The 288,358-nt window shown below is 40.4% G+C and overlaps 2 protein-coding genes across 2 annotated transcripts; one reads left to right on the top strand and one right to left on the bottom strand.

Moving 5' to 3' along the window:
• Positions 1 to 136,382: 136,382 nt before the first annotated feature.
• Positions 136,383 to 183,436, bottom strand: LOC126281252 (protein king tubby). The gene is made up of 9 exons (XM_049980044.1): positions 183,298 to 183,436; positions 183,077 to 183,221; positions 182,894 to 182,995; positions 174,973 to 175,127; positions 162,913 to 163,080; positions 153,583 to 153,813; positions 144,786 to 144,903; positions 144,545 to 144,697; positions 136,383 to 143,426 (listed from the first exon to the last, which is right to left on the bottom strand). The coding sequence occupies exons 1-9, from the start codon at positions 183,337 to 183,339 to the stop codon at positions 143,293 to 143,295; spliced, it is 1,248 nt and encodes a 415-aa protein (XP_049836001.1). The 5' UTR covers positions 183,340 to 183,436; the 3' UTR covers positions 136,383 to 143,292.
• Positions 183,437 to 183,506: 70 nt separating this feature from the next.
• Positions 183,507 to 286,852, top strand: LOC126281251 (RNA-binding protein 28). Its single transcript, XM_049980043.1, has 14 exons — positions 183,507 to 183,819; positions 196,290 to 196,423; positions 212,202 to 212,370; positions 223,918 to 224,117; positions 231,096 to 231,192; positions 231,285 to 231,478; positions 245,300 to 245,468; positions 247,622 to 247,904; positions 262,360 to 262,576; positions 264,404 to 264,578; positions 267,944 to 268,161; positions 273,586 to 273,735; positions 285,500 to 285,934; positions 286,609 to 286,852. The coding sequence occupies exons 1-14, from the start codon at positions 183,810 to 183,812 to the stop codon at positions 286,723 to 286,725; spliced, it is 2,568 nt and encodes an 855-aa protein (XP_049836000.1). The 5' UTR covers positions 183,507 to 183,809; the 3' UTR covers positions 286,726 to 286,852.
• The last annotated feature ends 1,506 nt before the right edge of the window (positions 286,853 to 288,358 follow it).

Below are 288,358 nucleotides of genomic sequence, written 5' to 3'. Positions count from 1 at the left end.
CGATACGAGCAACACATGCTGTTTATGGTCTGTTCAAAATATTTCTGAACATTCGTAATTTCACGCCAATGGTGTGTTGGGGCGGAGTACAGTTTGCATCTCTGCACACGACTGTGTTTAATGTGTAACTGCCGGAAATTTCATTCTTGTATGTCTGTTAGTTATTGTTCGGCGCTGTATTGAGTAGAACGTTGTGTCGTACAGTTTGCGAATTCCGAGGTGTCAGAGTTAGAGAAGCAACGCATCTGCATTAAATATTGCTTGAAACTCATGAAAACCTTTGCAGAGACACACCAAATGATGCAGAAAGCCTACGGTGATGAGTAATTAAGTCGTACTCGGTGGAACAAATGGTTAACACGGTTTAAAAACGGTCAGACGGAAGTTAAAGATGACCCTAGTTCAGGACGCCCTTCGACGTCTACCGACGACGCTCATGTCAGGAACGTCAACGAAATTGTGCGTGCCAATCGAAGACTCACTGTCTGACAGTTTGGAGAAGAATAACATTTCAGTTGGATCATGTCGTGAAATTCTGAAACAGCGTTTTGGAATGCATCGTGCTGCTGCCAAGATCGTCCCACGGGTCAATAGTCAAGACCAGATAGACCTTCGCCTCGCAATCTGTGAAGAACTTTTGGATCGCACAAATGAGAACAAGATGTTCCTTAAGAGAATCTTAACTAGTGATGAGACATGGGTCTACTGTTATAATGTAGGGATGAAATTTCAATAATCACAATGGGTCGGGAAAGGTTATCCAAGAACATGTCAAAGCCATTCTGATGGTTTTCTTTCAGTATGAAGGATTGGTTCATTATGAAATCGTGCCACAGGGACGAACTGTTAATCGATGGTGCTACCGGGACGTTTTGCGATGCCTGGGAGAAAATGTGAGAAGAAAAGTCTTCAAATGTGGCAAGATAATTGTTCAAAATGTTCAAATGTGTGTAAAATCTAATGGGACTTAACTGCTAAAATCATCAGTCCCTAAGCTTACACACTACTTAACTGAAATTATGCTAAGGACAAACACACACACCCATGTCCGAGGGAGGACTCGAACCTCCGCCGGGATCAGCCACACAGTCCATGACTGCAGCACCCTAAACCGCTCGGCTAATCCCGCGCGGAGGCGAGATAATTCATGGGTCTTGTATCACGATAACGCACTCGCACATTCATCCCTGTTGGAGCGCGACTATCGCACAAAAACCGAAATCACTGTGCTGCCTAATCCTCCGTAGTCTCCAGACCTGGCCCCTGCGGATTTTTTTATTTTTAAAGATGAAAACCCTGTTGAAAGGACGAAATTATGCAAGCATAAACGATATAAAAGAAAATTCTCAGGCGGCGTTTCGCACGATCCAGCAGGAGGCGTGCCAAGATGCTTCCTGAAGTGGAAACGGCGGTGGGATCGGTGTATGAATTATGGTAGAGAGTATTTCGAAGAAGATCATGCTCAAAAAGTAAAAGGTAAGCGTAGAAAAATTTTGTGGACTAAACTCCGGAAGTTTTTCAATAGATCTCGTATTAGTGGGAGGCAGAGCCAGGCAGGGATCTCGCACAGTGCCAGAGCTGTCTGCTGTAGACGCCGACTGCGCTAGGCAAGAGGCATAAGGGACGTATAGAGGTTAGACTGAAATATGCAAATACCGCATGAAATGCATGCTTGAATATAAATGTAGATGTGTGACGTATAATTTTATGTATATAAATTTTTTCGGTATCTACAGTGTCACGTCTTTCAGCGACAAACAAATTTTTATTTTTAAAGGGAATCACTTAAGACTATTTCCATGGGTTCGCCCTTCAATTTTCTCCCTCATATCACAAAATTATCGTTTGATGTAGTACAAACTGAAAAAATAACTTCCTTTTGAAGCACAGTTTCGCATATAATTTATATTCAAAACCTTACACCTGTCTCACAGAACATATACTACATCGAGAATACTTTACACAAGTTGAAGGGAAGAAATGCTTCCGATAATTATTACAGTATTTAAAGAAAATCAAAATACGAACAGGCTGAAATGAACAAACGGTACATGAGACTATGTTGACCAATTCAACTGTAAAAAGCTAGGGAGCACATTATTAGCAAAATGAGAAATACGCTAAAGTGAAATGCCAAAATGAGCACTTCTCAATTGGGAGTAAATCAAAACAATCAGAATGGCTGAAAGAGAGCACAATAACATGAGCCATAAACGAATAAGAGCTAAGCAACTAAGCAAATATGAGAATAGGCAAAAATGAGATGCCAACAAAACGAGAGCTGGCCGAACTCCGTCGGCACTTACAGGGTGTTTCAAAAATGACCGGTATATTTGAAACGGCAATAAAAACTAAACGAGCAGCGATAGAAATACACCGTTTGTTGCAATATGCTTGGAACAACAGTACATTTTCAGGCGGACAAACTTTCGATATTACAGTAGTTACAATTTTCGACAACAGATGGCGCTGCAAGTGATGTGAAAGATATAGAAGACAACGCAGTCTGTGGGTGCGCCATTCTATACGTCGTCTTTCTGCTGTAAGCGTGTGCCGTTCACAACATGCAAGTGTGCTGTGGACAACATGGTTTATTCCTTAGAACAGAGGATTTTTCTGGTGTTGGAATTCCACCGCCTAGAACACAGTGTTGTTGCAACAAGACGAAGTTTTCAACGGAGGTTTAATGTAACCAAAGGACCGAAAAGCGATACAATAAAGGATCTGTTTGAAAAATTTCAACAGACTGGGAACGTGATGGATGAACGCGCTGGAAAGGTAGGGCGACCGCGTACGGCAACCACAGAGGGCAACGCGCAGCTAGTGCAGCATGTGATCCAACAGCGGCCTCGGGTTTCCGTTCGCCGTGTTGCAGCTGCGGTCCAAATGACGCCAACGTCCACGTATCGTCTCATACGCCAGAGTTTACACCTCTATCCATACAAAATTCAAACGCGGCAACCCCTCAGCGCCGCTACCATTGCTGCACGAGAGACATTCGCTAACGATATAGTGCACAGGATTGATGACGGCGATATGCATGTGGGCAGCATTTGGTTTACTGACGAAGCTTATTTTTACCTGGACGGCTTCGTCAATAAACAGAACTGGCGCATATGGGGCACCGAAAAGCCCCATGTTGCAGTCCCATCGTCCCTGCATCCTCAAAAAGTACTGGTCTGGGCCGCCATTTCTTCCAAAGGAATCATTGGCCCATTTTTCAGATCCGAAACGATTACTGCATCACGCTATCTGGACATTCTTCGTGAATTTGTGGCGGTACAAACTGCCTTAGACGACACTGCGAACACCTCGTGATTTATGCAAGATGGTGGCCGGCCACATCGCACGGCCGACGTCTTTAATTTCCTGAATGAATATTTCGATGATCGTGTGATTGCTTTGGGCTATCCGAAACATACAGGAGGTGGCGTGGATTGGCCTCCCTATTCGCCAGACATGAACCCCTGTGACTTCTTTCTGTGCGGACACTTGAAAGACCAGGTGTACTGCCAGAATCCAGAAACAATTGAACAGCTGAAGCAGTACATCTCATCTACATGTGAAGCCATTCCGCCAGACACGTTGTCAAAGGTTTCGGTTAATTTCATTCAGAGACTACGCCATATTATTGCTACGCATGGTGGACATGTGGAAAATATCGTACTATAGAGTTTCCCAGACCGCAGCGCCATCTGTTGTTGACAATTGTAACTACCGTAATTTCGAAAGTTTGTCTGCCTCAAAATGTACTGTCGTCCCAAGCATATTGCAACAAACGGTGTATTTCTATCGCTGCTCGTTTAGTTTGTATTGCCGTTTCAAATATACCGGTCATTTTTGAAACACCCTGTATATACGGTTGCTCTCGCGGCGGCGTCTAGCGGCCCGTACGCAAGTTGTGCTATTGCTGTCGCAGGTCGATCTTAAGTCTATGACAGGGCCGGCCAGAAATTCTGCACGCGTGCGGTGCTCTCGCACATGTGCAACTTCCGGGTCATAGCGCGCACGCCACAGCCGTCAGCGTTCATGTAGTGCATGTTTCTACGCACAGATGTCACTCCGCTGTTACACATAGTGCGTTATCGACACCTCGTATGTATATCACAACCTGGGCTGTATCTGTAAGATCTGCTACTTCACCGAGTTCAACAGAGAAAGCAACAAAGTATTTATCCTTATTTATTAGCTGCCTGTGCAGGTCGCCGGCCATAGCACTGATACGTCTTGTCACTGTTTGTCTGGACAGGCTGATTTCTTGAAACCTGCTAACGTTCGTGGGACACACAAGTTCTGCAAGATCAATCAGACACCATTTCACAAACTCCCCTTCGGAAAAGGTTTTCCCAGATTTTGCAATTGTTAATGCGATTTTAAAACTTGCTCGCAGTGAAGATGTAGTGTGGTTGTCATTCTGGAAAATTGAAAACAGTACATTGTAAAGCGTACAGTAAAACAGACATAAATGTGACACAAGAAACTAAGAGTTCAAGAAGTATCAGTTACTTTGACGTACAGTAAAATAGAGTTGAGGTGTCTCATCCATTTTCTTAAGGACATTTAATTTTGCTTACCGTTCTTCACTGTTGAGTACACTACACTCGTCTTTGTGATATGTATTGTAATGTCTTTCAATAGAAAACGTACGCAGGCCGCCAATTATTCGGCGGCACAGCAAACACTGTGAGTTTTCACCAAAGGCTACAAAAAAAAAAAAAAAAAAAAAAAAAAAAAAAAAAAAAAAGAATTGCAGTTCCCAGTCATTTTTAAACGACTGAGAACATAGGCTTCTCGTCCTTTGCTTTTTCACAGTACTTGCCATTTCTCAGTACTTCTCTGTTAAGGCTACGATCACCAGGGGTAAACGAGACTGAATATGTTGCGCCTGCATCTCGTGGTCGTGCGGTAGCGTTCTCGCTTCCCGCGCCCGGGTTGCCGGGTTCGATTCCCGGCGGTGTCAGGGATTTTCTCTGCCTCGTGATGGCTGGGTGTTGTGTGATGTCCTTTGGTTAGTTAGGTTTAAGTAGTTCTAAGTTCTAGGGGACTTATGACCACAGACGTTAAGTCCCATAGTGCTCAGAGCCATTTGAACCATTTTTGATATGTTGCGATCTTGCTTGTACCATATAAACAGGGAAGTGAAACCGTCGCCGTTCATTTAAGACACATGTCTAACAACAGATGTCGCTGTCGCACACGTGCGCACATGTGCAGCACTTCCGCACGTCTGCACATTGTGCAGCGTTTGGCCGGCCCTGATCTACACTCCTGGAATTGGGAAAAAAGAACACATTGACACCGGTGTGTCAGACCCACATTACTTGCTCCGGACACTGCGAGAGGGCTGACAAGCAATGATCACACGCACGGCACAGCGGACACACCAGGAACCGCGGTGTTGGCCGTCGAATGGCGCTAGCTGAGCAGCATTTGTGCACCGCCGCCGTCAGTGTCAGCCAGTTTGCCGTGGCATACGGAGCTCCATCGCAGTCTTTAACACTGGTAGCATGCCGCGACAGCGTGGACGTGAACCGTATGTGCAGTTGACGGACTTTGAGCGAGGGCGTATAGTGGGCATGCGGGAGGCCGGGTGGACGTACCGCCGAATTGCTCAACACGTGGGGCGTGAGGTCTCCACAGTACATCGATGTTGTCGCCAGTGGTCGGCGGAAGGTGCACGTGCCCGTCGACCTGGGACCGGACCGCAGCGACGCACGGATGCACGCCAAGACCGTAGGATCCTACGCAGTGCCGTAGGGGACCGCACCGCCACTTCCCAGCAAATTAGGGACACTGTTGCTCCTGGGGTATCGGCGAGGACCATTCGCAACCGTCTCCATGAAGCTGGGCTACGGTCCCGCACACCGTTAGGCCGTCTTCCGCTTACGCCCCAACATCGTGCAGCCCGCCTCCAGTGGTGTCGCGACAGGCGTGAATGGAGGGACGAATGGAGACGTGTCGTCTTCAGCGATGAAAGTCGCTTCTGCCTTGATGCCAATGATGGTCGTATGCGTGTTTGGCGCCGTGCAGGTGAGCGCCACAATCAGGACTGCATACGACCGAGGCACACAGGGCCAACACCCGATATCATGGTGTGGGGAGCGATCTCCTACACTGGCCGTACACCTCTGGTGATCGTCGAGGGGACACTGAATAGTGCACTGTACATCCAAACCGTCATCGAACCCATCGTTCTACCATTCCTAGACCGGCAAGGGAACTTGCTGTTCCAACAGGACAATGCACGTCCGCATGTATCCCGTGCCACCCAACGTGCTCTAGAAGGTGTAAGTCAACTACCCTGGCCAGCAAGATCTCCGGATCTGTCCCCCATTGAGCATGTTTGGGACTGGATGAAGCGTCGTCTCACGCGGTCTGCACGTCCAGCACGAACGCTGGTCCAACTGAGGCGCCAGGTGGAAATGGCATGGCAAGCCGTTCCACAGGACAACATCCAGCATCTCTACGATCGTCTCCATGGGAGAATAGAGCCTGCATTGCTGCGAAAGGTGGATCTACACTGTACTAGTGCCGACATTGTGCATGCTCTGTTGCCTGTGTCTATGTGCCTGTGGTTCTGTCAGTGTGATCATGTGATGTATCTGACCCCAGGAATGTGTCAATAAAGTTTCCCCTTCCTGGGACAATGAATTCACGGTGTTCTTATTTCAATTTCCAGGAGTGTATGATGTTACAGATGCTAGCCAAGGTTGCAGGTTACGCTGCTGTATTTGACCTTGGGCGGCACCTGAGCTGTGTTCTCAAAAAGTCGCAAGTCTCTGTTGTGGTCAGAACAGTGTTCTAAGTGGTCTTGAACGCATTACCTGGGACCTAAGTGAATTCGAACTTGGACAAATGGTTGATGCCCGTATGTTGCGAGCTTCCATAACCAAGCCGAAGTTTTTAAGTGTTTCACGAGGCACCATATCGAACATTTATACCGCATATAGGGAAATCTGAAGAATGTCGTCCGCTGTGACGCAACGCGGTGTGCGTTGATTGATGATGACAGACGGTCACTGAAGAGGAATGTGGCGAAAAATAGGAAGACAACCGCTGCAAAAGTCATTACAAAGCTGCATTTCGCACGCGCGAACCGTTTCAGCATTAATGCAACACGGAGGAGCTCAGTAAGCAAGGAATTGAAGGGCGGGCTGATATTTCAAAACCAGATAAATGCCCGTAACAGGAAGAACTGATGCCGAAGCCATGAAACCTGGACTGTGGAGCAATGGGAGAAAGTCATTTCGTAGGATGGGTCTTGTTGCATTCTGTTTCCAGCTGCTGACCGAGCTTCTGTCCCAAGAGTGATATATGGCGGGGGTTCGGTGATGATTTGGGCAGCCATACCGTATTGATCCGTTGGCCCCATGGTATACTGCAAAGTTGCGTTACTCCCAAGAATTATGCGACCATTTTGGACGGTCAGGACCATCCCATGGTACAACATTTGCTGCAAAGTGGTGATGCCGTGTTCCAAAAGAACAGGGTCACTGGCCACACAGCTCACATCGTCCAGGACTCATGAATTGTCGCAATTCCTCTGACCAACACAGTCACCAGCTCTCAATATTATCCTTTGTGGTTACCTGCTCTTGACACTATGTCGCAGGTTCAAATGGCTCTGAGCACTATGGGACTTAACTTATGAGGTCATCAGTCCCCTAGAACTTAGAACTACCGTACTTAAATCTAACTAACCTAGAGACATCACAAACTTCCATGTCCGAGGCAAGATTCGAACCTGCGACCGTAGCGGTCGCGCGTTTCCAGACAGTAGCGCCTAGAACAGCTCGTCCACCCCGTCCGGCCATTTCGCGGGAAGAATGTTATAAGAGTATGGTTCAAATGCCTCTGAGCACTATGGGACTTAACTTCTGAGTTCATCAGTCCCCGATAACTTAGAACTACTTAAACCTAACCAACCTAAGGACATCACACACATCCATGCCCGAAGCAGGATTCGAACGTGCGGCCGTAGCGGACGCGCGATTCCAGACAGTAGCGCCTAGAACCGCTCGGCCACTTAGGCCGGCCGGTACAAGAGTATCTTTGAAGCCATATGGGAACTGTATTTATCCATTCCGGGACGTCTGGAAGCTGTTTTGAATGCCAGTGGGTTTTCTTGAACGTGTTAGGCATGTTACACTGAAAAGCCAAAGAAACTGGTACACGCAGAAGTACCACAACACGGCGTGGCACGGACTCGACTAATGTCTGAAGTAGTGCCGGAGGGAACTGACTCCATGGATCCTGCAGGGCTATCCACAAATCCGCAAGGGTACGGAGGTGGAGATTTCCTCTGAACAGCACGTTGCAAAGCATCCCAGATACGCTAAATAATGGGGAGTTTGGGGGCCAGCGGAAGTTTTTAAACTCATAAGAGTGTCCCTGGAGCCACTCTGTAGCAATTCTGGACATGTGTGGCGTCGCATTGTCCTGCTGGAATTGCCCAAGTCCATCGGAATGCATAATGGACATGAATGGATTCAGATAATCAGACAGGATGCTTACGTACGTGTCACTTGTCAGAGTCGTATCTAAACGTGTCAGGGGTCCATTATAACCCCAACTGCACACGCCCTACATCATTACAGAGCCTCCAACAGCTTGAAGAGTCCCCTGCTGACATGCAGGGTCCATGCAGGGTCCATCCGCTCGGCACAATTTCAAAAGAGACTCGTCCGACCAGGCAAAATGTTTTCAGTCATGAAGAGTCCAACGTCAGTGTTGACGGGCCCGGGCGTGGCGGAAAGCTTTGTGTCGTGCAGTCATCAAGGGTACATGATTGGGCATTCGGCTCCGAAAGCCCATATCGATGATGTTTCGTTGGATGGTACACACATTGACATTTGTTGAATGCCCAGATTGAAATCTGCAGCAATTTGTGGAAGGGCTGCACTTCGGTCACGTTGAGTGACTCTCTTCAGTCGCCGTTGGTCCCGTTCTTGCAGGATCTTTTTCCGGCCGTATCGATGTTGCGTGTGTTACCGGATCCCTGATATTCACGGTACACTCGTGAAATGGTCGTACGGGAAAATCCCCACTCAGTCGCTACCTCGGGGATGCTGTGTCTCATCGCTCGTTCGCCGGCTATAACACCACGTTCAGACTAACTTAAATCTTGATAACCTGCCATTGCAGCAGCAGTAACCGATCTAACAACTGCTCCAGACACTTGTTGTCTTAAATAGACATTGCCGACCACAGCGCCGTATTCTGGCTGTTTACATATCTGTGTGTTTGGATACGCACGTATACACCAGTTTCTTTGGCCCTTCAGTCTTGTATGTTTCGTTGGGTGTTTTCATATTTTTGTCCAACGTTCGTAATTACGCTGCAGATGTCGAGCATGTCATCGACTTTACTATGTACACGCACAAACAAAATCTCTTTCACTCATACTAGGCTTTATTTCGGAGATGTTGTTCCAGACTTTAATTAAATAGAGTTCCTGTCCCTCGATTCTGGCCAAGGTTTCGGGAGATTTCACTTGCACAAAGTAAAATTTTTGGCACACTATCCTGCCTACGTTTTCGGACTGACTATAACTAGAATATGCCTTTATTGTCCGTGGTATCAGGAAGGGATGGACGGAGAGTTCAATGGCCTGGCGCTTTTTACTCCAGTGAAATAAATTGGTATGAATTTTATATCAGGCTGAGTGGACCTATGACCGTCCTGGAGGGACTGGAACGAGGAAACATACCAGCTCCTATCGGGACTGGAGTCTAATCCTATACCCGCCAGTTCACTACAGTCACGGTTTCCCAATTGTGAACTCTGTCCAACTCACAGTTCCCCTAGCATGTGGTTGAAAAGTCCCTGACTCCATGTGGGTCATTAATGGAACAGCCCGTTCTACATGTTTTTGTTGTGGTCTTCAGTCCTGAGACTGGTTTGATGCAGCTCTCCATGCTACTCTATCCTGTGCAAGATTCTTCATCTCACAGTAACTACTGCAGCCTACATCCTTCTGAATCTGCTTAGCGTATTCATCTACTGGTCTCCCTCTACGATTTTTACCCTCCACGCTGCCCTCCAATACTAAATTGGTGATCCCTTGAAGCCTCCGAACATGTCCTACCAACCGATCCCTTCTTCTGGTCGAGTTGTGCCCCAAACTCCTCTTCTCCCCAATTCTATTCAATACCTCCTCATTAGTTATATGATCAACCCACCTAATCTTCAGCATTCTTCTGTAGCACCACATTTCGAAAGCTTCTGTTCTCTTCTTGTCAAAACTGTTTATCGTCCATGTTTCACTTCCATACATGGCTACACTCCATACAAATACTTTCAGAAACGGCTTCCTGACACTTAAATCTATACTCGATGTTAACAAATTTCTCTTCTTCAGAAAAGCTTTCCATGTCATTGCCAGTCTACATTTTATATCTGCTCTACTTCGACCATCATCAGTTATTTTGCTCCCCAAATAGCAAAACTCCTTTACTACCTTAAGTGTCTCATTTCCTAATCTAATGCCCTCAGCATCACCCGTCTTAATTTTACTACATTCCATTATCCTCGTTTTGGTTTTGTTGATGGTCATCTTATAGTCTCATTTCAAGGCAGTGTCCATTCCATTCAACTGCTCTTCCAAGTCCTTTGCTGTCTCTGACAGAATTACAATGTCATCGGCGAACCTCAAAGTTTTTATTTTTTCTCCATGGATTTTAATACCTACTCCGAATTTTACTTTTGTTTCCTTCACTGCTTGCTCAATATACAGATTGAATAACATCGGGGATAGGCTACAACCCTGTCTCACTCCCTTCCCAACCACTGCTTCCCTTTCATGTCCTTCGACTCTTATAACTGCCATCTGGTTTCTGTACAAATTGTAAATAGCCTTTCGCTCCCTGTATTTTACCCCTGCCACCTTCAGAATTTGAAAGAAAGTATTCCAGTCAACATTGTCAAAAGCTTTCTCTAAGTCTACAAATGCTAAAAACGTAGGTTTGCCTTTCCTTAATCTTTCTTCTAAGATAAGTCGTAGGGTCAGTATTGCCTGACGTGATCCAATATTTCTACGGAATCCGCTCTACATAGAGAATGGAAATAATACGATTGTGACAATAATGGTTTGTCACATGTCTCTAATCGACACTATAACCATGTAATAATTTTATATCAAAACTAGACATGATTGTCTTATCGGGATTGTCACGATCGTTCTTTGAATAAAAATATGGCATTTCAGTCTTTGATCGTTTTTATTTTTATTTTTTTTTATTTTCAATGACCAGTTTCAGGTTAGCTGTCCATCTCCAGATCATATATTGCAGTTACAGAGTAACCTGTCGGTACAGAACTATTGGTTCGTTGTCATAGATATGACATTATCAACATTCAGTTTGTCATAGATATGACAGCGAACCAATAGTTCTGTACCAACAGGTTACTCTGTAACTGCAATATATGATCTGAAGATGGGCAGCTAGCCTGAAACCGGTCACTGAAAATTTTAAAAAAAGCGACCAAAGACTGAAATGCCATATTTGTTATTTTTAATAATTTTTATGTTGCACTCTCGTAATCTTTGTGAATCGAAGAGCAGGACCTGTGAATTCTGACATTTTAGGTTGTTTTTCTCCCAGCTGCTGACACCTGCGCGGGGCGGTGAGTAGACAATGGCAGAAATCCAAGAGGTTTCGCACGAGGAACTCCCAGGGGCAGTGGTCACATCAGTAAGCCGCTTTCTTAAGGCAGAGTACTTCAAAAGCACCTCTCAAAGCGGTGCGTGCCACGTGAGCTCCCTGGAGATTTCATCGAAAGCCCTCAGGTTGTCCTAAAAGTGGAAGCGCGCAACTGTTTTTTCGTAAAGCTGCATTTACACATGCATACATCATTCCGCCAATCATAAGACGAGGTTCAGTACATTATCAACCTTCAGTTTGTTGTCAGAGAAAATAACAAGAGCTGGAGGAGGAAATACTGCAAGCTTTTCCTGTTAGTCATAACGGGGCTCTGCCCTCTGCACATCAAAATAAGAGCACAAGCGGCATGGTACTGGGCAAAAAAGGGAAATTATCAGAAAATTGTAGACATCATGGGTGTAAGGGTGGAGGACAAAAGCGAAATAAGGCAAAGAGGGGAGGAACTTTGGCAGGAGTCTTGAGAGGTAGAAGAAACTGGACGTAGAACTTTCCAGTTCATACCAGATGTGAGGGAGCGCTTGGACATGAAATATTTTGAGCCAACTCGAGGACTGATCCATTTTCTCACTGGCCATGCACTGTGACATGTCAGAGGGTACTCCCGACCATGTAGTTTATGAGTGCTCCCTCTTCTGTGATGTTGCGACTACATTTCGAGACAGACTTCCAAACCAGGACACATATCAACTGCTTAGACGTGAGGACACTGTCCAAATACATTGGCCAACGAGGTATCACGGAAAGTTTTAACAGAATACTTGAGGGACATGAACTGAATAACTAAGACAACCGACACTGATTGCGTCCAGAGCCCTATTCACATACGGCCTGTGTGTGGACTGGCCGACTTTCCATCATAGTTGGAATCCGCCACGTGCAGGATTAGGGGGATTCGGGGGTCAATGCTACCGATAAGGACATGCACCGGAAATGACGTGGGATTAGTTAGTTTGTAGGACTTAGTTTAGGAAAATTATGCTAGGGAACTGCAGCGAATCAACATCGTGGCCTGGCCAGTGCCATGGGCACGCTCTTCGGGTTTAGCTCGATGAGCAAGGCTACCAAAGTATGTTTATATCTCTCACTGGCACACATGTGACGCTGCAGGCGCTAGGAATTAGTTATAAGAAATAGATATAAGCCCTAGGTACTAGGCACTAAATGCCCATTGTATGTAACACTACCTGTAGCTCACCTGAAAATTATAACTAGCTGCAATATAAGTACCAGTTGTATAATTATTATGACTCACTAATGAGGTAAGGAAGTGGGTTAATATTGTATAATTATTATGGTTTGTAAAAAAGATATTTTTTAAAAAAAAAGCTTTTCCTGCATGCAGGAAGAAAGTTGGTGATTTTCAGTCGTCACTGCAGCAAATCTTGCTATTTCCAGCCCTTGCAAGTTAATTCTCAGAATTGTGTGAGAGTGGGCAGTTGGTAAACGATTTTGGGGAGAGCACACGGCGCCGGTTCGTGTCTCGTCGTCAGAGACTCGCTGTTCGGTACCCTGCTTTATTTGGGTGCTCCTTTGGTTGTTTAGGAATAAGTGTCGCGTTTACCATTTGTGTTGTCTTTGCACTGCATAGCTCACAGTTTTGTGAATCTGTTTCGCAACTTGCGATTACTTTTATCATAGGTTCTCAGTCATGCTGGGATCAAAAGGTAATGCTATCCAGTATATGCCCCTTTTGTGACTTGCTCAGACTTTGGAAAGTGATCTGCACCTGAATTTAAAGTCTTCCACAAAGCATTCATGTCCCTTCTGCACACCCTGTTTGTAAGCCAGGATCACTCTGGAGACTCAGAAAAATCGTAACATTGTAAGCATATTGCTGTTTACATTTTTTTAATGAAAGTAGTCCCTATCGAACAAGCAGGATTCCGTCCCTATCGGTGCTGTACAGATCAAGTCCTATCACTGACAACATATATAGAGGCGGGGCTGCAGACGAAACATAAAGTAGCTGCAGCATTCATAGACCTAACAGTTTGGGAACAGGGACTCAGGTACAAATTAATCTGTGCCGTCCCCTGCAAGAACATAACCAAACTGATTGACGATATGTTGTGAAATAGAACCTTCCAAATAATAATGGGGAATGAGAGAAGTAAACAGATGAAACTCAATAATGGACTCCCACAAGGCTCTGTCCTTGCGCCCCTTCTTTTCAACCTTTACATCGCTGACATGCATGCAACCAAATCTCGTAAATTTGGTTATGCTGACGACTAGGCTCTGGCAACAGCCCACAGAAATATAGAAACTGCCGAAGATATCCTTACGAGTGACGTAGGGGTTCTCAGCGAGTACTTTAGAAAATGGAGGCTACAACCTAGTGCTACAAAGACGGTTGTATCTGCCTTCCATTTGAACAACAAAGTGGCCAACAGGGAACTACATGTAAATCGAGACGGGAAAATACTAAATCGCAACAAACACCCAAAGTACCTTGGGGTTACCCTAGATTGGACACTAACATTCAAAGAACACCTGACGAATACTGCAGCGAAACTTAAAGCACGCAACAACATATTGCAGAAGCTCTGAGGCACCACCTGGGGCTCCACAGCATCTCCCTTAACAACATCCGCACTTGGCTTGGTGTATCCAGTGGCAGAATACTGTGCCCCAGGGTGGCTCAGCAGCAAACACACACACATGGTAGACAGCCAACTTAATGCAACAATGCGTATTATATCAGGCACAATCAGGCCAACTCCTACAGTGTGGCTGCCCGTTCTCAGTAACATAGCCCCTCCTAACGTGCGCCGAGAACACGCTCTGGTTAGAGAATTTCAAAAAATCATGACCAACCCTCCATTATAAATCCATGAAGATACTCACGACACCCAAGGAAACCGACTTCGGTCTAGGCATCTTCCACTAAAGGCCGCACAGGCGCTGCACCAAATCAACTTTAAAATAAATGACCGATGGAAAGAGGAATGGGAGAGCAGAACAGCTGTAAATTGCCACAGTACGCCATGCATCTTTAGTAAACCAAAAGGATTTGATTGCCCTCGCAAAGTTTGGTCAACTCTTAATCGCATCAGAAGCAACTGTGGGAGATGCGCCGACTCCTTACACAGATGGGGTAAACTTCCTTCGGCCGCTTGCGACTGTGGCGCTGAGAGACAGACGGTCAGACACATGGTGCAGGAATGCCCACTAAGGGCGTATGAGGGTGACCCACAGGATTTCCTAATGGCGACCCAAGAGGCAATTGTCTATATATTACCTAAACTGGACGTTTGTTTTGATTGCTCCTCTGTGAGTGTAAATTTACATTTGGTGGTGTCCTTATATACAAACTGTTATTTATTGTTCTATTTATACATATGTGGTTTTTCTTTTTAAATCGTGTTGTTTCTGTAATTTTTACTGTGATTTTATGAGCCATACCCTAAATAAACAAATAAATAAATATGAAAGTAGTTGTAAATCATTCCCATTTCAACTTGAAAAACCTTGTTTCATAGCAAATAGATCAGTATTTTTAAAATAACTGTATTCTCTCCATCATTTCCTCCCATATCATTCTGATGAGTCGACCGTTTCCATTAAAAATAAATATCGTCCGAAGATTCTAGCTCATTGACGATGTTTAAAACAGTCAGAATGGATCACTCTTGTGTATTGAGTTATTCGGAATGCTCATACTAGCCCTTGTTGACGGCCCTGCTGTATACTTGGATTCTGTAAATTTCTCTTTGGATTGGTTCGTACGGTTGGCTGGCAACTTCATTTGTGAAGTCTCTTGCCCATAATGGGCAGGTACGAACTTTGGATGTAACATTTATGTTCTCAAGTTAATCTGTATAAAGTGGTTGTGGCCTCGAACCCCAGCACCATTTTCTGGGACTGACATTCTGTTGACTATGGACTTGAATTCGAAGGAAGAGGTTTAGGAGATTAGTATGTCACGTTTCGTCGACAACGGGGTAATTAAAGACGGAGCACAAGTTCGGATTAGGGAAAGATGAAGACGAAAAGTGGCCGTGCCCTTTGGAAGCAACGATCACAGGATTTGCCTAAAGCGATTTAGGGAAATCACGGAAAACCTGAATCAGTATGGCCGGACACGCGTTTGAACTGTTGACCTCACGAATGCGAGTTTACTTCTACATCTACACACATACTCCGTAATGCACCATACGGTGCGTGGCGGAGGGTACCTCGTACCACAACTAGCATCTTCTCTCCCTGTTCCACTCCCAAACAGAATGAGGGAAAAATGACTGCCTATATGCCTCTGTACGAGCCCTAATCTTTCCGCGAAATATAAGTTGGTGGCAGTAAAATTGTACTGCAGTCAGCCTTAAATGCTGGTTCTCTAAATTTCCTCAGTAGCGATTCACAAAAAGAACGCCTCCTTTCCTCCAGAGACTCCCACTCGAGTTCCTGAAGCATTTCCGTAACACTCGCGTGATAACCAAACCTACCAGTAACAAATCTAGCCGCCCGCCTCTGAATTGCTTCTATGTCCTCCCTCAACCCGACCTGATAGGGATCCCAAACGCTCGAGCAGTACTGAAGAATAAGTCGTATTAGTGTTTTATTAGCGGTCTCCTTTACAGGTGAACCACGTCTTCCCAAAATTCTACCAATGAACCGAAGACGACTATCCGCCTTCCCCACAACTGCCATTACATGCTTGTCCCACTTCATATCGCTCTGCAATGTTACGCCCAAATATTTAATCGACGTGACTGTGTCAAGCGCTACACTGCGAACGGAGTATTCAAGTATTACGGGATTCTTTTTCCTATTCATCTGAATTAATTTACATTTATCTACACTCATGGAAATTGAAATAACAACACCGTGAATTCATTGTCCCAGGAAGGGGAAACTTTATTGACACATTCCTGGGGTCAGATACATCACATGATCACACTGACAGAACCACAGGCACATAGACACAGGCAACAGAGCATGCACAATGTCTGCACTAGTACAGTGTATATCCACCTTTCGCAGCAATGCAGACTGCTATTCTCCCATGGAGACGATCGTAGAGATGCTGGATGTAGTCCTGTGGAACGGCTTGCCATGCCATTTCCACCTGGCGCCTCAGTTGGACCAGCGTTCGTGCTGGACGTGCAGACCGCGTGAGACGACGATTCATCCAGTCCCAAACATGCTCAATGGGGGACAGATCCGGAGATCTTGCTGGCCAGGGTAGTTGACTTACACCTTCTGGGGCACGTTGGGTGGCACGGGATACATGCGGAAGTGCATTGTCCTGTTGGAACAGCAAGTTCCCTTGCCGGTCTAGGAATGGTAGAATGATGGGTTCAATGACGGTTTGGATGTACCGTGCACTATTCAGTGTCCCCTCGACGATCACCAGAGGTGTACGGCCAGTGTAGGAGTTCGCTCCCCACACCATGATGCCGGGTGTTGGCCCTGTGTGCCTCGGTCGTATGCAGTCCTGATTGTGGCGCTCACCTGCACGGCGCCAAACACGCATACGACCATCATTGGCACCAAGGCAGAAGCGACTTTCATCGCTGAAGACGACACGTCTCCATTCGTCCCTCCATTCACGCCTGTCTGGAGGCGGGCTGCACGATGTTGGGGCGTGAGCGGAAGACGGCCTAACGATGTGCGGGACCGTAGCCCAGCTTCATGGAGACAGTTGCGAATGGTCCTCGCCGATACCCCAGGAGCAACAGTGTCCCTAACTTGCTCGGAAGTGGCGGTGCGGTCCCCTACGGCACTGCGTAGGATCCTACGGTCTTGGCGTGCATCCGTGCGTCGCTGCGGTCCGGTCCCAGGTCGACGGGCACGTGCACCTTCCGCCGACCACTGGCGACAACATCGATGTACTGTGGAGACCTCACGCCCCAAGTGTTGAGCAATTCGGCGGTACGTCCACCCGGCCTCCCACATGCCCACTATACGCCCTCGCTCAAAGTCCGTCAACTGCACATACGGTTCACGTCCACGCTGTCGCGGCATGCTACCAGTGTTAAAGACTGCGATGGAGCTCCGTATGCCACGGCAAACTGGCTGACACTGATGGCGGCGGTGCACAAATGCTGCGCAGCTAGCGCCATTCGACGGCCAACACCGCGGTTCCTGGTGTGTCCGCTGTGCCGTGCGTGTGATCATTGCTTGTACAGCCCTCTCGCAGTGTCCGGAGCAAGTATGGTGGGTCTGATACACCGGTGTCAATGTGTTCTTTTTTCCATTTCCAGGAGTGTATATTTAGAGCTAGCTGCCATTCTTTAGACCAATCACAAATCCTGTCCAAGTCATCTTGTATCCTCCTACATTCACTCTACGACGACACCTTCCCGTACGCCACAGCATCATCAGCAAACAGCCGCATATTGATATCCACCCTATCCAAAAGATCATTTATGTACACTCCTGGAAATTGAAATAAGAACACCGTGAATTCATTGTCCCAGGAAGGGGAAACTTTATTGACACATTCCTGGGGTCAGATACATCACATGATCACACTGACAGAACCACAGGCACATAGACACAGGCAACAGAGCATGCACAATGTCGGCACTAGTACAGTGTATATCCACCTTTCGCAGCAATGCAGGCTGCTATTCTCCCATGGAGACGACCGTAGAGATGCTGGATGTAGTCCTGTGGAACGGCTTGCCATGCCATTTCCACCTGGCGCCTCAGTTGGACCAGCGTTCGTGCTGGACGTGCAGACCGCGTGAGACGACGCTTCATCCAGTCCCAAACATGCTCAATGGGGGACAGATCCGGAGATCTTGCTGGCCAGGGTAGTTGACTTACACCTTCTAGAGCACGTTGGGTGGCACGGGATACATGCGGACGTGCATTGTCCTGTTGGAACAGCAAGTTCCCTTGCCGGTCTAGGAATGGTAGAACGATGGGTTCGATGACGGTTTGGATGTACCGTGCACTATTCAGTGTCCCCTCGACGATCACCAGAGGTGTACGGCCAGTGTAGGAGATCGTTCCCCACACCATGATGCCGGGTGTTTGCCCTGTGTGCATCGATCGTATGCAGTCCTGATTGTGGCGCTCACCTGCACGGCGCCAAACACGCATACGACCATCATTGGCACCAAGGCAGAAGCGACTCTCATCGCTGAAGACGACACGTCTCCATTCGTCCCTCCATTCACGCCTGTCGCGACACCACTGGAGGCGGGCTGCACGATGTTGGGGCGTGAGCGGAAGACGGCCTAACGGTGTGCGGGACCGTAGCCCAGCTTCATGGAGACGGTTGCGAATGGTCCTCGCCGATACCCCAGGAGCAACAGTGTCCCTAATTTGCTGGGAAGTGGTGGTGCGGTCCCCTACAGCACTGCATAGGATCCTACGGTCCTGGCGTACATCCGTGCGTCGCTGCGGTGCGGTCCCAGGTCGTCGGGCACGTGCACCTTCCGCCGACCACTGGCGACAACATCGATGTACTGTGGAGACTTCACGCCCCACGTGTTGAGCAATTCGGCGGTACGTCCACCCGGCCTCCCGCATGCCCACTATACGCCCTTGCTCAAAGTCAGTCAACTGCACATACGCTTCACGTCCACGCTGTCGCGGCATGCTACCAGTGTTAAAGACTGCGAGGGAGCTCCGTATGCAACGGCAAACTGGCTGACACTGACGGCCGCGGTGCACAAATGCTGCGCAGCTAGCGCCATTCGACGGCCAACACCGCGGTTCCTGGTGTGCCGTGCGTGTGATCATTGCATGTACAGCCCTCTCGCAGTGTCCGGAGCAAGTATGGTGGGTCTGACACACCGGTGTCAATGTGTTCTTTTTTCCATTTCCAGGAGTGTAGATAGAAAATAACAGTGGACCTACCACACTTCCCTGGGGCACTCCAGATGATACCCTCACCTCCGATGAACACTCACCATCGAGGACAACGTACTGGGTTCTATTACTTAAGAATTCTTCGAGCCACTCACATATTTGGGAACCAATCCCATATGCTCGTATCTTAGTTAGGAGTCTGCAGTGGGGCACCGAGTCAAACGTTTTCCGGAAGTCAAGGAATATGGCATCCGTCTGATACCCTTCATCCATGGTTCGCAAGATATGAGAAAAAATGGCGAGCTGCGTTTCGCAGGAGCGATACTTTCTAAAGCCGTGCTGATGCATGGACAGCAACTTCTCTGTCTCAGTGCTAACCACTGCGCTACCGCGCTCGGTGTCTTGAATCCGAGCCCCACAATGTGAAACTCTCGATGGACATTTGTAAATGGCAGTGTATGTTGGAAACTTGCAGGATACGAAATTAATAGTGTGATTTCAACACTTCGGACTTTGAGAATCGTCGGGTTCTTTCATGTCGGATCATCTTGTTTCTTTTCCACTGTGGGGCTATTGCGACGCTCCAGGCTCTGGGTCGCCGGCAGCTGTCGCGTCCTCCAGTGTCTCCTGGAAAGTAGCTAGGTAAACTGTGGACAGGCCGATGTCGCACGTGGCGACCCGCCCCCGTGTAAGCCCTGCCTGGCACAATGCGATGGCGGTTCCTCAAGAGGCACGCCGAATAATGCAACACACAGCCGCCGGCGAAAGAGGCCTGCCCGCAAGACGCGGCCCGGCGGCGCCTTTGAAGGGCGCGCAGTTGTGCCAACAGTGCGCGACCTCTGCCACCCACCTGCCGTGTGGGATCCATCCGCGCCCCTCTCCGCTCACAAAGGCGTCATTCAGCGCAGCGGCAGCGCGCTTTACGCCTTACCTTAGATCGAACACAGGGACCATTGGAACCAGCGATTACACGCGCGACGGCCACATTCGCGAGAGACGAAGCGAAGGGCGGCGTCGACGTCGAGATTGTCAGGGACAGCCAAAAATCTGGGATGAAATCATTGTGTTCCTGCTGAAAGCAACACACCTGCATTCTCCGTAAATGATCTACGGGAACCTAAACCAGGATCATGAAAATGGTATCAGGATTATTTAATTAATTATTTTTATGTTCTTGATTAACACGTCCGCTAAACTTGTACAGTTATTTCTTGAATGAAGTCTTTACACTAACAGGTTTCAAAAAAATTCAAATAGCTCTAAGCACTATGGGACTTAACACCTGAGGCCATCAGTCCCCTAGACTTAGAACTACTTAAACCTAACTAACATAAGAACATCACACACACCCATGTCCGAGGCAGGATTCGAACCTGCGGCCGTAGCAGCAGCGCAGTTCCGAACTGAAGCGCCTACCAGGTTTCAGGGACTTAGCCCCATCTTAAGGTGTATTTATAAAAGCGTTCAGTTTCAAGTCAAAGCCTTGTAAGTTAACTTTTAGATACACGTGAAGATGGGATTCAGTCGCTGAAAGATGGCTGTGTAAAGACTTCAGTCAAAAAATAACTGCAGAACTATAACGAATGTTTTAATCATGAACATTACATGTAACAGGTGTGGATGTCCCAACAGCAAAAATTTAATTATTTTCTAGTTGATCGTTAGTCCTTCGTCTAAACGCCTAAAAACTGACAGCTATAATCTACATTTGCAGTATACAAGGACATAGCCAGTGGCAGATAAGGGAAGGCAGCTGCCCCCTGCCCCTCCTAGAAAAAAAATACTTCGCAACACTAAAACTCACATCCTATCCCATTAACCAGACAAATCTGTTATTTCAGTACCAGTTCGAAGAAAGATAGTACATATAATGAAAAACGGCTAGCAAGATGAAGAAGGACTTGTGCGACATAAATGAAAGTTGGTAGACGTGTTTCTACATCTGAATGATGTCTATTCAGATTTTGCGCCAGTCGCATAAGAATATCGTTAATAGCGACGTTATGAGGATGCAGATTAGGTTTGCTTTAAATACACGATGTAACGGTCGTGAGCGATAGATACCTTTGAGATTGGACGTGGAGAGCTGATGTTAGTCAATAACGCCTTTAAGTCGATAAAGACGCTCACTGAGCTTGAACGAGGTCGTGTAATTAGGGCTACGAGAAGCTGGATGTTCCTTCTGGGAATTTGCAGAAAGGCTTGGCACGAATGTAGCCACTGTACATTATAGTTGTCAGCGATGGTCACGAAAATGTACGGTCGCTAGAAGACAAGGCTGTGGACGGCCAGGTGCGTGTTCGGTGTATGGCTCTGGCGATTCGTACTGTATCTGCAGCAGCGAGCTGTGCAGCAGGTGGCACTGCAGTGACACAACCAACTGTTACAAATCAGTTGCTTCATGGACCATCCGAGGCAGACACCCTGTAGCGTTCATTCTACAGAGCCCAAACCAGCACCATTTGCGACTTCGGTGGTAGCAAACAAGAGCTTATTGCATGGCAGGTCGGAGGTATGTTGTATTTTCTGATGAAAGCCGGTTCTGCCTCGATGCCAGTGATGGCCGAGTGTTCGTTAGGAGACAAGTTGAGGACCTACACCAAACCTGTCTCTGTGCTAGACACACTGATGATTCCACCTGTTGTGCTGCCTCTCGTGAACAGGTGATATTTTCCAACAGGATATCGCTCGCCCACATACCGCTGATGTAGCCAAACGTGCTCTATAGCCTGTCGACATTTTGCCTTGGCCCGTTCGATCACCACATCTGTATCCAGTCGAGCACATACGGGACATCATCGGACGACAACTCCAGCGTTATTTGCAAATAGCATTAACCGTATCTGTACTGACCGAACAAGCGCAAAAGGCATGGAACTCCATCCCACAAACTGACATCCGGCACCTGTACTACACATTACATGCACCTTTCCATGCTTGCATTCAACATTCTGGCGGTTACACTGATTGTTGAAGTACCAGCATTTCACGTTTACAATGGCTTATCTCGCGCCAGCGTTATTTGCAAATAGCATTAACCGTATCTGTACTGACCGAACAAGCGCAACAGGCATGGAACTCCATCCCACAAACTGACATCCGGCACCTGTACAACACATTACATGCACCTTTCCATGCTTGCATTCAACATTATGGCGGTTACACTGATTGTTGAAGTACCAGCATTTCACGTTTACAATGGCGCTATGTTAACTTGTGATCCTGCAATGTTGATCACTTAAATATGTTGAAAGGTCTCTGTGTAGTGCATCACTATAAAAATACTTAAATTACCTAATTGTTCACATGCAAGCCCTAAATTAGGTTTACATTGAACATATTTTATGCTTCTAGATTTCCGTCTTTCTCATTAATGTCTGTGTGAAAAGTGAAGGCGAATCTATTTTTCGTGTTTCCATTGGTAGCTAGTACTGTGGAACTTGCTGTCTGCTGTGGTCAGTCTGGCCAACTTTGGGTGTTCAGTCAAAGCAAAGAGGTTTGTGCCTTCTAAGTCGTCTTTAGCGACAGTGGGTAGATTGGTACAGCGAGCAACCCCTTTGGTCTGTTCTGGCCACCTGCGGAGATACGTTGTTCTCGGGGGTGCTGGGGCAGTTGGTGAGTGTGGTCGGTAGCTTAATACTAAGCTTAGAGTGAGATGTGTAAGTCTTCAGGCTAGATCAAGTTGTATAGTCCACTTTTTATTATAGGGATCGGTCATTATATGATCCGAAGTTTACCCAGGATAGGCCATGGTGCAATTTACCAATTTTAAAAAGTGTCTTCTGGACTTTCTTTGTGCTACCAGAACTTCTAATGTCTAAAGTCTTCCCGTCTAGTTATGCTGACACTACGTTACAGTATATTTCCCTAACTGTGTAGGGTTGCCTGGATACATTCTCGTGTGAATGTTTTCATTTATTGTTGCAGTTTGAATTCTTTCGGTTTCACCTGTGATTTGATAAATTTGCAATTATGCTTTGCACCACATGGCACGAACTTGCCTTCTGTGTTGTTCAGCGGTAATCAGTCGTGTTCCCTAGATTGAATTTAGGTTGTGTTGAAAGTACTATGCAATTCATGGATTTTAGTGTATTTTACCGTGCGAAATTTCAAATGGATAGCGTGCTTGCTTTATTAGTCTGAACTAGATGCATGGAGGAGCCAGTTGAGCCCTCAGCTCTCTGTGTCCATCGAGGGATAAATTTCTTACAGTTCATTTTATCTTTCTATGCGCGTCGCGCATGTAATTTATACGTTTTGTGAAAATATACAGCCACCTGGTAAATGTGCTACCTTTTTTTTTAATCTAGTTTCCACGTGGTCGCCCCCCCTTCCCCACCTTGTATCGGTTTTATTTATGTGAGAATATTTCAAGCAATTGCATTTGTCGAAAGATTACTACTTCGGAAGGCATGAATCTGTTTCCCTGACTCTTTGGTGAAAGCGTAACGTGTCTCGAGCTTTGTTTTTTATTGTGGATCTTGCGTAAGTCCTTGCATTTATCCTATCCTCTTCCTAGAATTTTCACGTAACTTTCCCTTCATGTGGTCCGTCACCATTCAACCATTTTAAATAGTGTTAAACTTAATTGATGCAACGGCAAGCGTTATTACAATCTGTTTATTGTATAGTCTTTAACTTGTGTTTTTGGTTAAATAAATTGTGTTTATACTTCATGAGTGTCCATCAACGCAGCCACTCCGTCCGAAACGATCTGTAGTACAACCAACCTGTCGTTACCAAAGCGCATTATTCCTGCAGGCCCAAATTCTGAATTTTAATTAGATTCCCAAAGAATTATGTTTTAATTTAACTAACTGCTATCGTTCAGTATGACCATTTGGTGAGAGTACTGCAATCTTAATGGTTACTATGCAACAAGTTATAATTTCTTTAATTAATTATAATCATTTTATTGACAACTTCGTTGGGTGGCGATCCTAAATAACTTACTATAAAAGAAAGTATCAGAGCGGTTATTTGTATTACCATTCGGTAGTCCAGTAAGTTTAAAAAGCCCCGCATCCCGTTTCAGTAGAACCCATTTACTGTTTCCCATAATTTCATTACTCTTAATTAATCGTTTTTGGTATTGCGATTTTTCCTTCGATGTACATAGTATGCTGTTATCCTTAATTTCATCCACATGAATGCATGGTCTGCTGGCGATATGAGTGAATAAAGTCTTTGAGCCGCGCGTATGTTAAGAATCGGTTTCTGCCGCTCATGGAACTTCTCTGCTCGTCGTTCCCAAGCGACGAGTCGGTCGGCGTGTAGTGAGAGGACGCGGAGTCGCTCGCAGAGTTCACTTAAATGCATGTGCGCTCATTCAGGGCTCTGTGTATTTGTGTGCTGTTTGTGATACCAACTGGGATGCGATTCGTTGTGTAGTTGGTGGTTCTGGGAAAGAGGTACGTAAGGCAGTTGAAGAATTATGTTTACCTCACATCGTCAGCATGAGGGCGATCTCGTATTATGAAAAACATAATCTTCTGGCTGAAGAAGTTTTAATTAACTCAGACTGCATAAAATACATGTGTGAACAACTAGTTTCGACAAATTTTAATTATCATCTTCAAACCTGAAAGTATTGTTTATGTTTAAGTTGGCACTTTCAAAGGCTTTTTTTTTTTACAATCTGATGGTGCAAGTACGTTTAAGAACATTTTTCAAAATACCTCTAAGACAAAGAAACGAGGCACCCCGAAGGAATTATCCGAATAGGACGGAAATCGGTAGATGTGATAGACATATACCTACAAATCAATGATTACAAATTCAGAAAAATTGGATGATGTAACGAATAAGAGCTTCTCAAATTGAGCAAGTCAATAACGCGACCGTCCATCTCTGGCCCTTATGAAAGCAGTTTGTAAGTAGGCTGTTTAGGTTTTCTTATTGGTAACGCCGCTTAGCGCTCGGTATGAAAAATCACTGGCTGTGCTGTGCGCAGTCTGTGTTTAGTTTGCATTGTTGTCTGCCATTGTAGTGTTGAGCAGCGGCAGCTGGATGCTAACAGCGCGTAGCGTTGCGCAGTTGGAGGTGAGCCGCCAGCAGTGGTGAACGTGGGGAGAGAGATGGCGGAGTTTTGAAATTTGTAAGAATTGGTGTCATGAACTGCTATATATATTATGACTAGTGAGGTAAATACATTGTTTGTTCTCTATTAAAATCTTTCATTTGCTAACTATGCCTATCAGTAGTTAGTGCCTTCAGTAATTTGAATCTTTTATTTAGCCGGCATTAGTGGCGCTCGCTGTATTGCAGTAGCTTGAGTAACGAAGATTTTTGTGAGGTAAGTGATTTGTGAAACGTATAGGTTAATGTTAGTCAGGGCCATTCTTTCGTAGGGATTTTTGGAAGTCAGATTGCGTTGCGCCAAAAATATTGTGTTTCAGTTTAAGCACAGTCTTGTATAATTTTTTCTAAGGGGACGTTTCATATGTCGACCCTTAGCCAAGGATACCTCACTGGAATCTTCTGATTTTTTCCGTGTAGTTTGTGTAATTAGTGTAGCTTTTGTTTATTGCTAGCGCGTAATCATAGAGAGAATTTCCTTTGTAGTTGCAGTCTTTCATTGTTGTACAGTAAAATAGTTGTGGCATGCATGTAGTTTTGCACGAAGTATTTCGCAGCTGCGCTTGCAATTAACTAGATATTATTTTCAGTGCTATGTTAATGTGTTCTCTTATTTTTGCTCTTCAAATTGTGTTTTTCTGTGTTGTCGTGTGAAAAATTGTGACAATAATGGCGTGTGAAAAACGTAACACTAGGCTCCAAAGTAAATTGAGAAATGACAGTGAAGACGAAAGCAGTGTGTTAGCGTCACCATGTAATGAATTCACTAACGTTCAAAGTAGTAATTTGGTAATAGCGCATAGGGAAATGGAGCGGGCTGCAAATAATGGTGTAGGCAGTGAAACAATTAGTGAACAGGGAAGCATTATCGATCGATCGGTCGGCAACAGCTCGCCTCTGGATTCCGAAATGACAGGACACAATCTTGCAAATACTGTAGATTCAGATTTTGCGTCCTCACCGTTTTCTCAAATAGATCAAGACACATTTCTGCTTTTCAAAATGCGAATATTGCCGGTTCAGATGCACTGCCGAAAAGCACTGAGGAACATGTTTCAGACACCAGTGCACTGTTATTACAGTTAATGCAACAAATGGAACAAAGACTACAAAAGTTAGACACAATGCTTGAACAAAATCAGAAACAAATGGGACAAAATCTTCAAAAGTTAGACACAATGGAACAAAATCTTCAAAAGTTGGACACAATGGAACAACACCAGAGACAAACACAGCAACAGTTAGACACAGTGGAACAACACCAGAGACAAACACAGCAACAGTAAGACACAATGGAACAAAATCTTCGGAAGTTAGACAGCACACTTGAACAAACACGTTACGATTTAACTACTGAGTTACTTAACATTGAATCGAAATGCCAAAAAATCTGTAATGACGTAAAACACAAATTTGTGAGCATTTTCAACCTATTTTTTCGCGGCATGAAAATGCATTACAGAATCATGAAGCAGCCATGAAAGAACTGCAAACTATTGTTCGTGAAAATCACGACACCTTGCAAGGTAAAATGGACTCAGTTGCATCCACCGATTCGGTTACGCAACTTGCAAGAACTCAGGAAAACTTAAAGGTCACAGTAGATTCGATTTCAACACAAATGGACACTCTGAAACTTGGTTCAGAAAAACACACTCAGGAAATGTGTTCACTATCGGTGAAAGTAGCCGAACTTTCAGATCAGTTCACTAACTTATCTACAAAGGTAGATGATGATCTGAATGATACAGAAGAGTGCGAACAAATTATGAAATTCAAACAAAATCAGAATCAAATTAATACACAACACCAAAGAGAAATCCGGGAAGTGCAAGATCAGCTGACACAGGTAATAGAAGAATTACGTATTTCAGAGGACACTCGCGCTCCAACACGGGAAGAGGGACTTAGAAATACGGAAAAGCCACAAAATAATAACACAGGGTATTTCGGAAATTGTGAAAGAAATTGGCAAGGTGCACCGAATTTTGAGATGGAACTGCCGACACGACGTAACAATGAACGATATACTACCCGCCGACACGATGATTTTGACTATAAGCTGTTCATTAGCGCACGTAAATTCAAAACATTTAAGAATTCTGGCAACGACATTCATCCACAAGCGTGGCTCCATCAATTCTCTCATTGTTTTCCTCCCAACTGGTCATTAGAGCACAGATTAGAATTTATGTGTGGCTACTTGGAGAATGAACCAGCTGTAAGAATGCGATCGGTCATTCACGATTGTCATAGTGAAGGAGAATTTTATCATGCCTTCCTCTCAGCATATTGGTCTCAAGCTACACAAGACCGAGTAAAACATAGCATCATAATGATGAAACATTTCGAACAATCTGAATTTTCCAGTCTTGTCAAATATTTTGTAGACATGTTACATAAGAATCAGTATCTTTCAAACCCATACAGCCCCTCAGAACTCATCCGCATTTGCTTAATCAAATTACCTGAACATTTACGACAGATTATTTTAGCAGGACGATGCAAAGACGACATTGAAGCTTTTCAGGGACTGTTACAAGAACTGGAAATTGACACTGACAATCGCGGAACGCGAAAACAGGAGCACAACAATTACAGGTCACACCTGTCACAATTCCGCGATGACAGAAATAATACACGACAAGGCTATTCGTACAACGTAAATCGTGACCAAAACAGACACCACCCGTATGACAACCGTTGGCAGAGTAGTAATTATTACAGGGAAAGATCACCTCTCCGCGGTAATGACTATCACAGAGACAATCAGAGAAACAGACAATATGGAAACCAAAATAATTATTATCAAGGGAGACGGAATAAGTTAAGACGCAACGGTCCAGCGCGCAGTTACGATTCAGGGAGAAATTCTCCACCACGTGACCGACAAGAAAGAAACTATGGAATCTACCGACATGACGACACACGATATGATCATAACGACAGACCTGAATTGCAGCAGAACTGGCGGGATTCAAACAGAGCAGGGCCCTCTCGACAAGGTGAATTTGTAGAAGTTAGGTCTCCAAATCCCATTAACGACTCGCGCCAACAAAGACACAATAGGCAATGACTCATACCGCTGGCAGCCACAAAACGTACGCATGAAACTGACGACGCAGCTGCCGTAGCTAGTAATTACGTAAAAATGGAAGACATTAGGGACATCTTACTCCAGGAACAGGATGTAAAACATAACAACATTGCATATCCTGTGATTCACATTACAGTAAATGACGTAAAATTTACGGCAGTACTTGACTCAGGTAGTCCCATTTCAGTAATTAGTGAAACAGCTTTTAGTAAATGCAGCAAATCGAAAGATTGCCCCACACTTCCGCTACGCAAGATTAAATTACGAGGTGCAGTCATTGGAAAAAGTGTAGATGTACGCCAGCAAACCAACTTAGAATTCTTTTGTCAAAGCCACAGCTTCTCTATGAATTTTCTTATTGTTCCATTATTGTCGACGGAAATTATACTGGGAGTAGACTTTTTGAATGAAAACAAAGCAATCTTAAACTTTCACGATGCTGAAATAAGTTTAGAGAAAGAAGGTAAGTCAATAGCTTTGAAATTTGAAGATTGGCTCTCAAACCATGACGAGGAAATCAATCGGCTTTACCTTCTGTTAGACAACAGTTCGGAATTTTCTACGGAACTAGACACTAACAATCACTCTGCAAGTACTGACAGGGATGATATCGACGGCATATTTGAAACTAATGAGTTAATTCAGAATAAAATTCAAAAAATTGAGAATTGTAATGACACTGATAGGCAGGACCTTTTTGAGATTTTACAAGCACATTCCACAGTTTTTACTCACAAAACAGGAACAATCAAGGGATTTCAATACCAATTTCGTGTTCGTGAGCATACTAAATTTTGTGTTACACCATACGTAATTCCAGCACATTATAGGGACCGTGTTAGAACAGAAATACAATCTATGCTTGACGAGGGCATTATTGAGCCTGCAGTAAGCTCATACAACAATCCATTACATGTTGTTGAGAAGAAAAATGGGTCGATCAGGCTTGTCTTAGATTCAAGACAAATCAATATTATCATTATTCCTGAAACAGACAGGCCGCAAACGTTGGAAGAACTTCTTCAAAATTTTAATGGTGTAAAAGTGTTGTCTTCCATTGATCTCAGATCCAGCTTTTATCAAATCGAACTTCATCCAGAATGTAGAAAATACACAGCTTTCCTTTGTTTCGGCGTTTGTTATCAGTTTCGGAAACTTCCTTTTGACTTGAACATTTCTTCGGCGGCATTCATTTGCGGGCTAAATTCCATATTACCTGAGTTCTTAAAACGTCACATCACCTTATATGTGGACGATATTCTGGTAGCAGAAGCCTCATGGGAACAACATAATCGCATCCTCAACAGCGTGTTACGTATTTTTGCAGAATCTGGAATTACAGTTAACTTGGAAAATTCTGAATTCGGTAGGACAAAGGTGAAGTTTTTGGGACATATTATTTCTTCTGAAGGCATTCAGCCGGATCCTGAAAAGTTAGAAGCAATCAGAGCCATTCCAGTTCCATCCACAAAAAAACAAGTCCGCAGTTTTCTAGGTCTCGTAAACTTTTACCGTCGTTTTCTGAATATGCAAATTCTAGTCACACCAAAACTTTGTTCTCTCACTGGAAAAAATACTATTTGGAACTGGGACGAACAAGCACAGTTGGAATTCAATTCTTTGAAAGAATCGCTACTTAACGCGCCAATACTAGCTCATCCAGATCTGTCACAAGATTTCTGCCTTAGCACGGATTCTTCTAAAGTCGGTCTTGGTGCCCATTTATTTCAAGAAGCCATAGAAAATGACACTACCGTTCAGAAAACCGTTGCTTTTGCTAGCCGAGTGCTAACAAAATCTGAAAAAAATTATTCCGTTACTGAATTAGAAGCTTTAGCTATCGTTTGGGCATTTAACAAATTCCATTTCTTTCTTTATGGTAAGCACATAAAAGTATACAGTGATCATCGTGCATTACAATTTCTTATGTCTTCAAAATTAAATCATGACAGGTTAAAACGTTGGGCATTGTTTCTGCAAGAATTCTACTTCACAATAGTCTACATTCCCGGCAAGGAGAACATTGTTGCGGACGCACTGTCCCGTGCACCGGCTGGGCTTGAGAAAAGTAACACAGAAAGCAACCTCGAGAAAAATTTCAGTATTCTTTACATTCAGAAAGTCGCCTTTGAAAACTTCATCATCACATCTTTAAAGGACATTGCTCATGAACAAGATAAAGATCCGATTTGGAAAGACATCAAAAGTAAATGGCATGAAAAGGCACACACACAGATTCGGCATTATTATCTGGTTACAAACAACATACTGTTCAAACGCTGCATTGTTGATGACAAGCTATGGGTACTTTGCATTCCAGACGATTTCGTTAATAAGCTCATTTGGTACATTCATTTCAGTTATGCACATTTTGGTCCATGAAAATGTTATCATATTCTTCGAACGACTTGTTATTTTAACAATATGGAAAAGAGAATGCGAAGAGTCTTGTCTATTTGTAAACTTTGTCAAAAGGCGAAACCATCTACTGTCTCGCATCATGCTCCATTGTTTCCTATCATTCCTTCTAAATTAAAAGAATTTGCTGCTGTTGATCTCTTGGGACCGCTTGTCAGAACATCTAATGGATTTTCGTACGTTCTAGTCGCTGTTGAACTTACTTCAAAATTTGTTTCTTTCACTCCGTTACGTAAAGCCACTGGACGGTCTTTATCCAACGCCTTTGTTAAAAATTTCTTACGTGAAGTTGGACACGTTAGGAAAGTCATTTCAGATAATGGACCGCAATTCAGATCTGCTGTTTGGTCACGCATGCTTCGTAACCATAAAATCAAATCTGTTTTTATTTCATTGTACTCACCACATTGTAACCCGTCTGAACGGATTATGAAAGAAATCAATAAGCTTTGCAGACTTTATTGTCACAAAAAGCATCAGCATTGGGACAGATATTTACACTTATTTCAAAATGTGCTGAATGAGATGCCTCATGACTCCACTGCTTTACCACCTGTTCTTGTACTGAAGAATAAAGAACCACCGAACAGAATCAGAGAGCTTGTACCTTTTCCGAATACACGTAAACTTCGACACAAAGACATAATTGATTTGGCTATTAAAAATATAAATTCTGCTGCAGACAAAAGGAGAAAATTACACGGTAAAGCAAATGCAAAGAAATTATATATTGGTCAGAAAGTTCTCATTAAAGCTCATTCATTGTCACATAAGAAGAAACACTTGAGTCACAAATTCTTTCAGTTTACAATGGACCTTACAGAATCCGATGTATACCACATGATAATTGCGTTGAAGTTGAAACTCTTCGTACTAGGAAGAGTAAAGGTTTACACCACATTTCACATGTAAAACCATTTATTGAAAGATAATCTGCTTTTTAACTTTGTCTTTGCCATAAAGCTGTTCACATCACGTCACTAGTATACTTTGTCACACTAAGAATCTGTTAACATGCAACAATGTTTTGAAGTTAACTATCCAGTCTAGAACTTTGAGAACTTATTTAGACAGTATTTACGAGTGCATTGTTATAGTGAACAGACGTCACAGTGTTATTGTGTGTGTACATTCTTGCTTGTTAGTTGCACGATTACGTAACGACTATAAGGCTTACATACTTAGAACATTTACCAGTACTGCTAATGAGATTTTAATGCAACATTTTGGTTTACTTGAAAACACATTCTTTATTTGAAGTTCATTCGGTGAGATTAAAGATGACTTAGCATTTGGTTTCTCTAATAGCTACATGATTACATCACGACGCTACTAATACGTGACACGATTTACATTGTTGCTTTTGCGGTGTATCTGTTTTATATCTGCACAGTTTTTCTGTATTATTCTGGAAAGTAAAACATGTTTTAGTAGTAACTTTTGTGGTATATAGCTACAATGAGACAGCCTTTATCGTTGCACAACAATACGTTACATTATAGTACTTTCTTGATCACGGTAAGGTACGTAATAACTACGATATCTATACGGAAAGCATTTCACCTTCGTTTATGATTAGATAAGTACATTGACTTCAGCAGAACTTTGCTTACAGAGGACGATAACTATGACAGTTCCACAGAATTATCTTACAGCAAAACGCACATTTAGCACTACAGGGCACGCATTTGAGTGATTAATTTGGTACTTAAAACATTTATTTATAAATATTGTTGAATTAAAAAAGTTTTTTGTGATACATTTCATTCCATTGCTGTAATCTGTAACACCTGAGGGTATAATTACATTAATCCTCAGGGGGGTACACGCTTACTTTGTGTATCATGTGTCTGGCAAACACAAGGAGCCCTCGCTAATATGGTATTTACTTATACAACTTTACACATCGGTACCATATTTCTCTAACACATAAATTACACAGCTATCTGATCACTTAACCGAGAGAGACAAACATTTTTTTTACTACGTCAGTGACAGATGTTTACGCAATTACACAGCTGGATAACTTCATACTTATGAAATTGTATTTTGTCTGCACTGTGTGAACCCTTCATATTTTTCAGAACCATTGTGATACTATGAGAGCTTTGAATGATGTATTTGGTATGAGATCATGATTTTTTAAAGTACGTTTGAGGTAGATGACACTATTTAAATGAGCAGAGAATTTTTTTTAGGTTTTGAAATTATTGGAGGAAGCTACAACGTTTTTGAGAATTGACTGAGATGTTATGATATTATTACGACGACGATGTGTATTTTGCTGTTGCGGTATGTTAATATAAATAAACTGATGCTATTTGATTATGCTATGTATCTGTTATGATGAAAAATTGAAGAAGTGTCTACGAATATGTGTATATGTAACAAAGGTAAGGAATAACGAGTAGTGGTTAGGGACTCTGGTTTGTGAAAAAGGATGTTGGAAACCGAAAATCGTACTTTAAGTGTTATGAAATGTGTGTATATGCGTGAATGTATCACTATGCTGGTGAAAAGTTTTCTACAGATTTCTAACGCAAATTTTCAACCTGTGAAAATATTTTTCTTATGAGACTGTCACTGTAGCGGAAACTGCTGTCGTAAATTTTTCAGTAAGAAAGGTAAGTGACCACCTGCACGTAATGCGTCGTGGGCACCCAGCTGCGCGACAACCACCTGACAAAAGAAAGCCATTAGTGTCAGAGGCACAGGTGGAGAAAAAAAAGGGAAGCCATTATCCTCGCTATTGGCATTCCTTTGTAGAAAGCATCGCAAATACGACACCCTCAAACTTGAAAACATGATTACACTGTAGAGTTCTTAATTTATGATATTTACTGAAATGAAATGATGAGAAACGTTTCATGTCTATTGTCTTGCTAGTTGAAAGATTGTTTACTGCACTATGAAACGCCATACGGCTAGCGAATGACGTTTCACGCCTTGCTTTGCCTATTTTGTTTAATATCTAGTTTATAGCTGCACTGCAGTATTGGTTACTATAAAATTTAATGGATGTACTAATATAAATATTTTATGCCTACAGATCCAGTAAATAATAACTTTATGATGCACTTAAAAAAAACGACGGAGCTCAAAAAGACATTTCCCTTGACAGGAATTGCAAAAATAATTTTTTTACGATTTGGTAACTTATCTGCTAGCGTATGTTCTCGTGATGCATCACTCTAGTGTTAAGATGTGACATAGGTATTAAACATTTTTACTGTAATATTTTTTCTGCTTCAGCTTTGTCATGTTTAGGTATAAGTTATTGCATTTGCTGCTGCTTGCTTTCACAATTTCCATTTTTGTCATTGTTGTTTGTGTTAATTGTTTTGTGCTGCTGCATTGCATCGTCCCTTAGTTTAGCATCTGAGCTCAGTAGCTTTAAGTTAGCTTAAGAGGGGGTAGACTATATAAGAATCTAATTATGATGAATTGGAAGAAAAGCATTGAGAAGCTATAAGAAAATGGTTTGGCCAAAAAAGCAGTGTACAGTGGAGAAAAACTATTTTTGAAAGAGGATGTGAACAGAATACAGAAAGCAGGTTTAGATAGGACTTTTTGGGAATAATGATGAACTAAGGGAGATCTCTATGCAAAATACTGCAGTAAAACAAACCCTGTCCTTTCCTTGTGTTATCCCACTATGGGTTTGTGTACCCTTGTGTATTTGTTTTCTTCCTGTCTCTGTGTGATGTTTCATAGAATTTTTTCTCTTCTAATACTAAGCTACATTCACTATCATGAGGAATACTGTTATCCTCAAATATAATTTGCGTTAATAACATGTTATTTAATTCGTAAAGATGTTTACACATTATTTATTCTGTTTTGTTCTAATGCTCATGTGTGAAGTTGATGTTTCAAAAGTTATTCTGATCTTTTATGTATGTACTTATGTCATAATTTTTGTAACACTGATGTATTTGTTATTTCGATTCTTTTGTAAAGCCTGTATTACTGCAAAAGTTATCTGTACTGTTATGTTCTGTAATGATATATTTTGTACCTTTGTTATTGTATTCTTATGTTATAAAATTGTAAGTTACATTTCACTGCACACGTTTCTGTTAGTCATAGTATATGGACAATATGTGAGAAGTAGGGACTGATAGTGTTTGCACATGTGTTAATAATTCAGTAAGGGACTGGATAACAGCATTGCTGGTTGTAAGGACATTTCAAAAACAATTTTTGTGAGTGCACAAGTGGTGGTTATGGACTTGCTATATTATCCGCAAGACTCTTCAATGGTGATGGTGCGCCTGCACTGTCAAACAGATGGCTGCTGGCCATCTCTACAAGGACTACAGTGGGTCTACACCTTTGATGACCCACCAATACCATGATTTCTACAAGGACTGCAGTGGGTCTGCACCTCTGGTGGCCCACCAATAGTAATCTCTACCAGGACTACAGTGGGTCTGCTCTGTGATGACCTACCTACCGATAGTCTTCAACGTCGACTGACTCTGCTATGGCCCATTACCTGTCTGCATGTCAAGAGTCAGCACTGTCTTTCGTTGGAAGGACAACACTACTTCTTCAAGACTGCTTAGAAATCCACTACTTCCAAGTGCAATTTCTTTTATTGCTCAGACTTTGAAAAAAACACTGCAATTTTACTGTGATGAACGATAAGGACTGTCTTTATGGACTGTGAGAGAATTTTAGCTTCTGACCAACATTGTATCAATAAGTGTGTGTATTTGATATCTTTGTTATAGTAATTATGAAAAATTTTATCAAGTCATTATTGGCCACTGCCCAAAACAATTTGTAAAAATTTTTTGTGGGGAGCATGGGGGCTATGTAAGTAGGCTGTTTAGGTTTTCTTATTGGTAACGCCGCTTAACGCTCGGTATGAAAAATCACTGGCTGTGCTGTGTGCAGTCTGTGTTTAGTTTGCATTGTTGTCTACCATTGTAGTGTTGAGCAGCGGCAGCTGGATGCTAACAGTGCGTAGCGTTGCGCAGTTGGAGGTGAGCCGCCAGTAGTGGTGGACGTGGGGAGAGAGATGGCGGAGTTTTGAAATTTGTAAGAATTGGTGTCATGAACTGCTATATATATTATGACTAGTGAGGTAAATACATTGTTTGTTCTCTATTAAAATCTTTCATTTGCTAACTATGCCTATCAGTAGTTAGTGCCTTCAGTAGTTTGAATCTTTTATTTAGCTGGCAGTAGTGGCGCTCGCTGTATTGCAGTAGCTTGAGTAACGAAGATTTTTGTGAGGTAAGTGATTTGTGAAACGTATAGGTTAATGTTAGTCAGGGCCATTCTTTCGTAGGGATTTTTGGAAGTCAGATTGCGTTGCGCCAAAAATATTATGTTTCAGTTTAAGCACAGTCTTGTATAATTTTTTCTAAGGGGACGTTTCAAGTTATTCGGCGTATCATTGACTGATAGAGGTTGTTGACTATCCTCCTGAGGGATAATGTGCCAAATTCTGTCAATTGACGCACTAGATCGTCAAAACTCTAAGCTGGTTGGAAGGTCCTTCCCATAATGCTCCAATCGTTCTGAACTGGGGAGAGATCAGGCGACCTTGCTGGCAAAGGGAAGGTTTGGCAACCACGGAGACAAGCAGTAGCAAGTCTCGCCGTGTACAGGCGGGCATTATCTTGCTGAAATGCAAGCCCAGGATGGGTTGCCATGTAGAGCAACAAAAGAGGACCTTGAATATTGTCGACATATAGCTTTGCCACAGATGACAACCAAAGGGCTCCTGCTATGAAACGAAATGGCACCCGAGACTACCACTCGTGATTTTCCGGCCGTATGGTAGGTGACATTCAAGCTGGTATCCCACCGCAGTGCGGGTCATCTCCTGACATGTCTTCGATCGTCACCAGAGCCAAATTCGTAGCAGGTCTCTGCACTGAAAATTACATTCCATTTAATGAGATTCCAGACCGAATTGCGAAGGGATTTGTTGGTGTACAAAGGTCAATGGTAGTCGGTGAAAGGGGCACTGTGAGCTTAGCCTCCTTTCTGTGATTCGGCTATTAATCCACTTTGTGGTCACTGAAGCACCAGTTGCAGGTCGGATAATGATGAATCCGGGGCACTTAGAGCCTGTGTGATGATTGCTCGGTCCTCGCGTTCTATCGTCTCTACAGGTCGACCGCTTCCTTCTTGGCGCTGCGATCGGCCACGAATCACTCATTCGTGCCAACATCGTTGAGTAGGGGCATCGCTCCTGTTCAAATGACAAGTGATTCATCGATTACTCCAACAGGCTTCTTCCAGCCCAACCACACGTCATCTCTAAAATGCTGTCATTTGTGTGTATTGTTCACGCGCCAATCTGCGAGGCTTAGATCAAATTCAGATGGCTCTGAGCAATATGGGACTTAACATCTGAGGTCATCAGTCCCCTAGAACTTAGAACTACTTAAACCTAACTAACATAATGACATCCATGCCCGAGGCAGGATTCGAACCTGCGACCGTAGCAGTCACGCGGTTCCAGACTCAAGCGCCTAGAACCGCTCGGTCACACCGTCCGGTGAGGCCTAGTTCCTGTCCCACAGAGACACGGAATGAAATTCGCAAAGAATTTATGACTTGGCATCGACAGTCTCCTGTCTACTACCCTTCTCAGATGAGCGATGAAATTGCGGTGCGGTGTCACACATTCATATATAGGCCATCAGAGTTTACAGTTTTGCATCTTTTTTTTTGTCTTAGACATGCATCAATTTAGTGCAACTATGTGGTGCACTGTCATCTAGCTCTGGATACATAGGAACGTAACTGTAATATAAATAACAATAGTTAGGGTTCAAATGGCCCTGAGCACTATGAGACTTAACATCTGTGGTCATCAGTCCCCTAGAACTTAGAACTACTTAAACCTAACTAACATAATGACATAACACACATCCATGCCCGAGGCAGGATTCGAACCTGCGACCGTAGCAGTCACACGGTTCCAGACTCAAGCGCCTAGAACCACACGGCCACACCGGCCGGCGCAATAGTTAGGGAACAACCAGCGTCAACAGTACAATAAAAAGTATCAGAGGTGTACATACCTCGATGAAGCAGACGCATTAGTGTCAGTCACGTCATACATCTAATGATAAAACCGTACATATCGTACACACTCGAAAAAAATGGTGTTAAAATATATTTTGTATACAAAATGTTACTTGCTCTGTCCGAGCTGACCGCTGACACTGCAGTGTCCAGCAATAGCCAACCGGGCTGTATGGTGTGGAGTACCACCAGATGGCAGCAGGCTCCTACTTAAGACCTTCGAAAACCTAATATGTACATGTCTTTCATGTCTATATAATATATTCTTCCATGTCTGTGTAATATATACAATGATGACAGTACTTTACTCTTGTAAGATATTTAAAACAGTTTTAAAACAGTTTCTTACCAACAGACAAGAAGTGGCCCCATCAAGTCGCTACAAATAGATGTTCTGTCCGGTTCGTACTCGCTCTTCCCATCTCTTTCCCCGTTTTCCCTGTTGATTATATTGTTCAACAATGCGCCTGGATATCTCTACCCCCCCCCCCCCCAAATTCTATAAGTCCCTCCAGATCCTCGAGCGCCTTGCACTCCACTCTTCGCCACCCGTATACGCCGCCCGTCCACCCACGCGGATCCTCTATGACCTGATTCCTTACCCTCATCTACTCCTTTTCCTCGAACAAGTCCATGTCCTCTACGGTTTCCGACGACTTGAACTCCTTCGTCCCCTGATTGCTCCTATCCTCTCCAACCATTGCTCACTGCTGCACCTTCATCTCCTTTCCCGAGGTCTTCCATCAACAACTCCTAGATGATGCCCTCTCTCCCTCCATTTATCTCTCCTATCAACTATGATCCTCACCTCCCCCTCCCTCCCTCTGTTCTTTTCCCGCGGTCCATCTCTTCCCCCCTTCCATCCTGTTTTTTCTCCACCTACCCACTCCTTGACTCCATTCTCTCCCCCCAAGACCTTTTTCTCTCCCCTCAACTCTCTTTCCCAATTCTTTCTCGCGTCCGCCCTGCTTTCCGCTTCATCTCTGCCTCTCCCTCCATCGGCCCCCCCTTTTCCCCCCTCATCTCTCTGGATCGTGCCCTCCCCCCTCCCCACCGATACCCATTGCCTTCGTACTCTATAGTGCAGTGTTTTCCGTGAGTGTTCAGTGTTGCAAATAGAAACGAGACTGCCACCGTGTTGTTTAATTGTGCTTGTCTATTTTCTAAGTGGTTTTAATCAGCATCACTGACCTCTTTGTTTTTTATGTTTTCTTCACAACTGTTTCGCCATTTAGGGCCTACCAATTTTAACCAGTCACCTTTTTATCACTCCTTTTATTTTTTAGGTTAGGTCACCTCATTACATTTTTTAACGTTATCTATAGGCTTCAGAGCAGCATATTACACTGCTGCCAACCCCCCCCCCCCTTTGGAAGAATCGAATACGATAAAGAAAACAAATTCAACAATGTAGAGGGTTTGACCAGTTGAATCTATACTTGTACATCTTCCATTTACACTCTCACAGTTATTGTAACAGCATAAAACGGAATTTTTAGATCGTGACATTAGAATAAATGCAATTTTAAATGCAAATGATCTGTGATTACAGAGAATGAAATTGTCATCAGATGGGAGTCTGTAAGTTGCAGCAGACAGCCTCAGATTACAACCTAACGTTGTCTATAGATAAAACAAAGTAATGGGAGTTCAGGGCAGACAACCAATAAGCTCTAAAATAGTCCTGAATAATAGAATCTTGGAACAAGTGACACAATTTAAATATCAAGGATGCGATATCACTTACGAATATAACCATGACACGGACTAAACATTAAATAAATTTACGTCCGTTTGTGGAGTAATCGTAAGAAGTTTGCAGACTAAAGTAAGGAAAGAAACCAGCTCAAATGTTACATAACTGTAGCAGTAGCAATCTTTACTTATGGAAGTGAAGCATGAGTGACAACAGAGTACCAATAAAGTAGAATACAGATCAAGAAATGAAGTTTCTAAGAAGAGTGGAAGAATGTACAAGATAAGATCGTAAAGGAAGTTAGGATATAAGGAAAGATTTAGGAACGTGTTACCTAAAGGAAAAATAAAGGAATATAGGAGAAACGGAAGGAACATGTAGACCTCGAAAGGTTTATACAGTAAATGATATAATAGTAAATTAGAGTTAGATTGGTGTATTAGCGCTTAGTGCATCTTTGAATGCAAATACAATGAAAATTATCTGTGTATTCGGAATATTACCATTTCATTAAATATCTTTGCATACTTAAGACAAAAGTGATACACAGTCTCAGGTTTCCAGAGGTCGAATTATCAAAAAAAAAAAAGCGCGGGCAACTTAGTAGGTAACAGTCGAATCGGGTCGCAACCTTGGACAGTAGTAGTTATGAAGTCGTAGAGAGAGGGTGTTGTATTATGACGGAATGAGCAACTTGGATAAGTGTAACTAGAGGATGAAGGATGATTTTTAAGTTGATTGTATAGAGAGACAGCTCTTCAGAAAGAGGTAGCTGCAAGTGCGAGTTCAGTAGCTATTTCTGTGCAAGGATTTCGTTGTGACCTATAATATCTATGTGCTGGTGTTGAGGAACAACTGTCAGTCATGTGTTCAATATTCTACTTAGCCCTCCCCCATTCAGATTAGTTAAATAATATTGTGTTAGGAAGTCAAGAAAGCAAATTTTTGTACTAGAAATATTTTATAGAAGAAAATATTATCAAGTATGACAATGCAGAGTGAGAATGCTTATTATTCATATCAGCTAAATTTTGTGTCTTTAAAAGAAAACAGATTTTTGTAATAGAAATTGTTAAGTTCTGCCCACTCGTCTAATATTGGGTGCCTAGGAAACTTGCTTTCTCGGATCGGTAGACAACAATTCAAGCAAATCTTATTAATGAAGTTTATTCCAGTACGTTAAATTGACAATACTTTGCGTATTCACAAATGTGTGTCGCAAGCAAATGGCGATATGCAAATAATCAATGTCCTTCACTATATACACTACTGGCCACTAAAATTGCTACACCAAGAAGAAATGCAGATGATAAACGGGTATTCATTGGACAAATATATTATACTAGAACTGACAAAAAATGGCTCTGACCCCTATGAGACTTAACATCTCAGGTCATCAGTCCCCTAGAACGTAGAACTACTTAAACCTAACTAACCTAATCCAAGGCAGGATTCGAACCTGCGACCGTAGCGGTCGCGCGGTTCCAGACTGAAGCGCCTAGAACCGCTCGGCCGCCAGAGGCCGGCCTAGAACTGACATGTGATTACATTTTCACGCAGTTTGGGTGCATAGATCCTGAGAAATAAGTACCCAGAACAACCAGCTCTGGGCGTAATAACGGCCTCGATACGCCTAGGCATTGAGTCAAACAGAGCTTGGATGGCGTGCACAGGTACAGCTGCCCATGCAGCTTCAACAGGATAACACAGTTCATCAAGAGTAGTGACTGGCGTATTGTGACGAGCCAGTTGCTCGACCACCATTGACCAGACGTTTTCATTTGGTGAGAGATCTGGTGAATGTGCTGGCCAGGGCAGCAGTCGAACATTTTCTGTATCCAGAAAGGCCCATACAGAACCTGCAATATGCGGTCGTGCATTATACGCCAGTATGGCGATGACGTTTTGCCGGAACAGAAATACACTCCTGGAAATTGAAATAAGAACACCCTGAATTCATTGTCCCAGGAAGGGGAAACTTTATTGACACATTCCTGGGGTCAGATACATCACATTATCACACTGACAGAACCACAGGCACATAGACACAGGCAACAGAGCATGCACAATGTCGGCACTAGTACAGTGTATATCCACCTTTCGCAGCAATGCAGGCTGCTATTCTCCCATGGAGACGATCGTAGAGATGCTGGATGTAGTCCTGTGGAACGGCTTGCCATGCCATTTCCACCTGGCGCCTCAGTTGGACCAGCGTTAGTGCTGGACGTGCAGACCGCGTGAGACGACGCTTCATCCAGTCCCAAACATGCTCAATGGGGGACAGATCCGGAGATCTTGCTGGCCAGGGTAGTTGACTTACACCTTCTAGAGCACGTTGGGTGGCACGGGATACATGCGGACGTGCATTGTCCTGTTGGAACAGCAAATTCCCTTGCCGGTCTAGGAATGGTAGAACGATGGGTTCGATGACGGTTTGGATGTACCGTGCACTATTCAGTGTCCCCTCGACGATCACCAGAGGTGTACGGCCAGTGCAGGAGATCGCTCCCCACACCATGATGCCGGGTGTTGGCCCTGTGTGCCTCGGTCGTATGCAGTCCTGATTGTGGCGCTCACCTGCACGGCGCCAAACACGCATACGACCATCATTGGCACCAAGGCAGAAGCGACTTTCATCGCTGAAGACGACACGTCTCCATTCGTCCCTCCATTCACGCCTGTCGCGACACCACTGGAGGCGGGCTGCACGATGTTGGGGCGTGAGCGGAAGACGGCCTAATGGTGTGCGGGACCGTAGCCCAGCTTCATGGAGACGGTTGCGAATGGTCCTCGCCGATACCCCAGGAGCAACAGTGTCCCTAACTTGCTCGGAAGTGGCGGTGCGGTCCCCTACGGCACTGCGTAGGATCCTACGGTCTTGGCGTGCATCCGTGCGTCGCTGCGGTCCTGTCCCAGGTCGACGGGCACGTGCACCTTCCGCCGACCACTGGCGACAACATCGATGTACTGTGGAGACCTCACGCCCCACGTGTTGAGCAATTCGGCGGCACGTCCACCCGGCCTCCCGCATTCCCACTATACGCCCTCGCTCAAAGTCCGTCAACTGCACATACGGTTCACGTCCACGCTGTCGCGGCATGCTACCAGTGTTAAAGACTGCGATGGAGCTCCGTATGGCACGGCAAACTGGCTGACACTGACGGCGGCGGTGGACAAATGCTGCGCAGCTAGCGCCATTCGACGGCCAACACCGCGGTTCCTGGTGTGTCCGCTGTGCCGTGCGTGTGATCATTGCTTGTACAGCCTTCTCGCAGTGTCCGGAGCAAGTATGATGGGTCTGACACACCGGTGTCAATGTGTTCTTTTTTTCATTTCCAGGAGTGTATTTTGTAGAAGCGAACATTATCGTGTGTAACGATGCGGCAAGAGAGAGCTGATTGTTCGTATAAAGTGAGTACTTTTGTGTCATTAAAAGGACTGACTTTCAAAACATAAAAGTTCATGTACAAAATCCTGCTCCGTCAATACTTTCGAAATTATGGACGGTAATGGGAACAGAATGGCTCAATATTTCTGCAGGAGGCTTCCAACAGCTTGAGTCTGTGCCACATTAAGATGTTAAGATTAAGATGTTGTTTTCCCCAGGGAAGCGTCCTGGGACCTCTACTGTTCCTGATCTATATAAATGACCTGGGTGACAATCTGAGCAGTTCTCTTAGACTGTTCGCAGATGATGCTGTAATTTACCGTCTAGTAAGGTCATCCGAAGACCAGTATCAGTTGCAAAGCGATTTAGAAAAGATTGCTGTATGGTGTGTCAGGTGGCAGTTGACGCTAAATAACGAAAAGTGTGGGATGATCCACATGAGTTCCAAAGGAAATCCGTTGGAATTCGATTACTCGATAAATAGTACAATTCTCAAGGCTGTCAATTCAACTAAGTACCTGGGTGTTAAAATTACGAACAACTTCAGTTGGAAGGACCACATAGATAATATTGTCGGGAAGGCGAGCCAAAGGTTGCGTTTCATTGGCAGGGCACTTAGAAGATGCAACAAGTCCACTAAAGAGACAGCTTACACTACACTCGTTCGTCCTCTGTTAGAATATTGCTGCGCGGTGTGGGATCCTTACCAGGTGGGATTGACGGAGGACATCGAAAGGGTGCAAAAAAGGGCAGCTCGTTTTGTATTATCACGTTATAGGGGAGAGAGTGTGGCAGATATGATACACGAGTTGGGATGGAAGTCATTACAGCATAGACGTTTTTCGTCGCGGCGAGACCTTTTGACGAAATTTCAGTCACCAACTTTCTCTTCCGAATGCGAAAATATTTTGTTGAGCCCAACCTACATAGGTAGGAATGATCATCAAAATAAAATAAGAGAAATCAGAGCTCGAACAGAAAGGTTTAGGTGTTCGTTTTTCCCGCTCGCTGTTCGGGAGTGGAATAGTAGAGAGATAGTATGATTGTGGTTCGATGAACGCTCTGCCAAGCACTTAAATGTGAATTGCAGAGTAGTCATGTAGATGTAGATGTACCCCGGGTAAAACGAGGTCGGACACGATATTATAAGGTAATCTTGTGACTTTTGTCCCCTTAGTGTATTTCACAGAGCATATTTCCTCTATCATACGGAAATATGTTCGGTAAAAATTTTCACTGTAACCCTTTGCGCTGTTGCATGAACACTAATTATTGATTTGTAAAAAAAAGTTAAAACTTATTTACTGAAAGAGCAAGTTAAACGAAACCTGAAAAAAGAGGCAAACTGCGGCGCAGTGATTTACTTCAAGTCATAATTTGCAGTGCAGTCAGAGCAGAGTCAAGTTCTCCGGTAAGAATTTGTTGTAGGGCATAAATGATCAAAAATGGTTCAAATGGCTCTGAGAACTATGGGACTTAACATCTGAGGTCATCAGTCCTCTACAACTTAGAACTACTTAAACCTAACTAACCTAAGGACATCGCACACATCCATGCCCGAGGCAGGATTCGAACCTTCGACCGTAGCGGTCACGCGGTTCCAGACTGTAGCGCCTAGAACCGCTCGGCCACCCCGGCCACCATAAATGATCATTTTTGAGTATTAAAAATAGTGTTCGGTTGGTGAAATTTAACATAAATTCAACACATGCGTTTTTTGTAATACAGCACATTTAAATTATGTAACGCTTAACCATTTGGAGTATTCTTCTGGATCGCTCTCTTATGCACTCTTATTTGCAGAGAACCAAATGAATTTTAGATTAATAAAATCGCACTCATAAAAAGTAATCTGCACAAGTAAGTTAATGCTCAAAAGTACGGAAGCTACGCCTATTCTAGATCTGAATCTGTAATCGGAATTTTAGAAGCAGACAGTTTTCCGATTCGCGGTGAGAAATTCACTTAAACACAGTTTCTTCCCCCTCGTACAGATAACTTTCAACAAACGGGTGGAGTAAGACTTCCGGTGAAGGCTCGCAATTAAAACTGCAGTAAATGAAGAAATTAGGAAGGTCTTATAAGAGATGGAGTACCGTAACAGGCAGTTGTCTAACACATGAAGTGAAGAAGAAGAATAAGACGGATTGCATTGTGTTGTATGTTAACCAGCCACCTAGAAACGACGGAGAGGCTCCGTCCCCGCCGCAGCCGCAGTGGTCCACAACCCCGCGACTACTGCAGTCCACTTCACCCCATCGCCACCCCACACCGAACCCAGGGTTATTGTGCGGTTCGGCCCCCGGTGGATGCCACAGGGAACGTCTCACACCAGACGATTGTAACCCCTATGTTCGCGTGGTAGAGTAATGGTGGTGTACGCGTACGAGGAGAACTTGTTTGCCCAGCAATCGCCGACATAGTGTAACTTAGGCGGAATAAGGGGAACCAGCCCGCATTCGCCGAGGTAGATAGAAAACCGCCTAAAAACCATCCATAGACTGGCCGGTTCACCGGACCCCGACACAAATCCGCCGGGCGGATTCGTGCCGGGGACCAGGCGCTCCTTCCCGCCCGTAAAGCCTGATAAAGGTTAGTGGAAGATGGGTGCGCAGACTTTTTCGCAGAAGGAGAAGCACATGCCTTATTGCACCAAGTTCTTGGATCTGTGCTGTGGTAACCAGAAAGAAGTACTGGATTCCATTGTTACATGGGATGGTTCTTTGTTACGATCCTCTGTCCGAAAGAGAATGTCTTGAGTGGCCTAAACCAGGTGAACTCTACCGAGAAAGGCGAAGCTCACTCCGTCCATAAAGAAGGTCACGGCAACAATATTCAGGGATTCCAGGGGAACTCTCGTAGCTGATTTCAAAGAAAGGAATACCACTGTGAACACACAATACTATGCTTCACTTCTACGCAAACTATGCTACTCCGTCCAACTAAAGAGGCGTGGAAGGTTGTCACACGGTGTTCGTCTTCTCCTCGACAATGCGCCATTGCACACCGCGGTAATTGCGAAGGCTGCAGTAGGTAAACCACCCACCCTAGAGTCCACATATAGCTCCAAGTGATTACTGTATCCTCTCCAAACTGAAGAAAGATCTTCGAGGAAGGAAATTTTATGATGATGATGATGATGAAGAGAATGTTGCAGTAACAGAACATTTTGGCGAAAAAAAATTAGGTTAATTTTTGAAAGAGATAGAGTTTTTAATTCACAGATGTGAAAAATGTTTTGAAGCAAAGGATGATTACGTTGAAAAATAGTTTCATTATCTGGGAACCTACCTCGTAGGAGCACTATTCTTACGCCTAGTTACATGTCTGCGAGCGGCACGCCATTAGAGACGCTGGACAGTATATGTTGATACACCAACAAATAGGGGAACTTCATTCACCGTGTTCTCACGTCCGAACAAGATAGCTGTTTTCTGCCCTTATTCATGCCTTCCCGTCGACTCTTCTTACTGAGGTGACAGAATACAACCATGTGGCACATATACACCATTTCACTAACATGACTTACCTCGGCAGTGAAGTGTCACATAACCACCAGATACCAATTCTACAACATCTAAAGCGGTCAGAAGGGACGTATGTGTTGTTTTAAGGGGATGACTAATATTTCATCTGCTGGGTGATTATATTTAAACAACAACTACTTTCATAGGTCCAGTCTGGGCTGTAATTACCGTATGGCAGAGACACTTGGTAGGCATGCTAATGTCTTAATTAGGAACCGATTCACACCGGGAAAAAATATTTCCAATTGTGGCCAACAGGTGAAAATCTGAGGCAGCGAGTACAAGAAAGACAAATAGAAATATTTCCATACGTATTGGATTACGAACAGGAAACAGGCAGTAAAGATCAAACAACTGAGAATGACATAATATTCATTTCATTATTAACCGCCGCTTGCATAATTCGTCCAGTACGAGCTCTGGAGACATCGACAAGATGCTGTACAGCGCGAGATTTGCACATGGCAGCCAAAATTCGAACTCGCTATCTCTGGACCTAAGTCGAAACAAGGCCCCGGGAGTAGACAACATTCCATTACAACTACTCACGGCCTTGGGAGAGCCAGTCCTGACAAAAATCTACCATCTGGTGAGCAAGATGTATGAGACAGGCGAAATACCCTCAGACTTCAGGAAGAATATAATAATTCCAATCCCAAAGAAAGCAGGTGTTGACAGATATGAAAATTACCGAACTGTCAGTTTAATAAGTCACGGCTGCAAAATACTAACGCGAATTCTTTACAGGCGAAGGGAAAAACTAGTAGAAGCCGACCTAGGGGAAGATCAGTTTGGATTCCGTAGAAATATTGGAACACTTGAGGCAATACTGACCCTACGACTTATCTTGGAAGCTAGACTAAGGAAAGGCAAACCTACATCTACATCTACATCTACATCTACATCCATACTCCGCAAGCCACCTGACGGTGTGTGGCGGAGGGTACCCTGAGTACCTCTATCGGTTCTCCCTTCTATTCCAGTCTCGTATTGTACGTGGAAAGAAGGATTGTCGGTATGATTCTGTGTGGGCTCTAATCTCTCTGATTTTATCCTCATGGTCTCTTTGCGAGATATACGTAGGAGGGAGCAATATACTGCTTGACTCTTCGGTGAAGGTATGTTCTCGGAACTTTAACAAAAGCCCGTACCGAGCTACTGAGCGTCTCTCCTGCAGAGTCTTCCACTGGAGTTTATCTATCATCTCCGTAACGTTTTCGCGATTACTAAATGATCCTGTAACGAAGCGCGCTGTTCTCCGTTGGATCTTCTCTATCTCTTCTATCAACCCTATCTGATGCGGATCCCACACTGCTGAGCAGTATTCAAGCAGTGGGCGAACAAGAGTTTCTAGCATTTGTAGACTTAGAGAAAGCTTTTGACAATGTTGACTGGAATATTGTCTTTCAAATTCTGAAGGTGACAGGGGTAAAATACAGGGAGCTAAAGGCTATTTACAATTTGTATAGAAACCAAATGGCAGTTATAAGAGTTGAGGGGCATGAAAGGGAAGCAGTGGTTGGGAAGAGAGTGAGACAGGGTTGTAGCCTCTCCCCGATGCTATTCAATCTTTATATTGAGCAGGCAGTGAAGGAAACAAAAGTAAAATTCGGAGTAGGTATTAAAATCCATGTACAATAAATAAAAACTTTGAGGTTCGCCGATGACATTGTAATTCTGTCAGAGACAGCAAAGGACTTGGAAGAGCAGTTGAACGGAACGGATAGTGTCTTGAAAGGAGAATACAAGATGAACATTAACAAAAGCAAAACGAGGATAATGCTGAGGGAATCAGATTATGAAATAAGACACTTAAAGTAGTAAAGGAGTTTTTCTATTTGGGGAGCAAAATAACTGATGATGATCGAAGTAGAGAGGATATAAAATGTAGACTGGCAATGGCAAGGGAAGCGTTTCTGAAGAAGAGAAATTTTTTAACATCTAGTATAGATTTAAGTGTTAGGAAGTCGTTTCTGAAAGTGTTTGAATGGAGTGTAGCCATGTATGGAAGTGAAACATGGACGATAAATAGTTTAGACAAGAAGAGAATAGCAGCATTTGAAATGTGGTGCTACAGAAGAATGCTGAAGATTAGATGGGTAGATCACGTAACTAATGAGGAGGTGCTGAATAGGATTGGGGAGAAGAGAAGTTTGTGGCACAACATGACTAGAAGAACGGATCGGTTGATAGGACATGTTCTGAAGTACCAAGGGATCACCAATTTACTATTGGAGGGCAGCGTGGAGGGTAAAAATCGTAGAGGGAGACCAAGAGATGAATACACCAAGCAGATTCAGGAGGATGTTGCAGTAGGTACTGGGAGATGAAGAAGCTTGCACAGGATAGGGTAGCATGGAGAGCTGCATCAAACTAGTCTCAGTACTGAAGACCACAACAACAAAATCTCTGGATCGTGGGGTCGTGGATTCGATTCCCTGCTGAGTTGGGTATTTTCTCTGCTCGGGGACTGCGTGTTTGTGTCGTCCTTGTCATTTCATTATTATTCGTGAAAGTGTCTAGATTGGACTGTGTACAGATTGGGGATTTGTGCGGGCGCTGATGACCGCGCAGTTGAGCGCCCCACTAACCAAACATTATCATCATCAAAATTCGAACCAATTTTTTCCAGAGTAAATCCGTTTCCCATTGATATATTAGCACATTTACCGAGTTTCACTGCTATACGACGATTACAGCCCACATTGGGCCTCAGTGAGTAGCTGCACTTTAATCATAATGATCCGCTACTATCCACTGATGTTAACTTTTGTAACTTTCTTCATGATATGAGTCGATATGAAAGTTTCAAAAATGACTGTCGTGTTTTGTTTTTATAGGGCACCACTTCAGTGGCGTATCCGGTCAGCACAGCCCATTTTCAAAGCAGAGACGAGCACCATAAAATAAAATCGCGGACGTGGTGGGCAAATATCGGCACGGTAGCAGCCGACCGCAGTCGGCGGCGGCGGCTAGGACCGCCTCGCCTGTGCTGTGGTGTGCCGGTCGAGGCGATTTGTCAGCGGGCCAGTCCATTTGTTTGCCGGCGGAGTTTCCAATACGGCTGCGCGACGGGGCCCTCGCCGTAAACAAGCCGGACAAAAATATGACCGCGCCGGGCAAGGGGGAAATATTGCGACCCCCGCAATATCCAAGCCCCGCGCTCGTTGTTTCCGCGACACCAATAAGACGAAATATTACTGGCCGCGCCAGCAGATGGACACCGGCCGATGGCAATATCGCCGTTACGAGCCATGTAGCAATCGGCCGCCCTCTATAACGATCCATCAGCCGGGCCGGTGTCTTCTTGCAAGTCGTTACGCCACCCCGTGTCCATCGCCGGCAGGAGCCGAGTGGATGGTAAACGGATGTGGGGAAATGTTCTGCTGCATCGCATCGCCCAGGGGAAAATACACTGCCGGAGAACAAAAATAGTACACCTGGCAAGACGACGTCGATATCAATCCGATGACGGCGTATGCCACCTGGGCGATATTAGATCTATTGATAACAATTTCAACATCGTCCGCCAACATATAGTGCGTTAGCATAGCTAACAGAGTGTCAACTGTGTCTACACTTCAATACGGAATGTTCACAGCCAGAAGGTTCAGTGTGACGCAAACGATGAAGCAAGCAAGCAACCATGCCACGGAGACGCACTCGTACTTCCTACAGCCAACTAGAGAGTTTGAAAGGGGTCAAACTGTGGTCTTCCGAGTGGCGAGATTGTCCTCCAAGAGAAATTCAACACAAGTTGGACGTGCTGCGTCAGCAGTGCTCGCGCGAGCGTTCTCACACCCATAGACGAGAGTTTCGACGCCCACGCAGCATAGACGCCCGCCAAGATCGTCGTATTTTAAGGGCAACAGTGGCAGATCGTACAGTTACATCTACATTTCTACTGCGCAAGCCACCCAACGGTGTGTGGCGTTTTACATGCCACTGCATTACCTCCCTTTCCTCTTCCAGTCTCGTATGGTTCGCGGGAAGAACGACTGCCGGAAAGCCTCCATGCGTGCTCCAATCTCTCTAATTTTACATTCGTGATCTCCTCGGGATGTATAAGTAGGGGGAAGCAGTATATTCGATACCTCATCCAGAAACGCACCCTCTCAAAACCTGGACAGCAAGCTACACCGCGATGCAGAGCGTCTCTCTTGCAGAGTCTGTCACTTGAGTTTGCTAAACATCTCCGTAACACTATCACGCTTACCAAATAACCCTGTGACGAAAAGCGCCGCTCTTCTTTGGATCTTCTCTATCTCCTCCTTCAACCCGACCTGCTACGGGTCCCACACTATTGAGCAACACTCAAGTATAGGTCGAACGAGTGTTTTGTAAGCCACCTCCTTTGTTGATGGACTACATTTTCTAAGGACACTCCCAATGAATCTCAACCTGGTACCCACCTTACCAACAATTAATTTTATATGATCATTCCACTTCAAATCGTTCCGCACGCATACTCCCAGATATTTTACAGAAGTAACTGCTACCAGTGTTTGTTCCACTATCATATAATCATACAATAAAGGATCCTTCTTTCTCTGTATTCGCAATACATTACATTTGTCTGTGTCAAGGGTCAGTTGCCTCTCCCTGCACCAATTGTCTATACGCTGCAGATCTTCCAGCATTTCGCTGCAATTTTCTAATGCTGCAACGTTTCTGTATACTACAGCATCATCTGCGAAAAGTCGCATGGAACTTCCGACGCTATCTATTGGGTCATTTATGTATATTGTGAAAAGCAATGGTGCCACAACACTCCACTGTAGCATGCCAGAGGTTACTTTAACGTCTGTAGACGTCTCTCCATTGAGAACAACACGCTGTGTTCTGTTTGCTAAAAACTCTTCAGCCACACAGCTGGTCTGACATTTCGTAGGCTCTTACTTCGTTTATCAGGCGACAGTGCGGAACTGTATCGAAGGCCTTCCGGAAGTCAAGGAAAGTGGCATCTACCTGGGGGCCTGTAGCTAATATTTTTTGGGTCTCATGAACAAAAAAAGCGAGTTGGGCCTCACATGATCGCTGATTCCTGAATCTATGTTGATTCCTACAGAATAGATTCTGGGTTTCCAGAAATGACATGATACGCTGGCAAAAAACGTGTTCTAAAATTTTACAAGAGTTCGATGTCAGAGATATAGGCCTATAGCTTTGCCCATGTGCTCGACGACCCTTCTCGAAAAACTGGAACTACCTGTGCTCTTTTCCAATCATTTGGAACCTTCCGTTCCTCTAGAGACCTGCGGTACACGGCTGTTAGAAGGGGGGCTGTGTAGAATCGAATTGGTATCCCGTCAGGTCCAGTGGACTTCCCTCTGTTGAGTGATTTCAGTTGCTTTTCTATTCCTTGGACACTTATTTCGATGTCAGCCATTTTTTCGTTCGTGCGAGGATTTAGAGAAGGAACCGCAGGACAAATAAGAGGGTTTGTGAGTCCTGAAGTGTCAAAACACGAACTGTTGCGAACCGGTTATTAGCAGTGGCACTACGGGCACTCACACCTCTTGCCCATCGTCCACTCACCCCGCAGCATCGGCGTGCACGACTCGACTGGTGCCGTCAGGGGAGCATTGGAAGACAGAATAACGTGCCGTGTTAGTCAGTCATGAAAGCAGGTTCTGCCTGTACGCAAGTGATGGCCGTTTGCGCATACAACGTGGGCCCGGTGGGCGCTGTCTCGTGAAAGACACACTGGACCCACCCCTCCCCACTGTTTCTGCAGTGAAGGGTAACCGGCGCTCGATACATGCAGAATGTTGTTAGACTCGTCCTTTTTCCATTCTTGCAACAGGAATGTATTGGGTTGTTCGAACAGGATAGTGCTCGCCAACTCCCTGCCCGTGAAACTCAACGTGCTCTGCAAGACACGCAGAAACATCTCGCTCCACACAATCTCTGTACTTGTCTCCAATCGAGTACGTGGGGGATAGAATGGAGAACTCTTACAGAACTAGATGAACAGATCGACCAGGAGTGGCGTAACGCATCCTAGGACAATATTCGCCGTCCGTACGATCGAGTCAGCTCCTACATTGCTGCCAATGGAGACTATACCAGGTACTAATATGTGTGTTTTAGAGTGGCTCGATACCTCCTATCTCAGAACCGCTTGTGCTGTTGATCTGTGACTGCAATCATTTCCTATAGTCTGTATGCACTGTTGCAACAATAAGTCTTGAGTGAACTAAAAGCGTCTAAAAGGGTGTACAATTTTTTTTTTCGGCCAATGTATGTCAGTAGATGGTGCACTTGCTAAGATGCCTAACTGCTCTTCAGTGTCCTGTCCACAGACACGTCTTAAGGCGGAGGCCAGAGTTAAACATTTCGTCGACATCGAGGTCATTAGGGTAGTAGAACACACTCAGTCAGAGAATGAGAAGGTAGTAGATGTGAATCGCTCAAAGAATTATATTACCGTATTGTTAACTTACACTGCCTGTCAAAAAGAGGGATGCACCACGAAGGGGAGGAGAAAGAAATTTCATGGGTTGAGAGGGTGTATGATATTATTACAGTGATGCCCATTCGAGGAAATATACAAAGTACTCTACAGTATTAGCCAACTTATCAATACAATACTGCGGTCCCCCTCATCTGGTTGAGTGCACTGGGAAGGGTGTCACATAGTCATTGTATCCTCTCCTGGGGCAAGCTGGTCCGCAACTGTCGTAATTGGTGCTTAACGTCCAGGATAGTCGCACGGGGAAGAAGATGACGTTCAGGCTGGTCCCACACATGTTCTATCGGGAACATATCTGGGTATCTTGCTAGTCATGGGAGTACCTCAGCATCAGGTAAAGGGTTCATAGAGACTTGTGGAATATGTGGACGAGTATTATCCTGTTGAAAAACGGCTTCCCGATACTGTCGCTTGAGAGGTTATATATGAGGACGCAAGACAGTTGTTCTATAAGAGATCCCCCCAATCAATCTTTACCGTGACCTCAAGGCATACCCAATGGCTCCCTACACCATATGCAAATATTAATACCGTTATGTTCCTGCAAAAGATTAGAGGAATGGGACCTCTCCCCAGGTGACCACCATACTCACCGATGATGATGATCGGGGGTAGTGCCGAACTGCAGAACTGTGACGTCACATCAGTGGTCCTTACTTCCTGTTCACAGAACCATTCCAGACGCAGCCTACTGTATTGTGGTGTTAAGGGCATCCTAGGCATGGAACAGTAATTTCTTAGACTGGCTGTTGCCAGTCTCTGATCATTGGTGTAGGATTGCACAGAATGTTACAGGAGGTCCATTACTTTTTCTCATATGGTAGCTGCATATAAGAAGAGTTTATGATGCTTGCTGCACAACATGGCGATCCTCTCTTGTGGTGGCCAAACGTTCCCTTGTAGTCCAACATTGGGCCACTGCCACATAAGAATGCTCCACAAATCAGGATATTGCACGCTTCGGCCAGCAGGCTAAATTGAGATGCGTAATAACGTCCATTTCAAACTCTTATCAGGTGTTGATAACGCTGTCTCATACCAGTACGCGAAGTTTCCGTGTCCTGATCCTCCACAATGATCGCTCTACATCTGACAACGTTATACCTGTCACAAAGAATTGCACCTCTAATCACTTACATAACCCAAATTACTGTATTTATGAACTCTAAACATTTGCATATCCAAACCTCATTGTAAACTTACTAGGGAAGTTTTACTCATCATCTATAAAGAATCAAGTTGCGGCCATGAAAAGGCTCGTGATGTTAGTCCTTTTCTACACTTCCCCCCTTCAATACTTTTTCCCAGCTGTAAGGTGTGAGGCAAATCCAACACCTTCCATGAAAACCCTGACATAATAAGCAAATTTAGTAGTATGCCACATAGCTCCGAATAAATCGTGACATTAAATTAACCAAAGTAATACGAGTAACGAGTGAGCAAATGGAATACCACAGACTAACACAAGAATGCCTAAATGCATGTCGTACCTTCCCACCGTGAAACCGACACAGTTCCGAGGGGAGAAACGAGGACAGAAGCCGAGAGAAGAACCTTGTTAAGCTAGAAGGCCCTACGATAAGGGACGGACTGGACACCCACGTCGCCAGCCTTCCTCTAAGACTACCACTCGCAAGTTTTAGTGTGAGACTTTTTCGCGTCTCAGATACGTCATGGACCACCCCCCAGCCCATGTTAAAAGATAGAGCCCTACAGAAGAACAGTATAGATCTTACGATAACGCTAAAAGGATCACACCAGCTGCAGGTTTTAGCGTGAGACTTTTTAGCGTCTCTGTTATTTTGCAAACTTTAAAAACATTGCCCTACCACGAAAAGTATAACGTTTCTCATTGGATAGACAGAATCTTTGTAGGTGGAGCTTTAGGTTAACATTGAGACCCTGATTGGTCAGATGAAAACACAGCCAGATAGTTTTTTTTTAAACCACCTTCGGTAAATTGTAGTAAGGAGAAGTTAGGAGAGTTGCTTCCGAGATGACGAGGTGAACGGAGCTGCGCTGCCCGCCGCTGCCCTGACGCCGTCTAAACACCGACAAGGTAATGAACGCACGCGATGCCGCATATTTGAGCGCATAAAGCTTCACTCAGAACTGCACAAGTCTCATCTGTTACACCTCCGTTTTTACGTGATACTAGTGTCGATCGTTAATTAAAACTCATGGTGTTCACATTTGCCACTTGAAGAACAGATCTGAAACGCGATGATTTTTGTTTTATATAGTTACTGAGAAGCCACATCAGCCACTGTAATTTACGACAAGTTAGATAAGTAATTAAAGATAATTGAGGGTCACTGTAGACCATTTTGATAGTTTTCTCTTTTGTGAAACTTAAATTAAACCTAGATTATAGATGTGATATGGCATAGGTCATCCTTCGATCGATTGTAGAACTTGGAAACCCATTCAGGGAATATTCGTTCACATTTTTGTTGAACGCAGTTGGTTTTTACCATCCTGTATTAAAACATTTCCTTTTATCAATAGTGCAATTTATAAACGATGTTTTGTGAGTAGAATAAAATTTCCAATGGTAAACTTAACTGCTTTAACGACGTTATTTTACCAGCTAACAAAAAATTGGAAAGCCTTGAACCCCTTCCACTAAATTTAGTTAGTATTAAGATTCTTTTACAGGGAGTGCAGTGGAGCTGACGCTGAGATCATTTAGTATTTGGTTATATCATCGCTAGTCTCACTGAACTCTTCTGAATTCTACATGTCATGTGTGGTCTGGCGTCTCCTTACCAGCAACAGGTCCCAGGTTCAAACTATTCAATTCCCTAAAAAACACGCTCAGAGCGTCGTTGCGCGAATGTGGTAGGGAGACACGATATAGAACAAACAGACACCACCATGAATGTTTAGACAGCTATGGATAAATCGGCGAAGACAAGTACAAGTCTGCATTTTGTCATTTCAAGAAACGTTCCTCCTCTAAAAACATCTCGTTGTCACTCTAAATGCCCGCGGCGCAATGGTTTCTTCATATGAGAAAAGAAGAAGAAGATGACAACGTGTGCCATGCAGAATAGGCTGGCGCATCGTTCCCGAGTACGAACACCTTTTTGGGCAACTTACATCACGATGATTTGTCTTGGCAGCCTCCTCGTACTTTATTGGCAACGCTGGAAGCGCCCACGCTGTCTGACCAATGTGTCATATTTTTGTGCATTGATGCAGTACCCTTCCACTGAGTTAACATGGATTGTTGCAGCGTTGTTCTCATTCAGACGCTGAAAAGGATTTGTTTCTCTATTTCGTGTTCAAGCTTGAGGTTGATTTGCAGCAGCACGCCATTCCCTTTTCTGTCTGCCTTTCTCTTCATTTCCACGTGTGTAGTGCATCCCACATTACACATAATATGGTGCATGTATGACATCCTTGGCCATCCCCGGCGATTCCTTCCCTTCTGTTATTGTCCCAGTGATGTTATTGGGTCTTAAAATGTGTCATACGATGTGTTCTCTTCTTGTTTGGACATACCTACACTTTACTCTTCTCAGCACATCTTCATTGGGAGTTCTGTCTCTCCAGCTGGTCCTCATCATCCTTCTGTAGCAACAAATCTCCAGGACTCCCAGTCGTCTTCCCTTCTTGTTTTCGTTCTGGCAAAGTTTCGCCACCGTGTAAAGCCACACTCCAAATAAGACTTTTCATGACCCGGTTCCCATCATGTTCCTACTGGAAAGTAAGTTCTTTCTCAAATGAAATACAGTTTTGGCCTGCCGTATCCTACTCACAATTTCTTTGCGGCTTCTACCATTCCTTGTGATCCTACTTCCCAAATAGGTAAATTCGCCTGTCACTTCAAGCACTTCTCTTTCAATTCTTCTTCATAAATGTTCATACTCTTTGTCAGTACTGCAGCCACTTAGTTCCTATAGAAACTATCACCCGCATGTCAAGGTTCTACGTGCCAAATCTCACATTTGTCATACTCAAGAAACAATGTATCCCTTTTTTGTACGTAATTTATTTGTATTCAAACAGTTGATAAGGTATTCTCAAACCACAGAATTATGTAGTTCACTTCATTACTGCAAAAAACAATGAGGCAAATAAATTTATTAAGAGGAAGGGAATCGACTGATTGTAATTGCCAATAAGAAATTTGATTCTGATGCACCACGTTTTATTTCTGATAATATAAGTACAGAAACATAGCAACAATATTTTAACTAGTAGAAGTGTAGGCAACATAAACCATTTCTCATTTATTTTAAATGATTTTAAGAGATAAAAAAATCAAATCCAAGAAAACATTTCTCAGTATTGACTTTTTTCTCACACAACTATATTAGTGGGATCAGACGCTGGAAGGTTTACTGTAAAACTCACTGTACTGTTGAGGAAGAAATGGCAAAAAATGGCAACATCGTCAACAGGAATTTCTGTTTTGCATTTAGTAACCATGCCCGGTCTCTCATCAAGAATACGACATTGTTATCCTCTGGCATAGTATGTCCTCTTTTGAACACACTGACATTTTTCTATACTCTTGCTTCAGAGAAAGAATTTTTATTTACTCATAGGTATTTGGTTCAAATGGCTCTGAGCACTATGGGACTTAACTTCTGAGGTCATCAGTCCCCTATAACTTAGAACTACTTAAACCCAACTAATGTAAGGACATCACACACATCCATGCCCGACGCAGGATTCGAACCTGTTACCGTAGCGGTCGCGCGGTTCCAAACTGTAGCGCCTAGAACCGCTCGGCCACTCCGGCGGGCATAGGTATTTGAAATGAATGAGTATAAGACACTCTGATCATACTGCACTTGGATACCTTTTATGCGCCATCTAGTGATGGATGTCAGAAACCTCTGCTCCATGATTAAATAATGCTTGGAACGAGTCTTGGCACATTCAACACAGTATCGAGAACACAAGTAAAATTTTCTAGACAGCCAGATGTCGGAAATGCACCACTGTGCAGGCCGGAGTGGCCGAGCGGTTCTAGGCGCTACAGTCTGGAACCGCGCGACCGTTGCGGTCGCAGGTTCGAATCCTGCCTCGGGCACGGATCTGTGTGATGTCCTTAAACTCCAAGTTCTAGGGGACTGATGACCACAGCAGTTAAGTCCCATAGTGCTCAGAGCCATTTGAAACTTTTTTTTTTTTTTTTTTTTTTTTTTTTTTTTTTTTTTTTTTGAGGCTTCAAACGACAACCAATCAGCAACGAGCGCGTGGATTAATGTCCGGAAAGAGAACGTGTTTTGTGTGTCTCACAGTCGGTTTTGTCCGACCAAGCTGCTGCTGGTGCTGCTGCAGATTTTAATAGTAAACGTTAGCAAAAAATAAATTTTATTGGTGATAGCATTACACCTCACAGGACCACATGTCGATTACCTAGTGTGGCGGTGTCTCTACAGTACAACATAATACCTTAAGATAATAATGACATTACAGTACTTTGAGCGTAACTGATTTACACTGATGAGCCAAAAAACATTATGACCACCTGCTTGATAGCTTGCTTGTCCGTCTTTGGGACGAAATGCATCATTGATTCTGCGTGTCAGGGATGCGACAATTTGTTGGTAGGTTTGTGGAGGTGTGTGGCATTAGATGTCTACGCACAGGTCATGTACTTCGAGTAAATAACGGGCCGCTGATTTGCGTACGAGATGATGGCGCGCTATAGCGACCCAGATGGTTTCCATAGGATTTTCATCAGTAGAATTTGGTCGCCGAGACGCAAACGCGAGTTCACTATAATGCACCTCAAACCACTGTTGCACAGTTCTAGCTCCGAGACACTGACAATTATGCTTCTGAAAGACGACATCGCATCGGGAAAGACATCAAACGTGAAGGGATGCAGGTGGTTCGCAGATGTCAGCGTGTCTTTGATTACTACCACAGGTTCCATAGCACAATACTTCTTCCACCAGCCTGTGCGTGGCACGCTGCATATTTCGAGCTACCGTTCACGTCGATGGCGGCGTTTGTGTAGACGACCATCGACGTAATATAGCAAAAATGTGATTCACCAGAAGAACCGACACGTTTCCATTGATCGATGGCCGAATCCCGATGGTCCCGCGCCCATTGCAATCGTAACTGTCAATGTCGTTGGGTCAACATGTAAACACGTAGCGTGGTCTGCTGCAGAGCCCCTTCTTTGACAGTGTACGATCAACGGTATGCTCCGAAACACTTGTGCGGGCACCAGCATTGTAGTCTTATGCTAGAGATGCCAAACATCACCAACTATCCTACGTCACAGAGCAGACAAGCCTCCGTGCTCAACGTTCCGTGAAGAGTCTAGGACATCCAACCATTTAACGCCTAGCGGTCAGTCTAATCTGCCAGCAGGTCTTCAAATCTGGTTTCTTCGCTTATACATGGTGTTTCAATGCGTTTGTATCGAACTTCTTCGGGTAATGTCTCGCATCACAGGGAATAACTTTTGTTAGATACAAAATGTTCACTGACGTTCCCGATGGCGACTTACTGAATTCTCCGGTCCTGTGACTACCAGTTTTGGCCGAATTAGCAGTCTACTAACCGGGTGTACTGCACCTGCATTCAACTGTGTGCCTGTAGGCGGAGAAAGATATTTTAGAAGCGAATCAGCGACTTTAATTTTTCTTGGCCTACCCCCTTTCTTGTCCGCCTCCGTGTCTGAGAGGTCAGCGCGGCTGGCTGCCACGCAGGGGACTCGGGTTCCATTCCCGGTACTGCCAGGGATTTTTCGTTGGAGGGAGAACTGATATGGAGGCAATGAGCCTCATGAGGCCAACTGAGGAGCTACTCGACCAAGAAACTCCCCAACGACCTGGTGAGTGGTGTGCTGACAGCATAACCATGTATACTGCATCCGATGACGCCAGTAGCAGAGAATAACACAGCGGTCGGCCGTGCGGAGCACATGACTTGATTATAGGCAACATGCAAAGTATATCTGTGTCTCAGAGTGGCTCCGCGCCACGTATCAGGAGAATAACCCGTAGTAAAAGACGCCTGCCATCGCCGGGAAGCGTCGGCGAAGATTTAGTGGTTCAAATGGCTCTGAGCACTATGGGACTCAACTGCTGTGGTCATTAGTCCCCTAGAACTTACAACTACGTAAACCTAACTAACCTAAGGACATTACACACATCCATGCCCGAGGCAGGATTCGAACCTGCGACCGTAGCAGTCGCACGGTTCCGGACTGCGCGCCTAGAACCGCGAGACCACCGCGGCCGGCGAAGATTTAGTGTCTAACAAAAGTTGTTCTCCGTGACGTGATCTATCACCACTAAATGTCTGAAGCAAAGACTTTGAAACACCCTGTATGGTACACTACTGGCCATTAAAATTGCTACACCACGAAGATGACGTGCTACAGACGCGAAATTTAACCGACAGGAAGAAGATGCTGTGATATGCAAATGATTAGCTTTTCAGAGCATTCACACAAGGTTGGCGCCGGTGGCGAAACCTACAACGTGCTGACATGAGGAAAGTTTCCAACCGATTTCTCATACACAAACAGCAGTTGACCGGCGTTGCCTGGTGAAACGTTGTTGTGGTGCCTCGTTTAAGAAAGGGAAATGCGTACCATCACGTTTCCGACTTCGATAAAGGTAGGATTGTAGCGTATCGCGATTGCGGTTTATCGTATCGCGACATTGCTGCTAACGTTGGTCGAGATCCAATGAGAATATGGAATCGGTGGGTTCAGGAGGGTAATACGGAACGCCGTGCTGGATCCGCATGGCTGTAACGGATCGTGCAGCCACGTCTCGATCCCTGAGTCAACAGATGGGGACGTTGCAAGACAACAACCATCTGCACGAACAGTTCGACGACATTTGCAGCAGCATGGACTCTCAGCTCGGAGACCATGGCTGCGGTTATCCTTGACGCTGCATCACAGACAGAAGCGCCTGCGATGGTGTACTCAACGACGAACCTGGGTACACTAATGGCAAAACGCCATTTTGTTTCGGATTAATCCAGGTTCTGTTTACAGCATCATCATGGTCGTATCCGTGTTTGGTGACATCGCGGTGAAAGCACATTGGAAGCGTGTATTCGTCATCACCATACTGGCGTATCACCTGGTGTGATGGTATGGGGTGCCATTGGTTACACGTCTCGGTCACCTCTTGTTCACATTGATGGCACTTTGGACAGTGGACGTTACATTTCAGATGTGCTACGACCCGTGGCTCTATCCTTCATTCGATACCTGCGAAACCCTGCATTTCAACGGGATAATGCACGACCGCATATTGCAGGTCCTGTACGGACCTTTCTGGATACAGAAAATATTCAACTGCTGCCCTGGCCAGCACATTCTCCTGCTCTCTCACCAATTGAAAACGTCTGGTCAATGGTGGCCGAGCAACTGGCTCGTCACAATACGCCAATCACTACTCTTGATGAACTGTGGTATCGTGTTGAAGCTGCATGGGCAGCTGTACCTATACACGCCACCCAAGCTCTGTTTGACTCAATGCCCAGGCGTATCAAGGCCTTTAATATGGCCAGAGGTGGTTGTTCTGGGTACTGATTTCTCAGGATCTGTGCACCCAAATTGCGTGAAAATGTAATCTCATGTCAGTTCTAATGTAATATATTTGTCCAATGAATACCCAATTATCATCTGCATTTCTTCTGGGTGTAGCAATTTTAATGGCCAGTAGTGTATTATACACGTAACTAGGTATAGTCTGTTAGATTTTTTCGGTATTTGTTAGGGCAATGATACGACATGACGTTAACTCGCCAGGTCGCGCAGAAAACGAGTTATTTCTCTTTCTCCCTCTGGGTAGGCGGCGTCTGCAAAGTACTGGAGAGGACTGCTTGATATTATGTTTCGTGGGATCTTTGGAAAGTATAGACGAGTCCTCTGCTGACAGGCGGCACCAGAGGAAGTTTGCTTTAAAATTCAGGCATATTAAGGACTGTTAAAGAAAAGAACTTCTTTTCATGGCGTTTATCAAAAATACCGTTGCAAACGTTATATGACGCTAAAATACGGGAGTCCATCAAACAGTTTCTTCGTACTGGAGTTATTAATGAAAGAACGTTTTATAAAGCTGTCAAATCAGAAACTCTTAACAAATGTTCAAAACGTCCTCTCTCTGCTTCTAAATAAGCAAACGCTCATCGCGCCATAGACTGCCGCATACTTTAATAACACACTGATGATGTGCCTCCTCTTTAGGAATGACTGTTAAACAGCCAAGCGTTTTTTAAAACCTTTTTACAACTCAGTTTTACCGTGGGACTCCTGGTGTGTTTTCGTAGTATGTTTCTACTGCGCCATTCTGTAAGTGGATTATATGCAACAAAAATTACAGTTATTTCAAATATTATTTATTTCCTTCAAAAAAGAAATTTTAAAATTAAACCAAAGGTTCTTACAGTGAATTAAATTTGAAATAACACACTCAAACGGGTCGCTTAAATCTAAATTTTTAATTTTTTACTTTGCTGATGTATTTAATATTAGGCTTTTATGAATGAAAGTTGAATTCTCGTGACAGGTTTGCCATCGAATCTGGTGCAGCATTTTCTTTTTTGTAAATTACATTGAATAGTACACAATTTTACTACTTTATTTTTATTAAAGCCGACCGATTTCGGTCTCAATCTGATCATCTTCAGATCCCAAAAAGGTAGTGAAAATGAGAGAACAGGGTTGGCACAAGTTTGCTTAATGTTTACAAGGCGTGACTGTTACACAGATCTATTCAGCATGAAACGTTTTAAGAATTCCATTGGGCAGTGCAGTTGTGCCTTGCATAGCTGAATACCTTACCGGAATCGTGGATGATCAGATTCGAACGCGATCGTCTTTAACAAAAATGATGTAGTGCAGCTGCGTGTTATACAGTTTTTAACCTTCATCAAAGCTGCTCATACAGTCTACAAAAAGTAAGCCTGATTCTCACAAATATTTAGTTGCACACTGTAAAAGTACGAATCTAGCCTTTTGCGAGCAGACCATGAATACAGACTTCTGTCAGTGTTACCCTTGTACTCAGTATTCAAATTAATAAGTTGAAGTGAGAATTAGCAGTAATTCTGTTTTGTTTGTTTGTTTTGTAGAGGCATTATTTTTATATTTTATTTTTTATTTTTTCCCTTTACCTTGCCATGATTGGGTGACTTAATACCTGATGGGCTAGAAAATCAACAGGAAATGAAAGTTGGCTGGAGGCGAGGGGAAGGGAAGAATAATCCACAACGTCTCTTTTCCAGTGTTGGCGGCCGTGACTACGAAATCCAAAGCCTCTGAGAGCAGAAGACGAAGAGAAAATTGTTCAGTCAAGAGTCAACGAGGCGAAAGAGACTTATGTTCAGAAACGCTGCTGTCTTGCAATTGCTATGTGATCTTTTTTTCCTAACAGTCCCATACATTATGTACAATCCGAATGAAAAAACCAAATCCCAATCGGATTACATTAATCTCTACCAGCAAGTAAAAAGTTAATCAATACTAGTGATTACCAATATTTAACTCCCGCAGATTACAATTTCCTGTATTGAATTCCATGTACACCTAAATAAGAAGCCTCTATGAAAGCAAGATGCACTTAGTTGTAGGCAAGGGGTCCTCTGTTGGTTATAAAATTAGCAAGGGAAAGCAGTCTCGGCAGAATTCGTGAAAGGCCTGCTCGCACAGTCCACGCCAGGTGGTCAGACTGGACAATTATTTGAAACAAACCACCTTGGCGCTGGGTACCCCAAAGTCACAACGCAGATAGTATCTCCAGACTGTTCCGAAACAACAGAGACTGTTTTTGGCAAATTGTGTATGGTCAGGACATGCATGCCATTTTTGACAGAGTTCTGGAAGAGCGACTGTTGCGGCAGGCAGTCGGGATTCGTCGAAATACGCGCCACGCTAAGATAAAATCTTCGAGACTGGAATGGAAACAGAAAAGTTTAAGGCATCTTTGAAAGCCGTGAGGTACCGACAATGCGCTAAGGTCCCACAAAGTCTGAATGAATAACGAAATGTAAAAAACAGCTACCATTGGTTAATCTAAATAATTGAGAAGTGGGAGTAAGGAAGAGCGCTGTGCTTGCAGAGGTCTACTCTTATTAGCCAGCACACGAACGTAGACAGGGAGAGGGAGAGAGTAGGAAACAGTTTTGGAGCGTCAAGTATAACGAATTTTGTAATGGTTTAACGACCTGAAATGAAAGTAATGGAGAGAGACCAGCATCTTTTAAGACAACTTCTTTCTGGACTCGCAGTATTTAACATTCAACCAATAAGAATTATATGACGCTAGAAAAACGCAGAGAACCGAGTCTTCCTTGTTGGAAGCAGACTGCCGAAATTCTTCTTCTTCTTCTTCTGTGGGAGACTTTGCAGGTAGACTTCTTACTCTAGCGTCTTCTACGACAGGTGACTTTGGGGCGCATTTTACTTAAGACATGAGAGGCTTCATCCTGCTGAGTCGAACTCAGGCGCGAACGCAAGTTGTTGGTACAGAACAAATGGCTGATCCTGGGGCCACCTCAGCCGCCACTTGCAGGTTATGAGTATGGTGAGACCCGGCCGCAATTGCCAGACGAACTGTAGGGAAAGTCGAGTCATTTTTAGAGATGTTCGATAACTTCAATTTTACATCTACATCCATACTCCGCAAGCCACCTGACGGTGTGTGGCGGAGGGTACCTTGAGTATCTGTATCGGTTTTTCTCCCTTCTATTCCAGTCTCGTATTGTTCGTGGGAAGAAGTGTTGTCGGTATGCCTCTGTGTGGGCTCTAATCTCTCTGATTTAATCCTCAAGCTCTCTTCGCGAGATATACGTAGGAGGGAGCAATACACTGCTTGACTCCTCGGTGAAGGTATGTTCTCGAAAGTTCAAAGAAGCCCATACCGAGCTACTGAGCGTCTCTCCTGCAGATTCTTCCACTGAAGTTTATCTATCATCTCCGTAACGCTTTCGCCATTACTAAATGATCCTGTAACGAAGCGCGCTGCTCTCCGTTGGATCTTCTCTATCTCTTCCATCAACCCTATCTGATACGGATCCCACACTGCTGAGCAGTATTCAAGCAGTGGGCGAACAAGTGTACTGTAACCTACTTCCTTTGTTTTTGGATTCTTCCAATGAATCTTAGTCTGGCATCTGCTTGACCGACAATCAACATTCCATTTTAAATCACTCCTAATGCGTACTCCCAGATAATTTATAGAATTAACTGCTTCCAGTTGCTGACCTGCTATATTGTAGCTAAATGATAAGAGATCTTTCTTTCTATGTATTCGCAGCACATTACACTTGTCTACATTGAGATTCAATTGCCATTCCCTGCACCATGCGTCAATTCGCTGCAGATCCTCCTGCATTTCAGAACAATTTTCAATTGTTACAACCTCTCGATATATCACAGCATCGTCCGCAAAAAGTCTCAGTGAACTTCCGATGTCATCAAAATGGTCATTTGTGTATATTGTGAATAGCAACGGTCCTACGACACTCCCCTGCGGCACACCTGAAACCACTCTTACTTCGGAAGACTTCTCTCCATTGAGAATGACATGCTGCGTTCTGTTATCTAGGAACTCTTCAATACAAACACTCAATGGGTATGATAGTCCATATGCTCTTACTTTGTTCATTAAACGACTGTGGGGAACTGTATCGAACGCCTTGCGGAAGTCAAGAAACACGGCATCTGCCTGGGAACCCGTGTCTATGGCCCTCTTAGGATCGTGGGCGAATAACGCGAGCTGGGTTTCACACGATCGTCTTTTTCGAAACCCATGCTGATTCCTACAGAGTAGATTTCTTGTCTCCAGAAAAGTCATTATACTCGAACATAATACGTGTTCCAAAATTCTAAAACAATTTTCCTTCTGAATATTTGTTTGCCTGTACAGTTTCAACATGCTTTCAACTCCGGCCATAGATGCGAACTCATACCCTTCTGTAGTGTTTTCTGTCTTTATACGCTAACCATCGGCAATCACAGTACAACTTACACGATTATAATTGTTTTATCCTCTTATGCATTAATCTGAATCACATTCGAGGTCCCTTGTCCAGGTTTGCAAGCATTAGATTATTATTCTCATATTAATTAAGCCACTTCTTTTGCATTTATGTGTAACAAACTTCTTAATTGAAATCCTTATTGAATTTCGTAGTAGACTGAACCAATTCGTCAATGTTTTGGTGGATATGGATTTACTTATGTCAGATATGCAAAGCCATATTAATATATTCAGTTAAACTTTCAATTTAAAATACCTCTCACTGGCAACAACTTACACACTGCATGGTGACGGTGCATCAAAAAGCTATGGGAAGAAAACCAGAAGAAAGTTTAACTTTTTCTCCTGGCAGTAGCTGCAGCGGCAGTGTGAACTTTCCGATCACGGCGTTTCCTAACAATTTGTAGGTGCCCCAGCTTCAGTAGCACTTCCGGCCAACCCGTTTTGCACGGAAGCATTTCTACTCAGAGGCTCTCCTCTGACTTGACAACAGAGAGGCGTATCGCCATTGGTGCCCATTTCACTCACAGCAAGTTAAGCTGTACGCTTAGGTCCGTGCCTAAGCACACACCCGGAAATCGCGACAATTTCGGAAACAAACAGCCGAATATTTGTGACAAGCAAAAATACAAATGCCAGTAGAAGTTTAATCTTTCGTTTTTCATCACACTTAAAAGTAAAAAAAATTAAAAACCCATTTAAAAATTCCCATGCATTATGTGCATAGACAATCCTAAAAATGAGTAAAGCGTAAAGGGATGTTCTTACTACAAAATGAATGGAAAAGCCGCGACTAACACCAAACAGTTTTGCACGATGGTATTTCCGACCAGACAGTTGTGGATTCCTTTGACAGTCGGGAAAGCCACGATTAACATATTTGTGGTCGTAAACGCGACGTTGACGTCACCTGTGGCAAAACAGACAATCGGAAAGTAAACACCATCATTCTAGCAACTGATTAGTCCCCCATTCTGAGGAAAAACGCTAAGTCACTAGAAGTCCTAGTAAGAAAAAGCCAGATGCATTTAACAGAAGACTACGCTGCAAATGAAAACGGATTATAGATTTTGGAAAAATATGGTTCAAATGGCTCTGAGCACTATGGGACTTAACATCTGTGGTCATCAGTCACCTAGAACTTAGAACTACTTAAACCTAACTAACCTAAGGACATCACACACATCCATGCCCGAGGCAGGATTCGAACCTGCGACAGTAGCAGTCGCGCGGTTCCGGACTGAGCGCCTAGAACCGCTAGACCACCGCGGCCGGCCTATATATTTTGGAACTTGGAATATAAAAGACCTGCAAACAAAACAATAAGACATCATACTCGCCGTTAACTGTAGAAATTATCTATTTTACGATAGCAGTTTCTGCCTTTGCACCATTTTCAAGTGGTTCTGCAAAAGATTTTGCTTCGGCACATGTCAGATTTCAAAATCCTTCGACACATGTACGTGTCATAGGAAAAAAAAGGCCTTTCCGCTGTAAAAATTCACTGAGATCAAACGAGTGCGAAGTTCTGTAGATCGCGAAACTTGCACTCATTTTATTTGAGTATTTTCATAATGAAAATGCTTATTTTTGACCGTATTCATGTCGGAGGATTTTGATGTCTGACATATGCTGAAACAAAATCTTTTGCAGTACCACTTGAAAATAGTCCAAAGGCACAAACTGCAGTTGTAAAACAAATCATTTCTACGGTCAATGGTGAATATGAGATCCTTCAAAAAATTCTACACGACTGTGAACCCCAATCATGAGAAGTTAAAAATAAAAGAGGTTATGAATGGCATAAGACAATTTCAAATAACATAGCGGTCGTTAACGAGGCTAAATGGAACGAGAAAGGAAGGGAATAACCAGACTTTCACACATACCACATACCGTAGCGAGAGTCTTCAGTCTTCTACAACGGATCTGCCATGACGATCTAAACGTAGCCCTTGGAAGTCGTCGCGGATCGTCTTTGTGCCCAGACAAACAGCAAATATCTGCGGTGTCGAAGTTGGTAGCTGACAGGACATGATCAATGGCTTGTGTTTTTATATAAAATTACCAAGATAACGACACGGAAGTACAACTGTAGATTGGTAGGCACTCCTGAATTTACTTCGTTTGGATGAGATTAATATACTGAATCTACACGGGGAGTGAAGATCTGACAGTGTACATGGCATACTCTCTACTGATAAAACGTGGCATCTGCTAGAGAATAATAAATCCAAAGTTAAGTTACTCGAATTAAAAAATACAAGAACCGCGCAAAAAAGTGAACTCTTTAACAGTCACAAAGTTTATGTGGAGTACAGACGAGCAAGTTTTAATGAGCGCCGCAGATGGAGAAACATCACTGGTGGAGTTATGATAAGACCAAGATCAAGGTGTCGGATTTCCAATGACGCGAGTAGTCAAAAGTCTGCCGAAGATCAGTGACTAAACACTTACTAATAAAATACAATTTTTGTGAGTATAATTGAATGGTCGGGTTCGGGAGTCCGGCGCTGTGCCCTCCCGGGACAAGCCGGGAGAAATGGCACCTGATGAGTCCGTGGGGATGTGGTGTTGGATGCTGACATAAAGCCAGTTTGACTGTCTGGAGACAGCGATGTGATACCAGGTAAACCGTTCTTGTGACATGAGGATCATCTCACGTTCAGAGAAAGACAGTGATTTCTTGTCAGTGTGCTGGACAAAATAACACGGGACAGAGTGAATCAGTAGTAATCTGATTATAGTAATGACTTCTTTCCTTTCTTTCCTCCTTTTCATTCTTTTTCCTAGCGTTTAACCCGTTTAGCATGGGGTTCTCTTTTACAGAGTTCGACAAATTTTATTTTTAATTTGCTGCTTTGGGCGTTGACATAATGAAAAGTTGCACTTGAAAATTCGTGCCACGCCGGAACTCGGACTCTGATGCTTCGCTTCCCGGCCATCAATGCCACACGATCATTTTTTTCCTATAATTGTTGCTTTAACAGCCTCGGCCATCCGGACACGCTTCCTGTCCGACCCAGACTTCCACTGAGACGATCCTCCGTCTCTAATAACCTCGATGTCGACGGGACGTTAAACCCAATCGTCCTTCCCATCACTTGCAGCCTAACTGTATTCCCTCAAGTGAACGAACGATAGTATGCATCCACATTGAAATAGCCGTATGTCCACCGAGACGTATCTATACAATTACATGTTTGGTGTCCGTTCTTTCTGACATGTCCAAAAGAACAGAGACCACATATATGTAACTGAATACATTTTGTTTTATTATTTAGCTTTGTGCCTGGATGCCCTTCCTGACGCCACAGTCATTAAGGTAACGTAAGTCGTGGGCGCCACCTGTCTGTGAATCGTGTAAACATCGTCCTCTGTGTGATCGTACTTTAAATGTTTGCGTATTGTATTCTCTGGGGGGGAAAATTGGGGTCCAGCCCAGCATTTGCCTAAACGAGCGCGGGAAACCGCCTAAAAAATCACTCTGACGGCGGTCTGCAGTGAGGATTCGGTCCGGGTCCGACTCATCTCTCCATCTCGGAAGCTAGCGCACTGCCCGTTACGTTATACGAGCAGTTCAGTTTGAGTATAGTAATATAGCGTGTAGTTTTAGTGAACAGTTATAATTTGCTCTACTAGAGTACTTAAATATATAGAGTCTAAGTTGCCGGAGAATAGTTACTCCATGAATACCAGGTCGTACTTCCTATACAAAATGACCCATTTGCATAAACCTGATACTTAGTTTTAAAGGGTTTGTTGGAAGGCTGTTAGGATAAACTATTCCATTTGTAGCAAATACACTATCTGATCAAAAATATCCTAATACTTCTTAGCGGACATTAATATGGCGCGTGTCCTCCCTTCGATTTTATGAGGCTCTGAGCAGGCTCTGAGCACTATGGTCCAAATGGTTCAAATGCCTCCAAGCACTATGGGACTTAACATCTGAGGTTATCAGTTCCCCTAGACTTAGAACTACTTAAACCTAACTAACCTACGGACAGCACACACATCCATGCCCGAGCCAGCATTCGAACCTGCAACCGTAGCAGTCACGCGGTTGCAGACTGAAGCGCCTAGAACCGCAGGGCCATACCGACCAGCTCGATTCGATGAGAGCTTGATCTCTACTGGGGGAACTTTCATTGAAGTGTCTGAATTTCTTTGAAAGAATGGCAATCCATTCTTCCTCTAAAGCCGAAACCAAAGGAGGCAGTGTTGTTGGACGCTGGGGTCTCGAGCGCAGTCAACGTTCTAACTCACCCCAAAGATGTTCCATTGGGTTCAAGTCGGGGTCATTTCAGCAATGTTGTTGCCGGCACATTGTTGCCGCATATATGCTGATTCATGACAGGTTGCATTGTCATGCTCACGCACTCATCGTCTCCGAACTCTTCCTCCAGTGCATGCAACACACAATGCTGCAAAATGTGTTCATATCCACCTGCACTGAACGTCTTCTTAAGTACATTCAAGGGACCACAGCCTTACTTCACATTTAATGCTACCCATGAAGGCAGGTAATGTTCTCCAGTCAAACCCAAACCCTTCCATCGAGCTGGCACAGGGTATAGCGTGATTCATGACAGCAAATGACTCGCTTCCAGTCATACACGGTGCAGTGTTGTCGCTCTTCACAGCGTCTCAAGATTCGCTTGGCACTGATTACAGAAAAGTATGGTTTTCGACCAGCTGCTCGACCACTGTACCCCATTCTTTGTAACTGTGCTAGCTGGACTCCTGATAGCACTTTGGAACTCAAGCGTGACTCCTTCTTCTGACCTCATGCGAGTTTCTTGAACCATCCTCCGCAAGGCTCGACGACCCCAGCCTATCAGTACATGAGGTGTGCTTGGTCTCGGTTTAGCTATGGTTGTTCCTCCGTGGTTCCGCTTGACGATCGATTATCGACAGTCGATTTGGGCAGCTTTAGAAGAGATGAAATGTCGCTGATGGATATGTTACTCAGATGACTTCCAATGGCTAGTCCACGTTAGAAGTTACTGAGCTCTCCTGACTGACCCATCCTGGTATTACTGCAACTCTACTGACAACAAAGTAATCCCCGCCTCCCGCCCCGTTGGCCGTGCGGTCTAACGCACGGCTTCCCGGGCGGGAAGGAGCGCCTGGTCCCCGGCACGAATCCGCCCGGCGGATTTGTGTCGAGGTCCGGTGAACCGGCCAGTCTGTGGATGGTTTCTAGGCGGTTTTCCACCTGCCTCGGCAAATGCGGGCTGGTTCCCCTTATTCCGCCTCAGTTCCACTATGTCGGCGATTGCTGCGCCAACAAGTTCTCCACGTACGCGTTCACCACCATTACTCTACCACGCAAACATAGGGGTTTTGCTAGTCTGGTGTGAGACGTTCCCTGGGGGTCCACCGGGGGCCGAACCGCACAATAACCCTGGTATCGGTGTGGGGCGGCGGAGGGGTGAAGTGGACTGCGGTAGTCGTCGTGGGGTTGTGGACCACTGCGGCTGCGGCGGGGACGGAGCCTCTCCGTCGTTTCTAGGTCTCCGGTTAATATTCAATACATACAGTCCCCGCCTCCTTTAAATATCTTGTGTTATTTAGTGCCCAACTGTTCATTATGTATGGATATCTAGATACTTTTGATCAGATAGCGCATATTCAGTATTGTGTAATGATTGTATAAAGGTGCGTCGTGACACTTAGCTTCCCACGTCATTTTTTGGTAGGAGGAGGAGAAGGAGGATATTAGTGTTTAATGTCCCGTCGACATCGAGGTCATTAGAGACGGAGCACATGCTCGGATTAGGAAAGCATGGAAGGGAAATCGGCCGTGCCCTGTCGATGGAACATTTTCTTTAAGCGATTTAGAGAAATCAGGGAAAACCCAAATCAGAATGGCCGGAAGCGAATTCGAACCGTCGTCCTCACCGAATGCTAGTCCAGTGTGCTAACCACAGCGCTACCCTGCTCGGTCATTTTTATGGTCACACACTGTACAAGGTGCGGTCTGATTGACCACTACATTTAAATTGCATTCACCAATTTCAGTGGAACAGTTCAGGTTTTATGTTCGTTAATACCACATAAAAAAATTATATTCAAATAAATTTTAAAGTTTATTTTTGCGAAAAAAACGTGTTCAGACAGAAACTACACAAAATGAACGTGATGTTATATGATAGTGTTAATGCTATGAAAACGCAAACACCCTCCACTTCAAATTTTACTTTTTTCCATATTTTTATTGTTTATTACACATGTAATAATAAAAACATAGAAAACTACCACACTCAAAAAATGAAAATTATACGGCTGGTTGCCGTATTTTTTCAGTGAAATACTACTTTTTAGGTGTTTACTTTCCTTTTCAGACGTTTTCTTTACACTCTGTAGAAATTTTTGTAGAGATTTCAAGTCAGATTTGCTTCTTGCAACAACGACAAATACTAGATGGCTTTCTCTTCTTTTTGGTTATCGGTGGATCAATTTTGCGCTTTTTCAATGGTTCTACAACGACTTCCACTCTTGGTTCTGCTACACGCAAAACACGGTGAAGGATACATGGAGCTCATGGATTACGTGATACTTGACTCTCTTTTTATCTGTGGTGCCACCAATGAGTTTACAAGCTTCTTCAAGAATTAAAACGGTTCATCTGGGTATTGTCCGCCCCCAGTAGCTGAGTGGTCAGCGCGACAGAATGTCAATCCTAAGGGTCCGGGTTCGACTCCAGGCTGGGTCGGAGATTTTCTCCGCTCAGGATTGGGTGTTGTATTGTCCTAATCATCATCATTTCATCCACATCGACGCGCAAGTCGCCGAGGTGGCGTCAAATCGAAAGACTTGCACCTCTAGCGGCACCTGTCGCTAAAGATCCAATCTCCACACATCTGCAATCATCACTTCGCCCACGTGTTTCATTCGAGGAATTCACAGGTGGCAAAATAAATTCGTATTCACTTTCGCTCTGTTCCTATACTATACTACGTTCACTTTCAATTTCGTTGTCACTATCTGGTCCATCATCACTTCAAACATTTTAAAACAGCATCCCCGAAGTCATGGTGCATTAAAGACGAGCAGTAGACGTAGACCTGGGTACTGCATCCATAATGCAAAGTCCCAGGTGCGGTCTCAGACACCGCTAGCACGAAAGAAGCTCTAATAGTATAGGTCCACGTCACATCCAAGCGGCTACTGACAAAGGAAACCACGGCAGCTGCGGAAAAGAGCAACTACCCAATCCCGTAATCTCCTATCCCACCGTTATGCGTTATCACCAGAGTAACAGTAAACGGTAGTGGTCTCTGAGACCGCGCTTGGATCGTGAGGGGTTAATATTTGTCACAATTACAATTTGTGATATATAGTGTACATTAGGTACTGTAACTGCTGGTTTATATTGTAGCAGTAATAAATAAATAAAATGTTCAGCCGCGAGATGAGCCCTCCTTTGGCAGAGAGGAGACGGATGTCGCAGAAATACTGTGTTGCTGTCATGTTACTGTTTTGCTCGGAATCGACAACATAAAGAAATGGTTCAAATTGCTCTGAGTTCTATGGGACTTAACATCTATGGTCATCAGTCCCCTAGAACTTAGAACTACTTAAACCTAACTAACCTAAGGACATCACACAACACCCAGTAATCACGAGGCAGAGAAAATCCCTGACCCCGCCGGGAATCGAACCCGGGAAGCCGGGCGTGGGAAGCGAGAACGCTATTGCACGACTACGAGATGCGGGTATCGACAACATAATCCAAGTGCAATGGTGTTCGGCCGATCATCCTCTTCCGCAGTTCGGTAAGTGCCGTACGATGACACGACAGAGAAAAGATGGGAGACACTATTTCGGCTTTGTTCTGTATAGATTCGCATCCATCTTGGCTCTAAGACAGCTTCGACACCGCCGCTGCGTCGACAAAATAGTATATAGTCGTAGTTCTCAGAATAGGAGAAAGATATCGTAGGCAGAATATCAAATATAAAATTATAAAAACACTTTCTGTAAACTGTTTTAAAATTGTCAAAAAATTTCTAAATGTATATATTGTTTCAATCGCATTTAACATAAAACATTTTTACAAAGTGATCACCACTTTCGCTAGCTTAACTACCATCTTCAGAGCATATGTCGTATTGTTAATGCAACTAGCAGTGTACGACGACATCGCTGCATCGCCAGAACATTCTATATTTTAAAATCTGTTCTGTAAAGGCACGCTACGTATGCCAGAAACTTAAACGAAGGGTCTGTACAGCGTCGTAAGAAGTTTATACACTTAAACGTTTATGCGATTATATTCGTTACAATAAGTAACTGCCGAAAGGGATTTGCCATGTACACTAGGTGAAGTCAACAATAAAACGTAGTGTGACGATGTTGTATGTATATTTTATATTTTACTGTTGACTTCAAGTACAGCGTACACGGCAAATCTCTGTGGCAGTTACCGACTGTAACGGTGTCTAAAATTTGTAGGACACTGCACAGGCTCAGTATTTCAATTGCTGTCACAGACAGCGTGGCTGAATATAACAAATTTTACCACAGGATTTAAAATGAGAACTTTATGGACGATCCAACGGTGTTTTGTACTGCTAGTTGCATTTACAAATGGCTTTGAGTACCATAGGACTCAACTGCTGAGGTCATCAGTCCCCTAGAACTTAGAACTGCTTAAACCTAACTAACCTAAGGACATCACACAGATCCATGCCCGAGGCAGGATTCGAACCTGCGATCGTAGCGGTCGCGCGGTTCCAGACTGTAGCGCCTAGAACCGCTCGGCCACTTCGGCCGGCTGCATTTATAATACAACATGTAAACCGAAGATGGAAAAAAGTGCAGGCTGGTGTGGCCGAGTGGTTCTAGGCACTTCAGTCTGGAACAGCGCGACCGCTACGGTCGCAGGTTCGAATCCTGCCTCGGGCATGGATGTGTGTGATGTCCTTAGGTTAGTTAGGTTAAAGTATTTCTAAGTTCTAGGGGACTAATGACCTCAGGTGTTAAGTCCCATAGGGCTCAGAGCCATTTTTGGAAAAAAGTTGCCGAAACTGGTCATTACTTTGTAATTATTTTTTTTAATATTAAATACGATTGAGACAACATACAGAAAATTTTTGAAAATGTTAAGAGTTTTAAAAAAGTTTTTAAAATTTTTATAATTTTATATTTTATTACCAAGAAAACAGCATCATTTAACGTGAACAGTGTGACAATCAAACAAACGCATGTTATGTACTCGCTGCTGAAGTCAGAGTATTTCCCGTAGGACTTGGAAATGCTAAACGTACGCTTTAGTACAATTGCAGACTATCGTTGTAAGGAATAAATGTCAGTATCCCCAGAGTTCCAAGAGTGGTCTGCTGCCGCCTCGATTCCCTCTTCACCTTGTGCGATCCTATTCGGAATTCTAATGGAAGGCTGAGAACGTTGGGTAGCGGCAGATATTTTTGAAAGTCCTACCGAATTCTATTGTGGTGCAGCTCTCAACCTCAGCGTCCACATCCAAAGGCTAGGAGGGTACTGACTAACAGCGGCCGCGCAGAGGACGCGTAAGACACAGGACAACACTTTGGCGCTCTTTTACGACGTTGCTGTCGCGCCGACAAGTAGAGCCGCCTGGCGTAACAATGGGCGCTCCGGGCGGCGGAAGGAAGCGGCTGTCGCGGTGACGTCACGAGCCGGCGTCCAATGGCAGCGACCTCTCCCTCCGTCGCGCGGTCGTTGCCGGCCAAGTTTATAGCTGCGCGGGAGGGGCCGTAAACCGTGGAAAAGCTAAATCTAGCGTGAGATGAGGCCAGCCGAAAGTGACGCATTACGCGCGGCGGCGGCGGCTACGTCCCGCACAGACAATACCAGGCGGGTGTGGTTCTGGGTGTGGGGAGGGAGGGCATGGCGAGGTAGGAGTGGGGATGATGCTTCGTGGGAAGGGGAAGAGAGTGAGGGAGGGGGAAGGGGGAGGAACCACTGGCGACGCGCCGCCACGCTTGACTGGCTTGCACCGGTAACTCCACGGAACTGCTTCGCAGTTCATCACGGGCACCTAACACTCCAGTTGGGAACCGCAGGCAAGAGTCACACCCAGCGATCCAACTGTTTGTGTTAGCGTTCGGGTAGCGTGACGTAGTAAAATCATTCCTGACAGGCGAAACTGATTTCCAGATGGGGGGCCATTCAAGAACTAAGAATGTTCGAATGTGATGTCAAGGGAAGGTGTATGCCATCAATACTTTCTCAGCTACAGGCATGAATGTGCTGACCATATGTTAGCCAGGTACGGTACGGGTATAAAACGATTTGATTCATGGGAGGGGGGGGGGGGGGCGGAGAGTGAACGTCAAGTTTACTACCGCCCCCCCCCCCCCAATTTCTTTTCCCCCAAATATGACCTGTCGTCACAACCGTGATTTCAAGGACTCCCGTATCCAGGTTCTGGGGACAAGGGTTGGCCGATCCCCTCCACCTCACAGAGAAAGGAAGCATATAATGTAGTCAGAAAATGATTTAAAAAGCTTAGTTCCATAAGTTTCTTAATAGTGTCATAAATGAAGTCATTCATCTTCCAAAATATTAAAAACACTCCATTATCTCGGGTACAGCCATCCCCCCCCCCCCTCCCCCACTACAAACTATCGTATCGGTGCCCCTTGCCCAATTTTGACTAGCAGCAAATGCTTTAGATTTTATTAATAATAAAAAAAATATGAATTAGCGCTTAGAATGTTGTGTTAGCATAACTTCTCCGAGCGAGACGGCGCAGTGGTTAGCACATTGGAATCGCATTCGGGAGGACGACGGTTCAGATCCCCGTCCGACTATCCAGATTTAGGTTTTCCGCGATTTCCCTAGCGCTTCAGCCAACTGGCGGGATGGTTCCTTTGAAAAGGGCACGGCCAGTTTCCTTCGCCATCCTTTCGTAAACCGAGCTCCTGTTCCGTCTCTAATTAACGTGCTGTCAACGGTACGTTAAACTTTAATCTTCCTTCCGCCGTTTTAGTATAACTTCCAAGAAACTGCAGTTTAGAAAAGTATTCGTTCAATAATTTGAGTTCTGCCTCGATCATGCAAACTTATAAGAGAACTATAATAGTAACGAAGCTTTCCACCTTTGACAGATTCGTAACGTACATGCCATCAGATCGAAAGCCGTGCGGTCTGAGGCGCCATGACACCGATTGCGTGGTCACTCCCGTCGAAGCTTCGAGTCCTCCCTGGGGCATGGGTGTGTGCGTTGTTCTTAGCATAAGTTAGTTTAAATAGTGTGTAAGTCTAGGAACCGATGACCTCAGCAGTTTGGTCCCTTAGGAATTCACACACATTTGAACATCAAATCGAAATGAGCGTTCACCATTATCAGCAATTCATTTAGAATTACAATTGAGGACACAGGTCTGCGGACTGTGTATAAATACAGAGGACGCTTCTTTTCAATTTTTTTTTCGACTAAGTGCGCATAAATCAGTCTTTCTATTAATTGTAATCTTAGTGGAGGATCTTTCCCCTTTTGTCATGGCTTTTATTGGCCCGCCATCTATGTACGTAAGACCCAGTAACATTTAACACTGAGATTGGTGTCTTAGCCACCTCACTTAGCAGTTCCGCCTCGCGTGGCGTTAATGTGTAGCACCGTATGGAGATAGACCAGTGCGTCCCCTTATCTAATGCTACTTTCGTACACTGAGATACTTTATAAACTAAAGATTAAAACTACGATTACGAGAAGTAAAAATAAAATTTGTATTAATAAGATAACATAAAGGTAATACACAACAGATAAATACGCGCACATAAGAAGTGATTTGGCCCCAGCTTAACATTAATATAGAAACTGTGTTTGTGGTTCTCTAAGATTTACTACAGTTTTTACATTTATACCCGGGAACAATATGCACACATGATTTCCTCATGTGCAATAATGATAATACCTTCAGCTATGTGTAACAGCGTTAGTTACTTACATCCGATTCGGTGCTAAAATTCAGGCCCCTCACCAACGTTTGGTGATCACGTTTGTAGTGCACGAATACCATGGTGTCTCCCATTGGAAACGTAATCACCATACGTTGCAGAGGGTCCTGAGGATAGTGAATTGTACTACAGAAACGGTCATAAATAAATAAGAACTAATACATAAACAGCGCAGCTGCTGTTCTATACCCGTGCGTGTGAAATCTTATGGGACCTAACGGCTAAGGTCATCAGTCCCTAAGCTTAGACACGAGGAAGGACTCGAACCTCCGCAGGGACCAGCCGCACAGTCCATGACTGCAACGCCATAGACTGCTTGGCTAATCCCGCGCGGCTATATACCCGTCAGATGATGGCTGCAAAGTAAAACTGAGTCAAAGCGGAACGTGTATAATTTGGAAATCTACCCTGACCGTACAAGTATTTAAATCCCGGCACATTCAGTACACTTTTATATGCTATTTTTCTTTATATAAAGCGAAAAGTGCCTCATGCGTAAACAGATGCAAATTGTAAGACTTAATGAATAATTCATTGTATAATGCGGAAAACTGCTTGTACAGTACTACTGTTTTGCGGTATACATTAATTATCCACGACTCTACAAGGACGCTACTTTTAACACAAATACTGTACAACCCTGACAATGCCGTTAAGCTGCGCAAAACCAAGAAAAGAGAGTGCACAGCGCGGCGCTGCGGGTGTGGACATCAAACCGCACCCCTCTATGCAACTAACAAGTTAGCTTAGTGTCGGTACTTCAGAGGAAGTGGTTCGTCAGTGAACGCTCTGTTTGTCGGTGTTTATCCTTTTCCATTATTATTGACGCACGCGGACACACGGTGGAACATTGTTGCGTACGATAATACTGCTGCAATCTGCGCAATGAAAGACGTGAGTGTTGTTCCGTTAAACAACGGTTTTGACCGGCAAGGTCATGAATTCCAAATAATTCTTGCTGTTTCAGTTGACTAGTAGCACTTTAAGTAATAAGATATCGAACAAAAAGTGTGTGTCTAACACTTAACGGAAAGTTTAAGGTAATCGAGGCCAGAGAGAGAGTCAAACACAGTGCGCGAGATAATTTTGCGTTTCGATTGCGGTAAGACACAAATGTATGATATTTTAAGAAATAAGAATAAAATACGGAATGAATGGATGAAAGGGAACGGGCAAATGAAAAGAAAAGCGAAGATAATAGGAAATGCTGAAATTAACGAGACAGTGAGGGAATGGTTCGCTGGACCCATGATGCAGAATGAGGCACAAGTCACTAAAGAGCTTAGAAATACGGAGTTTAAGTCATGCGCAGGATGGCTGGACAGTTTCGAAGCTAGGCACGACATCGTGTGGAATGGAGAGTGTGAGGAAGCTAAGGATGTGCAGAAAACTGAAGCGACAGAATGGTAGACAATACTCTAAAACCTAAATGCGAATTATGGCTCGAAAGACAACTTCACTGTTTTATCAAGCACAGCCTTCAAAATCTCTAGCAGTTCGAGGTGAAAAGCGCACCGGTGGAAAAATATCCAAGGACAGTCTCAGTGTATTGCTGTGCAGGAAATGTTCTCCTTTTCCTAGCCAATGCAAACGGCCACCCGAAAATCAAGTTATCAACCGTGAAATTCGCTTGGTTCCCGCTAAATTCAACCAGCCTCACACAACCCATCGACCAGGGGTTATTTATACTTTCAAGCCCTATTATAGGCATTTATTGATGCAGTCTCTTATTCTTAGTGTTGAAGAAGCTGGAAGTACATAATTATGTTCTTGCATGGTAAATTTCTGCCCTGGATGCAATAAATTGGATTGGATTAGCAGCGAGGGAAATAAAGCCCCAAAGTCTCACCAAGTTCTGCCACAAAGAGGGATGTGCTAATCGAAGGTCAACAAAATGTAGCTGAATTAATTAAAATCGGAAATATTTCATGTGACGGACAAATATTCTCCATCATTCCCCAGTTGGGAGCCCCTTTCCGCCTTACCTTGGAGGTCACACATATTCCTGTGGTCTTACAAATTGACACGGCATCGTCTGTTTCTATTGAGGGTGGAGCCACATACCAACGCTTGGGCTTTTTCTCTGTACACTCGCAACTTGCGTAATTTCAGTAATCACCATATATCAGTCGATAACATTTTTTCAACACAAATCACCTAAAACAGTTGTTGCTTCACTGCTCCATTTTTGGTGGTCGGCCCTCCCAGCATTACTAACCTTCTGGGTTTGGACTTTTTTGGTCGTCTGAGTTTCTCAGTGCTGGGCGAGGTACAGGCAGTTTCAATCCCCATAAACCTTCATAGGAGTGGGGACGTCCTGGTCGATGCCCATAGGTTTGTGGCCATCAGGGGCTGGAGGCGGCGACGCAGCAGGATCAGCTGGTGGTGGAAGCAGCGGCTGAGGTGGGGGGGGGGGGGGGGGGGGGGAGTTAAGCAGAGGTTTCATCACAGAGAAGCCATCGACAGGCACCTGCAGCTCCCCTGGGGCGTCGTGGTCCACCAGATGGGGGCGGAGCTGTTTGGAGAGCCGGCGGGCAGCATAACCATCTGCACACCGGAGAGATGCCATCACCTGGCCGCAGAGCTTGGTGATGACAGCAGGGGCCCAGCACGCCCATGGATGAGAGAAGATTCGTGCCAAGACCTCCTGCCCAACGCGGAGGGAGTCCAAAGGAGTGCGAGTGGGAGGGTGAGAAGTCTCAGGAACAAGGACAGATAAGGGAGAGCAGAATGGTTGACCATGAAATATCTCCACTGCATGCGGGGTGTGCAGTCAATAGCCAAAAAAAGAAGCATGGCCTCCTCCAGCGTGTGATGGCTCAGCAGCTGGCAGTGTGGATGAGGGAAATCCCGTTGGCAGCATAGGACTGCTTAAACTTGATCAAAGTAAACTGTGGACCATTATCCATAATGATCGTTTTGGGGAGTCCCTCATCAGCAAAGAGGTGGCAGAGAATTTTGATACTGTCAGCAGAGGTGGTGTTCATTATGCAGGATACGTAAGTATATCCTGACCCATAGTCGATCAAGATGAGCCACTGGGATCTGTGAAGTGGCCCAGAGAAATCCAAGGGAGACATTCCCACAGAGCAGCAGGCCACGAAAAATACTGGTGCAGGGGTGCTGCCTGACGTGTTTGGCAAGTGGTGCAGGCCAACTCGAGGGAGGCAATTTCTTTATCCAATCCACGGCAATAAAGGTGTCGGCAGGAAAGCTGTTTGGTGAGGACGATTTCCAATGTCTGTCTTGGAGGAGGTCAAGGATACAGAGGCGCAATGCATGCAGTATGACCACCCACGGAATGTCTGACGCCACTGTGGAAAATGAGACTGTGCCCATGATCCCAAAAATGCTGGACATCCGCATCTGGATGCTGCAACAGCTGTTCAGCCAGCCCACAGTGATTTGGCAGCAGAGATCTTGGAGTGTCTGATCCTGAGTGGTAACCTGCTGGACCTCATTGGCATTCAGTGGAAGCGCATCCAGAGCTGCATTCAAGTTCGATTTCACATGGAAACAAACTATAGGGGAGGCGTCAAACTTAGGGTCCGCTTAGGCAGGCAGCCGGGAAAGGAAATCAGTGTTTGTGTGCTTTTCAGAGGTGCGATAGACAATATCAGAGTTGAACGTCACCAGGAAGAGCGTCTAGTACTGGAGGCGGTGCACTAGTGGGCACAGCAGCACCCGGGTGAAGCAAAAAAACCAAAGGTACGTGGTTGGTCTGCAGAGTGAAATGACGACCATACACAAAATTGTAGAATTTCGTGAGGGCGTAAACCAGTGCCATAGCTTCCTTTTCAATTTGACTATATTTGTTGGTTTGAGCGTCCGTCAATATTTTGGATGTGAAAGCCACCGGCCTCTCAGTGCCGATTATCATTTGCGAGAGGACCACACCCAGTCCATAGTCTGATGCATCGGTGGTGATGGTGAGGGGCAGGGAAGGGTCGTAAGTGGCCAGACAAGAAGATCGGGAGAGAGCCGACTTGAGACTTGTGAAAGCCTGCTCACAAACCATGTCCCAAACCCAATGTACACCCATGCGCAACAAGCTGGTCAGGGGCCCCGAAATCTCGGCGGCGAGGGGTATCAAAGGCCGATAATAGTTAATTTGACCAAGGAAGGATTGCAGTTGCTTCATGGTGGTGGGAGGAGGCTGGTTTCTAATGACCTCAACATACTCCTTAGAGGTGTGAAGGTCGTAGGCATCAATTGTGAACTCGAGACAACTGGCCTCGCACGGAAAAAAGTGACACTTTCCTTTCTGGCAATGCAGATTAACATTAAAAAAAAAAAAAAATACCTGAAACAGCCGATCCAGATTGTCCACAAGGTCCACCATGGACGAGCCGCTGATGATGAAATCATGCAGAGACTTTGCCGCACCAGGCAAATGACTTGTGAGGTGTTCCAAATAACGTTGGAAAATGGTGGTGGCATTGGTTGGTTGATTGGGGTTGAGGGACCATACAGCAAGGTCATCAGTCCCTTGTGTCAAAGGTGGTCTATTCGGATGGATTTATATCTCAGAAGACTCATAATGATAAAAGATAAAAGGCTAAAAAACATAAAAGTGCAGTCGTGTTGTCAATAGTGAAAACAAAAGGAGGGAAGTCAGCAAGTGGGCAACTCCAAGGCTATGCTAGAGGCAAGAAATATCCCACCTCTAATGCAGTACAGGCAAGACCACCTGCTATTCAAAAGCGTTCAACTGCTAGAATGTAAAAGTGTGTATTGTAAAAGGAGACTAACCAATCTAAAAAGCGATAAAAACAGAGTAAAAAAGAGAGAAAAGAGGATCTTGGCCAGGGAGGGGAGTCAGGAATCTCCAAATGCAGCTTACAGTGGGAGACACCCCAACCCTCACTGCCCTGCCCCTACTCCAGAGGGAGATTATAAACCTTAGAACTGAAAGTAAAAACCACTTTCATGAAGGAAACTGAGAACCAGTTCAAGCATCCAGGAATCGTCTGCCAGTATTAAAGTGTGGGAAAGTCTGTACTCAGTACGCAGAGCCAAAAGAAGGGGGCATTCCACCAAAATGTGGGCTACTGACTGAAAGGCTTCACAATCACGATGTGTTGTGGCTCATTACGCAAAAGAAAACCATGGGACAGCCTGGTATGGCTGATGAGGAGGTGACACTGGGTAGTCGAGTCCTTTCAGGAGAGACAGAAGAAAGAACACCACGGGACAAATGTCAACTTAATCACACGAAGTTTATCAGACAGGGAGGTAGCCTCCCAAGAGCTGGCCGATGATTGTGCGAAGTGGGATTTTTGCAGATGATGCTGTGGTGTATCGAGAGGTTGCAACAATGGAAAATTGTACTGAAATGCAGGAGGATCTGCAGCGAATTGACGCATGGTGCACGGAATGGCAATTGAATCTCAATGTAGCGAAGTGTAATGTGATGCGAATACATAGAAAGATAGGTCCCTTATCATTTAGCTACAAAATAGCAGGTCAGCAACTGGAAGCAGTTAATTCCATAAATTATCTGGGAGTACGCATTAGGAGTGATTTAAAATGGAATGATCATATAAAGTTGATCGTCGGTAAAGCAGATGCCAGACTGAGATTCATTGGAAGAATCCTAAGGAAATGCAATCCGACAACAAAGAAAGTAGGTTACAGTACGCTTGTTCGCCCAATGCTTGAATACTGCTCAGCAGTGTGGGATCCGCACCAGGTAGGGTTGATAGAAGAGATAGAGAAGATCCAACGGAGAGCAGCGCGCTTCGTTACAGGATCATTTAGTAATTGCGAAAGCATTACGGAGATGATAGATAAACTCCAGTGGAAGACTCTGCAGGAGAGACGCTCAGTAGCTCGGTACGGGCTTTTGTTAAAGTTTCGAGAACATACCTTCACCGAAGAGTCAAGCAGTATATTGCTCCCTCCTACGTATATCTCGCAAAGAGACCCTGAGGATAAAATTGGAGAGATTAGAGCCCACACAGAAGCATACCGACAATCCTTCTTTCCACGTACAATACGAGACTGGAATAGAAGGGAGAACCGATAGAGGTACTCAGGGTACCCTCCGCCACACACCGTCAGGTGGCTTGCGGAGTACGGATGTAGATGTAGATGTAGATGTAGATGATATGAAGCCGTAAATCCGCCACAGAAGGGGTTACAGAAAAAGGGGGGAGGGGGATGGGGGGGGGGGGGGGGAAGCGAATGCTTCCCCAGCCAAATGATCAACAAGCTCATTATCTGGCATGGCCTCGGACTTAAAGGAAGTCAATGGAAGAAGCAGCATGGTGAAGATCAGCAAGACAGTCATAGATGGCCGAGACCAAGGGATGGCAGGAAAAACACCGGTAAATAGCCTGAAGGCCACTCATTGAGTCCATATATAACAAAATGTGGTTGGCTTGCAACCATTTAAAAAAGTTAAAGGCCTGGGAAATTGCCATCGATTCCACAGTAAACACCCCACATTCAGTTGGCAGTGAGATGATTTTCCATACCAACAGAGGAAGTGAAGGCATATCCCACATGATCAGCAGATTTAGAGCCTTGGGTGTAAAAAATAACAGCATCCCGAAACTCCCATAAAAATCGGCAGAAAAAACAATGGAACACCATCGGGGGAACGGAGTCTTTCAGGCCTGATATGGATTTTGACTCAATCTTCAGATTCATTAACAGTGAACTGCAGGCCAATTTTCAAAAGCAGGAAGAAAGCAATGATGAATTCATACACATTTTTGAGGCAGTGAAAGAATGTTGTAAGAAACTTGACATGTCTGGAAGGCAGACAAACAGATTAAATGTGAATGTCCAGTGTTCACTGCCTTAAGACTGTTTCAAAGTGACAGTTTTCAATCCAAGCATGAAGTCTATAATCATATCACTTGTCAAAGATTTGAAAAAGATAAAGACGTATCTTTCAAAGGAGAAATCTTTCACCCACATTTAATAAAAAATAAGAAGAAGAAAGAATATTTCATGAGAGACATAAAAAGCTTGCAAAAGTTTTGTCAAATTGACAACTTGGAAGCAGAAGCCAGATTGCAGTATGATGGCTGAACAAATAAGGAGTGTTTGAAAAAAACAAAGCTCCATGATACATTGTACTTCAGAAACTATGTTTTACCCAGCAGTAAGAGACTGTTCATATTCTACCAAACAACTTGCACCCTAGGGCATCCCTTCAGCACTACGCATTGTGTGAAAATGTGGCAAAAGAACACTACTCCGAAGAACTGTGTATCGAGCTTGTAGCTCCTTAGTATCCATAGGAAAAGAGCAAAAAACCCCAGTTTTGAGCACAAAATGATTGACTTGTTGAACAATAAGAAAAGAAATTTACAGGTTGCTTTTTCAGAAAAATATTAATGTCAAATCCTTAAACAAATCTGATTTTACAATATCATATTATAATATGGTATATTTGGAAAATAAAGCAGATAATAACTTTTTTTAAATACCTCATTTGTGTATAGCTCTAGATATGTTATGAATAATTCTTGTATGTATTTGCACTGGTGGTGGAATAAAAGAGTGAGAGAAAGAAATTAAAAATTTGCCACACTTCTCTTCTTTTTGACAGTGAGCTAGAACATTGCTACAACAAAAGAGTTGATGGTCATCTCAGATCTTAGAAGTGTAGTTTTAAGTGTCTGTTAAACAAAATGCTACCCTTATTCCATGACACCTACCTACTCATAATATCCAATACTTTATCAGAACATTAATAAATTCTAACAATGGAAAGTCCAGAAAAAAATAACAACAGATTGATTTTCACCAGATAGGGGAAACCACTCAACACCTCCTGTACATGATGAGTAATAATGTATTCTTTCCATATTTTCATTAACACATTCTCTCAAACCAGAAATCAGGCTCTGTCCTACCCCTCCAAACACATTCTTAACCACTATAGATTACACACTGCTGTCACAAGATATATAACATGCATTTGGCCTGTCTGCTGTCAGACATTTCACTTGTCAACGTCAATATGACCCCATGTTATTTCATTATCAATATAAATTACTGCTCTTAAGTAAATAGTTGTAATTACTTAACTTTAGGTAGCAATTATTTCACTTCTGAAAAACAAAGATCAGATATGATCTCTCTTCTCAGTGCAGCTGGTTAATAGTGTGCTTCCAGATGTTCTACCATTTTTTTCCCCATTTTATGCACTTTATGGAGAAAAACTTCCCAGAACACCCAACAGCAAATTATTAAAGGTTAGATACACAAACCAAAATCCCACTCATACATTTAAGTCTTTAGTTTGAATTTCTGTTATCTCTGTGAGATACAAATGCCTCACTAAATTTACCAACAATAAAGTGAATATTATTATGTTGCAAAACTATCCATAAGGATAGCAATCACAGCTTAGTCCAAAGTCGAATGACATCTTACTGGACAAACAATGACTCCCACAATGTTAAAATCTTCAGTCTGAAGACTGATGCAGCTCTGTACACTAGTCTATCCTGTGCAAGTATCTTCTTCTCTGCATAACAACTGCAGCCTACATATGTCTCAACCCACTAACTGTTTTCAAGTCTTGCTCTCCTTATATAATTTTGAGCCACCCACTCACACACTTACCTTCAAAATAGAAGCATTGAGTCATTGACAGGTACACTCAATAAAAGCAGATTGGCAAGTGGACTATGTTGGTGTGGGGTTGTATTGGTTGAGGTGGGTAGAGGGTCAGAGAAGTGGGAGGGTTGGGTGACTAGCAGCTCAGAGGGAGGCAGCCAGTTTGCCGGCTAGGGACGCAGCAGGGAGTGATAGCAGTTGCACAGGCTAGGTATGTGTTGCACAGATAATGTAGCTGATGGGGAGTGGCACACCTCGGAGGTGCCTTGAATTGGGGGGAGATGATGGGATGGAGGAAGGAGAAACTGTTGAGTGGAGGGTGTGAAAACGGTGGATTACCAGAGATTGAGGCCAGGACAGGTACAGGAGCAAACATTGTGTTGCAAACATAATTCCCACCTGCATTGTTCAGAGAAGCTGTTGATGGAGGGAAGGGTCCAAATGACCTGGGTGGTGAAGTGGTTATTGAAACTGAGTATGTTATCCTCACCTGCATGTTATGTTAATGGGTGTTCAACTCTGTTCTTGGTTACTGTTTGGAGATGGCTATTCATCCTGGTGGACAGCTGGTTGGTAGTAATACCAAGGCTGCTTTCAAAGATGGCCCAGCCTCTGATGGGATAGGATAAGCCTTTGACAGAACTGGGGTGGATGTTCTGGGTGGGTGGACTGGGCAGTTCTTGGACCTGAGTCTTTCCACAGACATACAATCCCTGTGTCAAGGGTTGGCTGCAGGAGTGGCATAGGAATGGATAGGATGTATGGTAGGTTGAGTGGGTGATGGAACACCACTTTAGGAGTGGTGGAAAGGATTTTGGGTAGGATGGCTCTCACTTCAGGAATGATTATGAATAACCAAAGCCCTGATGAAAGATGTGGTTCAGTTTTTCCACTCCAGGGCTATACTAGGTGATGATGAAAGCACTCCTTTGTAGCTGATACTTGGAGTGGTGGGAGGATTTGGTGTGTGTGATGATATGACACAGTGCCTGTCTGTAAATGCCTTCATGAGATCTCCAGGATATTGGGCACAGGAGATCTCATCAATGCATATATGTTGTCCAGAGGTGGTAAAACTGTATGAGAGAGGTCTTTTAGTGCAGAAGGAATGGCAGTTGTCGAAATCCAGGTGTTGTTTATGGTAAGTGGGTTTAATATGGACAGAGGTGTGTATGGAGCCATTTGAGAGGTGGAAGTCAACGTCCTGGAAGGTGGCATGTTGGGCTGAGGAGGACCAGGTAAAGTGGTTGGGAGAGAAGGTGTTGTGGTTGTGTAGGAATGAGGACAGGGTGTCCAGACACTGAGTCCAGATCATGAAGGTATCATTGATAAACCTGAACAAGACTAGGGGTCTTACCAGATGAGTAATTCTCCCCAGTCTCAGGGTACTGGGTGACTTTTCCAAACTCTACCCCTTTTCCTAAATCTTTCCAGTTCCTTTCCTTTCCCCCCTTTTCTTTCCCCTTCAACCCTTCTGCCAGAAGAAGAATCCATTGCCTCCAAAAGCTTGCATAAGTAAAACCTTTTTTTTATTAGTGTTTTTTCTCTCACATGGTGAGTAGATTTTTTTATCTATCCAATTACATTAAATAAAATAGAAAGAAACTTCCACATGTGAAAAATATATTAAAAACAAAGATTCCAAGACTTACCAAGCGGGAAAGTGCTGGTAGACAGGCACAATAAATAAAACACACAAACACACACACAGAATTTCTAGCTTTCGCAACCGACGGTTGCTTCTTCAGGAAAGAGGGAAGGAGAGGGAAAGACGAAAGGATGTGGGTTTTAAGGGAGAGGGTAAGAAGTCAGTCCAATCCCGGGAGAGGAAAGACTTACCTTAGGGGGAAAAAAGGACAGGTGTACACTCGCACACACACACATATCCATCCGCACATACACAGACACAAGAAGACAAGCTAGAAATTCTGTGTGTGTGTTTGTGTGTTTTATTTATTGTGCCTGTCTACCGGCACTTTCCCGCTTGGTAAGTCTTGGAATCTTTGTTTTTAATACAATTACATTAAATCCTATTAGTAGCCATTTGAACTATTATTACAATATAGAAAATCAAAAAGTGCAAGAATTGTGTATAATCTCAATATATGGTGTCTACCAAAATAATGTACAGTGCCAATCATGTAATGTATCCACATCAAATGTATACAAATAGGTATGTATATATTTCAGGCTACTGATATAAAAGTGAAACATTTATGGCATGTTAAAATTAGTTTTACTCAGTTGTATATATATGACCCTACATGAATGTAATTGATATTACCTATATCTGGTAATTTTTTATTGACAAACCAATGTGTGTGCTTATTCATGGTGTGTGTAAACTGTCAAAACATGATTCTGCTTCTGTCTTTCTAAGAGACTGTCGTATTAATATGATATTTCATTTAGTTGGCAATATGGCTTTGTATAATAGTACATAATGTATTATTGTTATAAATAAAGATGAGTAGAGAAAAGCAAACCATCCCAGCTGCTAAACAGTGACAGTATATTCCAGTGAACATTGACTAGAGAATGTGTAACAACTGGTTTTAATTGTGTAAACTGTGGCAACATGCTGTAACCTTGGATTGCTGAGATAATGCTGACCAGCCAGACTGCACACACATCTAGTCTTCATAATGCACAGTGCCAGGACAGCTACTCTGGTTCAGAAAGAGTTTGAAGCAAACAGCACCTGGTGCATTATCAATTTCTGACATCCAGTTTGCATGTTGGTATGTAAGTAAGTGCACTGTGGCGTACAGCTCATTTGCCAAGACAGCTCACTGTCATGTTCATCGTGTGTATAGGTGGCAGCTGACTATTATTGACTGTTATTGAAGTTGAAAGTGAATATAATATGAGTGTTGATACTTCTGAATTAACTGATGTGCTTTTCAGACAAACAGTTTTCCATGTTGGTCATATCAACTTAGCAGTCACTAATGATTTAGTCACTGCTCATCAAGAACGGCATTCTATTACTTTGTTCATGTGGGCTCTACTGTATGTCCTTAGCTACTAGCTACAATTAACAAAGATGTTGTTACCCCAGCTGCAGAAGTCTATTGCAATAAACCAGTGGTACTGCAGCCAATTTCACATCTGTCTGAAGCAGACACCTACCTATTTGATACTAAGGCAATGTTTGTTGCTGGAGGAGTAGAAGAACGGGGCTTGATTAGCCAGTTTGGTTGACATTTCTTAATGGATTGACTGGACTAAAGGGCCATGACACTGGAGACATGTGAAACTCAGAGACAGCTGAGTTGTGATTTCATGTTGTAAGTGTGTCCTAATATTTTTCTTTAATTAAATTTTTTAATTATTAAGATTGTCACATTACCTTGTTGTCTTAAGAAGTAGCTTATACAGAGTTACAGAATCACAGCAAAAGCTTGTTTCCATGGCTGGAGAGAGCTCGAGCAGCACACATGTCACAACATATGGTACTTATAGCATGTTGGTGGTGTGAGGAGGAGTTTGCAAGGTGGCAACCTACATGGGCCGTGCACTCAGATTGCAAGGCCCACATCAACCACCACTTTGCATTTTTAATAACTAATTATAGAAGTAATGACAAGTAACAGCATTTATGTGGACAAATTAGCAATTCATTTTGCTATGCTAACAGAGGTGTGTAAGGGCTGGGCATTGAGGATGTACTGCATTGGGTTAAGTGCAAATAATTTTTGCAGACAGTTTCATGTGAGACGTTACTCGGGTAGCTAGAGGCATGAAGCCAGAAGCACATTAGCCTGAACGTTGAATTTTACAACCTGCAACACCCCAGAAGATGCTGGAACCATCAGGCTGGTCTCGAGTGATAGGGATCTGATACATACTGACAGGCAGGTGGCGATTCCAGCAAAACACTGTGAGGCAAGCAGAACATCTCCACAAACTGAATAATGAAGGGAGATACTGTTTTCCCCTTGGCCATATTGACCTGGACTCACAAAAGCATCGCAGGTGACATTGCCAGCAAGGAATGTACCTCTGCAAATTCCCCACTCACTATTTTTTGAGCATGGGACACAGGAACGGAATATGACCGTTTAGACGCTGGCACCAAGTAAGCACCTGGAAAGCTTTTTGGATGAGCAGCAGCTCCCACAGGTGACTGCAATTGGCCAGATCAGTGTGACATAAGCAGTGTTTCCCATGCACTCACAGTCAGGTGGGAGTAGTGTTCATTGCTTAAAAGTTTGTTAAAAGGTTGCAAATGGAGAGCCACAGCAGTGGAGTGGTAAACCACTCTAGATTTTGGCAGAAATCAGACACTTGTGTTTCAGCATCTGTCTGATAAGAGTGCAGTACTCTCTACTGGGCAAAACAGAGTAATTGCGAAGTAGTTGCATGAATTATGCGGAACTCCTGATAATATTGTGAAATTGTGTCATGTATGGTGGATGCAGCAACTTCACACCTGATAGGCATAACAGCACAATGAGAACAGCTGGTTAAGGACCTTGTCATTGAACAGAGGAGCAGAATAGGTAATATTCATGGCTCTAGCTGTAGAACAATCAGCCTTGCAGTTTATAGAAGTTAAACAGGTGGCCATTGACCCATTGAGCATTGCAGCACATTCTCGCATTATTTTTGTAATTAGATAACGTGACTTAGAATCTTGTGATCTCATTCAGTTACGGGGAAGTGTCAATCCATACTGCTAAGTTTTATAGATGCAGATCATGTTTCACTCCTTTTTCTGTATTAAGATTTTATTCTGCATCACCTTATTAAGTTAATTTATGAGTATATGTAAACTGTCAAATAGAGTAAATCTTTTTACACTAGCCAACAATGAAAATGTTTTGAGCTCAAAAATACTTAATTATTATGCATTTCCATCTGCTGAATTAAAAAATCACCATAAAATGACAGATTTGCTTTTGCTTTGGAGATAAAGTGACACTTCACTTTTATAGTCAACATTTTCAGTTTGGGGGAAATTTTGTTTTTGGAGTTGCCACACCTGTCAATAACAAAACACAAATGCTCTCAATCTGTTTGTGAGTTGTAAACATAGATACTGTTGCCATGGCTGTGAGTTCAATATAGTTTCCACTATAATTAAAACAGAATTTCTGGTTTGAGCGTGCTTTTGTAGTGTGTCATCCATAAAAATGGCACGAAAAGGTGTAAATAAGGTGAATAATTCTTGTTACATTAGTGATGAAATAACATTTTCCTCGCAGAAACGCAATCTGACACCTCTTGTGAAGACTGCCTATCAGCATTATTTCAGTATGAAAGTAGGGGACCAGCTCCACATGTATGTTGCAATGCATGTTCAGTTAGACTGCAAGAATGGCTGAAAAATAAGAAATGGTCTGCGGCTTTTGTTGTGCCTACGGTTTGGTGCGACATTAATGGCTTGATGAAATATTTGAATTTGAATCATGATCCAACTAAATGGAGACTATTCACAGATTCCTCGAAGCTTAGTCTGAAAGCTGTGTTGCTTCACAATGGCAACAGTCTTCCTTCTATTCCTGCTGGTCATGCAGTTCACATGAAGGATACATATGCAAATATGACAACCCTTGGACTCAATGAAATAACATGAACACAAATGAAACATTTGTGATGATCTAAAAGTCTTTGCCTTACTCTTAGGAATGCAACTGGGGTACATGAAACATTGCTGCTTTTTATGTATGTTGGACAGTAGGGATAGGAAATCGCATTATACTAAAGCAAACTGGCCTGCAAGAATATCGTCCCTACTGAGAGAAATGTCGTTGCCAAGCCTCTCGTGGACCCAAAAGATGTTCTTCTTCCACCTCTGCATATCAAACTTGGTTTGATGAAAAATTTTGTCACAGGTATGAACCAAGAAGGATGGGCCTTTCAGTACATAAGACAGAAATTTCTGAAATTAAATGGTACAAAAGTTGCGGAAGGTATTTTTATTGGCCACAAATTTGAGAACTTGTAAAGGACCCTGCATTTGATCAAGTTTTGGAGGGTAAAGAAAAGGAAGTGTGGGAAACCATCAAGGGAGTTGTTTGTGGATTTTTAGGCAGCAGAAGAGATGATAACTACACTCAGTTGGTGACAGTGCTCCTGCCAAAATACATAATGGATGCAACATGTTCCTGAAAATCCATGTTCCCCTCTCCTACCTAGACTTTTTCCGTCCTAGTTGTGGAGTTATCAGTGATGAACATGGAGAAAGACTCCATCAGGACATTTCTGTCATGTAACATAGATATCAGGGCCATTGGAATGAAGCAATGCTTGCAGATTATGGTTGGTCTTTGTGTATGGATGCTCCAGAACTCCATTGCAAGAGACAAGCTAAAAGACAACAATCTCATGCAGCCACCACACGTTTCTCTTCAGACCCAAAAATCAGTGATGTATTCTTCCAGCAACTTAGAACTCTTAAAATGTACCTCAATTAAAAAAAACAAATACACATTCAATCTTTTTAGCATATGTAATTAAAATGTATCTTTTTCTCTTAATCCATTAATATGAAATACTTCCACCTACTGTGTATCACAGAAACTAGAGCTAAGGAAAATGTTTCATTATCATTGTAATTGACTCATGAAGTGCAGGAAACATTCAAAACTTGTTTCTTTTTGTTGGCCAGTTTCACACTAGGTGATCAAAAGTATCCGGGCACCTGGCTGAAAATGAATTACAAGTTCATGGCACCATTCATGGGTAATGTGGCCCATCCTTAGCTTTGATGACAGCTTCCTCTCTTGCAGGCATACATTCCATCAGGTGCTGGAAGGTATGTTGGGGAATGGCAGCACATTCTTCACGGAGTGCTGCACTGAGGAGAGGCATCAATGTCAGTTGGTGAGGCCTGTCACAAAGTCGGCGTTCCAAAACATCCTAAAGGTGTTCTATAGGATTCAGATCAGGCCTCTGTGAAGGCCAGTCCATTACAGGGATGTTACTGTTGTGTAACCACTCCACCACATGAACAGGTGCTTGGTCATGTTGAAAGATGCAATCACCATCCCCAAATTGCTCTTCAACAGTGGGAAGCAAGAAGATGCTTAAAAAATCAATGTAGGCCTGTGCTGTGATAGTGCCACAAGGGGTGCAAGCCCCTCTATGAAAAACATGACCACACCATAACACCACCGCCTCCAAATTTTTCTGTTGGCACTACACACGCCGGCGCATGACGTTCACAAAGCATTTGCCATACCCAAACCCTGCCATCAGATCACCACATTGTGTACTGTGATTCATCACTCCACACAGTGTTTTTACAGTGTTCAATCATCCAACGTTCACACTCCTTACACCATGTGAGGCGTCATTGGCATTTACCGGTGTGATGTATGGCTTATGAGCAGCCACTTGACTGTGAAATCTGTTTTCTCACCTCTCATCTAACTGTCATAGTACTTGCAGTGGATCCTGATGCAGTTTGGAATTCCTATGTGATGGCCTGGATAGATGTCTGCCTATTACACATTATGACCCTCTTCAACTGTCGGCGGTCTCTGTCAGTCAACAGACGAGGTCGGCCTGTATACTTTTGTGCTGTATGTGTCCCTTCAAGTTCCCATTTCACTATCTCATTGGAAACAGTGGACCTAGGAATGTTTAGGAGTGTGGAAATCTTGTGTACAGACGTATGACACAAGTGACACCCAATCACCTGACCATGTTCGAAGTCCGTGAGTTCTGTGGAGCACCCATTCTGCTCTCTCACAATGTCGCTGATATGGAGTACCTGGCAGTACGTGGCAGCACAATATACCTAATATGAAAAATGTAAGTTTTTGGGAGTGTCCTGATACTTTTGATCACATAATGTATCTTTCGTGATATTTCAGACTACATACAGTGACACACCAACTATATCCTGCACCGAGTCAAAAAATTTTGGTGGAATTAACTTGAAGCTAATAATTTACATGCAAGACATGGATTGTATAGTCAGATGTAATTAAGTGCATAGCAATCGCATTGGTTAAATTTATAATAGAATTCTGAGTTCAGTAAATAGTTCATTAGCATATCGCCTTGTGGTAGCAAAGGAGAACTTGGAAGTCCCTTACCATGTTCACTCTGTATGAAGGTGTTTTACATGCTCAGATATAGATGAAGGATGACCAGAGGATGAGGACAAAGTCATCTGAGAGTATGAAGCAGTATAATGTTGTACAGTAGATTTCATAACACACCATGTCAGTCAATCACGGCTTAGATGCTATCCACCTGAAATCTCAGTGTAGGCTATGATCTTAATATTTTACAGTTTGAGTTAATTATGTTACCTATTATCAGAAGTGTATTTCTGTAAAATTCACAGTGACTATTTTCAATAAAGTCATTGTGATCGCATCCCTATTTTTCATTTATTAATGACAGCTACCCTAACAGAAGCCAGCACAACAGTGGTGCTAACTGTGAGACATCATCAGAAGAACTGCAATACAAGCAGGTAGAAGAAGGCCTAAATGCTTACTCAGGAGCTTAACTGAAGGAGGGACTAATCTCACATTACCTCCCTTGGTTATACGGGTCTGACCTGTGTATCCATACCTAAGTCACTGCCCACATGTTAAGTTTCTAATTAAATTGAGGCTTGTCCAGGAAGTGGAAACCATTTTGGAAAAAAAGTATTAAAAATTTTTGTCAAACCAAAAGTTATTTTTACAAGAAGGAGCATTTCTTAAACTATTTTTCTACATAGTTGCCATCACTGCTCAGACATTTGTCATAGCTCGAAGTCAATTTTTCTATGTTCTCTTCATGTAAAGATGCCACCAGTGAAGACAGGCACTGCACAACAATTTTTTTTGTACTGTCATTGCTGTCAAAGCACATTCCTTCAAAATCAAGCTTCAAGTTCAAGAACAAGTGGTAGTTAGAAGGTGCAAGATAGGGGCTATATGGCGGGTGATCGAACTTGAATAAAGCTTTGAGTGACACCAGCAGAATGGGTACTTGCATTGTCATGAAGCAACACAATGCCTTAACTGAAACATACAAACATTTTGTTTTGAATTGCGTGCCACAGCTTTTGCAATGTTTCACAGTATTATACCACATTGACAGTTTCACGTCTGAAAAGTAATTCAACAAGCAGAATGCCATGTATGTCCCAGAAAATAGTACTTTTTTTTTTGCTGACAATGTTGTTTTGAATTTTTGTTTTTGGGGGTTAGTGGGTGCCTCCACCTCATCAACAGTTGTTTTGATTATGGAGTGAAATGACAAACTCAAATTTTATCACCAGTCTGAATTCTGTTTAAGAATTTATCTCACTCATAACTGAATCAGATAATAAATGTCAAAGCAGCGTCAAGTCACTTGGTTTTGTGAGCATCAGTAAGCATATTTGGAACCCAATGGGAGCACAATTTTCAAAAATTTATGTGATTTGTGATGATATCATGCAAAACAGTTTTTGAAATTTGTGGAAACTCATCACAAAGCATTCTGACTGTGAACTGTCCATTTACAAAAATTTTCTCATTGACTTTCACAACCAAACTACCAGTGGCAACAGAAGGCCATCCATTCCATTGTTCGTACATCATTGAATTCTCTCACAAACTTTCTCGCCATTCCATCAGCCATTTCATTTTCACCATAAATCTCTGCAAGCTGATGATGAATTTCAGCTGATTAACATTCTTTGCATCCAAAAACTGTATTACAGAACACACCTTATTGTCAGCGTTTTCAGAGATTACCTTAAACATTTTGAATGATCAATAACAAATAACAAAACACAATCCAGCTATAATGACATCAATGGAAAGACAATGAACCAGAGAGATGAATGTGAATGTGAGGAATTGTGACACTAGCACTGCAGTGACAGTAGAATGAAACCATACTTACTTTCCAGACACATCTCATATATTAGAACCAAAGTGTCAGATGGACGTTGCAAGATGGTCCAGTGCTCATCCTTTGGTTGTTCATATCATAGTCTGTGGCAATGACTAGTAACAGATTTGACATGCAAAAGATTAAGCTAAAGAGTCTATCACACACAACAGTGGCTAACACTTGCCATTATGGAACCTCATTGCTTATAAGCAGTCACTGGAATTGCAGTAATATTGAGAAATATGTGCAAAAGACTGCTGAAAATGGTACACATACGAAGAAATACCTGCTTCAGCAGGTATTGTGAACTGTGTATTACTGAAGAACTGTTCACTTCTTGGATGAGTAATAACATAGCTTGCAAAGTGACAGCAAAAATTCTTTATTTGGGAAGAAGTAAGAACCCAGAAAGATGGCAAGTCCTTTGGACACCGTATTCAATGGTGGCTAGGTGCATGAAGTTATCAGAGGTGTTGGACCTGAGTGTTGTTTTGTTGAACAGCCACATCCGTGGTAAGGGAGGTTTATTGGTATCAGTTTGGAGAACACTGCAAGACATGAGAGCAATTGCCATGAGACTGAATGGGGACTTTGCCTGGCACTTTTTCACAGTAGAAGCTGAGGCAGAGGGCACAGCCTAAGCCACAGGGGATCCACTACCCACGGAAAGCAGCATGCACAGAGGAGGCCACAACGTATTGTTCCAGAGACTGGAGGCAGAATTTCTTACAACAGCTATTGCCCAGTTGCAATGGACCAAGAGGCATTTCTGCATGAGTCCTCACATTGTTACCTAGGAACCTTCGTGTAAGATCATTTAGGCCTGTGAAAACATTCTGCTGAAGTGGCGAAAATAGGGCGACACTGCAGGATGCCCAGCACTGTGTCACAGGGAGAGTTGTTGCATTTTTTTGAAGCAATGTTGGCACACAAGCCTGCTGCTTCCCATGCACATAAAATAACAGTATGTTGATTGGGACACTGACATGGCATCAGAAAACATAACAGTGTATGCCTGTTTGATGCCTCAATATGTGTTAGGATTGGAGGAACACTTCCTTTGTGTGAAGGGGGATGGGGGTTAGGGGAGCTGTACAGTACACAGGGTGATATGCAATTGGCACAGGAGAGTGCTACCAATTTTGATTGGTAGTTTTTAGCTTTTTGGAATGTACCCCACATGGAGTTTTTTGTGGATTTGCATAAAGTGTGAGGAAGCAAGCGATTTGGTTGGATACTAAGGAGCAGCTAAGTCGATTCAGTCTTGTACTGTGGAGCAGGGTAAATAGGGTAAATCAATTTGAGCTTGGTACTTGCAGCCTGGGCACAAAGGTGGATCCAAATGAGAGCAGGAGATGTACATCCACTGTTCAAGCCAATGCAGCAGTGTGCTGGCCACTGCATTTGAGTTTTCTACATGTTCATGGTGAGTATATTGCAGCACTGACACCAGAAACCCTTAGAGTGAATTTCACTCGCTGCACTATCTTTTGGAAATAAATCTGTCATGATATTGAATTCCATTTGTTATTCAAGCAGACAAGATTCCTTGTCCACTTTTATTAATTTTATTCATGTATGTGGGGAGCAATAGGAGTAGTCTTCAAATAAAATACACTATGTCATCTTTGGTTTCATAGCACAGGGCCAAATATCTTCTCATTTGTGTTTAAATTCCACTGCATATTAATTTTACGGCAGTGCAACTGAAGGGTGGTTCAGTGTCCTAGAAGCATTGAGATGCATAAGTTCATCAGATGTACCCATATACCTGCCAACCAAACAGGAAACTTACTTTCATTCAACACACATTTGTCTACGGATTACCTTGAGATGATGATAATAATTCCATGCAGCTCAATGGCCTGTTACAAGTCTTTCAGTAGTATGCCATGTCATTGGTTGCATTGTTCTTTACCCGCCCCAGTAATACTATCAGGGAAGGGGGACATACTGTTTAGTGTGGAATCTGAATGAATTGGGAAGAAGTAAGAACACTGAAAGATGGCAAGTCCTTTGGACACTGTATTCAATGGTGGCTAGGTGAATGAAGTTATCAGAGGTGTTGGACCTGATGAATGATGAATAACAGTACTCCACAGTCAGTTGGACAAGAGCTGAGCAAACAACCTCCTTCATGGATCAATTACTTTGCCCTAATATGCTACAAATGAAACTCATTCAAGCTTCTGCATTTCCAAAAACTAGAAAGTTTACATTAAATCTCCACAAATTTTATAGTTGTAATTGATTTACAAGATGCTCAGTGATTACATAGTAAAACAGTACTAGATACCTATACTGACAACAAAATGTAGAACTGTCATACAGAGGAACTGGCAAATCAGGAACTATCTGAGTATATAATGGTTTATTTTTATTAAGATGCACACATATGCATGTCATTTCATGTGGAACTACAACTGCACAGGCCTATGGTATAACATCTTTACAGCTCATGTACCCTCTGATACCAGTGAACGGGTGGTCATTTCTGATGATTATGTGGTTTGAGGGCACTGAACTGTAGGTTCATCAGTGCTATTACATAAAATAAATAGAGAATATGTATGTGGGAGGAAACAATGTTTTCTGACTTTTCTTATAACATATATTCCCAGAATTTTAAGAGTAAGCCACTGTGTGGTGCAAATGTGTTCCTTCTAACATCTCTCATTGCACATTGTTGAGTGTATAAGTGACAATTATTCTGGCAAAACAAATTCATGATGAATCAGGCAGTAATAATTTGTCTTGTTAACAGGCCAGGATGAATAACAGTTCTCCATAGTCAGTTGGACAAGAGCTGATCAAACAACCTTCTTCATGGCTCAATTACTTTGCCCTAATATGCTACAAATGAAACTCATTCAAGGTTCTGCATTTCCAAAAACTAGAAAGTTTACATTAAATCTCCACAAATTTCATAGCTGTAATTGATTTACAAGATGCTCAGTGATTACATAGTAAAACAGTACTAAATACCTATACTGACAACAAAATGTAGAACTGTCATATCTGTCTGTTTTAAAATACCAATAACAAAATGTAAAACAGTCATGTCTGTCTGTTTGAAAATGCTAATCTCCAAAACCACTAGACAAATTTTCATGGAGTTTTCACAGACAACTTGAGTGTAGCTTGGAGCAACATTAGTTCATTAAAATTGAACTTGGAAATAAAGGATATCACAATTTAAAGTTTCATATAAAACCACTGTGTCTGTCTGTTTGAGCATGCTAATCTCCAAAACTACTACATGAATTTTCATCGGTAACTTGAGCATAGCTTGGGGTAACATAAAGGTTGAAATAACAGACACCACTCAAATGTATAAAAGTCTGTAAGACATGATGGCTCCTTGACATCTATTTTGATGCAGATGCACTAATAGCATCTGGAATCCTATGGCAATCAGTAATTTGTGAATAGTGGGTTAATGGAGGAGGAACATTGCATTTCAGCATTAGATAACTTCAACATTTGGGTCAGATGAAAAGAATATGCAGATGTCTGAGGCAGTTAAGATGACTGTTCTAGAGAAGTGGAGCATCTAGATCCGAATCTTGGTTAGGCAAAAATTTCAGCTTTCAACATCACATTACCACAATGCTCTGTGCAGCTAGAAACTACAAATATCACAAAAAGTTCTTGATGAAATTACTTCAAAAAATTGCAGCACAGTATTCTAATAAATGTTCAGGCAGACATAGGCTACATATTTTTTAATACAGCACTTAATTCTGTCTCTGATATGAACTTCTAAGTACACTTCTCTCACTGTGGTAAAAAAAGGCTTTCCTAGGAAAGAAATCAAAAATAAATAAAATCTGTATATGTATGAATGGTATCTGTTTTGTTGGACATTATTTCAGTCAACTGGTGCTCAAAATAGTCCTTTTTGTAACAAAATTGCATAAGTTTTTTCTCTACAATTCTATATGTTTTTTGGAGTGCTGAATCTTAATTTCATGTCTGCTGCCATGTAGAGTACCTGCTTCTCAATGAAAAATGCAAAAACCTCAAAATTTTTGCACTTTTTTAGTTTTCTGTTTATATCTAAAAAAAATCCATACAAAATTAAAGCAGACAAAATTTGCTAGAAAATGCACTACTCGGGTTTGATTCACTGAAAAACATGAAATTTTGTGATCCTTCTGTGAAAATGTCAAAAATGCCTACTCTCACACTCTACAACTTGAAAAATATACACGTCATCAGCAAACTCTCTACACCATGGGAAAGTATATTAAATTTACTGCACGAGACGTCTCTAACATACAACTTTCTAATAAAGGAAGAGTGAGCAAACCAAAAATTACTGAAAAGGCCTTCTGCACCCTACTGCCAGAAGACCTCTCCCAACTGTCGATCTCTCACTGGCACTTTGATTTCAGTGCATTACACTTAAAAGAGGTTGTCTAGAAAAATGAATATGAAATCTGTATGAAATAATGTACATATGTTGTCTCTGTCTACATCCACATCTACATAGACACTCTGCAAGCCACCATGCGGTGCTTGGCAGTGAATACTCTGTAGCACTACTAGTTATCTCCCCTCCTGTTCCACTTGCAAATAAGCGAGGGAAAAATGACTGCCTGTACACCTCCATATGAGCCCTAATTTTTTGTCCTTTTCATGGTCCTTATGCACAATGTATGTTGGTGGCAGTAGAATTGTTCAGCAGTCAGCTTCAAATGCTGGCTCTCTAATTTTCTCAATAGTGTTTCTCAAAAAGAACATCGTCTACCTTCCATGGATTCTCATTTGAGTTCCCGAAGCATCTCCATATCACTTATGTGTTGTTCAAACCTATTGGTAACAAATCTAGTAGCCACCTCTAAATTGCTTTGATACCTTCCTTAAATGCCAATGGCCTTGCTGCAGTGGTAACACAAGTCCCCGTCAAATCACCGAAGTTAAGCTCTGTTGGGCTGGGCTAGCACTTGGATGGGTGACCATCTGGTCTGCCGAGTGCTGTTGGCAAGCAAGGTGCACTCAGCCCTTGTGAGGCAAACTGAGGAGCTATTTGATTGAGGAGTAGTGGCTCCAGTCTTGGAAACTGATAAATGGCCGGGAGGGTGGTGTGCTGACCACATGCCCCTCCATATCTGCATCCAGTGTTGCCTACGGGCTGAGGATGACATAGCAGCTGGTCATTACCATTGGGCCTTCATGGTACATTCAGGAGAAGTTCAGTTTTCCTACCTTCCTTCCATCCGACCTGGTACAGATCCCAAACGCTTGAGCAATATTCAAGAAACCTGGTACAGATCCCAAACACTTGAGCAATATTCAAGAATATGTCCTATATGCAGTCTCCTTTACAGGTGAACCACTCTTTCCTAAAGTTCTCCCTACAAACTGAAGTCAACCATTTTCCTTCCCTACCACAGTTTTCACTTGCTCATTCCACCTCATATAGCTTTGCAATGTTACACCCAGATATTTAAATGACTTGACTGTGTAAAGAAGGACACTAGTAATACTGTATCCAAATGTTACAGGTTTGTTCTTCCTACTCATGAGCATTAACTTACATTTTTTTCACATTTAGGGCTACTGCCATTCATCACACCAACTGGAAATTTTGTATAAATCAGCTTGTATCTTCCTACACTCACTCAACTTCAACACCTTATCGGACACCATGACATCAGTAAACAACCGCAGATTGATGTGCACCCTGTCCACCAAATCATTTATGTATATAGAGAACAACAGTGGTCCAATCACACTTCCCTGGGGTGCTCCTGATGATACCCTTATCTCTGATGAACACTCGCCATCAAGGACAACATACTGGGTTCCATTATTTAAGAAGTCTCTGAGCCACTCACACATCTGCAAATTTATTCCATATGCTCATACCTTTGTCAATAGCCTGCAATGAAACACCACATCAAATGCTTTCTAGAAATCTAGAAATATAGAATCTGCCTGTTGTCCTTCATCCATAGTTCTCAGTGTATCATATGAGAAAGGGCAGGCTGAGTTCTGCATGAAAGATGCTTTCTAAAACTCTGCTTGCTAGCCTCAAAAAAGTTTATTATTTTTGAACTGAAAATATGTTCAAGGATTCAGTGAACAGAAGCGAGGGATACTGGTCTGTAATTTTGTGGGCCCTTCTTTTACCTTTCTTGTATACTGGAGTCACCTGCTCTTGTTTTTTACAGTCACTTGGGATTTTGTGCTGGTTGGGAAATTCACAATAAGTGCAAGCTGGGTAAGGGGCCAATGCTGTAGATTACTCTTTGTAAAATTGAACTGGGATTCCATCTGGATCTGGCGATTTATTTGTTTTCAAATCTTTCAGTTGTTTCTCTATGCCAAGTGTTCTTATTTCTATGTTGTCCAAATGGGAGGCTGTCCAATGGTCAAATTATGGTATGTTTGTATGATTGTCCTGTGTGAATGATTTCTTGAATGTGAAATTTAAAACTTCAGCTTTCGTTTTGCTATCTTCAACTGCCACACAAGACTGTTCAACAAGGGACTGAATGGAAGCCTTAGACCCACTTAGCAATTTTACACATGGGCAGAATTTTCTCAGGTTCTCTGCCAGTTCTTTTGTTAATGTGTGATAGTGGTAGTAGTATGCTAACATGCATAGATCTTTTCAGAGATGCAAGAATCTCTACTATCCTTTGATTATCATCATTTGTGCATTCCCTTTTGAACCTAGAGTGTAACAGTCTCTGCTTCCTCAGCATCCACTGAATTTCATTATTAAACCATGGTCGGTCTTTTCCATCCTTTTTCTACTTACCAGGCATGTAACTCTTCAGACCACTTTGCCCATAATTCCTCTACATCCATCTTACTGGAACTACGCTATTCCAGTTCACTGTTGAAGTCAGACGTTAATAATTGCTTATCTGCTCTGTGTAGCAGAAGCAATCTCCTAGCCTTCTTGGGTGATTTATTATCTCTCATAATCATAGTGCCTACAATGACATCATAATTAGTAATCCCCATTTCTATAATGACATTGTCGATAAGGTCCAGCCTGTTTGTGGCTACAAGGTCTAAGATATTTCCACTGAATGTGGGCTGCCAAGCTAGCTGCTCAAGACAATTTTCAGAAAATGTGTTCAAATGTATTTCACATTGATGTCTATCTGTACCCTCCCACAATGAATCCATAGACATCCCAGTCTGTACTTGCAGGTTAATGTCATCTACAACTAGTATTGCATAATACGGGTATTTACATGTTATTGACCATAGACTTCCCTTAAACAACTCTAGAACTGTCACAGTGGGATCAGGTGGCCAGTAAAAACATCCAACAATTAACTTAGCTTCGCCTATACCTGTTATATGGGACCAGATGATTTCACTGTCACACTCAACTTCGATGTCAATAGAGGCAATATATTTGTTAACTGCAATGAACACTCCCCCTCCTATGGCCTCTAATCTGCCTTTCTGATATATGTTCCATGACTCACTAAATATCTCAGAGCTTTCAGTTTCCAGTTTTAGCCAGCTCTCAGTCCCAAGAATAATTTGAGCATGAGTACTTTCCTGTAGGGCAGTAAATCCAGGAATTTTATTACAAATACTTTGACAGTTTATTGATAAAATTGTGACATTCAAAGTGTCTTTATTCTGAATATCTTTTGACTTTCTTTGCTATTAATCAACTGGTGAGTGTTAATTAGGGCACCCAAAACTACCGCCTTGCCTAAAAAAAACCTTATGTGCACTCCACAAGTACTCTACTACCTGAGTAGCTGCTTCCTTGGTGTCAGTGCACCCCTGACCTATCAAGAGGTGTCCTACAAATCCCAAAATGATAGCACAGGTCTATAAATCTGCAGCCAAGACCATCACAGAATCAATGAAGCCTTTGGTTGAGACCCACCACTCATCTCCAAACCAAAGGATCCTGATCAACTCTGGGAATGATGCTGCAAATTGTGAGCTCTGCTTGCACCCCATGTGCAAGACCAGCAGTCTTCACCACCTCCATCAGGTGCCCGTATGAAGAGGATCGCCTCAGAACCTTTACAACAGGCATCATTGATGCCAACATGTGCCACAACTTGCAGATGACTGTACCATGCATGCTCCACAGCCACAGCCAAGGCCACCTACACATCTTGGATGAGGCCCCCTGGCAGACGTACCAAGTGTACATTGGCTTTCTTTCCAGACCTGAACACTATCTGCCAAAGGAGCTCCATAATGCACCTAGTACTGGAGCTCCCAATAACCAGTAAACCCTCCCCCTGTGTGCTTGCTCGGATCCTGCTGAAGGAGTGTCCATTCACAGGGTGAATTGGCAAGGCCAAGCAGTCAGTCTCCTCATTGGCCCCCCGCCTCAAGTGAAGTGAACACTTTACCAGCTACCACTAACCCTGCTCTTAGGGCAGATTCACCATGCTGCGTACACTCATGGTGCCTTGGAAGCAGAGCCCATGGGCAAAACAAGTGACGCCTGAGGTATCCCATGCAATGTGGCAGATTCTCAACCACTGCTACACCCAAAGGCAGCAGCCTGAAGGTAACTGACCATAGCTAAGGGCACATTCAGCTGTTCGCAAACTACAGCCAGTTCTTCATGCATCTACACAGAGTATGCATACATCCTATCTATTCTAGCAAGATTGATGGAAGAAGTGAACTACAAAAGCAAACAATCCTAGATATGCAACTTGCCACCCTTCTGATGTGTCATTGATGGATGCTGGTGCATTAAAGCTGGCTGATCAGTGAGAAACTATTGCATTAAAGACTGAATGAATTTACACTTACAAAAACACAAGATAAACCTTCTTAAACAGAGAAACATCCACAAAATTTAGTAAATATACTATGTGGAAAACACAGAAAAGGTTAAACATTTAACTTGCCACTCCGTAGATGTACTCATATCACAGCTGAGAGCTGGAGTCTGACTGACTGAAATGAGTGAATGGCAAGCACAGGATTGAGGCATCACTTTGAGTAAGTTGTTCATTTGGAAAAGAAAGAAGGCATTTGATGATAGAATATGGATACAAAAGAGTGTTAAAGTATGGAGGGAAAAGAGAGGAGGCATTTGATGATAGAATATGGATACAAAAGAGTGTTAAAGTATGGAGAAATACCTGTAATGATGTTGGGTGCATAGTTTCATTACTTGTCTCCACTTGGCTGGTAATGTTTTTTGGGCACTAGATGGTCCAGTAGAAGGACTTGGGCAATGGAAGGTTCAGGCAAATTGTCAGGGGCTGTGGAAGGCTCCTGTCCGAACAGTGAGTCATTGCTGTTCTTCAATTGAAAAAATTGTAATTGAATGATTATTGTTGTGATAGACAAAAATTGATTAGTAAAGATGCATAATGCTGCAGAATATTACATGAATTAATACCTTTGGTCACCTTAGATACTAGAGACAATGGTACTGCAAAGTGCTCATCCAGTTTGTCTTCATCTTCTGTGCCAAAATTGTTGTCAATGTTGGAGCATGACCTCTTACATTTCTGGCACAGTTTTATGCAGAACAGTCTCGCTCACCTCTATCCACACCCACCTCGGCAATCTGTCTTGCATTTGCAAGATATAAGCTAAAGAAGCCTTTGGCAAGTTGGGGATTTCAGTGGGGTATAATGCACAGAAATTTGGCTGAAACTGGATGTTTATGATAATGACATCCCAAGTTCATATCAGAATACTTATCATAAGGATAGAGGAGTCCCCAATGGTGGTGGCATGTTGTTTATTTCAGTAAAGAATTTTATAAAATCTGCCCTACCCCCATGAACCATGGACCTTGCCGTTGGTGGGGAGGCTTGCGTGCCTCAGCGATACAGATAGACGTACCGTAGGTGCAACCACAACGGAGGGGTATCTGTTGAGAGGCCAGACAAACGTGTGGTTCCTGAAGAGGGGCAGCAGCCTTTTCAGTAGTGGCAGGGGCAACAGTCTGGATGATTGACTCATCTGGCCTTGTAACACTAACCAAAACAGCCTTGCTGTGCTGGTACTGCGAACGGCTGAAAGCAAGGGGAAACTACGGCCGTAATTTTTCCCGAGGGCATGCAGCTTTACTGTATGGTTAAATGATGATGGCGTCCTCTTGGGTAAAACATTCCGGAGGTAAAATACTCCCCCATTCGGATCTCCGGGCGGGGACCTCTAGAGGATGTCGTTACCACAAGAAAGAAAACTGGCATTCTACGGATCGAAGTGTGGAATGTCAGATCCCTTAATTGGGCAGGTAGGTTAGAAAATTTAACAAGGGAAATAGATAGGTTAAAGTTAGATATAGTGGGAATTAGTGAAGTTCGGTGGCAGGAGGAACAAGACTTCTGGTCAGGTGAATACAGGGTTATAAACACAAAATCAAATAAGGGTAATGCAGGAGTAGTTTTAATAATGAATAGGAAAATAGGAATACGGGTAAGCTACTACAAACAGCATAGTGAATGCATTATTGTGGCCAAGATAGATACAAAGCCCACTCCTACCACAGTAGTACAAGTTTATATGTCGACTAGCTCTGCAGATGATGAAGAAATTGAAGAAATGTATGATGAAATAAAAGAAATTATTCAGGTAGTGAAGGGAGACGAAAATTTAATAGTCATGGGTGACTGGAATTCGTCAGTAGGAAAAGGGAGAGAAGGAAACATAGTAGGTGAATATGGATTGGGGCTAAGAAATGAAAGAGGTAGCCGCCTGGTAGAATTTTGCACAGAGCACAACCTAATCATAGCTAACATTTGGTTCAAGAATCATAAAAGAAGATTGTATACATGTAAGAAGCCTGGAAATACTGACTGGTTTCAGATAGATTATATAATGGTAAGACAGATATTTAGGAACCAGGTTTTAAATTGTAAGATACACTCCTGGAAATTGAAATAAGAACACCGTGAATTCATTGTCCCAGGAAGGGGAAACTTTATTGACACATTCCTGGGGTCAGATACATCACATGATCACACTGACAGAACCACAGGCACATAGACACAGGCAACAGAGCATGCACAATGTTGGCACTAGTACAGTGTATATCCACCTTTCGCAGCAATGCAGGCTGCTATTCTCCCATGGAGACGATCGTAGAGATGCTGGATGTAGTCCTGTGGAACAGCTTGCCATGCCATTTCCACCTGGCACCTCAGTTGGACCAGCGTTCGTGCTGGATGTGTAGACAGCGTGAGACGACGCTTCATCCAGTCCCAAACATGCTCAATGGGGGACAGATCCGGAGATCTTGCTGGCCAGGGTAGTTGACTTACACCTTCTAGAGCACGTTGGGTGGCACGGGATACATGTGGACGTGCATTGTCCTGTTGGAACAGCAAGTTCCCTTGCCGGTCTAGGAATGGTAGAACGATGGGTTCAATGACGGTTTGGATGTACTGTGCACTATTCAGTGTCCCCTTGACGATCACCAGAGGTGTACGGCCAGTGTAGAAGATCGCTCCCCAAACCATGATGCCGGGTGTTGGCCCTGTGTGCCTCGGTCGTATGCAGTCCTGATTGTGGCACTCACCTGCATGGCGCCAAACACGCATACGACCATCATTGGCACCAAGGCAGAAGCGACTCTCATCGCTGAAGACGACACGTCTCCATTCGTCGCTCCATTCACGCCTGTCGCGACACCACTGGAGGCGGGCTGCACGATGTTGAGGCGTGAGCGGAAGACGGCCTAACGGTGTGCGGGACCGTAGCCCAGCTTCATGGAGACGGTTGCGAATGGTCCTCGCCGATACCCCAGGAGCAACAGTGTCCCTAATTTGCTGGGAAGTGGTGGTGCGGTCCCCTACGGCACTGCGAAGGATCCTACGGTCTTGGCGTGCATCCGTGCGTCGCTGCGGTCCGGTCCCAGGTCGACTGGTACGTGCACCTTCCGCCGACCACTGGCGACAACATCGATGTACTGTGGAGACCTCATGCCCCACGTGTTGAGCAATTCGGCGATACGTCCACCCGGCCTCCCGCATGCCCACTATACGCCCTCGCTCAAAGTCCGTCAACTGCACGTACAGTTCACGTCCACGCTGTCGCTGCATGCTACCAGTGTTAAAGACTGCGATGGAGCTCCGTATGCCACGGCAAACTGGCTGACACTGACGATGGCGGTGCACAAATGTTGCGCAGATAGCGCCAGTCGACGGCCAACACCGCGGTTCTTGGTATGTCCGCTGTGCTGTGCGTGTGATCATTGCTTGTACAGCCCTCTCACAGTGTCCGGAGCAAGTATGGTGGGTCTGACACACCGGTGTCAATGTGTTCTTTTTTCCATTTCCAGGAGTGTATTTCCAGGGGCAGATGTGGACTCTGACCACAATCTATTGGTTATGAACTGGAGATTAAAACTAAAGCAACTGCAAAAATGTGGGAATTTAAGGAGTTGGGACCTGGATAAACTGAGTAAAACAGGGGTTGTACAGAGTTTCAGGGAGAGCATAAGGGAACAATTGGCCGGAATGGGGGAAAGAAATACAGTAGAAGAGGAATGGGTAGCTTTGAGGGATGAAGTAGTGAAGGCAGCAGAGGATCAAGTAGGTAAAACGACAAAGGCTAGTTGAAACCCTTGGGTAACAAAAGAAATATTGAATTTAATTGATGAAAGGAGAAAATATAAAAATGCAGTAAATGATGCACGCAAAAAGGAATACAAATGTCTCAAAAATGAGACAGACAGGAAGTGCAAAATGGCTAAGCAGGGATGGCTAGAGGACAAATGTAAGGATGTAGAGGCTTATCTCATGAGGGGTAAGATAGATACTGCCTACACGAAAATTAAAGAGACCTTTGGAGAAAAGAGAGCCACTTGTATGAATATCAAGACCTCAGATGGAAACCAAGTTCTACACAAAGAAGGGAAAGCAGAAAGGTGGAAGGAGTATATAGAGGGTCTATACAAGGGTGATGTTCTTGAGGACAATATTATGGAAATGGAAGAGGATGTAGATGACGATGAAATGGGAGATACGATACTGTGTGAAGAGTTTGACAGAGCACTGAAAGACCTGAGTCGAAACAAGCCCCTGGGAGTAGACAACATTCCATTAGAACTACTGATGGCCTTGGGAGAGCCAGTCCTGACAAAACTCTACCATCTGGTGAGCAAGATGTATGAGACAGGCGAAATACCCTAAGACTTCAAGAAGAATATAATAATTCCAATCCCAACGAAAGCAGGTGTTGACAGATGTGAAAATTACCAAACTATCAGTTCAATAAGTCACGGCTGCAAAATACTAACATGAATTCTTTACAGACGAATGGAAAAACTAGTAGAAGCCGACCTTGGGGAAGATCAGTTTGGATTCCGTAGAAATATTGGAACACGTGAGGCAATACTGACCCTACGACTTATCTTAGAAGCTAGATTAAGGAAAGGCAAACCTACATTTCTAGCATTAGTAGACTTAGAGAAAGCTTTTGACAATGTTGACTGGAATACTCTCTTTCAAATTCTGAAGGTGGCAGGGGTTAAATACAGGGAGCGAAAGACTATTTACAATTTGTACAGAAACCAGATGGCAGTTGTAAGAGTCGAGGGGCATGAAAGGGAAGCAGTGGTTGGGAAGGGAGTGAGACAGGGTTGTAGCCTCTCCCTGATGTTATTCAATCTCTATATTGATCAAGCAGTGAAGGAAACAAAAGAAAAATTCAGAGTAGGTATTAAAATCCATGGAAAAGAAATAAAGGTTCACCGATGACATTGTAATGCTGTCAGAGACAGCAAAGGACTTGGAAGAGCAGTTGAACGGAATGGATAGCTTCTTGAAAGGAGGATATAAAATGAACATCAACAAAAGCAAAACAAGGATAATGGAATGTAGTCGAATTAAGTTGGGTGATGCTGAGGGAATTAGATTAGGAAATGAGTCACTTAAAGTAGTAAAGGAGTTTTGCTATTTGGGGAGCAAAATAACTGATGATGGTCGAAGTAGAGAGGATATAAAATGTAGACTGGCAATGGCAAGGAAAGCGTTTCTGAAAAAGAGAAATTAGTTAACATCGAGTATAGGTTTAAGTGTCAGGAAGTCGTTTCTGAAAGTATTTGTATGGAGTGTAGCCATGTATGGAAGTGAAACATGGACAATAAATAGTTTGGACAAGAAGAGAATAGAAGCGTTCGAAATGTGGTGCTACAGAAGAATGCTAAAGATTAAATGGGTATATCACATAACTAATGAGGAAGTATTGAAGAGGATTGGGGAGAAGAGAAGTTTGTGGCACAACTTGACTAGAAGAAGGGATCGGATGGTAGGACATGTTCTGAGGCATTAAGGGATCACCAGTTTAGTATTGGAGAGCAGCGTGGAGGGTAAAAATCGTAGAGGGAGACCAAGAGATGAATACACTAAGCAGATGTTTGCAGTAGGTACTGGGAGATGAAGAATCTTGCACAGGATAGAGTAGCATGGAGAGCTGCATCAAACCAGTCTCAGGACTGAAGACCACAACAACAACAACAACAACAAAATCTGGTGAAGTTATCACGGATTTTGATTGTGAATTAATCTGGATGAAGTATCGAAGATCAGTCACAAATAGTAATTGGGTGCTTTTACAGACCTCCTAGGCCAGGAGCTCTAGCGGTAGAGTACTTCAGAAAGAACTTGCAGAATATCATTAATAATTTTGTTGATCATGCCGTTGTAATAGGGGGTGACTTCAACTTGTCAGCTACAGATTGGGAGTGTTATGCTATCAAAACTGATGCCAGAGACAGGGATTCATGTGAGAGTGTTCTCGGTGTCTTCTCCAAAACTACCTACATGGATTTGACAAACAGAGATCCTGAGAAAATCATATTGCTCCGTGTCTCCTTGAGATCCACAGCAGCACCATAGACAATGTCGCTCAAGTTGATTCCATGTTCCTTTACTTCAGGAAGGCATTTGACACTGACCCACACTGTCATTTAGTGGAAAAAATACAACATTATTGAGTATCAGAACAGATTTGCGACTGCATTCAAAATTTCTTTGCCGACAGAATTCAATACAAATTAATGGATCCAAATTGACAGATGTAAAGGTAATTTCTGGAATACCTCAAGGAAGTGTGATAAGACCATTATTGTTTACATTATATGTAAATGATCTAGTACAAAGCTTCAGATGCTTTTTAAAGCTGTTTGCAGATGATGTGGTTGTGTATAACAAAGTAGCAACATCAGAAGATAGTAACGATTTGCAGAATGATCTCCAAACAATTGATGAATGATGCAGGCTCTGGCAGTTGACCCTGAATGTAAATAAATGTAACATACTGTGCATACATAAGAAAAGAAATCCACTACTGTGCAGCTATGTTATTGATGACAAATTGCTGGAAACAGTATCTACCATAAAACATTCAGGAGTAACTATCCAGAGTGACCTTCAGTGGAATAACCACATAAAAGAAATGGTGGGAAGAACAGATGCCAGAGTCAGATTCATAGGAAAATCATAAGGAAATGTTACCCATTGATGAAGGAAGTGGCTTATAACATGCTTGTTTTACCAATTCTACCAGGTAGGACAGTTAGAAGACATAGAGAAGCTCCAATGAAGAGTGGCATATTTCATCACAAGATCATTTAAGCGGTGTGAGAGAGCTGCAGAGATTCTCAGCACACACCATTGGCAGATATTACAAAAGAGACGATTTGGATCACAGAGAGATTTACTCTTGAAATTTTGAGAGAGCACTTTCTGCGAAGAGTCAGAAAACATATTACTTTTCCATGCATACATCTTGTGTAATGAACATGAGGAGCTGATTTGAAAAAATAGAGCCAATACAGAGGCTGACTGCCAATCATTCTTTTCATGCCCTGTTCACGAGTGGAACAGGCTTGGAGGGCTGAGTTAGTGGGACAAGAAGTACCCTCCACCACATATCATTAGGTTGCTTGTGGAGTATGATTTAGATGTAGATGTAGATGTAGATGTAATGTGTGCTAAGACATTTTTTCTCAACTTCCTCCACCACTGGCTCCACCTAGTTTCCGTTCCAGTTGTACCTGATGGAAAACTCTGAAGATGTGTTATTGAGCTACCGCTTCATTGGGAGGTACAGAGACTCAGTCTGCTGCTGTCTTGTGCGATGATGTCAGGTACTGCTTATACCTTCGCTTGCTGTGTTGTGTTGGCTGATTACCACAGAAAAGGAAATCAAAGATTTCTCACCTCTCATCAAAAAATCAGATCTGCCTAGTACATTTTGTAGAAAATTTTGTCTACTGTAATTCAGTACGGAGTAGCCATATTCAAAGAATCCATAGTGTTTAAGACATAAGGGAAAAACAAAAAAATGCAAAAATTTTGAAGTGTTTTGCATTTGTCTTTCTGAATCCAACCTACTACAAGTCAACAAACATGAAATTTGGGTTCAGCATCCCCAAAAAAACATGTAGAACTGTTGGGAAAAAAACTTCCATAATTTTGTTATGGAAAAAACATAATTTGAGTGGAGTTACACATCTGACAGAACAGACATCACGTTGATGACACAGCTGGTGCATATATTTATACTAGCGAACCCAGTAATGTTTAGCAGTTACTAAATATGTACTGGAATTGTATATACATCCTAATCTCCCCCTCCTCCTTCTCCCCCCCCCCCCCCCCCCAACAAAAAAACTCTCTCATGTGCTCCTTCCTTCTCCCTACCTGTCTCCTCCTTACTCATCTCTCTGTTCGTTTTCTCCCCTTGCCCCTCTCTGTTCATCTCCTCATCCTCTCTCTCTGACCTTGAACCTTGGTAATTGTTACGGCAAATGAAATCTCAATTGGAAAATGAAGTCACTTAAAATAATAGGAACAGAAAAGATCTCTCCATCTGCTTGATCTGTAAGGATAGTAGCATCAATGGCAATATTTCTAATCTGTGACTGGGTAGGATTGCAAAATTTTGGATGATTCAGATTCCATAGTGGCATGCTAATCATAAGTCGATATGCCATAGATGTAGCATTCCTCTCAGCACACTGTTAAGTACACAATTTTTGTTTAATATTAAGAAAAAAGAATATATGTGGAAGGAACAGTTTGTCTAATGGTTTAAATGCCCTAATATCTAAATTTAAACTGGCTGTGAGAAAGGAAATGAAACCGCACATTTTCACAGCAAAACATTTTACTTTATCACAGTTAGTTTTGACAGAAAATCTGTACATTACTGTGTTTGTCTAAATGGCACTAGAGTGTTGTGTAACAATTTGATGTTCAAAGGTCAACAACTTTTTGAGGTTTTTGCTAACAATATTTCCACTTTCTATATTAGATATATATTTATATACCATATATATTACAAAAATATTTAGCAGATATCCATCAAAAAGTTTAATGTGGTATGCTGTAAAAATAGGAAAAATTAGGTCAAGAACTTTTTGAGATGTTTACTAACAACATTTCCTCTTAGAGTTTATTAGAGTATTCTGTAAAAATTTGAAGTAAATTGGTCAAATACTTTTCGAGATCTTAGGTAACTTTTAATCAATGACTTGTCTTTACGTAATAAGTGTGTCTGTGTGTGTCTATACAGGGTGGACCATTGATTGTGACCAGGCCAAATATCCCATGAAATAAGCATCAAACAAAAAAACTACAAAGAACAAAACTTGTGTAGCTTGAAGGGGGAAAGCAGATGGCACTATGGTTGGCCCACTAGATGGCGCTGCCATAGGTCAAACGGATATCAACTGCGTTTTTAATAATAGGAACTCCCATTTTTTATTTTTTTATTACATATTTGTGTAGTACATAAAGAAATACGAATGTTTTAGTTGGGCCACTTTTTTCGCTTCCTGATAGATGGTGCTGCAATAGTCACAAACATATGGCTCACAATTTTAGACAAACAGTTGGTAACAGATAGGTTTTTTAAAAAAATTAAAATACAGAATGTAGATACATTTGAACATTTTATTTCAGTTGTTCCAAAGTGATACATGTACCTTTGTGAACTTATCATTTCTGAGAATGCATGCTGTTACAGTGTGATTATCTGTAAATAGCACATTATTGCAATAAATGCTCAAAATGATGTCTGTCAACCTCAATGCATTTGGCAATATGTGTAACGGCATTCCTCTCAACAGCGAGTAGTTTGCCTTCCGTAATGTTTGCACATGCGTTGACAAGGCGCTGATGCATGTTGTCAGGCATTGTCTGTGGATCACGATAGCAAATATCCTTCAACTTTCCCACGGAAAGAAATCCGGGGATGTCAGATCCAGTGAATGTGCGGACCATGGTATGGTACTTCAATGACCAGCCCACCTGTCACGAAATATGCTATTCAATACTGCTTCAACAGCACGTGAGCTATGTGCCGGTCATCCATCATGTTGGAAGTCATTGCCATTCTGTCATGCAGTCAAACATCTTTTAGTAACATCGGTAGATCATTACGTAGGAAGTCAGCATACATTGCACCAATTAGTTTGCCATCGATAAAATGGGGGCCAATTATCCTTCCTCCCATAATGCCCCACCATACATTAACCCACTAAGGTCACTGATGTTCCACTTGTCGCAGCCATCGTCGATTTTCCGTTGCCCAACAGTGCACATTATGCCGGTTTACGCTACCGCTGTTGGTGAATGACGCTTAATCGCTAAATAGAACGTGTGCAAAAAATCTGTCATCTTCACGTAATTTCTGGTATGCCCAGTGGTAGAACTGTACACGACGTTCAAAGTTGTCACCATGCAATCCCCGATGCATAGAAATATGGTATGGGTGCAATCGATGTTGATGTAGCATTCTCAACACCAAAGTTTTTGAGATTCCCGATTCTCATGCAATTTGTCTGCTACTGATGTGCAGATTAGCCGCGACAGCAGCTAAAACACCTACTTGGGCATCATCATTTGTTGTAGGTCATAGTTGACATTTCACATGTGGCTGAACACTTCCTGTTTCCTTGAATAATGTAACTATCCAGCGAACGGTCCAGACACTTGGATGATGTCATTCAGGATACCGAGCAGCATACATAACACACACCCGTTGGGCATTTTGATCACAATAACCATGCATCAACACAATATTGACCTTTTCTGTAATTGGTAAAAGGTCCATTTTAATACGGGTAATGTATCACAAAGCAAATACTGTCGACACTGGCGGAATGTTACGTGGTACCACGTAATTATATGTTTGTGACTATTACAGCACCATCTATCACAAAGTGAAAAAAGTGTTCCAACTAAAACATTCATATTTCTTTACTTACTTTACAAATATGTAATAAAAAATGGGGTTTCCTATTTTTTTTTAAACACAGTTGATATCCGTTTGACCTATGACAGCGCCATGTAGCGGGCCGGCCAACCATAGTGCCATCTGGTTTCCCCTTCCAAGCTAGACAAGTTTCGTTCTTTGTAGTTTTTTCGTTTGATGCTTATTTCATGAGATATTTGGCCTGGTCACAATCAATGGACCACCCTGTATATAGTCTGTGTTGTGTCTGCCCAAATGTTTATTAGAACAGCATGTGAAAATGTGATGTAAAATGGTTTGGAAATTTCTACAATTTTCTGTGAGCTTATATTACGCTATGACCATAAACAAAGCATAATGGCAGATGCTGCACATTATGGGTGTGGACTAGTTAGTATCTGTTGCTTTTGACACAGCCAGCTCTATATGGCTGTCTCCCACATTAGTGAATCAAATAAGCTCTTCATTCATGTCCCCAATCACACTACTTCAGGTATTGTACACAATGAAGGTTTCTAAGTCAAAAGTAAATTGCACACATATAAAGTGTCAGTCACAGCTATAAATACTTAGGAAGCTTCATATTTCTCACCTAGTTTTTTTAATAAACTTTTTTGGATTCCAGGCCATTTTATTATAAAGCACTAAAACAACTAAAAAAATTAATGTTTGACCATCTCTACAGTGGTCATAAGGCAACTTACCTGCTAGAATCTGGGGACAGTCTTCCCTATATATACTGTATTATTTCATTTGTCAGGTGATTACTAATGTCAGGTCCTCATATGTCACTCGACATCTGTGGAACGGTGGTTGCAAGGTACTCTTAACTGTGTTGCTTTATCAGATGTCTCATAACAGCAAATTGACGAGAGCTTGTACCCACGAGGGGCATTTTCCTGTGGCAAGATGTTCGTGCCACCTGTCAGCTCTTTTGTGGCCACTTGTTTACACTGTTGAGCCTGGGTATCAATGAGTTGGTGGCTGTTGGACTGGGATTCTGGTGACAAGGCCATTGGTAACTTGTAACCATCCTCCATGTTCATGTCATTGTGTGTTTAGTTATTTCAGTAGCGCCTTTTATTTTCCACTGCTACACCCAAGGGTGTTCTTTAAAATGATAGATTGGCCATAGTTCTGATGGTGTTTGACTATTGCTGATATCCTACGCTGACCTAATCACACGTAGCGTTCCTGCTCTGACAAACATGTGGTAATCAGTCTCCTTTTTTAATCAACACAGACTTCTATGGAATCCTCTGAGGACATAAATAGATCTTGTATCTTGCAGTCTCTCTGAAATGTAGGTATAATTCCTCTGCAGAGCAACATCTTGAGCACCTTGCTTATGTGGTCACCAACATCTCTCATGTAAGGTAAGTGAACAACAAATTTTTCTGTTTGTTTATTTATTTTATCTTTGCTATACTTCAGCTCATTGCATGTTTTTATTGCTATTAGCGTTTGCACGGAAGATCAGCTGGAGCTTATTAAGTTGTTTGGCTTGCTTATACATGGGGCTTTGGCTATCAGCTGATGTAACACAGTGTTCTTTCAGATGCTGATGAATCATTTCCCCATGTAACCATATGACGAATGTGTGATCAATGTAGGTCAGCGAACAATATGAGTGTAGTGGCATTGAACTTAATGTTTATACAATGTAGGCTTGCACAGCCGGTGTCGTCTTCAGTTGAAACTTCTGGACTGAGAGGCCGAGGTCGATGTATAAAATTTCTACCTGACGTTTCGTCTCCAGCTGCAGGAGACATCTTCTGAGGTCAGCCCAGAAGTTTCAACTGAAGAACTTAATGTTGTTTGTTCAGCTGCTTCAGGAGAAAGAAGGGAACCATTTAGAAACATAACAGATCAGTTTAGATAGTAAATTGAATTGTTCAGTACCGTACCACCACAATTCATAGTTCATGTAGGAAATGTAATCACCAAGACTGCAATTAACAGTATAATTATAGTGTAAATAAAATGTCAGTACCAGTAATCCCTACCTTGAGAAAGTCAAGTAATGTATATGACCTTGAAACAGCAATGCACCAGGTCTACAGAACTCAGTTAATTAATGGAACATCTGATATTGGCACCTTCAGTTGTAATTAGAACATCATGAATCCATGTCTTCTATGAGTTGCTCATTTTCAATTGTCAGCCAAAGTACCTTAGACATAGTCTAAGTTACCTTGTGTACAACTACTATTTATTTGTATGACCTACATACATAATCATATTCCTTTATTTTTCAAAATAATTATGAATGTTTATGGTTTATTGTCAATCAGGAACTATAAACAAATGATTTCTGTTTAAATGTAATACTGATAGGTGTGTTCAAGCAAGTGGCTAAAGTATGGTGAGAGTTTTGTTTCTAATTTATTTATTGTGAAATTAACAAAACTGTAAAAGCATTGTTTGTATCGCACATTTGATGTAAATTCCTGTGCTAACTTCTTTTTTGGACTGAATTGTGTGAATTGATTGACTGATAGCAATTGTAATATTTCTAACTATATATTAAATTAACAAGATGTGATGATTTTTAATTGCAACTCATAGAATCAATGTTCCAATTGTCATTACATGTATGTAAATAGCTGAGTTATAAGAGTTGGTCTAACGGCTTTGGACGACAATTTAAGTGCAAAGTAAATATACTAACTTTCACTTCTTTTATGAGATGACTTAATCGACACACTCAGCCGACTTTCCTTGCTGGTTAGCCTGCTGCTGCAAACTCTCTTTCACTTTCTTCTCCAAAGTATTCTGCTAGGTACAGGAATTTCTTAAGACTCTCTCTACTTATAAAAATAAGTAGACATACCAATTTCATTTGCTTCAAGTAACGACATATATTTGAACTTCAGACATATTAAAAATATCACTCTTCACATAAATATACACTGCTTTGTAAGCCTCTTGTATCTCCAAACACTAGAAACAAATTAATTTACATATAAGAGAAAGTTGGCTTAAACACCCTGTCCAGTCTCAACATGAACCATAATATATGTTTTCCCTTCGACAGGGCTAAGACAAAAGTTTTTCTCAAGAGTACCTTCTCAACTGTTCTCATTATTATAACAATGGTCATTGACAAAATTAGCACAGAATAACATAGAAACTCCATGGTTCTTCCGTACACTTTCACTAAAACTTCCATGGATCGCTCAACAAGTACTTGTTGTTGCCATTCGACCACCGCGTCAACAATCTTCTCGTGACTGAATTTCAAACCACACAAACATGTGATGCACAGTAGGTAAGATTCTATCATCCTGCACTCACTTCTAAATTATCATGTGTTCAAGACGATAGAAGTCTGAGTGGTTCTAGAATTTACGCAGAAATTCTCGAAACACTACATATCCCGCCCCTCAGATCGGACCTGTGATATTTTATACACAATGATTATGTAAATAATATCACTCATAACAACATTTAATATCACAACAATATACTTTTCTTATACAAGTTTTTACATACATCTCTCAGTTCAACAACAATCTTTTTTTTTTTCCTCTAGAAAAATCTTTAGCTCAGCGTTTCTTTATTCTGTTCTTACTTTACTTTGGTATCCAGACATGAGCATTTGTTCGAGGTTCAGTCAGCTTCCCTAGTAATTGTAAGGACACTTTCCTTATTTTCAATTGTAAACTTCAGATGTTCATGACACATGAGTAATCTACTTTCCGTTCTTTTTTTTGTGGTACTTTTCCTTAGTATATACTATTTTTACTATTTCCTTTTTTGTAGTTTGGAGGCACTCTAGGCAAAATGAAAGTGTTCTTTTTGACACTCACAAACTTACATGAAATGTAACAATGCTGGTTTTGCATAGAATTAAAACTTTTCATAATAATCCCTATAAAATTTGTGACTTTCGTCACAGTACTGTCCCCTTCTTCTAGGATCAACACCTATACCTTGCTTGTGGGTTGACCTTATGAGAGAACTTCCTCTTTCCATTATGGTAGGTATGCCCCTTTATAAAACATGCCTATTTTTTTAGGCCACAGGTCGTCCTCTCCCCATGTAGGTACGCCTGCCCTTTATACTTAGCTAATGCCGGGTACGCCCCCCTTGTCCTTTCTGAGTAGGCCTCATAGTTCATTACCCTAGTATGCACTCCTATGTAAACAATAATTAAGTATTCTCTGGTAAAAATAAAAATCTGTTTTACACTTTGCATTCACTTTTTACTGCTTCATTCACTCCCTAGAGTACTCCTCTACTTCTCAACTTCTATACTCTTAGTAGATACTATGTCTATATATACTATTCAAGTCCCACTATCCTAAAGTTCATCAGAGTATTTATTAAACTGACATTTCCTAATGATCAGCATGACTAATGTCACTCCTGCTTTCTTTTTCTTTCTTTGCTCTCATCTCTTCCTTGTCTATCTCCTGCTCATTACTACTTTATAGTTATCCCACAACTCACATGTTTTTGTCTCCCTGCTCCCTGTGTGTGTGTGTGTGTGTGTGTGTGTGTGTGTACACACATGATGTAGAACCATCATAATTCGTATATATGCGATGTGGAATCATCATAGCTTTTTTTATATATACAAGGTGCGACAATGAAGTAATGAGACTGATTTTCTTTGCAAAATGTGGCAACCCTGCACGCTTGTGTAGGCACAATATCTTTGACCTTGGTCTATAAGCTGCTTCTAGTTCAAGTGGCACATCGATGCAACTGCTCAGTCATGAGTTGAGCAGTAATAAGTTAACTTGTGTTTATGTCTCTCGTCACGGGAATGGAACCGCATAATATTGCGCAATGGTATGCCATTTCTTTTTGTGTTAAATTGGGTGAAAATGCAACGACAACTTACTGTAAGCTTCAGAAGGCTTTTGGAGAGGAGGTTATGTCAAGAATCTATGTTTTTCATTGGCATAAAATGTTTTGTGAAGGCAGAACAAATGTTGAAGATGAAGACCGCAGTGGACGACCATCAATCTCATGGACGGATGTCAACTTGGTATGAACTTGTATGATCTGATCAAAGATTATCCATGAAAAGAGAAATGGTTTGTCTAATAATAACTGAAAATCTTGGTATGAGAAAAATCACGATAATGTGCCATCCCATACTGCTCTGTCAGTACAGCAATTTTTAACCTCAAAACAAATTTCAGTACTACCACAGCAACCTTATTCACCAGATATCTCTCCGTGTGACTTTTTCTATTTCCAAGAATCAAAACAGTGGTCAAGGGACACCATTTACAAACAACACAAAATGTCCAAAAAGCTGTGACAAGGGTCTTGGAGGGTATTGCAGAAGATGAGTTCCAGAAATGTTACCATCAATGGCAGAAGTGCTGGAAAAAGTGTGTGCAATTAGAAGGGAACTACTCTGAAGGAGATAACACTAAACTTGATTAAAATGGTAAGCAACCTTTTTTTCACATCAGTCTCATTACTTTATTGTCGCACCTCGTATATGTGTGCATATTTCCCTGTGTACACATATTCTTTCCCCTACAATACCTGGCAATTTTCACATTGTGACAGACTTTTTAGTCTGTAATTTAAATGTTTGCATCTAAATGTATTTTGTGTGTGTGTGTGTGGATGTGTGTTCATGTAGTCTGATTCTTCGGCCTTCTTATCTAAGGATAAGATGTAGGTTATCAGAAACCACAGAAACAATGAAGGACTTCAGCAACAGAAATTTGTGAATATAGAAAGAGGGAAAAAATAGATAGGTCCACAAATGAGAAGTAAGAAAGGGAAAATCAATAGATATGGTTGCTAAGATCTAAGAAGAGAAAGAAGACAGCCCCCAAAGACAGGAAGCCCTTCCCAGCCCCCTTCCCCAGGATCCCTACCCTTCAGGTACTTGAGTGAGATGCTGGAGGAGGTTAGGTATTAATTGTCTCCTAAAGAACGGAGATTCCCACCTTCACATGTGAGGTCCCCGAAGGAAAGAATCAGGGACACTTTTTTGTGAGGGTTGCCTGAAAGGTGTGATGTGTGTTTTGTGTTTGCCATGATTTATTTGCTTTTGTAAACCATGCTTTTATTTACAATACCCACCCCTTCCAAAACTTATACAAATCCTCCCATTTACATCACATCTCATAAAAGGTATAAAATACTCTATACAAAAAAAGAAAATTTATACACTATGGTATCACAGTTGTTTAATTATTCACCTCATATTATATTATCCATAAATGTAATACTCTATTCATGTTATTTTATGTCAATATCATTTTCTTTCTAATTCTGTGATTCTCCTAAGTTTTCTTTATCTTGTAGTCGTATCCTGTTTTCTAAGCAGTATGATTACAGGATAGTTAAAGATGTTAGGAATAGGTGACAGAATAGTTTAAGATTTTACAGGAATTCAGTGCAGGAAGGCTATTTTGGAAGAAACACTGAAAACAACTCGGGATTCAATGGTCGTCACTCCGCCCGTTAACTCAGAATGTTAACGTACCTGGGGGAATACATGACTCCGCCCAGATCCCATGGATCTGATCTTAACTTTTCTTGTGCAGTAGCAGGCCAGTATTTATCTTTAAATTTCTTTTGGAAGTCTACCCAAGAAGAAAAATTTTTAGTATTCACGGTTCCCCATTCTGAGGCCTCTCCTAGAGGGTACCCCACAGCAAACTTGATCTTTTTAGAATCTTCTCAATTCTTTGGCAAACCTTGGTTGAATCTTTTCAAAAAGTGGCTCAGATGTACATCCCCATCTGGTTTAAATGTAGGGAATTGCCTGGATAATCCTGAATTAGCCGCCCATTGCGGATCTGTCATCAATTCACTAGTTAATACCACATTAGGTGAAGTCACCCTTTTGTCTACTTTATCCTGGATAAGCTTGAATTCTTTCCACAGGTCATCTATACCTTTCTTGGTACCACTGAGTTCAGAAGTTAAAATAGGAGATACATTTCCAGATGTTACTCTCTCAGTAACTTTTCAATCTATAATTTCTTCGGCCTGTTCCTCCCAACTACTTATATTTATGATATCAGAGTTCATTAATTTCTCTTTGAAGTTCCTTTCCACATTATCTACTCATGTATTAACACTTGTAATTTGTGACTGAATTATTGGCATTAAATAATTCTGCTTATCAACACTCTCTTTCAAAGTACTCAACCCTTGTTTTACAGCATTAAATTTAACATTACACACATTTTCAAAGGATTCTAACTTTTCATTAAGGTCCGATTCTACACTATTATATTTGTCTTCAATATTCAATTCTAACCTTTTTGTCAAATCCTGAAAATTGTCATTCTGTTTCTGACTAAAGCCAGTGAACATTTGATTTACATGAATAGTCAAGGAACTAGTCAATTCATTCTTTAAATCTAATTTTATATTCTCTACCTTACTATTTAAGGTGTCGAATTCAGTCTTTAAAGCATCCACGCCTTCACACAGATTACTAAATTCTTTGCTTTGTCAGTCAACTTTGGTATTTAACAAACCTATATTTGCCATTTGACTACTTAAGGTTACACTCTGGTTATTTAATTGAGAATGAACTGAGTCTAGCTTTTCACTTAGAGGTGCATTTTGAGCATTTAAAGCTGCACTCTGGACATTTAGCTGAGAATGTACTGAACCTAGCTTTTCACTTTGGACTTTGATTAAGTTTACTACCTCAGCCCAGCCTGGCACTTCCTTACTGACTCTCATGGCCATAGCTCGTTCTTGAGTTTCCTCGATTTGTTGTATGATACCCATATTCTTGCAAGCTTTAGATGTTGTAAGCATTTAACTAACTTTAAGTATGGTAACTACCCTAATAAAGTTCACTGAACAGTTTGTACCACTTTGTCCTAAAACAATAAAGTTCTGTTTTACACTCACCCAGTGGAGAATTTGCGCTACATCGGTGAGTGAATGCGGAGGCAGGTCAGCACCAGTGACCAGCAACCGGCACAGGTGGTGTCGGATGTTGGTTTCCGCTTCTGTGTCCCTGTGATGTATTTGAGAGCTCTACACTCCTCACACCAGATCTTCTTAATCTAAGTGTTCTAGGTGTATTTCTTCTTAGAGAAACACACTGGAATCTTCTTCTCTATCTCTCAATTAAAAATTTTGGCTCTTTTATATACTTGAGCATGTTTCATTGTCTCATAGTAGATTCTTTGTCGTATTTGGTTTAGTTGCTATGGCAAACACACAATAGCTTATTTTCTCGTTTTTTGGTCTTAGAATTCCTGTTTTTTCAGTCTTGTCATGGACACCACTTTCTAACTGCTTTGGTGGACAATTTAAGTATGAAGTAAATATACTAACTTCCACTTCTTTTACGAGATGACTTACTTGACATGCTCGGCCGACTTTCCTTGCCGGTTCGCCTGCTGCTGCAAACTCTCTTTCACTTTCTTCTCCAAAGTATTCTGCTGGGTACAGGAATTTCTTAAGACTCTCTCTACTTATAAAAATAAGTAGACATACCAATTTCATTTGCTTCAAGTAACGACATATATTTGAACTTTAGACATATTAAAAATCTCACTCTTCATATAAATATATACTGCTTTGTAAGCCTCTTGTATCTCCAAACATTAGAAACAAACTAATTTACATATAAGAGAAAGTTGGCTTAAACAGCTTGTTCAGTCTCAACATGAACTATAATACACGTCTTCCCTTCAACAAGGCTAAGACAAAAGTTTTTCTCAGGAGTACCTTCTCAGCTGTTCTCGTTATTATAACAATGGTCACTGACAAAATAAGCACAGACTAACAAAGAAGCTCCACAATTCTTCTTTCACTAAAACTTCCATGGATCGCTCAACAAGTGCTTGTCATTGTCGTTTGACCGCCGCATCTACATTCTTCTTGCGACTGAATTTCCAACCTGCACACACAAACATGTGATGAGCAGTAGGTAGGATTCTATCACCCCACACTCACTTCTAAAATATTGTGTGTTCGAGACAGTAGAAGGCTGAGTGGTTCTAGAATTTACGCAGTAGTTCTCAAAACACTACAGTGGGGGTCACTATTGTTCCAACTTCTGCGACATAAGATCTGTGCTGCATTGTGAAGTAAAATGCAATAAAAAGTTTCTTGGCACATCCTGAGCTTATTTCACTTTACACACTGTATAAACCTAAAATGTGAATCAGTTCTTGGCAAGATCTCCTGGACAGCAATCAGATCCCAAGCTACATATTATTTATTATTGGGTAACACCACCCACATAGTCACTTTATTTCATCAAGCATGTTACACACTTATAAGCAAATAGATACATAACAATTTCCAATCTGTCGGTCTGCTTGTAGAATTTGCCCTGATATAGGCATGTAGACAACACAGATAATAAGTCAAAGCTGACTATTACCATATGGGCTGGGTGAAGTCCAGTGTGTGTTCTCTAGCCAACAGTTTCATGAGATGTGAGCACAACAGTATACACATATTGCCACAGAAAAAGTCCTGTGAGATCTGGACTTTTTGCAACAGGCTAATGCCACCCCTGGATACAAGCTACCGATTTGTTGTTGCTTGTCAATAACCTCCTAAACTAGCACAGGAAGTAGCATACCTCCATTGAATCTTGATTTCAAATTGTCCAATGACATAACACAATAACGTGTCTGTTGCTACCTGGCAAACAAAATAAAACAGTATACATAGGGAAGGCCAACCACAGCAGTTTTGTCGCACTGAAGACGATCGCTACAAAGATGGTCCAAACTTTGACTATTTAGTTGTTTTAGTGTTTTATAAAGCTGTAGCCTAACACCCAAAAGAATTTTATCTACAAATTTACAGAATTATATCTTTTTACTTATTTTTTGACACTGTACCATTATGTCAAGTCAGCTACCAGTCTTTACACTATGTGTTGATCGTCTGCAGTTCTTCTTGAATTTTGCAGGAATTTTCTTGAGATGCAGGATACCTGCACACAACTGTCATCTGCATATAATCTCAGAGAACATGCAACATTATCTATTGTCTCACTTTTATATCTCTCATTGATAGTACCATACTACGTTCTGCTGATTATTAAGTTTTCAGTCTAATTAAATACCTGATTTGATATTCCACGGTGACATGTTTAACCATAATAAGGAACCAATACATGTGTGTGTGTGTGAGAAAGAGAAAGAGAGAGAGAGAGAGAGAGAGAGAGAGAGAGAGAGAGAATACACACACATTTTCAGGTCTCTAATGTAGTGTATAAGAATGTGTGAACTAATGTAAGTGCTTTGTTTATTATAGGCTCAATATGATTGTTGCTTCCAATTATGACAGGTAATACTCTATAAGATGGTTGAAGCACATCCTGTTTCCATGTGCTATTAGACAACAAAACTGTGCATAACTGTTAACAGGATGTCACTACACTATGATCAGTGAACAGTTGACTAACCACAAGGTTGTTTTGCATTCCATAAGTGAACATATTGAAAGCCCATCTTTACCCCCGTGAACCATGGACCTTGCCATTTGTGGGGAGGCTTGCGTGCCTCAGCGATACAGATGGCCGTACCGTAGGTGCAACCACAACGGAGGGGTATCTGTTGAGAGGCCATACAAACGTGTGGTTCCTGAAGAGGGGCAGCAGCCTTTTCAGTAGTTGCAGGGGCAACATGCAGGGTGTCTGGATGATTGACTGAGCTGGCCTTGTAATACTAACCAAAACAGCCTTGCTGTGCTGGTACTGCGAACGGCTGAAAGCAAGGGGAAACTACAGCCGTAATTTTTCCTGAGGGCATGCAGCTTTACTGTATGGTTAAATGATGATGGCGTCCTCTTGGGTAAAACATTCCAGAGGTAAAATACTCCCCCTATCGGATCTACAGGCAGGGACTACTAGAGGATGTCGTTACCAGGAGAAAGAAAACTGGCGTTCTACAGATCGGAGCGTGGAATGTCAGATTCCTTAATCAGGCAGGTAGGTTAGCAAAATTTATAAAGGGGAATGGATAGGTTAAAGTTAGATATAGTGGGTTTAAGAAGTTCGGTGGCAGGAGGAACAAGACTTTTGGTCAGGTGAATACAGGGTTATAAATACAAAATCAAATAGGGGTAATGCAGGAGTAGGTTTAATACTGAATAAAAAAATAGGAGTGCGGGTAAGCTACTACCAACAGCGTAGTGAACGCATTATGGTGGCCAAGACAGACACGAAGCACATGCCTACTACAGTAGTACAAATTTATATGCCAACTATCTCTGCAGATGATGAAGAAATTGATGGAATGTATGATGAGATAAAAAAAATTATTCATGTACTGAAGGGAAACGAAAATTTAATAGTCATGGGTGACTGGAATTCGGTAGTAGGAAAAGGGAGAGAAGGAAACATAGTAGGTGAATATGGATTGGGGGTAAGAAATGAAAGAGGAAGCCGCCTGGAAGAATTTTGCACAGAGCATAACTTAATCACAGCTAACACATGGTTCAAGAATCATAAAAGAAGGTTGTATACATGGAAGAACCCTGGAGATACTAAAAGGTTTCAGTTAGATTATATAATGGTAAGACAGAGATTTAGTAATTAGGTTTTAAATTGTAAGTCATTTCCAGGGGCAGATGTGGACTCTGACCACAATCTATTGGTTATGAACTGTAGATTAAAACTAAAGCAACTGCAAAAAGGTGGGAATTTAAGGAGTTGGGACCTGGATAAACTGAGTAAAACAGGGGTTGTACAGAGTTTCAGGGAGAGCATAAGGGAACAATTGGCCGGAATGGGGGAAAGAAATACAGTAGAAGAGGAATGGGTAGCTTTGAGGGATGAAGTAGTGAAGGCAGCAGAGGATCAAGTAGGTAAAACGACAAAGGCTAGTTGAAACTCTTGGGTAACAAAAGAAATATTGAATTTAATTGATGAAAGGAGAAAATATAAAAATGCAGTAAATGATGCACGCAAAAAGGAATACAAACGTCTCAAAAATGAGACAGACAGGAAGTGCAAAATGGCTAAGCAGGGATGGCTAGAGGACAAATGTAAGGATGTAGAGGCTTATCTCATGAGGGGTAAGATAGATACTGCCTACACGAAAATTAAAGAGACCTTTGGAGAAAAGAGAGCCACTTGTATGAATATCAAGACCTCAGATGGAAACCAAGTTCTACACAAAGAAGGGAAAGCAGAAAGGTGGAAGGAGTATATAGAGGGTCTATACAAGGGTGATGTTCTTGAGGACAATATTATGGAAATGGAAGAAGATGTAGATGAAGATGAAATGGGAGATACGATACTGTGTGAAGAGTTTGACAGAGCACTGAAAGACCTGCGTCGAAACAAGCCCCTGGGAGTAGACAACATTCCATTAGAACTACTGATGGCCTTGGGAGAGCCAGTCCTGACAAAACTCTACCATCTGGTGAGCAAGATGTATGAGACAGGCGAAATACCCTAAGACTTCAAGAAGAATATAATAATTCCAATCCCAACGAAAGCAGGTGTTGACAGATGTGAAAATTACCAAACTATCAGTTCAATAAGTCACGGCTGCAAAATACTAACATGAATTCTTTACAGACGAATGGAAAAACTAGTAGAAGCCGACCTTGGGGAAGATCAGTTTGGATTCCGTAGAAATATTGGAACACGTGAGGCAATACTGACCCTACGACTTATCTTAGAAGCTAGATTAAGGAAAGGCAAACCTACGTTTCTAGCATTAGTAGACTTAGAGAAAGCTTTTGACAATGTTGACTGGAATACTCTCTTTCAAATTCTGAAGGTGGCAGGGGTTAAATACAGGGAGCGAAAGACTATTTACAATTTGTACAGAAACCAGATGGCAGTTGTAAGAGTCGAGGGGCATGAAAGGGAAGCAGTGGTTGGGAAGGGAGTGAGACAGGGTTGTAGCCTCTCCCTGATGTTATTCAATCTCTATATTGATCAAGCAGTGAAGGAAACAAAAGAAAAATTCAGAGTAGGTATTAAAATCCATGGAAAAGAAATAAAGGTTCACCGATGACATTGTAATGCTGTCAGAGACAGCAAAGGACTTGGAAGAGCAGTTGAACGGAATGGATAGCTTCTTGAAAGGAGGATATAAAATGAACATCAACAAAAGCAAAACAAGGATAATGGAATGTAGTCGAATTAAGTCGGGTGATGCCGAGGGAATTAGATTAGGAAATGAGTCACTTAAAGTAGTAAAGGAGTTTTGCTATTTGGGGAGCAAAATAACTGATGATGGTCGAAGTAGAGAGGATATAAAACGTAGACTGGCAATGGCAAGGAAAGTGTTTCTGAAGAAGAGAAATTTGTTAACATCGAGTTATAGATTTAAGTGTCAGGAAGTTGTTTCTGAAAGTATTTGTATGGAGTGTAGCCATGTATGGAAGTGAAACATGGACAATAAAAAGTTTGGACATGAAGAGAATAGAAGTTTTTGAAATGTGGTGCGACAGAAGAATGCTGAAAATTAGTAGGGTATATCACATAACTAATGAGGAGGTATTGAATAGGATTGGGGAGAAGTTTGTGGCACAACTTCACTAGAAGAAGGGATCGGTTGGTAGGACATGTTCTGAGGCATCAAGGGATCACCAATTTAATATTAGAGGGCAGTGTGGAGGGTAAAAATCGTAGAGGAAGACCAAGAGATGAATACACTAAACAGATACAGAAGGATGTAGGTTGCAGTAGGTACTGGGAGATGAAGAAGCTTCCACAGGGTAGAGTAGCATGGAGAGCTGCATCAAACCAGTCTCAGGACTGAAGACCACAACAACAACAGGGAGTCTTGCAGTGATGACTTGTCACTCCACAATCTTGTTTGAAAAAAATTATTTGATAATGATTTTGATATTGGGGAATTCCCCATCTCAGCTACTACACTCATTCTGTGCAGTGGCAGATTAGGAACTCCTTTCAGAGTGGTCCATGAAATTATTTCAGTTACGGCAGGTACTGCAGCAGTTTGCGGTTTTATCTGCATTCAGTGAACTGTCTATGATGAACTAGCTTGGAAGGCAAATGCTGTGGACTTCCATGTGGTCAAACTATTATTTCATGCTCAGCAATGGATGTGGTTATGGGTTCTAGGCCCAGAAATGTGCATATCCGGCGTATCAAGTTATGTTTCACATGCTCTGTGTTCTGCTGAGCAACTGACAGAGCCACCTAAGGAGAGAATCCTCACTGAACTGTTGAGTCTCAATGCAAAGGTGATAGTGACAGCCCTTGGAGCATACGGCACTCTGACAATCGGTCTCCATGCTGTTTCTAGTGGTGTTGGTATTAAGAGCTTCAGGTGTAAGAGCTTTAGGCATAATGCTAGACAATATTCACAACCTTGTGGATTCCCAAATGACAACAACAGATGCTTATAGGCATATGAGGCCATTCCAAAGTCGCCAAGTGCCTTCCTGAATTGCGTAATGCCACAGTTTCTGCCAGATGCAACTCTTGTTGATCATTTGCCTTGGAAGAAACATGAGTGTCGTACAACAGGACACAACGGATAAGCTTCAATCTTATGGCATTTGTTTAGTAACGGTTGCCAATCAATCTACAACTAAGATACATGGATGGAGATGTATGACACTACCTCTGCAGGATGGTCCCCCCCCCCCCCCCCCCCCCCCTCATGGCGTTTATCAGTGGCTGACTTCCTTAAATTTTTCTTGTTATCTACAGACCTCCACAGTCAGTTCCTTGTACAGCCTCTTTCTAATAGCCACACTCCCTTCCACATTGAACCATGCCATTCTGTCATCATGGAGGGCATGAAAATTTCCGCATATCCTGCTTTGTGACAACTTCTCTCCATTATGAGCACGTCTCACTGCAGAATGCACACGTGTCATGCAAGACTGGATTATGTGATGCATATGAATACATGGAGAGGCTTCATTCCAGCAATTTTGAACTGTGTTACAGCAAGAGATGAAACTTTTCACTGAGCTTTTCCACAAAGAAGAGGAGTCCTTAAGAATCCGGACTGGCAGAAATGATTGTCTAAAGCAGCTGGTTGGTGATACCGAGACGGCTCTTCACAAGGCCCAGGCATAAGCGCGAAGTTTAATGACAACATCTGATGGTGTTGTGGATAGTGCCCCACTCTTGCCTCCATCTTTCTCCTTGCCATCCTCTCTGCCCAACGGCACTGCACAGCTGTTGATTTGAGAATTCTCTGTTATTACATACCTGCTATTGGTGCAGTGTTAGCGGAAACATTCTACTGTCCACCACATTCACACACCACCTGGACAACCTGTCACACACCACCCATGGATGACCACCACTGGAAAAGTTAAGAGAGGCTAAAGTCACCTTCAAAGCAATGCTGACATGATAGAACAGTGTCTCAGTAAGACAGTGCTTTGCATCTTCATTACAGATAGTTCATAAGAAAGATGACTCTTGGCATTTTTGCAGTGATTATAAAGGAATAAACTCCCACACTACGCCAGACTGGTACCTAATACTGTTAGATTTCACAATCAGATTTAGAGGGTGCCTCTGCATTCAGCATCATTGACTGTACTACAGCTCTTTGTGCAAATCCCAGTGGCAAAAGCAGGCAAGGCTAAGAATGGCATACAACGCCTTTTGGGTTATTGCAACAAAATTATGCGACATTCATGCTTTGTAGTGCTGCTAGATGTGGCAGCGATTTATGGATAAGCTTTTGCAAGATCTAAATCACATTTTCTGCTATGTGGATGATGTGTTGATTTTTTTCTGACAATATGATTGACCATGTGCTCCATTTGCATGCATTTTTCTCTCATCTGAATGCATACAAGCATCAAAATTAATAAAGACAGGTGTGTATTTGCTCAGGACAGAGTGCATTTCATGGGTTACCTTATACCCAAAGCTGGTATTCCTTCCAACCCTCAGAAGGTGACAGATATTTTGCATGTGCCCCTTCCCACAACATACGAAGACATATTTAGGTACATTGGATTGATTGATTATTACCAGCGACACCTGTCAAGGTATGTGGGAATTATAGAACCCATTAATAACCTGATGAAAGGCAATCACACCTCTGGTGTCAGGAAAGATCTGTGGACGAGTGCCCAGGAAGGCCTTTGAGACCTTGCAACTAATGTCAGCGAATGCTGTATTATTATAGTGCATTTAAAATAAGTTGCAACTTTTGACAGTTCAGTACGGAGTGAGTGGAGGGAAGCATAGTTGCCAGCGTGTGCTAGGCACGTCAGCAGCTCCCTTGACTGCATGCTGTGATCTTCCGCAAAAGCTTTTTAAGGAAACAAATCGGTAATAAATTATCATTCTTGCACATCTTAAAGTTTAATTAGTTAACTTCATGATGAAACGCCTATAATTTCCTTAATGGCCATAGTATGGCCTAGTATCTCATAAACGGTTTGAGATATCAAAACAAGATTTTGGGAAATGGTAGCGCACAAACATGAGAGTGTTTTGCCATATGATTAATATAAGAAACTTCCATATATATTGCGATATTCAAGCAACTACAGATTTTTTCAATGAAATAATGTAATTATTGAGGGCAATCAATAGCTAGCTAGTGGAATGAGAACTGCTGTGGGTTCTGTAAAAATATAAGTGAGGAAGTTACACATTTACTTTTATACTGACAATGGGCCATTTCATAAACTACTGACTTCACTCAGCTCAGTTGTTAGCTTAATGACAAGGATTCTGTTGCAACTTCAACTGCATTATAATGTTACAGAGATGAATTTTTCTAAGCTCTAATGAGTTTCAACAAAAGAAGCAGAATTTAACATGGCAACAATAGAAGCTACATATTCTTCAAAGCTCGTTACAGTCCTTCATGAATCGGTCTCTCCTCAACCATCTTTTTGGTATGGCTGACAACTCAAAACCAGTGCCGTCGTGTAAAATTTTCAATGGCTTCTTTTGTCAGTATTCCAACCTCAGTGAGCGTAAACTTCTTGCTGTTTTCTTGTCACACTACTTTTCACCTAGGCCCATATATTTTCAATCAGATTTAAAGGAGGAAGCCTGGTTCAACTATGCCCTTAGTCGTTAGCCTATTCGTTGACCCAGTAGCGTGAAATCTTTCCTTTTACAGTAGTACAAGTTCCAATAATTTCAACTTATACATGCTAGGTTAAACTTTATCTTGTGGAACATTTCTTTGCAAAATATCCACATTCCTCCACCGCATTGTTGGAGCATTATGCCTCACAACAAAGTGGTACAGTGTTTCGTCCATTCCTATTGTCGAATTCTGAGGTATGTTTTGCAGTAAAATGTTATCTTACCAATCGGCGAATGTATTCTTAGACGGCACTCTTATTGCAAATAATGTATTCAGATGTACTGCACTGTTGTTGCTAATGCAATGCCAACACAAAACACTTGTTCACAATACCTAACAACTACAGAACACTTTAATGCCATAGCATACGACTTTATAATGAGAGCTGACGAACATTGATGCATCTAAATGCATAACACCATGTTGTACCATTTACTCAAGGTGTGGCAACTGGGGCCCTTTACCAGCAAAACCAGAGGCAGTGTGGTAGGTAAAGCCAGCTCGCCATTGGTGTTACCTGGGCAATGGCATCACATCCCCCTCCAGTCAGCCAAATGTCAAAAGTCCCAACTAATTTTAAATGCACTATAGTTCATCCTGTCACTGGTGCTCAGGTGGCACTTTTTGTCGGTGCTAGCCAGTCTACTGTAGGTGCAGTACTTCAGCAGTGGGCATCAGCAGCTTGGCAGCCACTATCCATTTTTTTGAAAGATCTGTCTCTACAGCAAAAGAACTGGGAATGCATTTGACAGAGCCCCCCTTGATATATACCTCTCTGTCAATCATTTTTGACACTACTTGGAAGACATGCTATTCAAAATCTACACTGAACACAAACTCTTAATTTCACTTTTTCAATGGGTTTCTGAATTAAATTTCCAATATCACTGCAGATGTCAGTGTTTCACAGTAGCAAAAATGAACAGGTGCTCAAAGCTTTTCAGGTAAGTATTTTAGAACTGGTTTCTTAGACTGCTTTGCTGCAAATGATCATTCAGTTTACATTCCTGACTACTGACCATTCCTCCTGGGGCACCCTGTATACTTGAATGATTTTGTAGCAGTTGCCCTAGTGGCTAAACAGCACCTAACAATGTAATTTAGAACGTAGTAGTTTGTTGGCAAAGATGGCACATTTTTCTACCATTAAAATAAAATATGTTCAAAAATCTACAAGAGTAACTAAGTACAATTCTAGAGAGACACAAAAACAACTCATAATTACTGATAGATAACACAGCACGTGAAAAGTTTGTGACAATGGTTTGTGAGCAGTTGTTATTGCACCATTCCTGAAGGTGATTTTTTTTCCGTTGATTATAAGACATTTATAAATGGGCCTCTTTTTCAGTATGATCTGATTTTCTGGTGTTTTTGAATTTTAGCATTCATCAAGTAAAATGATTATTCAAGACTGCATTCCAGATACTTCACCAAAAGCTACATTTTGAGGTAGGTGGATATGCTTACAAGCAACTCAAAATCTGTCTCATGTCTTTGGATTCTTCCTGTCAGAAGGTCTTTGAAAAAACATGAGACATACTTGGAAATGAGAAAAAACAAGCAAGAGTACTACATGTATGTTCTAATGTTGAAGGCCAACAATACACAGAGGACGAGAGGTAATTTAGATCACTTTGCCAACCTGTTATTTATTACAATTCTACTGATGCAGGAACCTCTTACTTGCAAATTCTTTACCCGTTTACCCATATCTCCATCAGTTGACTTTCCAATAGTTTGAGATACTGACACTGTATATATTACAGAAAACAAAATTAGTGTTTCCCTCTTCAGTACACTCACATTTACAAAATTTGCATTGTCTATCATTCTATCAAATCTTGAGTGACATCCACAAATTCAAATTTTTAAAATTTCAAATTATTTCAAGCATTCACTCAATTATTTTTCAGGTCTAATGTCTTTCTTTTAATTTTTTTGTCAGTTTTCAGGAGGGTGAAATGAGATTTCTGCAAGGTTTGGGCAACAGAGAGCTGCCTCTTTTTAAATGAGGTGAAAATAGTAATTGCCCCGAGGAAAACGTGCATTGTGAGCAGAACTTCCAGTTACATACGGGTCACTCTTTTTAAATGCCAGTAGGTGAAGGGATTGTTTGTAGTAACCTGTAGGCACTTTCTGAACCCTGTGATGTTAATATGAATACAACAAAACTAAATAATAAAGAAGTCATCACTAAAACTTATTTTGTTGACTTCTGAACATGAGATTCTTCTTTCTAAGGAAGTTCTCTCAATACTCGGTGTTTTTAGTTCAGGACTGTGACATAAAATGTGGATTTTCAGCAATGGTAATGGTTTCTTACTCAATCATCCTGGACACACTGTTCCCAAAAACTGCAGGCATTATTTGATCTTTTTCTTTGAAACGCACAGTCTTGAATCCAGCAAGTACAAATCAGTGACATGTTTAGTTGGATCTTAATACACCAGTGAGTAATTATCACTGTTGTAACAGGCTTTTATGTGGGATTCTTGTTGGTCACGAGCCTTAAACATGACTGGACTATGGTGTGGACTCCCTCCTACCACTGTAGCTCTATCTCCGATCTTTAAAGACTATATATCAATGCAAAGTGACTGCATTAGCCTATTCATGTGTTCCTTACCCAGTTTTCTTTAGTAGAATGGAAAAATGTCTTGCATATCATAGCTCTCAATTTTCTACCATAAAAAAACTTTACATTTCAAGCTTTTAGCATGTCTATAGTATGTTCATCAAAATGAATGTGTTCATAAAAGTGTAGTGCCAAGTTGCAGTTCAGTACTGGAACTTTTGATAAAATAGTGGCAGCCTTTAATGAGCAACTCTTGTATGAAGTATTTAATTGCAGCATAGTTTTCACCAGCTTTCAAATCACGGTCTTGACTGCTTATCCTTTGGTCTGAGAGTAGATTGCTGGTATTTTGCTATTTTGTAGTGTCCCACCTTTTAATCTGAGGTTCCCTGATGTTACTTGTACCCTCCCAAGATAAGAATCTGTAGAATCTAAATAATCCTCATTCACATACATGTGTATATGAATATATTTCACACTTAATGTGGTACCAAACATTATGTGGCAAACCACACACCATCTGTTGTAGGGTAAGGTACAAGCAATACTTAGAAATGTACGAAAAACAACAACTGACATTTCACAAAATGATTACGAATATCTTCATGGTTTCTGTGTACTGCAACAAATTTTTGACTGATTTATAAAACAAGAGCAATGATAAAAAATGGAAAATCACCAATGGAGGAGAAAACTAGGGATTTTCCCCTTTTCATTATTTCCTCATGCATTATCTCTGTAATTACAATTCCCTTGTCTTGTAGTTGTCATGTTCTGCAGCTTGCAAATACTGTAAATGTCATTTTTATATGTACATACATTGAAATGACCTGCCTAATAATGAATATTTTTATTTATTTATCGCCAGACTGGCTTAGTTGGCATGTGCTAAGAAAACAGTATGTATAAGATGCTGATGATGATGGACATGTAGTCTTGATTCTAGCTTGACAATAAATATTCACTATTAGGCATCTTGTGTCAATATACATATAAAGACTGGCATATTTTCAGTAAGACTGCTTATCTGACAGCTAATATATTATTTGAGAATAACATTTGTTCAACAGATGCAGTGTCAAATGACACAAAAGGAGAAGAGAAAACAATATTAACTTTAGAATGGTGTCTTTTATTCAATGTTATACATGAATTTTTTTGTGTGCTCAAACAGGCACAACTCAATCTGTGCTTAAAACAATGCATTTTGAATACAGTGAAAGTCAATAAATTAATTAGCACCTTACAAGGTCAATATTAAAAGCAAGTAGCTAAATTTTTATAACAGTACAAGGTATCTCCATATAAAAAATATTCAGATTACACTCTGATGCACAAATCAGTGCCATGCTCAATGCAATTTTTAAAATCATGATGCAAAATATGCAAATTCACTGCATATATATGGTACCAACATCATCTCTCCATGGAAGTGTGTCAATAAAAAAATAGTGCATTTTTCAATTGTAATTAAATTACATAAACTATCAATAAATGCAGTTCATAACTGAAAAGTATATACATTGGTTACAACATTATCCAACATTTTTGCATATTTTCAAACAGGAATTATACTTTTATCACAGTTCATACTGCTGAACTAGTCCTCAAGCTACAGACAATCTTTAATGATTCAATATATGTAAATTTTTCCAAAACTTGTAATAATATAATATGAGAGAATAAGGAGAAAATGTGTGTCAGGCAGTCTCTGTTGGGTCAACATTTAAAATGACAGTCAACAGGAATTGGCTGAGTTATCTACTGATAAGATAACAGCAAATTTGGTTTGGGAAAAAGTAATTATTCAAGTTTACACAGCATGCTAGCAATGCACAAATTTCATCAAGGATATTTCATTCATTGACTTTTCCACTGCTTGCTACAGTATTTTCCGTGATATGACCCGAATATATCACAGGTTGTTTCAGAAGACACCAGAAAACAGTTTCTGGTGTCACATCTTATGAATGTGATTTTCCAAAACATACTATTCTTGTAGCTTGCAGATGAGCAAAAGTCAACAGTTTGCTCAACGATACTACTTTATTATTTAAATTATTATTTAAAGTAAAACATCTTCTTGACATCACACAGTATAAGAATTATGTTCATTAGAGGCATTTGATTATTACCTTATGAAAGTTACCCTGGAGAATAATGGTCTGCTAACACTTAAAGCCAATGAAAATGTTGATCTACAAAATTAACACATTTACAGATATTATCAGATAAAACAAAGTTACCATGTGACATAAATAATGGGGGGGACTATGGCACAGTGATCACAGTTGCTAAATAGGATGAGAGAGCAAGGGTTCCAGCAAATTCACTTAAATGATTATATGTATATAAAAGAGTTTAAAAAAGATAAGGGAATGTACCAACAGTTACTTATTTGCATTCTTTTCTGGTGCAATAAATATTGATGAGGCTCTCGAGCAACATACCAGATTACATCAATATGATTTCTTAAATTCCAGCAAGTCATACTTTTGTTCTCTATTCTTGAAACCTACAGCAGTTTTAAAAATTGAGTATTTCAGCTCTAATGTAATACTCCTATTTTATGTAACATAAAATGTACACAATGTGTACCCAGGCCTCACTATTTCTATGCTTTTCACACTTTATTGATATATGTTTTACACACAAATAAAATAAAATAGCAATACATTAATGTGGCAGTATTTCTGGATAATAGGGAGGAATGAGGTGAATTGTGATCATGAGAATAGTTTTGTCTTACTGTAATAGTAATGATTAAATACGGAAGTCATTACAAATGACAAGCAACTTCACTATTTGATAGTAATGCAAAATAATGACAGCATCTGGACAGGAAATTGAAAACAGATATTTCAAGTTTTTGCAATGATAACAATAGCACATCACAGAAAGCCTGACAGGTTGTCCTTTTGATGACATATTACAATTTTGTTTATTCTCAATGTTCATAATTCACATAACCAAAAGTATCAAGGTGCCAGATATGGCTATAGACATTTAATCCAAGAGGAACAACCCTACAATTTCCTAGCTAACCCAATTTTAATAGCAAAGCATAAGTGCATTGCTAATGCAAATAAAATGAGTGTAGGTTGGATTAATCTACAGTTAAATGTTTTTGGAAATATATTGTTGAGACTTTTTGTCGATCACGTAGAAAACACCAATTTGTACATTAACAAAAGAAATACAAATTAAACTGCAAGTGTACTGTGAAAGCTATTCTAACAAAATAATAAATTGAAATATGAATTCCGGCACATTACTCCTCACTTGAACATGACAGAGAATTAGAATCTCAAATTAAAAGAGAGCTCGAACCACTTTGAGTATTATTTTCTAATTTTTAAGTTATGATATTGTCAATGGCTGCACAGGGAAAATTCTGTGCATTAGGCAACAAGCTTATTTCTTACTGAGATCCAGACTCCTCAACTTCACCAACAGCTCCCAGCTGTGCATATAGTTTAATGGCGGGTATGGCACATTTAGATATAGTAATGACTCACTCCACTGTGCATGTGCATGTGCGTGTGTGTCCATGTACACATTCTGGGAAATGTGAATAGCCAGGATGCTTAATTTTACAAACAGAAGACACTTTTCATTAGCAGGTGTCCTTCATTTGTAAAGATATAGGAAAGGATTGGAAAAAAGAGACATCTTTTGAATTAAACAGCAAAGCTGCACGAAATGAAAGAGGAAAACAGTGATGAAATAAAAGCAACTTACAAGTTGTGAAAACAAAAATTTAGACACAACACAGTGTGCAATCAACAACTAAAAAATGATAACTGTGCACACACTATAAGTGTAAAGCACCTATTCCACTGTAAAAGAATCTGCCAATCAACTTTTACAAAAGATATTTCACAAAATACTTTACAATACATTGGGGTACTTTCATCATATCTTTTATAAAGTTAGGGAGAGACCCTAGCTTTTATAAATGCTTTGTCAAATAATTCTGACACTGTGATGTGAGCCTAAGAAAGGAGAATTTAAATTTATAAATAAATGTGGAAGAGTGACAATAACAAGAACATGGGAGATGGAGAAGTGAGAAAACAAAAAAGATAGAATGAGGAGTAGTTTAAACTCAAAGTAGGTGGGTACCACATCAGATGCAGTAGATCTAATGAATAAGATGGAAATAACGTTTTAAACACTTTCTAATTCAACACTGACTAAACAGTCTTTAATACACAAATGCCACTGTGAAAAGAAAAAAAGAACCACACACAATATTTACCAAACAGAGGGATAAAAAAGGCTGAACTACAGTTTTGAGTCTTAATTGTTCCACATTTTTGCCAGGTACAGAAGAAAAATAATGAAGAGTAAAGTGACAAAAATGAAGAACTATAGGATAAGAAGAAACCAGACAATACTATTTACAATATCTTGTCAATATGTGGAGTACAGGAATTAAACTGAAGACAGTTTAAAATCAGAGTGGTGAAAAGTGCGATGCAGGAGAGACGAAGATAAGAGGTAAAGAAGGATAACACATGAACCTACTAGGAGTAACTACGTAGGACACACAAATATGAAGTCAGAGAAAATCAACAAAAGATATGGCGGTAAGAAAATAAAGAAAGCTAGAAAAGAAGGAGGGGGTGGGAGAGACAGAAACCAAATGTTCTGTGCATTATCATATCACACTAGTGTTTATGGAGGGTTACTCTTTTTCTTGCCACACCAGACCGTGGCACGCACACACACACACACACACACACACACACACACACAAAATTTCCAACAGAGGAGTGGAGGGGAAAGCGAAAAGATGCTGGAGAAAAGCAGGCAACTAATATGTCAATTATCTCAAATTGTTTAAATGTACATATATATGAAGTAGCTTTTGTTTTTGATGTTATATATTTTGGCTCATGATAAGGGGTGTTATTGTCAGTTCAAAGTATTAAATGAAAGATCTGTCCAAGGGGGGGGGGGGGGTTACTTTCCAGTATTATTTAGACTTACAGCTGACTGAAAGAGTACATTTTCAAGAATCAGCCTAACGTTTGTGACCAGCACTTTCATGTCATGAACTACAAACTCACCGGTCAAGAGGCAAGAGTTGTGGAGTAAAGACTTGTTTATGATGCATGCACTGGTAAATCCAAATATTTCTGTAGCATTATTTGATGGAGTATTCAACAAAATCAACATCAAGCATATGCTGAAATACTGATGTGATGATGATTGGTTTATGAGGTGCTCAATTGCGCGGTCATCAGCGCCCGTACAAAGACCCAATTTTCACACAGTCCCAGTCCAGCCACTGTGAAAGATGATGATGATGATGATGATGATGATGATGAAATGATGAAAGCACAAACATCCAGTCCTTGGGTAGAGAAAATCCGCAACCTGACCACGAATCAAACCCGGGACCCCGTGATCCAAAGGCAGTATTGCTAGTATATTGAAATATTACACCATACTATATCTACAACTCATCTTAAGGAATATGATACACCTCTGAAGGGCTGGTGATGAATGGAAAGCCAGTGAATAAAGAAAATGGAAGGCCAATGAACAGTGATTGAATGGCATATACAAAAATACAGACAATGTTACAGTAAAGAACAAGAAAACTAGTTATTACAAATTAATTTAGTATTCAGAGACAAAGAATTGTTGGAAATTTGTAATTTGCTTGTACCTTTTAATGTTTTATGACACAGGTTTTACAACTAGCCAATACAGCATAAGAAGTTCACATAATGTGGAAAAAAGGGAAACAAAAAAATGAGTGATACATCTATAAAGAGTGTTATTGTAATAGTAATTAAAGTAGATTCAGTCTTTGATGATATTCTGTACAGAGATCACAAAGTGTTACAGTTAGCCCAGATCAACAAAGAGGAGAGATCAAATTACCTGGTTGTGAAGGATATAATTTACAGATGGAGTGTGGAATTTAGCCTGAAGCCAACAAAAAATAGCAACATTGATGATTTCCATGGCAGTTTTGATAATTATGGTGACACCGCTTACAATTATAGTCAGCAGTACATAAAAATAAAGGCATATAAAAAAGACATTAACCCTGTCATAATTTTGTAGCTACCTAAAAACTTAGGTATATGGACGAATCATTTGCATGTTTCTCATCACTAAAATACAAGTGTTTTCTTTATCTGGTTGTGTTTTTCAGTGTAACAAGTTGATGGTCATAGTATTTATAAGTGCAAAACAAATGGGGACTACTATGAGTATCAAGTGTAAATTTTTCCAACGCCCATTCCCACACCTTGAAAGGATATTCCTCAGAATCTATCAGAGAAAGAAACAATCATGAATACATACGGCCTTTGTGGTACCAAGCACTTTTTCACAAAGTCAATGTTTCATATTTTTTCACTACATACACAAATTTTCGGTACTGTACAAATAATAAAACTTTAGAAGCATTAATTGTATTAACTGGCAACAAACTATGGCAATATGGACATGATGTACAGCCTTGAAGACACTAATCAAATAACAGGAATTCACTTATCCATGCCAGTATCTCAGAAAACTTCACACACACTGGCTTTACAGACATTGTTTTACAAATGAAGTAAATTACAGTTCTTTTTTCACAATTAAATATGGTGAGCCATGGATAAATTACTGCACCTTATAAGTTATTACATTTAAGAACAATTCCCCATGCCTGTAAATAAAATTTAACACAACAACTAGAATGGTTATGGTTTATGAAGTATTACAACAAAGATAGGTATCCTGGATAAAATTCTATTATGAGGACAGTATTATCAGAGGTTTCACTTGTCAGGGAAAAGAATAAACAAATGAGGGCTTGCAGAATATGTGTAGATATATGTTTGATAATAAAGTTAATTTACAGCTAAAGACACAGCATACATTACGTCTTCTGACCAGAATAATAGAAAAATAAACAGAATGAGTCGCATCACACTTATGGGCATAAACTCCCAAGTGCCAAATGCAGAAAAATAATAAAAAAAGGTGGTACTGTATATAAATGCAAGAGTGATGTATAAATGTTGTAACAGAGAGATTACACCACTTGAAATGTAAAAAAATAACAACAATGAACAATTGTGTCATATATACACTGATAGATCACTAAAAACCTACTTACGAAAGTACACATGAAATATGACAATATGTACAGTGAGCAATACAAGTGCATATTATAAACAACAAGATTTGAATTCTTTAAAACACAGATGCTTAAGACAGATTCATATATCATGGGGGCCATTTAAATTCCATTAGTTATGAAATATAGTGCTTCAGCACATTATTAAATCAGTAGGCTTACGTCTAGCACACACAACAGATAATCACATAGCAACAAGTATACTCTCGAGAGATTCACAAGGTGACAACATGACAAAAGTGTCATTAAAATAGTGCGTATTGCTTTGAGAAAGTATTAACAATGCAATTTAAAATTAAAATCAGACGTGACAAAGATTCGTTATATTTAGGCCTGTCATGCAATGGCATTATTTTCTTATGAGAGGTAAAATATTGAAAGACTTTTCTGACATGTGCAACTTTATACTTAACTTTGCTGCAGACTGACAAGCAACTGCATGCCAAATTATACACAAATATTATGAACTGTGACATAAATCAAGTCTTCATATGTCATTAAAATACCATTAAAAAAATATAAATTGTATCATGTTTTGCTTAGGACTAGAAACCGTCATCTTAAAGGTCACATACGTATGAAATATAAATACTGTTATCTCCACACAGCACACATACATTAAAAAAGACAAACTAGCAGTTCTACTCAAAGTGTACAATGATTGTGCGTGCTCCAGCCACACACGTGGCACATACAACAGTGTCTATCTTGTGATGACTGGTACTGCAAATTGTAAAAATGCAATCACGTGGATTTAAGAAGTAACATTCTTTCCTGCATACTGCTACAGCATATTCATCTTCATATCTTCGGGTTCCATTGTTTGATAATGTACGATTATCGTGTAACTTTGCATGCTTCTAAATTGTCACTCACACGCTAACTTGCTATCAAAACTGCTTAAAGCAATAGCAAACGCTTGTAGTGCACACATAGGATATCGGTAATCCATCGTGAAGACATCTTCGGAAATACGACCAAACTGCATTACTATGTAATCAACTGAAAATATAAATGAAACATTACTGGCAATGGCAGCAATAATAATGTATACATTTGGCGAGAAGGCTAATAAAGAATAAAATTTAAATTATTCTAACATATCAGGTCTGCCACAATGAAAATAAAGGGCTTTTTCTTAAATTTAATTATATTTTATGCCTCAGCTTGTAATGGGACACCTTCCTCTAACATCACATATTTTAAATATTTTTACAGAAATAGCTGATACCAGGAATATTTTCGTATCTTGTAAAGGTTAAAATTATCTCAGCTGTTTCACTATTAGAATTTCATATAATTTTGTGTACGATGTATTATATTTCAGACTAAGATGTATAAAATGCAATTAATCTGTTTTAATCAATGTTCTAGCTCTATTTGTACAGTTAAAATTACTTTTCTTTTAGAAATATTTGAAATTATGAAATATTTGGCCTACTTAAAATTCCTATTATTAATTGCACAATCTGATGATATTTATCAAATTTATTTCTGGACTCATTTATAAAATTGTGATATAATTTGGTGAAAATTCTTCTTTTGTCAAGAAAGTTTGTAAACTCTTTTGATCTGTAAACTCTTTGGAACATTGTGAGTACCGCAGAATGTTGGGAGTAGTGGGCATGCCTCTGATGGAAATGGATGTGTCTTTAATTTTGACAATAATAATATAATTTTTGGTTTTATGAAAATGGAGATAGTCAAGTCAGTGTGATATAGAAGAATGAGATAAAATAAGAAAGTCATAGAAACAGAAAGTACTTCATCAATTATTATGTCAACTGGAACCCACAAAGTCAAAATTGCAGCCTAAAGAATCTTCACCTACATGTACTGCAGCCAACAACAAGAAAATGAAGATAAGTATATTTTTTTGTGTATCTTACATCTCTCGAAGCTTTTGAAACCAACAAAGAGACTGAAAATTTACTAGTGATTTGTGGAAGGGTAAAATTACAAGCTGAAAAGCCAAATACTTACTTCTAAACAGAAAATATATTTCAAAATCTGCAACTATATGTAAAAACAAAATTTTATTTCAAATCAACTTAAAACATTTCTTTAAAAAATACGAACAAGACAAGCAGGGAAAATGTATTGTTATATAATATACATACCATCACTGTCATGAACAATCTGGAAATTTTTTACTGATGCCTGAGTGACTCTCCCATGGAAATTCAGCACATATGACTGTGTGTCATCATTCCATACTGGTGTTTTATTATGAAGCTCTATGAGATTATCCATATTTTTATTTCGCCAGCACTCTAAATTCAAAGACCAGTATTGAGTTATGAGTTATTTTGATCTTTCCTCAGATTCAAGCTGTACAAGAACGTATAAAAATTATCTTACCCAGCAAACCTTCATGTTCATCTTGAGGGCAGATTTGTACCCTCTTGTGCTCCTGAGTCATCCCTGGCAAAATAACTGTCATTTTCCTTGGACCTTTGAAGCCAAGAACATTTGTATCCTAATAAAGAGTAAAAAGAAATGAATGCAATTCAGAAAACATGTAAATTATCTCAAATGAGAAAGGTGGAGTAATATACAAGTGGTATTCACACAGTTAATAAATTGCCGATTTGAATAAGGCATAACGAGCTCTTATTGGCTGATTTTATCCCACAACCAATTTTTCTGATGTACTGTAGTATGGGCTGGTAATAATGATTTTAAATGATGGAAGTTGCTAGTTGCTAGGTCAGACTTGAAGGGAGGATGGTTCTGTTTTGGGTGTACTGAGGAAGCACATTACTGCCCAGACCACCCAGTGATTTTCAACTACATCTCCACAGATAATTGAACAAGCATTTAGCTGGACACCTCCGCTGAATATGGACATTCAGAATGTAGACAGTGTATGGATAATGAGACAGAATTTCCTTATGCAAAATGTGATGCCGGTGCAACAAATGTGTCAACCAGTATCAAACTACATTGAAAAGCAATAAACACCATTACTGGCATAACTGTCTGTGGAAAATGAACTGTTCATAAGAACACCTGTAGCCTTACTTTCTTTATAGTTCCTACACACTTGATAACACATATTCACACTGTCAAACTGCCAAAAAAGCATAACAAAAACCTATATTGCTTGTGTAACAAAAACAATTTTTTCAGTGGCCTGGAAATACATTGGGGATTTAACCATAATAATAATAATAATAATAATAATAATAATAAAACAAAATGTAAAATTTCAATCTCTTTGCTATCAAAGGGAATGATATACTCGTCAATGAGAAATATAGCTGTTCCATTGTTTCTGTACCCAGACTATGAAAAATATGTACCTACCACTGCAGTATAGAATTACCTTAATCAGATGGAAAATCTAAAAATGATACTGTTCAAGTACAAAATGTTGAGAATAATCACAAAAAGTGTTTGAGTTATCCTTTTGATTGCACTTCTCTCTTGCTTCAACAAAATATTTTTCAACCCTGTAAGAAATTTAACACCACCTGCTCTAACACTCAGACACAGTGATCAATGACTTCTTTTTCTTTAACAATATAAAGTAGAATGGATTGCACAAAATAGGAATGGTATTAAGCAGGAAACAGGCATACTTAAATGTAATTTTACAGGTGCCTGTCTGCAACCCAACACCACCTCTTTGGAGTGATTAACAATCTACTCTATTTCATAGTATTGTTGTTCCATCCTGCATTTTTCAGTGACTAAATGAATCATTGCACAGGAAGTGTTTCTCCAGTGATAAGATAATTGAAGTGGAGCCAGATATTAGACTTTGACATTAACACCACAAATAAGAATATTATGAATACTGTTATATAAAAACAAAATGACCATTTGAAAATGGATTTATGAACAGGACAAGATTAGTATCCATATGAAGTAACATCAGTAAATGGTGAAACTGCTGTGAATCAGTAAATGGTGAAACTGCTGTGAATCAGAAACACACAGTATCAGATTATTGCAATGTCAATATAGTTTCCTCTTCACTGTCTCATTTACTGGCCAGTAGTACAAGCACCCAAAGCTTAATAATATTGGTTCTAGAAGTGTCAGGGTATGATGCCCACTCCTACAAATGATCACTCACTAAAATACAACAATACAGGAATCTATGGAGTTATATGATGAAAAAGATTTTGCTGAATAATTGCAGCAAAGATACCGTAGAGGACACTGTAACATATTGATGAAGGTGGACTACCATAACATATCTGTGCCAATACAAGAACATGAAAAAGTGTAGCTGCAATAGCCTCAGTTATCTATAACATTTACATATTACTACTACTTCTACCACCACCACCGCCACCACCATTTCTTCCTAACCTTTATCCTGCATCTTGTTTGTGAATCGTGTAACTGTGGTATTCACCTAGCCAAATATGACAAACTGCCTAAAAAACCTATCCCGGCTGTCTGGCACAACAAGGTGGATTTGAATTACGAAAGCATGTGCTAATCTCTGGGCAGATAATTTTTGACATACATATCAATGTTAATCTAAAAAATGAAATGTAAGTTGGAGTGGAACATAAAATTTATTAATTGCACATTTAGCAAAATTCCCTTTCTTCCAAACAACAGTAACTTTCTTAATATAAGGGGGCCTCAAATGAAGATAAGACAGATGGAAAAAAGTAAATAAACTGTTTATTATTCCAAGAATAACTGCCGTGACTGTTAATACGAGGTGGTTGTAATTGAAGTTCAGCTACTCACAGAGATCCAGTGTGGGCTGTAATTATCATAGGGCAGCGAAACTTGGTAGATGATATAATGTATTAATGTGGAACCCATTTACACTGGAAAACAAATCAATTCCAATTTTAGTCATCAGGTGCATATCTATTGCTGTGAATGCAAGGAAGAAGTATACAAATGCTTCCATACATCATGGAATAGTAAGAGGATGTGGACAGACAAGGTCAATCAACTGAGAAGGCTGTAAGTTGATTTTATTGTTAACTGCCTCCTACACAATTTGTTCAATATGAGCACTGGAGATGTCGACCACATGCTGTATCCCGTAAGACAATGTGATCAGTAGTTGCTCGTAGCAGTTACAGGGGAATCCGAGCAACATGTTCATATGTACTGGGATTCAGTTCAGGTAGTGACTGAACGGGTCCACAGTAAACATGTTCTATTAGATATGAGAACGAAGTCTTTCACGACGCACTGTTGAATAAAATATTCTCGGACTTCTTGCCGCGTCAAATCTTGGTAAAACCTCGAGCTTTCGACGATATTCACCACCATCGTCATCGTCAGGAAACTGACTGGCTAAACAGCAGCTGTGGTGGACCTTATGTAGCCCCAGGACGGCTTGTGATTGGACGGCTCCTGATTAGACGGCGAATACGTCACAGTGTCGCACATGTTGTCGACACCTGCACTGGTGGCGCCATCGCTCCCGGAGTATCGAAGACCCGCGGCGAATCTCTCTGACACTTCTCCATATTGAGCGCTCGCTTCCATGCACCACTAAGATTGTAACCATTGTCACGATTAAAATTGTTATCTCACATTCTAATTTCTATCGCCTCTTTAATTACTGAGCCCGGTATGTGGAGGCCTGAGACAGAACTTTTGTTTCACCAAACAAAAGTTTATGTTTCCTAGTGAAGCTATGCTCCGCAATTGCCGATTTTTCCAGCTCCCTATTTTTAATGTGACGTTGATGTTCTGTACAGCGATCGGAAATGGTCCGGACTGACTGACTGATGTAACTACTTCCGCTTTCACAAGGAATTTTATAAATACCAGGAATCCTGAGACCCGTCCTTCACAGGACGCAACATCCCCTTGATTTTCTTTGGAGGTCGAAAGATCGGTCTTAAACCTCGTCTACGAAGGATCCTGCCTATTTTACTGGAAATAGAACCGAAGAAAGGAAGAAACATGCTAGGTTGTTCATCATGCAAATAATCATTATTTTCACGTTTCTTTCTCTTGCAGAACGCTGACTTTACATCCCGTGAACCACAGCCGTTCCTACGAAACACGTATTTAAGGTGATTAATTTCAGAATTTAAATGGTCTTTGTCAGACACAGTTCTTGCTCTATATATCAATGTAGTTAGAACGGCTTTCTTCTGAGCTGGATGATGGAAACTCTTAGCGTCGAGATATAGATCTGTGTGCGTTGGTTTGCGGTGCACAGAGTGGCCAAGCTGCCCATGTGCTTTTCTTTGCACCAGTACATCTAGAAATGGCAGGTTTCCCTCTCTCTCTATCTCGGCAGTGAACTGAATATTCGGGTGCACACTATTCATATGTTCCAGAAAATTCTCGAGGGCTCCTGCGCCATGTGGTCAAACCAAAAATGTATCATCCACATAACGATAAAAAATAGATGGACGGAGTGGAGCCGAATTTAGTGCACGTTCCTCAAATTGTTCCATGAAATAGTTAGCCAATACAGGGGATAACGGAGAACCCATGGCCATTCCATCCCTCATTTCATAAAATTTCCCGCCATACAGAAAGTAGGTGGTCGTCATGACATGTCGAAACAACTGTACAGTTTCCGGAGGAAAGTGTTCTGTCAGAAATTGCAATGTGTCCTCAATAGGAACCTTGGTAAAAAACGAGACCACATCTAGGCCAACTAAAATATCATTTGGACCAACTCTAATCTGTTTGATTTTCTCAATAAACGTTTGAGAGTTTTTGATGTGGTGTTCACAATGGCCAACTATGGGAGTCATTAAATTAGCCAAGAATTTCGCTAGCCTGTATGTAGAAGATCCAATGGCACTAATTATGGGTCTTAAAGGGACATTATCTTTATGGATCTTAGGTAATGCGTAAAGCCTTGGAGGCCTAGGGGCTCGAACTTTAAGATTTTTTATGACATCTTCTGGACGACCAGAATTTTTCCAGAGCTCCGTTGTTTTTCTGCTAAATGATAGAGTTGGGTCCCGTTTCAAACATTTATAAGTGCTATCCTCCAATAAAGATGCTATTTTGCTATGATAATCTTTAGCATCAAGAACCACTGTGGCCTTACCCTTATCTGCTGGCAGAACAACAAGATCTTCATCCCTCTGTAACGCACGGAGACCCTCTCTTTCTTCTCTACTAATATTAGATTTGGGAGGCTTGGCTGAGGCTAAAATGCGACTGCTGGTAAGTCTTACCTCATCGGCGTCGTCCTGTGAAAGATGTCGAACAGCCTGTTCCACTCCACTAATAAAATCCACGATAGGAACAGTGCGTGGTGTAGGAGCAAAATTCAGTCATGTTAGCATATTGGAAGAGATGTCATCATGGTACCAGTTCAGACAATATTTTTTTGAGTGGATTGTGAATTATGTGGACATTTTGCAGAAATGGTTGACTCCCAAGCAGGTGTGTCTGTGTGTAAAGTATGCCAGCCACAAATAAAATTGTTTTGCCCTGTTCCATTGTTGCTTCACAGTTAAGACACCATATGTATTCTTTCCTTGTTGCTTCAGCTAACACAGTAATAAATTGTCTTGTCATACGTCCAAGTGAGCACCAGTAGTATAAAATAAAAAGCGAGCTAGGTGAGAAAAAATTTACGTTGCATTCAAGGAAATGATCCAGATTATGGGCTAGCAACACACTCCCCCTAATTATCTATGAGACAATTAACAGCTGAATAAGTGGATGGCTACGATCTGATGCAACTGCACTATTTAATGCTTTGTGTGGGTCATTACAGTGGGGTATCAAATGTTTGTGTCAACAGAGTGATGTTATGAAAGTTGATTTCATTATTGTTAAATTAAACAGTGTTTTCCTCGTACTACGTAAGTGTATTTTATTGTAGTTTAGTTATATAAGATTAAACAGTGATTTTTACTCTAAATGTTTATCTTGATAACATAAAGACAGCTATTATTTACATGCATACAAAGTATGTCACATATGCATTCGTGTTACAAAAAATGGTACACTTGCTCAAGGTTTAATACCTACACTCGAAGACAAGAAAGTCGTGGATCATGCGTTGTTACAGCAGGGTGAAACTTTAGCACACTTTTTTTATTCAGCTGCATGAGTTCCTTGATGAAGAATTTCAAAGTCGCTGGGTTGGGTGTGGTTCAGCACATATAGACCCACTGAAATGGCCACCATGTAGCCTGGGCCTTACCAAGCCTGACAACTCATTATGGGAAATAGCCAAATCTCATGCATTTCAATACTGATGTAAGACTAATGACAGACTACACAAAAGAGGAAGGCTTTCGAAGCATAACTCCCAAGATGTTCTGTAAGTTTTCTAGGAGGACATAAAGAAACAAAGATCTGTTTGTTAATGCATGATTGTGCACACAATCCACTAGATACATATTTTTTATATGTGAGTACAATAATATAAAACATTTTATACGGGTACCCTTCCTTTTTCACGTGCTTCATGTAGTTTGAATTGATTGCTTATTTTTCTTTGATCCGATAAGTTCCATTCTCTTTGTTATAGGTGTTTACGTCACTCTAAGGTGAAAATGCATTACTGTACTGTGTCATGCATTGTTTGTCGCATTCTGATAGTGCGTGTTGACGGCCTGTTGCAGCTCACGCCAGGGCTTGCTTTTGAGCACGCTACCGCTGCTTACAATTTAAAAAAAAAATAGAGGAATCATCCCATTAGCTAAACAATGGCAAAAGCCTGTTATTTGTTGTTACTTACACTGCTGCTTTCTTTGATAATGATCAACAAGAACCAAATAATAGACTGCGTATGATAGAACATATAGAACATGTTCTGAACTAGAGTTTAGCGAAAAATTTTCTCCGTTTGAAAATCTTTGCAGACGCCTCTTTAGTACATTACATTCTGCACAGAAATTAGAGTAATCTTGGATTTAAAAATCTAGTCAACTGCCGTGCTTCATTTCTGACTGTATCACTATTAGGCATAAGAATAATATGAATATAAACATGACATGATATGTATATTCTTCCGCGTTTGCTGTTGTCTCACTCTAGTTTCGTAGTTTATTAGGCAGACAGGATTGAAATGAGATAGCAACAAACATGAAAGAATACATGGCAAAACGTTTATATTCGTATTATTCTTATGTTGAAGAGAATACTGCATGTGATTCACAATTCATAAAAGTTCCTATTAGCAACCATCTCTTCTCACAGCTGGGGCAAAATTCAGAACGTAGAGTTGGCCATATTGACAAACATTCCAAACAGTCTTGCCAGTCAGATTTTCGTAGTACATTGAAATGCTGCTACATTCGAAGATGAACAATACGGAATTTGTATTTACTTCGCTGGATAATGTATAAAAATGCAGTGGTCAAAATTCGGGGCAGAGAAAAAAGCTGTCTTCCACATTTTTTTTTAGTCTATTTACTTACGCAGAGGTTTTTGCGCGAGTATTTATCTTTGTAAATGCAAAGAATGCCTGTGTAGCACTACATATATTCGGCGGCAGAAGTTAGTTGTGGCGGCACCTACCAACATTTTTCAGAACTTCCGCTTACTTTGCACTCGATTCTAAGCCGCAGGCTTGGATTCGAGTAAATACGGTAATGTAATCATGCTGTTGTGCTCAGATGTGGCGACAGTTTATAGAGATCAAAACTGTGTCCTGAAGGCCAGGACAGGGCCGACCACATGTGACATCAGAAAGAGAGGACAATTATTTGGCTGTAAGGGCACAAAGGTACCGCCTCAGTACTGCATGAAACTGGTCTCTGACCTTGCAGCATCCACTGCACATGTTGTAATGGGGCAAACGTCATACGGAAAGCTTTGGAAGAGTGGCCTTTATTGTCAAGAGACCTGCTGTATGTGTATCACTGACACAGCTTCACATAAGGGAACAACTTGAGTGGAGTCATCAACATGCCATCAGGATGGTCCAACAGTGAGCCAATGTCCTTTTCACAGCTGAGTCCTGGTTAGTTCTGGGGAGTGATTCTCGATGGATTCGCATCTGGAGGGAATGTGGGACATGATTTTGGGACTCGAGGAGGATCTCTAATGGTGTGGCCAGGGATTATGTTGATCACTCGAACATATTTTCATGAAACTGTTTAGGAGAATTGGCAAGGTTTAACTGCTGTCAGGTATAGCGACGAGATTTTGGTATCTCATGTGCGATTGTTGGGAGGTGCTGTGGACCCAGACTTCCTAGTGATGATGATAATGCTCTATCCAATACAGCACAGATCGTTGATGTTTTCTTGGAAACAGAAGATATTGCACTCATGGTGTGGCCTGCTTGTACTCCCGATTTCAATACCATAGAGCATGTCTGGGGTGCACTAGGGAGGCGGGTTGCATTATGTCAGCATACAACAACCATTCTCCAAGACTTGCAAGCAGCTCTGCAGGAAGAATGGGTGTTATTGCCTCAACATGAGATTGATGACATCATTCACAGCATGTCCTGTACTGCTGCCAGAGGTGGTCACACCCCATACTGAGCAAATTAATCAGCTGTCGGAAAGTGTGTGCAAATCCATTAAGTAGGAAAAAGTGAAGAATATTTTTGTCAACTATTATGCATGTTGCAGTTGTTTATGTTCTGTACTCTCTACATTGTTTCTACTTAACTGCCACCCATTTATGACGTTTTGTGGAAAAATAAACCCAATCTTCTGTGTGTTGCTTTATTTTTGGACATTGGTGTACTTTCCTTAGTGTCACATGCCTGCAATGCCATCAAGTGGAATTCAATCTCTTGATGCACAGTGACGATTTTTTGGCTCTTCAGTGTAAAATTCATGGTAAAGTTGGAGAAAGGGAACGTAAGGATAAATGGGAAGAATGTAAGAAAACAACATTCAAAGATAGGAAGGAAGGAAGACACAGATTTAACACCGTATTGGTGACAAGATCATAACAGATGGAGCTCAAGCTCAGATTGTAGGAAGAATGAAGAACGAACTCTACATGTTCTTTTCTAAGGAACCATCCAGGCATTTGCCGTAAGTGATTTATGAATATCATGAAAACCTAAATCTGGATGCTGTGTTGGGTTGCCTTTCTCCCAAATGCAAAAAGACTATAGGGCACTCTACGCACTCATCAGTAACTCAAAATAAATGAAATAAGCAGGAGAGAAGTAGATACATAATTAAAGCCTTCCTCTCTTCTTCCAAAGCAATGCAAACTGATAACCCAAGTACAAAAATGAATTCAGTTAAGATTTTTAAATTAAACTCACATAGACTACAGCAGCCAATTCCTGTCGAGGTGAACGTTTCCAATCCTCTTTTGACTCAGCTTTTTTGGGAGAATAGCCATTGTCATAAACTGTGAAATGAGTTCCTAGCAGGTTGGATCTTAACTTCCCAACATAGGACTCTCCAGTTCTTGATAAATCAGTTGGATCTGTAGATATGAGGTAGTTACTTGTTGTGCTCTTCTTACGTTTTCTGCCAGCTAGCAAAAACACCTGTAATATTTGGTAGTAGATAAAAATATTATGGCTCCATACATTCAAATCTTTGCATTTCAAGTATTTCTGCAATATCATTTGTCTCGCAATACTAAAGATAAAAGTATGTGTTACATTTAAATTTACATGAGATAAGTAAAACGAGGATCATAATAGCAATTACAGTAAGTAAGCTGTGAAACACTGGGAACAATGAAGTTAAAACAACAACAAATAAAATAAATAATAGTGTGTGCGTGTGTGTGTGTGTGTGAGAGAGAGAGAGAGAGAGAGAGAGAGAGAGAGAGAGAGTTAGTTGTGTTTGTGTGAGAGTATGTGTGTGTCTGTTGGCTATTTTTGACGAAAGCTTTATTTGTGACAGTCTTTTTGTTGTGCCTATTTGCGACTCAGCATCTCCACTATGTGGTATGTAGCAACTTCCCTTCTCAGAATAATAATAACAATAATAATAAAAGATAAAGCTGAGAATGTAATTTGCCCTAACTGTCTCTCAAAAGCCAAATGCCTCGTCCACATCACGGGAGACGGCATGAAGTAGTGGAGAAGAACACTGGGGACTACGTGCCCCCTGCGTGCGTAGATGTGAAAATCCTGCAGGAACCCCAAAAAGTGATGGCCACCAACACTCTCATGAAGCTACGATACAACCAACAAGACGGTAGTGGATAACCCCCTGCTTACTACATTGGAATAAGTCTCAAAAAGAACAGTTACAACAAATGACGACCTGGCAGAAATCTGAATTATGATAGGGAATATCCAGTATTCGAACACTGACTGGGGCTGTGGAGTAAATGGTGGATACCAAGGAAAGATCAAAATTGTATTTGTTGGGTTGGCAGAAACAAGGTACAAAGGAGAGAAGTGAGAAAAGAAAAAGACTGTTGATTGTACTGGATTGGGAGTGACGATGCAGTGGAAAATGGACATGTTGGAAGAGAAAGACGAGGGTATGAAAGTGTGCTATGACCAGAGGATTGGGGCAGTCGAAATGATAAAGATTAAAGAGATTGGTTTGCTGGTCAGGAACTACTGGTTCAAGGACAAGGAATTCTCAGGTTTGCCTGACACAGTAATGACTTGAGTTGAAAGTCGGTAGTTTACTATATCCTCCATGACAGAAGAATAAATAGGGACATCATAAATATCAAGGTAATACCATCAGAGGCCTCAGATAGTGACCACCAATTGCTAATAATGAACCTGAAAGGGGCTAAAGATAAGAGAGGGCCAAGACAGGCATATAAGGGTATGAAAGCTGGAAGAAGAAGAAGAAGAGAGAAGGGCACGAAACTCTCCCACAATGGATGCACTACAAATTGTGCAAGAGGCATAGGGGAAGATTTAAGACTACATTTGTGGATAAGGCAAAAGTAGTATGTAGGAGGACTTAAGCAACAAAAAGAGAGGGGAGAAACCACCACAGTGGAATGAAGAAAGAAATATACAGTGCAGAAGAAGGACACAGCCTTTAGGATATGGTTCCAAAACAGAACAGTAAAGACAAGAGTACTAGACAAGAAAGAAAGATGTAGAAAGAATCATGACAGAAGAGAAGAAGGTGGATGGAACAGTATGCTAGAATGAGGGAGGATAGTGAAGGTTCAAAAAAGATCCTATATGGGATGGTTAAAATTAGAGGTGGAATATATGGTTGACTATGACTGGAAATCTTGAACCCAAATTAAGGCCTCGGAAAGAGGGAGAAACTGTGGAGATGAAGAGAAACTGCAAAACAGAAAATACGTTATCATGGAGGGAAGTGCAATATTCGTGGAAAAGATGCCAGGGGGAAGAAACCAGGTTGGGATGAACTGAATGTAAAGATGGTGACAGCAGCAGGAGATTATTTTTTTAATTTTGTGTGTGTGTGTGTGGGGGGGGGGGGGGGGGGGTTCAATGATTCTATTAACTTATGAAAACTGCGTGAAAAGAGAAGAGGACCCCAGGGAATAACAGTCCTGTCCTTCAAGAAATGTAATAGAAAAACCATTGGGGAACCACACTAACGAGACATTGTGCAAAGATCTTTGAGAAAGTTTGGGAAACACAAATTCAGATAAAAATTGAAGGAATGATTATGAGAGAAGGATGACATGAGTTCAGAGTAGGAAGGTCCACAGCAGATCTAGTTTTCCACTGTAAGACAGCTACAGGAACACACTAAAGTAGGACAGACCTACTCACGGCCTTCCTGAACACTTAAAAAGTATGTGTTAATGGATTTTAAAACAAGGTGTCGAAGTCTTTGGAGAATAGAGGTATAATGAACTGGGGTACAAAGACTGCTCTGAAGAGGTGTAGGAGCCGTTCTTCTCTGTGTCAGGATGGTGTTCTGGATTTGGTGGGTTGGCAAGTGTTCCAGGAGGCTGAAGTGAGGAGTAAGGTGGTTGCAGCAATACAGACATTGTGCTTGAAAACTCTTTACTGTTCCAAAAAGCTGCAGGAAAGTGACCTTGTCTGGCGGCACAGCCTGCAGTCAATCCTTGCTACCCTGGTTCTATGGCACTGAGAAGCTGTGATGCTAAGTCAGAAGTAGCCACTTGCCTCTGTGCAGTCTGAGTGCAGAGCAAGATAACCTAGGAGAGCTTTCCCCAGTGGCACTGCCGATGCTGATGTGGCTGACGTATTTTCGCACTGCTGGAGGAGTATGTGACACGCTGGTTAGCAGCTGGTGCAAACACAGCCAGTGGCATGAAGGTCAGGTTCGGCCGCAGGTGAGGTTTTCTGGTGACAGTCTGGTGCAAGGCGATAGTGGCTCCTGGGAACAAATACCGGATCTGCATCTGGCTGGTGGCAGTTTGATGGGAGGCAGTCGAGTGATCTCACGGCAGAAGCCGATACAACAATGGTAGTGGTCTCGATGTTTCACCAATGCTTCAATGACCTGCTTGACTGGATAGCCTGTGCTTATACTCACAAAGTGGGTATGCTGTGGTGTTGTGGCTGTCAAAGCCACATATGGCTCCCTATCAATGGGCCTCTGGTTACAGTGCAAGCTGGGACTATAACTGGCAGATGGGCATGGATGCTGTGACATAATGCTGTGTCGGTGAACTGCCACAAGTAGCCTACTTATGGCATCAAGTCCATGTAACTGGACCTGTGAAATTTCAGAGGAATGCAAAAGCAGATTACATGCAGTATAAGAGAAGTAAACCAGAAGTGCGAGTGTGTGAAAATGGGAAGAGGGGGATCAGACCGGCTGAAACAGAAGAATGGCTTGAGGCAAGGAAGTACACTTTCCCACTGCTTTTCACTGTTGTGGTGGATGAGCTGATGACCAGAGTGGCCAAGTAACTGGTGAAGAAAAGATGAAAGCAATGATATCTGCAGACAATTTGATGATCTGTGGAAACAAGGACAAACAAGTATAGAAACAGCTGCATGTAGGGCAATGAATAGTACAAGGTTATGGGATGAAATTTAGCATGGGTAAACGTGAAACTATGATCACAACCAAGGAGGAGAGTCACGACTGGAATAACAATGGTGGGGATCAACAGAGGGAGGTGGAGAGTTTGAAGTACCTGGGAAACTTAATACAGGAGAATAGAAGAAATGACAGAGAAATAAATGAGCAGGACAGACAGCAGTAACATACTGGAAGGGCATTAGAAGCCTGCAAGGATGTCCTTCAGAAAAGTGAAAGGGTTATATATCAGGTATAGTATGCTCCAAAGCTGATGAATGCCTTAAAGATCTGGGCAATGAAAGAGAGACAGAGAGAGAGAGAGAGAGAGAGAGAGAGAGAGAGAGAGAGAGAGAGAGAGAAGCAAAGACAAGTTAGTGAGACGAAATTCTTGAGACATAATATTGGAGTGAGAAAGATGGACAGGTTATAAGGAATGAGAGGACCAGGGAATTAATGAAGGAGGAACCATTAGAGGATAGAATGTAGGAACCAAGGCTTAAATGGGAGGGACATGTTAAGAGAATGGAGGAGAAAAGGATACCCAGAAAGATATACGAGAAGAAAGGGAAGGGAAAAATACTAACAGACAGATGGACAGAAGGAGTGAAGGACTGGGTGCAAAACAAAGGAGAAGACTGGAGAGGTAGTGGAAAGACAGACAATGATGATGAAGCCTGTTTTCTATGGAGACCTGTCCAGTGGCTGGAAATTGTACAAGATGGAGTTGAAGAAGAAGAAGATTATTTTGGATAAAATGGATATTACTAGGTGGCTGAGTGGCTTAGTGTCAGATTACAAATTCGAAGGTCGGCATTTCAATACTCAGAACATTCTAAGATTTTTACTATCACGTATAACCTCTTTAATTTCTAAAATTGACATGTTAATGAGAAAAACAGCAAATGGTAAAGTGATTGGAGTCCATGCCAAGCTGTAGGCTACTGATAAGTGGTTGGGTGAGTGAGTTCAAAAACTGGAAGGATGGAGCAGGCATACCATCTCCATTAGAACCATGTTTAGTACTTCGTAAGGTACAGTCAACCATTTTTTTGTTTTGTAAATAAAAACTGCCTTTTCTTGGTGCACTGTAATTTATTTCTCCCAGGTGTGTTTTCCCCTTTTTTACTCTAAGGCATCTTCAGTGGGATACTTTGTTGGGATCTGCATTTCCTCTCATCTGCTCTGGGGGTCAGACTAGCAGTCCATTTCCAAAAAATATGCACATTTTCATATTCCAAACTTTCTCCTTCACACTGTTCCCCATATTAACCCATATTTTTGTCATTCACTACTACTCTTTTGTCACTAGTTATAGATATTTGTTCAAAAACTCTGCTTTTAAAGACAAATAGCAATCACTTTATTAAGTACTGTTCATGTTGCATGTGCAAATAATTTATCCTATATTAACCTTTTGTACAGAATTTTAATAATAATCCTAAAACTCAAATTCTACGCTCCTCATATACAAGAATTCTCTTTAATCGTAGACTGGATTGTGAATTAACCATTTACACAACTTCTTTTCAAAATTAGTGAAATGTGTACCAATTGCAGAATGTGGCAATTTATTAAAATATTTTAAACAGTTCACTTTGTGAGAGTTGCCAGTTTTTGTCAGCCTATGCTTCTTGTTTCTGATGAACAACATTTTATGTTCTCTCTGGCACCGAACTCTGCTAGGTCGTTTTTCACATATATCAATGATACATGGATATAAAGATTTATCACTGTCATTATTTTGATCTTAATGAGTAAAGGGTGAGAGTGTAGTCTCTCACCAAACTTGCACATTATTCATAGCACCCTTTCCTGAATCAGTAATGCATCACTGACCTGACTGGACTGATCCAATAACAACAGCCCCTAAGGTATGAGAGACTGGAAAAGTCCAAAGTAAACTATTCTTAAGATATTCACTTCTCAACAGATCAGGTAATTTCCATGCGAGACAGGACACCCTTGACCTTGAGAAAGTTGTGTTGCCTGCATAGCAGATAACTGACTGAAGCCCAACATAATATGGCAAATTGTTAATTACAACAATGAACAGGAATAATCCAAGGACCGAGCCCTGGGGCACACCAGATGTGATTTTCTTCAAAGAAGAATTCCTGTTTTGAATTGGCACAAACTGTGTCCTGTTATTTAGATAAGAATTAATTGTTTCTAGTGCTATGTTATTTATTCCATAATACTGTAGTTTGGCTAATAAGATGTCAGAGGGGTTACAGTCAAAATCCTTACTCAAATCGCATAGTTCAAGCGAGACCGTATTCTTATTTTTAAATGCAGTTAACGGCTGTTTAATAACTTCAACGACTGCAGAAGTAGCACTTTTTCCTTCTCAGAAACCATGCTGTCTACTACAAAGAAGGTTGTAACAATATTACAAAAATGATAGTTGCTACTCACCATGTAGCAGAAATGCAGAGTCACAGACAGGCACAACAAAAAGACTGTCAGAAAGTGAGCTTTTGGCCAACAAGGCCTCCACTGGAAATAGACATCATACAAACACACACTCCTGCAAACGCAACTCACACACACATGACCATAGTGTCTGGCTGCTGAGGTCAGACCCAAAGTAGTTTATGTTTCTCATAGTAGTTACCAAGTTGTATGTGAAAAACAGCTTCAAATAGTTTGGTAAAGATTATAACAATAAACTCTAGCCTGTAGTTCTAGGGAGATGTTTCCCCCCTATTTGTATACAGGTATAACTTTTTGAAATTTTGAGCTGGTCAGGAAAAACTCCCAAATCTAGGTATTTATTCATAATAAAATCAAATGGTTTGCAAATAGTGTGTATTATCCATTTTATTCTGTAGTTAAAAACAAAGATTCCAAGACTTACCAAGCGGGAAAGCGCCGGCAGACAGGTACATGAACAAAACACACAAACACACACACAGAGTTACTAGCTTTCGCAACCGATGGTTGCTTCTTCAGGAAGGAGAGGGAAAGACGAAAGGATGTGGGTTTTAAGGGAGAGGGTAAGGAGTCATTCCAATCCCGGGAGCGGATAGACTTCCCTTAGGGAAATAAAGGACAGGTGTACACTCGCACACACACACACACACACACACACACACACACACACACACACACATTTATCCATCCGCACATACACAGACACAAGCAGACATATTTAAAGGCAAATTTTGCCTTTAAATATGTCTGCTTGTGTCTGTGTATGTGCGGATGGATATATGTGTGTGTGTGTGTGTGTGTGTGTGTGTGTGTGTGTGTGTGTGTGTGTGTGTGTGTGTGCGCGCGCGAGTGTACACCTGTCCTTTTTTTCCCTAAGGGAAGTCTTTCCGCTCCCGGGATTGGAATGACTCCTTACCCTCTCCCTTAAAACCCACATCCTTTCGTCTTTCCCTCTCCTTCCTGAAGAAGCAACCATCGGTTGCGAAAGCTAGTAACTCTGTGTGTGTGTTTGTGTGTTTTGTTCATGTGCCTGTCTGCCGGCGCTTTCCCGCTTGGTAAGTCTTGGAATCTTTGTTTTTAATATATTTTTCCCATGTGGAAGCTTCTTTCTATTTTATTCTGTAGTTAGTTAGTCAGCAGCAGTCCTCGATTTTCGAGTCAGAAAATTTTGGAACAGCATTTATTATATCTATGGGTGTGACAAGATCCCAATGGAATTCATGCTGTATAGGAAACTGATCAGATAGTGTATCAGTTGCTAATATGTTTGAATGACTAATTTTAGATCTTAATTCATTTACTACAGTAGTAAAGTATTTACTGAACTTCCCTGGCTCAAGCAGAATGTCTTTAGTTTGGTAGAAGTGGGTTCTTGTTTTATAATATCTTAGGAAACCTTACACTGCTCGGAGCTCCTTCCACGTAGTTTTCATATGCAACTAGTTTGGAAAGTTTAAGTCCAGCTTTATAATTTTTTTTTCCTCTCCCCAGGTGGGATCTATAAGAAATGTCATACTGCTCTGTGCCTTGTTTGCAATTACTTTTATAAATCTTGTACAGTGACAGCATCTTTTCCCTGATACCAGCAAGGAACTATTTCTTTTCAGTGATGAACAAGAATGCCATAAATCAATATATATCTTAAAGAAATTATTAATGAAAGTTTCAACAGTTGATTTATCTAAATCATAATCATGAACAATAACTTAGTATATTCCTCTTTCTGACCTCTAACCCATGTCATGCTTGGCTTCTTATTTGCAGTCACATAATCATTATCTAACTGTTGGTAGTGGCATATGGGGAGAAGTGGATCATGATCTGCAAAACATTCATCTGCTAGCATAACAGTCCATAGGTCTCTTGAGAAATTAACTATAATACTGTCCAAACGGGAATTCCCAAGTGTTGGGCTATTGTTAGTACAGGGTGCAGCACATAAACCAGGCCCATAAAGTCAACATAACATAACTAACACTCTTCTTTTGCCAAGTTAGAATAAACTCCTCCAGGATTCCCAAATACGCAACACTGTTCACTGTTGTCTCAAAGAAGATGGGCCCCAAAAATGCATGTGATGGAAATAGCACACCAAACATCAATCTTCTCGTCATCCAAGGGCACCTGGTGGATTGTTTGCGGATTTTCTCTTGACCAGTACTGGTTGTTTTGGGAATTTACCCAGGCAGGTGGAACCACACCTTGTCACTCATATTGAACCTTTGTGCATCCAAGACACCACTGGCAACATTTTTCAACAGCTGTAAACAGAAATGCACTCTCTTCTGCAGGTAAGGTTCCTCCAGTTCTTGCAAAACACTTATCTGATATGGTTTTAACATCAGTTCCCTTAAAACAAATCTGCAACTTCTCTCATTTACGTGAACCTTCTGAATCAATCTCATGGTTGACTTAAGGGGCTTCTTGTCAATATGTTCTGCATCTACCTTTTTAACTCAGGTGTGCAGACAGGTGGTCGTCTGTTTCTGGAGCATTTTGAACTGATACTGTGCACCAGCATTTTTCAATCAATTTCTGTATGGTGCTTTTTGCTGGCACAGAACATCTTGGAAATTTCTGCTGAAAAAAATGCTTTTGCTTTGTTTCCACAAAAGACCCAGTGTGAATGAATGCTTTGACAATGGCAACACACACACACACACACACACACACACACACACACAGAGAGAGAGAGAGAGAGAGAGAGAGAGAGAGAGAGAGAGAGAGACTGGGTCCCCCTCGACTGTACAATTTGTTGAATACATTCTTTTTTTTTCGGGTCTTTTCTCAATTATTTTGTTAACTTATTCACACAGAAAACGTTTCCCTTTGTAACTTAAATGTAGCCCCTGTTGGGTACGCAATGGTCAATCAATATTGACTTCATCTATAATGTCGCGGCAAGAGAGAGACAGAGAGAGAGAGAGAAGCAAGAAGTCTTCTCATTTACCTGAATTTAAAATACCCCTGTGTCATGCTTTCATGTTTGTGGAGTAGTTGTACTATCTTTTCAGACAAGAACAATGTCTGTGTGTTTGAGATACATTTTTCTGTAATTACAGAATGAAAAAAAAGCTATTTCCAATTAAACATTATACAGAAATGCAGATAAACAACATTTAAAATTAAACTGGAAATCTCAAATTAATCAGCTGATTTCGTCGCTCAACATTTCTTTAAAGATCATAGTAGTGTCAATAAGCTGAAACTTAAAACCGATTGTTATTTTCTAAATTGTACTGGCTTACCTTTTTACCATAATCACGCTCGAGATGTAAAAAGTATGTTGGATATAAGCCACGATCCATTCCCTTTCTGTCCCTTGTTATTCTACACTTATAGTGAACACCTTGAGTTCCTGGTTCCAAAACAAAAGTCTCCAGGCTTCCTTCAACATCACCTTCTATTTCCCGCTCCTGCATATAAGAATTATAAAGTGTGATTTAGTTACACTCAATGATTAAGCTTTAAAACCAGTGTTCTAGAAAAATGAAATTCATTATTAGAAGGAGATATTCATAAATTTTATAGAACATAGGCAGTAGTAAAGGAGACGTTGTGAGTCATATTGGCAAAGTCATTCTTAGGCTAGCACTGTTTTTCATTGCTAACTGAGGTACACAATTACAATTTTACAACAATTGTATATCAAGAAGAACAGTAGTTGATACAAATTAGTTTTGTTTCCGTGAGAGATTAGTGAGGGAGGAGAGACAGAGAAACTGGTATTAGTTTACATAAATATAAAAGCACAAATGATAAACACATAATACTATTAGCCTAGCATAAGGAGTGTTGAAGAGCAGTGGACACATGTAAAAGACAAGATGGCTGAGCTATTTATCTTTCATGCCTTAGAAAACAATAGATAGTGATCTACTTATGAAAGTGCAGAAGGGAACAAAATCTCATTAAATACCTCAGCTGACAAAGCAGCCAAAAGCTGCTGTAAATAATATGGAAGAAGAAATGGCTTGATTTTGGTTTCTTTGGGGAAGGAGACCAGACAGCGAAGTCATCGGTCTCATCAGATTAGGGGAGGACTGGGAAGGGAGTAGGCCGTGCCCTTTCAAAGGAACCATTCCGATATTTGCCTGGATCGATTTAGGGAAATCACGGAAAACCTAAATCAGGATGGCCGGACGCGGGATTGAACCGTTGTCCTCCTGATTGCGAGTGCAGTGTCTAACCACTGCACCACCTCACTCGGTACCTGGCTTGAAACCCCACATTTGTCCAAAGTCAAATTCTGTTGCCTCTTTTTCCTCACCTACACATATTAAGTTTTCATTTTCTTATTGGATATTTCCTAGTTCCTCGATGAATAATTTCTTTGAAACTTCCTGGATGACTTAAACTATGTGCTGGACTGCGACTCAAATCACTGATTTTATGGGCAAATGCTTTACCAACTGAGCTATCCAGGCACAACAAGATCCTTCCTCACAGATTCACTTTCACCAGTACCTCTCTTCTACCATTCAAATTTTACAGATGTTCTCCCACATACATTATAAGTCTGTTACTCCTGGAAGGCTACTGCAGAGAAATGGCTGTTTGTGCCCATCACTAACACTGAGTCTTGTCCAAACAATCTCACAAGCAGCTTCAATTACTGTCTTGGGGGAACTTACTAAGTCTCTGGTTCACGCCTTCCGCTTGACTTACAAGCACGGGCTATGATCAGTTCTGCAGACAACATTGCAAATTTTGAGCTTTGTTGAAACACTGTGGGGAGGATGGTTTTCTCAACCTCCTCTGTCAGCTGCTGTCAGCTGCTGTCAGCGTTGTTTGTTCCAACAAGCTCCAAAATCTGTAACTGGCCACACCCTGTTTACTGAATGACTGCCTGAAAAGCCTCTTCAAAAAGCTGAATGAAGATCCTGGCATAAACAATAATTCTTTCTGTCCCTTGCCACTATTTCCCTCATGCAAACCACTATGCACTGTACATGTGAACAGCCGAGAATTAAGAGTCCAAATCCTGTTTTATTTGCTTTCCCTTTTAACACGGGACACAGCAGGTTTACCTATAGGTGAAGTGAATCTCACTGGCAGAGATTCAGTTTCAGTGCAAGCCAACAGCTCAGACTATTATTTTTTTTTAAGCCATATATTTTCAAATTGTTTGCAAAACTAGCTTATCCTCTTCAAAGTACTTTCCATTACAACTAATACATTTGTCCCACTGGTGCTTCCACTGTTCAAAACATTTTTTGCAGTCATCTTTAGAAATGGCTGACAGCTCCTCCCTCTTTTTTTCTTGACAATCAGTGCCCTTTAATGCCCTTTTTCATGTGTGGAAATAAGAAAAAGTCACACAGATCCAGATAAGGTGAGTAAGTGTCTAAGAAAAGGCTGTGTGTGCAGGTGTACTGTCGTGTTGGAAGTCTCCTGTCTGCTGCAAATCAGGTCTGTTCTGATGAATACTGTTGCTCAATCTTCTCAAAACTTCCAAATAAAACATTTGATTGATGGTTTGATCTGGGGGAGCCAATGTTGAATAAACTTCCCAATATTTTTGTTGATTTGGGCAGTTGATGGACGTCCAGAATGAGGTTTGTCATCAGTCGCCATGTTGCCATTTTTAAAATTGAGTGAACCACTTGTATACTTGAGTTTTTCACATAGCCTCATCTTGGTACACTGTTTACAACATTACAACAGTTCCAGCAGCATTTTTACCAAGTAGAAAACAAAATTTCACAGCTGCACTTATTCACTTAAACTTGCCATTACAAAAAATGAACCAAGAACAAAACAGCAATAGCAAAAACAATCACCACAGATGAGCAGAACAAGTCAGGTCAACAACACATGCTGCACTATGTTGGCAATGAGTTGCGCTATACATGCAGAGCGTTGGCAATACATACTACACAAGCTCCGCCCATAGCAATGAAATTCCTCCCCCCTCCTTCCCCCCCCCCCCCCCATCTTCATGTAAGGGGAGTGGTTTAATACCCTAAGTTCCTGAACCCTGCCTTCTCTGTACAGGGGCCCTGAACCTACCATTAATAAGCCACTCATAGTCAAGTGAAATACTAGTGATAGATCCTACACTTGCTGTGGAGGATACAGCATCCATAGGTACCTGTACACAGCAGCTTCCAATCACTTGACAGTAGTCAGGGCGATTTACAGCTGCTCATGAACAAGAATTTACTCATTCGCTTTCCCAGAACCACATGAAATTGGGGCTAGTGCAATGTTTTGGAGAACAGTACACAAATAATGTTGAACGAAGGTTGCTGAGTCTTTTTTAATTTCCTGGTTAATTTCCAGTTCCATTTATTAACTGAAATGATAAAAACCAAACAAAAAGATTTCTACCATGACAACACAAAACCCTAGCACACAAGTTAATGCTTTGCCAAACCTAATTGGAACCCTTCTTGAGGTTACTGGCATTAACAAGTACTCTCAAGTAACAAACTAAAAAACAGTGACAATGTCCAATAAATGCATAAAGTATACCGCATTTACTCGAATCGAAGCTGCACTTTTTTTCCGGTTTTTGTAATCCAAAAACCCACCTGCAGCTTAGAATCAAGTGCAAAGTAAGTGGAAGTTCTGAAAAATGTTGGTAGGTGTTGCCACAACTAACTTCTGCCGTCGAATATATGTAGCGCTACGCAAAGATAAATACTGGCGCCAAAACCTCTGCGTCAGTAAATAAATTTAAAAAAAGGTGGAAGATGAGCTTTTTTCTCCGCTCCGAGTTTCAACCACTGCGTTTTCATAAATTATCCAATGAAGTAAATACAAATTCCGTATTGTTCATCTTCAAATGTAGCAGCATTTCAATGTACTACGAAAATCCGACTGGCAGGACCGTTTGGGGTGTTTGTCAGAACTCTACGTTCTGAATTTTTTCCTACTTGTGAGAAGAGATGGTTGCTAATAGGAACTTTTATGTATTGTGAATCACATGCAGTATTCTCTTCACCATAAGAATAATACGAATATAAATATTTTGCCATGTATTGTTTCGTGTGTGCTGCTATCTCATTTAAATCCTACCTACCTAATAAACTATGAAACTTGAGTGAGACAACAGCAAACGAGGAAGAATATACATATCATGTCATGTTTATATTTGTATTATTCTTATGCCTAATAGTGGTACAGTCAGAAATGAAGCACGGCAATTGACTAGATTTTTAAATCTAAAATGACTCTAATTTCTGTGCAGAATATAATGTACTGAAGAGGCTTCTGCAAAGATTTTCAAACGGAGAAAAATTTTCGCTAAACTCTCGTTCAGAACATCTTCTATCATACGCAGTCTATTATTTGGTTCTTGTTGATCATTATCAAAGAAAGCAGCAGTGTAAGTAAAAACAAACAGCAGTCTCTTGCTATTGTTTTGCAAATGAGACGATTCCTCTCTTTTGTTTTTTAATTGTAAGCGGCGGTAGCGTGCACAAAAGCAATCCATGCCGCGAGCGGCGACAGGTCGTAAACACACATTATCAGAATGTGACAAACAATACATGACACAGTACAGTAATGCATTTTCAGCTAAGAGTGATGTCAACACCTAAAACAAAGAGAATGACACTTATCAGATCAGAGAAAAATAAGCAATCAATTCAAACCATACGAAGCACGTGAAAAAGGAAGGGTAACCGTATAAATACGGTCGGAGAGCCTGACGCATAGCAATGGTAAATCTTAACTGCTAAGCTTACGACTTGAACCAAACTACTGTAGCTGTATCATCATTCATTCGACCTAAATTGTGTCTCATATTACGACGGACCAACTTTGTTTCGATTTGGAGTTGCGGCCTAAAACTTCTCTTTCCCCTTGAAATTACGAGTCTCAAATTTCAGGTGCAGCTTAGATTCGGGATTCCCCCCCCCCCCCCCTTGATTTCGAGTCTCATTTTTCAGGTGCAGTTTAGATTCGAGTGGGGCTCAGATTCAAGTAAGTACGGTACTGTCTTCTGAGTGGCTTGATGTTGTCTGCCTCGAAATCCTTTCTTGTGCCAGCCATTTCATATAAGCAAAGCCTTTGCACTTTATGTCCTCAATAATTTGCTTGATATATTGCAATCTATGTATTCTGCAACAGTTTTTATCTTCTATAACTCCATGCAGTACCATGGATGTTATTTCTTGATGTCTTAACACATGTTCCATAACCCTGTCCCTCATTCTCATCAGTAATCTCCAAATGTTCCTTTCTTTGTTGCACCTACACCTCGTAATTCCTTATCCTATGAGTCTGCCTAATTTTCAATATTCTTCCATAGCACTAACACTCAAACACTATGATTCTCTTCCTTTCTGGATATCCCACAGCCCATGGTTCACTGCCATACAATCCCCTGCTCCAAACGTACATTCCCAGAAATTCATTCTTCAAATTAAAGCTGACATTTGATACTAGGAGGAACATGATGGTATAGTTATAATATACTCTACATTAAATCACAATTGCTGATTTACTACAAAATATGTTACGCACAACACTCACTATACTCTAATCGAGTCCCAACACTGTTGACCCAGCTACATTACAACAAGCACTGACAAGCTGTTTCACATGGTTATCCTGCCTTTTCAGTAGTGCATGTTTCGAATTACTGGTGACACAATGTTTTGTCATGCAAGGAGAGTGTTTTCTTACCACTAAATGTGCTAACGCATCATGGAATACAGAATTCGTAATTAATATAACAAATGGTAGAAAAAACACAAAAACAGAATCTACATAAATCACTGTACACTATGTCCGCAACATGAGGCCAAGTGGCTAGCGTTACTGCCTCTGGATCATGGGGTCCCGGGTTCGATTCCCAGCTGGGTTGGGAATTTCCTCCACTCAGGGACCGGGTGTTTGTGTTGTCCTCATCATTTCATCATCATTCATGAAAGTGGTGAGATTGGAGTGAGGAAAGACTGGGAATTTGTACGGGTGCTGATAACCACACAGTTGAGTTCCCCACAAACCAATCATCATCATCACTTTATGCTGTATGCACTGCTAGTTGGGAAACTGATTCTTACTCATTCTGTGCAGCAGTTGTAGCATTCTTCTGGGAAAGACCAGTTCCCCACTACAATGGCTGCTTGTTCTTTAGTTTCTAGAAATATTATACTTACATAATTTGTAACTTCCAAAAATTTTCAAAAATATGTGGTTATTAATGTAGCAATACAGCAAAATTTGGGTTGAGCATTTTTTTTTCACAGAGGATACCATTGCCAAAATTATAGAAAGCACAAATGTAGAATTATTTGGACTTACGTTTTTAGAAGTGAATTTACCTGACACACGTGATTTTACTCATATGCAAAGGAAATACTGGAAGTCTGCTTATACACATTAATAAATGTGCAAGGTGTACAGACTCTGCACTTAGCTGGTTTCATGACATTGTCTACACAAGTTTACCAAAGACCTACATCTACACTCTGCAAACCAACTGTGTGGTGCATGGCACAGGGTACGTCCCATTGTACCAGTTATTAGGGTTTCTTCCTGTTCCTTTCACATATGGAGCATGGGAAGACTGACTGATTGAATGCTTCTCTGCGTGCAGTAATTATTCTATCCAACCTTATCCTTACAATCCCTATATGAGTGATATGTAGGGGGTTGTAGTATATCCCTAGAGTAAGGTGAACACTGTAGCATCAGTATATCCCATTAAAAGAATGAAAATTGTTGAGCACAAAAAAGCATGACTTCTGCATGAGAAGGCTTACAATCCCATAAAAAAGTGCCGAGAAAGGAACTGTGTGTAATGAGATAATATACAATGCAATATTTCTTTCTAATAGGATTTTGCAAAGTGGATCAATAGAAAACCCAGACACGAATATAATTATCTGAATATATATCACCATTTTCTGGATTTAGCCTCTATTAATACCCTCACCTCCAATTCCTCCATATGGTACAGCTTTATTACTTATGTTTACTTTTATCCCCCTTCTCTCTTCTTCCAACTTTTTCCCTATTTCTTACCTGTATTATATTTTTCACCTTTCATTTCTCTTCCTCTTCTAATAATTATTTACTTCTCACACTACCCCCTATCACCTTTGAAATGAAGATGGCAAAGTGATTACCAAAGTATTATCTTTGACTTCTTACAGCTCTTCCTTTAATTTTGTGTCAGGTCTTCCTCCAGAAGGATGGCTCCTGCCCATATAACGTCTGAGTGACCTGCCACAGCCAATCCCTCCCAGTCTCTCCAAACAATCCCTCTTTTTTCACTGAAGTAAGATCATGCAAGATGCAAAACATAGGATTATTATTTTATGTTTTACATGTTTTTTGTTTGCTATACTGGGAATTACACCTGCTGAACTTAAGAACCGGCCCCTCATTCCATCCTGTTATAATTTTCTCAGTATCATTTTATACTGTATCACCCTTTGCATTTACATCTACATCTATACTCTGCAAAACACTGTGAAAAGCATGGCAGAGGGTATGTCCTATTGACCAGTTATTGGGTTTCTTCCTGTTCCATGCATGTATGGAGCATGAGAAGAATGATTGTTCAAATGCCTCTGTGTATACAGTAATTATTCTAATCTTATCCTCGCAGTCCCTATGTGAGTGATATGTAGAGGGTTGCAGCATATTCCTAGATTCACCACTTAAAGCCAGTTCTTGAAATTTGGTTAACAGACTTTACATCTATCTTCAAAGTCTTCCAGTTCAGTTTCTTCAGGATCTCTGTGACACACTTCCACAGATCATACAAACATGTGTCCATTCACACTGCCTTCTCTGTAAACATTCAGTATCCTCTGTTAGTCCGATTTGGTATAGGCACCACGTAATTGAGCAATATTCTAGAGCCAGTTGCATGAATGATTTGTTGGTTGGTTGATTTGGGGGAGGGGACCAAACAGCGAGGTCAAAGGTCCCATTGGATTAGGAAAGGATGAGGAAGGAAGTCGGCCGTGTCATTTCACAGGAACCATCCAGGCATTTACATGGAGTGATTTAGGGAAAAATCATGGAAAACCTAAATCAGGACGCCTGGGTGTGGGTTTGAGCTGTTGTCCTGAATGCGAGTACAATGTGCTTACCACTGCACCACCTCACTCGGTGAGCAACTTATAAACAATTTCCCTTGTCTGATTGCAATTACCCAGTATTCTACCAATAAACCAAAGTCTTCTACCTGTTTTACCCACAACTGAGCCTATTTGATCATTCCATTTCATATCCCTACAAAGTGTTGCACCAAGATATTTGTATGAGTTGGCTGATTCCAACAGTTACTCATTGATATCATAGACATAGTATACTACATTTTTCCATTTTGTGAAGTACACAATCTTACAGTTTCGAACACTTAAAGCACATTGCTGATCTTTGCAACACTTGAGATCTTAATCAAGCTCTGACTAAATATTTATGCAAACTCTTTCAAACAGTACTTCAGCATAGATAAGGGTTTAATCTGCAAAAAGTCTGAGGTTACTTTTAATATTGCCTGCAGGAACATTGACATACAATATGAACAGCAAGGTCCCAACACCCCCCCCCCCCCCCCACCTTTGTTCTGAGGCGATCCTCAGTTCGTACGGGTGGCTGGTAGATTTGGTGAAGACCGCTGGCCTCGCATGCGAGGTGCAAGCAGAGCTCTCTATTTGCAACATCATTCCCAGAGTGGCTCAGGGTCCTTTGGTTTGGAGCTGAGTGGAGGGTCTCAACCAGAGGGTTCGTCGACTCGTCTCAACCAGAGGCTTCGTCGACTCTGTGATGGTCTTGGCTGCAGATTTCTAGACTTGCGCTATTGGGTGGGGAATTGTAGGATGCCCCTAGATAGTTCAGGGGTGCACTACACAAAGGAAGCGGCTACTCGGGTGGCAGAGTACTTGTGGTGTGCACATGGTTTTTTTTAGGCTAGGCAGTAGTGTGAGATGTCCTGATGAACACTCACCAGTCGACGTGCAGGCAGAGAAATCAGGGCGCGCTCAGTGAAAAGACACTTCAGCTATCATGATATTACCAGTAAATTTTCAAAGTGTTCGGAATAAAGTTCCTGAATTTAATGCCCTCCAGGAAGCGTGTGGCACGCAAATTATTTTCGGGACTGAGACTTGGCTGAACCCTGAGATAGGAAGTTCTGAAATATTTAGTGAGGGTGTATCGCAGAAGTACCCAGATCACGCTATATTAGTCGGAGGCGACTTCAACCTACCTAGTATAGACTGGGATGTCTACGGATTCATTACAGTTGGTACAGACAAGCCGTTGTGTGAATTACTTTTGAACACATTATCCGAAAACTGTCTTGAGTAGCTAAATCGACAGCCAGGACAGAATAACATCAGAATTAAGGAAGGAGAGATGTGAGAACTTACACTTAGAGATATATAAATTGATCCAGTTGAAATGGGAGAAGGAGACACTGCTAGAAGAATGGAAATTGGCTATAATATCTCCAATATACAAAAAGGGAAGCAAAATGGAATGTGGTAACTACAGAGGAATCAGCTTGTTGAAAGTAACACGTAAGGCACTGTCCATCATTATCCTCAGAAAATTTCAACCATTCATAGAGAACAACATACAGGAGTACCAAATTGGCTTTCGACCAAACCGATCGACAATAGATCACATTTTCACACTAAGACAATTGTTTGAAAAGCACTGGGAATATGATAAAGATATCTGCAGCCTGTTCGTCGATTTTCAATGTGCATGTGAAACCATCCACAGGAATAGCCTATAGAATGCAAGACTTCAGAATCTCTGAGAAGCTAGTGAGAATGATGCAACTTGAAATATAACTTATTTCACGATACATTTTAAGGGTATTTGAAAATTGTTTTCCCAAGAAAATAGTGAAACATAATTCCAAGAAAACATATAAAAAACCTTGGCTAACTAAAGGAATAAGAATATCTGGCAACCGTAAAAGAGAACTGTATCTAACAGCGAGAGGGAGTACTGACCCCGAAATTGTTCAATATTATAAAAACTATTGTGCGGTACTAAGAAAAGTAATTAAAAAGTCCAGAAGCATGTGTATCATGTCTGAGACCAGTAACTCTGATAATAAAATTAAAGCAATTTGGAATATTATTGAAAGGGAAACAGGGCAACCAAGAGCACAGGAAGACTTTAGTGTCATAAAACTGAATGACAAGTGTACTAACAAACAATCTGAAATTGGAAATATTTTCAATAATCATTTTTTAAATGTTGTGGAGAAAGTAGGATCTAAATCTTCGCTAGAAGAGGCAAGACTTCTAATAGAAGAGGCCTATACCTGTGCAGTTTGAAACAACTGTATTTCCACTAACCTCTCCCTCTGAAATCAGTAAAATAATAAACTCACTGAAAAGTAAAAGCTCTTACGGAATTGATGGCATTTCCAGCAAGATACTTAAAGCTTGTTCCCCACAGATAAGTAGGATTCTCAGCCACATATGTAATACCTCTTTGGAGCAGGGTGTTTTCCTCGATAGACTGAAATATGCCATTGTAAAACCATTGCATAAAAAGGGGGATACGTCGGATGTCAACAACTATCGCCCAATCTCTCTTCTGACAGCTCTATCAAAAATTTTTGAGAAAGTAATGTATTCAAGAGTAGCCTCCCATATATGTAAAAATAAAGTACTAACAAAATGTCAGTTTGGTTTTCAGAAAGGCTTTTCAACAGAAAATGCTATATATTAAATGCTCTGAATAACCAGACATCACCCACTGGTATTTTTTGTGATCTCTCAAAGGCCTTTGACTGTGTAAATCATGGAATTCTTTTAGATAAGCTAAATCATTATGGTTTGAGGGGAGCAGTGCACAAATGGTTTAATTCATACTTAACTGGAAGAAAGCAGAAAGTTGAAATAAGTGGTTCATGTAATGTTAATACAACAACTGATTCCTCAAACTGGGGGGCTATCAAGCACGGGGTCCCACAGGGTTCGGTCTTAGGTCCTTTACTGTTCTTGATATACACTAATGACTTACCATTCCATATTGAAGATGCAAAGTTAGTTCTTATTGCTGACGATACAGTATAGTAATAACATCCAAAAACCAAGAACTAAGTGATGTAATTGTAAATGATGTTTTTCACAAAATTATTAAGTGGTTTTCAGCAAACGGACTCTCTTTAAATTTTGATAAAACACAGTATATACAGTTCCGTACAGTAAATGGCACAACTCCAGTAATAAATATAGACTTTGAACAGAAGTCTGTAGCTAAGGTAGAATTTTCAAAATTTTTAGGAGTGTCCATTGATGAGAGGTTACACTGGAAGCAACACATTGATGGTCTGCTGAAACGTCTGAGTTCGGCTACGTATGCTATTAGGGTTATTGTAAATTTTGGTGATAAGAATCTCAGTAAATTAGCTTACTATGCCTACTTTCATTCACTGCTTTCGTATGGTATCATATTCTGGGGTAATTCATCGTTGAGTAGAAAAGTATTCATTGCTCAAAAACGTGTAATCAGAATAATTGCTGGAGCCCACCCACGGTCATCTTGCAGACATCTATTTAGGGATCTAGGGATCCTCACAGTAACCTCACAGTATATATATTCACTAATGAAATTTGTTGTTAATAACCCAGCCCAGTTCAAAAGTAATAGCAGTGTGCATAGCTATAACACCAGGAGAAAGGATGATCTTCACTATGCAGGGTTAAATCTGACTTTGGCACAGAAGGGGGTAAATTATGATGCCACAAAAGTCTTTGGTCATCTACCAAACAGCATCAAAAGCCTGACAGATAGTCAACCAACATTTAAAAATAAATTAAAAGAATTTCTAGATGACAACTCCTTCTACTCATTGGCTGAATTTTTAGATATAAATTAAGGGAGGGAAAAAAAACTAACTTAAGCATTAGTGTCATGCAATATTTTGTGTAATGTAATATCTTGTAGAGACATCTTTCATTAACCTGACACGTTCCACATCATTACGAAGTGTCGTATTCATGATCTATGGAACAAGTATTAATCTAATCTAATCTAATCTAAGCTTGTATGGAAGGGCAAAGGCAGCATTATGTTTCCGAGGACCCACATCAGAAACATTTGTGGTTGAGACAGGCCTCTCTCATGTGTTCTGTTCAATGTCATCTTAGAGAAAGTAATAAAAGAGTGTAGGCAACAGTAGTGGACTGGAGTACAGGTGAGTGAATTTACTTAACAATTTCATCTAAGAAATAATTTCTATTTAATTGTGGGGAGGAGTTATTCACAGCACTTCAGAGAGTCATTCACATTATGACATCTCTCAATCTTGGAGGTGAATCTTCACGGTGATGAACTTGTAATAAAATTCTGTGGAATTAACTTACATTTGAGCTGAGTGTGATGAAGTTTGAATCAGCCGATGGTGCCACAGCAAGGGCCAAGGTGTTGACTGGGGTTGGTGGAGATACTGGTGTAGATTCTTCATCTTCAACATCTTGGTCCTGATCCCCTAGTTGCAAAGTCTCTACTTGACAAACATCTGTAAATATAAAACATATGATACTTTCAAAACATTTTTTGTATTCAATTTTTTTTTAAAATAAAAGTAGGCAGACAATATTTGTGGTGGGATAAGTGGCTAGTATCGTTCATTAAAACTATGACTATACGATACATAAGAAGTTAAGAACAGTAATCAACATCAAGCTTTCAGAAGTTATAAAAATTATTTCATTGGCAGACAGGGGAAAGAATCTGGGTGGCCAATCAAACTCGGAAAAAAGAGTTCTCTGAGAATTCCAGGTGTGAGTAGGAAGATGGTGTCAAGAGGCTCCTGACAAATTAATGGTGAATGGGGTGCAGCATACCACAACACAATAAAGACTCTTTCCTCTTAGTTCAACTATGTATCAGCAATAAGCAGTAATTTAACCACAGTTTTTAAATAGTGATAGTTTATAGGGACTAATAATCATATAATTAACATACTTCTAGATAGTAAGCATTTTAAAATTTGAAATTTATGAAACTTAATAAAATTCCATTTCAATGCTAGGTTAAAACCACAGAATTCGCCGAGATTTTTTGAAATTCCCTAAGATTCCCCTGATTTTTCCAGATAAAATTAATTCCCTAAGAATTCCAGGTTTCTCAGAAGAATTACCACCCTTAAAATGTATAATCAAAAGGTAAGATGCAGGTATCTTGAGTACTAAGAAACACAACTTCAAAATTTGAATGAAAATCAATGTGCAGGAAGTGATTGAAAGAAACAGTGGACTAACGGTCATGATACAAATCCCATTGTGTGTAATAATGTTCTGTTACTAATAGGATAGCAGCAGAGCTGAACAAACAAAGGGACACAGTACAAATGGAAACAAAAGAAATAAAGGACAAAAAAAGCATGAGTCTCCTAATTAAGACAATTATTATTACACAGAAAAAGCCTGTGGAAGGGAAAGTAGAAACTAAGTGTGATTAAATTATTGTAAATTAAGATCAGATTGCTAATGAGATAAAAATCAAGATGCAGACATTGCTTCTAGAGACACAGCTGTTCTGAAGATGACAAAAAAATCTGTTATGGAGGTGAAGTGCTCCGGCCAGCAAAGAAATTCATTAGAATGGTTTCAAATGCAAAAATACTTCCAAAATAGAAAGGATTGAATTTAATGCCTCATCAGTATGCGTAATTCAGAGAAAGTGATTTCATAAAATTAAAAACAGGATAGTAACATAAGTATTCAAACCCCAACTACTCTGCTGGGTAGCATTCATAAGTGAGTTTTTAATTTTTTATCCATTCCCATTTTTTTGGCGGAGGGGGTGGAGGTTATTATTTCAAAACATTTTCCATCATGGGTGTAAGCAGGTGTGTATCTAATCAAACCACTTGGTGATGACTCAATTATATTCCTCCATGTGCATACTGTTCACAAATATGTAATAATTAAACACGGCTTCTGTCAGGCATTCAAAGCAATTGAGTTGAAAAGAGTTTTACACGTTTAGATTTTGACCAAAACCTTCTTCAGAAAAGGAAACACACATTCATTCACACAAGCAAGCACACCCCATACACACATAACCGCCGTCTCCTGCATCTTGGACCGGAATGCCTGTTACAGCGCTGCAAGGCCCTCTTTTTCGTTTGAAGAGTAGCTCCTCTCAGGCTTGAGAGTAGTCTGGAAGTGTAAGCTACCATCTATTCAGCACCTTCCTGAATTTGTATTAGAAATGTAACTATGATAAAATGGCTAGCATTAGTGTGAAGTTCTGGGATTCTCATTATACAATGGCAGGACTGGAGCAGATGATGGCACATCCTTAAGGATGCATCTCATTCATGGAAAATTTGGTGTTCCTCAGCAGTAGTTCTTGCTAGGGATGTGCTTTGGTGCAGAAGTCTTATAAGCTGCCAGCAATACAAGCACATTCTGAGAAAACTTGAATCATGAATGTATCAAGGAACTGGAAAATCTTTGATTGCCCTCCTTTTCAATTCGTTGGGTGCCCCTAGATTTTTATTTCTTTGGCAAGAGAGGCACTTTAATGGATTCAGGTAAAAAAAAAAAAGGGGGGGGTGGATTTTTAACTCTTACGGGCCAACATATGTTATGAAGGCAGTCTTTTCCCAGTTAGATTTTTCAACCTGAACTTGACAGCAGCCTGTCTGCATGTCCAAAGTTTAGGAATACTTCCCTCCTTTCAAGCAGTCTAGGGAGTCATCGATGCACAGCACAGGGTAGACATTGTTACTTGTGATTGCTTTTAGCTGTTGGTGATCAATGCAGAAACTCCATGTGCCATCCTACTCCTTCACAAGAAGGTTCCATGCCACCTTGAAGCATCATCTCCACTTTCTCCTGGATTATCACAGGTGACACCCTACCTGAGTAATAGGTACTTGGTGGATGATCCCCAGTTTTGATAAGGTGTTTCACCAATAGCTGCTTGGACTGTCTTTTCTCCACTCTGGATTTCGAAGCAATCAAAAACTGGCACAAAATGGCTAAAAATGACCAACACTGCTCCATGGTCAGGCCAGATACCATTGGCAGTTCAATATCAGCTTCCTTCCTCTCAACTGTCTGTCATGGTAGCGGAGCATTATCATCAATGGCATTACACTACCTTTCCTCAACTGGATTGGCTGTCCCTACAAACATACCTTTAAGGATGAACTGTGCCCACTTGTGGTAGTGATCCAAAATTCTCCTTGACTATGCTTATGATCACCCTTGGAATGCTAATTTCTTTTGAGAGTGGTGTTTTTTTTTTTTTTTGCACGTCTGAAACTCTTCTCGATGATGGCGGGATAACTCGGTCTTCAGCTCTTCAGCTGTAATCTTTGTTTTATGTGCTTGCTGAAATAGCTTTGTCAACCTGGAGCTCTAATCTTCCACAGCCTATGACTGCTTGTGATGTCTGCAAGGGCTGTGTTCCGTCACTGATAGCTATTCTCGTAATACATGTTCCAGTCACTGGACATACTTTCAGTTCGCGACTTTCAGCCCATTTGCATTACATTGTGGAACAGTCTTTTTTTATCTGGTGATAAGCATTTGAAATTACAGAAAAAGAAGCCTCCTTTGTGATTTGTTCATGGAAGATTTTCATCTGTGGTAGCTTAGCTTCCTTAGATGGTTGTTTCAATTAGTTTTCCTGAATTTGGCAACTACGGAAGCAGTAGTACTTCTGTAGTGAAGGTAAATGGCTACAGTGTGTTGGGGAGTGACCACATGCAGGGTACAGCAACAAGATTTATCACATAGGTTGATTACAATTGCCTGTGGTTTATTGACATGAATAGAACTATTTTGATGGGAGATGCCTAAAGTCAAAACTAGTCATCTTTCTCTCCAGTAGCATACAACATGCCCAGGATGTACAAAGTGTAAATATAGTTGTCTTCTAAGCTACCTGAATGAGAAACAACTGAACTTTAATCCTGTATCACCACTCTCTTGTACAATGTGGGCTGATATAGCCTGGATAAAATCAAGACAGAAAATATTCTCTACAAAAGCCGGTTTCAGCCAATAATTGTAGGAATGGCTACAATTTCTTCCATACTAGGTCGGAGAGTTATGGCTCCCATAAAATGTATCTCATCTCTTACAGCCTAGCATATGAGAGGGGAGAGTTCATGCTAATCTTCCACAACTGTCATACTATATTTTGTTGCATTTCCTCAGTGTGCTGACACCACTTGCATTTTTTGGTTACTACAACAGCTGTTACCAGAATAGCTTCTGCAAGAACTTTCATCAAGTCTGATATTTTGTCAGCTTGTGTAGTATTAAGATTAAAACTGTGGCACAGCACCAAAACGCACTGTGTAGGTCTGTTGTTTCTTCATGATTTGCTGCCAATTGTCACCAAATTATTATTTTCAGTTTGGCCCAGAAATTATCCCAGCTACTGAGGTTCTCTTCGTTGTTCTCAAACCACTGTTGAGTTGTGCTGTACATGTAAAAGTAAACTTTTGTCAAACACATGTCATTCCACCTGTGTAACTGGGGACTTTATCTTGGGTCCTGACCAGTATTCCCAGAAAACACTGAAGCATGCCTAGCATGCAGCTGAGTTTGTGCTGTTTTAGATCCATTTTCCTGAATATATGGACTTGGGAATGATGTCCTGCTTGAATCCTGGTTCCTGTCCATTTACTTGACAGATTTTATGTTGCCTAATTGGAGCCATGTCAATGTAGATGTTTTGAAGTACCCAGAGACTCCACTAAACAATGTCATGCATAACCAGAATCAAGTTCATATCCTAAAGCAGGATCATCAATGAAATACAACACTAAATGCATATTTATTATGGAGGCCAATGTACAGCCAGAACAGAACAGAATTGAACCATTTGACAGACAGTATTGCTATTAATACACAAACTGAACATTCCAGAATACACGAACATAAAAATTTTTGAGCACCTTCCAGAAAAAATAAATTACAAATAAATGGTGAGGGTAAAGTTTAACTGGTGATCTGCAGCTTCCGGTCAACGACGCTAACTGCTGTGCGACACCACCTGCTGCATTGTTTGAAGCAATATTAATCATTACTTGTTTTTTCACCTTAAGCATAACACACTTTTAAAGCGTTTTTACACCAGACATGTTTTGCTTTTATTTACAAAGAATCTAGTCACCATTTTGTAAATATAGTAATCATGTGTTTCTACATTTTATTACTTATACATTAAAAACAGTATTCTTCGAGAATTTCACATACAATTTACTTACAGTGTTTATCAATGGGGTTTTCTCTTGTTAACAGAAGCTGAAGTCAAAACTTAGTTACACTGGGCAACTTTTTGACTTTTATTAAAACACTTCTTTAGCAAAGTGCGAAAAATGTGAGGACAATCTTACTATGTACATCAGACTTTTTCTTGAAGCCAAATGCATCAATATATTTTGATAACAGTGACAATGAATTATATTAGTTACAGCGTGCATATATTTACCTCTTGACTGTTATCCATGGACAAATCAAAGCCAACTGACCATGGATATGGAAAGAAGCCGTATCGAGGATATAGTTGCAAAATTTTTAATATACAACATAAACAGCTGTAAAAACATACATTATTCTTTTGATAATAACATACTGAGTGGAATTGTGTAGTGTTAAGGCAATTGACCCATATTAGCAAGGGGTGGGGTTCAAACTTCCACGAGGCCAATATGAAGTTGTAGTCTTCAGTCTGAACTGGTTTGATGCAATTCTCCATATCATGTAGTGGCATGTCCTTTGAAAATATATTGGCTGTTGTTTTCCACAGGTTTCAGCAATGTTGTAACATCAACATATCAGGGCCATAATGGATATGTTAAAAGGCAAAATCCTTCGATCAGCCAGACTGTAGTTGCTGCAAATGCTGAAAAAGTTGCCATCCATCTTGAGGACCAGAAATACAGAAACACAAAAACACACTGTGTGATGATGCAACCACAACAGGGCTCTATGCATTGCTGAGACATCCATACTACCTCACTATGGTAAGACTGAAATTTTGTATGGGATGAATATGAATAAATATCCAATTTATTTCAGAAGTCCGATAAGATACATCAAATGCTCAAAAAATGGTTCAAATGGCTCTAAGCACTATGGGACTTAACATCTGAGGTTATCAGTCCCCTAGACTTAGAACTACTTAAACCTAACTAACCTAAGGACATCACACACATCCATACCTGAGGCAGGATTCGAACCTGCGACCATAGCAGCAGCACGGTTCCGGACTCAGCCACAGTGGCCGGCTTATATGCTCAAAGGACAAAAAAATCAACATAACATGTCACTCAAACAGGATAATTGCTTATATTCTACAGATTCTAATGAACTGAGTGTGATGGTGAAGTGGTAAACAATGGAGGCATTTCAAAGAAAATCCCATCTGGCCATCCACATCCAGGTTTTCCAGATTCCTCTAAATGGTTCAATGCAAATGCCAGGATGCTTATATTGCATGAGTGTAGCCAACTTCCTTCCACATCCCTCCCTAAACTGAGGTGGTGATCCATCAATGACAACCTCACTATCAATGGGACTGAGAAACCCTAATCTTTTTACTGTCCTTTTTAATCTATGAAATAGAAGATTCTTCAGGTGTGTAAAACAAGTCAAAACACACATTAACAAAAGAAGAAACAAAACGGAAGATAATAAAGACAAGGTTTTAACAATATGGCTATATTGCTTAGTGCTATTTGTGTTTATGCTAGTTATTTTTAATGCAGCAAATCAAAAGACATGTCAATTACACATATAGCTGCTGTTTGTTTTTTGTAGATACCTGAATATTTACATAGTTACATTACTGCTTTTCAAAGGAAATGGCTATCAACATTTTACGAGACTGCTCTGCTAATTATGTGCTGCTATTTGACATACATACAGTAAAGCCTGATATGTGCCACTAACAAAGCAAATATATTCAGTCATTGAATCTAGATCAGGTATTTTGTACACAGAATGGCTCTTGCGGAAAGTTTTTAATTTTCTTTCTGATTCATAGAGATTCCAAATTTCTTTCCTTATGTTAGCTGGAAGTTTGTTAAATACCTTTGCACTAGAGCACAAAGCTTCTACATTGACATACATACTCCACAAGCCATTGTATGATGCATGGCTGAGAGTACTTTGCACCACTACTTCAGTCTTAACCATAGACACTCCGACCTCCTTAAAAAGACATTCACAAGACTTGTAGTTATATAAAATAATTGGGTAAATGCTTGCAGAAAATGGGGAACAGGACAGGATTTCAAACAATAGTTTGTGCACTAATCAGTGGAGTAGGACAATACACTGCTAGATGATGTCTCATGGACAACTTGTATTTAGCAAGATCATTCCCAAGAATTAGATTACATATTAGTATTTCACCACAACTAAAATTTCGTATTCACTTTCCTTGGCTTTGCTGACTCAACCAAATTTTCACTATTAATAACCTACATGTAAAGCTGCTCTACAGGTTAGTGACATCATAAACTACATTAATAAAAACACAGATTAAAAAAAAAATAGTTTGTTCGCTTCTTGTATCTGGCTGCATATCTTTGTCATGGAGCATGTGACATTTACCATCTGTAAATGATCATCATCAGACATAATCCAATTTTAGCAAGATTTCCCTCCAATAAGAAGGTTATCTTAGGTTTCCTCTTTCTTTTAAAAGGCTTATAATACCTTTCTGACTGACGGCAAGGATTCTACAGAGAGAGTTCATGGCGGGAGAGGCCAAGAGCAGGAGACGGATACATGGCTATCAAAAATTAAATCGACTGGTAGTATGATCTTTTTGCTATAATGCCATTAAGAGCTGCAAAGTCTGACAGTTCATTTGTGAAAGTTCTAGTATCTGTATACAAGAATGTATCAGCGAGTTTGCTCTTTTTTCCCTCTGACTTTTTTTTTGTTTTAGTTGTGTGTGGTGCCACTGCCCCAGTAAGAACTTTAACAAAAAATTAGTGTCAACTTGTGTTTAAATGTTTTGAAGTAAACTATTGTTCTTGCAATGAATTAAATGTTTCAACACACGTCTATGCTACTCTGAACGATAAAGGTGTTGCCAATATATGACATATTTGATATTTAAAAGCAAGTGTTGTTATAACGGCCCAGTTTAATGACTCATATTTATTTCACTTCGTTGAGAAATATTTATTGGGCAGGTAGGGAGTAAAATGTTATCATCAGTATCGACGCACTGACAGTTATGGCTACGTGTGTCGTATCGTTTGAGTGATAAATAGGAATTAGACAATACGATTTTTACCGTTTTCCTCGCGGTGTGAAGCTTCTGAACCATTCGCCGGTAATGATATCACCAGATCTGGATTCCCTGGCTCCATTGTGAACTGCAGGGGCCCGTCATATCCTTTACGAAAAGAGGAACAAACATATGATAATTATTCAATATTACACAGTAATAAAAATTACAACAATTGTAAGTACAAACCATGCAGTTCTCTTCCTCGTGATGGGAGCGAAAGCCTCGGCTGAAACCCATTTGGGCCTTTAGCTGAAGAAGCACGGGCGTCTGAGGCTTGAACCATACCAAGTGTTTGCCTTTTCTGGCGCATCTTCTGTTCCATCAATTGACGCTGAATAACAAGAATTATTAGTACTTGACACAGTAATTACGTAGAACAATTTCACTGATATGAAACAACGCATTACCTGCTGCTCCAATTTCTGTTGGCGCAGATTAACGGCGCTCATCCTGGTTTATTTTGCTGAAACCATTCGCAACGAGAAACGTTAACTACCTGTCAACAAATTGTTAGTACTACCAATGACAAGAAACGTGAAGACAAAAATCAACATTGCACGCGCCAAAGATATAATACATTATACACAATAAGCAACATACCGAAAAAAAAGTTTCTAAGGTATTATTCTAGAAATATACGTAAGGACGGCATAACTGAACTAGTATGTAAAAGATGACAGAAAAACGTATAATTACATACAGTATATAAAGATCAGCTAGTACACGTACATGTTACTTTTCTAGTGATGTCTGCGGATCAATGTATCTTAATATAAAATCAGAGATTTTTATGAACATGGGCCATGTGGTTATTTGCGGTAAACATTCGTGGTGTTGTTGTTCTGCTTTTGTAATACAAAGTGGTTTTTAAACAAATATCTTGTCGACAGCATCATTCGTCCACTAACATAGACGTAGAATGGCGAAAAGTAAGCATTTTATATAATAAGGAAATGCGGTTCTGATTTAAATCACCAGTCTAAGATAATCGATAAAATATAGCATTGTACGTCTAATTTAACTTTATTGCTGAATTTATTAGTTTGATGATATTAGTATTACAATTCTATGTTAGTTACTTCTTCAAGTTACAGTTACGACGTATAACAAAAAAGCGTTTTGTTGACAGCTTTATGTATTCGATAGACGATTTTGTTGTCTACTTGTAATACAGGTGATCTGAATGAGTTATGTATTGACTGATGTAACTAAACGAAAAAAGGTTTTAACTCTAATACTTCCAGTCTGTATCAACAATACTTTTATGTCCTCTTAAAATAGTGTTTTGTGCAATAGAAAATCCTGCAGACGAACTTCGTTAAAAGTTCTAATGCACATTGTTCAAATGGCTCTGAGCACTATGGGACTTAACTTCTGAGGTCATCAGTCCCCTAGAACTTAGAACCAGTTAAACCTACCTAACCTAAGGACATCACACTCATCCATGCCCGAGGCAGGATTCGAATCTGCGACCGTAGCGGTCGCGCGATTCCAGACTGTAGCGCCTAGAACTGCTTGGTTCTTGCATGAAAATGAAAACTTTCTTTATACTCTGAGCTCTTTTTTTCGTATTTACGGGAGTGTTCTGATTCTCAAGCAAATTACAGAACGAATTGATATTTTTTGTATTTAAGAAAATTGAACGCAGTGACTTGATGGACTGGTGTCGTTGATATACATCAATTGGGACAGCTGAAAAATGTGTGCCCTGACCAGTTCTCGAACCCGGGATCTGTTGCTTACATGGCAGATGCTCTATCCATCTGAGCCACTGAGGGCACAGAGGATGGTGCTACTGCAGTTGGGAACACTTCCCTTCACTACTAAATTAGTGATCCCTTGGTGTCTCAGATTGTGTCCTATCAACCAATCCCTTCCCCTAGTCAGAGTCTACCACAATTATTATTATTATTTTTTAAATTATTAGTTCTGTTCAGTATCTCCTTAGTAGTTACAGTATCTACCCAACTAATCTTCAGCATTCTTCTGTGACACCACACTTATAAAGCTTGTGTTATCTTTTTGTCTAAACTGTTTATTGTCCAAGTTTCACTTTTTTAAATGGCTGCAGTGCATATGAATACTTCCAGGAAAGACTTCCTGTCATTCAAGTCTGTATTTGATGTTACCAAATTTCTCTTCATCAAAAATGCTTTTCGTGCCATTGTCAGTGTACATTTTATGTCCTGTCTACTTTAACCATCACCAGTTACTTTGCTGCCCAAATAGCAAAACTCATCTACTACCTGAAGTGTCGTGTGCTGTAACCTAATTCACTCAGCATCACCAGATGTAATTCGACTACATTACATTATCCTCGTTTTGCTTTTGTTGATGTTCATCTTATACCCTGCTTTCAATACTGTCCATTCCATTCAGCTGCTCTTCCAGGTCATTTGCTGTCTCTGACAGTAATACAATGTCATCATCAACTTCGAAATCTTTATTTCTTCTCCATGGATTTTAATTCCTACTTCAAATTTTTCTTTTGTTTCCTTTACTGCTTGCTCAATATAAAAATTGAATAACATCAGGGATAGGCTGTAACCTTGTCTCACTCCCTTCTTAACCACTGCTTCCCTTTGGTTACCTTCGACTCTTATAACTGCCATCTGGTTTCTGTACAAATTGTAAGTAGCCTTTTCTTCCCTGTATTTTACCCCTGCTACTTTCAGAATTTCAGAGAGAGTATTCCAATCAACAAAGCTTTCTCTAGGTCTACAAATGCTGTAAATGTAGGTTTACTTTTCCCTTACGCAGTCTTCCAAGATAATTCGTAGAGTAGTAGTGTCTCGCATGTTCCTACATTTCTCCTGAATCCAAACTGATATTCCCCAAGGTCGGCTTCTACCAGCATTTTCGTTCTTCTCTAAAGAATTTGTGTTGGTATTTTCCAACCATGACTTATTAAATTGATAGCTGATTAATATCCATACCTGTCAGCATCTTCTTTCTTTGGAACTGAAATTATTATATTCTTCATGAAGTCTGAGGGTTTTTCGACTGTCTCATACACCTTGAAAACCAGATGGAATAGTTTGTCATGGCCCCAGGGCCTTGTTTTGACTTAGGTCTTTCAGTGCTCTGTCAGATTTTTCTTGCAGTATCATGTCTCCCATGTCATCTTCATCCTCACCCTCTTCCTTTCTGTAATATTGCTCGCAAGTACATGCCCCATGTATAAACCCTTTGTATACTCCTCCTACTTTACAGTGTTCGCTTCTGGTCTTCGGACTGGTTTTCCACCAGATCTCTTAATATTCATACTGCTGCTTCACTTTTCTCCTAAGATCTCCCTAATTTTCTTGTAGAAGCATCTATCATTTCCTTGCTTCTGAACCCTTACATGTGTCCTCTAGCCATTCCTACTTAGCCATTTTGTGCCTCCTGTCAATCTCTTTTTTTTAGATATTTGTATTCCCTTCCATCTGCTCGATTTACTGCATTTTTATATTTTCTCCTTTCATCAATCAAATTTAGTTTGTTTTGAACAATAGTGCTGCTGACAAGATGACTCTGGCATATGCTGTTATTTTTATATATATGGTGCTGATTTTGCTTTTGACATTGACACTATGGCTGCAGTACAGTAGGACATTGTTTTTGTAAAACAGATCTGAAGGTGGTCACTATTGTCCAAAACTGGTAATCTGTTGACAAAAAGTTTGTGACAATAGTTGTAAAGTAAAGGAAATTTATTCTGTATTCAGGTCTCTGTTTTATTCACAGTGTCACAGTTGTGAAAATTCTATATCTCCTGTCTTATCCGATGATGTCGACTAAACCTTGTCTTTGATCCTCTGTTGCCTTCACTATTCCATCTCTCATAGATAATTACTCATCTTTTATTCTATTCCTTTCCCCTGTTCTTGTCAACTGTTGTGTAACGTTCCCTCTGAAATGCACGACAACCTCTGGTTCTTTCAACTTATCTGTCCCATCAGCTTAATTTCTAACTTTCTTTTGCAATTTCTTCTGTTGTAATCTACAGTTGATAACCAATGAATTGTGATAAGAGTCCATATTTACCTCTGGAAATGTCTTACCATTATATAATTGATCTGAAACCTTCCATGGTCTCCAAGTGTCTTCCATGTGTACAACTTTCTTTCATGATTCTCAAACTAAATGTTAGTGATAATTCAATTATGCTCTTTGCAGAATTTTTCTCAAGTGATATTTCACAGAACCCAAAGAAATCCTGATCATATGTAAAGGCTGTTAATGGCATCATTGTCAGTGTCCAGTCTCAGCAAATGAGACAAGAACTCAAACTGAGGGTAGCAAAGCAAAAGCGTTTAACTCCATTTTCAAATCTTCCTTTACAAAGGCAAACCCAGGAGAACTACCCCTGTTTAGTCTTCGTACCACTGAAAAGATGAACGAAATAAGTATTAGCGTCAATGGTGTTGAGAAACAGCTGAAAATTGTTTAAATTGGAGAAAGGTCCAGGGCTCGATGGAATCCCTGTCATATTCTATACTGAATTTATGACTGAGTTAGCCCTGCATCTAACTTTAATCTATCATAGATCCCTTGAACAAAAAACCGTGCTCAGTTCTTGGAAAAAGGCACAGGTCACATCCGTCTATAAGAAGAGTAGTGGAAGTGATCTGCAAAACTACCATCCAGTATCTTTGACATTGATTTGTTCTGGATTCTTGGAACACATTTTGATCTCAGACATGCATTTTGAACAAAATGACGTTCTCAATGTCAACCAGCATTAATTTCAAAAACATTGATTATGTGAAACCAAACTCACACTTTTCTCACATACCATACCAAAAGCTTTGGGTCAAGGCAATCTGGTAGATGCCGTATTTCTTGATTTCCAAAAAGCATTTGACTCAGTACCACATGTATGCTTATTATCAAAAGTATGATCATATGGGATATCAAGTGAAACTTGTGACTGAATTGATGACTTTTTGGTAGGGAGGACGCAGCGTGTTATCTTGGATGGAGAGTCATTGTCAGATGTAGAAATAACTTCAGGTGTGCCCCAGGGAATTGTGTTGGAAACTTTGCTGTTCATATTGTGTATTAATGACTTTGCAGATGACGCAGTTATTTATAATGAACTACCATATAAAAGAAGCTGCATACATAAACAGTCAGGCCGTGATAAGATTTCAAAGTGGTGCAGAGATTGGTAACTTACTTTAAATGTTCATACGTTTAAAATTTTGCACTCCAGAAAACGAAAAAACATGATAATATCAATGAGTCTGTTGGAATTGGCCAACTCCTACAAATACCAGGGTGTAGCACTTTGTAGGGATATGAAATGGAATGATCACATAGGTTCAGCCATGGGTAAAACAGATTGTAGTCTTCGGTTTATTTGTAGAATACTGTGGAAGTGCAGTCAATGTACAAGGAGATTTCGCACAAATCACTTGTGCAGCTAATTCTAGAAAATTTCTCAAGTGTGTGGGATCCATACTGGTTATGACTAACAGGTGCAACACGAATGGTCAGAGAGATACTGAAGGAACTGAACTGGAAGACTCTTCAAAATAGATGTAAACTATCCCGTAAAAGTCTATTAGCAAAGTTTCAAGAACCAGCTTTAAATAATTACTCTAGGAATATACTACATCCCTCTATATATGGTCACATTGGGATTGTGAGGATAAGATTAGAATAATTACTGCAAGCACAATGGCATTCAGACAGTCAGTCTTCCTGCATTCCATATGTGAATGGAGCAGGAAGAAACCCAATAACTGGTACAATAGGACATACCCTCTGCTGCGCACCTCATGGTGCTTTGCAGAGTATAGATGTAGATGCAGAATTGTACTAGGCTGCTTCATCTTCACCTCTGAATAATTACTACAGTCTACATACATACTGACAGTTCCTTGACGTTGCAGAATGTATCCTGCTGTCCTTCAGAAAAGGCTTCCTAACACTTAAATTGATGGCAGATGGCAACAAATTCCTCTTTTTCAGAAGTGCTTTCCTTGCTATGGCCAGTCTTCGTTTTATATCCTCCCTACTTTGGCTACCATTAGTTGTTTTGCTGCGCAATTGCAAAATTCATCTACTACTTTTAGTGTCTCTTTTCTTAATGTAATTCCCCTCAGATCATTTGATGTAATTCAACTACATTCCATTAGCCTTGTATTACTTTTGATCATTTTATAATCTATTTTCAAGACCGTATCCAATTTGTTCAATGCTCTTCCAAAGTTTTTATGTCTTCTCCCTGAACTTTGATTACTTCTCCAAATTTTTCTTAGATTTCCTTTGTTGCTCCTGCGAAGTAGATATTGAATGTGAATTTTAAAATTTTCCCGGCGAATTGACTGTTCAAACAAATTTCGGTCTTTAGCCGTTCGTCGTTCAATACTTCGCACGATATTTCAACTGGGCACCTGCCAGTCATCTTCAGGTGAGCCGTCGCAGACTGACGAAAACGTCCTCCGTTCTGCAATATATAGCGTACTGTAAATATTCTGCGCATATGTCGAAAACTTGATAGTTGAACCACACTGCCCGCCGGCAGTGCCCTTGCTGGTGGAATAGCGGAACTCAGTGGCCCTCTGCGTTGCTGTTTGCCACGGCCGTCAACGCACTCTGTCGTGTTCGATTTGAGCAAATCGTGGAGATGATGGGATTCCATGCACTGTCCAGCTGGTAGCCACTGACACGGTTTAACAGATTTTCCGCCAGTCGTATTTCTACGGATTCTTTAATAATGGAGTCCCAGAAAGACGTTGCTGTGGACAAAATCATTGTTTTCTTATACTCCATTGAATGTCCAGTAGAAATACAATGTTCAACAATAGCGGACTTGATTGGCTGCAAAAGGTGGGTGTAACGTTGATGTTCAGTGCAGCGTTCTTTCACGGTGCGTGTGGTTTGACCTATGTAAGCCATGCCACAGTGGCACGGCATCTTGTAAATTCTGGCCTTTTGTAGTAACAGATTGTCCTTAACTGATCCCACAAGGTCCGCAATCTTCGATGGTGGGCGGAAAACCACTTTTATGTGAAATTTTCGGAGGATTTTTGCTATTTTAAACAAAGTGTTGCCAACGAAAGGAAGAAAAGCTAAAGATTGTTCCAGCATGTTCTCCTCTTTATTCAGTGCCTGCTTCTTAGTTTTAACTGTTGGTGCCCTGTTAATCTGCCAGATGGAATACCCATTTTCGCTGAATACTGTATTTAGACCGAGCGAGGTGGCGCAGTGGTTAGCACACTGGACTCGCATTCGGGAGGATGACGGTTCAATCCGGTCTCCGGCCATCCTGATTTAGGTTTTCCGTGATTTCCCTAAATCGTTTCAGGCAAATGCCGGGATGGTTCCTTTGAAAGAGCACGGCTGATTTCCTTCCCAATCCTTCAATAACCCGAGCTTGCGCTCTGCCTCTAATGACCTCGTTGTCGACGGGACGTTAAACACTAACCACCACCACTGTCTTTAGATGGGTGAGTTCTTGAGGTAAGCTATCCAGATCTGAGACAGTATGAGCTCTATGAACAAGTGTTCTAAGCCAACTCATGGTTTGCGATGGGTGATGGCAACTCGATGCTTGCAGGTACAAATCAGTATGAGTGGGTTTCCGGTAAACTGAATGCCCTAGAGAACCATCATTCTTCCTTCGAGCCAGGACATCCAAGAAAGGTAAACAACCATCTTTCTCTATTTCCATGGCGAACCGGATGTTGCTATGAATGGAGTTGAGGTGATGTAGAAACTCCATTAATTTATCTTCTCCATGAGGCCACACTATGAAAGTGTCATCCACATACCACCAAAAAACTGTTGGCTTCAGGGCAGCTGATTCAAGTGCTCTCTCTTCAAAATCCTCCATAAAAAGGTTGGCCACCAAAGGAGACAGGGGGCTACCCATGGCGACACCGTCAGTCTGTTCAAAATATTCTTGATTAAACATAAAATATGTTGAGGAAAGAGCGTGCCTGAACAAAGCAGTGATATCAACAGGAAACATGCTACCAATCAGTGTCAAAGAATCTGCAAGAGGAACTTTTGTAAAAAGTGATACCACATCAAAACTTACTAGAAGGTCTACACTGCTAAGACGAAGAGCCCCCAGTCTATTGATAAAATCAGCTGAGTTTCGTATGTGATGTGAGCACTTACCTATGAAAAGTCTCAGTTAGGAAATCATATGTAGGAGCTCCAATGTTGCTCACTATTGGACGCAGAGGAAGACCCTCTTTGTGAATCTTTGGAAGGGCATACAGTCTTGGAGGTACACGACCATGTGGTCTTAGCCTCTTGATGGTCTCTTGCAGTAAGGAGGAGGAATTTAATAGTGCTGAAGTTTTCCGTTGCACACGTCCTGTAGGATCATAATCAATCCTCCTATAGGTAGAGTCACTTAGCAGACCATACATCTTATCTTTATACACACCATGAGGTAACAAAACAGTTGCATTACCTTTGTCAGCTTTCAATACCACTACGTCAGGGTCCTCTCTGAGATTTCGTAATGCAGCCCTTAAATTACTGCGTTGAGTAGGAGCCTTCAACAGAGCGCGGCAAGTTTCCCAAAGGAAGATGTCGTACAGCTTCTTCAACACCACTCAAAATACTTATTAATGGCGGTGCTGTAGGTGTAGGTGCAAAATTGAGTCCCTTGCTTAATACAGACAGCGTAGCGTCATCCAAATTCTTCTCCGTGAGATTGACAATGGAGCGTCGTACCATTATCCCTTCTGGCGACGGTTTTTGTGGCAACAGTCGATCAAATTTTGATATCTGCCGACAATTAGCATCATTGTGGATCCACTCGAACTTGGCCGAAGTCACTCCATCAACCCAGTCTCATGATACAGGAGAAAGATACCTTGCAACCTTCAGATGTAACTGGTAAAGTTCTGCTGAAATAGCATCTAACCTTCATCTTGTATGGTAGATCCTCTCTTTGACAATAGCATGACTAGCCTTCTCAGTAATCTTCTGTGCAGCAGCGGTCTTAATGAAATGAGTCACTCTAGCAAATTTTGGTATAATGCCATGGTCCCGACATCTCAATAAAAAGGTTAACGAACTTAAAAGCTTTGCTTTTTTACCACATAGCTTCTCGAAACTTCGGATATGTGAGGCCATCTCCTTCCCGTAAAGGCGTCTTATGCGAATTTTAAAATATTGAATGATTTTGGTGATACATTACAGCGCTTTTTCGCTCCCACTTGTTTTCAAGTCCTTTGACTATTTGTAACTACAGTCTGGTTTCTCTGCAAGTTGCAAATAACCTTTAGTTCCCTGTATTTAATCCCTGCTACATCATCATCATCATCATCATCTTTGACAGTTTACAGCCTCTAGCCGGGTCTGTATAGAACATAGGCTTCTCCATAGTCTTCTGTCTTGCCACCATCTCTCTGTCTTCACCTTGGTCCAGTCTTCTCCTTTCTTCTGGACGCATTACTCTACTCCTTTCAGTCTTCCTCTTGGTCTCTTTCCTTCCAGTTTTATCTCCTGTATCCTCCTGGGTATCCTCATCTCCCCCATTCTCTTAACGTGTCCATACAATCTCAGCCTTGATTTCTCTATCTCCTCCTGTAATGGTTTCACCTTCATTAACTGTCTGATCCTCTCATTTCTTAACCTGTCTATGTTTGTCACTCCACTACTATTTCTCACTACCTTGTATGTTGTTTTTCTCTCTTCCTTTCATAACCAAGGTTTCTGATGCATATGTCAGGATCGGGACATAGTATGACTGGTATATAACCTTTTTACTGATTTGGGGTACGTCCTTGCTCCATATCAGTCTTCTGACACACTTCTAAATGCTTCTGGTTTTCTCCCCCACTCGTTTATTTCTCTGTTGTTTCTTCCATCTTCGTGTATCAGGCTTCCTAGATACTTGAAACTCTCCACTCTCCTCAATTGTTCCCCACCAATTGTTATTTCAGTTGTTCCTCTCTCCTTCTTTCTTGTTGTGATAGTCATCTCATTCTTACTTATACTAAATTTCATCCCGTATTCTTGTACTTTTTGTTCCCAAACATCCAACTGCTCTTGTACTTCCCCCACCTTATTCCTCCAAATCATCAGATCATCTGCAAACACCATGGCTTTCATCTTCCTTTCACCAATTACTTGTGCTCATGTACTCATTAAATCATCCATCACTACAATGAAGAGTAATAGTGAAAGTGCACTTCCCTGCCTCAAGCCATTCTTCTGTTCAATCCAAGCTGATCTTTGTCCTCCCACTTTCGCACAGTTCACACTTCCATGGTACATTTCCCTAATCCTCCAAATAATCTGTTTTGCTACTCCTCCGTTCTCCAGGGCTTTCCACACTTTGCTTCTACGTACACTATCATAAGCTATTACAATGTCCAGGAAGGTCATTATTGATCTATTCCATATTCATAGTGCTGTTCTTGCAGTTGTCTTACAGCAAAAATTAGACCCACTGTGGACCTTCCTGTTCTGAAGCCATGTTGCTCTTCTCTCAATCTTCTTTCCAATCTTGCCCGAATTCATGATTCCAAAATTTTCTCAAAAATCTTTGTACAATTACTCATTAACGTTATCCCCTGATAGTTCTTGCACTCTTTCCTATTTCCCTTCTTAAAGATTGGGACAATTATTCCCTTTTTCCAGTCTTCTGGGATCATCTTCTGTCTCCACACAATTTTCGTTACTCGGTATAGCGATTGTGTCCCCACCTCTCCTGCTGCTCTCACCTTCTCTACACCTTCTCTACACTTAGCTCATCCAGACCTGGTGACTTCCCTCCCTTCATCTTTCCCAATGCCTCTTCCACTTCTCTCCATGTAAGGTCTTTTTCTATTTGCTTCTTCTCCTCTTTTTTCTCCTCGTCTTGTTCCTCCTCATCCAGGTCTCCATTCGGGTTCAGGAGTTATTCAAAATACTCCTTCCACGTATTCTTGAGTTCCTCCATGTTCTCAACATCTTGTCCACATTTGTTCATCATTTGAGCATAATCTGTCATACTGTTCTTCCCCTTACTTTTAATCATCCCATATTACACCTTTTTCTGAACCTTCACCATCCTCCGTCATACTGGTCCACTGTTCCATCCACTTTATTTTTTCCTCTGCCACCTCTCTTTTTGCGTATTTCTTTCTTGCCTGACATTCTTTTCTTGTCTCTACTGTTCTCTTCTGGAACCATACCATAAAGGCTCTATTCTTCTTCTGTACTATATCCTTTGTTTTATCATTCCACCAGGGTGTTTCTTTCCATCTCCTTTTGTTGCTTGTCCTCCCACGTATTGCTTCTGCTGCACTTATTAATGTTCGCTTAAATCAACCCCATTCCTCTTCTACCATTTTTGGTTCATCCTTTGCAATGCTTTCCTTTATTACTAGTAGGTACTGTAGCCTGCTTTCTTCCTCCTTCAACTTCCATACCTTCATACGTTTTTCCTGGTTTTCTGTCCTTTTAATATCTTTAGTCCCTCTCAGGTTCATTACTAGCAAATGGTTGTTGCTATCCAAGGCCTCTGATGGTATTACCTTAATGTCAATGATGATCCTATTCATCTCACTATCGTACATGAACTAATGAACTATCAACTTTCTCTTTAAGGCTTGACTGTACTCTCTTCCTGAACCAAGAGTTCCCAACCAGCAAGCCATTCCTTTGACTAACTCCTCATTTCGACAGCCGCAGCCCTCTGGCCCAAGCACATTTTCACAGCCTAGTCTTTCTCTTCCAATGTTTGCGTTTAAATTCCCCATTACTACCATATTCTTTGTTCCCGTCTGCTTCTGCATTTCCCTTTCAAACTCTTGCTTCCCCTCAGAAGTGCAATCCACCTGCTGCGCATACACTTGTATTACCTCTATGGTTCTGCCCTTGAGTGATATTTTGGTCTTCATCATCTTATCACTTATTCTCTTCACTTCCACTTTTAATCCATCTCTTACTACTATTCCAACTCCATTTCTCCTTCCCTCCTCATTTCCACTCCAGTACAATCGGTAGCCATTCCTCAGTTCTTTCCTTCCTTCTCCTTTCCATCTCATTTCAGCTAACCCCAATAGGTCTAACTTCTTTATTTCCATCATGTCTACCATCTCTTCCACCTTTCCAGTCAATGTTTGTATATTTAATGTTCCAGATCTTAGTCTTTGTTTGTAGCCAGTTCATCATTGATTAAATCCATCCTTTCCAAGGCCCGTCCTATTTTTGAAAGCAGAAATCATAATCCACTACTGGCTTGCTGGACCTATCATAGCTTCATCGGAGCCCCGATATCTGCCACTTTTCAGGGTTCCTGTAGGACCTCCACAGCTACCATAGCAGTCCCGGGGCACACACTGTACCTCACTTCTACAGGCAATCTCCTACTTCACGCCATTGCCCATCTCCCACGACTAGGATGAGTGGTTGGATCTACATAATTAATAAAGTGCATCTCTGTCAACACAGTAAAATAAATAAATAAAAAAAGACTTTGTATATGTCTAGAAATATTATAAATTATATAGTTTTGCCTCTCTTTAACCTAACCTATCTTCTGAGATAAGTCGAAAAGTCTTCCTCTTAAGCAGCTTCTACAAGTTTTTTTTTCCCATTCTACTGTGAATAATTTGTTTCAAGTATTTTGCTAACATGAGTTATTTGACTGATAGTTCAGTAAAAGTCATTCCTGTTGACACTTGCTTTCTTTGGAATTGGAACTATTACATTCTTCTTGTAATCTGAGGGTATTTTGCCCACCGTGTATAGCTTGCTCATTAGATGGAATAGTTTGTCATGGCTGGCTCTCCCAAGGATTTTTTCAAGTCTTATTTGTGTGAATATCTTAAGTTGGGCCCCACACAAGCAGTTTTTCCAGAATCCATGCTAATTCTTTTTCAGTTTTGTGATTGGTGACTCCATGCCTGATTGGTGTGTTTCTTTTTAGATCTTTATCTTTTTTTACTTTGCATCTTATGGGTTACGATCTACTTTGAATTCAAAAGTGTTTTAGCACTGTCATGTTTTCTAGAGTTTCTTTATTGTTTGGTAAAACATACCCAGTTTCATTGTGAGCCCTATTTGCTCCTCACCAAATTATTGTTGTATTAGATTAAAGCTGAAAGGAGGACAAACATGCTACTCTTTTCTGCAGGTAGTACTAACAGGTGACCACTTTAATTTCTGGCCCATGTCCTAAGTTTTCCGTTGAAGAAATTTCTTTATTTTTTGTAATTCTTTTGAATTAAAATCCCCTGTTATCATAGTATAGTATGTTAATATAAGAATTTCTTACTGTCCCGGTATTGATGATATCATCAATAATATACCTTTGTTTTGTGAAATATATACCATGAGAGTAACTTTTTTTTTGTTTCTTATGTGTAGATTGCAATTTTCATTTTCATGTTTTGAATAAAGATAGTATGAGTTTGAAAATTTGCATTTATATGTGTGTGAATGTTTTCAGAAGGGAAGATCAGATCGAAGAATGCAACATTTAAGCCAAAGAAAAAGTCAACCAACCTCATTAACAGAGATTTGAAGAAATGGAAACCAAAGAGTAAAGTTGGAAGGATTGTTTTAAAAAACTTGCCATTTAAGGTATTTCATAACAGTACTATAGCTTCTGTGACAAGCAAACTATTTTGTTGCTGCCTGTAACAAGCAGTCAGTTTCTGTTTCTCTTCCAGTGATGCAGACTATTAACTATAGTAGAGTATTAATTATTGTAGATTATGATTGTGCTATTGTGTTGATTTATACACTATTGATTTTATAACCAGGATACAATCTGTCACATTAATTGTAACAAAATGAAACTTGTGGTTTCATAGCAGTAAGTTGAAGTAGTTGCTTAAATCCACACTGTAGCGGCACCACTGTTTAGGAGATGGAAAGTTAGTTTCTTGCAATATTCAGAGCACAAGTTACAGCCAGGTGTTGGCCGGATTGCAGTAAGTTACGCATACCAGCAGTTGCGAAGGCAAATAGAGGCCACAGGGGTGTAGAACTGCCGGAGAGAGCACACACAGCGGTTTTCATGGTGCAAGCCAAGAAGAGGGCCACTGGCCAACCTAAGTGTTATGTGTACATGACGTGAACTGTGTGCTTGGCAAAACAGAGGTGCACAGCCAAGTATAAATAGGTGTCATTTTCTAACGAGATTCATTCAAGTGTGGCAGCTCTCCTGGATGGTGAGGTGTGTCACACCGCCGGGTTACACGGATGGGGCAACAGCGTCCCAGTCCATGGCGGGTCATTAGTTCAACCCTCTGAGGCCGACGCAGAGTCTGCTTCGAACATCACACAAAACATCACCCCTATCCTAAACGGTGGTGCCGCTACAATCCTTTTTCTTGCACAATCACGTACAAAAGCAATACTGAAGTCACTGCATATAACTAATTTATGCTGCTTCCTATAAAGTGAGCCAAAAACCCTCTCTAGCTTGAGCAGAAATGCTCTGAAGTCAGAGTTGAGGACCTATAAACAACAACAATTAGAAGTTTAGTTTCACTAAATTCAACTGCCCTTGGACAACATTCAGTGCCTGTTCAGTGCAGTGCCATGATACGCCTACGGACTCAAATGGAATACTGTTTTTTATGTACATGGCCACTCCCCCCCCCCCCCCCCCCCCCCCATTCTGTCAAGAACTCCTTGAAAAACAGCCAGCTAATCTGTATCCTGGTAAAGGAAGCCTCTGAATTGTCAAATTATTTAAGTGGTAGTCTGATAAACCAATAATGTCAGAGTCAACATCTATAAGCATTTATGTCTAAGACCTCTTATATTTTGATGAAAAATGCTAATTCCTTCCGTATTTGGATACATGACCACCTCTGAAGGTGAACCCTTTGTTACAGCAATTTCCTTTAAGCAAGAATACCTATCAGCCGTCTGGACCACTTCAGCAAAGAATCCCTTCTCTGGCTAATACTCAGTCACTCACCTTATTTCTTAAATGCTACCTGAACCATGGAATCAACCCTATTAGCCTAACTATAAAAATTCTTTTCTATGGATCCCACCACTCTTATCACAATGACCTTCACCTTTTCAGATTCTGTCAGACCATGTCCCTCACAAACCTGGTGCTGCAAAAACATATTTCCATGGCATAGGGTTCCCAGAACCACTCTGCTCCCTCCGCAAGATACTGCTTCCGTGCAATATCTAGTTTATATATCACATCTCTGAAACTGAATCCCTTGCTCTCCTGCACCAGCATTCCTGACACCACCTTCGTAGTAAGTTATCAAACCTGATGATATCCTGCTGTTGCCACTATCCAACCCCTGTACTTACCACAGTGTATCTCCTCGTCAACCCCTCATAATGCCCAGACCCTGCCTAGCTGACATTTACAACTTTCCGCACACATCCCCCAAAACTCCCTACAACACTACACCAAATCTAGAGCCAAAATGATTTGGGAACACCATTGTTAATCTTTCCACCAAAAACCGCAGCCTGACAGGAGTCTCAGTCCTATCTAATTGGCCTACTCTCCCTCTTCCAATTCCAGCAATGAAAACACTTGTTCCAAGCCAACTTGATCTCAGCATGTTATAGTCTTAGGTGGACATTTCAGTTTACCAGATATAGACTGGGACACTCAGATGTTTAGAATGGGTGGTAGGGACAGAGCATCGAGTGACATTATACTGAGTGCACTGTCCGAAAATTACCTCGAGCAATTAAACAGAGAACTGACTCATGGAGATAACATCTTGGACCTACTGATAACAAACAGACCCAAACTTTTCGACTCTGTAAGCGCAGAACACGGAATCGGTGATCATAAGGCCATTGCAGCATCCCTGAATATGGAAGTAAATAGGAATATAAAAAAAGGGAGGAAGGTTTATCTGTTTAGCGAGAGTAATAGGAGGCAGATTTCAGACTACCTAACAGATCAAAACAAAAATTTCTGTTTCGACACTGACAATGTTGAGTGTTTATGGAAAAAGTTCAAGGCAATCGTAAAATGCGTTTTAGACAGATACGTGCTGAGTAAAACTGTGAGGGACGGGAAATACCCACAGTGGTTCAACAACAAAGTCAGGAAACTACTGTGAAAGCAAAAAGAGCTCCACTGCAAGTTTAAATGCAGCCAAAACCTCAAAGACAAACAGAAGCTGAATGATGTCAAAGTTAGCGTAAGGAGGGCTATGCGTGAAGCGTTCAGTGAATTCAAAAGTAAAATTCTATGTACCGACTTGACAGAAAATCCTAGGAAGTTCTGGTCTTACGTTAAATCAGTAAGTGGCTCGAAACAGCATATCCAGACACTCTGGGATGATGATGGCATTGAAACAGAGGATGACACGTGTAAAGTTGAAATACTAAACACCTTTTTCCATAGCTGTTTCACAGAGGAAGACCGCACTGCAGTTCCTTATCTAAATCCTCGCACAAACGAAAAAATGGATGACATTGAAATAAGTGTTCAAGGAATAGAAAAGCAACTGAAATCACTCATCAGAGGAAAGTCCACTGGACCTGACGGGATACCAATTCGATTCTACACAGAGTACGCGAAAGAACTTGCCCCCTTCTAACAGCCGTGTACCACAAGTCTCTAGAGGAACGGAAGGTTCCAAATGATTGGAAAAGAGCACAGGTAGTCCCAGTCTTCAAGAAGGGTCATTGAGCAGATGCGCAAAACTATAGACCTTATCTCAGACATTGGTCTGTTGTAGAATTTTAGAACATGTTTTTTGCTCTCGTATCATGTCATTTCTGGAAATCCAGAATCTACTCTGTAGAAATCAACATGGATTCCGGAAACAGCAATCATGTGAGACCCAACTTGCTGTATTTGTTCATGAGACCCAGAAAATGTTAGATACAGTCTTCCAGGTAGATGTCATTTTCCTTGACTTCCGGAAGGCGTTCGATACAGTTCCGCACTGTCGCCTGATAAACAAAGTAAGAGCCTACAGAATATCAGACCAGCTGTGTGGCTGGATTGAAGAGTTTTTAGCAAACAGAACACAGCATGTTGTTCTCAATGGAGAGACGTCTACAGACGTTAAATTAACCTCTGGCATGCCACAGGGGAGTGTTATGGGACCATTGCTTTTCACAATATATATATAAATGACCTAGTAGATAGTGTCGGAAGTTCCATGTGGCTTTTCGCTGATGACGCTGTAGTATACAGAGAAGTTGCAGCATTAGAAAATTGCAGCGAAATACAGGAAGATCTGCAGTGGATGGGCACTTGGTGCAGGGAGTGGCAACTGATCCTTTCCATAGACAAAGGTAAAGTATTGCGAATACATAGAAAGAAGGAGCCTTTATTGTATGATTATATTATAGCGGAACAAACACTGGTAGCAGTTACTTCTGTAAAATATCTGGGAGTATGCGTGTGGAACGATTTGAAGTGGAATGACCATATAAAATTAATTGTTGGTAAGGCGGGTGCCAGGTTGAGATTCGTTGGGAGAGTCCTTAGAAAATGCAGTCCATCAACAAAGGAGGTGGCTTATAAAACACTCGTTCGACCTACACTTGAATATTGCTCATCAGTGTGGAATCCGTACCAAGTCGGGTTGACAGAGAAGATCCAAAGAAGAGCGGCGTGCTTCGTCACAGGGTTATTTGGTAAGCGTGATAGCATTATGGAGATGTTTAGCAAACTCAAGTGGCAGACTCTGCAAGAGAGGCACTCTGCATCGCGGTGTAGCTTGTTGTCCAGGTTTTGAGAGGGTGCGTTTCTGGATGAGGTATCAAATATATTGCTCCCCCCTACCTATACCTCCCGAGGAGATCACAAATGTAAAAGAAGAGGGATTCAAGCACGTATGGGGTCTTTCCGGCAGTCGATCTTCCTGAGAACCATACGCGACTGGAACAGGAAAGGGAGGTAATGACAGTGGCACATAAAGTGCCCTCTGCCACACTCCGTTGTGTGGCTTGTGGAGTATAGATGTAGATGTAGATGTAGAATCCCAACACTGAACTCTGGCTCTCCCAGTTTGTTCCACCTGTGATCCTCCCTCCTAACCATCCCCTGTTGCCTTCCAGGGATTTATTACCTTCTCAACATCCTTCCCAAAGTCCCTTCCTAAGAACACTAAACCTTCAGCAGAAGAAAAGACAGCCATACACAACCTCAGAAAAGATCCTCAGTTAAAGACAAAGGTCCCATTGCTGTATTTATGAATTACAGTGAGTATCTGGGGGATCTCTTTCCTAGGTGTCTGACTCCTCCAACTATAAATTCAGCAAGAGTGATCCCATCCCAAAAGTCCACCCTAACTTCCAGTCTCAGCTTAAAATGCTAGGCCTTTCCAGAACCTCTCCCCTGAAGCTATTTCCTTCCTCTTCCCGACACCCCACACATGCACATTGTAGATGCCCCCCCCCCCCCCCCAAAAAAAAAGGCAAACCCAACAATCCTGGACACCCTATTGTCGTTAAGTATTGTGCTTCCTCTGACAGAAATTTGACAGTCAGTGGCAAAATCTACAATCAGTTGCCCAGGATCTAGCATTGTACATTAATGCTACCAACCACTTCCTCTACTGACTCTCCACCATCCCTGTCCGTTTACCTCCTGGATCTCTACTTATCACTGTTGATGCCATTTTCTTATACTACGTCACCACTCATCCCCGTGAGCTTATGACATTCAACACTACTGCTCCTAATATACTTCAGACTTTAAGCCCAGTACCTTATTTTTCATATTCCTTACCAACTTTATCCAAACACACAACTCCCTTTCCTTTGAAGGGAAGGTGTACAGACAAATCTGTGACACAGTCATGGCCATCTGCATGGCACCTTCCTATGCCGACCTGTTTATGGGCCATCCCGTAAGAAACCTTCCTAATCTCCCAAAACCCTAAACTCCTGGTCTACTTCAAATTCATTGTTGATATATTCATGACCTGGAACCAGGACCAAGACATCCTTTTCTCATTCCTTCACAACCTCAACACCTTCTCTCTTGTCTGATTCACCTAGTCCTCCTTAATCAAGTGTGCCAACTAAGTAGATGTTGACCTCCTCTTCTCTGATGGCTCTGTCCACACCTCTGTCAGCATTAAACCCGCCAACCGCCAAAAGTACACGTATTTCGACTGCTGCCATACCTTCCACACCAAAAAATCCCTCCAATACAGCCTGGCCACCTGTGGATGGCATATCTGCATTGGTAAGCACTCCCTTGCCAACCATGCTGAAGATCTCACAAAGGTCTTCATAGACAAGCATTTACCCCCTCCCCACCCCCACCCCCCCCACCTCCCCATCGCCCCTCCCTTCCAGGCCTAGTCTGCAAACAGATTTCCTGTGCCATATCGCACACACACCCAAACATCCCACCACCCCCGAGAACTTGCCACAAAGAAGTGTCCCATTTGCCACCAATTGCCACCTTAGACTGGAACAAATGAACCACATTCTTCTTAAAGCACTGATTACGTATCATCATGCCCTGAAATGAGGAACATCCTACTAGGATGCTTCTCTAACTGCCTAAAGTGGTTTCCCATCACCCACCCAATCTTCGTAATGTCCTAGTCCATCCCTATGCTACTTCCAATCCCAGCCCCTTGGCACAGGGATCATATCCCTGTGGAAGACTCAGGTGCAAGATCTGCCCAATTGACCCACCCAGCTTTTCCTATTCCAGTTGTTTCACATGCTTGCCAAACCCCATGAGAGGCTGTGCCACCTGTGAAAGCAGCTATGTTATATACCAGCTGTGATGCAGTTTTCTATACGGGTGTGACTACCAACTAGCTGTTCACCAGGATGAATAACCATTGCCAAACTGTGGCCAAGAGCAAAGTGGACCATCCTGTTGCACAACATGCAGTCGAACATAACATGCTTGATTTTAATGTCGGCTTCACAACCTGGGCATCTGGATCCTCCACTTTGCCACCAACTTTTTTGACCTACACAGATGGGAGTTATCCTTACAACACAGTTTCTGCTCCCAAAATTATCCTGGCCTTAGCCTACCATAACCTACTGTCACCACAGGCTCCACCCAGCAGTTTCCAACCCCTCTGTCCTATTATCTCCTCCCAGTTCATGTCCTCTCATCCTCAGTGTGCTCTTTTTGTGCAAAAGCAGCCCCCAGTCTTTTCCTCATTTGCTCCTCTCCTTCTCCGCTACACATTTGCCCCCCACCCCCTCCCTTCCCCACAATCTCATAATGCTGTCTTTTAGTCTCTCCATGCTCCACCAGACAGCTATCTTCCCTCTCCCCACCTGTACTGTGCTATCCCTCCTCCTTCTCTGCTCCATTTCTGATTGCTGCTTTTGTTCAACCTAGCTGTTGCAGTCTGGCTAGAGCAGCTGGAGATAGCAGACGTGTGCAGGTGGTGTGCCTGCTTGTGTGAATGTATGTTTTCCTTTCTTTTCTGAAAAGGGCTTTGACGGAAAGTGTAGTGTGTAACAGTCTTCTCATCATGCCAGTCTGCATTTCGTCCAGAATGCCAGTACCCCTATTGTAAATTTTATTCGGTGAAATGAGCATACTTTACAGAATACCTCCGTCAAAAGATGTAGCGTCGCAACAGAAAAACTTCATCAGTTTATGATAATCATGGGAATTTCAGTTCAAAGACGTACCTGTGAGCCTCACATAGTTAGGACAAGTGCCGGTGACAGGATTTCTTGTGAAATTTTTCTGGAACCCTTATCCAACAATTTACCTTGAGCAATTGAAGAATCATCTTGTGATGTTAACCTTTTACATCTTAACTTTTCATATGTGTGTGTGTGTGTGTGTGTGTGTGTGTGTGTGTGTGTGTGTTTGTGTGTGTGTGTTTTTACTCTAGCTCGAAAAAGGATTACTCCAAAAGATAGGAAGCTCTCTTTCTTCTTATGTGTGCTTATTGATGACTCAGTGCTTCTGCTTTTTTGTAAGTGGTCACCTATAATCCAAAAGTATTTTTATATAGTGCTGGCTTTCATGGCCAATACTTGCATCCTTGGTGAATTTTGTTAAATGGGCAATAGGCCTTGTCGAAAGCCCGTTTCTGTGTCTAAAGTTCCAAAGTTCCACATTGTAAAACTGATGATGTCTACTGCATTAGGAAACAATGTGTTAGGCATAGAAACATGCCTTACACCAAGATCTGCTGCTCATAAGAAATGAGCATCCGAACATGTGAGGATTCTGATAGAGAAGGCGAATGATCGTCTTGGTCGCCTTCAGTTTATTGGGAGAATTTTGGGTAAGTGTGGTTCATCTATAGTGGCGAACATGAATGATTGGCTTCAGTTTATTGTGAGAATTTTAGGAAAATGTGGTTCATCTGTAAAGGAGATTGCATATAGGATGCTAGTGCGACCTATTCTTGAGTACTGCTCGAGTATTTGGGATTCGGACCAGGTTGGATTAAAGAAAGACATTGAAGTAATTCAGAGGTGATCTGCTAGATTTGTTACTGTTAGGTTTGAAGAACACTCAAGTATTATGGAGATGCTTCTGGAAATCAAATGAGAGTTCCTGGAGGGATGGAAACATTCTTTTCAAAAAACACTACTGAGAAAATTTAGAGAACCTGCTTTTGTAGCTGACTGCAGAATGTTTCTACTGCCACCAACATACATTTTGCGTAATGATCTCGAATATAAGAAATGAGAAATTAGGGCTGATACAGAGGCATATGGACATCTGTTTGTCGCTCGCTCTATTTGTGAGTGGAACAGGAAAGGAAATGACTAGTAGTGGTACAGTGTACCCTCCATCACACCTGTGTATGGTGGCTAGCAGAGTATGTATGTAGAGCAGATATAACAAAGATCACAGAAGATACTAGCTACAGTTTTGAACTGTCTGGTAGTGATGGGTATGAAAGAACTCACAGTAGATAGAACTAAGCATGTTGCTCTCAGTGTGTATAAAGTCATGATCTGTGAAAGTAGATGTAATAGCTTTGTGCTTATGCTGAGAGAGCATTATAGAACTGTTGCTGTTCATGATGCTTGTAAATGATCTTGTGAATAAGACTGAAATTTCCATAACATTTTTTGCAGGTGATAACACTGTATACAGGGAAGTCACAATGCCAGGAAATTGTAGTTGTGTTGAATGATTACATGAAGCTAGTTGTATGAAAGTCACAGTCAAACCAAGATTGGCCCATCTTCCTGGAAGATAGGGATGAGCACGAGGGATGTGTTAGCTGGTCATTGCATTGGGAGCTCCAGTGTTAAGCGGGTGCTGGAGCCTTAGAGAAATAACAGTCATGCTGGGAAGCAAGGCCAGTGTCCACCCTTTTCATTTTTGCTTGTCTGGAGGAGGGCGGGCAGCTTGTCCTCGTCTGAGATTTGGAGGAGGCTGTCCCAGCAGTGTTGAGTGCACTGAGTGCACCAGGCTGCAAATCAAGCCTCATTGTGGGCACAATGCCTGCTGCTTGGGTTCACAGGCTGTCCTTTGTTCCCACAGGTGGCTGGCTACTGTGGTGAAGACAGATAACCTCGCTTGTGGGGAGCAGAACTAGCATTTTGCAGCACTGGTTTGGGGATAACACCCAAATCTCCATATGTCAGACACTCAGAATGGCACCAAACATTATTTGTCAATAGAGACTCAACCAAAACTCCAATTTAGTGTGTACTGTGTGCTGTTGTCTGGCAGAAAGGGGAATAAACATTAATTAAAAGTGTCACCAGAACTACGGAGCACAGGAAAAGCATAACTGTGAACAACTAATATGTATAGCTTATGTGGGGAAGTTAGTAGAGTGTTAGATCATCGTACCAAGGATCCTGGGTTCAAATCCCATTGATGACCTTCCTTTTTTTCCCAGCATTATCGTGAAAGTGTTATATGGGACTACTAATACTCACTATGTGCTTCATCTCAAGAGTGTGTTTGTTCTGTTGTACATGTCCGACAGAACACCACACCTATCTATAAACGTGAACTCTACAGGTTTATTACTTTCAACTAACAAAGCAAAAGCAGACTCCCAAAAGAACATTGCTACAAACTCTGAAAAGTTGTTTTACATGCCAGGTAAATGTTTTCCCATGTAATGGTTTCACACTTAAACAGCAAGGAAAAAAACTGTCATCAGTGGGGTTTGAACGCAGGACCTTACGTATGATGACTACACGCTCTGTCATCTCACTCGAGAGATCAGGAAGGCAATTATTCACAGATATGCTTTTTCTGTGCTCCATAGCTCTGGTGTTACTTTTAATTACCGTTTACGCATTTTCTACTGGACGACAGGACATAGCACGAACTAAATTGGTGTTTTGGTTGATACTCTATCAACATACAACTCTTGGTACCAATCTGAGTGTCTTGACATTTGGGGTTTGTGTGTAAGTGGAATGCTTAAATCTGCATCGTGGGTGCAGATTCATCGGCCTCTGGTATCAGATGAAGATTTTTAGGACCTCTCTGAATAGGTCAGACATGCAGTGTGCACAGGAAGTGGCTATGAGGGTGTTAGTATTATGTAGTATGCATATGTTTATTTTTTAGGATAAGGAAATCCCTCCATAGGCTGGAAAGGATACATTTCTATTTCGGACAGAGATGAATGTCAAACTCATTAATTAAAGAGAGAAGCATTCATCTTGGCAGAGTGGAGAAAGAAAATATGTTAATGTAGTATTAAATAACTGCAGGAGTATTTATGGAAAGCCTCCAGAACTAGACACATAGCACTAGCTGTCTGAACCCAGATGTTAAAGCAGTGAACCTTTAAATTCCATTTGGAATGTACATCGCAGAGATAGGCTGAACACTGGTGGTGGAGGGGTGTTTGTATCCACAAATAATAAATTAAATGTTGTGAGTTTATCGCATATCACGGATGTGAACTAATTTGGATGAAGATAAATGTTAAAGGTGGATCAAACATGGTAATTGGATGCTTTTATATGTACCCCAATCCCAGTAGCAGCAGTGGTGGAACATTTTAAGGAAAACATAGAGGAGGTTGTGCATAAATTTCCTGGTCTTGTTACAGTATTTGAGAAACGTTTCAACTTCCTAGCTGTATACTGGGAGACTCAAGTGATTAGAATGGGTAGTAGGGATGGGGAATAATGTAAAGTTGTTCTCAGTGCCTTATCCAAAAATTATTTGAGCAATTGATCAGAGAACCAACTGTTAGAGTTAAAATCTTAGATCTCCCAGTTGCAAACAAGCCTGAACTTTTTTATTCAGTTAACGTAGAACAGGAAATCAGTTATCATAAGGCCAAAAGTATGGAATATGGCTGTAAATATTAATGTAAAGATAGGTAGAAAGATGTTTTTGCTTAGCGTAAAAAAGAGGCTTAAAATTACCTGACCAGCCAACATGAAACATTTATTTTTGAGACAGGAAATGTGGAATATAACTAAACAGAAAGCAAAGGGAGCTTCGCTTTTAAACATAACTAAAGGATGACAAGACAAGCAAAAACTTGAATGAAGCAAAAATTAGCATAACGTGAACCAAGCTTGAAGTGTTCAGTTTTATTTATTGATCCAACAAAACATCCTAAGAAGTGTGGATGAAGGGCAACAGTCAGATTCCGTATTTCCGAATTTCTGAAAGGCAGTGCTCCACTGCAGACTGTTAGTGAAGGTGATATGCAATACGTCCTCAGGTATGTTAGTGGCTCAAAGACTTCCTATTGAACCCAGTATTTTGTCCTCAGCAGCGAGTGTTCATCAGAGACTGCGGTATCATCAGGAGTGCCCGAGGGAACTGTGATATGATGCTATTCTCTTTATCCATAATTTGAAGGACAGAGTGAACAGCAATCTGGGCAGTTTGCTGTGGATGCTGTAGCATGTCAGAAGGTGACATCATAGAGTGACTGTAGGAGGATACAGATGAAATAGATACAATTTTTAGTTGGTGTGATGAAAGTCACCTAGCTCTAAACATGGAAAAATGCAAGTTAATGCAGATGAGTAGGAAAAACAGTCATGTAGTACTCGAATGCAGCATTAGTAGTGTGCTGCCTGACACAGTCACATCATTTCGGTATCTAGGCATAACATTGCAAAGTGATATGAAATAGAATGAGCTTGTAAGGATTGTAATCGGGAACTTTAGGTTATTGGGAGAATTTTAGGAAAATGTGGTTCATGTTTAGAGGAGACTGCGTGTAGGACACTAGTGTAATGCATTCTTGAGTGTTTGGCATCACCACATAGTCAGATAGAAGGAAGACATCAAAGAATTCAGAGGCAGGTTGCTAGACTTGTACTAGTAGGTTCAGAAAGCATGCAAGAATTATGAAGATGCTTCAGGAACTCAGATGGGAATCAGTGGAGGAACACTATAGGGGAAAATTTAGAGAATCAGCATTTCAGGCAGACTGCAGAACAATTCTACTGCTACGAATGTGCATATCATGTAAGGACCACGAAGATAAAATAAGAGAAATTAGGGCTTGTACAGGGGCATATATATAGCAATTTTTTCCCTTGCTCAATTTGCATGTGGTCATCCACCATATGGTGACTTTCTTAGTAAGTATGCAGAAGTAAATTAGAAGTTTTGGTCTTACATTAAATCAGCAAATGGATCAAAACCATATGTCTGGTGTTACAGCACACCTTCAATTAAATAAAAGTGCATTTGAATTGCATGCACTTACACAATTACAAGATGTGGCAGGTATATTGTGGCAGAGAAATATCACAATTGTGTTAGTGATACTTAACTGGAATCTTTAGGTAGTCATCAATTATATCTGCTTGCTGCAATAATGTAGTCTTGCGATGTATTATTTGGTATAGTTCGTGTACATATAAAAATATGAATGCATCAAATATGTACACACACTTCATTTGATGGCTTTAAACCTTTTTTGCCTGAATATTCACAAAACAAAATCGTCTTTGACACCACATGTGCATGCTGTCATGATCTTGTGCCATCATATTAATTAAACTTGCACTGTGTAGGTGGGTGTTGAAACCTTAAATAGAGGTCAACCATACCAAGTGGTCCAAGAAAAAACTAATTGGTTGCTTGACCATCTCAGAAAATTTTTATATTTGCCCGGTGAATTCCCCAAAGTTTAGTAGTCACAAAAATATTTTTTTAAAAAAAGTTGTTGTTTACTATTTTGAAATGGTGGCCATATTTGTTCCAGGCCGCATGCGTTCTTTCGTATTTGCAAGCATCTACATTTTTTACAATTATTCAGTAGTGGATTGTCCTAAGCCTTTCAGATAAAATGCGTTTAGTTCAGCACACTCTGGGCTACAAATTATCATCATCATCACTTAGCTGAATGTATTCTTCAATGTATTTTTAATAGTTCAAAGTTATTAGCCACAAATTATTAAACTCCATTTTTGAACAGTAGTTTTCCAAAGAAAGATTAATTTCTCAGTTTTAATATTTTTTTCTGCTATTACACTGTTAGTATAGTTACTTTTTATAGAGTATCGATGGTGAGCAGCTTACACCTAAAAAAAATACACTATTTTAAAAAAATGGATTTTTAAAATTTTTCTATTTTGGGCCTGCAATATCTTTGTTGAGAGAGCAGATAAAAATCTGAAAATTTCACAGTTAATAGACCTGTATGGTGTCAAACTACAGTATAAATTTCAACTTTGAGATTAAGTTGGAAGGTATGGAAAAAAGATTACAAACACAAGTCAAAAATATGTTTTTCAACATCTGCGATATCTGGTAGGCTAATCAAATAAAGTATACCAATTGCATAATGTAACACACCACACACAAATATAAAAAAAATATATTAACGAATACATTCAGCTAAATGATAATGATGTTAATTTGTAGCGCAGAGTGTGTTGAACTAAATGCATTTTATCTGAAAGGCTTAGGACAATCCACTACTGAATAATTGTAAAAAATGTAGGTGCTTGCAAATACGAAAAAACACATGCAGACTGGAACAAATATAGCCACCATTTCAAAATAATAAACAATAATTTAAAAAAAAAATCTTTTTGTGACTCCTAAACATTGGGGTATTCACCCAGCAAATATAAAATATTTCTGAGATGGTCAAGCAACCAGTGCTGGACCAGTTGGTATGGAGTGACCCATAGCTGTACTCCTAACAATTAAAACCAGTGCGAGTATAATGACAATAATGTTTTAGCTTATTTATAATTAAAATAATTGGTTACAGAGTTATTGAAACACACCATGGCGTGCTTAACAAATTGCAAACATAAATTGAATTGTCAGAATTAAGTTGTTGTTGTTGTTGTTGTTGTTGTTGTGGTCTTCAGTCCTGAGACTGGTTTGATGCAGCTCTCCATGCTACTCTATCCTGTGCAAGCTTCTTCATCTCCCAGTAGCTACTGCAACCTACATCCTTCTGAATCTGCTTGGTGTATTCATCTCTTGGTCTCCCTCTACGATTTTTACCCTCCACGCTGCCCTCCAATACTAAATTGGTGATCCTTGATACCTCAGAACATGTCCTACCAACCGGTCCTTTCTTCTGGTCAAGTTGTGCCACAAACTTCTCTTCTCCCCAATCCTATTCAATACTTCCTCGTTAGTTCAGAATTAAGTAATAAGCATTATTTCAGCTTCAATTTCATAATGTGTGCGTTTGTAACAACCAAAATTGTCTTATATTAACAAAACATAAAAGTACTTTACCAAACATGTTACTAATATTTGTGCCAGGACTTTACAGTGTATTGAGTCATATTTTTACTTATGTTTGAAATTATTTTTAAAAAAATTATTAGAAACATAATAGTGTTTGTGTGGCGAACATCTGTATCTTTTACATATTTCGGTAACAGTGATGTTGATTATGCTTACAAATAAGCTAAAGAATAGTAGTCAGCATTAGTGAAAAATAAAAGTTGTATTATTCAGCTTTTGCATTTGTGTGAATAGATGTATCAGCATGATTGCTAAAGATATGTATCACATTCTTCAATTATTTGTATCGATCTGTTATGTTACATACATGGTCTGTGACCATAATAGTGGGGAATGACATCAAAAAGGATGATGACAGAGGGAGACTGAAATACTAAATTCCTTGTTCCAAAATTTTTTCATTGAGTAAGATCATTCTCCGGTTCCTCCTCTAAACTGCTTTGTGACCAGCAGAATGACAGATGTTGAAATAAATGATCAAGGAACAGAAAACAAACTAAAATTGCTCAAGGAAATGCGATTGAACCTGAAAGGATACCTAAATGTTTCAAAGTAGAGTATGTGACGGAACTTGCTCCTTGACTAACAGCAGTGCACTGTAGTTTGCTATAAGAGCAAGCCATTCCCAGTGAATGAAAAAACATGTAAGCCACTCCCGTTTTCAAGAAGGGTTGTTGAACAGGTGACAAAACTATAGGCCTATATTGCTGATGTTGCTATGTTACACAGTTTTGGAACATGTTTTATGCTCTCTTAGTATGACATTTCTTGAGACTGAAAAGCTCTTCTGTAGAAATCAACATGGATTCTGCACACAATTCTGTGTAAACCCCCCCCCCCCTCCCTCCCCATATTATGTGATTATAAGATTGTAGACAGTCACTGAAAGTATCTGCATCCATAAATTATCTGGTAGTATGCATAGAGGGCAATTTAAAGTGAAACAACATAAAACTAGTTGAGACTGAGCTTCATTGGAAGAATTCTCAGGACGCGTACTCAATCCATGAAGAAGGCAGCTTACAAACCCTCATTTGATCAATAATGGAGCATTGCTACCATATTCATTTGATAGAGGAAACAGGGAAGACATGATGAAAAGCAGCATGGTCTGTCTCATGTTCAGTTAATAAATGCAAAAGCATCCTGGAGGTGCTAAACGAACACCAGCGGTAGATACTACAAGATAGGTGTTGTGCGTCACACTATGGTTTGCTGTTAAAATTTTGAGAGCATACATTTGTAGAAGAGTCGAGCAATGTATTGCTTCCTCCTATGTATATCACATAAAAGACCACGGAGATCTAATCGGAGAAATTTGAGCTCACATGAAGACTTGCGACAATTGCCCTTCCTCTTGAGCCGTTCTGACCAGTTCCAGTGGAAGATTATAAAATAGTCATTTTTCACAAGGAAGGTTATTGATGTTGATTTTCTGAGATGCGTTTTACAAGAAGAGTCTAGCAGCTTATTACAAGAAGAGTCTAGCAGCTTATTACTGCTTCACACGTTCTTCTCATGATGTTACTGTGACGAAAATTGTGTAGAGGTTTACTGGCAGTTTCTTCCTGGTAACGGTTTGTCAGCGTGATCGCGTGACATTTGCCAGCGGAGCAGGAAAGAGGAAAATAATGGTGGACCGTAAAGTAGCCTTTGCCGTATGTTGTAATGTGGCTTTCAGAGTATTTATGTAGATCTAGACATTTATTACAAATGTTTGTTACACTCAGAAAATCCAGCAGTAACAGTATGTATTTCATTGCTTTCCAGGCATCCAGAGAAGATATACAGAAACTTCTACTTGCATATGGTGACCTTAGAGAAGTGAAACTACTTGAGAGACCAGATGGTTCTCCAGTAGGGTGTGGATTTGTACAGTTCACAAGGAAAGAAAGTGCAGAAAAAGCAATTAAAATGTGCAATAACTTAGATTTTATGGGTGAGTGTGTAAGAGACTTGTCATATTTACAATTTTTTTGATTTTTTTGTGTTTGAGCTCCAGGATATATATATATATATATATATATATATATATATATATATATATATATATATATATATATATATATATATATATATCTAAAGAGATTGGTTTATCTTACTTGTGTCACATATAATGTGTGTTTATTTTACAGTTATTTTGTAGCCAACAAATTATAATCCTACTAGATTTCTAAAATATTTTAAAATTTATGTCTGATTAGCCCTTAATGGCTACAAACTCACGTAATTGCAGTAGCAAAAACATGTATTTGTGTTTTGGAAGAGCAGTATGTGAATTCTGGTTTATCAACTTTATCTGTATACTGACATGTACAGAAAAAGAATCAACTGTGGTCATAATTAAAAGACAAATGTGACAGTGATTTGTTGCAGTCAAGGTAGATAACACACCTTGACTGCAAAAAATCAGTGCCATATTTCTCTTTTAGTTCTCTGGCCATTGGCACAAGGAATACTGTTATTGAAAGATGTGCTGTCTACAATCATTGGAGAGAAACGTGATGGTGCTTAGAATCGCCGAAGTTGGAACAAATATTCAGTTTAGGTATTGAGGGATGGAAGTTGCCAATCATTGGCCTGCAGAAATGAATGGAAAGACGAGGCACCTCACCTTTAGCCTTACACCCAACTTTAACCATGCTGGACTTGTCAAAGGTATAGTCTCCTTCTCCTAATCCCTGCAGTGGAAGCACTTCTTTTCCACCAATCCCTCCAACTGTAACTACCCTAATTCCAACATTGAACCCTGCCTCTTCCAGTTAATACCAGCATCCAACTGTGATCCACCACCCCTTGTAACTGCCCACTGGAATTCCTTACCTCCAAATTCGCCTCACCATCTTTCCCCAGGTCCCTTCCTCAGGACACCAACTTTTCACTAGAAGAAAGAACTGCCATGCACAACCTCAAAATGAATCCATAGCTAATCATCCTACCTGCAGACAAAGGTTCCACCACTGTTACGAATCGCAGTGACTACCTGGCAGCAGGCCTCTGCCAATTATCTGGCTCCTCTACCTATAAACTCTGCCTGAGTGAGCCCATCCTAGAAGGCCAACACAACCTCCCGTCCCCGCTTAAAGCCATAGGTCCTTCCCAGAGCCTCTCCCATGAATCTTGTTTCCCTCCTCACCACTGTGACACCCCGCACACCCATCTTCTACATGCTCCCCTAAATCCACAAACCCGACAATTGTGGACACCCACTGTGCTGGTTGTTGTGCCCCCACTGAAAGAATTTAGCCCTCATTGGCGAGCACCTCCAACCACCTGCCTGCAATGTACCCTCCCACATCACAACAACAACGTCCTTCACCAACTCTCCACCATGCCCACCCCTTTACCTGCTGGATCTCTACTCATCACTGTTGATGCCCCTCCCTATACATCAACATCCCTCATGCCCATGGTCTTACTTCTATTAAACACTACCTTTCCCAACATCTTTCAGACTCCAAACCAACTACCTCATTCCTCATACACCTTACTAACTTTATCCTAACCCACAGCTACTTCTCCTTTAAAGGGAATGTATTCAAACAAATCCACAGCACAGTCATGGGCACATTCATGGCACCCTCCTATGACAATCTTTTTATGGGCCTTCTGGAGCAGACCGTCCTACCCTCCAAAAACATCAAACTCCTTGTCTGCTTCAGGTTAATTGATGAGATCTTCATGAACTGGACTAAGAGCCAAGACAACCTTTCTTCATTCCTTCACAACCTCAACACCTTTTCTCTTCACATGGTCCTTCTCAACATTCCTAGATGTTGACCACCTCCTCTCTGATGGCTGCAACCACACCTCTGTCTGCATTAAACCCACCAACCACCAATAGTTCTTGCATTTTGGCAGCTGTCACCTCTTTCACACCAAAAAAATCTCTCCTATACAGCTTGACCAGCTGGGGATGGCGAATCTGCAGTGACAAAAACTCCCTTGTTCAGTACGTTGAGGATCTCACCAAGGCCTTCACAGACAGGCACTATCCCCCTGGCCTAGTCCGCAAACAGGTCTCTCACACCATTTCCCCTCATAACCCCAATCCTCCCACCACCGCCAAGAACTAGCCACAAAGGGATGTCCCCATCATCACCCAGTACCACCCTAGACTGGAACAAATGAACCACATCCTTTGCCAGGGCTTTGATTACTTATAATCGTACACTGAAATGAGGGACATTCTACCTGAGATAGTTCCCACCCCTCCTCTGTGGTGTTCTGTCACCCACCCAACCTCCACAACATCCTAGCCCATCTCTATGCCAATCCGAATCCCAACCCCTTGCCACAAGGGTCATACCTTTGGGAAGACCTAGGTGTAAAACCTGCCCAATCCACCCACCCAACACTTTCTATTCCAATCCTTTCACAGGCTTACCCAACCCATCAGAGGCTGAGCCACCTGTGAAAGTAGCTGTGCTATATATCAGTTGTGATGCAATTATTGCACAGTTTTCTATATTGGTATGACTACCAACCAGCTGTCCACCAGGATGGCCAAGAGCAAAGTAGACCAACATATTGCACAACATGCAGTTGAACATAACACACTTGATTTTAATGGCTGATTCACTACCTGAGCTGTCTGGATCCTTCCCTCTACCACCTGCTTTTCCAAACTGCACAGATGGGAGTTATCCTTACAATGCATTCTCTGCTCCTATAATTATACTGGTGTCAACCTACAGTAACATGCTGTCCCCACACTCTCTACCCAACAGTTTCCACTGCCTCTGCCCTATCATTCCTCCCCATTCTCATTTCCCACCCTGTTTATTTGCCACCCTATGCCAACACATCCGTCTTGTCTTTCACTACTCCTCTCATTTTTTACTCCTTTTTTCCCCACCTCCTTCCCTTACAACCTCCTGATGCTGTGCCTTTTGGTATTCTAGTGCCTACACAGTCCACCAGACAGCAGTCATATTTCTCCCCACCCATACACTACTATGCCTTCTCCTTCCCTGCCCTCTCCAGACTGCTGCTTGCATCCCACATGATAGTTGCATTCTGGCCCAAAATGCTGGAGTTGGCAGTGATATGTGAGGTGTGCTTGCTTGTGTGTGTGAATGCTGTGTGTCTGCTTTTGCTGATGAAGGCTGTGGCCAAAAGCTTTATGTAAGAATCTTTTAATTGTGCCTGTCTGCAAGTTAATGTGCCTTCTTTCCAGTAAGTAGCAATCTGTCTTTTTCTGCAGTGTTAGTACAATTACTGCTGCAGACATTCATATTACTTGTCTTCACACTGCATATACAGCATAATTGCTCGGATATGGTCAAGTACTACTGAACATTGAATTTCTTTTCCTTGAATTTCTTTTTCCTGTTAAGAGCACACACCTTGTTTTTGGGTAGGCGAGTCTGGCTGATAGAAGTCTTTGCCCTGATGCTCACCGTGGTACCCACAAGTAAATGGCAGGAAAAGCAAGGGACTGATGACCATGACCTAGCAGTTTGGTGCCTTCCCCCTCTTTAAACCAACCAAGAAAAGCAATGATGGGGCAAAATCATCATTGTCACCAATATCAAATAGTAGCTTTTTACAGCTATCATTTGCAGGCTTCTCTCCTATAATTTTATTAATTCAACAGCATTAATATTTAGCTGTGATTAATTTGTACTTCTCACTGTTTGGTGAATGACAGTGCCCGTAACATCCTAATAAACTATATACTGGCATTGGTTGTTCACAAGCTTGTCAATTGTGTTCATTTCCTATTATGTCAAGCATTTGAATCAACAGTCCATCAGTTTAGCAGTTGAAATTCCCCCTCTGTTGCCAGCATAACGTGTGTTCCATAAGTTCACGTGCATGTTGCATCACCCAGATTTCTTCTCCCATCATGAGCTGTAACTCACAGCCTGGCATAGGCAGCCAGAGTCAGTGTGTGTGTGTGTGTGTGTGTGTGTGTGTGTGTGTGTGTGTGTGTGTGTGTGTGTGTGTGTAGTTCTTGTTAGGTAAGTTGGCGTGGGGAAGATTTTTATTACTCTATTCTTGCCATGGTTCAGAGTCCTTATTCGTCTGTAGGTTTCCTATAACTTGCTGGATAAGTCAGTTCAAAGGCCAGAGGAAGACAAAGGCATCCCACTCCCTATAATATCATGTGAGGTATATCAGCCTGTGGGATGTTTACATCTCTATCTTCACTGTCAAGAAGTGACAAGGTGATTGATATATCACCCTTTCATGACCTCACAGTAAAGTATTAAGCACAAGCTGCAGTAATATTTCAGTCCATTTGCTTGTTCCTTATTCTCTAAATAATATTTGTCATGGTGAGAAAAATGTTTATGAATATGACAAATTGTTTATTATCTCTTTGAATCAATGCAAATAATCAAACATTGTGCCTTGTTTTTTTGGAACAGTATAAGCATTTAAAACAGTTCAACTCCCTTAATACTCACTCATATGGATTTGCTTTTGTGTAGAATTTGGGAATGAGAATCTGTGTACTGATTGTTTCATTGAGAAATCTTTTCCATTTGTCACCTCTGAACTGATGTGTATTGTCTGACAGTAGGTTTCCAGGCTTGTCAATCATAATCTTTATGTATATGCTCGATAATAGACATCTCACTTTACCTATTAAGGAATTTGCTTTGAGTACTCTGAAGTGACAATGTACAGCAATAACATATAACTTATGCCTCTCTGATCTGTTGGTAGGCATCCATGAATATTGACTGCTACAGTTGTTCATGGAATAAGACGTCATGCAGTGACTTAGTAGGATTGTTTCTTCACATATAACAAATGTTTTTATCATATTCTATAACATGTGTCTTATTACAGGAAAATAGCAATATCCATTCAATTTGTTTCCACACTTCACCACACCAGATTGTCCTCTTTGTCTTCAAGATTAATTTTTGAAAAGGATAGTTTGCTACTCATGATATAGTGAAGATGCTGATTTGCAGACAGGCGCAACAAAAAGACTGCTAAACAACTAAGCTTTTAGCTTTGGTCCTCACGGTCTGTTGTAATCCTCTTGTGCGTGGTTCTGAGCCTGTTAACATGCAGACGGCAAATCTCTCAGTAGCATATTGTATAGATCAGTGTGAAAATTTCACAGTTTTTGAAATCTCCACCTGCGATTTCCCTTGCTCATGCAAAAGCTTTATCTGTGGTCGCTTTTCTAAATTAAGTTCAATTCTTGTAGGCACAATGCAGCAGTATCACCAATGTTACATATTTAAACAGGAAAAGAGCACTAGATTAGTGATATGTGTCTGCAACGAGTGGATGTAGCGAACTGATTAGTACACAGAAAAACTTTCAAATGATGAATTATGTGACACGAGGTATTTTATTGGTGGCTTAGAGGTGGATCATTGTTTCTGCTGACAAACTACTTTTTAAACGTAAGGGTTTATTCTTTACTGTTACATATAATGCACAAGTGCAAAATTTGTTGGATGCGCAATACTTTGGTCAAGGGTGTATTACATTTAAGCCAGTGACTGTATCCATTGTTACAAAAAAGAGTGACACATCCATTTGTAATTGAGACAACTTACTGCCTTATACCTATGGTTTCTGACTTACAGCTTCTTTTAGATTCTTTAGTGGACAACTTCCGAAGTTTATGTTTCACTCAACAGCCTTAGTGACTGTGCTCACCAGATGCATGGGCCTCTTCTTGGGTGTGACAGGATTTTTTTATCACTCATACCTGGCATCTCCTGCTCGTATTCTTTTGTCACTAGGAACATTATGACATCTGCATTCCATTTGGTAGCTATCTTTCTCCACCAGTCATAATATATTGTATTCTCCTGTTTGGCAGTCACAAGCTTCAATTCTCACCTCTGTCTGCAATAGAGATCTCATGAATGAACACATAAGGACAGTTGTAGGAAAGTTGAATGGTCGACTTCGGTTTATTGGGACAAGTGTAGCTCACCTACAAAAGAGACTTCTTATAGAACACTAATGCAACCCTTTCTTGACTACTGCTGGAGTGTTTGGAATACCTCCCAGCTCTAAGAAAGACCTTGAAACAGTTCAGACGTGTGCTGCTAGATGTGTTACCAGTGGGTTTGACCAACATGTGTGTGTGGTATTTTAAATGAGAATCTGTGGAGGGAAGCCGATGTTCTTTTTGTGAAACAGTATTGAGAAAGATTACAGAAGGGACGATTGCAACAGAATACAGAAAAGTCCTAATGCCACCAACATACATCTAGTATAAGGACCTTGAAGACAAGATAAGAGAAATAAGAGCTAATAGAGAAGCACGTAAACAGACATTTTTCTGCCTCTGCATTTGTAGGTGCCATATGATGGCTTGTGGAGTATCTATGCAGATGTAGATGGCATGTAACTTCTTTGTTTGTATCCAGTTTTGTGAGCTAACATACGTGATTTATGTCCAGATTGTATGCTTTTATCTTTTTCACCAAATTTAATCTGTTGGTTACTGCCAGAAATATCATCTGAATTTCTGTCTGAATGGTAATCAACTTCTCTTTGATTTTTTAGGTATTACATGTTTTTTAAAATTTGCATTATACTGCTGTAATAAATCATGGTTCTGGTGCTTTACACTGTTTAAGTATTTTTCAGTGTGAAATGCCTCATATGCATTTATAAGCTTCCAGATTTAAAACTACTTTCCATACCTTTTCCTATACCTTTCTGACCAATATTTTACCAAGAAGATGCGCAAGAAATCCTCATAGGTTTCAAATCGATCAGTTGCTTCCGTTGCCAGTAAGGTACAATCACCCAGTGTGTATTTTCTGTCTGTTGCTCCAAATTCATGGTAGCAGTGATAAAAGCTGCTGGGTGCAGTTCTCTTATGATAGTAAATTATCTAAAATGATTTTTTTGAATCGTGACACCTTTGGCTCAAAGCCATTCCCTGTGTTAGTGGTTCCATTCAGATAATTTTATGAAGATAGAAACTACTACTGCACTCTTGCCACAAAAGAGACTGCAAAGAAACTGGCAGAGTAAAGTTAATGAAAACATATGCATTTGTAATAAGGGCTATGTGTTAAGTCTACAGTAATTTTCACAGTCATATGTTGGTGAAAGATCTGTCAGAAAATCTTTGGAAATTGTGGTTATACGTAAAGTCAGTGATGAGATGCAAACCTGCCAGTCTATCTTTTATGGATCCATCTGGTTTTGAAACTGAAGACAGGAGAAAGAAAGTAGAAATTTTAAATTAAACATTTAAAAAGGTATTCAAGCATGAATATACTGCTGTACCGGTGTATTACAACATCACATATGAGTCAGTGATATCGATATAAAAACTATCAGTATTGCAAAACAGTTAACTGCTTAAATCGAATGAGGCACCAAGCTCCATAGAATTCCAGTTACATTTTACATTGAATGCACAGACTTAACTCCTTTCGTATCTATCTTTATCCAGAATTTGCAGAGCAAATAGCCCCGCATGACTGAAAAAAAGTGATGTCACTCCTGGTTGCAAAAAGGGTAAAATATCAGATGAATAGGATTTTCAAACCTGTATCACTAAACCCCTCTGTTGCAGGGGCTTAGAGCATTTTTAAGATCAAATGGCATGTTGTTCATGAAGTAAAATGAGTTTCTTTCAAAGGCTTCAGGAAAATACACAGTTTGCTTTATTCATACACAACATCCTGCAAACAATAGATGGAGATGAACAGGTAGATTGTGTCTTCCTAGATTTCTAAAAGGCATTTGAGGCTGTCTAACATTGTCTACTACTAATCAAGGTATGAGAATATGAAGTATCTTTGCAAATATGGATTGGCTCAATGAAAATTAGTTAATAGAACCCATCTTGCTTTATTGGATGGCAAATGTCCCACAGAAACAAACATAATATTGGATCTGCCCCAATGAAGTGCAATAGGACTGCTAAATGTTCTCAGTATGCATAAGTATTTCATCAGGTAGGATCAGCAGCCCAATAAGATTGTTTGTGTGTAACATGTTGTTGTCAATAGGAAATTATTGCTGTTGGACAGTTGTAAGGAAGTGCTGAAAGCCTTGGACAACATTTCAGGAGGAATTTGGGTTTTCTGTGATTGTCCTGGTTCATTAAGGCAAAGCCAAGGATGGCTTCTAAATGAAGGCCACAGCTGGCCACCTGTCCTATCCTCATAAACTACAGTACCTGTTGTATCCTCATAAAACTTGTTATGTGTATGGGGGGGTTTATGTTTTGCCTTATCAATATGCATTTTATAAATTTTACAAATCCTATATCATTGTGAGATGATCCTTGGATGGATAAAGATTAATAAACAAGTAATATAAAAATTCGAATCTGTCACTTTCAGATGGACACTTGCGAAAAGACAGACACATTTAGACCCCACAGCCATTATGAATCAAGACACAAAGAAATGACTGACATTAGCTGTTAATAGGCATTGATTAAACCACTGGGGAAAGTTGAAAATTTATGCTTAACTGGGAGTCGAAGCTGACTCTCCTTCTTACTAGGCAGATGCACTGACCAGGGCACCATCTGGACACAGTGGTCATTGCAGCTACTTGGACTACCCTGATGTGCCTTCTGTCAGACCCAAATTCTCAACTGATCCAAACACTACTGATGTAGTGCCCCTTGCCCATTATCCTCATTAATCATGCCATTTCCCATAAGAGTTCAAGTGTGGTGTGCATATACACTGAAGTGATCTATTGGTCATCCTCACCTTAATTATGTATGTGTTCTTTGTTCTTTTGGACATGCCTGAAAGAACAGACACATTTTGATACTGTAGTCACTATGAATCAATACACAAATAAATGACTGACATTAGTTGCTTGTTTGAATTGATTAAATCAATAGGGAACGTTGAAAATTTATGCTGGACAGGGATTCGAACCCAGGTCTCCGGCTTACTAGCGAGATGCATGCCGAACACTGCACCACCTGGACACAGAGATCTTTACAACTGCATGGACTACACTAGTACGCCTTGCGTCAGGCCCGAATCCTCAACTTATCCACACCTGTACTTTCTTTGTGTCTTGACAGATTCGTAGTGGCTGTGGGATCAAAGAGTGTCTGTTCTTTCGGTCATGTCTGAAAGAACATATATAATTAAGGTGAGGATGGCCAATTGATCACTTCAGTGCAGATGTGCACCATGCTCAAACTCTTATGGAAATCAGTGAAATGCTGCGAGTAATGAGGACAGTGGGTAAAGGGTGCTACGTTAGTAGTGTATGGATAAGTTGAAAACCTGGGTCTGACGGGAGGCATGCAAGGGTAGTCCGTGCAGCAGCAGTGATCACTGTGTCTAGATGGCACTGTGGTCAGCACAACTGCCTTGTAAACAGCAGTCCCAGATTCAAATCCCGGCCTAACAAAAATTTTCAACGTTCTTCATTTATTTAACGAGTGCCCACTAGCAACTGATGTCAGTCCTTTGTGACTTGATCAGTACAGTAAACAACCTGTATCTTTTGATGGTCAGAGAACTACTAACACTTACTTTGATTCCTATTACAGAGTTGGTTTATAATGAATAATTATTTTTTATCATTTTCACAGTAAGGGACATGCACAATCATGATGAAGTGGTTGTTAAAACACTGCAAAGGCCTTCCTCAAATGATAAAGATGATACTACATTGTCTTTTTATCAACTCAAAATAAAACAAAGAAAACCACATTTGGACAAATACAGGATGAGTTAAAAAGGACTTTATATCTTTGGACTGATATAAAAATTTATTGAGATAACTTACATAATCAGTAGTTGCGCCATTTTTTAGCAAACAACCTCAAGTTTGATTCATGTAGTACATGAGTACCCCATTTTGCCACTAGGAGTGCATTACACAATGCACTGTTAAAAATGGCTACTTTCACTGGTGTGGAGTGTGCTCGCTGTGTGTTTTGGTTTCATGAAACAAAGTCTGCAGCAACTGTTTGGTGCCAATTTTGCTCCGGATATGCTAAATAACCTCCTAATTGGAAGTGTATTGCTCTTTCTTCTTCATGGAGAAAATTGTCACTGGTAGTGTGTATCTGGATATGCTTGAGAACTTTTTAATTCCCCAGGTTGATGAAAATGACCAAGACAGGATTGTTTACTACCAGCTAGATAGTGCACCACCCCATTTCTTCATGGAAGTTTTAGGTTTCTTAGATAATTGCTTCGCAGGTCAGTGGATTGTCACATGGTCACATCGGTGCCAAAACTGGACACCACTAGATTTGTTTCTCTGGGGTTTTGTTAAAGACCATGTGTATGTTGCTCCCCTACCAAACAATTTAACCAACCTCGTGTCTATACTGCCTTTCCGGAAATTTGGGTGTAACTTGTGCAATGAATGTGGGAAGAAATTAATTACTGTTGGGGTGTTTGCCGCATCACAAATGGTAGTCATATCAAACCAAAAAGACATTTCACACTTATATGTGAAACCTGAGGTTGTTTGGTACAAAGTGGCACATCTACTGATGGTGTAAGTTATCTGAATAAATTTCTATTTAATTCCAAAGTTGTAAAGCCCTTTTTGACTCAATTTGTATACCAAAACATAATTATTGTAAACATGTCTTCTTGCAAGTGGGAAAACAGTTACCTCACTAGCACTTATTTTGTAACCATGCAACATTTGATAGCAAACTCACAGCTGTTACATTGTCATTATACGTGCCCTCATATTTAATCTCCTTCACTTTAAGTTTGATTGTGCAGATCCTGTTTTGTACAGCTTTGAGATCAAGATCAACTGCATCATGTACCATTTTTAAATTCAATGTTGCTGATTCTTGCACTCTGTGTTTTCTATCACATTACCATGCTTAACTTTGAGTTCAGCCATTCTTTTCATCAGTTCTTATATTTCATACACAGTGCCCCCCTCTCAGTCGGCAAATATCATTTTGAAACTATTTTGCAGGTGTGTATCATGTTCTTCATGCCATTCGTCTAACTTCTTACTCTGGGCTTCTTCTCTAGTACTGTTTTTTTTTTTTCCTCCTAGACGTTTGCTGATAGCCCATCTTTCCAGTTAGCCAGTTTTCTTTGTACTGCCTCACACTGTTTTTAATTTTTTTGCTAAGAACCATCTCATGTTTTGCTGTCATTCAGTTATTTGTTTTTTGTTTTTGTTTTTGGAAATTGATTTATTTTCTGCTGTCATAAAACGCTGTTTCACTCAACACATTTCACTGTGACACTGATAGTATCTGTTAGCATTTTTAATTAATTTATTGGCAGTGGTGAATATTTCAGCTTAGGCATGGTTAAAAATTGTAGATTAAATTTTGGGTACAGAAGTGCCCACCTCTAATTCGAATTGTAAAATCTAATCACTATTGAATTACAGTGAGAACAAAAAATTGTTTGCTAAATGGCTTTGTACACTGCTGTTTCTGATGTTTGTGAATGGTGCTATCACTGTTGCAGCAACACTAATCTTAAAGTTAACCATTTATTATTTAATACAGTTCCAGGTAGTTGTAATTACATAGGTGGCTTCTCTTTTCTTTTTATTTTAGGTAGGAAAATAACTGTAGACTGGGCTGTACCAAAAGCTGAATATATTTTGAAAAGAGCACCTAATGATTTTGCAACCACAGAAATTCATAAGCAAAGCCCTGACAATGCACTTGACGTAAGTGAAGCTTATGAGTCCGATGTTCCACCTGAAGCAGACCTTGTTGAGGCGCAGAATCACCAACTCAAGAAAAAAATAAAGGTTTGTTGGATTTGAAATTAATCAGCTTTTTGAATCGTGATACCTTCTAGATATTTATGATTTAATTTGGAAGAACACTGCCCAAGTGTTTGAATTCTGGTCTGCTACACAGTGTAGCATTTCTGTGTTCACAAAGTAAGGGATCAGAGGAACAGTCCAAATCAGATATGAGTAGGAGTAAGGATTTCATTCAATTTGTGTCTGACTTGATGGTCTGCTGCACTATAGGAATGTCCTTTTGGCTGTTAGCAACCCAAGACCCAGTATCTGACACCAGGTGGCAGTTGGCTTTGTCTGTCAGTCTAGGGTTGACAGGTTGGTTTTTCCCTTATGAAGTATGCAGTAGGTGAGATACGCAATACATGCTGGGCATTGTGGTCACATCTTCTAGGTTCACTTAAGGATTACAGACTTTCTAATGACATTGAGTATTTTCTAACATCATTTACCACAGTTGGGAATCTGAGAAGTCATGGCAGGAGGCAGCACTTTTCAGAGGAATGCTGTTGTGATAGGAAATGGGGATAGATTCGGTGAAAGCCTTGAATGTTTAAACAATTTTCGGTGTGGCTGGAAGTTTACAAAATCTTGGAGCTTGTCAGCAACTCTTGCTGGGTGTGGGAGGCAAGAGTAGCCCCTGTGGGGCAGAGTTCATGCATGTGTAAAAGTGTTGCTTATTTCTTATTGGCAGTGGCTGATAAAGCTATTATTGCGATGTGGAAATGTTACGAAAATTTGCAATTTCATTCCTGTGAGCAGACATGGAATTTTGATTAGGCATTTCCAATTTTATAGGTGAGTGTTGCGATCTATTGTGTGAGCTTTTGATTGGTCATGTTGTGCTGTGCATTCATACTGCGTGGTTGCTGCACATAAGCCATGGCCACCCTCTTCTCGAGCACCATTTGCCAATGTTGCAGTGGCAGTGTACTTCAAAGTGCTCACAGTGGGGGTGCCACAAGAGATGCGATCTAGTGTGTGAGCTTTTAATTGGACATATCATGATGTGCATTCATACTGCGTGGTCGCCGCACATAAGACATGGCCACTGCCTTCTCGAGCACCGTGTGCCAATGTTCAAAGTGCTCACAGTGGGGGTGCCACAAGAGATGCAGCAGTCATACTGCTGGAGTCAACGGAGCCAATGAGGATGCAGCTCCACATGATTAAGTCGTGTTGTCATGGCCCAGAAGGGGAGTCATCTAGTTGGCCTCCTGGGATATGGAGTAGGTTTCCTCTGTCACAATGCTGTTACTGTGATAGTGCTTACGGGAGATGAACTTTGGCTATGGACCTGGACATGAATGATTATGCTGAGTTATGTTTCACCTTGTTTTCATAATAAATCTTCTAAGTTATAATTTATTCCGACTTTTCCATTTGGTAGTTTGTATCAAATAGTGCCATCATTAGCTAGCTGGAGGTGATATTTGATAATCAATGGTAATTAATGACATTTGTTCCCATCCCAATTTGAAGTGCTTCATTTTTGGTGTGACTGTGACGTACGTAGCAGTGAACTGCTACTTTATTTTTGCCTTTGTGGATTTGTGCAGAAATTACAATATGCAGGTTGGAGGCAGTATAGTTATTGGTGCATGTCTAACAGTCCAGTGGTCTAATCTCAGAATCCTCCTGAATGCGGTCAGATTGCCACATTAGAGTAGTGCCAATTGTAACAGTTTTCCAGGTCAAAACTGGGCTGAACCTTATTCAGATTGTTTTTGCTGTGTTGCAGTGCATAGAATTAATCTGGATGTGCCTGTCAACATTTTGTTATAATTCAGCATTATATTGCAGTGCGTAATTTATCTGGTCCATTACTCACATCTAGGAGGGTGTGGATCCTGGTTGCAAACATGTGAGACTATGGACAACACATTATCTTTGAGGGCAAATTTCAGAAATTTTTTCAACTGTTTTAATTTAGTACAATAGTGGAATTTTATGAAATAATCTTGTATATTATTCTTTAAGTGCACAAAACAGAGGATATGTGACAAATGATGAAAAGTAAATGTTGAGACCTGGCAAGCATTTGATGACTAATTTTTTTCAGGTATTTTGCAATTGTAGTAGGTTTGAACAAAACTATCAGAAAATTCCAGTGATACAGTATTTGATTACTGTTTGCAGTTTTACATAATGTAGTAATGAGTGAGTATGTTATGACAGTTGAAAACTTGTGCCAGATCGAGGCTGGATCCCATCTTAACCATTAGGCTATATGAGCATGCCTATAGGCCTTATTCAATCTCTTGTAGCCACTGATGATTCAGACTATGCTTTCTGAACACTACATCCGGAACTGATTCTCTCAAATGCATCTGGAAATACCATCACCGGGGAACAGATTTTAGTGATTTGAATATGTGGGGAGTTTCAATTTCCTACTTGATGTTTATTGATAACCTGTTGAAGAGATTTGACCCAGTGTATAAAACTCTATTCTTAATCGTAGACTGGGATGCATCATCTGTATGGAAATTATTTTTAAGTCTATTGTTATAGTTGTGCATTTTGAAGCACATTCTAATTTCACTCTTACTACACTCGTAAAAAAAGCTGTTGGCACCTGATATGATATTTACTTTTTATTGTACAATTTTCCTAGCTGATTTCAAATCTGTAATACCATTTTGCTTTATTGTGTCAGGTTTTGAAAATATTTTATTTCTCATTGGATGCAGTTTGTAGGAAATTTTTCATTGTTTCTGACTAATCTTTGTAGAAGGCTGTAAATTCCCTTGGCACCATATCCAATGAAACCATTCTTTGCGTGCAGTTTGTACATACATCTACACATTTTCATGTTCAGTTACTGTCATGTGAGCTCACATTGTGTTCTGGGGTAACTGTGCCCACTTGTTACGCGGTTGGATACAGATGGCAAACCATAGCTATGCATCATTTGGAATTCCTATGCTACGATGTGAGTTATGAAACCAAAGTTTTGAATTTAATTGTCTTTGCCAAACATCACTGGATTCTCCTGCAAAAGTTTTTGATTTGTAAATTATACAGGCCTTCCCTAAGTTTTTACCCAGTTCCAAAGGATGTCATTACTTTTCGATTACATACTGCAACTGCAGATGACATAGGTGATGAAGTAGTGCAAAAAGACATTTCTCTTTCATCACTTTCCAAGGACTCAAACTCTGACTACGAACCTGTTGAACTTACGTATCTGATAAATGATGTTGAACTTGCTTGTGTCAAGTACAGTTTCTCACTTTCAGTATGAACACAAAGAACGTATGCAGCCTCAGTGTGCAACACAGCCTTTGAAAAGTGGTGACGCTTCATCAGTTCATATAAGACAGGTTTGAAGGCAGTATTATTACACAATGAAAAAAGATATGCATCAGTACCAGTTGTAAATTCTGTCCACATGTGAGAGACCTATTATAGCCTGTTACTCAAGAAAATATATCCTGCAGCAAGCACAAATGGTATATCTGCAGTGATAGATATTCTCATGGGAATGTATGCAGGTTACATGTCTTAGAGGGACAGAAGAGGTAGAGAAACACCATTAAATCAATAAGAATTGGCCAGTCATAGATAAAATGCAGCCAGGATGTAAAACCATATTTCATGCCACCACTTGTATAAGGTGGACATTATGAAGTTCATAGAGATAAAATGCATGTCAGGATGTAAAACTGTACTGCATGACCTACCATTGGTTGAGCATGACAAAGATTTCATGCCACCTATTATATAAACTGGGGTTCATGAAGAATTTCATGTGTGTGATGGAAAAACACTTGCATTCTTTTCAGAACCAGTGTAACAAGTTTCTCAAGTTGAGTTATGCAAAAGTAAAAGAAGGTGTGTTCATGGGTCCACAGATATGGAACATCATTGCAGTCAGCCACTTCCAAGACTTACTGAGTGGTTTGAAAGACATGCATGAGTGGTATTGAGGTCAGCCAAACCAAGCCCCTTGGAAATTATAAGTCTATTAAGATGTTGTGCATAAGAAGTTTAGTATGTATAGACACCTTTATTGCATTCATCTCCTTGCCTCACATTTTGACTTCTTCCACATGAACCTAAGTTCAGTCAGTGACAAACACTGTGAAAATTTGCACTATGGCATATCAGTAATAGTCACACTTTTGGAGCTATTGGAGAGCAGCGGAGTTGGCTGAGTACTGCTACACAATTTAGTGTGACACACCACATGTTCATCACAAATGCTTAGTCTACGGGTAAGAAATTGAAACCAAAAACACCTTAATATTCACATTCAGCCTTTCTTGTAGTGTGTGCCCATTGATCTCTACGTTTGGTACTTATAAATCATTTTTATTTGTTCAGAATTCCATAATATGACTTTTTGTAAGATTAAAAAGTTAAATTATGTACTGTGAATGAATTGTAAACCTATTCAGTGTTCTCTTGATTACGTTTGGCATGTGCTCTATAACAGTGTAATTGTATCAACAAATGTCACAGTTTTTTTTAAGAGTTCTTATGTGTTTTTTTGGAAATCATTTATTTAGGTCAAGATTAGGAGAGGGTCAAGTACTGAACCTTGCACAACATCATATTTAATGTTCCCCACTCTTAATTTAGTTTTATTACTGTGGTAATGTGTGTTAAGTGACCCTCTTATTTTCTGATGTTGTGATATGACCCCATCTGTGTAAGGGATACATTTAATGACTTAATGTTTGAATTTCGCTTCTAGAATATGATCTGACCATTGAAGGCATGCAAGTTTACAGAAAATGGCACTAGGGTAATTTTTTTTATTTAGTGGTGCCAAAACTAAGTTTGTGAGATCACATATTACTTTCCTTGTAGATGTCTTTTACAGTAACCAGGCTGGGCTGTTGTTAAAAGGTGATTGTCAGGAAAATGGTTCATTATTCTGTTGAAAGCTGTTTTTGTGGGTTTTTTTTGTTTAAAAAAAAGAGAAAGGAAAGAAAAAAGAGAGGAGATAGGGAGAGAGACATGTCTATAATTATAATACCTTACCTCCACTTCGTAAGTAGGTATCATTGTTGGGTATTTTATTGTTTTAGTAAAGATACCCTGGCTGATTAACTGATTACAAAAGTAAGCCAATAGTAGCACAAGATTTCAGTACTTCGGTTGAAATACCACAATAGCCACAAGAATTAATGTTTTTCGGTTACCTAATGATTTTTATAATCTCTCTAACTGTTAAATTTGCAAAACTGAAGCCTGTTGCTATCTATATTAATGTAATGAACCTGCTTTCACTGCTCCATTTTTGTCCCTGTGTCTTCAACTGTGATGTTAGGAAGTATTATTGAATTTGATGGTCAGTGATTTGAATCTAACCTCACTTGTCACAGTTAGTATTATCTAGAAATTGAGTGTTACTGTTTCCTACCAAACCCATCGCTACTATGACCCAGGCTCATCATCCAGTGCCACCCAGGTCGTGAATTGTTGATCTGCATACCTTGTCAGGTCTACAGATACTCTGGTTATGCCCAGAAACGAATGGTATCCTACCTCTACCTGTATTCCCTAAAGTAAAATTTCATACTACATCCACCTCACACAATGTCCACCCCTATGACACCTGCTTCCGAACTTACACTCCAAGAATCATTCCCCTATAGATGAGACAGGTGTAAGATCTAGCCCAATGACTCATCCAGCAATTCCTATTGTAGTTTTGTAATAGGCAGTTCGTATCTGATGAGACGTACACAGTAAGTGAAAGTGCCCTGGTAAGTGTAACTATTGTATAACATTATATGTGAGCATGCCTGGCTATTGCCAAACTGTGACTAACTGCAAGTTTTACTACTTTGTTTCTGTATGTGTGGCACAGAGTTGATTTCCTGTCTGTTCTCAAACCAGCTACATCTCCTGCTCCCCCCTCCCATTTCCTGGGGTTTGTGATTATTACTTCTCCTGACCAACCCTTTCCTTGCCTCATATACAGGGCTGCAACACACAGATATATGTGCATTGTGGGGGTGGGGGTACAGACGGATGCTACTCATACTGCAACACACGGAGAGCTGTGTGTGTGTGTGTGTGTGTGTGTGTGTGTGTGTGTGTGTGTGTGTGTTTCCTGATTTGAATTACAATTTAAATATGTATGTGTCAATGTCAGTGTACTTAAAATATTTTGATCATCTTAATGTGCTACTAATTCAAAGTTATTTTGTGGGATAATATGTAAAAATAAAGGAAAGGCAACCTCTCAACTGTAGCTGACTGACGTGTGGTGTATAGAAAAATACAATAGAAAACAGTATTTACACCAGCTTTCAAGCTCAAGCTGTAGCTGTTTTTCTAGTAAACACACACACACACACACACACACACACACACACACACACACAAGGCTGACTGTTGATTATACCTTGTACAGCCTTCTGGCGCCCCATCTGGGCATCCTCCCTCCCTTTCTTTCCCCTCCTCCTTCCCTCCCTTTCTCCTTTTCTCCCCCACTCCCCCCTCTCCCTTTTTCTACCTCTTAAATGCTCTACCTCTCATATTGTTGTGCAGCTCCTGCCTCACGCTTTCTAGCTACCAAATCCTTGCCTCATGAATTCTTCCCTACTCCCGCCCTACCTCCATCTGTCCAGGCAATGGCTATCAATAATCCACAGTTAGTGTTGCAGTTGCATTTGGGGATCTGTGTGGTTGTGTGTGTGAATGTGTGTACTTATACTAGAGAAAGAGCAAGAACTTGAAAGCTAATGCAAATACTATGTTTTATTACTTGTTGCTATGTGCCACATATCAGTCAGCTGTAGGTGAGTGATTGCCTTTCCATTCTTGAGCTTCTGTTATTGTTATAAAGTTATTTGATGCTTATTCTCTTTGTATATGTAATTGGTAATTGACAAAATAAAGCTATAAAGTCTGTTGCACTTGGCCAGCAGTTATTATGAAAACTCCTTGTGTGGTCTCCTGATTGTCATAATGGTATTGTGCATATAACACACTCTTATGCAAGACGATTTCTTTTCACAGAAGAGAAACAAGAGTTACGATCTTCATAACAAAAATATGTCAAATTCAACAGTAAAAAGTGAGCAATATTCTTCTAAAATTGAACAGGATGAAGCAGGTTGGTTCCAGCATTATTTTTATCTCATCTAGTAAATATACAGATTAATTAAAATATATACCTATTTCTATGTTTTTGTTTCCCCCAAACAGGAAATTTCATAACCAATACAGAAGACTTCAAGCAGGAGCATGAATCATCAGATAGTAAAATGGATGTCAGCAACACTACAGATGAAATAAAAAATGAAAATAGTGAGTCATTTAAAAAAGAGAAGAAAAAAAGGAAGATGGAAAAACGTCCAAAGAAAAAGGGAAGATTGATAGTTAGGAATCTCTCATTTAAAGTGAGTGTGAAATGCAGTTTATTAACCTGTTAATGATTTTTGCCTCCTATATTTAATTAGCAGGCTAGATCTAAACGAGGGAAAAGTTCATTGTCCCTAGATATACCTCACTTTTCAAACTGTACATTGTTATGGAGTATTAGCCAGGTATTTCATTTAGCTTTTAAAAAGTAATATCTTGTTTGAATTGGGAAAAGGAAATCGACACATGCCTAACAATAGGTGTATCTCAAAAATTGTGACAGTGCTGATGATTTTTGGCATATAAAATAGCTACTAGGCTACTCTTGATATGTAAGGCTCCAAGTGTGTGTGTCACTATCTAGGTGAGAGTTCTGTGGATCAGTTAAATTGGCTCTTGGAGAGTAGTCCTGTATCGCTTTATAGTATTCATATGATTTGTAAGATAGCATAACTGATAACTTAAGCCTCAAGAGTGGTTCTCACTCCATTTGGTTTGCTTCATCAGTTTGAAGAATGTGCTGCTATAGTATGGTAACTAGTAAAGGAGATTAGTCTCAGTACCAATGCTTGTGCTCAAATACACTCTCTGTTCATACCAACTTACAAGATCATAGGAGAGTGAGAAAGATTCATTATTGTAAGTCTGTGCCTCTTGAAACAGTCTCACGGTATAGCACAGTGCTTAAATGTTTGAATCTTGATTATTGCAAAATTACTCTTAAAAATTAGTTTTATTACTGCAATTTCAAGTAAAAGCTTTAAGGAATAAGAAGGTGAATACTTGAAAATGCCACAGATACCACAATCACATCATCTTGCTTTCTCAAGACAATGCTAGTTCCTTTCATTGCCTTAAAAAGGACTGTCAAAAGTAGCAGGTCCCAAGCTACAGCCTTGATTTAGCATGATTTACTTCGTGTCCGCAAGTGAAGACTACACAGACGAGGACCTCAAGCTACTGTCAGAGTGTGCCAGTTGCCAGAAGAGCCTCTGGAAGAATGGTTTGGTTTAATAAGTTTTACACATATAGAGATGCATTGAATGGTAAGGAAATTATTCTTAAAAGTGAAACAATTAGGGCTTCATTACAAAACATCACTGTTGTCAGATTTACCCAGATGGCTTGTGAGATGAATAACATACTAAGAGTGTTCAGTTCATTGACATTTCTGTAAATGTACTGAAAGACGCAATCCAGAAAAAGGTCTTGTGTGATCTCTTAATGATAAACAAGAAATATGAAATTCAAAGGCTGACAGCTAATCCAAAATATACAGCTACTGTACCTATAGCAAAAACAGTAATGAATGAAACCGGCACTATACAACATTATATCAGCGAAAATACACAGTATTTGAAAATATGATATAATATGGATAGATAATAAATAAATAAATAAAAATAAAAATGTTCAGCAGATGACAGTAGAAGAAAACTGTATAAAAGATATACTAATGCGCAAACTTTCAGAGCTAGTGGCTCCTTCTTCTGGCATCACGGTTGAAGGGAAAGGAAGATAGATAAAGGAAAATGAGTGGTGACATTTGGGAAATGAGAAGTGTTACGGAAAAGTTGCCCAGAACCGTGGATAAGGGGAACTTACTAGCTGGGTTCAGTCCAGTAAGTCTCCCCTGACCTAGGGTTCTGGGAATTTCTCGTAACTCTTCCTGTTTTCTAAACTTAGCTCATCGTTTACCTTCTCCCCTATTCATTTTCCTTCAACTGTTCTGCCAGGAGGAGGAGGCACTGGCTCTGAGTACTTTTCTCCTGGCACTGCTTGATGACTCTATGAGATTAGACATTCTACAATCATCTTTCATGTGGCAGTTATATACAGTGCTCTCTACAGAAGCTGAAATATTTGCTAGTGTTCAAGTAAGTCAGTTGGTTAGCTAGTTAGTTTGTTAGCTATTTGCATATTCTATGCATCAAAATTGCAAACTCTCGCATTGATATGGAACAAGTCAATTTTACAATTATGACTCACTTTCTCAGTGCAAAATATAGCAACATGCTGTCCATTTAAATCATTTATTAAGATTTTCTATCTTCTTCTTCCTCTCCTCCTCTTTCTCCTTCTTTTTCTCCTCCGCCTCCTGCTCCTCCTCCTTTTTCTCCTCCACCACCTCCTCCTCCTCCTCCTTTTTCTCCTCCTCCCCCTCCCCCTCCCCCTCCATATCTCAATCAGTAAAATCGGAACTATTCTAGGGTCACTTTGTTGTATTTCTGTCTGTCTGTCTGTCTGTCTGTCTGTTCAACTGTTCAAAACACCGTTTCTCAGGAACGGATAGACATATCAAGTGGAAATTTATGTCACATATGAAGAGCTTGGGTTCCTTAGCAGTGAAAAAATGTGAAGCTTCTAAATTCATGCAGTCAAATGCTATGGCCATTTACCGTATTTACTCGAGTCTAACCTACACTCTTTTTCCGGTTTCTGTAATCCAAAAAACTGCCTGCGGCTTAGAATCGAGTGCAAAGCAAGCGGAAGTTCTGAAAAATGTTGGTAGGTGCCGCCACAACTAACTTCTGCCGTCGAACATATGTAGCGCTACACAGGCATGCTTTGCAGGCACAAAGATAAATACTGGCGCCAAAACCTCTGCGTCAGTAATTAATTAAAAAAAAAAAAAAAGGTGGAAGATGAGCTTTTTTTCTCCGCCCCGAGTTTCGACTACTGCATTTTCATACGTTATCCAACGAAGTAAATACAAATTCCGTATTGTTTGTCTTCGAATGTATCAGAATGTCAATGTACTACAAAAATCTGACTGGCAAGACTGTTTGGGGTGTTTGTCAATATGGCCAACTCTACATTCTGAATTTTTTCCTACCTGTGAGAGGAGATGGTTGCTAATAGGAATCTGATGAAAATGTGAATCACATGCAGTATTCTCTTCACCGTAAGAATAATACGAATATAAACATTTTGCCATGTATTTTTCTGTGTTTGCTGCTATCTCATTTAAATCCTGTCTGCTTAATAAACTACAAAAGTAGAGTCAGACAACAGCAAATGCAGAAGAATATACATATTGTGTCATGTTTATATTCATATTATTCTTATGCCTAATAGTGATTCAGTCAGAAATGAAGCACGGCAACTGACTAGATTTTTAAATCTAAGATGACTCTAATTTCTATGCAGAATTTGATGTGCTAAAGAAGCGGCCGCAAAGATTTTCAAACGGAGATTAATTTTCACCTAACTTTCATTCAGAACATGTTCTATCATACGCAGTCTATTATTTGGTTCTTGTTGATCATTATCAAAGAAAGCAGCAGTGTAAGTAACAACAAATAACAGGCTCTTGCCATTGTTTAGCTAATGAGATGATTCCTCTCTCTCTCTCTCTCTCTCTCTCTCTCTCTCTCTCTCTCTCTCTCTCTCTCTTTTTTTTTAAGCGGCGGTAGCGCGCTCAAAAGCAAGCCATGCCGTGAGTGGCGACAGGCCGTCAACACGCACTATCGGAATGTGACAAACAATGCATGACACAGTACAGTAATGCATTTTCAGCTTAGAGTGATGTAAACACCTATAACAAAGAAAACGGCACTTACCAGATCAAAGCAAAATAAGCAATCGATTCAAACCAGACGAAGCACGTGAAAAAGGAAGGGTACCCGTATAAATACGGACGGAGCGCCTGACGCATAGCAATGGCTACCTGGTAAAGCTTAACTGCTAGGCTTACGACTCGAACCAAACTACTGTAGCTGTATCGTCATTCATTCGACCTAAATTGTCTCTCGTATTACAATGGACCAACTTTGTTTCGATTTGGAGGTGCGGCCTATAACTTTTCTCTCCCCTTGAATTTCGGGTCTCAAATTTCATGTGCAGCTTAGATTCGAGATTCCCCCCCCTTTATTTCGAGTCTCATTTTTCAGGTGCGGCATAGATTCGAGTGCGGCTTAGATTCAAGTAAATACGGTACGTCACATGCTTTGATACCCACAAACTTACTCATTAAAACCTAGAGGGTACTCCCCTGATGTAGACTCAAGAAATTTCACAAGAAGAAAGGTTTCACAGCACAAGTAAAGGAAAAAAATCAGAAAATTGTTAAATTGTGATTATTTCTTGTGAAAAGAATATTTCTTTTGATGTTTGTTATCTTACTCCAAACTTGAAATTAAAATATTCTTGAAAGTCTTTGATCACTGATATCTTGCCAGTATCAGATGTCAATAACAGACTAAAATAGTGAAGATCCTCTATTCCTGAAATGGATAAACTGTCTACATGCAAAACTGAGTTTGTATGGAACCCACAGTGCATGAGTCCTACTCACACTTGTCCCATTTTTTCGATGTATCTTATCTGTGATCATTCTCTCTCTCTCTCTTTTTTTACACACACACACACACACACACACACACACACTCACTCACCATATTACTACACATTCATAAATTCTTGTATGGAGTAGGAGGAGGTGTGAAGCAGATATGATTTCAGTTCGTGTATGAAATGAATTTTATAACCAATTAAATTCTTTGCACCCAGGGTATGTGGTCAAAGATTTGTATGGCTGAATATCTAGTGTCTACATCTACTTTATTAACCTCCAAATTACAGTTAAGTTCCTCAAACCTCCTTCAAGCTGTTTCTCTACTGTTCTGTTTGTGAAGAATGCATGGGAAAAATGAGCACTTAAATCTTTCTGTGCAACCTCTGATTTCTCTTATGTCTCTCTATGTAGGCGGGTGCCAACAGAATACTTTATCAGTCAGAGGAGAAAGTTGGTGATTGAAATTTCATGAGGAGATCTAGTAGTAATGAAAAACACCTTTGTTTTAATGATTGCCACCCCAATTCATGCATGATGTCCTTGTCACTCTCTCCCCTAATTTGCAGTAATACGAAATAAGCTGCCCTTCTTTGAATTTTTTTGATGTCCTCTGTCAGTCCTATCTGAAGCAGGTCCCACAGTGCACGGCAGTACTCCAGAAGAGGGTGGGCAAGTGTAGTCTAAGCAGTCTCTTTAGTAGACCTGCGGCACTTTCTAAGTGTTCTGCCAATAAATCACAGTCTTTGGTTTGCTTTACTCACAACATCATGTATGAGATCATTGCAATTTAAGTTAATCATAATTATAACCCCCAAGTATTTAAATAAAAGCACCACTAATTATAGCCCCCAACTATTTTGTTGAGTTTTACAGCCTATAGACTTGTGTGAATTATTGTGTGACCAATATTTGGTGGATTGCTTTTAGTACTTTTTTTTAGTATATGCTTTTCAGTATATACAGTCAATTGCTACTTTTTGCACCATACAGATATCTTGTCTAAATCATCTTGCAATTGGTTTTGATCATTTGATTACTTTACATCATCTGCAAACAATCTAAGAAGGCAGCTCAGATAATCTTCTATGTCATTTATGTGGATGAAGAACAGCATAGGGCCCAACCCACTTTCTTGGGGAATGCCAGATATTACTTCTGTTTTACTTGATGATTTTCCACCAGTTACTCTGAACTGTGATATTTCTGGCAGAAAATCACAAACCCAGTCACACATTTAGAGCGATACTCCATAGGCTTGCAATTTGATGCTTGTGAGGAATTATGTCGAAAGCGTTATGCAAATATAAAAATATGGAACCTTTTTGTCAAACCCTCCTAATAACACTCATTACTTCATGTGAATGAAGAGCTGGTTGTGTTTCACAAGAATGATATTTTTTGTATTCATACTGACTTTGTGTCAACAGACCATTTCCTTTGAAACCATTCATAATGTTCGAACACAGTACATGTTCCAAAAACCTGCTGCAAATTGATGTCAGTAGAATGGGTCTGTAACTCATCAGGTTACTCCAACTCTCTTTCTTGATTACTGGTGTGACCTGTGCAGCTTTCCAGTCTTTTGGTATGGATAATTCGTCAGGCGAGCTGTTATATATGATTGCTAAGTATAGGACTATTGTATCAGCATCTTTGGAAAGAAACCTAATCAGTATACTATCTGGATGAGAAAACTTGACTTCGTTAAGTAATGTAAGCTGCTTCCTACACCGAAGATATCTACTTCTGAGTTACTCGTGCTGCTGGTTGTTCTTGATTCGATTTTTGTAATATCTACTTTATCTTCTTTTGTGAATTTCGGAAACCTGTTTTTAGTAGCTCTGTTTCAGTTGCTCTGTCATCAGTGACATCACCATTGTTATCTTGCAGTGAAGGTATTGATTGCGTCTTGTCGCTGGTGTACTTTACGTATGACCAGAACCTCTTTGGGTTTAGCACCTGTAGAACTTTGCCTATCATGGGATCTTGTGTTCTTTTAAATTCAGCATGATTTTTTGTTGCTTCTGTAACAGTGTTCCGACTTATTTCAGTGCCGCACTACGTCTGAGTGATGGATAGTGTGTGTCATTCCTCCATACCTTAGACATACTTGATAAATGAGACCAAGCAATAACTGTGTAAGTTGAATTTGTATGCTGAAGTCCAATTTTGCATATAAATACATACAAATTGTGTTCAGTTGAGACCAGGGACTAAAGAAGACAATTTATATTAGGAGATAAACGTTTAATATAATGTTCAACAATATAAAAAATTATATTGCATTACAGTATTATGCATTGCAGCAATGTAAAAAGAAGTTGTCATGCTCTAGAAGGTTGCATAAAATCTAAAGTGCAGTCCTTCTCACATAACTTTTCCTTGTAGCCTGCTAGTAAATTTTTTATTCCCCATTTCATAGCAGAAATTCGCGTTTTGTTGGAGTCTGTTTTTTCTAAAATTTGTAACCTTTTTCAATTGAACTGAGGTCTTTTGACAAGTTTGCAGCCGTCATTTGATCTTCTGATTGAAATGGGCCTAAGGAACCAGGTTGTTCAATGTTGTGCACTTTCTCACACATTTCTATAAGCTCATCAGTTGTCAGCACCTGATTGTGTGAATCCAACACTTCTTGAATGTCACACCATCCACCTCTAAATTTAATTGTGCGGCAAGATCGACCATTTCTTCTATTACATTATCAAACTGATCAGCATCTAGTACTGATTCCTCTGTTTTTCAGTGTAGAAGGGAGGCCGGGGGAGACACTGTCTCTTCCAGATGCCATTTAAAGTTTTTTGTGACATTTAATTCCAAGATTGTCCTACAAATCCCATGTCATTTGAAACGTAGAATTGCTTCCAAAAGTTTTTAACAGAGAGCTCATTGTTCTGTCTCATAGCTTCATTTAGATGCGCATATGATCATCTCACTTTCGTAAGCTTTAAATAGTGTATGGTCCATCAGTTTGTAGGAAGCTTATTGTATTTGGTGGTAAAAATACAGCTTTCACATCTGGGTTGAAATTAATTAGAGTTACAGGAGAAAGACCTGGTTTGTTGTCCATTAATAGCATTACTTTTAATGGGATTCATTTTAACTGGCAATAATGTTCAACTTTAGCTATGAAGTGAAGACCAAACTAATCCTCAGTCAGGGGAGCTGTCACTCAAGCTTTAGCATTTGACTTACAAATCATGGGCAACCCATCTTCAGCTCCTGGGTTTTCTGAGTGATATCCTAAGAGAAGTTTCAATTTACAATCACCAGCTGCATTTGCATCAGCTATAACCATCAGTTGATTTGTGGTTGTTTTAAAACATTGGAAAGCTTTTTTTTTCAAGTGCAATAAAAGTTATTTTATGCATCGTCTTCCAGAACAGCCGAGTTTCATCTACTTTGAATATGTTGACTGGTATAGCCAGTTTCTTGCGTCACTGCCTTGAGTTTCTCTGAATAGAGTGACACATTCTCTTCATCATCACATGCCGTCTCTGCAGTTTCTGCAATGCCACCCTAATTATGATGGCTTCAGAATGACCAAACCCAATCATTACTAGCTATTAACATTTCATCTTTGGCTGCCTCCCCAGCTTCTTTTCTTGTTTCCATCTGAACCATAATACCATAACATTTATGAATAATACTTGAATTCAAAGACTAAGTATTTTTCACAGTGTTGAGATTTTTTTCTCTACCTTTTACAGTTTTTCTGACTGTATTCAAACTGCTTTGCCAGTTCAACAATTTTAATTTCTGAATAAAAGTCTTTGATAGCATTAAGTTTACACTCCAGATATAATAATTTTCTTTTCATATTTGCTGCAAATAAATCAGGCCTGCTTTGTGTGGATAACATATTTAAAATCAATGGATAAAATGATTCCTCACAAAATACATCTGAACCTGTTGTAAGCTGAATACTGTGTGGGCAGTGCGGGAGGATGGATGTGTGCAGCACTCAGCATACAAATTGTGTAGCTTTGGGTTTGTATAAAATATGGGGTAACATTAACCAGGGTATTATTGTACTTATTAATGTTGTTATTGTTTTCAAACTGTGATTGATTGTTGACAAAAAAAAAGTAAGGGAGAAAATGTACTGCGAGGCTGTTCACGTTATGACCAAGGTGCCCCATTTGCTTTACCACCCTAAATAAATGTTTCTCCGGATGCAAATTACAAAATGTTTCAAGCAAATGTTCTTTAGCCGTCAGTGGGACATCAATCAGCATGATTGTCTTCGTTGTAACTTTATTTTTTACAAGGATATAAACAGCGGTATGGTTTTTTTAAATGGCACCCTGTATTTTTTATTTGGTAATTCATTTCCTATCCTAAAACCATACTCAAAAATGTATCACAGTGTACCATTCACTGAAACACAATGTTATTGATTATATAACACAAAATTGGCATTGACACTCCCAGCACTTAGTGCAGGTACTCGGGGTAATGGAACACATCCACGTGCTGACGTTCACAGAGGACAAATGTAAACATAAGTAGAATGCTCACCCGTCATCCTGTCAATCATCGTCGGTTGAAGAGTTGTGTGAGTAGAATGTACACCAGTGAAGAGAAGGTAGAAATGCTACTCATAAATGGTGAATGTAAGTTAACAGAACAGTAATTGCAATACTGTTTTCTTATATACGGGTAAATATACTACAGTAGTTTAGTCTTTTTAAATACTGTTGTGTAGAGTAGGCATACAGTAAAGACTTTGCTTCATACAAACTGCATTGACATAACATTTCTTTTATTGGTGTTGTTGAAGGTAGGTGAAATGCTATGCAGGCAGCGGAACTGTACAGAGAGCGATATGCTGACAAGTACCCACCTTCCCAATGGATGTTTTCTCATCTTGTTGCAATGCTTCAGGAAACAGGAAGTTTCAATCCACGACAATGCAATTGTCATAGCACTCACACAGACACAGTTGCCAAAGTTATTGTTCTCGCTTCCATCGCTATGAATCCACATGTGAGCAGACGACAACTTGAACACAAGATTGGCATTCCTAAAACCAGTGTATATGTACACCTACACCAAGAATGGCATGGGAATGATTTCCAGAATCACGTACAGTTCTGTCAGTGGGCACAGCAGCAAATCCTCGCCAACCCGAACTTCTTCTCCAATGTTCTATTTACTCGTTGAGTGTTCCTTCTCAAACAAAGGACAGGTAAATACATGGAACTTGCATTATTAGTCCAGCGACAAATCACGATGGCTTGGACAGGTGGAACATCAGCTTCAATGGAGAGTTAACACGTCTGGTGTGGGATGCTTGGTACTACAATTATTGTCCCTTATTTCATCAATGGTAGTCAAAATGGCACAGCATATGCCAATTTCTTCAGACAAATTCTTCCTCCTCTTCTGGATGAAGTGCCGCTAAGAACCAGAATGCTTATGTGAAGTTTGGAAGGTAGGAGATGAGGTACTGGCAGAATTGAAGCTGTGAGGACAGGTCATGCTTGGGTGGCTCAGATGGTAGAGCACTTGCCTGTGAAAGGCAAAGGTCCCGAATTCAAGTCTCGGTCCAGCACACAGTTTTAATGTGCCAGAAAGTTTCATATCAGTGCGCACTCTGCTGCAGAGTGAAAATATAATTCTGGATTGATCAGCATGACTGCCATTCTTGTAACTTTTTTTGAAATGCCATCCTATATTTTTTTTATTCAGTAATCCACTTCCTCTCCACAAGATGTTATCAAAAAGTATCACATTGTAACATTCATATAGGCATGACGTAATTAAACCCACAACATAGAATTGACTCTACTAGCACGCATTAGACCTACAAGTACCTGTGATAATTTAACTCTTTCACTTTCTATAGTTGACACTAAAGATATGGAAACTTAGGAAAATTCACACTAGTCATTCACTCAACGTCCATCACATGAAGGTTTGTGTAAATGTGATTAAGGTCTGTCTTTACTATACACAACATGTTTAAAAGAGCTACAGTACTACAACAGCAGAAATTCCTGAATGGAATAATATGTAATACATAGAGGAAAGGCAACCAGTCACCTTTAGCTGAATGCTGTTCGGTGCATAGAAACACACAACAGAAAATACTATAAAGACTGTTTTCTGGTGCATGTTCCTATGCGCCACACATCAGTCAGCTATAGGTGAGTGGTTGCCTTTCCTCTATTTTACATATAGTTCTACAGTACTGCATAGTGTACATGTGTTGTATATCAGGAAATGTTGTTGCAGTTGCTGTTCTGCTAATTTTCATTCTACCTTCTCTTCTTTTGTCTACATTGTACAAGTAAGGTTTAGTAGTTATTGCAAATGGTCAGCAATTCAAATCAGACATTCACGAAATTTAACATTTTTCTGTGCAGAGTTTCTGTAGATAAGTTAAAAGTTCAAAAAAGAGTCAAAATGATATTTTCACAACTGTAGAATGTAATAGTAAGAAGTAACAAATTCCAGCTATGCAGAAATACAGGGTGTATCAAAAAGAATAATCCAATTTGGCATGTCTGTATTTCTGAAACTAATAAACATATACAATGAATTTTGTTTTTTGATGAATGGGAAACTCAAAAAGTTTTTTTCTTTTTTTTCATACCTTTTCATAGGTGTCCAGTATGCCCCCCTTGAGGTGTGCGGTGTATGTCAGTGTGGTATTCAAATTGTTCCCACACTTAAGTTACAGCTTCCACAGCTGCTGTTATGTGGTGTCTCAGTTCATTCATTATTGTTGGTAATGGAGGCACATAAACAGTCTTTTACAATCCCCCACAAGAAAAAAAATCACATACAGTCAGGTCCAGTGAGCTTGGAGGCCAGTAATATAAGGCTGGATCATATGGTCCAGTGTGACCGATCCATCTTTAATTAATCCTTTGATTTAAAAACTCCTGCTCTTCCATGTGTAAACATCTATGCGCCACACCCTAGACAGACATCGGGAGCATGTTGAACTGTCAAGCTGCATGGCTAATGGATTTCTGTGGATTCCTTGTGAAACTATGACAGATGCTTTTGATGGCTGTGTCAGACACTTGGGGACGGCCCGGCAATTTGTCTTTACGCAAGCAACCTGTTTCTAAGATTGTTCATGCCATCATCTAATTCTCTGTGCTGTAGGAGGATCCACACCATACCTAGTATGAAAGTCACGCTGAATAGTTGTTATTGACTCGTACTGCACAAAACGTAGAACACAAAATGCTTTATGTTGTCCCAGCAAAATTTTTCTAGAACTGGAGTGGGCACACACTCCTGCTACCTAGTGTAAAACTCAAGAGTTTGCTCTTTGCAACAGTACATTGTTCATGCACACATCTCAAATAACATAATAGTTATGATTTTTTCTTTTTAAATCGGATGATTCTTTTTGATACACCCCACACTTTCACCAACTAATCCCAAGAAGATATAGAAACCACGAACAACACCATGTTCTCATTGTGACTTGTACTTTTTGAACATGTTAATTTTCAGATAAAACTTTTCTTTACATTAAACAGTGGAAAATCCAAAATGGAATAATGATAGTATTAGGAAAAGGATGGATTGATACTCACCATAGAGAGGAGATGTTGAGTCGCAGGCAGGTACAACAGAAAGACTGTTAAACATGTGAGCTTTTAGCCAAAAGGTCGTCTTCTAAAGTAGACAACACACACACACACACACACACACACACACACACACACACACACATTGAGGCAAGTACAACTCGCACACACAATAACACTGTCTCTGGCCACCGAGGCCAGACTCGGTGACCAGAGACAGTGTTCATGTGTAAGTTGTGCTTGCTAGAATGTGTGTGAGTTGTCTTCTTTTCTTCTTTATGAGAAGGCCTTCTGGCCAAAAGCTCACATGTGTAGCAGTCTTTTTATTATGTCTGTCTGTCTGCGACTCAACATCTCCTCTGTAAGGTGGGTAGCAACCTGTCCTTTTCCTAATACTGTCATTTTTTCTGACATTAATCTGACCATCAAATTGCAACACAGTAACAACAACAAAGATACTATGTAGGTGCAATTACACATAACCAATAACACAAAATGCAAATGAAATCTGCTTCAGAATAGTGTATGGAATATAGAGAATTTTCAAAATTTTCCTTGTGGATGAAATTATTTTTCAAGATAAATTATTGATATGTAACTGTAATGCTGCTCAACTTTACTTTAAACCAAATCATCTCATGATTGCTGAATAAACTTAACTACTGAACTCTGGGTTTACATTTTACTGCAGTCTTTTACAATTTCATTTATAGCACAACACTAAGATACTAACTCAGAATGTGAAGAAGAAACCTGTCCTAGTTTGCCTGTGCCTTTAATAGAGAAATCAGTCTTTACTCAGTGTGAGAATTCACATAAAACATAGTCAGTCTGACTGACTGATGCATTTACTCAGTCGGGATTTACTACATGTGAAGGCACCAAGAAGCTATGACATTTGTTTGGTCATGTGGTCTCTCTTCCACAATGGCACTGTCATGGCTCATTAGATCATTATATGGCTCTTCTTCTTGCCATTACAGGCCCTATTATTGAGCTGTGGAGCTCGACATGTCAGTCCTCTTACTTTGGCTTGCAATATCTTGTGGTTTTAGAAGAAGGTGGGTAAGGGACATCTTTGACTGGAACTTGTGTCAGTGCTATCTCTTCACTAACGAGTGCAGGGTTCGTCATGGCACATGGAGGACTGTCTTAGAAGAGTGTGGAGGTGGCCAGGTACCAATGCACATCTCAGGTGTGCACTCCCACGGATCCAGCAGTGGGACAGTTCTCTGTGTATAAATGTTAGATGCCTCTGATCACTATTGAGAGTAACTTGAGAGCTGTGCAGTGCCAGGACTAAATCCTCCTACCTATTGTCCAGTCCTATAATCAACATCAGTAATGTATGAGCACACCATACCCATCTGGTGAGCACCATCTAGGAGACAGAAATCAACCAAATAGAATGGTATATGGTATCCACTGACATAAATTTGATTCACCTTGCTTGGGACCAGTTGAAACTTGCACTGTGTCATTACTGGAACCCTCCTAGCTGTGAATAACCTCAAGAGAGCCATCTTCGAAGAGCTGGAGTGACCACATGGACAGCATGCTGAGGCAGGTCCAAGCATGTTAAAATGCATGGGTTGGAACACCATCATACTGAATGTTAACCAACAGCAAATCTTGATTTCAAAAATGTTCATTTTTGAGCAGATTTCATAAATCTTTGTTGTTGATTTGTTATTTCACAATAAAGTTATGTTTTTCAGGTCCTTAAGTCTTATTTTTTCATTCTCTTTTCCCATTGATTATAAGCCCACACATGTTCACAGATATGCATATTATGTGTATGTTTATTTGGTTTGGAAAAGATCATTGGATGAAAGCTAAGCTATAAGCTCGACATCAGTTTTATATGCCTGTCTGCTACTGGACATCCCAATTACACATTGACTCTTTATCCATACTTTTTCTCTCGTTTGTATTAAAAGTACTTCATTTTTTGAATATTGACATTGTATTTGAGTTTGTTTAAAATAAATTGCTTTAAAACATTTCAGATAACTGAAGATGTCCTTCGAGAACATTTTAGCAAATATGGAGATATCACAGAAATTAATTTACTGAAAAGACCAGACGGAAAACTTGTTGGTTGTGCCTTTATTCAGTTTGAAAGGGTGCAGAGTGCAGCAAAAGCAATATTGGGTTCCAGTGGGAAACCATTAATAGGTACCTGTTTAATTCTTAATGAATACTTTGCTATGAATTTCTTTTTATAGTCTCTTGTATTTTAACACTGCTTAATTTCATGTCTTGGAAGTATCGTACTTGTTGTCTTTTGATTTGCTTCATCTTTCTTACATAAATACTGAAAATTTATGTTTTTTTGTAAAGTACTTGATTTGTATCTAATTTTGAAAAATGTAGTTGTAATTGGAAAATGTAAAAGAGTCTGACAAAATCCCTCTCTCTGTACACAGCATTATGAGGACTTTTGGATACATTTTATCTTTTCAGTATATACCCTGTTCGGTAGATACAATCTTTATTTCTTTCACTCAAAGAAGCTTGCTGTGTTCTGTTAAAACTATTGTATGCAATGCAAGGAATTTTAACCTCATGGAGTGTGTGCATTGACTTGTGCTGAGCAGACACCAGAAACCACTGCAGAATAATATGGAGTGTTTGGGACAAGTATGTCTGATTAACTTTGTGTGTGACGACAGTTCATTCAATGGAAGACACCTTGTGACCACATACATGGTGGCAAGGTTGACTTAATATATTTATTGGAAGTGTCTCCCTGATTAATATACTTCTAAGACTGGCTTTCCAGTAAATCTTATTTGTGTACAACTTTTGAATTGTTCACTGGACTCCGCAATTGATTCATTTGGAGAGTCACATAGACAAATGAAGTGGAGTTACACGACTCTGAAATCAGTGACGTATTGTACATATTAACATCATAGATAAAGACAGTTGATTGGAACATTTTGAATATACAGCCAAGTGCTCAAGAAGTCCAACTGATGAGTTGATTATGGCAGCAAGACTCCATTTTACACCAAGGCACAAATACTTGTTACTTGTGGCCTCACCCTTTGTTTCAGACAGAGCTTGGTGGTGCATTGGTAAGACTGGATTTGTCTTTGAAAGGACCAGGCTATAAATCCCTGTCTGTGAACCCGGACTTAGGTGTTGTGTGACTTCTTTGCGTCTGCTTAAGATAAACATGGGGATGATTCCTTTACAAAGGACACTGCTGAATGACTTCCCTATCTTTTTTCCTGATCTGAGCCTGTAATCTGCCTCGAATGTTGTTGATGTGATGTTAAACTTAAATCTTCCTTCATTCATTCCAAGTCTAATGAGTTTCTTTTAATTATCTCTTAGTAAATATTTACCACAAGAAAAATTTTACACATGTCCAGGCAACTTATACACAACTCTGATGATGAAGTAATCTGTGCTGTTTGACAGCATCATCCAGAAACTTCCATACAGCAAAGTAGATGTATGCAGTATAACTTGGTGCTTAGCTAGTCAGAGGAGAGGAGTGTAGGGGATAATCTAAGTGTGGGAGTTCTTGAAATAAGCCATACACTGCATGCATGGGAAGCCTTGATCTCTTTCACTTCTGTCTTCTGACGCACATAATCTTATGTATCCAACCACAAAGTGCTCTACCTACACCAAAAATGTTTATCAAGTGTAAGGCTATGCTGTTTATCATCCAAGGTAGCAAATAATGGTCAGCAGTTAACTGGTAACTGGGCTTGCAGGTGCTTTGTCTCAAAGAGATGGACTCACTCTTTGTCTTCCTGTGTGCCCTTTAATTACAACTGAGCAAGGTGCCATCACAATATAATGATAGATTTGTGTCTGAGAGAATCTGGATACAAATACAGATCCAGATGTGGAAATATGCCTCACAAATTGCACCACCATACTCAGGTTTAATCTGTCCTTTGATACTGAGCTGAGTGAAACACATTAACCAGTAGCCTGGATGATGCATTTACAGTTTTAATGCAGATTTCTTGGCTTTTGCTATTTGCGGAGAATGAAATGGCCCCCTCCAATTGGTTGGATCTTCAGTGTATCCCCCTGTTGTACACTTTTTCCCCATGCTGACCCCCTTCCACCCACTGCCGTGCCCAGTTTCATCCTTGTCTCCTCTAATGACTGTTACACAACAGTGAAGCATGTCTTAAATTTTTTTCTGCCAGGGGATGGAAATTTGATGAGTCAGCAGCTATCTAAAATTTGTGCTTACTTAACACTTGGAATTTTCATCTTTAGGACAATTGTTTGTTTCTTCATGTACTCATTTTACGTTGTTTTTCAGACTGTATTCAGCTGCTGTGATCTCCTTTCAGGTAGAACTGTTGTTATTGATTGGGCTGTTCCTCATACAAAGTATATTGAGGCTACAAAAAATGAGAAAGACATGACAATTAAAGAAGAAGATGAATCCAAAGCAGATATCAAATCTGAGATATCATCACAAGCATCTATAAAAGATGAAAGTGATTCTGAATCAGGCTTTGAGTCTGATAAGGTTGCCAAAGAAGAAAGCACATCAAATGACTCTTCTAAGGTTATCAAAGCAGAGAACAGCTCAGATGAGTCTGAAGATGATGAACTTATCACAGAGGATGAGTGAGAAAATTTATGATTTTTTTATTTATTTGTTTATTTTTGCCTTCTATTGTGTGTTTGTTGTTAAATTTATTATCAATGGTGCTGACACATTAAGTGTTCTGTGAATGTTACGGTAAATTAAGAGTTCCCTTCTGCACTTAACATAAATTTTGAAATGAATTTTAGAGTCATAATTTTATAATTTTATCTTTCCTGAGCAATATGTGATGGTTATTTATTCTGAATGGTTTGAGAAAAATGCTTGTACAGAATACAGTGGTATGTTCCATGGTTTGCATTTATACCTGGTTTCTTGGCACACTTTCAGTTTCAAGCAAACTGCACTTCTAAACATCAGTATGCCATCTCGTGGATGATCACTTTGAATAAAATTTAGGAAATACCTCCCTTTGAATAATAGAGAATTATCATGAGAGTGCCTTCATTTACATTTATCTATAGTGGTGGAAACTGTTTTACAAGTTCAGACAAAACCTTGTTATGAATATTTTTTCCACTTTTGTGTCTCTGTGGAGAGCTTGAGCATTTATGTTAGGACAGGGCAGATCATGGAAAATAATTGTGTATTCCATTTCATAGTCATTTGCAGTAATCCAGTTTATCCATAGCATATCAGAGAGATCAAATGCCCGGAAATGTAAGTTGTAAACAACACATTGTGGCATCTTAATTTTTACAGAAGTTGTCCAATTAGTCTTTTTGATCTGGAGTTCTTCTTTAGTATTGATCCACATTTTTCTGTCATTGCAACACTTAACGGAAAACATTGTTTCAAATGTTATAAACTGTATTTCCTTTGTTGTTCAGAATTGACCTACATGCAGTGCTTCCATGCTTCCCTGCCATAATTGATTGGTGGTACATGTATTGAAACAGTTAGGACAGGTCAGATCATGTTCTATATCCCAATATTCACCACAATGACATCTGTAATCATATTCATCCCTAAGGTCCCACATTATAAGGGTTGCCTTCACTGGTGCTATGTCTCTTCTGAGGCAGTTCAGGCTCCTCCAAATCTTCCGTCTCAGGCTCTTGCCACTTGGCATCCCCCGTAGTTGAGGGTAATCATTTGCACGTTTGATAAGTTCTTTGCTCAAGAATCTCTCTTGGGATTTGAGATTTATATAGTCCATAGGTAGTTCCAAATAAGCTATGGCATTCATTGAAGCTATGGATAAGCTTTTCAGTGTGTTCTTGGTTGGACCTTCAAGATTTGGTGTCCGTGAATCTGGCCCCTTGTATAGCTTGTTGAGGGGCATGCATCTCATGCAAACAGTTATTGAACAGCATATTTTATTTAAGCTTAAATTGATCTTTTTGACATGAATAGATCTGGACTGAGCAATCATATTCTGTTGTGGAGAAACACAGTGCCTGGGCTGTAGTTCTCAGCTCGATTGGTTTGCCTCCCCGTTGGTTCTTAACTAATTTTGTCAGTGCGTTATTTGTTGCTGTGACTTCATAATGAGTCTTCTTGCAGTTATATATCAATGCCTGGTCATGTACGACACCCAAGTATGTCAGTTTATCAATGTGTTTCTGGCTGATGCTATTCTAGGTTACATTCAAGGTTTTGGTTTGCTTTTTTTGGGTGATGATGGAAGCTGCTGACTGGTATCTTTGAGGGATTAATTTAAAGGAATTTTCCTGGTATTCTTCTGACATCGTGCTTACAGCATGTTCTATGTTTTGGTCTACCTCATCAAAAATCTTTCCTTGAGCTATTATGGCCAGATCATTGGCATATGGGAAGTGGGTCCTGTAATTTGGTGTTGGTTGGTCATTGTTATACAGATCGATTAAAGGGGGGGGGGGGGGGGGGGGCAGGCCACTGCCTTGGACAAGACTATTTTTCTGCTCTCTCCATTACCTGTGTTTACTCTCCAGCATGCCATAGAATGCCTGTTTTGTTTTTATAAGCTGGCAATCTTAAAGACTGTCAAACACTTTTGTAGTAAGTGACCTATGATTCACTGTGTTGTTTGCAGAGCTTAGTTAGACCAAGGCTAGTCTTGTTATTTGTTTAGTGTCATGTCCTTCTATGTGTTAGTAAGGCACAAGGTTTAGCTATGTAATATTGTCATGATCTGAAATTGGCCTGTTGGGGGGTGAGCTTTGGGTCCAAAATGCCTGCTATTTGGTTCAGTATCAGTCATTCAAGAAGTTTCTATAGCTGACATAAGAGCAATATCGGAAGATAGTTGTTCGGGAAACCTTTGTCTTTCTCATGCTTTATGAACCATATACATTGCCGTTGGTGGGGAGGCTTGCGTGCCTCAGCAATACAGATAGCCACCCGTACGTGCAACCACAAAGGAGGGGTATCTGTTGAGAGGCCAGACAAACATGTGGTTCCTGAAGAGGGGCAGCAGCCTTTTCAGTAGTTGCAGGGGCAACAGTCAGGGTGATTGACTGATCTGGCCTTGTAACACTAACCAAAATGGCCTTGCTGTGCAGGTACTGCGAACAGCTGAAAGCAAGGGGAAACTACAGCCACAGTTTTTCCCGAGGGCATGCAGCTTTACTGTATGGTTAAATGATGATGGCGTCCTCTTGGGTAAAATATTCCGGAGGTAAAATAGTCCCCCATTTGGATCTCTGGGCGAGGACTACTGAAGAGGATGTCGTTATCAGGAGAAAGAAAACTGGCATTCTACGGATCAGGCATGGAATGTCAGATCCCTTAATCAGGCAGGTAGGTTAGAAAATTTAAAAAGGGAAATGGATAAAAGTTAGATATAGTGGGAATTAATGAAGTTTGGTGGCAGGAGGAGCAAGACTTTTGGTCAGGTGAATACAGGGTTGTTGTTGTTGTTGTCTTCAGTCCTGAGACTGGTTTGATGCAGCTCTCCATGCTACTCTATCCTGCGCAAGCTGCTTCATCTCCCAGTACCTACTGCAACCTACATCCTTCTGAATCTGCTTAGTGTACTCATCTCTCGGTCTCCCTCTACGATTTTTACCCTCCACGCTGCCCTCCAATGCTAAATTTGTGATCCCTTGATGCCTCAAAACATGTCCTACCAACCGATCCCTTCTTCTAGTCAAGTTGTGCCACAAACTTCTCTTCTCCCCAATCCTATTCAATACCTCCTCATTAGATACGTGATCTATCCACCTTATCTTCAGTATTCTTCTGTAGCACCACATTTCGAAAGCTTCTATTCTCTTCTTGTCCAAACTAGTTATCGTCCATGTTTCACTTCCATACATGGCTACACTCCAAACAAATACTTTCAGAAACGACTTCCTGATACATAAATCTATATTCGATGTTAACAAATTTCTCTTCTTCAGAAACGCTTTCCTTGCCATTGCCAGTCTACATTTTATATCCTCTCTACTTCGACCATCATCACTTATTTTACTTCCTAAATAGCAAAACTCCTTTACTACTTTAAGTGTCTCATTTCCTAATCTAATTTCCTCAGCATCACCCGATTTAATTTGACTACATTCCATTATCCTCGTTTTGCTTTTGTTAATGTTCATCTTATATCCTCCTTTCAAGACACTGTCCATTCCGTTCAACTGCTCTTCCAAGTCCTTTGCCGTCTCTGACAGAATTACAATGTCATCGGCGAACCTCAAAGTTTTTACTTCGTCTCCATGAATTTTAATACCTACTCCAAATTTTTCTTTTGTTTCCTTTACTGCTTGCTCAATATACAGATTGAATAACATCGGGGAGAGGCTACAACCCTGTCTCACTCCTTTCCCAACCACTGCTTCCCTTTCATGCCCCTCGACTCTTATTACTGCCATCTGGTTTCTGTACAAATTATAAATAGCCTTTCGCTCCCTGTATTTTACCCCTGCCACCTTTAGAATTTGAAAAAGAGTATTCCAGTCAACATTGTCAAAAGCTTTCTCTAAGTCTACAAATGCTAGAAACGTAGGTTTGCCTTTTCTTAATCTTTCTTCTAAGATAAGTCGTAAGGTCAGTATTGCCTCACGTGTTCCAACATTTCGACGGAATCCAAACTGATCCTCCCCGAGGTCTGCATCTACCAGTTTTTCCATTCGTCTGTAAAGAATTCGCGTTAGTATTTTGCAGCCGTGGCTTATTAAACTGATAGTTCGGTAATTTTCACATCTGTCAGCACCTGCTTTCTTTGGGATTGGAATTATTATATTCTTCTTGAAGTCTGAGGGTATTTCGCCTGTCTGATACATCTTGCTCACCAGCTGGTAGAGTTTTGTCATGACTGGCTCTCCCAAGGCCGTCAGTAGTTCTAATGGAATGTTGTCTACTCCGGGGGCCTTGTTTCGACTCAGGTCTTTCAGTGCTCTGTCAAACTCTTCACGCAGTATCGTATCTCCCATTTCGTCTTCATCTACATCCTCTTCTATTTCCATAATATTGTCCTCAAGTACATCGCCCTTGTATAAACCTTCTATATACTCCTTCCACCTTTCTGCCTTCCCTTCTTTGCTTAGAACTGGGTTGCCATCTGAGCTCTTGATATTCATACACATGGTTCTCTTCTCTCCAAAGGTCTCTTTAATTTTCCTGTAGGCAGTATCTATCTTACCCCTAGTGAGATAAGCTTCTACATCCTTACATTTGTCCTCTAGCCATCCCTGTTTAGCCATTTTGCACTTCCTGTCGATCTCATTTTTCAGACGTTTGTATTCCTTTTTGCCTGCTTCATTTACTGCATTTTTATATTTTCTCCTTTCATCAATTAAATTCAATATTTCTTCTGTTACCCAAGGATTTTTAGCAGCCCTCGTCTTTGTACCTACTTTATCCTCTGCTGCCTTCACTACTACATCCCTCAGAGCTACCCATTCTTCTTCTACTGTACTTCTTTCCCCTATTCCTGTCAATTGTTCCCTTATGCTCTCTCTGAAACTCTGTACAATCTCTGGTTCTTTCAGTTTATCCAGGTCCCATCTCCTTAATTTCCCACATTTTTGCAGTTTCTTCAGTTTTAATCTACAGGTCATAACCAATAGATTGTGGTCAGAGTCCACATCTGCCCCTGGAAATGTCTTACAACTTAAAACCTGGTTCCTAAATCTCTGTCTTACCATTATATAATCTATCTGATACCTTTTAGTATCTCCAGGGTTCTTCCATGTATACAACCTTCTTTCATGATTCTTAAACCAAGTGTTAGCTATGATTAAGTTGTGCTCCGTGCAAAATTCTACTAGGCGGCTTCCTCTTTCATTTCTTAGCCCCAATCCATATTCACCTACTATGTTTCCTTCTCTCCCTTTTCCTACACTCGAATTCCAGTCACCCATTACTATTAAATTTTCGTCTCCCTTCACTATCTGAATAATTTCTTTTATTTCATCGTACATTTCTTCAATTTCTTCATCATCTGCAGAGCTAGTTGGCATATAAACTTGTACTACTGTAGTAGGTGTGGGCTTCGTATCTATCTTGGCCACAATAATGCGTTCACTATGCTGTTTGTAGTAGCTTACCCGCATTCCTATTTTCCTATTCATTATTAAACCTACTCCTGCATTACCCCTATTTGATTTTGTGTTTATAACCCTGTAGTCACCTGACCAGAAGTCTTGTTCCTCCTGCCACCGAACTTCACTAATTCCCACTATATCTAACTTTAACCTATCCATTTCCCTTTTTTAAATTTTCTAACCTATCTGCCCGATTAAGGGATCTGACATTCCACGCTCCGATCCGTAGAACGCCAGTTTTCTTTCTCCTGATAACGACATCCTCCTGAGTAGTCCCCGCCCGGAGATCCGAATGGGGGACTATTTTACCTCCGGAATATTTTACCCAAGAGGATGCCATCATCATTTAATCATACAGTAAAGCTGCATGTCCTCGGGAAAAATTACGGCTGTAGTTTCCCCTTGCTTTCAGCCGTTCACAGTACCATTACAGCAAGGCCATTTTGGTTAATATTGCAAGGCCAGATCAGTCAATCATCCAGACTGTTGCCCCTGCAACTACTGAAAAGGCTGCTGCCCCTCTTCAGGAACCACACGTTTGTCTGGCCTCTCAACAGATACCCCTCCGTTGTGGTTGCACCTACGGTACGGCCATCTGTATCGCTGAGGCACGCAAGCCTCCCCACCAACGGCAAGGTCCATGGTTCATGGGGGGAAGAATACAGGGTTATAAATACAAAATCAAATTGGGGTAATGCTGGAGTAGGTTTAATAATGAATAAAAAATAGGAGTGCAAGTAAGCTACTACAAACAGCATAGTGAATGCCTTATTGTGGCCAAGATAGACACGAAGCCCACGCCTACTACAGTAGTACAAGTTTATATACCAACTAGCTATGCAGATAATGAAGAAATTGAAGAAATGTATGATGAGATAAAAGAAATTGTTCAGATAGTGAAGGGAGACGAAAATTTAATAGTCATGGGTGACTGGAATTCGATAGTAGGAAAAGGAAGAGAAGGAAACGTAGCAGGTGAATATGGATTGGGGGGAAGAAATAAAAGAGGAAGCCGCCTGGTAGAATTTTCCACAGAGCATAACTTAATTATAGCTATCACTTGGTTCAAGAATTATAAAAGAAGGTTGTATACATGGAAGAAACCTGGAAATAGTTACCGGTTTCATATACATTATATAATTTTAAGACAGAGATTTAAGAACCAGGTTTTAAATTGTAAGACATTTCCAGGGTTGGATGTGGACTCTGACCACAATCTATTGGTTGCGAATTGTAGATTAAAACTGGAGAAACTGCAACAAGGTGGCAGTTTTAAGGAGATGGGACCTGGATAATCTTGCTAAACCAGAGGTTGTACAGAGTTCCAGGGAGAGCATAAGGGAACAATTGACAGGAATGGGGGAAAGAAATACAATAGAAGAAGAATGGGTAGCTTTGAGGGATGAAGTAGTGAAAGCAGCAGAGGATCAAGAAGGTAAAAAGGCGAGAGCTAGCAGAAATCCTTGGGTAACAGAAGAAATATTGAATTTAATTGGTGAAAGGAGTAAATATAAAATTGCAGTAAATGAAGCAGGCAAAAAGGAATACAAACATCTCAAAAATGAGATCGACAGGAAGTGCAAAATGGCTAAGCAGGGATGGCTAGAGGATAAATGTAAGGATGTAGAGGCTTACCTCACTAGGGGTAAGATAGATACTGCCTACAGGAAAATTAAAGAGACCTTTGGAGAAAAGAGAACCACGTGTATGAATATCAAGAGCTCAGATGGAAATCCAGTTCTAAGCAAAGAAAGGAAAGCAGAAAGGTCTATACAAGGGCGATGTACTTGAGGGCAATATTATGGAAATAGAAGAGGATGTAGATGAAGATGAAATGGAAGATATGATACTGCGTGAAGAGTTTGACAGAGCACTAAAAGACCAAAGTCAAAACAAGGCCCTGGGAGTAGACAACATTCCATTAGAACTACTGACGGCCTTGGGAGAGCCAGTCCTGACAAAACTCTACCATCTGGTGAGCAAAGTGTATGAGACAGGCAAAATACCCTCAGACTTCAAGAAGAATATAATAATTCCAATCCCAAAGGGAGCAGGTGTTGACAAATGTGACAATTACCGAACTATTTTTTAATAAGTCATGGCTACAAAAAACTAACGTGAATTCTTTACAGACGAATGGAAAAACTGGTAGAAGCCGACCTCGGGGAAGATCAGTTTGGATTCAGTAGAAATATTGGAACACGTGAGGCAATACGACTTATCTTAGAAGCTAGCTTAAGAAAAGGCAAACCTATGTTTTTAGAATTTGTAAACTTAGAGAAAGCTTCTGACAATGTTGATTGAAATACTCTCTTTCAAATTATGAAAGTGGCAGGGGTAAAATACAGGGAGCAAAAGGCTATTTACAATATGTACAGAAACCAGATGGCAGTTACGGGACATGAAAGGGAAGCAGTGGTTGGGAAGGGAGTGAGACAGGGTTGTAGCATCTCACCAATGTTATTCATTCTGTATATTGAGCAAGCAGTAAAGGAAACAAAAGAAAAATTCGGAGTAGGTATTAAAATCCATGGAGAAGAAATAAAAACTTTGAGGTTCACCGATGACGTAATTCTGTCAGAGACAGCAAGGGACTTGGGAGAATAGTTGAACGTAATGGACAGTGTCTTGAAAGGAGGATGTAAGATGAACACCAACAAAAGCAAAACGAGGATAATGGAATGTAGTGTCGAGTTAACTCGTGTGATGCTGAGGGAATTAGATTAGGAAATGAGACACTTAAAGCAGTAAGTGAGTTTTGCTAATTGGGGAGGAAAATAACTGATGATGGTTGAAGTAGAGAGGATATAAAATGTAGACTGGCAATGGCAAGGAAAGCATTTCTGAAGAGGAGAAATTTGTTAACATCTAGTTATAGATTTAAGTGTCAGGAAGTCGTTTCTGAAAGTATTTGTATGGAGTGTAGCCATGTATGGAAGTGAAACATGGACGATAAATAGTTTGGACAGGAAGAGAATAGAAGGTTTGCAAATGTGGTGCTCCAGAAAAATGCTGAAGATTAGATGGGTGGATCACATATCTAATGAGGAGGTATTGAATAGAATTGGGGAGAAGAGAAGTTTGTGGCACAACTTGACTGGAAGAAAGGATCAGTTGGTAGGACATGTTCAGAGGCATCAAGGGATCACCAATTTAGTATTGGAGTGCAGCGTGGAGGGTAAAATCCATAGAGGAAGACCAAGAGATGAATACACTAAGCAGATTCAGAAGGATGTAGGCTGCAGTAAGTACTGGGAGATGAAGAAGCTTGCACAGGATAGAGTAGCATGGAGAGCTGCATGAAACCAGTCTCAGAACTGAAGACAACAACAACAACAACAACAACAACAGTGCAGCCATTGTTTGGCTCCAGGGCATAGAGTTTAATTCCAACAAAGAAACAAGTGTGTGGGTGCAATACCAGTTGTAAAGTGTATGTACCTATTTCAAATTCAGGTAGGTCTTCATAAATCTTGCCACTATGTCACTGAGGTACCCAATTTCTCTTATTCTGTTTCTGCCTCTTGTCTTCTTCTTCATCTTCCAAAAACGTTTCTGCTTATGCAGGTCATTCACAGAGCATCTTTGAATCTTCTTTTTTGCCCACAGTCCAGTATTCCCTCTCCCATTGTTGTTCTCTTAGATTCACTTCATCCTTCAGCTAGTCCCTCCATCTTGTTCATGATTTTCCAGATTCTCTTCTTCTGGATATTGTCCATTTGAGAGCCCTTCTTTGAAGTCTTTCTTGTTCCCTTCTTTTGTAGTGGCCAAACTATTTCAGCCTATTTCTTCCCATAGCTTCTTTTAGGGAATTGATTTGATGAGTGTTTCATGTCATTTAATTCCTCATCGTGTGTCTTCTCGTCTTACTCTGGATCTCTCATAGAAAGGGCATCTCTGTACTTGTTTTCTCCTCACATCTTTCTTTATCCAACATACTGATTGATTGGTCAAAATTTGTAAGCAACATGACTTGTACATTGTGATATTGTTTTTGGCAGATATTTTCCAATTCCAAAATTATGTCGGACACTCAGTAACAAAATTTCAAGCAGTTTTCTGTCCTCTCCAAATATTCATTATTGATGTTTCCTTTCTTGGTTAGCTTACTTTGTAGACATTTGATGAAAGTATTTACTACTTCAATAATTTTTACATTACAATGTTTATCCCTCATTCTTTCATTTTTACTGCTGATTTTCATTACCCCGCCTTCCATTTATTTCCGAGCCATATGTGCTTCTTCAGCTACCCTCTATCAGGTATTTAGTTGTTCCTTCAATTTCTGCTCATTGATTTCACAAATCATAAAACTGTTGAAATGTGGTATGACTTTCATATCATTTGTTGTTGACCATGGGAACTTTACTTACAATGTTGTCCATGGCTGTATTGAAGAACAGTGGAGAGCATACTTCACTGTCGAACCCCTCTATCTGTTCAATACCTTTCTGATTTTTGCCATCTATTATGACACAATTAAGTGTTTTTGATTCTGAGTTCCATTCCTTTTGAAAGTTCCAGTCTATTCAGACCTTGCCATGTCTCTTCCATTATAACAATTTATGAAATAAAAAAAATTAAAAGTAAAAACTTTTAATGCCTACTCCACAATTTTCCTATCACAATTAATTTCAGTTACTAGTTTCAGTTACTATCTGCTTCCATCTTCAGATCATTCAAAATATTAAAAGACCGTTAATGAACATTGGAGATCATCATTTGCTGTTGTCATGCATTTGTAACTACCAAAACAATAACAGTACATAGCTGAAAATGTCACTGTGAGCAAGCCAGGTTGTAGATATATGGTAATTTTGCAGGTTGATGATCATATAGGAAATTGTCCATTATCAGTAGAAGTTGGATCAAAGGCTCATTACTTGCAACAGTATAACAGGTATTATCGTGAGAGCATTATATGCAATGGCTCCAAAAACTGTCAGCTGTTCTGTAGCCTGGCTTTCACAAGAATGATCCTGCGTGGCATATAGCTTAGTCATCTTTATAAAATATGCACAAATTAAGGGTAATATAAGAACACTGCACACCACCAGTCTGACTAGAAACGTCAAAACATATGTTGTTGGATGACTATAGCTAACAATGCTTTCCATTGCTTATTCACCACCTTTTCATATTTTGAATGATCTCAAGATGGTTGCAGGTAGCAACTGAAACTAGTTATCAAATGTTAATTGTAATAGGAAAATTTTGGTTTAGGCATTAAAAATTTTTTATTAAAAAACTTTTTATTTAATAAACCACACTGAGACCACCATCTGTCCCCCTGACCATGTCAAGCTTCACTAACTTTCTAACAGTTTTGTAAGCCTTTTTTGTATGTATGAATGCAACTACAGTGTTTCCTAAATTCCCATTTCTGTTCTACTACCTATCTAGCAGTAAATGTGGCACCTGTAGTTGATCTTATAGGGCAAAATCCTCCTAGTTCTGTTTTTAAGTGAAGTTTTATCTTGTTCCTGATTTTCTGAAATATTTTCTTTTCATAAATCTTCATGCATTGGCACAGTGATGCTATTCCACTGTAGTTCTCGCTGAAAGCCTTCTTACCTATCTTAAATACAACAATTTTCTTTGTCAAGTCACCAGGAATCCTTCAATATTATCATACTGCCCTCATTATTCTATACAGCCACTGAATTCCTATAGTAATAGAACCCATGACATAACTAGGACAGTTGCAAAGTGCAAATGGTTTTTGAACCTTCACGATGATGCAGGAAGTAATGGGCCAGCATCTTATTTTTGTTAAACCTGTTTTTGTAATTCTGTTGGAAGTATTTTTGGTTTACAGTTTTGGACATGATGTCCATTTTCAAACCATTGCCTACATCATAAGTATTGAAACACAACACAAACAGTACATTTGCAAACAGCCACAATTGGCAATCATGAGTAACTTGTACAAAGTTGTGTACAGCATGTTATCAGGGCTTCTTTTCAAACAGCACTAGATTGTTAAAATCTTTTGATAAAATTTCTGTAAGTTCTTTTGTAATTCCCTGTTTAGCTTTTATTCTTGTACAATGTTGGGCACTGGTGTGCTACTGGATGAATGGTTTGTGGTAAACTTTTCTGGCTCATACATCCTTGCAATAGCTATCGATTTCTGAACACTTCAAGTAAGTGTTTTCTATTTTCTTCCTCGTTGGCTTCCTATAGGTGTGGGTGTGTTCAACACAAAAAATCTTCAAAAAATATTTACATTTATTTTACGGTACAATTGTGTTGTTATTCACAAAAGTGAAGAGTAAGTAGTCATTTGTTCTGAAATATCTTCGCCATCCATAATGCCTGCTGGGTATCTATTATTTCCAAATTGGTCCTTCTTACCTGATTGCCGTATACAGCATCTGCATTGTTCTGTGAACTCTTTCCCTACAATTCCCCTTTTTTCCAAAGAGTTGTTTTGTGAGAGGAACTGATTTGTAGTAATTACCAATAGTAGCTGTTTGGCTCCATCGGCACAGTTAGCTTGTATTTCTCTGTCAGATTTTTGGGTGCAAAGTTATGTAACCTATACAAGTCACCCTCTGTAGGGTGAAATTATTACTTTAAATGGTACTATTGTTCCACTTGTGGCTACAGTTTCACATGAAGCGTACTCTGGACAATGACTCCTCTGCAACATGTCTGATATTTTCCGACGTAAGTTTCATCAACCTACCCAGCTGGCTTATTGTCTTCAAAATAAATGCAATGCAGGAATAATTGAAAACAGTTTCTGCTTTTTAGTGAATAACAGTTCCAAAAACCCTAGAGTCCTTCAGGATAAATAGCATTCCAACACTTTATTCACACACTGTGATTTGTAATGTTGTCGTCTCAAAACTGTCCACCATTTCTCTTCATATGAACCACTATCAAATTAATTATTTCCTCATCAAACATATGTTAAAAACATGGTGTCATTTCAAAGGATTCTTATCTATAGGACCTAGCGAGGTGGCGCAGTGGTTAGACACTGGACTCGCATTCGGGAGGACGACGGTTCAATCCCGCGTCCGGCCATCTTGATTTAGGTTTTCCGTGATTTCCCTAAATTTCTCCAGGCAAATGCCGGGATGGTTCCTTTCAAAGGGCATGGCCGACTTCCTTCCCCATCCTTCCCTAATCCGATGAGACCTATGACCTCGCTGTCTGATCTCCTTCCCCAAACCAACCACCCAACCTTATCTATAGGACAAGATGATTTAAAACTTTATTGTACATGATTAATATGTTACAATCCCTTTCACACAACTACCATTGGTATAGTTGCTGCAGATTGATTTTCTTCTGCACAAGAATGCTAACATTCTTACTCAGTCATCTCCATCACCATAAGCTTTGTCAGCAACTACACCTCCTTTGTAAGGACACTCCAATAGTTACAAATAATCAGATTAAAAATGTGAGTTTTGCAATAGCCTTAGAGTATCCTTTTGTCAATGCATATGCCTCTACTCTGGTATGTGATCCATTTGAACTGAAACTATTCATAGTATTCACCTATTAATAAAGTTCAGAGATATGCCGTCAACTTTATGTTGGATAGAAATTGTGTGATAATTAGTAATACATAACTTAATTCAGTGAAAATCTTCCAAATAATAAGTCTAAAAAACAAAACCAAGCTATACTTGATTTCTTGCATAAACCACTATCAACACAATCAAAGAATACAGACTAATACACAGAAGTGCAAGAAACTAACATCAAACAGAACGATCAGATTACACAACTGTGATCAAAGTTTGTCTTCTGTATCAAACCATTGAATTTATATCTACAGGCCGTGTGACATCTAAGTCGTAAGTTTTATCAACAAGCCATATGCATCATTGTAGACATGCTTACCTCCAGATGTAAACTAGCTGAAGAATGTGAGCATTTGGTCCCTGAAATTCCTGCATGAGGCTTTTCTGTGACCACCAGCAGCCTTGTAGCAGCCAATACATTAAACAAGTTTGTGATCAGTTTCCAATTCCACTGCTTTCTATTGTTCCTCTCTCTCTCTCTCTCTCTCTCTCTCTCTCTCTGTGTGTGTGTGTGTGTGTGTGTGTGTGTGTGTGTGTGTGTGTGTGTGTGTGTGTGTGTGTGTGTGTGTGTCCCTGAATCTTCCCAGGATCACCTAAAGCAAATGTTAAGATGGTTCTTGTACTTCCCAGGAGAGTTTATCATTGATGTCTTCTTCAACTAAAGTGCACTTTTATGACTTATGTAAACATATGCTTAATCTTCTTCTCACTGTAAGCACCTGTCTTATTTACATTTCCTGTCCTTGCCTCTCGGTAAATTGTCTGTTTATATTAATCTGTTTGTTTTTCATTCTGCCACTGTAAGCAGCTTCCAATTTTCCCCCTTTCTTCTTCTTCTTCTTCTTCTTCTTCTTCTTCTTCTTACAATTTACCGTTTGATGATGTTATTTTGCTCAAGCAATATTATTAATGCTGGAATTTTATTTCATTGGTTTTTGTGATACATTCAGCAGTAGAACATATTGTTTGCTGTGGTTTTCTCCACCCTTAAAGTTTTTACTACTGGTCTTCCAGCAAGCATTCAGTCAAACATCTAATCTGATACTGTTTTCAATATGATATTCTTCTGTTTGCCCTGATTTTATGAGCTTGTCTTCTTCATATAGTTTTAAAGGCAGCAAGCCTTTTCCTTTCCAGGAATTGTGTTCCTGTCTGTAACTGCTGTTTTCACATGTTTCATATATATCAGAACTTTGTTAAGGCTGCTGCATATTATTTTTCTTTGTCCATATTTTAGTATCTATTTCACAGCTCATTTTTCAAATAAGAGCATCTTCTCTTCCTGTAAGCAAGCATTTCATTGTTCTTTTTAAACTAGTTCAAGTTATACTGGACGCGGGTTAATTGTTTTGACTTTAACATGTGACTTTATAAAACCATGCCTCTTTTATCGTGTGAACTAAGAAAACAAAGTTTAAATCGATCAATTATTTTACCTATTGTTGACTGCTTTTATTTTATTCCAGGCAGATGGAACCTACAGAAGAAAAACTTAAAAAGCCAAGAATTATTTCCAATGATGTAACAGAAGGCTGTACAGTATTTGTGAAAAATGTTCCATTTTCTGCAACTAATGAAGAATTGAAATCCTGCATGGAACAGTTTGGTTCTGTGGTTTATGCACTGATATGTATTGATCCTTTAACAGAACATTCTAAAGGAACAGCGTTTGTAAAATTTAAGGTATAAATATTTCAACTGTCAACAAGCTAATGTTGGTTTTCACCTATTTGCATCATTTCAGTGTCCTATTTTTTTCTCAGTCTTACCCAAGCTTAGCAGCAATTCTCTTGTAAGCTTGAGTAGTTCAGTACAAGAGTGATAACCAATTCTGTTTAGTTTCTCACTGCAATGTGTGAGGGTGATAATTCTTTAATTTTGCTACTCTCAAACACATTGTCTTTCAGATGTTAGATATACACCACTACTGTACCATCACAATTAAAACTGGTTGTATACACCTTACTGTTCAACAAGTAAAACAAGGGTAATGGACAGGAGTTGAATCAGATAAAGGATTTAGATTATGGAATGAGATATGGAATGTAATAATGAGTTATGCCATTTGGGCAGGGGGAACTGATAATGGGGAAGAGAGAGAGAGAGAGAGAGAGAGAAGTTAGAAACTGCAGACTGCCTGTTGCAAGAAAAGCTTTTCTGACAAAGAGTAATTATTAACATCCACTACAAATTTAAAAGAGAGGAAGTTTTTTTAATAGCACATGTGTGGAGTGTAACCTTGTATGGAAGTTAAATGTGGACAGTAAGCAGTTCAGATGGGAAGAGAATAGAAGCTTTTGAAGTGTCGTGCTAATGAAGAAAGCTGAAGATTAGATGGGTAGAATGAGCTACTAATGAGGAGGTACTGTGTCAGATTTGGGAGAAGCTTATGACCCACCTTGGCAAAAAGAAGGGATCAGTTGGTAGGACATATCCTGAAGTATCAAATAATTGTCGGTGTGGTAATGGACGGAAGTGAGTGGGGTAATTGTAGAGGGAGACCAAGGTATGAATACAGTAAACAGGTACAAAGGTATGTAGGTTGCAGTAGTTATTTTGGGAGGAAGAGGCTTGCACTGGATAGACTAATATGAAGAACTACATCGTACAAGTTCTTGGACTGAAGACCATGACGACAACAGCAGCATGTCCAGATACTGAACTGTCTTCTGTAATTCTATGTTAGGAAACTAATGAAGTAGTTTTCTTAGGATCCTGTTTCTCCTGTTTCATAGTACAGTCCTTAAGATTATTTGAGATAATTATTTCATACTATTTGCCTACATAAGTTGAATAAAGTAACTTTCTGATTGACAGATTGCAGTGTGGGAGTCATATTGTTGGCTTTCAATAAGCCATGTCTGACAAGGCTCTGCACCTATTTACAAACCAGATAGTTCATGAGAACATGACACTTGATAAAGAACTATTAATTAGTTGATGGCTTGTCTCCTGTTTAACTTGTTGAAATACCAATCACAAATTATTCAGTCAACATATTGTTAGAATTGTCACAGAAACTACTACTGCACAATTAAGTAATAACTTACATTTACGGGATTTCCAGAGTTTAGACAGCTAGCATAAGAGCTCATTGTGTATACTGAATTTTTGAAACAAATTCACTGTTTCTCTGAATATTGTGACCCCTGCCTCAAGATAACACCCCAGATTATTGTAATGCTGTTTATTGTTGACTATATCCATAGATTTTTCTTTCTTTTTTTTCTGTTGTAAAAATCATGTATGACAGGGATTAACTTAGTGACAATGAAACCCATTTACTATTACGTTCCTTAAGACTTTATGATGGATTAGCTGTAGAAATGGTTCTTTCGTGAAACGTCACCCATGAACAATTTCTGTGGATTTATTGTTATTCACTTGACTTCCAGAACGTCATTGTTACAGATTTTGATAAATTTACTGTAAAAGTCAGTTTATTTCTTTGATTATTTCATAGTTGTATGCATTATCACAGTGAATTGTTAGTGTTATTTTGTGTTTCAGGAAAAGGAAAATGCAGAAGAATGTTTAAAAGCTGGTACAGAACTCACATTAAATAATCAAACATTGGATGTGTTTAGAGCTTTAAGTAGGGATGAGATTGGTCAAAAGATGAACAGAAACAAAGATTCTGATAAGAAGAAAGATAGTAGAAACTTGTATCTGGTGAAAGAAGGAGGTAATTAATATGTTTGTCAATGTCTGTGAGCATGTTGCAAAGTCACAATTGCATTCACAAGAACCAATACTAGTTAAATATGTTTCAGCCATCTCTCCCAAATTCCTCCATGAGTAGCCACCTCCTTGGCTTCATATTAAGTTTCTCTGTTGCTGGCACTTTTATTTTCTTCATTATATCTTTGAACTTGCCTTCAACTTTAATATTCAAGAAGACTACCTGAAATTCCAGTCTTCAGTTGTCTTAGGGTTTTACAGTGCCTTTTGAACTTCACATAGAAATCCAGTGCTAAATTATCTAACGAAGCATCTACCAAAAGTATTTTGATTGATATATATCTCCTAGATTACAAGGGTAGTTTGAAAATTTTGCCGTACCACCACCAGATGTCAGCACTATTGCAATGAGTTTCTCATGTAATAGTATGCTGTACTTTATGAGTAAACATGCAACATGCCAGTGATGTGGACAGACATCTGTGGTGCAGACATCTCTGTGTTATTGTTCCTGTGTAGTGATTTGTGAAAATGGAAGAAAAATCGAGATTCGAGCAGTGATAAGTGCTTCATAAAGAAAAGTATGAAAACAAAGGAAATTCATACCAGTTTTCAGAAAACACTGGCAGACTATGCTCTTTGGTGAGGACAGCTTGGATGGCGATCCATATAGTGGTCGGCTGAGATGTGCTGCTACCTAGAAATTATTGAAAAAGTGCATAAAATGGTCATAGAGGATTGCCAACTGGAAGTACGAGAAATTGCTGAAGCTACAGGGATGTCATCTGTGCATATCACATTTTAACAATGCAACTGGATCTGAGAAAATTATCTCATAGATGGGTGACATGACTCTTTTAACGCAGGATCAGAAATGCTTCAGAATGGAAATGCTCGAACAGTGTTTGATACATGATTTTAAGTTTCCCTGGTGAAGGAAATCTTGAATAGTTCTCATGTACTCAGGCAGGTGGAGTCATATAAAAAGCGTGATATTTTCTAGCAAACTTCTTGCTATCTTCAGACATTCATGATGACTGGATGATATCTGCTGGGTGCTGCCTTAATATCCTCCGCCCCCTGCTCCCGGTGTCTCTGGGAGCATTGATGGGGGAAATGCAATGCCACATTTCATTTCAAGCCAGAGCCTTCAGTAGTGCTACAGCCAGCACCAAATGTGAATCTCTGTGGGTGTAGTGACAAAACTTCTTCGTTCTCTTCAATTGCCATGATGGGAACGGACCTTCATGTAGACTGCCATTGCTCTCTGGTCAGGCTCAAGGCTGGGTCCCAGGCTTTGCTTAGTTGGTAATTAATAGCCTGTCATGGAGTCAGAGTCCTACAGCTTCTTTGAGAATACAGTTGCAGAAGGTTTTTGATTGTTGCAACAACATGGTTTCATAATAATTCATGGTATATCCATGGGAGATGCAATGCTCTGCCACAGCGCTGTGCAGCAGGTTACTCTTGCACTTCCACAGCTCGCTACAGAGAAAATATGATGTGGCTGCTGAGAAAATACGGTGTGAAGATGAATTGCAGCACTGTTCCATATGAATGGTTGTAGCAACTGCCAGATACAATGTGCTCTAAAAGCTAAGACCACAGCCTTCCGAAAACAAAGATAAAGCAGTTGTGACAACAATTATTCCATATGTCAGGAAACATCAGCAAAATTTGGAAGAATACCCAGGAAACACAATGTCAAGGGTGTGTTCAGCCCACCAGTCAAGATGAAAACCTTATGGGAACGAGTCGAGAATGACCTAGGACACCAGAAGCCAAGAGTCTGCCTTATCCCTTGCCAATGTGAAAAATGTGTATAGGCCAGACTATCCGGAAAGTACATGACAGATGCACTGAGCATAAATGCCAACAAAGTCCTTGTAGCAGAGCGCTGTGTCTTCCACAGACATATGATGAATTATGATGACACCAAGTTGTTGCAACAATCCAATGCCCTCTGGGATGGTATCCTCAAAGAAACTGTAGAGATCTGGCTGCATGGGGGACTAATAAATAAGGACAGCAGTTTTCAATGAAGCAAGGCCTGGACCAGCTCTGATAACAAGCAGAGTGCAGTGGCAGTGTATGTGAAGTTCCACTCCTGCCATGACAACCGAAGACGATGAAGAAGCATTGTCACCATGCCAGCAGAGATCTACGTCCATTGCTGGCTGCACCACTACTGAAGGCCTTGGATCAATGCCCGATGCAGTGCTCCCACCACTAATGTACCAGGTCTATGACAAGCTGCATGTGGCATGTCGCCAGGGAAACTTAAAATCATGTGTCAAACATTGTTCGAACATTTCCATTCTGAAGTATTTATGATATGGCGTTAAAAGAGTCATGTCACCCGTCTAGCAGATAATTTTCTCGTATCCAGTTGCATTGTTAAAATGTGATATGCACAGATGAGAGAGAAGGGAGGGGGGTGGGGGCAGAATATATAATGATAGCACCCGATATCAGAAAGTCGCCAGGAACACCTGAAGATGGCAGGAAGTCGGCTCGCCAAAATATCGTGATTTTTAGAAACACCTGTGGTTGAATACCTGAGAACTATTCCAAATGTTTGACCCATTAACAAAGCAACCAACAAGATTTTGTTTGCCAGTTTTTGGTTACACATGAAACTTGGTTCCGGTACTATACCTCTGAGGCAAAACAACAGTCAAAGCAGGAGAAACATGTTGGTTCACCTCCACCAAAGAAAGCAGAAGCAATACAGTTGCCAGAAAGGTAATGGCATCAGATTTCCGGGATGCAAAATGGATTCTTGTGATAGATTTTCTCCCCACTGATCAAGCAATTATGGGACAATACTACACTAACCTCCAGGATCAATTACAGCAAAAGATATGTGAAAAAGTCAAGATTTGGCAAGGAAGAACGTCATCTTCCATCAAGACTATGTGCATCTACACACAAGTGTCATTGCCATGGCAGAAATAAATGAGCTAAAATACAAATTGTTGCCACACCTGCCTGCCTTTGCATAATTTGGTTCTTTGTCAGATGTCCATCTCTTCCCCAAGCTTTTCAAATTACCCTCATACCTCTGTTGGTGATCTTTTTTGTCTTCACTCTTATTGTGTTATGTCACCATCAATTTCTCTCATTTCTCAACTATCTTCATCTCCGTCATGGCACCCACAACATCTCCCCATCATGGCACCTACAACAGATTATCTCTGTCACATGCACTCTTTCTGCATTTTTTTTCCTTTTTTTGTGGAGCCGAATTGCAGTTCTTACCCACCTAACAACTTTTATTATTATTAAATATAAACAATTTTCCATTCTTGTGTGATGTTAAACATTCTCAGGAGAAGTACCAGGTTTCTAATTGTGGCTTTATTGCAGTTGTGATGGCTGGAACTCCTGCAGCAGATGGTGTATCAGTTGCAGACATGTCTCGTCGGTTGCAATTAGAAAAATGGAAGAGTCAGATACTGCGCAATCTCAACATGTTTGTCTCACCAAAACGACTTATTGTACACAACATACCACCATCTTGGACTGACATTCAGTTAAGGAAACTCTTCCAGGACCATAGTGGTCAAGGAGCAATCATAACAGAAGTAAGTTTTTTGTTTCTCACAACTTCCTTCATATTTGAAGTTAACAGATACTGAGTATTGCAATAATTGTAATTTGCATGTCTGTAATTAAATTATGCTGCATTGCTCCATATCTGTCATGCAACCAGGAAAACCACAACTCTATAGGCTCTACAGGATCAGGACCTTTCATTCTTCATGAAATGCTTTCCATTTTTCTTTCTAACCTTCTTTCACTTGTTTAGTGGACACTTAATCTGGCTTGTTATCAGATACCGTGTTGGTGCTAACTGTGTTGTTTCCTACATCTGTTAGATGTCTGCTGATAATGCTGAAGAATAGGACATTTTCTGTCATGTATACAGGAAATTTCTGTAACCAAATTCAAAGCAATTGTGTAGGAAAATTTAAACTACTGAAATTTTGATAGATATTATCTTTCTGTTAAAAAAGGTAAAGCTGTCATCAACACATTATACTTCCTATAGTGTACAAAACAAAATTATATTTTAAGAAAATACGTGAATTGCAGGTTAATATTTGGCAATGGGTGATGTCGATTGTTCACGTGTTACGGTGGATCTTGTGACAGAATTTCTTTCTATAAACATCATCATGAAGTTGAATGTATGTGGTAGTATAATAAAATATGATTCTGTTGGTCAAGATATAGAAATGAATGTACTATTATATTTTAGGTATGGTGTCAGATCCTGTCCTAACCAGCACCCCATAAATTGGGATGTATTCTAAAAGAAGCACCAAAAGTGTGTGATATTTATAATAATATTTAAATTGTTTAGGTGCTGCTACACGTACCCGATCTGATCTAACCACCACTTCAGAAATTGCCACATATTCTGGAGGGCGGGGGTGGGGAGGGGGGGGGGGTGGGGGTGGGAGAGTGAATGTATGCAATTCAAAGTTAATGCATTTTTTAACTAAATGACATGCCATCAGTTTTATGTAGTTCACATTTTTTCCCCAAGAGGCATCACATCTGCAACGGTACATTGTGCTGAAAAGGCACTACCATGGCTCTTGTTTGTCATTGCAAACTTTTCTTCTATTTCGAATCCATTCTGAAAACTTAGTCCAACCCAATATTTTGTTCGATAACACAACTATGAACTACAGTGCATAATTATTGTTAGGTTGGCAGTGTTATGAGACAAAGCACTGGCAGCATGAATTGTTCCACCTGTTAATAGCTTCTGTAAATTCAGAAGTAGGGAGACCGGAGCCCAAGAAAGTTTATTGTGAAATGTTAGTAGACACTGTGTGAAACCTAGTGCCCTGCCAAGGTCATTATATCCTGATTAAGCTCATTTTACACTGTAAAAGAACTTTGTTAAATATCTTTATAAAATATGTTTTGTAAAATCTTTGATGGTGTATTGGGGTTCTGTTACCATATCTTTTCTAAAATTTAGAATGTGGTCCTAGCTTTTATAAAGGATATCTCAATGAACTTTGACAGTGTCATACAGACCTTAAAATGCAGGCACTATAACATGGCAGTAAACTACAAGCAAAAACAAATAAGAATTTAGATCTCCATAGGGGAGAAGAGTGAAGAAGGGGAACAAGCCCTGTCTGTTTCTCCCAGGACTGGTAGCTACATCCATGTTCTATGTTCGTGCAAAAGCAGAACTGACATAATGCATTGTGGTCATAGGCATAGTTGATCCCTTGCGGTGTTGTTATGATTTTATTTGAGTCCCGTCATTGGCCAAGATTAATTTACAGTAAGACAAGAACAGCACTAGCAATCCATAACACAAAGCAAAGTGTCGCACACTAATCATTAGGTAAGCGTAATGTTTTGAGGAGGTTGGCAGAGTCATAAATGTGTTAGTTCAGGCCCAAAATTTACTGGTAACATATGCAACCATAGTTCAAAACATACAGCACCTAAAACTGCCGCATTAAAAGTGTCAGTAAGATGTGTGTTTTTGTTTTGTTTTCAGTTCATTACCATTGTTTCATTAAGTTTAAATGGAGGGAAACTTATAATTATGATAGCACAAAAGTAACTGGGAACATAGAGAATTTGGTAAAAAAATGTTGTAAACAGCCGGAAACTGTTAATTCAGGAATGTATGTGGGATGGATAAAAAGTAGTGCCCACACTTCCAGACTTAAGTGACAGATGGTTGTCATATTACGTACAGCCAATATAATTCCAGAATGAGATTTTTACTCTGCAGCAGAGCCTGCACTGATATGAAACTTCCTGGCAGATAAAAACTGTGTGCCGCACTGAGACTCGAAATCGGGACCTTTGCCTTTCACGGGCAAGTACTCTACCAACTGAACTACCCAAGCACGACTCACGCCCCGTCCTCACAGCTTTACTTCTGCCAGTACCTCGTCTCCTAACTTCCAAACTTTACAGGAGCTCTCCTGCGAACCTTGCAGAACTACCTGAAAGAAAGGATGTTGCGGAGATATGGCTTAACCACAGCCTGGGGGATGTTTCCAGAATGAGATTTTCACTCTGCAGCGGATTGTGCGCTGATATGAAACTTACTGGCAGATTAAAACTGTGTGCCAGACCGAGACTCAAACTTGGGACCTTTACCTTTCGTGGGCAAGTGCAAGGTAGGAGATGAGGTACTGGCAGAAGTAAAGCTGTGAGGACGGGCGTGAGACGTGCTTGGATAGCTCAGTTGGTAGAGCACTTTCCCGTGAAAGGCAAAAGTCCCGAGTTCGAGTCTCGGTTCGGCACACAGTTTTAATCTGCCAGGAAGTTTCATATCAGTGCACACTCCACTGTAGAGTGAAAATCTCATTCTGGAAACATCCCCCAGGCTGTGGCTAAGACATGTCTCTGCAATATCTTTTCTTTCAGGAGTGCTAGTTCTGCAATGTTTGCAGGAGAGCTTCTGTAAAGTTCGGAAGGTAGGAGACTAGGTACTGTCATAAGTAAAGCTGTGAGGACGGGGCATGAGTCGTGCTTGGGCAGCTCAGTTGGTAGAGCCCTTGCCCACGAAAGGCAAAGGTCCCAAGTTTAAGTCTCGGTCCGGCACAGAGTTTTAATCTCCCAGGAAGTTTCAGTCAATATAATTGTCCTGCATCTTGATCAACTTTCCTCACACAGATGGTATGTGTCGTACACTGCTAGCAGGACCACTGTGTGGCACAGATGATGTCTTCTTTTGTGTTGTAGTGCTTGCCACGAAGAGCTTCCTTCATTTTGATGAACAGGTCACAATTGCACTGACTCGTATTGGGTGAATATGCTAGATGTTCCAGTATCACACAACCTCACGTATGCAACAGCTCCTGCACAAGGTTCATCATGTGGCATCAAGCATTGTCATGAAGGATGATGGGATTCAGTGCCAGAATGGCAAAGGTCATACCTGAAGAAACTGCTGTAGTTGCTGCTTTGATTATCTTTTTAGGAAACGTTAACTGGCCTCCTGCACTTTCAGAACATACACACAGCAACTGGCTCAAACACGTCCATCACTGCACTCTGCACTATATCATCTGGTCTTCTGCAATCGGCTACACACACACTTCATTTTACAGCAGTGTTGCCACTACTTTTTATCTAAACCTATTGAATGTGGTGTTATACTCTCTCTCTCTCTCTCTCTCTCTCTCTCTCTGTGTGTGTGTGTGTGTGTGTGTGTGTGTGTGTGTGTACCTCGCTGTGTCCTTCTGACATCAAACCCACCACATCATTCCTTAAACATCCAGCCGATTGCGTCCTCACATGTAACTATGTGTTCTTTGAGGGAACGATATAATAACAAATCCCCGGCAAGGCCATAAGTACGTGCATAACACCGTCTGATGCAAATCTATTTGTAGTCCATGTGGAAGAAACATTCCTAGCCTCCCAAAACTGCAAATCTCTTGCTGATTCATGTTCAATGATGATAGCTTCATGATCTGGACCCAGGGCCAAGACACCCTATGCTCATTCCTCCACAGCCTTTCCCATTTGTCTCACCTGGTGCTCCTCAGCCCAAGACACCACTTTCCTGGACATTGACCTCTACCTCTCTAATGGCTCCATCCGTATTTCTGTCCATATCGGTCCCACTTACCATCAACAGCACCCGCATACTGACAGTGGTTACTCCTTCCATCCCAAAAACATATCTCCCAAAAGCCTGGCATCCCGTGGGCAGTGTATCTATAGTGATGAGAATTCCCTTGCCCAGTTTACTGAACATCTCACAGACAGGCACTACCCCCTAAATCTACTCAGCAAACAGATTTCCCGTGACATATCCTGACACAAGCTTCCCCAGTTCTCCCACCACCCTCAAGAATCAACTACAAAGAAGCACTCCCATTATCACTCCCATCATCACTCAATATCATCATGGACTGGAACAATTGAACCATATCCTTTGCCAGGGGTTTGATCATCTCTCATCATAAGCTGAAGTGAGGGACATCCTACCTAAGACACGTCTCACACTATCCATTGTCCAGTAAGCCTCCTCAACATCCAAGTCCATCTCTCTGCCACTTCCAATCCCGACTCCTTGCCTTAGGGGTCATATTCATGTCCCTGTGGGAGACTCAGGCACAAGATGTGCCCGATTCACTTACCCAGCACATCCTACTCCAGTGCTTCACAGGATTATCATATTCCATTAGAGGCCAGGCTACCTGTGAAAGCAGCCATGTCATACACCAGTTCTGCTGCAGTTTGTGCACACTATGTGGGCTTGACCACAAACCAACTGTCCACTTGAATGAATGGCCACTGTCAAACTATGGCAGAAAATGTTGCTGAGCACAACATGCTCGATTTCAGTGGCTACTTCGCAGCCCATGCTATCCGGATCCTTTCCTTCGGCATCAGCTTATCTGAGGTACGTAGATGAAAGTTATCCTTGCAATGCATCCTTTGTTCCCATAACCCATTCACTAAACCCCACCATCCATACTCTGTTCGCAGTAGCCTCCCCTTCCTCTGTTTGTGATCCCCTCTCTATCCTGTTTCCCATGTCATAGACATCGTACACTGCACAAACTCACTGGCTCCAGTGTTTGGCCCTGTGTCACATACTTATTTGTGCATCTCCCTCTATTTCTAATCTCTCACTCTTACTACCTCCCTCCAAATCATCAGCCACCCTTCCCCAGCCATTCCTCCCTTCCGCTCCCTGCCTTTTTTCTCTCCTCACTCTCTCCACCCAGGAGCCCCTCAGCCCCTCACTCCAGTCTATCTGCAAACTGCAGTCTTGGTTTTGAGTATTCCATTAGCACAGTGTAGCATTGTGTGTGTGTGTGTGTGTGTGTGTGTGTGTGTGTGTGTGTGTGTGTTTATTTTTATTTTTTATTTTGTTTGTCTGTTGAAATATCAACAATTCCACCTTTCAGTGAGTTGTTACCTTCACTCCTAAGTTATTTATATTCTGCCACATATTTAAAATTTTAAATACTTATTCATACTACTCTGTAATGTTACAGGCTCGTATCATGAGAAACATGAAAGATATTAATGCTGATGGCACTGGAAAGTCGAAGGAGTATGGATTTGTGAGCTTCTCTACTCATGAAGCTGCTCTTCAAGCTTTGCGTAATATTAACAATAATCCAAAAATATTCACACCATCAAAGGTAAGCATTTCAATGAAAAAAATTCAAATGTGTTTTACAAAACTTCTCTGGAAACCTTAATTCTTGTCTTTAGCAACAATGGCCCAAGCATACAAATGGAAAAAAAGCCTTGTAGTTACTAGAGCCATAAAGATGCATTTCTTAGTTTAGAACCAGGTTACAGGCAATATGTATAACAATTTCTACAAAAGTGCAATCAATATGTACTATCAAAATTTCGCTGTCTTAACAAATAGACAGATGAGCTTACCGTGTAATTAGAAGATTTGCAGAATACTGCAGAGAGAGTTGTTTTGTACCTGTCTGAACACCATATAAGTACAGGGAAAGAGAGGTATATGCTTATATGCTGGCATCATTTTTATATAGAATCAATATGATGAAAAGAGGAGTTGCCACACATCTAAAACTTGAACATAAAGTCAATAATATTGAAACAAGAAGTTGTTGCATTGAACAGAACCTAATCCACAGATCTACATTGTGAAAATTTCAACTATTTGTGAGAAATCTGGATTTATTGCTTTTTATCAAACAAGAAGAGAGGCTTCATATAGATTACTTAAAAGATTCTGACAGAAAAATATGGGTGGGAAACATTTGGCTGTACAATCTGACTTCAGCAGTGAATTTTCCACACACAGAAAGATACCAGTTTCCTGAGTCATAACATTTTCATAGGCACTGTGTAAGCTCTTCATTGTTCTTGTGAGTAAAGCATCATTAGCTCAGGGAATTTTTCACTCAGAGTAGAATACACCAGTGTTAAAGTTCTTCCTGTGTAAGTTGACTGGGAAAATGTACCATATTTACCCGAGTGTAAGGCAACTCTGATTATAAGATGACCTCCCATCCCTTTTTTTTCCGAAAAAGCTACTTGTGAAATTTTTTAACATTTTCTGACTAAAAATTATCTGCCTGAAAGGTTAACGTTATACCTATTCTAAATTTATGGCATTTATTAATTTTCTACATTTTGATAATATGAGGAGAAATAAAATAAACAAAAATAGTTTACATTAATTTGTAGACTATTTTCCACACTTTTTGCTTAGTAACCCTGTCGTCTGTTGTATCACTAATTTTAATCATTCTAATAGCACAGCTGTGAAATTTATATCTTCATCACAAATATTTGGGTGTTTCTTTCGAATACTTTGTGATTTCTGAGTTTGTGGTTACCGTGGGACGTGAGAACACAGCTGTTTTTATCTGAATACATATCGGATTTCACTTTTATACTGACGTGAGAATGTTACAGTGTCTCTTGTTTCCAATAATACTGTCTGCCTGCCACTCTTTCATTGAGTGCATAGACACGGCAGCTGACTCACCCCCTTTCATTCCCATGATATTTCATGGTGAGCGTTAACAACATTACAGCACGAAACACCTAAGTACGCCACTAGCTACTATCTAGACTTTTGCCACTTCCTGCAGAAATTAATACTGTTGTTGACCAAGTGTCCAATTTTAAACTCAGTTCAGCTGGGACAAAATGTGGTAGGTGTTCCCAAAAACCAAAGTATGTTTTGAGTCCCATGTTTGGCAACACGACACAATTGCTGCCCACTCACAACTTCCCTCCCCACTTTCATCTAGCTCTCGGCCAAGCCAATACCATTGTTCCCCCTCCTGCCCTACCGTAGTCATGTGCCTGAGCAACTGTGAAACAGAGTCTACAATATCTTTTCCGGTGGAAGTCATATGTATCAAAAGCAACTAGTCCATAAATAAAAGATCGCAATTGCGATTCAGTCCAGTTCTCATACTTTTGCTCCTCCCCGTGATCTGCTGATGTCTGTTGTTACTATCTCTGCATTGGGTCGGGTTTTGCCATTTTAATTTATTCTTGTGACAATGGTTAGTGAACTTACTATGATTTATTTCGTTTTTAGACACTTTGACTGTGGATTAATTTTCCTTCTTGTTACATTTGAATGTCGTCATCATGTTCTAAAACTGATTAACAGCTGGCAATGTTTTTACCTGGTGATGTAATACGTGAACAGCAACTGAATTATTCATTTGGAACCCACTTAGTAAATCATCACAATCTCTCATAATCAAATAAAATATTGATCTTGGGTATGAATCAAGTAATGTTTTTTGAAGGTCAATATTTCCACTTTTGAATGTCATTTATACTTAAAAAGCAGCAGCAGCAGTATTATTTTGTAGAAATTAGCCATACATGTATGAGAACTTATATTGCAAACCTGTTCAAATACAACAAGAGTTTGTAAGGTGATAGAATTTAGGGCTATTTCCTCTTGTGTTTCACAAAATTGTCAAATTTTAAGCAGAGCAATAGGTTTCCAGAATGAGATTTTCACTCTGCAGCAGAGACGAAGTACTGGCAGAAGTAAAGCTGTGAGTACCGGGCGTGAGTCGTGCTTCGGTAGCTCAGTTGGTGGAGCACTTGCCCGCGGAAGGCAAGGGTCCCGAGTTCGAGTCTCGGTCGGGCACACAGTTTTAATCTGCCAGGAAGTTTCAGAGCAATAGGTTGTTTGGCTAATTGATATTTTCATTTGTATCCCGTGCACTAGCACCAAGTGAGTCATAAGTCATGTGCATATTCAAGCAAAGTCGATACTGTATCGAGCACTTCGGCATATTAGGAAATATTGAGAGTTTTCAAATGCAAGTATCGTTTGCTCATCCCTGCCTTTCTGAATTCTTCAAAATAAATCTGCATGTGACCTCAATAGCCAAAGATTCATCTGTAAGTATATACTGTGTTAAATAATGCAAAAAATGTTAACCCTCAGCAGCAGTAATGTAATCTGTGAGTATTAGATGAACTTGTATTTTTTGAATGACGAATTTGGGAGAAAACCACGCAGTATGATCGGGTAACTACGGTAGGTAATTATAGCCCAGTTTTCTTTATAGCTTATTTTTCTACAATCTTCGAGAAAGACATGCACTTGAATCGAGTTTAATTTACTTAAGTGCAACACTTAGATAGGTGCAATTTACTTAACACAGCATAGTTGGATTTCAGAAAGTTTGCTTAACTCAGACTGCCATTTATACATTTCACTCACACTGTAAATAACAAAACATCACCACTTGATATTTTTTGTGATCTGAAAAGTTTTGGTAGAACATGACACACGTTTAAAAAAGCTTAAGTGTCATGGGAAAAAACACAAAAAAGTTGAGTAATTCCAATTATACAGGACTGGGGAGAGAATCTTAGTTAAAAAAGCTTATGTTTCGTGGGAAAGAATATAAAAATGTTGAGTTGAGTAATTCAAAATATACTGGACTGAAGAGAAAATTTTAATGACTGAGGAGAAATCACAACTGGAATCACAAGGGATTAAATTAAGGAACCAGTGCCATTCTTTATATTAGTGAATGGCCTTCTACTTAACATACATCAAGAGGTACTAGCAACAGAAAAATGAATTACCAGTGCTTTCCAAAGAGTTAATGAGGTTTTCTTTCTAAATTGACTCTCTTTTAATTTAGAAAAATACAGTAAATTCAGTTCCATACAATCAACATATGGTAGAGTGCTCACAGTATTTTGGGTATGTACTGATAAAATTTGAAGTGAAATAAGTATGTCATTGATCTTCTCAAAGGGTCAGGTTCATCAATTTTTGGCATTCTCAAAATTGCTATTTTTGGAAAAACAAATTTTTAACGTATTTTCTGTATATTCGCTCATCATTGTGTTCATACTTCTAGGGTAAGTCGTCACTTAGGAAGAGAGTATGGATTGCGTGAAAGGGAATAGTAAGAACAATATATTGGATGCTCACCCGTAGATATTCTGTAGGCACCTGTTCATGGAGTTAGGCATTCTAACTGCACCTTCAACTTTTTCTCCTCAAATAAATTCTGACTCTTGCAAGAATTCTCTCTCTCTCTCTCTCTCTCTCTCTCTCTCTCTCTCTCTCTCTCTCTCTCTCTCTCTTTGTGAGTCATCAGTCTTCTGACTAGCTTCATGCAGCCTGCCATGAATTCCCCTTGTGTGCCACTTAATCACAGAGAACCACTTGCAACGTACATCGTCAAATATTTGTTGGATGTTTTGTAGTCTCTGTCTTCCTGTACAGTTTTTACCCTCTGCACCTCCCTCTAGTACAATGTAAGTTTTTCCCTGAAGTCTTAACAGATATCCAATCATCTTGTCCCTTCTCCGTATCAATGTTTTCCATACATTCCTTTCCTCTCTGATTGGGCTCAGAACCTCTACATTTCTTACCTTATCAGTACATATAATTTTCAACATTTGTCTGTAGCAGCAGATCTCAGATGCTTCCATTTTCTTTTGTTCTGATTTTCCTACAGTCCATGTTTTGCTACCATACAATGCTGTGCTCCAAACACACATTCTCAGAAATTTCTTCCTCAAACTAATGCCTATGTTTGATACTAGTGGATTTCTCTTAGCCAGGAAAGCCCTTTTCGCCAGTGCAAGTCTGCTTTTTATGTCCTACTTGCTCCATCCATCTTTGTTAATTTTGCTGCCTAGGTGGTAGAATTCCATAACTTAATCTACTTCTTGGTCATTAATCGTGATGCTAAGTTTCTCACTCTTCTCATTTCTGCTACTTCTAATTACTTTCATCTTTCTTCGATTTACTCTCACTTCATATTCTGTACACATTAGATTGCTCATTCCATTCGGCAGATCCCGTAATTCTTCTTCACTTTCATTGAAGATAGCTATGTCATAATTGATATCCTGTCACTGTATATTTTAATTCCACTCTTGAACCGTTCTTTTATTTCCATCATTCCTTCTTCAATGTGTAGACTGAATGGTTGAGATGAAAGATTACATCCCTGTTGTACACCCTTTTTAATCCAAACATTTTGTACTTGGCTCTCCACTCTTATTATTCCCTCCTGATTCTTGTGCATGTTGTATATTATCCATCTCTCCCCATATCTTACCCTTATTCTCACCAGAATTTCAAACATCTTTTGCCATTTGACATTGTTGAATGCTTTTTCCAGGTAAACAAATTTTATGAAAGTGCCTTAATCTTGCTTCTATTATCAACCTCAACATCAGAACTGCCTCCCCAGTGCCTTTACCTTTCTTAAAGCCAAACTGATCGTCATCTAACACATCCTCAATTTTCTTTTCCATTTTTCTGTACATTATTCTTGTCAGCAACTTTAATGCATGAGCTTTTAAGCTGATTGTGCTATAATTATAGCACTTGTCAACACTTGCAGTCTTCGGAATTGTTTGGTTGCTATTTTTTCAAAAGTCTGGTGGTATATCACCAGACACACATACATTCTACACACCAGCATGATTAGTTTTTTTGTTGCCACTTCCCCCATTGATTTGAGAAATTCTGGTGAATGTTATCTATCCTTTCTGCCTTATTAGATCTTAAATCTACCAAAGCTCTTTTAAATTCTGATTCTAGCAGTGGATTCCCTATATCCCTTCTATATTGCCTCGTGTTTCTTCTTCTATCACATCAGGCAAATCTTGCTCTTCTACAGTTAATAGTGGAAAACCCATTGCACTCTTGATGTTATCACCCTTGCTTTTAATTTCACTGAAGTCCATTTGACAATCATTTCATTTCAATTTCTTCACATGTTTCATATACACATTCCGTCTTAGCTTCCATGCACTTCCTGTTTATGTCATTTCTCAGCAACTTCTACTTCTGTATTCCTGATTTTCCTGGACATTTTTGTACTTCGTTCTTTCATCAACCGACTGAAGCATTTCTTCTGCTACCCACAGTGTCTTCACAGTTACCCTCTTTGTATCTCTGGTTTTCTTCCCAACTTCTGTGATTACTCTTTTTAGAGATGTCCAGTCCTCTTCGTACTGATGTACCTACTGAGCTATTCCTTATTACAGTCTCCAAGCCTTAGAGGACTAAAAAGTGTATCTCTTAATTCCTTTGTACTTCCGTATCCCCCTTCTTTGAATATTGATATTTCTTTAATAATTTCTTAAACTTCAGCCTACCCTTCATCAATACTGAATTGTGATCTGAGTCTATATCTACTCCTGGGTATGTCTTACAATCCAGTATCTGATTTCAGAATCTCCGTCGAACCATGATGTAATCTAACTGAAATCTTCACATATCTCCTGGTCTTTTCCAAGGACACCTCTGCCTCTTGTGATTCTTGAATGAAATATTCACTGTTAGTAGCTGAAATTTATTGCAGAGCTCAATTAACTATTTCTCCTCTCTCATTCCTAGTATGAAGTCCCTATTCTTTTGCAATCGTTTCTTTTATTCCTTCCCCTACAAGCACATTCCAATCCCTCACGACTAATAGATTTTCATCTCCCTTTACATACTGAGTTATCTGTTCAATACCCTCATATACCTCCTATATCTCTTCATCTTCAGCTTGCAACATTGGCATGTGTACCTCGGCAATCATTATTGGTTTGTTGCCTATTCTGTTGAGAACTGTTCACAATAACACACTCTCTGCCCTACCTTCCTATTCATAATGAATCCTACTCCCATTATACCATTTTCTGCTGCTGTTGATATTACCCGTAACTCATTTGACCAGGAATCATTGTCTTCTTTCTATTTCACTCCACTGACACCCCACTATACCTAGATTGAGGTATTGAACCCATGGTCTAAGGATAGCATTTTTGATAAGTAATCAGAACATCATCAGTCTTAGGTTCAAACCCTTCACTAGTTAAGTTTTGAATAAAAATCTTCAGCATTGGTTGCAGAAGATTTCTGGCATTAGTCACCCTCATTATGCCAATGTCCCTGTCAAAGAGTGGAGAAGCAGTAAGAGGTTCAGGGCACTGTCTTTCCTTTGGGGTGGGAAACTGCCTCTAAAGGTGGTGGGAAATTGCCCCTAAAGGTGGAAGAATCAACACTGAGCAACGGCATGAGGATGCAGAAGGCAGTGAAAACCATCGCATTAAAGACACATTATGTGTATCCACAGAACACGTTGTTGTTGTTGTGGTCTTCAGTCCTCGAGACTGGTTTGATGCAGCTCTCCGTGCTACTCTATCCTGTGCAAGCTTCCTCATCTCCCAGTTCCTACTGCAGCCTACATCCTTCTGAATCTGCTTAGTGCATTCATTTCTTGGTCTCCCTCTATGATTTTTACCCTCCACGCTGCCCTACAATACTAAATTGGTGATCCCTTGACAACTCAGAACATGTCCTACCAACCGATCCCTTCTTCTAGTCAAGTTGTGCCACAAACTTCTCTTCTCCCCAATCCTATTCAATACCTCCTCATTAGTTACGTGATCTACCCATCTAACCTTCAGCATTATTCTGTAGCACCACATTTCGAAAGCTTCTATTCTCTTCTTGTCTAAACTATTTATTGTCCACATTTCACTTCCATACATGGCTACACTCCATACAAATACTTTCAGAAATGATTTCCTGACACTTAAATCAATACTTGATGTTTACAAATTTCTCTTCTTCCGAAACACTTTCCTTGCCATTGCCAGTCTACATTTTATATCATCTTTACTTCGACCATCATCAGTTATTTTGCTCCCCAAATAGCAAAACTCCTTTACTACTTTAAGTGTCTCATTTCCTAATCTAATTCCCTCAGCATCACCCGACTTAATTCGACCACATTCCATTATCCTCGTTTTGCTTTTGTTGATGTCCATCTTATATCCTTCTTTCAAGACACTGTCCATTCCATTCAACTCCTCTTCCAAGTCCTTTGCTGTTTCTGACAAAATTACAATGTCATCAGCGAACCTCAAAGTTTTTATTTCTTCTCCATGGATTTTAATTCCCATTCCGAACTTTTCTTTTCTTTCCTTTACTGCTTGCTCAATATACAAATTGAATAGCATCGACGAGAGGCTACAACCCTGTCTCACTCCCTTCCCAACCGCTGCTTTCCTTTCATGCCCCTCGACTCTTACAACTGCCATCTGGTTTCTGTACAAATTGTAAATAGCCTTTTGCTCCCTGTATTTTACCCCTGCCACCTTCAGAATTTGAAAGTGTATTCCAGTCAACACTGTCAAAAGCTTTCATTAAGTCTACAAATACTAGAAATGTAGGTTTGCCTTTCCTTAATCTTTCTTCTAAGATAAGTCATAGGGTCAGTATTGCCTCACGTGTTCCAACATTTCTACTGAATCCAAACTGATCTTCCCCGAGATCGGCTTCTACCAGTTTTTCCATTCGTCTGTAAAGAATTCACATTAGTATTTTGCAGCTGTGACTTATTAAACTGATAGTTTGGCAATTTTCACATATGTCAACACCTGCTTTTTTTGGGATTGGAATTATTATATTCTTCTTGAAGTCTGAGGACATTTCACCTGTCTCATACATCTTGGTCACCAGATAGTAGAGTTTTGTCAGGACTGGCTCTGCCAAGGCTGTCAGTAGTTCTAATGGAATAATGTCTACTCCCGGGGCCTTGTTTTGACTTAGGTCTTTCATTGCTCTGTCAAACTCTTCACGCGGTATCATATCTCCCATTTCATCTTCATCTACCTCCTCTTCTATTTCCATAATATTGTCGTGAAGAACATCACCCTTGCATAGACCCTCTATATACTCCTTCCACCTTTCTGCTTTCCCTTCTTTGCTTAGAACTGGGTTTCCATCTGAGCTCTTGATATTCATGCAAGTGGTTCTCTTTTCTCCAAAGGTCTCTTTAATTTTCCTGTAGGCAGTATCTATCTTACCCCTCATTAGATAAGCCTCTACATCCTTACATTTGTCCTCTAGCAGATCCCTGCTTAGCCATTTTGCACTTCCTGTCGATTTCATTTTTGAGATGTTTGTATTCCTTTTTGCCGGCTTCACTTACTGCATTTTTATATTTTCTCCTTTCATCAATTAAATTCAATATCTCTTTTGTTACCCAAGGATTTCTACTAGCCCTCGTCTTTTTACCTACTCGATCCTCTGCTGCCTTCAGTATTTCATTCCTCAAAGCTACCCATTCTTCTCCTACTGTATTTCTTTCCCCCATTCCTGTCAATTGTTCCCTTATGCTCTCTCACAGAACATATGGCCTGTAATTAAAAAAGTGTCTTGATTTCTCATTTGGCAAAAGATTCCGTGAGGGGAATGTCAAGGGAGAAATGACCATGAGGAAAAGATTGAATAACCAACAATATGATAACATTCTACAAGTCGGGTGTCGAATGTCTGAAGTTTGAACGTGGTAGGGAAGCTAGAAAACTTGCCAAGGGAACTCCAAAGACTCAATCTAGATATAGTGATTTCTTTACAGCTAGACAAATAGGAAATAATGATGCTATGGTGTTTTGGACCAGAATAGAAGATGAATATGAGTAAAATTTGGTAGACTAACATTTCGTAGGTTTGACAAAAATCTGGAGTAAAAGTTTGTTAAATATAGTTTTTATTATTATTATTATTATTATTATTATTATTATTATTATTGTGGCACTGTGTCATGTATATGAGGATTAGACTTTACAAAGGTTTATACTTTTTTTGTGCCAATGACAATGTTAAATTGCTGAAAGTCATTCAGCCTGATTTATAGTCTGATGAAGTCTCTCTTGTTTCATTGAAATAGGTTTCTATTGAGAATGGTGTAGACATCAAATAACCCTTGCCCCAGTGTCACTAGTTTCTATGAAGAGTGGAATAAACTTCCCAACACTATGCCAGGCAAAATAGTCACAAGATTACGTAAGCCCCTTATTCAATGGATTTTTGCTGCATAATTTGTTTTCCAACTTACAAAACAGTTACATCAATGAATTTGTCTCATAAGATCTGCTATTCTGGCATGAGCTCTTAGTCGCTACTCTCTATAGAAAATATATTGCAAAAATCTTTTGAGTTCATCACAAATGATCCATAGTTAGCAAAAAAATAATAATGTCCATAGCTATAACACTAGAAAGAAAAATAACATTTATTATTCCTTACTAAAGCTGTCAGTGGCTCATTAAGGGAGCTCAACATGAAGCCACGAGAATATTGATCATTTGCCTACTAACATAAAATATCTGACAGGTAGCAAAACAAAGTTAAAACTAATGTAAAATCATTTGTCCCTGAAATAATTTTTTCCTGGACAGCTCCTTCTAGTCTCCAGATTATGTGTTGTGTAGTAGACGTATTTACTTTGCTGTTAAATATATGTTTTGCTTGTAATATGAGTAGTTCGTTAAATTTAATCCACTATGCTATTTCATAATCTGTAAATGACCAACTGGGAACCATACAACAAACAAATCATGTGGAACTGAACTACTCCACATCTAGCCAATAGATATTGTTCCAATGAAAAATGGAATGCAATTAAGTGTACAGCTGAATAGTGCACATTCTTTGTTGCCATTTCATATAGTTTACCTTCCTTCACCTAGAAAATCTCCAGATAAACAAATTTAGCTAATTTTCTGAGTAATTATTGTTGTAGATTGGGAACAAAATTACATCACCATTGTAATGACAATTGCAGAAATATTCCTCTTTCATTTTTTTTTCCAGAATTTGTTTTACTGTATTGGCAACACAGGGCAGCTGTGAGCACACTGGGCTTCCTTTGATGACTATGTGGATGTAAATTTATCTTGGAGAAATTGCTTGTGACCCAGACTCATTAGAAACAAATGAACATTTCCTTCGGGGAGATTAGGAATACTGCCTAAGGGAACATATTGATTGTTTTACAAACAGAATTCTTTTGTGGCCTCTTGCAGCCTGGAGTCACACAAATGGTATTGTTACCAGTTTTGACTTCACAGAAAGTCATCATAAGATGATTTGAGTGCATTACATAACAATTTATCAAAAATTATGTGACTAAAACTTTGGTTCTAACTCTTGCAGAAGTACAGTACACATCCTTTTTGATGAGATACTGTGTAACCTATTCATATGATCTGATGATCGCTTTCTAAGTTGAAACCAGAAATGATACCATTTCTAATGAGAGGTTATTTTCATTGGAGTTGCCCAAGTAGGAACAATTGTGAAGAGTTGATGAACACAGAATGGGAAAATATAGAAATGTACGCAAAGGTAATAACCCATTTTTAAGCACATCTTTTATGAAAACTGAAAGGCAAATAGGAAAAAGTTATGGGAAGATGTACCGATGTGGAAAGGAAACATCACTGAAAGTCATGACTTGGGAAGAAAATATGCAACAAAAACTGATATGTAACAAGTGATGTCTCTGTCTCATTGCAGAAGTCAATTTTATTCACACAACTTCTGAAAAATAGACAACTTTTACAGTGATGGAAATTCTGACATGTAAAAAACAGAGGAGAAGTGGCAGGTACTCACATAAAAATGAGTGGTAATATGTCCTCCCACACCTCTCTCTCTCTCTCTCTCTCTCTCTCTCTCTCTCTCTCTCTCTCTCTCTCTCTCTCTCTCTCACACACACACACACACACACACACACACACACACACACACACACACACTCATTCACTCTCACTTGATCCCTTCATTTTTAACTGGTATGTTCTATCTTCACTTCTGTAAACCAGATTATGTCCCCTATAAAAAATTTGGCAGGATCATTACAGGTAGCAGTACAAAAGTTAACCTTACTCTCTGTATGTCTCCCATTAAGCTGTCACCTTCAGCTGTTGGGCTGTTAGTTGTAAGAAGAGGGTGAGGATTTGAAATATTGAGTAAATGATCCTTCAAATTACAGTTACTGGTTAATTTGAGCTCTCACAAATGTGGTGCCATAAGTGAAAGTAAAGTTTAATTATAGTTTTTAATTGTATCAGAAAGTTGCATATATTCACTGTGTTAGTAATTTTATTTTTCAGAGACCTATTGTTTCATTTTCAATTGAAAATAAAGCCATACTGAAGGCAAAACAGCAGCGGCTAGAAAGAAGTCGCACAAACAACCATCCAGGCAGAAATCCTCCAAAGACTGACTGGAAGTCGAACTATGTAAATAAGGAAGAAGTTCAGCAACATGAATCAAAAAAGCAGAAGAGGAAGCGAAAAAATGTGGAAATGAGAGCTAAAAAGAAGTTGAAGAAAGAAAGTAATGCGGCACATAATAATGAAACAGAGACTAATGAGTATGTTGGTATTATTTCAAAACCAGGGAATGTGAAACTTCCTACAAAATTTGCTCTTAAGAAGCAAGCAACTCTTCATGTGAAGCATGTGAAACAAAGTAAAAAGAAAGAAAAACTGAAACAAAGAAGATTAAAGCAGCATATTTCTCAAGAACCAATAAAACAGCCAAAGGTATGTACATAATGCAGTCTTAGAAATATTGTTTAAAAGAAAACATGCAATTTGAGAATATGAACAAGGATAGCAAGAGCTCTTTTCCAAAGTTTCAGCAAAAACTGAAGTAATGGCCACATGACCTAGAATAAATTTAAACGTCTTTTATTCTGTAAATGCATTACGAGTTCTTAAGAAGGGACAATGTGTAGGAAATTATTGAAAAAGTTGTTTTTGTAGGCATTCAAAACAGAAAACATAAAATCTTTTACTTTCAACCTATTGTTGCCCTTTATTTGTCACATTGGTTGCCTTACAGTTTGTTATTTATGATAATCCTTCTCACAACAGTCTCATTTATCTGAGTTTTATTTCCTTAAGTTACTGAGAAAATCCAAGAAATTGCAATACTTTCATTATTTATATGTAGAAGGCAAATTAAAATGTAACAGCACTTCAGTCTCGATGTTCATAATATTTTGCGATTTGGTAAATAATGTAATTTATTTATCCACAGACATTTTGTTTTGAGAAACAATGTAATTGTTCAGGCTTTTGTACAAAACCTCCATTTCTTTATTCTGATTTTCTTGAAAGATACAACAGAGCTATTACAAATTTATAACACTCCTCCTCTGTGTGTCACCATTCTGAATTACCTTCTGTATATTTATTTCATTGTTCTGTTTCAGCAAAAACAGAACAGCCGAAGAAAACATAAGGAAGAAGACAAAACATTAAATAAATTAATAAATGCGTACAAGTCTAAACTGAATTCAGCTTCTGACTTCAAGAAGTGGTATGAATGAAATGTAAAGATGTGTTTTGTATTTATTTATGTTTATGTACATATCATATGAAACTTTAATTTTGTACAATATTTTCTATTTTAATGCAGTTCCTGCATTATTTGTAAATAAATGTTTCAGTTTTTTTTATAACTTTTTACTATCAGAATATCCAGCAATAAATATATATATATCTTTACTACTGCCTTCATAAGTTTAATATGCAAGACAAAAAAACTTTCACAAAAGTGACAACACTTGATAATGCCATGAGCTTTGATGCTAAAGGCTTTGATACTAAAAATGATGATATGCCATATTTTCCAAGCAAGCAAGAAAGAAAATGAAGAAGACATAATAATATATAGACACGTGATACAGTAAAGGATAAGGTATTCAGAGTTCATTTTCAAAAGAAGTATAGGAGGACCTTAATGTAGGTTAACTCTTACAGAGAAGAAAACAGCAACCAACCACTATTAATACTGCTATTTATTTAGGTAAATAGCGCCGTTACCGGTATCGAACTGGCAAGTTCATCGTCGGACAGCTGTTCACATGATTTTCAAGATACACTTTACTTTATCGTATGTTTTGATTTTTATTATTCCACTGTGGCGAAGTATTTTTGGTGTGTTGTTGCCGTCGAAAATTCCGCGCGATTTTGTTGCGAAGTTGCAGGATTGTATTTTTCGCATATTCCTAAATATATCCAGCACTTATGTAACTTGTACAGCACCATATTGTGCAAAGCACCACACAATAGGAGGACCTGTTGGAGAAACAATTTAAACAGTGATGTTCAAGCTTCCATGTGTGGAAGCAAGTTAATATTGTAGTATTTCATGTACAATATTTTGACAACTTCTGTAGTTGGCTGTGTATTATTTCACATTAGAGAGAAAGTAAATTGACAGGATGACACATCAGAATGATTCTATAAAGTCTCTGTCATTCTTGTCAGTTAACTGCAGAGACTTTTAAATTGATGTGCTGTATTTGCCTGAGTGTAAGATGACTCTGAATACAAAACAATTAAGACAATTGCTTTTATTTAAGAGAATCCTTGGGAAAAGTTTATTTCTTAACATATTCTGACTAATCGAAATCACAAACTTTTATTGATGCAAGGTATTTGCCTAAACAATTAACATTACACCTATTCCACACTCATACCATTTATTGATTGTGTACATTTTGATAATATAATGAGGAATAAAATAAATAGAAACTGTTTACATTTTTATCTTCACTGCCTTTTTTGTTTACTTAGCCTGCAATGTTTTTAAACATCATCACCTTCTTTAAAGGATGGTTGTGAAACTTATAACTCCATTGTCACAAATATTTGCCTGTTTCTTTGGCTGATGTTTCAGTTCCAATAGCACCAGAGAACACAGCTCTTTCTTTTGTTTGTTTGTATTTAAAGATAGTGGGTTTCACTTCTATACTGACATGAGACTCAGTGTCTCTTTCTCCCAGATAAATATGCCATCTGCCTGCTCCCCTCTCATTGCCTGGGTTGAGCCAGTAGCTGTCACACCCGCTATTGTTCCCAACATTCCTCATGGTGATACTTGATAATGTTTCTAGACAAAACATGGAAGTATCTCACTGGCCCAATCTAGACTTTTAGCATATTCTGCAAAATGTG

The sequence above is a fragment of the Schistocerca gregaria genome, chromosome 7 (assembly GCF_023897955.1).
Source record: "Schistocerca gregaria isolate iqSchGreg1 chromosome 7, iqSchGreg1.2, whole genome shotgun sequence".
NCBI lineage: Eukaryota > Metazoa > Arthropoda > Insecta > Orthoptera > Acrididae > Schistocerca > Schistocerca gregaria.
Note: the sequence above shows the minus strand (reverse complement) of the source record. Positions and strands in the feature narration are given on the sequence as shown.

Bases quoted from the DNA above. Each gene is read 5' to 3' on its own strand.
- LOC126281252 (XM_049980044.1), bottom strand. From the start codon at position 183,339: ATGAGCGCCGTTAATCTGCGCCAACAGAAATTGGAGCAGCAG. The intron at 182,996-183,076 runs GTTTGTACTTAC...CTTTTCGTAAAG, and splicing joins ACGAGGAAGAGAACTGCATG to GATATGACGGGCCCCTGCAG. The intron at 153,814-162,912 runs GTAAGCCAGTAC...CAAATATTACAG, and splicing joins AGCGTGATTATGGTAAAAAG to GTGTTTTTGCTAGCTGGCAG.
- LOC126281251 (XM_049980043.1), top strand. The intron at 264,579-267,943 runs GTAATTAATATG...GCTTTATTGCAG, and splicing joins GTATCTGGTGAAAGAAGGAG to TTGTGATGGCTGGAACTCCT. The intron at 273,736-285,499 runs GTAAGCATTTCA...TTTATTTTTCAG, and splicing joins AAATATTCACACCATCAAAG to AGACCTATTGTTTCATTTTC.